General features: G+C 32.5%; 6 protein-coding genes and 1 long non-coding RNA gene across 9 annotated transcripts; 5 read left to right on the top strand and 2 right to left on the bottom strand.

Annotated features, from left to right (window-relative positions):
* Positions 1-30,930: 30,930 nt before the first annotated feature.
* On the top strand, positions 30,931-32,725 carry LOC127709959 (GTPase IMAP family member 4-like). The gene is made up of 2 exons (XM_052215668.1): positions 30,931-31,010; positions 31,479-32,725. The coding sequence occupies exon 2, from the start codon at positions 31,486-31,488 to the stop codon at positions 32,368-32,370; it is 885 nt and encodes a 294-aa protein (XP_052071628.1). The 5' UTR covers positions 30,931-31,010; positions 31,479-31,485; the 3' UTR covers positions 32,371-32,725.
* A 17,428-nt stretch (positions 32,726-50,153) lies between these two features.
* LOC127709580 (uncharacterized) lies at positions 50,154-53,148 on the top strand. The gene has a single exon (XM_052215186.1). The coding sequence runs from the start codon at positions 50,254-50,256 to the stop codon at positions 53,032-53,034; it is 2,781 nt and encodes a 926-aa protein (XP_052071146.1). The 5' UTR covers positions 50,154-50,253; the 3' UTR covers positions 53,035-53,148.
* Positions 53,149-60,854: 7,706 nt separating this feature from the next.
* Positions 60,855-149,925, top strand: LOC127709357 (trichohyalin-like). 3 transcript variants are annotated; one of them, XM_052214848.1, is made up of 49 exons: positions 60,855-60,977; positions 66,036-66,605; positions 69,712-69,779; positions 70,903-71,081; positions 71,385-71,660; positions 72,942-73,173; positions 74,807-74,996; positions 75,551-75,722; positions 76,050-76,204; positions 76,728-76,939; positions 77,840-77,954; positions 78,092-78,182; positions 78,513-78,768; positions 80,068-80,189; positions 81,078-81,281; positions 81,932-82,101; positions 83,163-83,288; positions 83,460-83,616; positions 84,336-84,440; positions 84,828-84,935; positions 85,475-85,631; positions 86,370-86,502; positions 87,077-87,251; positions 87,834-88,024; positions 90,372-90,572; positions 91,591-91,714; positions 92,572-92,685; positions 93,590-93,705; positions 94,060-94,232; positions 95,911-96,115; positions 97,762-97,917; positions 112,422-112,658; positions 112,984-113,181; positions 114,324-114,489; positions 117,497-117,675; positions 118,232-118,452; positions 119,652-119,809; positions 120,037-120,176; positions 121,461-121,653; positions 122,527-122,672; positions 123,798-124,005; positions 126,372-126,457; positions 127,406-127,591; positions 129,230-129,343; positions 129,658-129,804; positions 131,890-131,994; positions 141,881-141,988; positions 142,336-142,362; positions 148,364-149,925. In XM_052214848.1, exons 2-48 carry the CDS (start codon positions 66,063-66,065, stop codon positions 142,354-142,356), a joined length of 7,839 nt encoding a protein of 2,612 aa, XP_052070808.1. In that variant the 5' UTR covers positions 60,855-60,977; positions 66,036-66,062; the 3' UTR covers positions 142,357-142,362; positions 148,364-149,925. The 3 variants fall into 3 exon arrangements, with proteins under 3 accessions (XP_052070808.1, XP_052070817.1, XP_052070825.1); XM_052214857.1 differs by having other exon boundaries at positions 78,516-78,768; XM_052214865.1 differs by lacking the exon at positions 142,336-142,362.
* LOC127710169 (uncharacterized) lies at positions 128,736-206,933 on the bottom strand. Its single transcript, XR_007986021.1, has 2 exons — positions 206,359-206,933; positions 128,736-128,996 (listed from the first exon to the last, which is right to left on the bottom strand). It is a non-coding gene; the product is annotated as an uncharacterized LOC127710169 (long non-coding RNA).
* Positions 157,846-158,959, bottom strand: LOC127710039 (protein ATP6V1FNB-like). Its single transcript, XM_052215766.1, has one exon. The coding sequence runs from the start codon at positions 158,899-158,901 to the stop codon at positions 158,320-158,322; it is 582 nt and encodes a 193-aa protein (XP_052071726.1). The 5' UTR covers positions 158,902-158,959; the 3' UTR covers positions 157,846-158,319.
* LOC127709735 (F-box/LRR-repeat protein 5-like) lies at positions 159,053-229,420 on the top strand. Its single transcript, XM_052215411.1, has 10 exons — positions 159,053-159,152; positions 173,030-173,365; positions 182,856-182,994; positions 186,184-186,417; positions 188,200-188,345; positions 189,340-189,453; positions 190,063-190,145; positions 191,432-192,115; positions 204,007-204,238; positions 222,073-229,420. Exons 1-9 carry the CDS (start codon positions 159,066-159,068, stop codon positions 204,236-204,238), a joined length of 2,055 nt encoding a protein of 684 aa, XP_052071371.1. The 5' UTR covers positions 159,053-159,065; the 3' UTR covers positions 222,073-229,420.
* On the top strand, positions 194,788-198,352 carry LOC127710077 (uncharacterized). Its single transcript, XM_052215820.1, has 2 exons — positions 194,788-195,576; positions 197,173-198,352. Exons 1-2 carry the CDS (start codon positions 195,492-195,494, stop codon positions 197,493-197,495), a joined length of 408 nt encoding a protein of 135 aa, XP_052071780.1. The 5' UTR covers positions 194,788-195,491; the 3' UTR covers positions 197,496-198,352.
* Positions 229,421-241,820: the final 12,400 nt, after the last annotated feature.

A 241,820-nucleotide genomic window follows, 5' to 3' on the forward strand; every position in this document is an offset into this window, starting at 1 on the left:
TGTTAAAACTCGAGGTGAATTTCTGACTTGAATTTTTGTAATTAAAATCTAGGCAAATTAATTATTTTATTCATGAAATAAACTTTAAAAAAAAGAAAGTCGGGACACACTGTTCACTTACGCCCCCTTTAATTTTAACAAATGCCCTTTAAGACAGACTTTACTCGAAGATCTTTTTTATGCACAATTTAAAAACAATATTTCTTTGTGTATTATCTAGGAAAATGAGTCTTTAATCTCTGAAAACTTTAAATCTGTCCTTTCACGAAATATTTAGATAGAATTTCAATTTTGTTTAGTGTTTTTTTTTTTGGACTTTTGAAAATTCTCCCTTACAACCAATCAGACAATAGTATTACGTTGACAAAGGGCCTAAAAGTACACGAAATGATGCTTTATATAGCTAGTAAATACGCTTTTCTTTAAAATACAAATGTAAAGTAAGGTTTGTAATGATTCTATATGGATAAATTAATAGGTCTGACAGCGCTCATGGCGTAATAGATAGATAATTTTGATGAAGTAGGAATCCTGACTGAATCGTGACCAGGATGTTTAAACAACTAATGTTTAAGCACTATTAATCGTCCGTTCGTACCAAATGACAATTGTCACAATATGCGTTCTTACAAAGCATCTTCGTAATATTGATACATCTTGTGATTGTCAATGGAGCCTTTACACTTCTTAACCATGCATATTTGATCAGGATTCTGATTATGTCAATGGGGCTTTGCCACGGCTTGTGACAAAGTTGACCAGGATTGTCTCCATTTTATGTGGTCATGTCGTTGGGGACTTGACACAGCTTGTTGCAAGGTTAACCACTTAGGGTTAAATCAATCCCTTAATTTGTATTTTGTAGATGCCTCGTCTCGGCTTGTGATGAGAAAAGGGAGCAGATTTAATATTGTCTCTGATGCGAATCCTGCAGTTTTGCATCAGGCTAGGATATATGGTAGCTGCTTTCCTAGCTTGACCTAGTGGGTCATCTCGCAGGGTCGTACCATTACCATTAGTCGTCTCTGTATGTGACCATGATTTGTTTCTTTTGTGGTTTATCTGATTTTGCATCGGATTTCGTGGCAGCACCATGTCGGCCAGTATCAGATACCGTCAACACTTGTCGTTGATCGTCGTTGGCCCTACGCCGGACCGTTCATGGACAGCTGTGTCTGTGCCTCACTTTCCATGTAATGTAGGTGCAAGACAGGGAAAAAATTTATCTCCTATACTTTTCTCTATTTATTTAAATGATTTGGAAAGCTTTGTTCAGAACAAAAATATAAATGGTTTGAAATCTTTATCAGATCAAATAGAGAACGAGCTAAATATGTATTTAAAACTGTTTGTTGTATTGTACGAAGACGACACTGTACTTATGTCAGAAACACAAGCAGATCTACAAAAACAATTAGACGCTTTAAAGGAATATTGTGATAAATGGAAATTGAAAGTCAATGTCCTAAAAAGCAAAATAGTATTTTTTCTAAAGGTAGACCACTGCAAAATATTGTTTTTAAATATGCTGATTTTGAGTAAGATATTGTTGAAGAATTTACATATCTTGGTGTATTATTTTCTAGAACCGGAAGTTTCACAAAAGCAAAAAAAGGCACACGCTGAGAAAGCAACAAGGTATATGTACGATATTCTAAAAAAAGGGGAGATTACATAATTTAAACATTAAATGTCAACTAGTAGAATTATTTGACAAAGTAGTTAAAGCAATTTTATTGTACGGGTGTGAAGTCTGGGGAATGGGTAACACCTCTGTTATAGAACGTGTTCATCTAAAATTTTGTAAACTACTGCTTAATCTTAAAAAATCCACTCCTGATTTCACGATATATCGGGAACTTGGTTGATTCCCACTTGATATTTTTATTAAATTACGTACTATTAATTATTGGGCAAAGGTTGTAACTGGGGAAGAAAAGAAACTTCCTGTTATTATATACAATCTTGTTGCTAGTAGTTATAATGGAAATATAGCTTGGTGTAAGAATGTAAAATCTGTGCTTGATAATTGTGGACTATAAAATATATGGAACACTAAATATTTTATAAGTAAAAATGGTTGTATGATACTGTTAAATTAATATTAACTGACCAATTCAGACAGACATGGTATGCTACTCTACAGAATTCTCCAAAAGCTCTTAATTATAAATTATTCAAAAAAAGTATAAATTTCGAAACCTACTTTGATATTTTAGATGACGAAAATATTGCTTCTTTTTGTAGATTTAAAACTTTGTGTAATTCCGGTGTTATTGGCGACGAGTTCCATTATATGTTAAAATGACCAGCAATAGACGAAAGTAGACTAATGCTACTAAAGAATCATTTTGTAAACAGACCAAATATCTTAAAATTTCAAGATCTAATGAATAGCAACAATCCGTCTGAACTAAACAAGCTGTGCAAGTTTATAAGAATAATTAATAAATGCCTAGAATCTCCTGGGTAACCACTTTATGTCTCTACTTTACATTTGTATTTAAAATTTATACTAATATCTATGTTAATTTATTTGTATATGTCTCTGTACGATTGTACTTTGGTTTACGAGAATAAAGATATATATATACTAGGATTAGGTTTGCTTGCATCATATGACCATGATTTTTGGCATCTTTTTTCATTTAAGGTGACCAGTGTTTCTTTCGTTAATTACCTCTTCCATGGACATCAGTCTTTCTTTTAGATAGACCTTTGAGATGTTTCCAATGCCAAAAAATCTTCATTTCTATTTCTGGGATGTGATTATTTGTTGTTGAATGTTTTTCGTTGATTTTCCGTTGATTCACCTCCGCATTCCCCCTTTTGACTGTCCTTAACCTTTCAGATATCTTTTTCAAATACCTATTGTACCTAATACACAAATCCAGTATCTAGGAATTTCAGGCATTTGTTTTCCATAGAGATTATTCTCATTTATGTCTGTTTATTTCTTTAAAATTTCGTAAATTCCTTGGTAATTGAATTTGATCAAAGTTCGGAATCAAAGGTTTTCCATATTGTCGTCATTCCAAAAGTATATTTTTGCAACAAAGTTGTTAAAAAATCTGTTAAATTATATTTACTTTCTTAATGAAAATGAGGAAGTAAAGTCATATGTGAATTTAAAGCATTAAATGTCAAGCTAAGTCTTACAAGATACAAGGGGGCTTTTGCCATATTTGTCTTCGATAATGACCCAGTCGATTCACAGGACACGATGAAAGACGTTTATCCGTCAGATATGTGATTGAGATAGGATGGATTTTAATCGTACAAGATTTTGGCGAAACTGTGTTACGCCTTTCGTTTAAAGATCAGATTTCCCCCTCAAAATCCGATAATAAAGAATACGATAAAATATTTTTTACAATGGAATTACGACTCGCAAATTAAGCTGTTTGGTGAGAAACTTGATGTTCAACGATCCCACCTAAAAAAAACCAGTATCACAGTTAAGAAAGTTTTCATGTTCATTCAATATCGCAGTACATTATTTCCATCGGTAAACACTTTTTAAAAAAGTGCACATGGAAATATCCAAATAGCAAAACATCCGGATAAATGAAGGTGAATAATAGAAAATAACTCCCCATTCCTGAAAAATAATGTTTGAGCAAAAGATTTACGTCACAGGTGTATTTTAAGAGATATTTACATCCTCCTAGTATATGTAAGAGAACGATAATCCCTTTCTTCATGATTAAGTACAAGCGTTAGCGAGTACTTATCATGAAGTAAGGGATTATCATTCTCTTACAAGATTCAAGATTTTATTCATAACCTCAGACACATACAGGTGTACAAGAGGACAATATGATTACAAACATAAGATAATACATAGCGAGACAGGACAGACGAAACACAAATACATATAGTATATTATAAAAGACAATTGATATAATAAGTTTAAGTATTTCATAATTTTCTTTACGAAAAATGATAATTTCTTTTGAACTTGTACGTTACATATAGACAGCAAACCAGTAAATTTGTTCTTGCTTGGATTCATTACATAATAAATTGGTATAAACTTTGATCTAAGAGCAGAAACATCAGCATTTTTACAGATAAACAATATATGAAACTCATCCCCTATTCCTTCATTACATAATGTACATATTCTATTTTCCCTCGCAATCCCCGCCCATCTCACCGTCTCAATAGGTAACTTCAAATTCGATCATCGAAGTTTAGAAATATAATATTTGTCCTTAGGTAATAATCGTAATAAATATGGTTCCAAACAAAACTCAATTTAAATAAATAAAATTGAGAATGGAAATGGGGAATATGTCAAAGAGACAACAACCCGACCAAAGAGCAGACAACAGCCGAAGGCCACCAATGGGTCTTCAACGCAGCGAGAAAATCCCGCACCCGGAGGTGGTCCTCAGCTGGCCCCTAAATAAAATTGTGTACTAGTTCAGTGAAAATGGACGTCACACTAAACTCCAAAACATATAAATGAACTAAAATTAAAAAAACATACAAGGACTAACAAAGGCCAGAGGCTCCTGACTTGGGACAGGCGCAAAAATGCGGCGGGGTTAAACATGTTTTGTGAGATATCAACCCTCCTCCTATACCTCTAGCCAATGTAGAATAAAGAAACACATAGCAATACGCACAGTAAAACTCAGTTTAAAAGAAGTCCGAGTCCGATGACAGAATAGGTAACAAAAGAAACTAAGCAAAATGACAATGATACATAAATTGATAAAGGACTACTAGCAGCTACTGACATGCCAGCTCCAGACCTCAATTAAACTGACTGAAAGATTATGTCTTCATCATATGAAAATCAAGTACAATCCCTCCCGTTAGGGGTTTAGTATCATACAAAGAATAGTATTCCACCTGGATGCATTATGTATCTGTGAGAACCAATGCTGATAGTACTGATCTGTTAAGCGCTGTTTAACCATACTCTTTAACCAATCAATATTTACAACTAATTGATCGTTCCATATAAAACTAAGACCTGTATCATCAAATATAGATTTTACATATTGAATCCATTTAAATTTGGTAGGATTAGTTTCATGTAATTTAATCATAAGTCTTAAAAGGATATTTGCCAGTTTGCTCTCTGCTTTAATAGTTCTGCACCAAAATGATGCCATCCTCAGATTTATAGAGATATCCAAAGGAACGCGACCTAATTCCCCGTGAACCATAAAATTCGGTGTACTATTCCGAACACCAAGAATATTTTTAAAGAATTGCAAATGCATTTTCTCAATATTCTGTTTATTTTCAAACCCCCAAACCTCTGATGAATATAATAATATAGGTGCGATTACAGCATCGACAAGTTGTAACTGAATATCAATAGGTAATGATATATGTTTTATCTTCCTGTAGAGAGCAAACATTGCTTTTTGTGCTTGATCTTGTAAGTTATTAATATATTCATCATAAAAATAAAGGTACAAATATTACCGCACTAGTAAACTTCAACTTATTTGGATTATTTCTGTTTATTCACAATTCAACTTTTTGTCAGCTTCAATCACTTTGGTAAATCCTTTCAATCCGATAAATGTGCTTCGGGGCAGTTGTAACTCATTTATAGAAACTCTTTGTTTTGAACTGTAAATAGACCCAAATAATAGGATAAGCCTTTACTAAGAACATGATTTACATTCATTCTTCACAATTAAGAGACATCAAATCCTACAATTTCATTGGCCGAGAGCACTTTGCTATATTCTAAGTAACTTTCAGAACTATACAGTTTTATCGTCACTCTGTTCATTTAATTATAATAGCTTATTCATCTACTTGGACACCGGAAGTCTCAGAGAAAAATGTTGATTATCAACCAATCTAAATAATTTTGCTCTAAAGAAATTGTTCAGTAATAATATTCTTAATTTTTGGCATGATTTGAAGTCAATCTATAGGTAATTCCCCGCAAATAAAACATTACAAAATTGGGTATACTACAGAATTCATGTGATCATCTATACACAATAAAACTATAGGGAATAATTTGAAAAAAAAGTTTTGTGTATTGTATTGTTCTATCTCCAGAAATGAGTATTTCGTTTGATTAAGATGCTTTTTCTTGAGGTAAAATTGATACCGTTAATGTTATTGCACAAAGATTTGCTCTCAAAGTGCATTAGGATCTACGGTAACTAACTAAATATAATAAGTGTTTGGTATGACGATAAATTTTCACTGCTGTTCTCGTACTATGAACAACAAAATTATTTATTTTGTAATATATATTTCCGTACTCCATTGTATACCTTACTACAAAATTATTTTTATTTGCCTGTGTACGTTATTTTCTTTGGCGGTATTTTGTCCAAGGTAATGGTTGTCTTCTGAATTTGTTTTACATCTAACCCCTTTGTTTTATTAATTTTGTATATACATTGTGTCATAGATCAAATTTATTCGTTCAGTGTATCACGGTAGGTATAGTGTACGGCTAGGATCGTGGTTTTTCGAGTGATTTGATCGGGTTTATTCGAGTGTTACCACTTTTTTTCGAGTGAATATGATCAAAAATGTAAACAAACAGACTTTCTTTCTGAAAAGACGTGATATAGAAGCTTTAGTTTAATATACAATGTTATACAAGGTATGTTAGTATTTGGGATAAAAAGATATTATCAATCCGACATTATTTTTGGTTAAAAAAGTTAAATTTAGCCTTACAATGCTTTTATTCCAAAATACAGAAAAAAAATTTTTTTTATACACATACCAATGCAAATGTCAGAGGAAATGCATACATGGAATCTATATATCCTTAGATGTACAGACACTTTTCAAGAATCTTGTTATTGCATTGGAAACGACATTTTGAGACTAAATTCATTTCTATATGTTCGGGTTTTTTCGAGAGCAGTCTGGGCTTTTTCGAGTGCGTCCGTGTTTTATCTAGTGATTATACAAATTTCCTATAGCTTAACATGCTATGTGTCAGTGTATTTACGTTACAAACAATAAAAAAGGTTCTTAAGTACTTTTCAAGGCATGAAACCAATGCATTCATAAGTTTGATAATGGTGTACTAACACTTACATGTTATAAATAAGTATCGTTCATTTGTACATAATATTAATTGTCACATCTTATAAATTACAGTATATATTCGTGATGTCAACAAAATAATGTAAGCATAAACAATTTGGATTGACACTTACATACATATAGTGTGTTAAGCTGATGAAGTATTCATTTCATTGTTAATTATGTATGAAATTTAATTCAAACTTCATTGTCAATGGGAATAAAAATGGGGCGGATTACGTGTGTGTGTGTGTGTTTTTTTTTTATTAATGGATAAAAGAAAGATCTACAAATAAGTCATCAAGACCAAAACGGCCAATTGACCCCTTAAGGAGTTTTTGCCCTTTATAGTCAATTTTTAACAATTTTTCGTAAATTTTTGTAATCTTTTACAAAAATCTTCTCTTCTGAAACTACTGACACAATTTAACCAAACTTGGCCACAATCATCACTAGGGTATTTAGTTTAACAATGTCGGATGATCCCGCCTACCAACCGACATGACTGACATGGCTAAAAATACAACATAGGGATAAAATGCAAGTTTTGTCTATTATATTTTGAACCGTTATAAAAGATTAAACCTGAAAGGAGCAAACATGTTCAAAATGAGGAGCTCTACTTATTGTCCATATACGTCAAAACTGTTAGCCAAATTCTTATAGGAGTTATTGCCCATAAAGGACAAATTTTACCATTTTTTCATTTTTGCCTAATATCATGAAAACTATGATATTTAGAGAGAAACTTTTTTTCCGTTATGCCTTATATGATTTAAATTGTGATAGATTAATAAACACTTTAAACCACAAAAATGATCAGCAAGGCAAGATCTATTAAAAAGTCAAATTTTGCCGATATAGTTAGTAGATTGTCACTCTTCATAGGAGTGATTGACCAAAAATGAGTAAAACAGTAAAGAAGATAGAGAGAAACTAAACAGACTAAAAAATTAGTAATACAAGATCAACAAAATAGAGATTTTTGTCATGAGGTCTATTTTCGTCTACAATGTCGGAGAGAGTCCTTTGTTTGATATGCACATAGACCAAGGTGAGCGACACAGGCTCTTTAGAGCCTCTAGTTTTAAAATCTCCGGGGTTCACCACAAAAAATATTTTTAAATGTAAAACCAAAAGTAGCATGAATCAAAGTTGAAAAGATTATAAGTCCACTGCGTTATGTTCTAAAGACCGTTTTTAAAGGATCCAATAATTTTTAATTTAACACTGGAAAGTTGTGGTAGAACGTTTTCCGAACGGAAAATTTGCATTAAATTGAAAATGGTTAATTTTGATCTACACAGTAATAAGTTGTGGTGATTTATTGGGAATATATGATAGTGTCCTTCACTTAATTACAGTTAAAAACTAGAAAAGGTCATTTTTTTAAAGTCCAAAATACCGTTTTTCTTATTCAAATTTTCTTTAAAAAACCCGGACCATTTGTTTAAAAACCCGGACGGTTTCACTGTTGATCTCGAAAAACTCCGGATAATATTAAACACTGAATTTTTTGGTTAAATACAAGGAAATCGTTCTTCTTTGTTGCTCAAAGCATATATAGTATTCAAAATAAGATGGGTAGTCATGTAAAAAACTATCAAACTTACGAAATAGCAGTTAATTGACCTCATCTCATGTTTTATCACTCGAAAAAGCCCGATCTACACTCGAAAAAAATGGACCGATTCACTCGATAAACCACGATCCTAGCCGGACACTATACCTACCGGGTGTATGTTCACTTGTTTTTGTTAATATATCTTTTAATTGAGTGAAGCCATTTCAATTGATATTTTATGGTGTGTTTTTCTATATTGTGATGTTACGCTATTGTTTCAGGTTGGGTGAAGGTTGGCGCCTATTTAAACGTTTAAACCCAATCTAGTTAAAATATAGAACTCTGATTTCGTTATACTACATATGAGTATAACGAAATCAGAGTTCTATATTTTAATTAGATTGGCCCGTTTCAAATCGAATATTGGCTGCCTCTCTGACAAGTACGCAATATTTAGGAGGTAGAGCACCGATTTGTCGATCCGGGGTCAAAATCATGTGTCCGGGTAGGATGGTATGTCTTCCTGAGGTATAATACAAAGTCTGGTTCATATTCATCTTCTCGTCCTAAATATGCATATGTAAATACATATGAAACGAACACTTACATATACGGCCCTACATACTATTAATACTTCTATTTTTTGTTCCTCTTCTAACGTTGCCTATGTCCCCCCTTTTCAAAGTCCTGGATCCGCATCTTGCAACGAAATCGTATTATATTATGTTATTCGATGTAACTTACTTTACACATTTCCGTTAATGATTAATTTTTATTCAGTAACATAAAATTCGGTGACCCCCTTTTAATTGTTTATCAATAAAATGGATAAAATACTATAAGTTAATTTACTTCAAGGGATATAAAGAAAATATCCTGGACATGTCTTTTGTATTTGTACTCCGATAGCATTCCCGTTCAACAAATTAATACAGGACAATCCCTTATGTTCAGTAGTTGTCGTCTGTTGATGTGGTTCATAAGTGTTTCTCGTTTCTCGTTTTTTATTTAGATTAGACCGTTGGTTTTCCCGTTTGAATGGTTTTACACTAGTAATTTTGGGGCTCTTTATAGCTTGCTGTTCGGTGTGAGCCAATGCTCCGTGTTGAAGACCGTACTTTGACCTATAATGGTTTACTTTTATAAATTTTGACTTGGATGGAGAGTTGTCTCATTGGCACTCATACCACATCTTCTTATATCTATACACCTTAATTAAAAATAAAAACAACATATACGATTTTTTTTATCAATACATTTTATATTAAATGAAACACACTTTTGTTTAGAAATTAAATGGAAGCGATAGTTTTATCTCAATTTGCAACTTTTATAAAGAGACAGATTTTGACAAACTCTGGTTTCGATATTTCTGAAATTGTCAGAAAAAATCCTTCTAAATATTTTCCCCGCAATAATCAAAAACATGAAAGATAACTCAAATCGTACGTATGATAGGTTTGGGATACGTGTGTTTATACGTGATCTTATGTCAGTGAACATAAAGGCGGGAATCTGGAAAACCACGTGATAAATAAAAATGCAAGATTTCTATCATTTTTCGTCATGATAATGTGACCAAGTTTAAGGTCGCTTCTCATATTATTTTGGACTTATACTAAAAATTTACAATTCTGACATTTTTGGACTTAAATTCATTGTGTTTAATTATTCATTTTATATTTTGGTTTCTATTTACATTTCTTATTCATATCTTTTAATTGGCATGTTTTGTTATGTTAATTTGAAATTCTCAGTTTGGACATTGAGTGACTTGTTTTAATCCGTTACCTAATAAGTGACCATTTACCTTATTCATAATGTATGTTCTTAATTGTCATAATCAGATTAGTAAATTAACTTTATTCTTCAAGTTCTAAAAATAGTTTAATCCTTGACAGTGAACAATATTACTCAAATCAATTGTTATTTGTTATGTTTATTCTTGTCATTTCAATTGTGTATAAATACTTGTTTATAATTTTGATAAGCAAGATTTGGACTCAGGACTTTACACTGAACACAGTCCATCTGTAATAAAAAGTATCCATGCTGAATTATTGATTTATTCATCGCTAGTTCCAGAGTCTCAAGAGTTAGTTTTCACCAGAGTTTCAGTCTCAGAAGTTTCATTGCTATTCAGAGCAATCGTTCGTTGTGTGATCAGGTGCATCACACAGTTTCAGTAACAAGAGGCCATTCAGTCAGGCTCTTGTTACACAACCTCACAAGTCACCCAGTTTCCCCGGTGACAATACTAGTAAAATTACTTTATATGGACGAAAATTCCAGTGTGTGGTTTTAAAAGTCTTGGTTTACATTGTTTAAACTTGAGCGACGTATTGAATCAAATTCAATGATTGGCAATAACCAGTTTTTTTAGTTTTAGATCCGTACGTCGAGTAGCAAGCAAGCAAGGTGAAATAAAGGGGTTAAGACTAGAATGAGATTGTTGTTGAACATTCTGAATGCAATGATATAGTAAATGGAGGAATTTTCGATTTTACTTATTTTGATGGTGGTTATTGCTCATACTAAAGACATCAGAACCTTTTTTGACAAGAAAGCCTCAGAAAGGAGCGTTTCTACATGTATTAATTTTTATGCCAACAAATGTAAAAAAGTCTGCAACATCCATGATGACAGGAGAATGTTTGCTTTTATTTCAAAACATAATTTTAATATTCTTGTGACAATATATTAAATGCGTGTACATATAAGTTGTACCAGACTAAGGGAAATATAACTGTCTAAATTTTTACGCTCTCATCAGTATCAATTTGTTTTCATATCTTAACATCATTTATTATATTTTGAAGGGTAAAATGTTAGATGTGGCTTAACCGTCTGGTCGACAGACAATTTTGAGTTTTGACGTTTGGTAGTTACTGATCGTCGATTACTGGATAGAACATGGATCCCGTTGGTGTATACATACATATTGCTGACGATTAATGTTTTCGATTTGATTCCTAAGTTTCTGTAGCCGGCTTTCATAACCGGAGATCGGTTTTTATGGTTATGTAACATAAAAAATATTCTAAATGAATGTATTTGGAATACACAAACTTTTATTAATTTGAATTGGCTGCGTTTGACAGTTAGTAGAAACCTTAAAGATCAATTTGAACAGAATTGGCACTTATTGTTAGAAGAATCATAAATTACAGAATATTTAAAGATAATTTTAGTTCGGAAGTTTATTTAGATATTTTAGATAACAAAAATCGTGAAGAATTTTGCAGATTTAGAACTACAAATCATAAATTAACTATTGAAGCTGGTAGATGGTATAACACCAACAGACAAAAAAGAAACTGTACTCTGTGTAAAAAAACTTTATTTTGGAATGTCAATTTTTTTAACAGGAGAGGAAAAAATACATACAAAAATATAGTTACACCAAACCAAATATCTTAAAGTATAAATTATTGATGTCATCAAAAAAGAAAACAAAGCTTATTAAACTTTGCAAATTGATCAAAATCATAAATAAATTTGTGTGTACTCCAAGCTTAATCTAGTGTGGAGTCACCCCTATTATTGTTGATGAAATGTCTTGTACTAATTGTATTTATTACAAATTGTAGTTACTGATCGTCCATTATTGGATAGAACATGATGGACCCCGTTCGTATATACGTATATAATTCTGACGATTAATGTTTTCAATTTGATTCCTAAGTTCCTGTAAACGGCTTTCATAACCACTCCGTACTTCAGCATCTACGTCTTGTCGTATTTTGTGTTGTTCTGCAAGTATTTCTCGATTCTTTTTATCCTTCTCTTCGGCAATTTTTTCCTGGAGAATTTTCTCTGCTTTCGCGTAGTCATCATTTGTATAATAGGATCCTCCATTATCCTCCACCATTTTCTCTATAAGATTTATTAATCTTTTTACTTGCTCATCTGCTTGATTGCCCTCTAAAGTATTGTCGAATGCAATGTACCGATTATTGCATTTTTGAAGAAAGTTTCTGGGACATTCTACCAATGTTTTTATAAACAAATCAATATTAGTGCCTTCAACTCCTTCATCACGTTTCCAGTCATCAAGTCTGGTAAACAAGACTATAACATACTGCATCAAGGCTTCACCGAAATGGCTAACAAAATGATTGACAGTCTCTACATCTTCTTCAGTAAACCGCCCAATTTGTACACATAAGATGACGGCATGTGGACCCGGCGTTGTAAGGTTAATGCATCTTTTTATTTCTTCTTGAGTGCTTTCATTTTTTTTCTTTGTGTCAAACACCCCTGGAGTGTCCAACACTTTAATTTCCCGTTCAAATCTATTTGTTATCCTTAATTGGCACTTTTTTGTTATTGAACCACTTCTGCATCCGAATTGGAATTCCTTCTTTCCTAAAATAACATTTCCCGTTATACTTTTTCCACTTCCCGTCTTTCCAAGTAACACTATACGCATTTCATCTTCAGGGGCGTGTTCCATATTTCAAATATCTCCGTCTGACAGAATTAAAAATAAGAAATAATGTAAAAACTAGATATATAGCACAAATAATTCCCTTCCAGTCTTCTGAAATTCTTATTTTAAATTTATTCATTTTTTTTCTATCACTCGATTTATGACTTGTGAACAGCGGTATCCTACTGTTGCCTTTATTTTTAAACTCGATTTAGAGCTTGAAATATTGTTTTAACATGTACCTATTGTTGAAGACTATCTTGACTTCACGATTTTTTTAGATTATATGTACTGTTGAGTTCCTGTCTCACTGACGCATGTTGAGTTCCTGTCTCACTGACGCATTCATAGTTTTTCATTTGATGTAGATACAAACAGTCATTAGCCAGTGCGAAAAAATACTCACAGCCTAGAATATTTGGTTCAATAAAATCCACCAATAACATATTTGAATATTTTTATCAACCGCAAACTTTATAGTCGGATAATATGATTACGAGAAAACCAGTGTCTTAGCTTGATATTAACTCCCTAAACACGGAATGGAAATGATACCACAAGTCTTTAATTGATGCTTTCAAAGTAATAAGGAAATATGTAAAAAAAATCATATAAATTTACAGAAAGACTTACCCGTTGTATAGTTCTTTAAAACAGTTTTTATAGATTCACTGTTAAACTTTATACTTTAAAGATCTGAATTTAAATTGCATAGTGTTGTATTTAAATAACAAATGAGTTTGGAATTTAATTTTTTATTTTTAGCATTATTGGACTTTTAAACTTAATTCTGGAAATTCATATGTTATATTTAGACTGTACGTATGTTCGGAGGTTCGATGTTCTTTTCAGCCACTATTAATTTTCTAAAATCATCGTTTCTAAGTTAATAGTATTACATAATTACAAGAGTGCACACGCTGAAATGTCTCGCCTTCTTTACTAATCATTGATATTATGTTGATAGTCCTAAATATAAAGCTTTATTACAACTGTCACATAAACTTAACATTAACCAAGTAAACTTAAACATTGACTAATGAACCATGAAAATGAGGTCAAGGTCAGATGAACCATGCTAGGCAGGCATGTACAGCTAACAATCCTTCCATACAACAAATATAGATGACCTATTGCTTATAGTTTAAGAAAAACAGACCAAAACACAAAAACTTAACACTGAGCAATGAACCTTGAAAATGAGGTCAAGGTCAAATAAAACCTGCGTGACTGACATATAGATTATAAAATATTTCCATACACCAAATATAGTTGAACTATTGCATATAGTATTAGAAAAAAAGACCAAAACTCAAAAACTTAACTTTGACCACTGAACCATGAAAATGAGGTCAAGGTCAGATGACACCTGCCAGCTAGACATGTACACCTTACAATTATTCCATACACCAAATATAGTAGACCTATTGCATGCAGTATAAGAAAAAGACCAAAACACAAAAACTTAACTATAACCACTGAACCATGAAAATGAGGTCAAGGTAAGATGACACCTGCCAGTTGGACATGTACACCTTACAGTCCTTCCATATACCGAATATACTAGACCTATTGCTTATAGTATCTGAGATATGCACTTGACCACCAAAACTTAACCTTGTTCACTGATCCATAAAATGAGGTCGAGGTCAAGTGAAAACTGTCTGACGGGCATGAGGACCTTGCAAGGTACGCACATACCAAATATAGTTATCCTATTACTTATGATAAGAGAGAATTTAACATTAAAAAAAATCTTAACTTTTTTTCAAGTAGTCACTGAACCATGAAAATGAGCTCAAGGACATTGGACATATGACTGACGGAAACTTCGTAACATGAGACATCCATATACAAAGTATGAAGCATCCAGATCTTGCACCTTCTAAAATATAAAGCTTTTAAGAATTTAGCTAACGTCGCCGCCGCCGCCGCCACTATCAGGGGCGGATCCAGCCATTTATAAAAGGGGGGTTCCTAACCCAGGATAAAGGGGGGGTTCCAACTGTATGTCCCAATTTAAATGCATTGATCGTCAAAAAAGGGGAGGTTCCAACCCCCTGAACCCCCCCCCCCCCCCCTGGATCCGCCACTGACTATCCCTATGTCGAGCTTTCTGCGACAAAAGTCGCAGGCTCGACAAAAATAGTCACTAAATTCTTGCAGACTCAGGACACCTTTACTGACACAGCCTCTTGATATTTTTCTGAACAAAATACTAATGTCACATTAAATTTTTTTTATCGTGGTAACGGTCATGGAATGCAAAAGTTTCTTTCATTTTACAAAACTGAAAAGTAGCTTGATTTACTATTATCATCGTATATGGACGTTAAATTAAATGCAGTCTAAGGTATTTTTTTATAAGATTTTACAATCACTGTTTGATGCCAGCGTTGATGAAAGTTTTGTTCCCGGGTCTGTCCCAATGATGCAATAAGCCAGATTTTGCACAACCGTTCTGAACTTTTGCTCTTCAACTACGTAACTAATTTAGCATTCTAACTGTTTTGATTTGAGTCCACGGAAGAGTCTTATTTGGATGAAAAAAACCTATAAATTAAGTATCTTTAATTTTAGACACACTGGGTTGAGGTTATTGTTTGTGAGTGGTTTAGTACCCTAGGATATCACCCGCTAAGTATTCAAAGCTCTTATGCCGACATGAAATATCATGGATGTGGTAAAAAGTAAAATCACAAAAATACTGAACTCCGAGGAAAATTCAATCGGAAAGTCCCTAATCACATGGCAAAATCAAATGACAAAACACATCAAACGAATGGACAACAACTGTCATATTCCTGACTTGGTACAGGCATTTTCAAATGTAGAAAATGGTGGATTGAACCTGGTTTTATAGCGCTAAACCTCTCACTTGTACGACAGTCTTATCAAATTTCGTTATATTTACAACGATGCGTGAACAAAACAGACATTATAAATAAAATAGTCAAAATATGGGTACAGCAGTCATCACTGTGTTACAATATCAAAACAAACAATTATTTACAAAAAAAGCACAAAAGCATCTATCAAATTAAGACCCACATTCATTGCTTCGCGTAATTTACTCTAAAAATATTTACTTTTCATAAAATGTTAAAACCATTAAAAACACTAACTACGATTTAGTAGCATATAGAGATAACTTTCGTCAGAAATGGGTCAACTTTTTGAAATTGTTGGTCTTCAGTGCTTTTCAACTTTGTAATTGATATGGCTTTCCACCCGTTTTATTGTAAAACTTGTGAATGTTATGTAGATAACATGCACGTTTGACTCACTTTATTACAATCTTTATATCTTTTCTAAATGGCTTATCAAAAATGGAACTTATCTGAGGTTATATAAACCATATATGCATCGTGCGTAAAGAAATATTAAATACCGTTTTGTCATATGTTTTGTTAACTTTCCAAAGAAAATTCTATCTGGTTTACCAAAAAAATGCTGATTGTCATAATATATTCAGTGGTGTTACTAAACTGGTCAGTGGTGTTATTTTATTAAAGTGGTCTCACCATTGAGTAACACCAATGGTTTACAGGTGTATTTTTAGATTTAGTTACAAAATAAGTGCTCCATTCCCCTATTTTATATGTTGTTCCTGGTGCATGTTTCTACAATCAATATCTTTCATAAATCAAAGTTCAGGAAATCTTTCGGAAAATCATTTTTATAAGGGTAAACCATGGACATTATTTTCATTTACGATATAGCTTTTACTTACTTTAAGATTTTTTCACTAAATTTTCAACATTGATTTATTTTTTCTTTTGCATAAAATGCTTACAGTTTACATTGCTAGGGGAGAAACTATTGTAAATACTGAAATCTTGAGAAAGATAACTCTTACCCAACCAATTTGTCTTTTGGTTACACCAGTGACTTAAAAAAATGAGACTCTTCTTTTTGTTCAAAATTTTTATTATAAAACAAACATACACCTCCCAAATCATTAAAAAATGTTTGTATGTATCAAAATGCAATAAATAGTGATAAATCCTAATAACAAATGATATGAATAATAGTCCTATTTCAGGTCTGAAAGGTATTTTAGTAAAAAATAACAGTAAATTCTGGCTATATCCAAGGGTTTAAGAAAACATTAAGGATGTTTTCATAACATTTCATACTGTAAACTATATAGAGTGTATCACAAAACATTCATATCTAACATATACAAGTGTTATTTTGATATATTTTCATGTCTGTGACTTAAAAAGACCAAAATAACATAGTTTTGCATGTTTTTTTGATAATGACCCAGATACACAAGTTTGAACTCCATTTTATCCTTTTGCCTTTAGACGTTAAGCAATTAACAACCAATCAATCCAATTTAATCCATTTATTAAGGTAAATAGTAAAAAGTGTTTAATTATCCAATGAAAACATTTATTTGTCAAGCTAATGCATATGAATTCAATCAGTAATTTTGCAGGAAATAAAAGAGATAAATGCATTGTTTTTTTTTCGACTTTAAGTTATTTTTGTGTTCTTGTCATGTATATTTCGATTATGAGCAACAATTTTACCCAACAGATATTTGCTACAAAAAGTATTTTACAAAGATGTTAATATGTGTATGAAATATCTTTTTGGGTAAAGATGCTGTTCATATATTTTTCGAGCAAACACCATGCGGATGAAATGGTTATTTTAGGTTAACTACGTAAATTTCGACATGTTTATAACGTGACATCATTAGTGAACTTTCTGCACTAAAGTGTCAAGATTATATTATTTTGTTCGCTTTTCAATGAAATTGATATAATTTTGAAAGTCTTGAATACATTTTTACTATTTTTGAGTCAAAATAATGGCACTAATCACACCTTCTCCTTTATCCTTCCCAATTATGACGTTTTGTCATTGAATACATAACATCTTGGACTTCGAAGCACATCCACGCCAACGATTTGCTTAAGTTTTCGGTTTCGGTCTATATCTAGGTATTGTACATCACCTACTAACGAAAAGTCATTCATGGATGTATCTTGGATAAGAATGAGCGTTTACATGTAATGACCTACACTTCCCACTTGGGTGATTGGTTACGTTTTCAGTTTAGGTTCATCTTGAATTATGTTTCATCAGGCTTTCAATAATCTATATTCTAAATTATGTTGCTTTAATAACACATATTTGGACTTTAATCCTGTAAAGTTTGATTAAAAAGTAATATTCCAAAAAAATTGTGTTAAAAATATCTTTAAAAAAAGTATTTTGAATTTTTTAAACATAAACAAACGCAGTTTCCCCTTCATCCTTAATCCCACAATGGTAATACTCGGGTATTATAGTTGAAATTAACTATCCGGATCCGCACTTTGTTTACACTGAATATGTTCAAGTGTTGTATGTAAATATATATATCATATTGGGTGGGTAAATAGAATTGGCTAATAGCGATAAATTTTAAGTAGGGACGAATGCAAGTTAGAAGGGAAATGCAAAATTTAATGTAGTGGGGATTAATTTGTTAATCTATTAGCATTGCATCCATTTCTTTTACAAAGAATTACAGTTTTGGGATCCTGACACAAAAACTGCTGCATCAGAAATACGAGAGAAAAACGACTTCAATACATATACGTTTCGTTTACGTCTCAACCAACCAAGTGTGGTTTCGCATTGCAATTGATGACTGCATAGCAGGTGATGAATGCATAACAGGAAACGCTTACCCTGTCGACACACCTGGTTTCGCTTCTTTTGGAGTTCATTTTGGCTATCTATAGATAACATTTTTGGTTTATACTTTCATGTTATTACATTACATATATGTTATTACATTACATATATGTGTCACAGGTTATTCACCAGAATGAGCAAAATTCAAAATTTTATAAATAGACTTTAAAATTCCATTTATTAGAAATTCCAAGGAGGATCATCAAAGTTTATTAAATCAAGAACTGAACTATAGTATTTTGTTATATGAACATGTTCATTATGGTGTTAAAAAAAATGAGGCATATTAAATTAATTTGTACCCAAAATTATAATCGACATTTTCAAATCAGCAGTTATCCATAAGCCAAACTGTTTCTTTAAATATACGCGAAGTTTATTATTGTTCAAAAACTTAACAAGAGAAGTGCATGTTATTATGTGTGTTCTTTTCAAAATTTCCTTTTTATCAATTTTATTTAAAAACTTTTAGGTAGAAATTACTACAACCTACAAAGAAACTTTTATTCAGGTGGAAAATTGCAAACAACTGTTTTTTTTGTAACTTTTGTACACTAGAAGAAGATTACGATCACTTCTTTATTCTGTGTCCGTATTTATAATTTTTTTGGAATAAAACAAATGAAGTTTTAAAGAGTAAATTGACTGTGTAAAGATAAAATTAAAACATTTAATATTTGAAAACAAAATGTCTGACGAAGAATACTATGGCTTTTACTTTTTTTTAACAATGGTTATTTTTTCAATTTACAAAGCGTAATATCTGAGATCACCCCCAGTTGCTGGTGGGGTTCGTGTTGCTTAGTCTTTAGTTTTTTTATGTTGTGTCTTGTGTACTATTATTTGTTTGTTTGTCTCTTTCTTTTGTAGCCATGGCGTTGTCAGTTTATTTTTGATCTATGAGTTTGAATGTCCCTCTGGTATCTTTCGCCCTGTTTTACATATCTGACCAAAAGACAAAAAGAACCGAGCTACGTTCTTTTTTCATTTTTATTAAGGAACTCAATAGAAAAGTAAGTGTGATAATTCAAAATATTAGATCTGTAACCATTAGAAAACATTTGATCAATGCGTGGTACTGTTGAATATATATTTGATGTAATATGAATTTTACAACTAATTACTGCCCTAAGTAATAAGAGGAATGTGACAGGGGCCATCAGGAGGAGCTTAGACTCCTGAAGGATACTGTAACAAGCCAGTAATTACAATAGATATTTAAATATGTTGTTTAAAACATCATGTTACAGGATCAACAAGTACAGGATCTGATTGATATAATCGAACACACAGTTAGCGAAAACAGAGGGACGCATATACTAACTCCGATTATACAGAAGCTGAAAAGAAAGTGTAAGAAGAGGAAGAAATCAGGCGAAAACAAGAAAAAAGAGACAGGAAAATGAGAGAAGAAAATGTAAGACGGAAAAGGGAAAAAAATTGCAAGCTCAGAAACTCCAAACTGAAGGTCTAGCAGCTGATATGGCTCGTCGAAGACATCGTCACAATAAAGATTGTACAATTCAGTAGATCAATCAATATCGCTATCACTATAAGAATGGATAAAACTTTATATTTGTAAACAACAACTTTAGGGCATACGATACAGTTACAGGGGAGGTAATGACGTTGCTAACGTAAAATGTTATTTTTCGCGGCGTCAAACTGTGACATATCGGGAAAAGATGCATTTTTTGACTGGTTTTTATCATTTAGACTGATATAAGTTGAAAGTGAGTTCATGGACCCCTCTTTTTAAGAATGACATTTGGCTTGATTATGTGTGAAGATTATTTGTGCCAATTTTTATGAACAAATCACCGATGAATGTTTTTAGATTAAATAAATATACAGCGAACAATGCCGTATTTTGACTGAAATCATAAAAATGTGACGGAAATGAATCATTTCCAAAGAATTGTCTCGCAAATTTAAATCACACAAAAACGTAAGTTATGTTTTTTTTAAAGGAAAGTTATGTACAAGAAACCGAAATTTCCAGTAAATGTCAAAAATTCGACCCCATTTATCTCTGAAAGTAACACATGAAGGTATGTTTTTTTTTACGTATTTGAATTGACTAAGTGAAAAATAATTTGTATGCAAACTTTCGTTAAAAATTCACCGTGGGATCAAAACTGTATCGTATGCCCATTATACGCTTCTTTATATACTACTCCAAGAGTGTTCTGCAACACATCCACGGTGATTAATGATGGTCAAACTTTGAGGGCTTATATCTTTGTAGAAAATACTCAAAATGATCTGAAATTAACAGCATCCTTGTTTTAAAGGATGTTGAAATGATTAAAAGAAGTTGCTTCCTTTTCAATGTTTTTTTAAGACTTTCCAGATTTCCTTGTGAATAAGTGGAAATAAAAAACTATGATAAAAAACTGATACTTTAAAAAATGTTTATATGAAATTAGACTTAACAATCACCTGTTACGTTGTTTGCGTCTGTGACAGATTATTTTGTATGTTTGTTTGAATTTTCAAATCATCTGTGATGTATGTTTTCACAGTTTTGGATACTGGATCCCAATTAATGTCATGTTTACCAATTATTTGGATTGCTCGCCCAATTCTGCCGCAATGTCATACAAGTTAGGTTTTTGCTAGCGATAAAATCATTTGTTAACCAACATTCTCTACAGAAAATTTCTGTACCAAGTCAGGAACGTGTCAGTTCCTTATTTAAAAAATAATACTTTGCTGAAATGTAGATTTAACCATGCCTTTTGGGATAGGGTCACCGTGTTACTTTTCAATGTACAAATCGTGCAAAATTGACCAATCATGCATAAATTATAAATAAAAAATAACCCTTGTTTTCGTTGTTTTGTGAATAGAAAAAATCTATGCGATTGAATTTTGAAATAAAACATGAGATAATGGGTTTCATATGAATTAAGATTTTTTAAAAGTGTCACCAACGTGTTTTCTTGCTATAAGTTAAAAATGAAACATTCCTTTATAAAAAAAAAAAGCTAAGCGGAAAAATTGATTCGAAAAAAACCCACAAATATTTGCAGTATTTGGTATATCTGTTGGAAATTTGCCTCATTGGCAATCATACCTCATCTTATTTTTATATATAGTGCAATAAATCAATTATTTTTCTTTATTCAAACAGTCTTACACATTAATTTCTCTATCAAAGATTTTCCAAATTGTCGTCTTTCCAAAAGAATATTTTTTGTAAGAAAGTGGTTCTTTAGAAGTAACAAGCCAATGTCTTTCCGCACAAGATTTCGACAATACTGTCTAATGTATTTCTTTTAAAGATCTGATTATATACATAAGTGAAGACATAACTGGGTATACAGGGCTACGGAAATTGCAATATGCTGTTAAATGATAATTGCATTCTTCAGCCTCAGTTTGAGAAAACAAGGCAGACGGACAACGGACTGTGTCTTTTGTTTACAGATATATCGTTTGATTCCAGCTCATAGGTATCTTTTATTTCGGTATGGTTAGTACCATTTCTGAATACTATCAATTAAGGGTATTGAAATGGTAATTATCACTAGAAGCTTGTCATCATGAAATGTATTGGTACAAGTCGATGTCTTATAATAGAACCAATTGTATTGACTTCGGTGAACTTTGGTGAAAGTTTAATCTTAATTCCTAACAATATATCTTTGAGTTGCAAAGTATTCATATCTTCAGGAAAGACGTGTTTGGTTTTCTTTGGATCGCCTTGTGTATCAACTTGGCATTTGTCAAAGTTCCTTGGGTAAATCTTATTCGAGTTGATAACTGTGATTTCAAGGACTCAATCGTCTATGTCTGGTTCCTTTAGGTCAGATGGTCAGATTCTATTGTATGGATAGCCATTCTCTGTTCAAGATATTTTTAATAGAAGATCGGCAGAATGATTTTCCGTGTCTTTGTTTTGACACCATCTTTGCCGATAAGACAACCTAAGTATCCAGTCATTGCGCGTCTTCAATTTCAATTATCAATTATGTTAAAGATGCTTGAGATGTTCTTTATGGGTCTTTGAGAAAACAGGAATATAACCCAAGTACGTAATTGCAAAGTATGTGTGACTACAATCCTTGTTTATGTATTTGTAACATTTAATTAAACTTCATTTCATTTTTGTTTTTTCAGGTCTTTAATCTTTTTGGATTTTCAAATATTTTGGCCTCGAACATCACTGTATAAAAATTTATTGTCGGAACCCACATCTGGTGCAGTAAATTTGGCATCGTTAATGGTAATACTACCATTGCGTCGATTCCTCTGCTGGTTGGCTGTTAGTCACCGAGGGTATCAGCCCAGACCACACAGTAGCCAGTATTTCAGTATTGGCAGCAAAAATCAACATTTGATGTTACAAAATTTTTGAAGTGACTTTAGAATTAAGGTATATATCTTCCTCATGCAAAACCCTAATTCCTTGTCTGACTTTGGCTATACTGTTTGTCCTTTTTTGTTTTATCAATTCTTCAAGTTTTGAATTTCCAAATATTTTGGCCTCGAGCATCCGTTGCAGTTAAATTGGTACCGATATTGTTTTTACTCTTTATTTCCAATTGACGATTATTTAAAGAAGTAGGGCTAATTTCCCCTGTTTTCGTTTCACTTACAGGGTCAACTTACAAAGGTATTCGAATTAATTCAGTGAAAATAATTTTCAACATGAAGGCATTTTGATACAAAATTGCAAATTTTACCTTTTTTGTCAAATTTTGCATTGAAGGGCATCGCTAACTAACATGAATTAATTTGCATCCCAAGGACAATGCAAAGCTGTATTTCAAAAAGAATTTTGGTTTTGGTTAAGAAGGTTCTTTTTATATTATGGGGAATAAATACTCAAAACCGGTTAAAATTTATCAAAATGTATGTTTTGTGCTATTTTTTGGCATACATAGTTAGGTGATCTGTTTAGAAATGAGCCATGATTTTGTCAACACCTTAAAGTACACACTTTTTGCTGTGATACTGTGAATTAAAGTAAAGATTTAAAACAACTTTGAAAGTGGCACTGACATGAAACAAATTCTGGGAAAATTGCCCTTATTCCTTTTTGAGAGGTCTGTCAGTTAGCAGTTGGTGTGTGAGAAACAAGCTCCTTGGATTGAAATTCGTGTACCAAAACAGGAACTTGACAGTAGTTTTCCATTCGTTTGATGTGTTTGAGCTTTTGATTTAGCCATTTGATAAGTGACTTTCCGTTTTGAATTTTCCTTGGATTCCGTAATTTTGTTATTTTTCTTTTTAGCACTCCAAATGCACATTTTTGTCAACATAACACTCATCAGTGGCGCTCAAATCGAAATAGTTGTAAGACCATATCAAGAATAATGTTAGAGTGCATTGATAACCAAATATTTTCAAAAGTTATATAAAAATCGTAAACAGGGTCTTTCAAAACATTTGATCCACTTCAAGCTCATTGTATAAATTTGTATTTAAGTAAGTTTTATTTATAATTCACCGTGCATTAACCCCATTCGAGTACTTACGTATTGGGGTTTTTAACAACCTTCACTGGCTAAAAAGCCCGCGCACGGACGGAGTACTTCCCAGATGCTATTAATAAGTCTTTTGGAAAATTGATCTACTTTTCTTCTTATTTAGAGAATATACTTTTGTCTAACCATGATATATTGACTTTCAGGGTTTTCTGAATTCTTTTTTAAAATGAAGTACATGTAAATCCTGAGTAATTAAATATTTTCGTTTGGATCAATTCATAATAACTTAATTTCCAACAGTGTTTTGATTTTGGTTAACGGTGTCCTTATATATTTTTGGGATAAATACCCCCAAAAATCAAAAAAATGTCAAAAAATTGTTTTGTCTATCTTCTGGCGTATATATGTTACAGTGAATTTGTATAATCAGTGATTATGTAGAATCCGTAAAATTTTCAGGGATTATGTAGAATCACTGTTTAGTTTAGGGATTATATATAATCACTAAAATGTTCAGGGATTATGTATAATCACTAGAAAAAACGTCAGGGATTATTCATAATAACTGAAATGAAGTATTAGTTTTATTTATAAAGAAAATGAATAAAAGTTAAATAATTTATTCTATCAAATCATATTAAAACATCATTATAAACATAAATTGTAAAATGTTAAGCATATTAAAATGTTATGAACAATATATTAAAGTGTTAAGCACAATATATTAAAATGTTATGCACAATATATTAAAATGTTAAGCACAACATATTAAAATGCTAAGCACAATATTTAAAATATTCGGCAAAATACATTAAATTGTTACACAATATTTTAAAATGTAAAGCACAATATTTCAAAAACAATCATTTATTTTTTACAAACTAAATTTTGATGGTATCGACTATTGCACATTTGCCCTGCTTTTCTACAGGCTCATCTATTTGCTATTTGATTCACATCGGTTTTAAACACAACAATTTACATTTTGAAAAACCTTGTCCTTCACATATCGAATCAGATTTAACGGCACGTCTAAGAGAAATAAAGTTTTCGGTACAAATATATGAAGGTACCAAAAAAAGGTATCGAATTGATTTCTTGTATAAGATCTAATCAGGATCCTTTTCAGTCTTTTCGTGAACAATTGCCATTATGTTTTTGGGTCGTCTCCCTTTCGGCTATCAACATGTGGTACTGGTATGAGAACATTACACCCAATGTCGGCCTCCTCTAAAATTTTGTTCGATCTGTCAATTATTCGTTCTGCCTGTTTTTCTATACATTTAGTTGCGTTTGTTCTCTTAAGGTTTACCTAGTAGTTACTGTAGTAGATCAGTAATGAAAACTGTTCGCTTAAACTTTCAAGGAATAAAAAAAAAAAAAAAATGATAATTTGTCTATCCTTGATTTTTTTATCAAACAAATGATCTTTGAATTATAACCCCTGAAATCATATCAGGAAATTTGTAAAATAATTATCAAAATGTTCAGTGATTATGTAAAATCACTGGTCATTTTCAAGGATTATGTTAATGAGTTTAGTGATTCTACATAATTCCTGAAAAATCAGGGATTCTACATAATCCCTGATTATACAAATTCACTGTAACTTTAAATATATATATAACTACAAGTCTATGTTTTGTATGGTACGCCCATAAGTTATGGTAAATCAACTGACACTAAGCGTTATTACGAACTTCAAAAGCTTTCCTCAGATAATTATAAAATTGGTTGGCATTCATGATTGGCAAAATTGTTTGGATAAAGTAAATATATTACTGATTTGATATCGTTTATAAAAATTTTTGAAAAAACTAAATTTCTCTCGATATTTTTTTATGTAAGGGACAATATAAAAGGATGTGCACTCCATATTTTTTGTCTCCGTAAGATTTGCAGAATATTTCAGTTGTTAACGTTTTTTGTTTACCGTATCTCCCTGTTTCAATAGCAAGTGAATGTGTAATTCTAATTTCTGTGAATACGCAGTATATGGTACTTGAAGTGAATCCAAATGAATTAACTTTTTGTAGTTCACATAATTATTGAAGATAGCAAAGAGCTCTTCTGCGAATACAAATTTTTATCTTCTATGAACGTAGATCTTAGTAGATCAAATTTTTGTCGTTACCAACTTTAATTTTAGTTAATCTAGCATAATAAAAAAAAATGAGTTTATATGATATAAAATATTATGGACAAAGCTCCAGTTTATAATAAGGTGATCTACGTAGAAATTAGCAATGATTTTGTTTGAACTTTAAATACACACATTGAGCTACGATACTGTAAATTCAATTTTAAGATTAATTTTTTTTTAAATCGGCCATAATGTTAAACAAATTCAAGGGGGTGGCCTTACTCTTTATGTGACGGAGATATTAACAGTTCCGTCAGTTAGCGATTGCTGTGTGAGAAAAAAAGCTCCTTGGCTTGAAATATCTGTACCAAATCAGGAACTGACAGTAGTTTTCAATTCATTTGATGTGTTTGAGCTTTTGATTTAGCCATTTGATAAGGGACTTTCCGTTTTGAATTTTCCTTGGAGTTCAGTATTTTGTAATTTTACTTAAAAGCACTCCAAATGCACATTTTTGTCAACATAAGATTCATCAGTGGTGCTCAAATCGAAATAGTTGAAAGGCCATATCAAGAATAAGGTAAGAGTGCATTGATAACCAAATATTTTCAAACGTTATATAACAGTCGTAAACAGGGTCTTTCAAAACATTTGATTCACTTCAAGCTCATTGTGTACATTTGTATTTAAGTTAGTTGTATTTATAATTCACCATGTGTTAACCCCATTCGAGTACTTCCCAGATGCTATTAATAAGTCTTATGGAAAATTGAGAGCTACTTTTCTTCTTGTTAAGAGAATATAATTTTGTCTAACCATGATATATTGACTTTCGGGATTTTCTGAATTCTTTTAATTAAGTACATGTAATTCCTTAGGAATTAAATATCTTCGTTAAGTTGGATCAATCCATATTAACTTAGTTTCCAAAAGACTTTTGGTTTTGGTTAATAGTGTCCTTATTTATTTTTGGGATAAATACCCCAAAAAAATATATAATTTGTCAAAAAAATTGTTTTGTGCTACCTTCTGGCGTTTATATAAATCTAAATCTATAACTACAAGTCTATTTTTTGTATAGTACTTCCATAGCTTATGGTAGATCAACTGACACTACGCGTTATTACGAACTTCAAAAGCATTTCTCAAATAATTATATAATTGTTTAGCATTGGCCAAATTGTTTGGATTGAGTTAATATATTACTGATTTGATATCATTATCTATTATCAAATTTTTAAAAATACTAAATTTCTCTCGATGATTTTTATATAGGGGACAATATAAAAGTAAGTGCACTTCATCTTCTATTTTGCCTCCGCAAGATTTGCAGAATATTTCAGTTGCTAAAGTATTTGGTTTATCGTATCTCCTTGTTTCAATAGCAAGTGAATGTGCAATTATTCTAATTTTTGTGAAAAAAGGATCTCTCATATTTTGGTAAATCACAGCTTAGGTAAGCTTTTAAGTCAAATGATGAGCAAATTTTACTATAAAATCTGAGTTTACCTGCGTTATTAGACTTAATATTCTCAAGTTGATTTGATATTTTGCATTTATAAAGGTTTTTTAATTACTCCTCAAACGCAGTATATGGTACTTGAATTGAATCAAATTTATTACACATAATGATTGAAGCCAGCAAGAGGTCTTCTGCGAATACATTTTTTTATCTCCATGAATGCAGATCTTAATAAATCAAATTTTTGTCGTTACCAACTTTAATGTTAGTTAATCTAGCATACTATTTAAGAATTAGTTTGTATGACAAAAAAAAGGGATAAAGCTCCAGTTTATAATAAGGTGATCTACATAGAAATAAGCCATGCTATAGTCTGTACCTTAAATACACACATTCAGCTACGGTATTGTAAATTAAAGTAAAGATTGAAAATCTTTTTGAAAATGGCCATGATGTTAAACAAATTCAGGGGATGGCCTTTTTATGTGATGGAGATATTAACGGGCACATTAGTTAACGGATGCTACATGACTCATTATTTAGTACGCCAGATGCGTTTCGTCTACATAAGACCTCATCATAAGACTTATCAGTGGCGCTTGAATCGAAATAGTTGAATGGCCAAATCAAGAACAAAGTTAAAGAGCATTGAAACCTAAACATTTATAAATTAATCATACAGAAGTCATAAACGGGCTCCTTCAAACTACTAAGCTCATCGTGTATTCAAATATTTTTAACACTTGTCAACGGGTAAAACACAATAAAGGGAACAGTATGGTTGCACTTGAGGTCAAAAATAAAGATCAACACAATAGAAAACAAAAATTGTGATCTTGAATAAGTATTGCTTGAAATTTGTGAAACTCATTTGGTTAGTGGAAAAAACAATGGGAAGTGTTTTATTTTCTATTATGTATGGGGTAAGGTAAGTGCTGGTTACGGACCTTACTTGTAAAATTAACTTCCAGAAATGTATGTCTTTAATGAACTATCCCAAGTCTTTTTGCATAATTATAATTTCAATGCAATTTATTAACAAAATACCAACCAAAAAATCAATGAAAGACTATATACATGTAGCCCATCAAAATCATTAAGAGTTGACCTTCTATTCATGGGAATATAAATCACAGCAGAAAATGTATTCCTTACATAAATGGTATCTAAAATAAACTCAGTAAGTTATTTGAGTTACAGACACTACATTGATCTTATGTTTATATTTTACTCAATATGAATAACTTTTCATGGGTAACATATTAAGTTTGTGTATTTTCTTTTTATTGTTTACATTTTAACAACAGAATGACCCATGATTGTAAGAAAATATATGTAATTAAAGTTATTTACATGTAAACATACATGACATGTTGACATCGATGGAACCAAGTTTATTATTTCAAATCTGAAGTAAAATCTCAGACATATCTAAACAAAGTAGGTGCTATGCACTTAAAGGAATGATAAAAAAAATATATTTTTGAAAAGAAATTACTTAGAATTACATTTGTTAATCAGAAAAAAAAGAAATATTGATGGTTACGGACACTACACACTGGCTACTTTTTCCAACAATTTTCTAAAAGTAATATACTTTTTGTGGATTAAAGGGTAGTCATTTCTACATAATTTCATGCAATAAATGTTTTTCTATCATAAGAAAGTACCAGAATTGTAGATAAAACAAAAATAAAGCATACTTTTACCTTCAAATAGACTTGAGTTCATTAAATCAACTTTTTAGTATATTTTATAAAATGTCATGTACTAATTTCAAGTACAGATCTTTAACAAATCTACATGTTAGTATACATGGTATAAATCAATTCGAGGAAGAAAAAAAAGGGATTTTGGAAAAATGAAAAAGATATTTAATTTTTTGGACTCAGAAATAAAAAAAATCCCTGGGTTACGGACACTACAAAAATTATCTGAAGATATAAAAATCATAAAAATAATCATGAAGATGAATTTTCTTTATCTATCATTACAAAAGAACTAATCTTTTGAGTTTATGACAAACTGATACCAAAATTGAGGTTTTACAACAAGATGTTCTGGTTTCAAATTAATACGTCAAGGATTACTATCAGCTCAATTTTTTTTAACCGTTATCCGTTTTCTTATTTTTTTTAATTTTTTAATCAAAAGACAATGATGATGCAGCAAAGTAGACAACATAGAACCAAGAAATTAAGCCTATTTTGATGAAATAAAAATATTTATAATATCATGGTTACGGACACTGCATCATTTGTGTAGTGTCCGTAACCATATTTTCATTTATTCTGACTAAATTCAAATAAGAAGGTGCTAACTTTCGTTTTTATGTTAGTGGTAAGTGTCAAATCTATAAATAAAGTAGCTTAATGGTTGCTGTAGTTATTCTTTCTAGGGGAATAATAAGCTGGTTATGGACACTACACTTTATGAAAAATATTTTTTTCAACTTTGAAAATTTCAAAAATATTCTGTATGAATCATAACATTTAAATAACTGTATTTTATTTCAGTATTAACATATGCGAGTATGTTGACATACATATTTAATGAATAATCTTGCAATTAGTTTTATTTTCAGGGCCATAAATGATCAACACTTAATAAATTGAAAAATGTATAACGAAGCACCACTTTTACAATTCTGCATGTTGAATTTTTAAATTAGCTCAGATTTTTGTAATGTTGGAATCATTTTAATCGCCATTTAATAATCTGTAAATAATAACATGTGAAATGATCATTACACTTACTGTTAAAAAGATTTTAAAGATAAAAATAATGTAAAGTTTGAAGCGCACCCGCATAAAGTCTGAAAATGACAATTATTGGACCACAAATCTCACTGGTGTTCAAAAACTATTCAAGATAAAATCTTAAAATTTTGAATGAGGTTAAAACATTCAATGTCTATTCTAAAAACAGAAGACTGGCATCCAAATGTATTTAAGTTAGCTGTAGAGCTTACATAACAAAGACCAATTGTAAATGTCCCCGTTATTGTGGTTTACCCCCAAACGTAATTTACCCCATTAGAATACTTAAAAATTTTCGGACACTATAAATAAGTCATACGGAAAATTCTGATCTACTTTTCTTCTTATAACGTGGTGCAAGATTTAAATATAGCCATTATATATTAACTCGGTGGATTTTCTGGATTCTATTTAATAAAATAAATCAAAATAATCGATGGGATTCTACTTTCTTTTTGAAGAAAATCCTTTAAAGGCTGTATAAATAACGTATATGTTAAACACTTAGCGGTTACTGAAGGCGAGGCTTTTTCGAAGGTATAGTGTATCTTTATCACTGAAACTTTCAATTCTATATATTTAATTCATCTATATAACATCTTTTGAAGTATCATATACATACACACACACATGTATATATATATATATTTTTTTTTACTTTCGTGAGGAGTGAAACTGATAGGAATAATGTAAACGATTTTTATATATCACATCACAGCAACTTGCAAAAGAACCGCCCTTGTAGTAATGTAATACATAAAAAGATTAAAAGGAACCGCCAAAAATACAGAACAGTACAGCAAATCACACCGACTACTACGAAATAACTGACATACTAACAAACACAAACAACTAACATAATCATGATGAGGATAACCTGACTTTATTGATAAAAGCTCATAATGTGGTAGGGATAAATCATCTTTACGTGCGACTGTAAACCGATTTTACATCTTCAGATTTTAACAATTTTTAGTTCTATTAATCTTCCTTTTTTAATTTCAGAGAAACAATGGCAGAAGCTCCAGAAAACGAATTACGAATGGTCCTGATTGGGAAAACTGGAAATGGCAAAAGTAAGACTGGGAACACAATTTTAGGGCAGAAGATATTCCATTTTGGTTGCGATTCGGTGTCCCTGACAACTACTTGTCAACTGAGAAATGCACATAGATTTGGCAAAAAGATTAGCTTGGTAGATACCCCAGGAGTGTTTGACAACAGAACTGATAATGAAAATGTTCAAAAGGAAATAAAGAAGTGCATCTGGCTTACATGTGAAGGTCCACATGCAATAATTCTATGCGTTCCAATTGGCCGTTTTACAAACGAAGATGTGGAGACTGTGAATCATTTCTGTTCCCATTTTGGTGAAAACTTAACAAAGTATGTTATTGTTTTATTCACGGGATTCGACAATTGGAAACGTGATAGGATAGATAACTCTCTTGATCCAGGTATGGAAGGATTCATTGATTCTCTTACACCCCCCTTGAGAGAATTTTTAAGTAAGTGCGGGAATCGTTTCATTGAGTTTGACAATACTTTGAATGAAACCAGCGCCGACAGCCAAGTGCAAAGACTCCTAGGGATTGTTGAAAAAATGGTGAGAGAAAATGGAGGGTCACATTACACAAATGAAGATTATCAAAAGGCAGAACTAGAACTGCAAAAACAGATAGAGGAGAACAAGAAGGAAAAAGAAAGAGAAATCCTGAAAATGCAACAAGGAATGAGAAAAGAAATAGATGATGACCTAAGAAAACATTATAAAGAAAGAGAGCAAAAATTAATACGAGAGCTGCAAGATATCCGAGATGAGACAAAAAAGCAAAACTGGTTACAAGGCGTGTTAAATGCAGGGATAAGTCTTGTCAGGTCATTTTTCGGAAATTAATCTAGATCTACATAAAATACTGCCAGACATGCTTCGGCGGAATAAGATAGCACTTAACGTTCTTACATAACCTTGTACACAAAACCATCGACTGTTTTAAAACAACTATGATTAAATTATTTGTCTAATATTGCTTCGATAGTAAAACTTAAAAGAGCGAGTGTTTAATAACCTGTATTGCTTTTTTATTATATTTCTTGTATACAAATATAGTTCAATATCTGACTATTTTATACATAACTTGATGTTGTTTTGTTGGTTTCTTTTCCTTTTTAGCCTGTGTTTTAATCCTATGAAATATTTTAAGGACACGACATTGTAAATCAAGAAAGCTCTAAATAAATTGTAATCTTCATTGTTGTTAATATGCTATTAATTATATAGGAGTAAAAAGAGATGGTATTTTGTTAACGTACTCTCTTCAAAGTTACCAAATATGTTAGAAATTCGGTACCAATCCGAGATCAAGTGTCATTTCGTTGAAAAAAAAACATTCCGAAGTTTAATACATATCAAGTATTACAAAATAACATGTATAAGTATCGAATCAAATGCATCAGAAGTGAAAGAGGGATCACTGATTAATAAATAATTTACGTCAACCGTTATACATTTTGCTTTCTTTCGCCATAATTGTTTTCCCATCTATCCTATTTCATACAATAAAGAATTTTGTAAATTCGTTGACTATAAGCTTTTAAACAGTACATTTAGGCAAAGTATGACAAGATTCTATCATGGATTTTAGGTTGTAGCCCACTTATAGTTGCTAGTGTTTGAGTATAAACCGTCTATGCAAGGAGTTCTTCATATATGCTTATAGTTTTATTTTTTTCTTCGTAAATTTAGACCAATAAACAAATCACCTTTCCATAAATAATCCTCGTTGTAAATGTTACACGTAAATCTTCTGTTGACTAATTACAAACATCTATCAAATATCGCTACAAGTAAAAAGGAGTTAATCGTTAACCTTTTTTATAAAGAATACGTGAACTTTTGTAGTATGTCCTACACATTGAATTTATCTTTCGCCTTATACATTAATCATCAAACGGTGAACTTCATGTCAAACTTCTATGTCATTTGGTCTCCGGTTGAAAGTTGTCTCATTGGCAATTAAACCACATCTACTTATTTTTATATCTATGTGTTTTTGTTTTATCAGACAACCTTTGAATGAGGACTTTTAAACACCACATTGTTCGCTATTCGAAATGTATCCGAGGAAGCTAAGCACATACAGTAATTTTCTTTTAGATTGTATTTATGAAGTACTGTCAAACAAGTTTTTGAATAAACTACTGTTCAAGTCAAATTTTATTTTTAATAAAACTATATTCGTCGTTGTAAGCAATAAGCACTAATTTATAGTGTGGTATGAATGTAAGAGGTGTAGGATATACGCCAATTATACAACACTGGCGAAAGAGCCAAGGTGACAATTGTACCTCTTCCTACCCACTTTTTAGGCATAGAAAATTACTGAAACTAATAAATGCTGAAAGAGGACACTGAAATAAAAACATGAAAAGAGACTAACTTCTACACTTCTACACTAGTACCACCCACCCCCACTTTTTAGCATACTCCTATGCCACTGCAACAACCCACAAGATAAACGACAATTATATATACAGTAACTCTTAAGGCACACGTCTATTATACACAAACCCGTAGGGTAAACGTCTGCTAAACAGAAGCCAGTATGGTATACGTCAACCATACAGCAACCAGTATGGTAAACGTCTATTATACAGCAACCAGTATGGTATACGTCTTCTATTCAGCAACCAGAATAGTAAACGTCTATTACACAGCAACCAGTATGGAAAACGTCTATTATACAGCAACCAGTATGGAAAACGTCTATTATACAGCAATCAGTATGGTAAACGTCTATTATACAGCAACCAGTATGGTAAACTTCTATCATACAGCAACCAGAATGGGAAATGTCTATTATACGCAAACCGGCATGGTAGACGTCAATTATACAGCAACCCGTAGAATAAATGTCTATTCTACACTAACCAGTATGATAAACATCTATTATACAGAAACCAGTATGTATACATCAATTATTCAGCAACAAGTATGGAAAACGTCTATTATACAGCAATATGGTAAACGTCTATTATACAGCAACCAGTATGGTAAACGTCTATTATACAGCAATCAGTATGGTAAACGTCTATTATACAGCAACCAGTATGGTAAACGTCTATTATACAGCAATCAGTATGGTAAACGCCTATTAAACAGCAGCCAGTATGGTATACGTCAATTATACGGCAACCAGTACGTGAAAAGTTTATTGTGTAGCAAGCAGTATGGTATACGTCAATTATACAGCAACCAGTATGGTAAACGTCTATTATACAGCAACCAGTATGGTAAACGTCTATTATACAGCAACCAGTATGGTAAACGTCTATTATACAGCAACCAGTATGGTAAACGTCTATTATACAGCAACCAGTATGGAAAACGTCTATTATACATCAATCAGTATGGTAAACGTCTATTATACAGCAACCAGTATGGTAAACGTCTATTGTGCAGCAACCAGTATGGAAACCGGCATGGTATACGTCAATTATACAGCAACCCGTAGAATAAATGTCTATTCTACACTTACCAGTATGATAAACATCTATTATACAGAAACCAGTATGCTAAACGTCTATTATACAACAACCAGTATGGAAAACGTCTATTATACAGCAATCAGTATGGTAAACGTCTATTATACAGCAAGCAGTATGGTAAACGTCTATTATACAGCAATCAGTATGGTAAACGTTTATTATACAGCAACAAGTATGGTATACGTCAATTATACAGCAACCAGTATGGTAAACGTTTATTGTGCAGCAAGCAGTATGGTATACGTCAATTATACAGAAACCAGTATGTATACGTCAATAATACAGCAACCAGTATGGTAAACGTTTATTGTGCAGCAAGCAGTATGGTATACGTCAATTATACAGAAACCAGTATGGTATACGTCAATTATACAGCAACCAGTATGGTATACGTCAATTATACAGCAACCAGTATGGTAAACGTTTATTGTGCAGCAAGCAGTATGGTATACGTCAATTATACAGAAACTAGTATGTATACGTCAATTATACAGCAACCAGTATGGTATACGTCTATTGTAAAGCAAACAGTATGGTATACGCAATGATAATGCAACCAGTATGGTATACGTCAATTATACAGCAACCAGTATGGTAAACGTCTATTGTGCAGCAAGCAGTATGGTATACGTCAATTATACATAAACCAGTATGTATACGTCAATAATACAGCAACCAGTATGATAAACGTCTATTGTGTAGCAAGCAGTATGGTATACATCAATTATTTATCAACCAGTTAGTTAAACGTCTGCTATACTGCAACCAGCAAGGTATACGTCAATTATACACCAACCCGTAGCGTCTATTATATAGTAACCAGTATGGTATACGTCAATTATACAGCAATCAGTATGGTAAACGTTTATTATACAGCTACCAGTATGGTATACATCAATTTTACACCAACCCTTCAGGTAAACGTCTGCTATACAGCAATTAACCCGTACGGTAAATATAAGTCAATTGGACAGCAACCCTATGGTCTTAATCAATTAGACAGCAACCCTATGGTTTTAGTCAATTAGACAGCAACTCTATGGTCTTAATCAATTAGACAGCAACCCATAGGGTTTCCGTTCCAATCGTTGACCATGTTGGTTGGCAGGTGGGGTTGTCGGACTCAATTTTTAAAATAGGTACCCCAATGATGATGTTCGGTTCCATTTGGCTTAGTAGTTTCAGAATAGAAGGTTTTGGTAAAAGTTAACGGAAGACGGACGCCAAGTGATGAGAATAGCTCAGTTGGCCCTTTGGGCCAGGCGAGCTAAAAATACGTTTGCTGAAGCCAGAAAAATAAACATCATTTTTTTTATCAAATACAAAGCAATAGATTCAAAGAACAAAAAATTCGTCTATGGAAGACTGGAAGTTAAGTTAATTTAAGAGCGGGTTTATTCGCCTCGGTAAAACAGTTAATTGGTTAGATAGTAAGCGACCTTCATTCATATAACTTGGTGTATCTATGTATTTATCAGATAACAACACTCTCCTGCGAAAGAAAGTCACATTGACTTTTGTTTTATTCTTGACAAAAAATTCATACGCAGATGTAATCCCACGTCGGTCATTTTCTCACTGAACTAAAGTTCACTCTTGTATAAATTAATCAATTAGTATTTAACGTTTACTGATATCAAGTGACTTAAGGGACACATAACTTTGCAATCGTAGATTTTCTATACTACATAAAAGGGATAACGAGAATTATAACAAAAAAAAATATTGGACAGTACAACATACCTTATGCCCCCTTCACAGATGTTTCTTACGAGTCCTTACAGATCGCACAAATTCACGGATCCTTACGATTTGGCCACTTTTACGACCGATATAAGATTTGTTAAGAGTTATTACAAGCTATTTAAGGTTTAATACGGATTATTACTAATTATTAAGACCAGAAGGCCATTACTAGAGCCCTAATAATGGACTTCTGTTAAGATGTATTTACGGCAAAATTCAGCGATTTGTAACAAGTTGTCACGAATAACTACGAGCAAATTACGGGCATTTTAGAACTTTTCACGGATTGTTACGAGTATATTACAGAATGTTACTATTCATCGAACCTTTTACGTTTTAGTTACAAACTGTTTACGTGTTGTTACGAATAATTACGAGTTAGTTACTAAGTATTTCTGAGTCCTACGATTTGCAGCTTTATGCCTTACAGCAAAACGTAAACAATACGTGAGAATACGTAAAGTATGTGTATCTATTCGCAAAGTACTCGTAACTACACGTAAAGCGCTAAAAAACCTCATAACTACACGTAAAGTGCTAAAAAAAACTCGTACCAATCCGTAAAGCCACCGTAACACGACAGCATGAAATCGTATACAACACGTAAGCTCTCGTAATTATCCATAAATAATCGGTTAACAAATCGTAAACTAATCGTAACAAATCGGGAAAAAACCTGTTACGAGTCATTTACGGATTCTTGCGAGCATTTGACGGATGATTATATATTGTTGCGAGCGGTTTACAATACTTACGGATTGTTACTAGTTATTTACGGAAAAATTAATCCGTGGACATTTTTAACATTTCACAACAATTACCTCTCCTTTTTAAAGAGTGTCTGCAGTGCGAGTTGTTTCGAGTTGTGACGAGTTATGTACGGATACCAGCGAGTTATTTACGGATGCTTGCGATTGATTACGAGATGGCGATCCGTAAGGACTCGTAAAAAAACCGTGTATGTGAAGGGTGCATTCTCATCCACTAACACTTGGCTCCAACGAGAAATAAACGAACAACGTATGGTCCAGAAAACCTCACTTGATACAGACACAAAATGTGGCACAATTCAACCAGAGCTGGATTAAATTACCCAAATGCTAAAGCTGTTGGTTGAATGACATCGCTCGAGAAAACAAATTTAATAACAGAAATCAGAAGCAACAACCCTACTAGTTTCATAAAGTCTCTTTATAACATTTTATTGAAATTGTCAGTTTTTTTATTCGAGGCTAGTAATTATTTAAAATCGTCAGACCATCGTAAGAAAAAATAATTTTAACTTAATTAGTTATTGCATCACGTCCCTAGTCCTTGCTGTTGAAAGATGTAAGACGTTTTCCGAGTTCAAAAATGTAATTTTTGAGTGTTTTTGTTATATTCACAATTTTGATATAGAAGGAATGGTGATAAATATCGTCCAGTATCATTTTTTTTCAAAAAACCTTATAATTCACCCATAGGTACTAACGGCTGATTTCTTCGAAAATGTAAAAATACATGGTTTCTTTAAAACTACAGATTAAGTAGGTTTTGATTTAATGCAATGTTATGTTTACTTATTTCGTATGTTGAAGATGAATTTAATGGACAAACACAAAAAGTATAATTGCTCAAATTACAACATAATTTCAAAAGGTTTATACTATAAATAATAGGAGCGACCAATCGCAAAACAATTACGAAATACATCTTTTATTGCACATTCTAGTTTTAATGGATTTTGTTTGACGTTAATTTCAATTTGAACAAAACAATTGTGTGAAAACGGAACTGTACGGTTTTTTTTTTATTTTTTGGTCATTCGGGAGACTGTCAAGGGGAGCTCCAACATTCGAAAAAAATAACAAGTTGCTGAAAGGGAAGTTTGATGAACTCAAATGTTACTATATATCGTTTCTGCTTCCAAATTTGCTAACGAAAATATTCAACATGTAAATATGAACCAATCAAATAATAAAAACGATATATGCATCCAAACGTTTTCCTTAAAATGAAGGAGCTCCGAGTAAATCGATCAAAATTGGCACATCACAGGGACAAAAAATACCCAAAAAACATTGAAAAACCAATCGTTTCTACCAGAATTTTCACATGCTCCTATTTTCTGAAATATAGGCTTACCTGTCTGAAAGTTTAAAAGCCATGTCTTGTCTTGTCTTTTAGTAGATCCGTCCTATATAGGACCACCTCGAATAAACGGAGTACGATATAAGCTACAATTGTTCTATTTGATAAAGTTTTTGTTTAGGGACAATATTTTACAGAGGGGTGGCTGCCCTTTATCCCTTTCTCTTGCTACTATAGGCAAAGCGTAAAGAATGGTATTTCTGCCCACGTGCAAAGAAAAACAAAATCTACGGCTAAGATGTTCTAGCAGGTTTATCTTGTGAGTACAGTTACAGTTACAACCACAACCACAGAATACAGCACTCGGTTTCAATATACATAGTGTATCTACTGTTGTATTATTATGGAACGCCACAGCTGTCTTATGTGGAACTCTGATATTACTTTATGTTGTTTTATTATTACTTGATGATATTTTGTCTTTACTTAATATGGTTTTGACATTACGTAATGATTTTTTGATATAACTCAATATGGAATAGTCATTACTTTATGATATTTCGATATTACACGATATGGTTTCGTATTGACTTGATATAGTTTTGTCATTACTCAATATGGTTTTGTCATTACTCGATGTGGTTTCACCATTATTTAATGTGGTTGTGTCATTAGTCAATGTGGTTTTAACATTACTTGATGTGCATGTGACTTAACGTTATGTAGTTGTTTCATTACATGATGTGGTTTTGTTATTCCGTCCTGTCATTCTTTGCTGTGGTTATCCCATTACTTGATGAGGTAAAACCACGTGACCAATTCGGAAAAAAATATGTTCTATTTTTAAACAGATTTCAATATATCGTTTGTTTAATGTGCTTTGGATGGGTATCGCTATCCATTGAGTTAAAGTTCAAATTAAAGTTCCAGTGGTTGTTCAGAGTTATTTGGTATGAAAAAGGGGAACGGCAGACAATAATAAGAAAAAAAGTATCAAAAAGTTTACAGTATTTCGGACATAATTGGGATATCCCCAAACCACTTGGTCCTGTTGTTTTTATCCTAAGTTCTCAAACGGAAGCAGTATTTTTGTAATAAATTTGTAAAATATTCCACGGAACCATGTGTCTCGCCTGATATTGCTGCTGTAAGTGTAAAAGCGTTATGTTGATCGGCTGTACATTTATCTATACATTTATCGGTAAAAAACAAAATTAAAAAAAAAAATGTTTTTCTGTAGATGATTTTCTTGAAATTGCGGAATAACTCCTATACAAGTTTTAAAACACTTCATTGAGGTTTACAAATTTATCATGTCAAAACAGTTTAATTCGGTTTTATTGAACTAAAACAAAACTGTATGGTTTTCAACAATGAGCAAAACCCATACCCTATAGTAAGCTATAAAAGGTCCCGAAATGAAAAATGTAAAAAACTAGAAACCTAACGATCTATAGATACATAGATACTTTATTCTCTAAAAACTAAATACAAGTTTACAGAGAAACATACAATATAAATACAGATACAATAGTCGAGGTAAACAAATACAGTATGATATTCTAAAAGTACAAAATTATGATGGCATACATGTTTAGTAACATGTATAATGAAAGGTTAAACGCAATAGAAATAAAAAAAATGGAGATGGAGACGCCGACGCCACTATCAACGACGAAATATAGGTTTGTTGGGTCTCACTGCCGCTACATTGACGTCGCAGGCTCGACACAAATCAAAAGACTTGAACATTATTGTTAACAAATGAAACACTTCAAATCAACTCACACTAAAGTTACAGGGAAACGGGGGGAGAAGGGGCTCGGACTAAGCGACAAAGCATCAATACTATAAAATAAGAATTCTCCGAATTTTTTTTAGCGTAAATAATCATTTGAACTTATACGAATATCAATCTTTTATTTGTAATCAATTGAATTCCCCGATCTACCTCGCACTAATTGAAAAATAAACTTTTTGGAATATCTGTTTCACATGTGACGACGGACATGTTCCAGTGGTCGTAACCATAATACCGTCATCTTTTCCTTGAATGTAAACTTCCAAATAAAACCAAATCACTGGGTTTGTACTTTCTCGAATAACACGACGGGTGCCTTTCTGGAGCATCCGAGATCACCCCGATGGATTTATATTACCCAGTCATACCGATCTATTGAATCAGCCAAATGAAACAGTTTTGTGTGCCACCGCAACTGAAAGCTGGGGGGCATATTGTTTTACCCCTGTCCGTCCGTCCGTCCGTCTGTCCGTCCCATTATGGGTATATAGTTATTCCGCATAACTCCTCCTACAGTTTGAATCCTAGGAAGTTTTCTCTTTACTGTCTGTTTGTACATATATTGAAGGTGTGCATGTGGTCAGGGTTTAATGTTTATTAATATTTGCTTTTTTGGGAGATAGTTGAACTTTGTCATTTTTAGGGAAATTTACTTGCATAAGAAGAGCGTTTCCAGATAACTCCTACAGTTTGAATGCTAGGAAGTTTTCACTCTGCTGGCTGTTTGTACATATATTGTAGGTGTGCATGTGGTCAGGGTTTTTATTTTTATTATCTTTTTCTCTTTTTGGGAGACAATAGAACTTGTTTTTGTCATTTTTGGGGTATAAGCGGTTAAATGAGTTGAGTGCGGGGGCATCACTTTGTCGAGTTTACATTTTTTCTCGTGTTGTGCTGTTACACAACTGCAACAGTCCGATGTAAGGTTAGGATTTAGCGCTCACATACATGTTAAACTCCGCCACGTGCACATTTCTTTATGTACCTGCCCCAAGTCAGGAGCATGAAGTTCAAATGTGTGTCATTTTTTTTCGTAGATTGTTTATTTATAAATGAGACCGTTTGTTTTTTCGTTTGAATTTTTTCACATGGTGCATGGTGGCCTTTTGTAGCTGACTAAACGGTGTGTTGAAGGCTGTTCGGTCGCCTATATATGATTTCTTACATCCACTGCATTTAAACTCTGGTGGATAGTTGTCTTATTGTCAATCACACCACATCTAGCTTTATTTCAACTTCTATGTTGCGTTTTGTATACTGTAACATTGTTTATCTTTTGTACGCATAACCCGGAGCCCTCTTTTCGGAAGCCCGAGCAAAAGTCCTTGTTCCGCGATAAAAAATTTAATTACGAACCCATATAAGATAGCTCGAATTTCAACTCATAATCATTATTAATCTAAATGAGACTTAAATTCGAATCTTACTCAAACTCTACCTCAAAAAGTGACTCAAATTTAATGTTGTAACTAGAACTCTACCTTTAAATGTGACTCAAACTCGAAGTCCAACTCGAAACTCAATGCTAACTAAAACTTTAATTCTAATAATGACTTGAATTCGAAATCGAAGACTAACTCAAAGTTTAACTCAAACAGTAACCCGAACTCAAATTCGATGGATGGCCACACTCATCCAAGGCACATACAACTGGGAATCTATCTAAAAATAGAACAGGTTTTTCCGAATTGGTCACGTGATTTTACCTCAGAATGACAGGACCATATCAAATAATGAAACAAACAAATCATGTAGTGTAGAATCGTCAAATTTTGAAACATCATTACGTAATGTTAAAACCATATAAAGAATAGGCAAATCATCATTACAAAATAACAAAACCACATCATGCAATGAAACAACTACATAACGTTAAGTCACATTCACATCAAGTAATGTTAAAACCACATTGACTAATGACACAACCACATTAAATAATGGTGAAACCACATCGAGTAATGACAAAACCATATTGAGTAATGACAAAACTATATCAAGTCAATACGAAACCATATCGTGTAATATCGAAATATCATTAAGTAATGACTATTCCATATTGAGTTATATCAAAACATCATTACGTAATGTCAAAACCATATTAAGTAAAGACATAATGTCATCAAGTAATAATAAAACAACATAAAGTAATATCAGAGTTCCACATAAGACAGCTGTGGCGTTCCATATATTGTCCTTGGTGGAACATTTAGTACACACAGAAATTTTAAGAAGATTTTGGTATTCAAGCAAGAATGACATGCGTATAGGTGACAAAGCATTGCAACTTATGAGAAAGTGCTCAAGTGTTTCTGTCTCTTCATTGCAACGCTGGTATGTTGGGTCTACTTGATTCTGGTTGAAAGCTGCTCTCGTACTCTGTAGATGGTAGGTTCCAGTCATAATTTTAAGTTTCCCGGTAGTCTTGCAACATCTCTAGTTGATGTCGTTACACTAGTGGTCCCAGTAGAAATTCAGATACATTCATTATCTCAATGTCAGATATTTCATTGACTGTACAATCACTTGCACTTTTACTGTACAATCACTTGGCCCTTTCCTGTACAATCACTTGTGCCTTTCCTATACTATTGCTTGGGTAAATTCAAAACTTTGGTATAAAACAAAAATTGAAAGGATATAGAAATAGTCGGATTGATTTGTTTGACTCGTAATCCAATGAATCAAATGTTCTTAATAAAAACTGGTTTATGACAAAAATTTCATTAAGATTATTTTTAATCATCTTACTTTCGCGATATAGCTTTTGGTTTAAACATATTTTACTTGAAAGACATGACATACAAAATATGATTTTAGAAAATAATATTGTTCTTATACTTATCCATCTCCCTGTCAAAAGAAAAAAAAGGAAATAACTGCTTCTTTTCGTTTCTACCAGCGGCGGATGTGTGTTTCAAGACTGTACCTAACAAAATGTCATCAGATCTTTTCGTTTCTGCCGGCGGCGGATGTGTGTTTCAAGGCTGAACCTCTCAAATCCGAGATAAAGAGGAAGTCAATATAGGCCAAAAAAGTGATTTGATATTGTAATGGAACGGAAGAGTTTCTAGTGGCGATGAGAAAACCCCATATCATATAGTCGTCTATAAAAGGCCGGACATGAAAAAATAAAACAATTCAATAGAGAAAACTAACGGCCTAATTTATGAAGTATTTTTCTAAACCAATCAACATTATCATAGAACATCAGGGTGCTGTTCTAAAATGTTTATTTCTATATATAGACCATCTTGATTACTTATTGTTCGATTTTTGATTTTGTCTCTGATATAGATACTCTACGCGTGCCAGGGGCGGATCCAGGATTTTAGAAAGGGGGGGCGTAGTATGTAAAATCGCCGAGCGGAGCGAGGCGAAAATTTTTTTCGATCTTTTTTGGGCTACAAAACATAAAATAAGTGTAAAATGCACATTTTTAGTGGCGGTTCCTAACGTGGGGTATGTATATTTTATAGTTAAAGTGTAAGCTTGGGTTGGACATTTTTGATGCCGCATTCTCCCCATTAGTTGTCTATTATAAAATGATTGAATGGATCTAAAGCTATGTACTAATATATTTGATGTGGGATTTGTCAGTAAAAAAGATTGACCAGGACAATTCTCGTTTGTTGTATGGTTAGTTAGCATAACCTCACAGATTACTTGTTGTAAACATGATATACGGCTATTCAATGAAGTTTATAATACGACCGACACGAACAAAGACAAACAAGCAATTTTCATCCAAATGTTTGGTTGAAATGTTTCACTCAACAAGGGAAGTGAGGGGTTCCAAATCAACCAACGGCTACGAATGAGTCTGAAAATCAAATGACAACGAAGTTGTGAATGACGGTCGACAAATGGAGACATAAAGGCCACACCCAGCAGGCAGGTTGCAGTTGGGCCTTGAAAAAAGTATTCAGTATATCAGTTCGGCGAAACAGACATTTCGGTCAGATATGGGATTTACATGCAAACCCCCCCCCCCCCCCCCCCCCACCCTCAAAAAAAAAATTACGCCCGTTTTTTATTCACCATGTTCATTTAATGCTGAATAATTCTGATGGGTTTTTTTTCTTATAGCAAAAAAGGGGACACGATAATTGTTTTCATTACAGATACGGCCAGAATTTTTGTTTAAGGCAAAAATCAGGTTCAGAATTTTTTCTCTAAAATATCTCAGACTGCCCTATCAAATCAAATGGTCCGTACCTTAGACTTTAAATATATCTAGAGCTTACTGACTGAGGATCATTATTCAGCAATGTTATTAATTGGCTGGGGCGTGTGGGGTTAAACATATTTTCGTAGGTAAATAATATTGCCGTGGAACTTTTTTTTTCATGAGAGTGTAATAGAGTATTACTTTCTGTTGAGTGGAAATATGAAATAGAAGTCAATACGTTCTTGATCAATCCTTTGTCTCTTTGAAGGCGTCATGCTTGTCATCCTCCGCCTAAGCAATGTGTTACTGTAATTTGAATTTCAAAATGACTGAGTGACGTTTCAAACGTACTGATCAACTTCACCGTAGCGAAACACATGACTGACATAATCAATAATATATAACAGTAAATACGAGCGAAAAATAGTAAAGAATTGTCGCATAAAAATTAAATACACGACCGGGAAATGGCAAAGTTCACGAAGTCTAGTCTGATTCATCATTTTACAAAAAAAAAAAAAAAAAGTTCAAGCAAAGGGGGGGGGGGGGGGGGCGTACGCCCTCTACGCCCCCCTCTGGATCCGCCACTGCGTGCTTTCAATAATAATAATTTGTTATTGTTATCAAATTTTAAATAGAGCTTCAATTACTATTTGAAAGTGTAACTGATGCTTTTAAGATTTTATTTTGATGGATGTAGTCTGGTATCATCCGGGATGGTGTTCCATGATGAACTATGATGAACTATTATGAACTATGAACTGAAGATAGAAACGAGTTTTGATTAAATAATGTTCTACAATTAATATACTGAGTGTCGTTCGTTCGTCTAATTTATAGTTATGAATATTGAATGTTGCTGGAGGATGATACCACATAAGTGTTCAAGAGTTTTATTATGACAAGTGTTCTCCGTCTTTCAGATAACATCTCACACTTCGTTCCGTAAAAAAATTTATTTTAATGAGAGTTTTGTACCGCCAGTAGCTAAAGCTTTAAAGAAACATATTTATTAGTCTTATTTAGCTTCCAATATTTGACTCTGCATTCGTTTTGTTGATATTTTGATACCTGACCTAGCTAGATGTTTGTTGACATATACGTGTCTTTTCTAGGTTCCTTGAATAGTTGAAAGGTTTGGAGCTCCGTGAATAGTTGAAAGGATTGAAGCTCCGTGAATAGTTGAAAGGTTTGGAGCTCCGTGAATAGTTGAAAGGATCGAAGCTCCGTGAATAGTTGAAAGATTTGGAGCTCCGTGAATAGTTTAAAGGTTTGGAGCTCCGTGAATATACCATTCCACATTCGTTAAAAAGTTAGAATATCCCAGTCTTCTTATGAAACTTTATTTGTTGTATTTTTTTTTTTATATATTTATTCTAGTCTTTTAAAATGTTGGTAAATCATAAATAAAGTCTTAGATGCATGATTTTTTTATTAGTTGTCATTGGCTTTGAACTAGCTGTCAGTAAATGCGAGTACTCTCAGATCTGTACTTAGTGTCTTTTTTGTTGTGGGGATGTATAAGTACCTTGCCACGTCCACTCTGTGTTTTTGTTATATGTATTTCTGTTTGTATCCATCTGAAAAGTTAAGCCTTTTTCAACTGATTTTTATAGTTTGTTCTTAGGTTGTACTGTTACACAGCTGTCCCAGGTTACGGGGAGGATTGGGCGCCTGCTGACATGTTTAACCCCGCCACATTCTGAGTGTGCCTGTCCCAAGTCAGGAACCTATAAGTCAGTGGTTGTCGTTTGTTTCTGTGTATCATATTTGTTTTTCGTTCATTATTTTGTACATAAATTATGCTGTTAGTTTTCTCGTTTGAATTGTTTTACATTTGTCATTTCCGGGCCTTTTATAGTTGACTATGCGGTATGGGTTTTGCTCATTGTTGTAGGCCGTACGGTGACCTATAATTGTTAATTTCTGTGTCATTTGGTCTCTTGTGGAGAGTTGTCTCATTGGCAATTATACCACATCTTCTTATTTTTATAAACTTCATAATATGCTTATCCTTTTGGAGCACCTAGTTACTTTTCCGGTTGTGAGTGGGAGTTTGTTTTGTACGAGCTTTATTTTGTTCATAAGTGATTTATTTACATTATTATTGTCCTTTTTTTGTTGTTTACTTATTGATCGATTTTTACATCGGATGACCGTGAGGGCATTCCGGTGTATTGTTGCCACAGACATTTCTACCCACGTGACTTTCGTTTTTGACTGATAACCGAAAGCAAAATAACATTCCTTATCGCTTGTTATGTATATCAATTTCATCAATAAATATTCATGAAAATAATTTTTAAGAACATAGATAAATGATATGAAAATGTTTTGTCGTGAGAAATATATATATCAATATTGAATAACAAATCAAGAATACCGAAAATTTGTGTTAACGCATGCGGAAGAATATCTCAAGTACGTTTTGCGGGAAAATATGAATGCCTACTCAAATCCAATTTATTAGAAAAAATCGAATTATTACAGAAGAATGTCCACCATGCACTTGCACTGCACTATTATTAGAATAGTAGAATAGAATGATATAGAAATGGATGAAAATTATATATACATGTTACTGTTATGTACAAATATTAATATAATATATAACAACAAACCAGAGTATACTGATTTGTATCACTACAATATAATAGTTATTACGGTGAGGTTGAATTCCGTCATGTATTCATCATCCACGCACGAACTTGTCTTAGAAAAAAATATATCTATGTACCTTAACCTCACTTTCAGGTATAGAGATGTGATTATTTTTTCTGAGACAAGTGCTTGTGACCATCCACAAGAACTTGCGGTCATCCGATGTTCAGTACTTCAGTACTTTGATTGATTGTGTCTCTCATAGATAATCTACGCGTGCGTTAAAAAGGTGCCCTTGATAGAATCTTAATCGGCAAAATGACTGAATTTATGTTCAATTTTATTTCAAATATCATATATCAATATATTAGGACAGACAAAGAACAAACAAAGAAATTCAAATAAATAAATAAATAAATATAATGTGTTATTTCCAATAGAGGACCCATTATGGGCATAATCAGTACAGTGATTTTTTTTATATTAAACAATTGCAATATAGACAATACACAAGAAAAACAACTCAAACATGAAATATTGATTGAGTTAATAATATATATGGCATATAAACCATAATGTTTAGTGTTTATTGACCATGCACCAGAAGCAGCATCACATCCATTATAAAAATAGTTTTTATGAGTTAAATTCTTCCTCGTGGCTGATGCATATGAACAAATAGTATTGTTGTCCGTATTGCAGGAGTCACCAAGGGCACATGTCTAAAGGACACTCAAGCAAATACACACAAATATGAATATCTAAACACTTTACAACACAGCATAAACTAATACTCAAAAAGGATTATTATATAGTCCTCCTCGTGGCTAATGCACACGGACAAGATTAATATGTAGTTATCCAAATGCAGGAGTCACCAAGGGCAGGTGATTAAAGGACATAGTAACATGTTATGTAAAATATTTGTGCAAAAATTATTTGGATTTGGATGCAGCCTCTAGCTCTGAGAAAAATACACATAATTACACAGAAAACACATACAATGGTATAAATTATGAGTATTTATCATTTTGTTTTATGAAAGCACACATTTCGTAAAAGATATCCTTGTGTAATGTATGTAATGTATTTTATACATATGTAATGTATTTTATACATTTGTCCAAGCGATTGTACAAAGAAGGGTCCAAGTGATTGTACAGTGGCTGCGCAAGCGATTGTACAGTCAATAAAATATCCGACTTTGAGATAATGAATTTATTTCAATTTTTACTGTGACAATGGCATTTAAACTTTCAGAGAGATAAGACTATATATCAGATAAGGAACATGTAAAAATTTGGGTAGCAACGATTGGTTTTTTCAATGGTTTTTGATATATTTTGTCGCTGTTGTGTATCAATTTTTATCAATTCCTCGGAGCTCCTTCATTTAAGGAAAACGTTTGGATGCATATATCGTTTTTATTATTTGATTGGTTCATATTTACATGTTGCATGTTTTCTTTAGCAAATTTTGAAACAGAAACTGTATATAGTAACATTTGAGCTCGTCAAACCTCCCATCCAGCAACTTGTTATTTTTTCGAATGTCGGAGCCCCGCTTGACAGTCTACCAAATGACAAAAAAAATTAAAAAAACATACAGTTCGAAGGACGCCATTGCAAAAACTAAATAGTACTATTCGTAAAGAAGTCACGTTTCAAACATGGTAGCAAATTTTAGATGTTTACTATTTTCTTCATGTTTAGAAGCATTCAGATAAACAAATATCAATTATATTCACTTTGAATGCAAAACACACGTCAACTGAAAGAGAGAAAAAGCACAAGTGGACAATAAATTAACGTGTTTCTTAAGGCCAATTAACAACATTTTACCTTACTAACTACTGATTCATATTTTTTTACGTTTTCTCATAATTTTGAAAATTAGTATGGCAAAGAATATTTTCAAAAGACACAATTAACATTTTAACGAGAAACTGAGATTAACAGGTTTCATTCACTCCTCTCGTCTGATCTGTACATATATAGGTGAATAGTCAAGACCTTGAGATTGTATCCAAATACTAATTTGAAGAAGAAAAAAAAAACGTTTGGACTCGAATTTAGGTTACACGATTAGAAAATTTGTCAAATTATATTTATTTGGTTGGACATTTATTATAATATGAAATCAAGATATATATATATCTATTATATGTTCTTTTAAGTCCACGCGATTTCCTCGCTGGCTGGTTTTTTTCGTTAACATTATGCATTTCCAGAAAACAGAAAATAGCTTACTCTAACCAAGGGCGGATCCAAGATTTTTGAAAGGGGGTGTAATTCCAAGTATTTCAAAATATATAAAAAAAATTAAACCACTTTAATTTCCACGTCTCACTTTGATATCGCTAGAAAATAACGACTGCAACGGTGAAAATATTTATCTCGTATCGTTCATTGATTTTATTATTCTAGTTGATAAAGGCGGAAATATTTGTTAATTTTCTTCAAATTGTATGACATTTTGCGATTTATAATTAAATACATTAACTTATGGGAAAGGAATAAACTTTTGTTCAAATTATAGACTTGTTTCAGAGCTCTAGACTTGTTTGTATACAAATATGGTTAGATGTTGTGGCTTACATATTTCTTCGTGATTTTTATGGTGTCATATGGGTTTATTTTTACAACTTTATAATTCAAACTAAAGTTTCCAATTTTCACGGGCTTTTTTACGGTTGAGTAATTGTTTATACAAAGCAAATGGTTTTAAATTCTCCGTTAATCGTTCACGTAATATTTAAAACACAGCAAAGTTCAACGTTTATAGGTCACTCGGTATAAAACAAACAAATTAACAGGATATTTTGTTATTTGGTTTTGATAAAGTGAATGACCAACATGAATAAACAAGTGGATGCGTCCTATCATTGTGGAATTTTGTTGATATTTTGTGTGTTTATTGCACAAACATCTTCAAAATTATTGAAACAAAATACAACAATGGATTTGTATGAGGATTATTCATTTACCGGTATACAGGAAAGCTGTTTTCTCGAACCTGTCGAATCAGGCATTGCTAACAAAGTGGATAAAATGGCTTTGGACGGTGCAAAAGTTATATATATTTACTTCAAATTTCAGAACTTCACTGGACCTTTATATGAAGAACAACGAAGCTCTTTTTACAGACCATTATCCTGGGTTTGGACCGTGGGCAGACACGGAAGAAGTCTTCTTTTACTTCGCCCGCAATACGAGGTATTTTCTTTGACGTCCCTTAGTCTTGGAACGGAAAGAATTGAAGTTTTTGTGAAACAAACACCGATGAACTGTCTGACAAAGTATAATGCCACTGTCGTATCTGATGCACTTGGAGAATTCTTATTACACAAATTTAAGACACCGAGTACTAACGCTTCGGCAACAATGGAGACTTTAAAGGAAACGGAACATGTTTGTAATCTAAATATTGCACCACACAATGGTAAGGCGATATTTTATTATGTTTGCTGCCATAAAACCTTAAGTGGCCAGACTGAATGTCAACAATTAAAATCAGACAAATATCTTACTATTTTATTTGTGTGCATATTTCTGATGAACTTTTTTGCCGTCATGTTCAGTCCATTGGTAATACCTTCTAAATTCTACAAAAAGAAATTTGAAACAACGTCATATGAACACAAACTTAATGAGCCAGTAACATTGACAGTGCGGAAGTCGTCTACAAAGTCGAAAGAACAGTACAATTTTCCTAGTTCTTATTTCGAACAAATGACCGAGTTCAAGAAGACTATTGAAAGTATAAATACTGATGTTACATACATGGTAACTGTCAGAAAAATTGACATTGTTACTGAAATGGCCCGACTTCTTCCTTCAAATCGTGTACCCGTAGGGTTATTCGAATCTTTACATGCAGCTTTGGTTAATTGTGAAATTCGAAAGAAGCCTTCGATGAAGGATTGTTGTGAAAGTAATGTGTTTGGACCATGCAGACCATGCAATCGTGTTTTTCCTTGGTATAAGATACTAAGAACACTGATGCAGCTTCTAATGTATATACTGATTGGAAAGGTTTGGATTCTTCGTTTACATTTCTTTTTTGAATACGAAGAATCCGAACGTTTGCAGAGAGAAGATGCAGCATCTCAGCGCAATTTAGATCTGACTTATACTGGTAATCTTACGTGGTACCTCACTCCAGTTCATATGACTTTCATTGTCTGCTACTGTATTTTTGTTGTGGATGTACTTCTTTTTGGAATAATTAGTGGACAGGTCAAACGGACCCTGCAGAGAGTCATGCGCAAATGCCTCCGAGATATGCGTGAAATATCTAAAAGAAGTGCTATTGGATGGTCAGTACAAATTTTACTTCAGCCATTTAAGCATTGTGGTATTTTTGGAATCTTATTTGCCTGGATTTACTATATTCCAGCTATCCCGATAGTTATGGTAACGGTTGCATTTTATTGTTTTCCAACAATAAACGTCCTTGTGAGACTGATCATTTACTTTGTGGCATATTTTCTGCCTTATGGACGTAATTGCCTTACGGAAAGATGTTGTCTTAAATTAAAACAACTTTGGCGTTATATACACAAAGTTTTTCGAATGGATATTTTAACTAGTCAGGAATCAATCGAACGTCCTGAGAAACTATCCGTTAAAAACAAAATTTTACAGTTGATTGTAATTTTTGCATGTTTGTTGACAATTTCATCTTTTGTACTTCTGGCTATGGAATGCATCGTGTTCTTAGTTGAAATTGTAATGTACACACTTATTGGAGTAATAATAAACTCTGCACACACCTTGAAGTATCTATCTTTAGTATTCCTTCTTGGATTTTATGCGCGTGACTGTTTTACTACCGTCACAGTAGAGTATTTAGCATTTAACAAATTCTTAAACGGATATCTTGTGGATAAAATGAGAGAAAAGGTAGAGAATATAAGTATGCGAGGTCACGAAGATCAAAGGAATACGGCCTTCCAAGCCAGTCTGAATGATGCAGAAGGTAGAGACGATCAGCCAGTACACCTGACAGTTACAAATGACAAACTTAAATGGCAAATTAATCGGTTGGTTTTATTTCTGGATAAAAACGACACACCTTACATAACATCCAAGTTTTTCTTTGATACATGCTATTTGGATCAAGCAGGAGTTCCGGGGCCTTTGGTAGCTAGCCTTCTTCGCGCAATGCAACGCTTTATTATCATATGTGTTTTCCTTTTCTTCGTTGTCATCGTTATTTTAGCATTTGGAGATGAATATGGAATATCAGCAACCAATCAAATGTTTGCTACCTTAGCCGGTGGATTCTTACCTTATATCCTGAGATGGGTTTTGTTCAAGCAACCAGAACCCGTCACTGTAGATCCCAATAATCTTAGTTTTAAAAGTAAATTTCAACGAAAAATTGAAGAATATCAACAGAACTGGGAAGTTTCTGATATAAGAATTGATAGTAACCCAACGAAGTTAGTTCCAACGAAAGTTGTGGATGACAATGGTGTTAAAACTGTTGAAGATTCAACGGAGGATGAAATTAAGTCAAAAGACAAAGATATCATGCTGGAGGAAATTAAGCCAGTCATAAAGAGTGATTGTACTGACAAAGTAGATATTCTGATTTATGACGAACTTGTAGTACATGTATAAACATTTTAAATACTAGTAATGTGCACAAATGTAGCATGTTATGTGCTGTATCCAAAAAATAATAACGTTAATTTTTTTTAATTTTACGATCTTATATAAATTTCTCGTATGGAACACCATCGTTTTGTTTGTCTTCTGTAGTCTTGGAAATACAGGACAGGTAAATACACTTAAACCCAAAGTAATTCAACGAAGGAAAAAAAAAGATTCTTTTGAGAAATTACATGAATTGAATTGGCGAATCAATATTACAGTTCTGAGTTAGTCCAAACACCTTAGATACGAACGCGACGAATTGAACCAGACATTTCGGTACACATAACCACCCACATGCGTGACAGTCAATTTTAGGATCTAATTTTATGTATGTATACTAGGCGAAATACAAAAAAAAAAACACAAACATAAAATTACTAGATGAATAATCTTCAAAAGCTGTAAACCAAAGCCAACATGAGGTCGACATACCTTCTCCAACAATAGACAGGTGGCTATAAATAATATATGCCAAGCTCTAAATCACCCAAATCAAGAAAATAATAGATAAAGTAAAAAAACTGCCATTAACATCAACTTCCCTAAAAGGCAAACATTTACGACAGTCGTAACGAGGTCTGGGCATGGGACATTTACAAGGCCATGTGGCAGGGTTAACGTAGTTTTTGAGCACTCATCCCTCGATACCGCTTATAATCTCGATCAGTGAAATATCAAAAGCTGCACTGAACAAACTTACAATAAAAAGATAATCAAAAGATAAAAACACTTTACTCTCTAATATCGATAAAATAGACAACAAAACACAAGTACACAAAAACAAATAACTGCATTCATGATAATAAAATACCTATCTCAAATTCTCTGAGCCTGTGTTGATGACCCATTGGTGGCCTTGGTCTGTTTTCTGCTCTTTGGTCGGGTTGTTGTCTCTTTGACACATTCCCCGTTTCCATTCTCAATTATATGATATAAAAACAATCAGATACGCCATCATAAAAATGCCATGATAGAGTTGATTCCTACCTTACCAATTAACAGATTAATTAATATCTTGCCGACATAGGGAAAAATGTGATAAGGAAAACAAAAGGAACGAATATTATGTGAAAAAAAGGAATCCTTTAAGAAAGAAAGCTTATATATTTTTTAAGCCCCCTAAATATTTAGCTTTAAAGAATTAAAAGTTTTGACTGTAGTAGAAAACAAAACTACTATATTTAAATAATATGCGTGTATGTATATGTATTCTTAACATAAACATGAAATTTCAGCAAATGAATTACATTTTCAAATTTAAAGTAAAATCCATGTTTAAATCTATTGTTGACAATCGTTTAAAATAGCTATAACAACAGTATTATTCAAATGTTAACGATTATTTCAACGACCCCGGAACACTTAAACCTTCTTCCGCGTCTCGCCTAGGGCGAGGGATATAATTACTACAGTGTTAAAAGGAAGATATCAATGACAACTGATCATATAATTCTGAAAAGACTTCTTTAACTTATTGTTTACACACTTTTATGCGTGTTGAAAATGAGATACACATTCGTATAGGAAGGTTTCTGTACTCTTTTTTCTGATAAAATAACTCATTGTAATCGCACTTGCATCTTGTATCATGTTCATTCGTTACTTCCTTATGCAATTATTTTTGCGTCATTTAAAAATATATAATTGTTAGCACACAAACAAACATATAAGCCATAAGGTTTATGTGCTCGTATAGTTTTATAGTTATGTTATCATAAATTAATGTTAAATAGCATTCATCAATATACGAGTGCAAACGGAAATTTATAACGCCATGTTATCCGTTATCAAGTATAACAACTACATTTTTTTTTTTTTTATTGCGTAGAACTTGAAAATACCATAAAGAAGATACTTTCGTTGTGTGCCCAAAATGAGCAAGCAAGCGGCGTCTTTGTACTTTCATGGAATTTCATTCATATTTTGTATACTGATTGAACAGTCACAAACTGTCAATCCAGGCAGAACAGAAAAGCTGGAAAATCTAATGACTGGTGTGCTACAAAATTGTGTTCTGGAAACAGTTGATAGGAATATTGCACCTAAAGTAGACAAAATGGCTTTAGATGGAGCTAAAGTAATTTATATTGATTTCGACTTGTATAATTTCAGCGAAAGGTTAATTAAACAGGACCAAGGCTCTGTTTTCAATCCTGTATCCTGGGTATTGACCACGGGAAGACATGGTCAAAGTCTTCTTCTTCTTCGTCCACAGTATGAGATATTCTCATTGCGTTCTTTAAGCCTTGGCACAGAAAGGATTGAAGTTTCTGTGAAACAAACACCGATGAACTGTCTGACAAACTATAATGCTACCGTCGTATCTGATGCACTCGGGGAGTTCTTACTGCATAAATTTAAGGCATCAAGTCGCAATACTACTGTTTCTGTGGAAACTTTGGAAGAAACGAAGCGTATTTGTAATTTACATATAGTCCCTACCAAAGGTAAGGCGATATTTCAATACTTTTGTTGCCATAAAACCTTAAGTGGCCAGACTGAATGTCAACAATTGAAATCAGATAAATATCTTACTATTTTATTTGTCTGTATATTCATTGTAAACTTCTTTGCCGTTATGTTCAGTCCACTTTTAATTCCATCAAAATTTTACAAAAAGAAATTCGAGACAACATCATATGAACACAGGCTAAGAAAACCGATGACTTTAACAGTTAGGAAAATATCTGCAAAATCAATAGAACAGTATTCCATTCCAGTCTCATATTTTGAAGAAATGACCGAGTTTAAGAAATCCGTTGAAAGTATGGGAACAGGTATTACATATATCGTTACTATTAGTAGAATTAACATTGTGACTGAAATGACTCGCCTTATGCCTTCAAACCATGTACCCGTAGGATTATTCGAATCTCTATATAAAGCTTTAGTTAATTGTGGAGTACGGAAAAAACCTTCTATGAAGGGCTGTTGTGAAAGTAACGTATTTGGATCGTGTAGACCGTTTGATCATGTGTATCCCTGGTATAAAATTCTGAGGCTAATCATGCACTTTTTATTGTATGTACTAGTAGGGATGATTTGGGTCGTACGTCTGTATTTCTATTTCAAATTTGAACAGTCAGAACGTTTGCAGAGACAAAATGCAGCATCGCAACGTAATTTACAGCTGAGCTATACTGGGAATCTTACGTGGTACCTCACTCCAGTTCATGTAGTTTTCATCACCTGTTACTGTATTTTTGTTGTTGATGTTATTCTTTTCGGAATAATCAGCAAGCAGGTCAAACGAACTCTGAGAAAAGTCCTGCGCAAATGTTTCCGTGATATGCGAGAAATTTCAAAAAATAGTGCGTTCGGATGGTCTATACAGATTTTGCTTCATCCATTCAAACATTGTGGCGTATTTGGATTTTTGTTTGCCTGGTTGTATTATATCCCTGCAATTCCGGTATTCATAGTAACACTTTCGTTTTATTGTTTCCCCACAATTAACGTGTTTGTGAGGTTAATTATTTACTTTGTAGCATATCTTTTGCCGTATGGACGTAACTGCCTCACGGAAAGGATTGCGGAAAGATTAAAACAACTATGGCGTTATATTCGTAGAGTTTTCCAAATAGATATCTTAAGCAGTCAGGAATCTATAGAACGACCGGAAAAATTATCAGTGAAAAATAAAATATTGCAGTTAATAGTTATTTTTTCATGTTTGTTAACTATCTTATCCGCTGTTCTGTTAGCTATGGAATGCATTGTGTTTTTAGCCGAAGTTTTTATGTACACGCTTATCGGGATAGTAATAAATTCGTCGTTCACCTTGAAATATCTATCGTTGGCATTCCTTCTTGCATTTTATGCGCGTGACAGTTTTAATACCGTTACAGAAGTATATCTAACATTCAACAAGTTTTTGAATGGATATTTAGTAGAAAAAATGAGAGATGAGGTCGAGAAAATAAGTATGCAAAGTCACGAAGATCAAAGAAACACGGCCTTCCAAGTCAGTCTGGATGATACGGAAGGTCAAGACGATAAACCAGTATCTTTGACGAATGGAAATGACAAACTTAAATGGCTGATTAATGGCTTGATATTATTTTTAGATAAAAACGACACACCTTACATAACATCAAAGTTTTTCTTCGATACGTGTTATATGGAACAGGCAGGAATTCCAGGACCACTAGTTGCTAGCCTTCTTCGGGCAACACAACGATTTATGCTTATCTGCGTTTTCTTATTCTTCGTTGTCATCGTTGTTTTAGCATTTGGAGATGAATATGGAATATCAGCAACCAATCAAATGTTTGCTACCTTAGCCGGTGGATTTTTACCTTATATCCTGAGATGGGTTTTGTTCAAGCAACCAGAACCCGTCACTGTAGATCCCAATAATCTTAGTTTCAAAAGTAAATTCCGACGAAAAGTTAAAGAATACAAAGAACATTGGGAAGTTTCTGATATAATAATTGATACATTTAAAACAATAGAAACAGTAGATGACAATGACGTCAAATGCACTGCAGCTGCGGCAGACGACGAAAACAAATCACAGGACGAAGTAATCGTTCTCGAGGAAAACTATTCAAAAGACGACACAATCATGCTGGAGGAAATACAAGCAACTGTGAAAGACAATACAATGCGGAGAGTAGACCTTCTTATTTATGACAATCTTATTGTCTGAGGATTTTAATCAGTATTTTTTAATATTCTTTGTAATTACAAAATATTTGATTAATGAATAATTTCTTCATTTATATTTACATAAAATCTTCCATCGCTCGTCAATATTTTCAAGGGATTCAAAAAGCTTCACTCGAGTATAAACAGTCGGTATGCAATTTGTCGATTTCCCGTTTAATATTAGTCAGTTTTCTTGTTATAATAAGAGGAATGTTAATATTCTTAAAACGGTGTAAACATTTGTATACTAACATCAGGTCATATATGATATACGTGTGTACAAGTACAATAAATGTAATTGGTTAAAAGAGAGGCGAAAGATACCAAAGGGATATTCAAATTGATAAGTCGAAAATAAACTGACAATGTCATTGCAAAATAAAACGAAAAACGACGAAAAGACAAACAGTAGTACACAAAACACAACACAGAAAACCAAAGACTGAGCAACACGAACCCCACCAAAAACCGGGGGTGATCCCAGGTGCTCCGGAAGGATGAGCAGATTCTGCTCCACATGTGACACCCGTCGTGTTGCTCATGTAAGTAGAAACCCGGTGACAAGTCTAATTCGGTAGGTCACATTCGAGGAAAAGTTTCTCATTATTGATAAGTAAGGATAGAATGTGTTGATTTAATTCACTCGCTTACTGTAAGGGAAAGGCTCTGTATTTCCAAAATTATAGATTCGATGTGGAAATTCAGAAAATGGGACTGGATTTTAAAATAAAGAAAACATTTACGAATGCTGCCATGTGTCAATTGTGCTAATTTTACACACACAAAAAAAAGACAAGAAGGGAGAATCCCACCTTCTTTTATATTTTTCTTCATCTTCATTGAAATTTCGTCCAAAATGTATATTCTATACCGTTGATAACGTTGGTGTATATAGATTTTTTCTAAAGATATAAAAAATATCACTTTTGAAATACGTCACATGCTTGTGAAGGCCCAACCCTTCCCTAACATGAAACAGTGGTGTAACAACAAAACTTAACAACAAACTGTAAAAATCAGTTGCAAAGGGCATTATCCATTAGATCGGTATTAAGTTTAAAAGATAAATAACAAACAGACAAAAGACTTTATAAAGTACCGATCTAAACGTACTCGCTGTTATTGAAGCCCAATTTCAACTAATCAGTAAACCATGTTATATTAATCATTACATCACCAAATAGTGTAAACTGGGACTATTATACTAACAGTCAATAAAGTATGTCCCAGGTGTAAATTTAGACCTCAAAATTCCGAGAAAAGCATGACCTTATGCAAAACTTATACGTCATTCAGTATACATTTAACAATGATTTAGTTACGTCATACTCGTTTTTTAAAGTGGATAAAAATATTAATTTGTGTTTATCAGACAATTTTTTTTATTAAAGATGCGTCTTTCATTCGCGCCGGTAAGAGTTGCAATTTCCTGTATAAAGTTTCCGAGGATTTTTATTGTTGGTACAATCACTGGTACTTTTACATACAGGATAGAACATTTTTTGGCGGTATAGAATAGATTTAAAAAAAAATCAAATGAGTGGAGATTCTGAAATTTGATCCTTTGTACGCTTTGCTGGTTAACTTACCCCCCCCCCCCCTCACTCCCCCGCCCTTTTTCCATTTTTACAGTGTTGATCGATATGCTAGAAAAATAGCATTCAAAAAGGTCTGCCCAAAAAATCTTCGCCCAACAAAATAAAGGGAAATGAAATAGCAGACTACAAAATAAAAAAATTAGGTTTAGGATATGCCTTAAAAAAGGTCAGCGCATAATTTTTTTCAAAGTTCCAAGTTCCAAGGGTAGGAAGACTGTCACGGAATAGAAGGTAATGAATTCCTTCATAATATAAGTTCCAAAAGCAAAAAATATTCTGGATTATTATTTCCACAGGAATAAATATTACAGTATATGTTCCTAACGGAATAAATGGTATAGAATATTTATTCCAACAGGAATAGATATTATGACATAATCATTGTTTATAACAAAGTTTCCAGTGGAACTTCTGTTAGGCGGAACAAATATACGTTGACAAGACAACTCGCCCCACTGCCAAATCGCCCCACTTTTCCACCAACTCGCCCCACTATCTACCAACTAGCCCCACTCTTGTTTACTAACTCGCCCCACTTATGAAAAAGGGTAAAAAACCCAGTGGTGGATCCAGGAAGGGGGTCCGGGGGTTGGAACCCCCCCCTTTTTTGACGATAAATGGTTTTGAATGGGGACATATGGTTGGACCCCACCCCCTTTATCGTGGGTTGGAACCCCCCTTTTAAAAATGGCTGGTTCCGCCCCTGATTAACCTGATGAATAAAGGTCTGTCAACTCGCCCTTCTTATGAAAAAGGGTAAAATTCCGATGAATTAAGTCCTGCCAACTCGCCCCACTTATGAAAGATAGTTTAATCTACACAATCTCCCCAACTGTACTGCTATAATAACAATAGGAAGAAAAAACACTTGTTATACAAATTAAAAAAAATATATATATGATTCTGCATAAGTGGGGCGAGTTGGTAGGCCTTAATTCAGTCCGGTTTAATTCTTTTTCATTAGTGGGGCGAGTTATTCAATGGGATTGAACTCCTTTTCAATAGTGGGCGAGTTGGTAAGACTGAATTAATCGGGATTTTACTATTTTTCGTAAGTGGGACGAGTTAGCAGACCTTTATTCATCGGGATTAAACTCTTTTTTCATAAATGGGGCGAGTTGGCAGGAATAAATTCATCGGGATTTTACAATTTTTCATAAGTGGGGCGAGTCTGCAGGACTAAATTCAACGTGATTTTACCCTTTTGCATAAATAGGGAGAGTTGGTAAACCAGAGTGGGGCAAATTGGTAGAAAGTGGGGCGAGCTGGTGAAAAAGAGGGGCGATTTGGTCTGGGGCGATTTGACAGTGGGCGAGTTGTCATGGATTTTTTAACTTTCAAAAACCATCTTTCTTAATTCCCAGTGTTTTAACAGGCTACTAACAATTAAAGGTACACGGTGGCCTGCAAAAGTGCACTGTAATTTAACGGGTTTTTTGGGGGAATTCGTTCGTTTAACATAGTAATCTGAAATTTGTATGTGATCAGCTAATCGGGGCACTTGCAAGAAGAAATTTGATTGGTAGCAATCTGGTGTCGAAGGTATACAAATATGGCGGACGTAATAAGTTTGAGGAGATAAAATGTCTTATTACAAGTATGCTGTCATTGTTGTAGTGAATGGCATCATAACGGGACGCAATATTTGAAGCAATAGAAGTAAGAAAGCAAAAAATATAGTTTCCTTCATACATCTTCCCAGATCGCCGATGAAACTATTTGATGACAGTAGACAAATAATTATGATGTCTTGGAAGTGTAATAATGTTTACTTCGACGCCTTCCCAGGTCAATAAGGCATCAATTAAAACCGAAAAATATTCGCAGCAGACGTCATGATAATCTGGACTTAGATGACAGGAACAAAACAGCTGTTCAAATGCTATGTAATAAACATAGAAATAGACACAAACAGATAAAGTCATGATCTGACAGAGCAAATTAATACATGTAACATGATCTCTGCAGAAATTTTAAGAGAGACATACAATGCCAAAACATATAAAACATGCATGGGTATTATACCCGAAAACGTGTATGAATTTTCAGTGATAATCCTCAATCCTCAATCTTATGGCCTTATGGCACAACTGTTCCCAATGGCAATGGTGCATATTACGCCCTATGTGAATCTTCCTCCATGTACTTTAATTTTGTTTTTGCTGTTACGATTGAGGTTGCGGATGTTCTGGTAAGTCAAAACGTCCTGTTTTTGCAATAAAGACCGAAATGATTTCTAACTTCTGTTTATAATCTTCTGTGTTTTCTTGTTCTAATATTCCTAGCAGGGTGCCTGTATTTATTTTACGGATTCCTATTTCCTTTGTAATTTGGTGGTAAATTTCTTCTCTGTAACATTCATAGTTGGAGCACTCTGTGAGGTAGTGTTGCAGTGTTTCCCTAGTTCCACAGCTGCATAATTCGGTGGTGTTTTGCCCTGTGTGTTGTTTATAGTAATTAAGTGTGGTATAGCCAGTTCTTAGTTGTATGAAGATGCTGAAGAATTTTTTTGTTGGATAGTCAAAGATTGGGATGTTTTTAACATATGGTCTTATATCAAAAAGGTCTCTTCCAGTGTTGCTTAATTCCCATCGTCTTTGCCACTTCAGCATGACACTCTTGTGTGCACCTTGTTTAATGTCTTGAAGGGTAATTATGTTGTTTTTTGGCAGGAGGTATGTTGCTTCTTCTGCTGTTGCTTTGCCAATAAGTCCGCTTCATCGTTTCCTTGTATATTTGCGTGTCCGGGTGTCCATAGGATGCAAATTTCCATCCCTTTAGTTCTTAGGTCCTCGATGTGTTCTCTGATGTCTCGAATCACATCAATATATGATTTTGGTGTCCAATTTAGTGTTAGGAGTCCTACTGCACTTTGACTGTCAGAAAAGATCTTAAGTGTGGTAATAGTGTTATATAGTCTTTCCAGTATACAAAATTCCAGTACAATTACAATTGCTACCAGCTCTGCCAGCAAGATGGATCCTCTTTGAGCGACAGGTCTATGTAGTCGTAAGGCTGGTCTTGAGTCCTCTGTGTAAATGATTGCACCAGCTCCACATGGTTCGGGTTTTCCCCTGCATGATCCATCAGTGAATGCAGTTGCTTGGTCGTTTGCTGTATTACTTATTAGTTCTGTCATGACTGCTATGCATAGTTGCTTTTGTTCTGATGTTCTTGATTTCGAGCTGCCGAGGCTGTTCCAGTATGATGGTGTTGTCTTTGTCCTTGATGTTTCTCCCAATCTGTAAGTAAATTCAGGTTCTATTAAATTGATGTTAATGCCAGTTTCTTTTTCCATTTCAACTGATTGGCATAGCGCTTTGCCCATTGGTGTTTTATGGATGTCATGACCTATTTCTTCTTGATAATTTATCAGTTGTTGTGTAATAGGTTCTTTTACGGACTTTGATTGGATTTTTGCAATTTCCCTAGCTTATAGCAATCTCTTCGATTCTCAGGTCTATTGGTAGAACTCCAGCCTCAATTTCTAAAGCTTCTCTGCCTGATGTTGACGGCATATCAAGGCACAGAGTGAGCGCTTTCCTCTGTAACCTGTCAAGTCTTTGGAGGTCTTTTTGTTCAGCAACCTGCCATGCTGGGCAGCTATATTCCACAACAGATCTTATTAGACAAAAGTACAATTGTAACAGTTTCTGGGTCTTCATCTTACTGATTTGTCTTACTTCTTGTAGTGTGGTCAGATTTCTACTTGCTCTTTTTTCTAGTGTTTCTAGGTGTTTTCCAAACGTCATTTTCTCGTCCAGTATAACTCCAAGTAACTTTGGGTTTGGGTTATAATTCAGGTCTTTTCCATTTAATTTGATGGTTTTATCATCTTCACTGATTTTCTTTTTTGTGAACAGGCACACTTCTGTCTTTTCAATGCTGATGTTAACTCTCCATTTTCTGGTCCATTCTATTGCTTTTTCGATGTCTTGTGCCATTTCCTCTTTCAGTTCATCGATTTTCTCTGGCTTTCTGGACTGCCACATTGTACCATCATCTGCAAATTTTGTGTTTTCACCTTTGATGTCATTCAGAAACTCATTTATATAGATATTGAAGAGAGTAGGAGCTAGCACAGAGCCCTGTGGTAGTCCTATATTTGTTTCAAATTCAGTTCCTATGAATCCATCAAATATACATCTTGCCATTCTGTTGTTCAGAAAGTTTTTAATCCATTTCCATGTTTTTCCTCGGATTCCTAGTTTATGTAACTTTACCATTAGTCCTTCTCTCCAGATTGACTCATATGCTGTTTCCAGGTCAATTAAACATGCCAAAGTTATTTCACCCTTGTTGTAAATAAAAAATAAACTTTGGATTTACAGATATTTTCTGTCATGGCACAAACATACTGGCAAAGAACAACATTTTGTCTAAAGACACCATGAATGAAATATCATTAGGATAAAAGTTAACAGCCTTCAAAAAGTAGGATTTTTGGAGGCCATTATCTTTGTATTCAGTTCTCATTTGAACTATGGTCTTAAAGGGGGAAAATGTTGCCATTTATATGAATATTTGAGCCATGAAAGCTATCATCATGAAATAAAAAAATTGATTTTTTATCACTGTAAATTGATACCCGATTTTGGGTATAATACCCATAAATGCAGATAGTACCCATTTATGAGGATCTTCCACTTAAACTTTTATGAGCTTTGATTGCTTGTTAATGTTTAACACCACTTTCAGTAATGCTGACTTTATCGTGGCTGTCAGTTTTATCGGTGGACGAAGCCAGTATGCCCAGAGAGAACAATCGACCTTAAGGCAAGAAAACTGACAATCCTAGTCAATTAAGATTGGGGTTTGAACTCACAACCTTTGTGTTGACAGTCGAGTGATACAGTAGATGAACTACTAAGACCACTCAGCCACCAAGGCCCCTTTATAAGCAGCATCTATACTACTAAAATAACGAGATCTGGTTTGTTAGCTGGCATGATGTAAAAACGACGGATTAAAGAATTCAACTTTATATATAACTAATATAGGACAATGGTTTTGATTAAAAGTTACACCATTTCAGGACCTTTTGTTTTCCACATAATTAATATTACCAACAATTAACAAGTTCCTTGTCGAATCCGATACAGATACCAATGTATGTTGTATGTATGTTCTGTATCCTCCGCCTTTATTAGGAGCACCACCATGGGTAATGCTGTAAAGGAGGGCATTTAACACATTGTATCGGTACAGATTTAATGTGAGCATTTGCCATGTTTGCCTACCAAATCCCCCAGCCTGGCCGTGACGGATCTTACAACCAAAAAGTTAACCTTCCCAAAAACAAAAAGTACAATGTAATAAAACATACAACCACTTACTCAACTGATTCGCTCATCCTCAAAATATAAGAAATGCAATACATAAAAACAATTATATACAAAAAAGGAATAAGGTTACCCGGATGCCGCACAAATGCCATGGAAACGAAAGGGAAACTGGTAAGGACATACTTGGATTCCAAAAGTGTATATGTCACATGTAGTTTCCGGTTGTAGTCAGAAAACCATGATGGGTTCAAACAGAAATATTTTGAAAGCAGAGAAAATTGTGCACCTTATAATCAGCATGACTTTTTCAGATGACAATTCGAATACCAAAAATCAAGGCTAAAAATAAGGCATAGGCACTTTAATTCAGTCACAGACTAGTATATTGTTAAAATATAGGAAATGTCACCTGACTCATCAGTAGTCCTAAAAATAATGGCGTCTTGAAGGCTATTTTAAAAAAAATTTGCTTGTCTTTTTAACGTTGACCCAATTTATTCTTACAAACCTGAATTTCCTGAATGTTTGATTTATTTTATCCAGAAATTTATTGCCTTCAATTTTTATGAAGTTCAGTGTGTAGATTTATTTTATACTTTGTGAAAGTGAGCGATCTTGCAAAATATTTGAAAAAAGATGTTGTCGTCATCTCAGCTGGAATTGTTACTTATTGTCTCGCCTGCTATGAAAGTCACAGAATGCAAAACATGGGGATTACTATCCTGCGGTGGTGGCATACACTATTTGTATAAAATTTTATATTTCAGAGGGTAGACGACCTGGAGGCTTCATACCTTGTTTATAGATGCCTTATGTGACAAAGTTTCCATCTGTTATACATGTATGTCAGTTGTCTTTGACCTTATTTTCATGGTTCAGGGACTCTAAACCCTTTAAAAATATTTAAGTTTAGTTTTTTTTGTCATGTGGATTTCACACTTATTATAATTATAGGATAACTATATTTGGTGTATGGGTTCTTGACGTAAACCTGAATTCATGGATCAGTGATCAAGGTTTAAGTTACATATTTAGGTCTGTTTTACAGGTACTGTGATACTGTAAGCAGTAGGTCTCTGGCATGTTTCATCTGACCTTGACCTCATTTTCACGGTCCATTGGTCAGTGTTAAGGTTTTGTGTTTTGATCTTTTTTTTTTCTAATACTATAAGCAATAAGTCAACTATATTTGCTGTATGAAAGGTTTGTAAGGTGTGCATGGATTATCTGACCTTGGCCATTTTCATGGATCTTTTATAATGATTTAACTCTAGTATGCCTATGAGCTTATAACTTCAAACCTTACAAAATAAAAAAGAATGGTGGTTTATAGTCTGTATACTTTTGAACAATTTTCATGGTAATGTGACATTAAAAGCAGTTCCTTAAAATGGTTATTCATATTTAATATTTTATATTTTCTGTCTTAAAGATTAAAGAGCACTAAGTTCAAGAAAGAATGGGTCTCCAGGATTTCATGACAGTGTTCAGTAATTTAGATCCTTCATGTAAAGGATTTGTCACCTTACATCAGGTGTTGGAATTTTGTCAATCAATTTACCACAGCAGTATATCAGTTGAGCAAATTGAACATGCAATAACACAGATATGTGGTTCTACATCATCAGGACGAGTCAGTAGACAACAGTTTATAGCTGTTCTTGAAGAAATCGAACGCAGGCGTTCAGTAGAAGAACAAGCATATTGGGACTTCCAAGCTTTAGACTATAAAGGAACAAACAGAATTTCATTAAAAGATGCTCTTATGATGTTTAGAGAGTTTCATGGAGACAGATTCTCATTGTATACATGGAAAGAGTTTTTGCAATCTCGAGATGATCCTGATGAACAAGTTTATTTTGATGAGATAAGACTGTGGTTGTGCAATTACCCTTCAGGTGAACCAGCTTCCAAAGATCAAATTACACAGGAAGAAGAGCAGCTAATCAAAAGACAATCTAGGCACCAGAGTGATAGAGTGAATAAATTAAAACAGATTCAGGTAAATGTTTTAAAAGATAAGTATGTCGTAGTTTACTTAAGATTCTCATAGTTAGTTAAGCTTCCCAAGAACTATACCTTAAATACTATGACCTATGTGTTAAATCATGAAAGACACTGATAACATGTTTAAAATATGTTATCAGTATATTTCATGATTTAAACACATAGTATTAATTAAAGATGTTAATAAAATAAATCTTTGAAAAATTAAATACTTCTGTAACCAAATATATGCCATTTTTGGTGATTTTTATACAGAAATATCCATCATTTTAATTCGAGGTACAGTTGTAATTTAATGTTATATCACTTAAAATTTTACATGATTGATAAATTTGGCTCTCGAGTGTACATTCTACTTGTTGAATGTTATTTCAGAAACTTGTCATTTCCACAAAATTTGGTAAAATACTTTTTGAGCTCACCTGTCCCAAAGGGCCAAGTGAGCTTTTCTCATCAATTGGCGGTTGTCGTCGTTAACTTTTACAATAATCTTCTCCTCTGAAACTGCTGGGCCAAATTTAACCAAACTTGGCCACAATCATCATTGCGGTATCTAGTTTTTAAAATGTGTTCAATGACCCCGTCTGCCAACCAAGATGGCCAACATGGCTAAAAATAGAACATAGGGGTAAAATGCAAGTTTTGTCTATTATTTTGAAAACCGTTATAAATGAGAGAAAATCTGACTGGAGCAAAAATGTTCAGAATGTTGAGATCTACCATTTGTTCATATTCGTCGAAACTGTCAGACGGCTTCTTATAGGAGTTATTGCCCTGAAATGACAAATTTTACCATTTTTTTTCATTTTTACCTTTTATCTTGAAAACTATAATAGATAGAAACTTAAAGGGGCATTAGCTGTCAAATTTATGTTCACCGATTTGACTCAAATTCTCATATTTGATTTATAACATACTGAAACATATATCCAAATTATAAAAAGTCGAAAATAAACAATTTTCAATGCATGGGCTTGATAATATGTATCAGCATTTTGTGTGTATTTTAGTCTAGAAACCATCTAATTAACTATCAAGGTAACCTCCAAAGACTGCCGATGGTCATATAACCCTATATGAACATAAATATAGATGGATAGTAAAATTGTGCAATCGGATTTTTCTAGGTCTGTTTGATTTCATATTTTAGGTTAAAAATATATGTTAGTCATCGTTTTTACCTGTATAAGAATGAGTTTTTGTGGATCCAATCAGTCAATCAAATAGTTTACCCTTGTTTCACTTTCAATGTTGACATTCTTTTCCTTTTAATAACTGAACACGCCTAATTCATGGGTAATCCATCTCTAGCTAATGGGTTAAATTGAAGGTCACATGAATACGAATTCAATGAGGTCGAATTATTCACTTGCAAGTGAATAATTCATCATCAATGTTTCTTGGCTTATTTGACAAAATTGAACCAAACTGGCTGCTAAAAGCGAATTATTATTTCACTATTTCACTTTCATTAATGATTGAACAACAATAATGACATTTCAATTTTTTTTAATATCTCTTAGCTAATGCCCCTTTAAAAATGCAAAAATGATCAGCAAAACAAGTCCTACAAATAAGTCTCATGGTCGAAATCGTCAGTCGACTCCTTATAAGACTTATTGCCCTATGATGACGATTTTTACCAATTTTTTGCATTTTTGCATTGTATCTTAAAAATTATAATTATTAATAGATAGATAGAAATTTAAATAAGCAAAAATGATCAGCAAGACAAGATCCACAATTAAGACAATATGGAGGAAATTGTCCGACATCTCCTTATTGGAGTTATTGCCCTTTAATGACATTTTTTGTATTGCCTGCGACGAAAGTCACAGAAAGCAAGACATAGGGATTACTTTTCAGGCGATGGCGTCAACATTTGTTAAGTTTTCTGCTTAAGTTAGTTTGATAGGATCTACTTGTGATAGATCAATGATATTTTGTATGAAGTTGCATTACTATCAGTTCATATCAGTTTGATGACTATTTTGAGGCCTTGCAGCCCTAGGTCATGGTCCAGTGACTTTGAATTAATTAGCAATTTTCAATGTTAAGTTTTTCTGCTTAAGTCAGTTTGATAAGAACTACTTGTGATAGATCAATGATATTTTGTATGAAGTTACATTGCTGTCAGTACATATAAGTGTGATGACTATGTTGAGGTCCTGCCCCCTAGGACATGGTTCAGTGAATTTGAATTAGTTAGCAATTTTCAATGTTAAGTTTTTCTGCTGAAGTTATATTGATAGGAACTACTTACAATAAACAACAACATTTTCTATAAAGTTACATTACTGTCTGTATATAGTGTGTTGACCATTTTCAGAGCCTGCTCACTAGACAGTCCATTGTGACTGAATTAATAAGCAATGTTGCTGTCCATCAGATTGTCTTTTTCTGAATTTTATGCCGATAGGCGAGACATACATGACATATCTCTGTGTCAACAGTTTATTACCATTTTTTTTTGCATTTTGCCTTATATGTTAAAAATTATAATGGATAAATAGACACTTTAAATCACAAAATTGATCAGCTAGGCAAGATCTACTAACAAGTAAAATTTTGCCGATATAGTTTGTAGACTGTCACTCTTTATAGGAGTGATTGCCCTTAAATGAGGAATTTTTGCCCTCTTTTGTGTTTTGAGCAAAAACTGAAGAAGATAGAGGGACACAGAGCAGACTTAATGATCAGCAATACAAGATCAACAAAACAGATTTTTGTCATGAATTCTATTCTCGTCTAAAATGTTGGAGAGTGTCCTTTGTTGAATATGCACATAGACCAAGGTGAGCGACACAGGCTCTTTAGAGCCTCTAGTTTTGCTACCACTGGGTTGTTACTTCTGATGTTGTGCTATCAGTCTGTGAAAATACCACCAGCCCAGTTGCTAGTTTTTCAATACAGACATGAATTACATGTAAATAATACATTTTAAGGATGCTACACTAAAAACATGAAAAGAGAAAATTTATTATTTTAAGGAATTAACTTTTTTAATGAATAATGATGCATTTAGTATGTTTAGAACATGTACATCATCATGTATTTAATCTTCCTGTTTTGAGTATATAATTGTGATTGTGTGTTTGAAGGACGACAAAGAAGAAATACAAGAATATTTAGATAATGCTCAATACAATGCACAGAGGAGAAGAAATAAGTAAGTATAACTTCCTATTGTCATTGATATTTAAAGAAAATCATTCATTATTGTGGCTTGATTGTATAGGTTAGAACTGTCTGTAACCAGTGAAAATTCCATAGTAAAACTCGGTTCCCTTCTCAAAATTAGCAAAAATTTAAATAAAGATGATACTTTCTGCCAAAAAATATGTAAAAATTAAGATTACCATAAGTTTGAGTTTTTATGAGCGGTAAGCTACAATTTTATTGGAAAGATTAAGTATGGTTAAGGTTTCAAAAACTAATAATAGCTATATATTTGCTGCTACATTGTACATATAGCAGCCAGTTTTGTTCAATTTTGATAAACTCAAAAACACTGCTTATATATTACTGCCTTGAAAGACAATTTGATTAAAAGATTTTTGTTTAGTTAATGTGTTTTATCTATTAAATGAGATAAAGCAGAACTTAGAAAATTGACCTGCACATGTTTTTTTTCAGTGTCTGTTTAAACTTGACCTGCACATGCTTTATTCAGTGTCTGTTTATATTTGTAATCATAACGATGTCACATGTCCATCAATTTGCCAATGGTTAATTTAATTGGGTCCAGTCAGGAATACACAACAAATGTTGACACTTTATAACTATCCCATACATTGTGTATTGTTTTCAATGGAAGTTTTGTCGTTTTTGAATTATGTTTAAGTATATATTAAATCAAATTTGAGAGATTGAATCAATTCCTTGGGCATGAATTCAACAGCTAATGCCCCTTTAAAGAAATTATACATTATCAAAAAATTTTTTTTTTAAAGTTTTGACAGCAAGGAGAAAAAATGTGAAAGCATTACTGCAATTAGAAAACACAGACAAATTCAATGTAACATTAAAACTTTTTTTGAACAACCTTAAAAGATATCTGATGTATATAAGTGATTCTGGATAGATTTTATGGTGAACAAGGGTACTTCTGTCACATCACTGAATACATATTGTTACACTTTAATAGACTCCTGTACAATATTTAATCTAACTTGCCTTTACAAAAAGTAGCAAAGTAGATATACATGTACATGTACTATATATTCAAATCTCCTTTTGCTGTTGAATTTTACTTGTATAATAAAACTTGACAGTAGATTTTTGTTTTTTAGATGGGACAAGCAAGGACTTGAAGCAATGTTATTTGATGATGGTTTGGAAGCAGACGACGACACAACATCTACTAAGCCTAAAGATACCATAACCATGAGTGATGTAAATGATGCAATGACACAGAAATATGATAAACTCAAGTCTAAACTTCTGTGGGAGATGGCTAAAATGTCTTCAGGTATAAATGTATTGTCGGTAGATTAATGTAAGAAATAACATGATTGGCGTTTGATCTGACAAACAGAATTTAGATTTTGTAATAAAAATGTTTAACTCTGTGGAATGAGAAACTCTTAAAATTCTAAGAAATTTTCCATAAGTTTATGAGCAAGCTTTTCTTTGCCTGAATTCTCATTTTGATTAGATATTTCAATAGTTAGAGGTAAAATTTATAAACAAAATTTAAAACTTTATACTCCTGACAATTTTTGCTTCATATTTTATTTTATCTTTAAGACCAGACTTTTGTATACACTTTTAGCAATGGAAAGTGACAGACAAGAGATTTTCCAGCAGCTTTGTCGTGAAGAGAAACAGTACAGTAGAGAAGGTAGTTTACAGGACAGAATTGGTGGTTTATCTGGTTCTCGTCTAGACCTTATAGCCACACTGACAGGTTTGATGGGTGAAGTCAGGTCTCATGATTTAAAGAGAAGAGAACAGGCAGAGAAAAAACGAGAAACACTTGGACAACAAGGCATGAAAGAACATGACATTAATAAAGCCATACAGACAGAATACCAGGGAGTTATAAGTGGTAAGATTTTAATAAGGCTCTTCAAACAAAATACCCAAGAATCATCAGTTTTGGTGGATTGTTGTCTTATTGGCATTTACACTATATCTCCTGAATTTTATATAATTGGTAAGATGGAAATAAAGTCATTTGAGAAGATTATCAGAGAGTCATTAATAAAATGAAAATAAGCCCTGAGAACAAAATACCAGAGAGACATAATAAGTATTAAAAATGTAAATAAAGACATGCCAACAAAACTTCAGGGATATGAAGTGGAAAGAGCAAAATAGGGTAACAGGCTAACAGCAGACAAGATTTCAAATAACATATTGTTTAGGAGACTTAAAAACAAACTTATCTTTGTCTCAAATTCATAACATGTAGGGAGTTGATTTTATTAGTTTTATAAAACAACCATGACTACATTCACATCTGATGTGGTCAGTGCAAAAAAAAAAAATAAACTACAATATAATCACTTATATAAATATCCATATGAAGACCATCAAATAGTAGAAAATTTAACATATCTGATGCAGAAAAAGGTCAGGATAAGGCTTAAGGAGAAGACAATTGTAGAATAGTAAACCTTTATGTTGCAGATAAATGTATTTATTCAGACATCTCTAAATACTAAAAGATTACTAAGGAATTTAGTAAACTATAAGACATATGTTAAATAAGAAAAGGAAGAGATGTATTCCCTAAGTGTTGGACAAATAAATTTTTATGTCCCACCTAGGGGCATTATGTTTTTACTGTCTGTGTATCCGTTCGTTCGTCCGTCTGTCCTGCTTCAGGTTAAAGTTTTTGGTCAAGGTAGTTTTTGATGAAGTTGAAGTCCAATCAACTTGAAACTTAGTGCACATGTTCCCTATGATATGATCTTTCTAATTTTAATGCCAAATTAGATTTTTGACCCCAATTTCACAGTCCACTAAACATAGAAAATGATAGTGTGAGTGGGGCATCCGTGTACTATGGACACATTCTTGTTTTTACTTTATCTGTTATGTGAATTTTTCACATCTTATCTAATGAAATAGATTTACAGCGTTTGAAAAATACTGACCTTTTCGAGTTTGATCCTGATATTAATACATCATATAAAAGTCCTTTGATAGTTTATTTTATTGTCGAAATAATACATGTCAAAAGGATTGGACACAAGTTATACAACTTAGAATTATCTTCTCCATTACACAAATATAACTATATTTTAATCTCAATAAAAGAGTCCTTTGATAAACACAGTAATACTAAGTTTACAATTGATATCTGATTTTTCTTTATAATCAGGAGATACAACATGTGGAGCTACCTTAATTCACTTGATAGAAAGATTTAAGCTTGAAAAGGAAGAAACAATGATGGTAGTTAAATCAAGAGCCAGTATGTCTTCTGTCGCTTTGGAGAATGAATACTATAGGTTACTTCGGCAACACTTGTTACTGACAGATGAATGGGGTTTCCCAGCCTTGGCCATGGCAGTAGGATTAGCAGAGAGACCACAACAATATAGATCCACCAAGTAAGAAAAAATGTTATATAAAAATAAGAAGATGTGGTATGATTGCCAATGAGACAAATCTCCACAAGTGACCAAATGACACAGAAATTAACAACTATAGGTCACTGTACGGCCTTCAACAATGAGTAAAACCCATACCGCATAGTCAGCTATAAACAGCCCTGAAATGACAAATGTAAAACAATTCAAACGAGAAAACTAACGGCCTGATTTATGTACAAAATAATGAACGAAAAACAAATATGATATACAGCAACAAACAACAACCACTAATTTACAGGCTCATGACTTGGGACAGGCACATGCAGAATATGTTGTACTGTTACACCGCTGTCCCAGGTTAGGGGGAGGATTGGGCGCCTGCTAACATGTTTAAAGCCGCCACGGCTTTAAACATGATAGCAGGCGCCCAATCCTCCCCCTAACCTGGGACAGCGGTGTAACAGTACAACATATCAACAAACTATAATAATCAGTTGAAAAGGGCTTAACTCATCAGATCGATACAAAGCAAAAAAAAAACAAGTAACAAAAACACAGAGTGGACATGGCAGGGTACTTATACATCCCCACAACAAAAAGACACTAAGTACAGACAGAGAGTACTCAGTTACTGACAGTTAGTTCAAAGCAAATAACAACTAATACAAAAAAATCATGCATCTAAGACTAAAATTTCAATCAGTACACATCCAACATCCAATGGATATAGTGTAAAGAGGTCATTAACGGTCAGAGAAAAACATGACTTTGTGCAATGCCAAGATACAGGTATCGACAGATTGTAGAGCCATGAAAGTGCATATGTATATAAAAATAATATTTAGTTTGATTTTAATTTACTGAAAACAAAATCAATATTAATACCAATAAAAACAATATTCAAAGATCTAATTATAGATATTGAATTGGTAACCTTTTAGAATAAATTTATTTAACGGATCGAAAAGTTTACCCGGATCGTATCTAAATTTCCGGGCTCGATAAACAACATCTCCCTAAAATTATGATGTGCTATACCGTTAAAATAAGTTTTCTACAGGTACAACCAAACTTCCAAACCAAATCTTTATATCTTTGGAAGAATTTAGTAAAGGTTTTAAGTAATTTGTGGTAACGAAATATGCATGATATAAGAAAGTTAAATAATAATTGTACAAATATTTATTTGTCAGGATTTTCACGTAAATTCATTACATACTAGGTGATCATGTTACTAATCACTCATGGGTAATTTTAAGTGATGTTCTTTCAAATTTTCACTTGTTATGTTCAGTAAAAGTATGAAAGAAAAGGATATAGGGTTGATGTATAGAATATAAGTCAAAATTAACGAGATATACCGGTATTTGGAAATAAACCAAATATCAAACAACCATAGGGTTTTCTCCATGTTTTTTAACTTGACAGTTACTAAAGTCACATGACATCAATGACAAATTAATATCTATCACACCTCTTACCTGTATTTGTTTAAAAAAAACAACTTTATGACTGTTTGGGTAAAATTGATTCCCCAGCTGGCTGGAGAAAAACCTGCATTGCTGCCATTCTTAAGGTTAGAAGAAAATATTTTTTAGTAGACAAAATTGGTGTAGTGCACTATGGTGTAAATTTGCATTTATTGTTTTAGAGGGAACGATTGGGACAGGAATAGAAGTGAGCAACTTTCACAGATTCAGTTGGAGGACAGGAAGGGGAGAAAACTCCAACACACACCTGCAGATTTAGTCGACACCAACAAGTTAGATGACTTGGGTTTGACAGATTTAAAGCAGCATCTTATCAAGGAAATTGTACAGAAACATTTCTATGAAAGAGAGGTATAAATAATTCCTTAAGGATTTGAACATTTGAGCACTTCTTTTGTTTGTTTCATCTTTGCCAAAAATGACTAATAATTGAATTGTCTATAATAGATGATTGACCCTTTGCAGATCCCTTGATTCTATCATCAATGTAGTACACTTAATAATCTAATAATTTGCAGGTAAATTTTACAAAAAAAAATCATTGATAGTTTAATTTGGTTTTGTAAATTCATAGATAAGTGCTTTTTTTCATTAGTGTAAAACAGAAAACAGAATAAATATTGCAAAAATGCAAACTTTTCTAGTTAAATTCTACGACAACATGAACAGGAATTACACACACAATTCAAGCACATGCAGTATTTAAAATAAATGCCACTAATGTTAATGATATTGCTTTGTGAAAATTATTTATTGATGTGAATTTAAGGCAGCAATCTTGAGTTAAGACAAATTAATCAAATTCCATAAATCATTATTCTTATGATGAAAAAGTAAGAGAAAAATAATCAGCTTTCGTTTTTATTGTTATTTAAACTTTATGTATATGTAATTTATTTTTGTAGGCAATGATAAACATGTTACAAGGTAGAGAGAGTGAACAACAAAAGAAGAAAGCTCATCAGATGAGTAGTCAGGAGAGAAAGAAGAGACTGAAAGTTCTGAGGAATCAGCAGATTAGTTGGTCTCAATCTAACTCTGATGACACTAAAAATTTACACCAAATCCTTACTGAGGGTAGGTTAACAGAGGATATGTAAAAGCAGGAATTTGTAAAGCTTCAAAACTCAAATGAAAATATAAGATCAACTTTTGGTAGAACTCACTCAGGTACCATTTCTTTGACATTTGGAATTTGACAAATTTAATTTAGATTTATTTTATATACGAGTCATGTTATAAAAAAGTGTTTTTTTTATACTTTATATGTCTAGGTAAGTCAGTTAGTATACTGAAAATAGCATGTTAACATTTCAGAATTGTAAACATGCTGTATTCACATTTAAGAATTGTAAACATGCTGTATTCACATTTCAGTTATTTTCCCTTAAATATATTTTATAGCTGTAGCATTATATTGTGAAGTTAGAAGAGAAGAACTACTGCCCACTGCTAATATTGTAACAGATAATGTGGTATCAGAATGTGTTCTTGCTGACCTTATTCAAAGACAGGAAGTAGAATATGAAGCAAGTTTGGAACAGTTTGTTTCAAAGCAGGTAAGCATTATGCCTTTTTGTTTAAATTATATGATTATATTCCAAAATACGACTCAACAGTTTGCAAGTTATCAATTGCTGTCAATTATAATTATGCATTTACTATAGTTGATCTGTCCATAATGATTGAAATTAATGTCTTTATATATGAGGGTCTGGATTTTGAGGATATGGGGGTCTTTAATTCTGTATTATTTAATTTTTTATTCCATTTTTTTCGAGTCTTTATTTATTTTTGCCTATTTTTCTTTATGTTTTAGCATCCCATTATTCTCTATTCTTTATTTTTTGGCTTATTTGCCTCTATTCAACAGGTCCTCATATATAAAAGGTGTACGTCACTCTTAGTATTCTTACTTAGGTGTGTTATTTCAACAGGTTTTACATACAACAGAGTACTTTTCTTTTCATTTTAACAAAAAAATATGTTTTTCTTAATTCCTGACCTACTGAATCAATAATAAAGTCAAAATAATGAAAAAGCAAAAATAAAATGTTATATATCAACTTTTATCTTTCATAGGTTAAATCAGATGTGGTATTTTTGATAAAGAAAGAAAACAAGATGCGTATTAAAGAACATTTTGATAATATCTCTTTTGTTGCCCTTGGAACCATTGAGATTTCAGCAGAGGACAAAGATTATATAGATGCTTTAGATGTTAAGTATGATACCCTCCGTAAAAACATTCTCAGGATGGGATTAGAATATAAAATGGGTACAGAATGGAAACAGTAAGTTTATTTTACTATATATTCTTTCTATTCTTATCAGTACACTGAACTTCTTAGACCATTCAAAATATATTTTATTCTTATTACCCTACCAACTAAAAGGATAAAGAGGAGGTTTAAATCTGCTTAAAAATCAATTATTCAAATCAATAAAAAAATGATATCTTCTCATCTTTTGTTAATATATATATAATTTGTAATTGGTAATTATAAATGTACAAGTGGGCTAAATGATTTTTTATCAAAAAATATAAAGTGTTTGACGTCACCTGAATTTGTGGAAAATAAACACTTATTTGGAATTTTTGTTTGGCTATTATTAGCTGTTCTTTGAAAAAGAAAATTACTGTATCCTATTAAAAAAATGCTATTATCAAAAGTATATTTAATATATTTGGTTCTTGTATGTTAAAGATTTAGTAGTTAAAATGTGTTTTGAATTTAAATTTCAACTGCCTTTCAAGAATACGATTGATTTTTTTTGTTGTGAATTAAAGCCCAATGGTCAGTAATAAAAACGTATTAAGGATGATTTACTCAATTTTATTGTTTGAGAGAAGAATGAGATTTAGTTATTGACCTTCATTATGATGATTGATCACTGCTTAACATCCAGCAGCAAATTATTATGCATATTCAGGGCGAGAACATGTTAACGGAATATGAATATTAACCATGCTTTGTACAAGATCGACACAGTGAGCTGGTTTTTTAATTTGCTAGTTCACAAGGTAATAGTTCGCAGGAAGACATGTCATAATGAGTATCATACATGGTTTCATATATTTTTTTGATTACTCTACACATTATCATATTTCTCATGAATAGTTGAATTCAAAAGTTATATGGAAAATAGATATGTAATCCAGACATCATATTTAACTACATTCCTACTTTTAGACTTAATGAAAAGGAAAGAAAGAAATATATAAAAGAAAAGGAAAAGGAAGAAAGAAAACTGAGAGGACTAGGACAGTTGCAGGATATGGAAAGCCTCATTGGACCAAAATCAAAGGTATTTTTCCTCATACTGTATAAATTGAAGGTTTATTCACAAAGTGTTTTAGTTAAAACTTTTATGATGGCCATCACTTATATGTATTTGAAAATAAAATCTTTCCAATCAGCAAACCAATTGATTTGCACTTTTAGGCATTACCTTCACTTAGGCAGCTTATTGGTGAAGAAAAGACAGAATATGAGAAAAGATTACAGGAACAAAGAAAAACTGGACAAAATCAAGGTAGTCTATGGTAGAAATAAATCAGCTTCTCCTGAATCTGGTGACTCAGAGCCTGCCATGTGTACTGGTCCCATAGTTATATGATAACCTCCAAATACAATTTTTTAATTGGTTAATATGTATTTTGGATTGCTATCATGTGACATTTTTATCCATTTTTTCTTTAAATCATATATAATAAGTGTATTCACAAAAAAGTTTTTAAAAAAATGTAAAAAAATAATTTAAAATTTATTTGTAACTTTATAATTCCAAACCTTGTTCCAATTTTCTATGCTTAGCTTTATTTTCAATATACAATGTAGTTAAGTATCTATTTTTCTCTTATAGCAGATGAACCTCCTGCAGATAAATTCCCTCATATGAATGTTTTGGCTGATCTGGTACCAAGATATGACAATGAGCAGGAATCCTTGTTAATATGGCTAAATTCCACCAGTACCAAACAATTACCAGTAAAAACACAGAGACTCAAAATTGTACTGTTAAAACTAGAAACATTTTGTGCACAGTTGGAGAACGATTTTGAAGTTTCAGCTCTTGGTGTGGGATTAATTGAAAGATTAATAGCAGCTCTTCAGAACAGGTGAGAAAAACCATTGATTTTAGATTATTCTGCAGATCTCTTCTGACAATTGTTTTCAAATTATCGTAATTTGCCTGGGTAGTCAATACTAGAAAAAGGTATCAGAACGGTTATGATACATAAAAATATTAGTAACTCAATAAATTTTTCACCTCAACTTTTTTGCCTAAGTATTTCTAATTTGGTAAATCATATCTTTGCAATTATCATCTCTACTAACATCCACACAACCTGCCGAATGCAAAATGTTACCTGAACAGCTCTCCAAACCAGTAAATATCCCTCAAAAGAGGATTATTTTCCCAGAGTTAAAAAATGGAAAATTTTCCACATAATCTTTTCACAATATAAAAGATATCCCTCATTAAAACAACTAATCCCCATTTGGCCCTGATAAATGGTCAAAACCTGTATTTTTTTATAATGGCAAATTTAAGTTATCTCCCTTGTTATTTCACGAGAATCAATTAGACAGGTAAATTATTAAATGATTTATATTTTTGCCTATATTATAAAATAAATTAAAGCTTGTGTTATAAGAAAAAAATGTTTAATAGCCAAATAAAATACATGGAAAGGAATTCTTGAATTTGTAAACAAGATTTTGTTTATATACTTATTCTTGAAATTTTTATTTGTTCTTTAATGTTATATGGACTACTTTAGATCTGTTGGCTTCTCTTCCTATGAAATTCCCTCTACCTTTCATCATCTGCTGCAGTTCAACTTCTTCCTCCTTTATCAACATTTCCCTGTATAGGGAAATAGTATGTGGAATATTGACACTATACATTTCCCTGCATAGGGAAATAGTATGTGGAATATTGTCACTATTGTTCATGTCTGTATTAGACCTTGAGTAGGATTCTTGTCGCCTGTAGTACATGTTTTAATTAAAGAACAATCCATACACATATTCCTAAGTGACTGTTGTTTTCTCAACATTTGGTAGCATAATTTATGAATATTTAAATGGTTTACATAAAAATAATTGCATCATAGGCTAATGTGTTGTGTATTGTGATGGCTCAAGTTGATATGTATGATTTGCAAAGGTAGAAGTTAGAGGGCTGAAGGAACTTTTTGGGGGTGTTGGGATTGGGCCTTTATTTTTGCAGGAATTCAGCATTTGTACTTACTGGGACTTGGGAATTGATGATTAAGTTTTTCAGGATCAGGGAAAGAATGCTTCATGTTTTCGTGCACAAAAAGATCTCACCTACACCCTGGATACATAAGATGAACCTTAAAATAAATCATTTAAATTTCAAATTTTTTTATGGCTTTTTTTATCAACAGGCATCCAAGAGATCAAAGTCGACAGTATGATTTAGCTATGAGAAGAACTCGACTTAGATTGGCTAATTTACAACAGAAAGAACCAACCAAAAAGAAGGAACAGTCATTTACACCAGAAAAAGGTAATACACACATGATATGTAGAAAAATTAACAGATTAATCCTTAAATTAAAAAAAACAGAGTAAAAAGGTTTCATACAGGATTAATGCATGAGATTTTTATCTTACTGTAACTAGAAATTAATAGTACAATGTATTGGTTTATTTCATAGATTATGAAGCTTTTGAAATATAGTATACTGTGAATTTGTTATTTGTTAGATACCAGTTTTTGTGGATTTTGTGGTTACAAGTGAACCATGAATTCATATGTTAAAAGAAGTACACATTTTCTATCGGCGTGTATGCAGACTGTTGTACTACCACGAAATCAAATATCAACGAAAGTACAATTTTTCTTTTAAAAAATCCACAAACATTGGTACACATGAAAATAAATGGTGAGTTCACAGTATATTTGCATTGCTATTTTTAAATCACAATGATTTTGTGGTTTTAAGTCTATCCCAATAGTTATATATAGTAGAGATAAAAATGTTCGCCCATTTTAATCCAAAGCTTTAAGTTCTGAAAAGTGTCATCATTTTAAAACTTTATTTTCATTTTCATTATGGCAGTTTCTAATGTTCTAAGTAAAAAACACATTTAGATTAGCAAGGCAATTATATTTATAATATTCACATGATATTGTTATTTTTATTCTATTTGCATACATAACTTTTTGACATGATCACTGAGAAAGCAGTGTTTGTTGTGACCATGACAACTCTTACAATTTTGACTGAAATATAGATAACGGAAAGTAAAAAATTAAATTTATTTAAAATCTGAAGTACAAGCAGTAATGTATGCTTTCATTAGCCTTTAAGATTTTTAAATGTTCAGGTTAATCTGTGATTGATGTTATCAAGAATTTAGAGTTGAAACTGAGCTTGAATTTTATTTCTAGGAGATTTAACAGGATGGCAAACAGCTTATCTGTATGAAGTGATGAAAAGACATAACGATGAGAGAGAACAGTTACTCAAGTACTTACAAGATGAGTCAATCACAGAATTGATGGAAGCTGCTTCAGAGATGTCTGCTGATGAGAGGAAGTCTAGACTAGCAGAACTTCAGACAAAAAGGAGGAAACTAGATTTAGCCAACTCAGGTGAGACAGATTAAAAAAAAGTTACAAAATGTATTAAAGAATTTAAACAAATCAGAACATGAAATTCAATAAAACAAACAAAAAATATGTAAAAGACAGGATTACTGTCACCTTTTATCTTTGTAATTTTAATCCAATTTTGAAGCATTTTAGTCTGAAACAATCCAGTGCTATCTTATGACTGAATTATTAGAAAAAGGACTTGACGGAATGTCTCAAAGTGTGCATGTATTTCTAACAGGTCACTTAACCGTGACCTCATTTTCTTGTTAAGATCAATGTAAAATGTTCTTGATTTGGTCATTTTCCAGTTAATATTAGGTCAAGGAACAGTAAATCGGCTATGTCACAGATTTTGATAAAAATTTGGTTACAACTTTGGCTCGTTGAACTATAACTGAAAATCGAAATAATAATTCAATTATCTTTTATTTCCTAAATTTTTTGGACTGATTTACATTTGTATAGAAAGCACAAAAAATCAGGGAAAAGGTTCTTGAATTTGTTTTTTAAATCACCAATTCTGCAGTTTCAAATCCATAGACTTTTCTTAAAAAATTATATTGTTGCATAGAAATTCTGATAAAAAATAAATGTATGGTAAAAATTTAAAAAAAAAGATTGATGTTAGAATGAATCTTTTTTGATAGGTGACAAAGAGGATTATATAAGTATCCTAGAAGAAGCAGTAGCCATCAGTGCTATTAGCAGAAAATCAGGTAGAACATCAATGGAGGAAGTTACTGTGACAACTCTCAGAGATTTACAGGACAGACAAGATAGAGAACTTGCTAAATTGTTACAGAATATAGAAAATGTTGTAAGTAGCAGGAACAGATGAAGGAATAAATAAGAGATTTAATAAGAGTAAATGTTTGCATAGAACAGGGAGACAAAAATAATGTTGCAATTATTAGCTATACCTCCTTCATATCTATTTATAAGCTCTGTACCTGTACTGGAAGAAATTAAATAAGAAGCATTTTGAAAATCAAGTCCGACATAATTCTTACTAAAAATTGTACAAATATAAATTCTTTTAGAAAGTTTATTTTTTATGTAAAACAACCAGTAAAAGTGTAACAAGTTATATTTATAGGAAGAAATTATTGTTGTTGTAATCTTGCTGGCTCTCTTTTTGTTGGTAGTGCTCAGATTCAGAAAGCTATAGACTTTTATCCCCTTCACAATGAAGTTGTTGAAGACATACAAGATCATATATTCAAAAATAATCAGTGTGTGTGTATTTTTGTCTGTTACACACAGTCAGGAATGTATTGTAGAACCTTGAAATTTACTAATAAGAAGCTTGAACTCTGTTGTATTTCACTGTTATATTTCAAGGCTTCAGGTCAGAAGCACAACATCACTTGAGATTAATGTCTGTATGCATCAAAGATCTTCTTTCTTGCGGCCATTCTTTATCAGAAAATGTCCAATGCTTGGCAGTTAGTTAAGCATTTAGATTTGGCCCTCATTTACTTGAGGGGATCATGTATTTTAGGATTAGTGTTCAGTTTATGATTAGGTTTTGGGGCTAGGACTAGTATAAGAGTTAGTTAAGGGTAACAATTAGTTTTAGAATTCGGGGATAAATAAAGTACAGCCCTATATAGGTTTGGTCCCTTAAAGTTAATGAAGGCCAATCTTTTTAATTTTATAAGCATGTGCCAAGGGTCAAAATGATTGAACTAAAGAAAAGCAGTCCTTCAGTTTTGTAGGATTGCAAGGTACTATGCCTCATTCCAGTGTCTTTGTTATTAATATAGTATAATTTACAAAATGATAAATAAATTCCTACCAACAAGTATGAATGAAATATCTTGTGTCACTGTAGAAGAAATTTTAAAAAGTAAAATAAATATTATTTATGCATTTCAGACTGAAGAACAGCTAGAAAATAGACTGGAGGAAGAAAAAGATGCCAGACAACAGGGAATAGTTCACAATGTGTTTGATATACTTACACAGACAGATGATACTGTTAAGGAAGATGAACTTACCATGGTAAAGTCAATGAAATAGTTTTCATATATTATTTCTGTTTTATATATTATATAGATGATTTCTTGTGTTAGAATAGAACATATCATTACAGTTCCATCTTTCTGTTCCATTTATTTTACAGATTATAGGTAAGTGACAAATACATGTGAGTTTCCAACTTTAATATTTCAGGCATTACAAGAGAAATACTCCAGATTACAGGATAGTTTGTTATCAGAATGTCTATGTCAGTCATGTGGCAAGGAATCATGGGATAAAATCGCAGAGAAAGATAAACTACTTAAACTAGCTAATCTTAAAGAGCAAGTCAAAGACCTGATACAGAAAGGTAATTTATTGTGTAATATCATTTTTCATGTTCTTCAACATAAAGATATTGAAACTATTTTTATAATTCTAATAGAATGGTAGTCTTAATTACTGTTAATGCATTTCTTAGTTCCTATTAATCCCCAGATAAACTTAAATAGTCATAGAAAAATTTGAAATCTATACATTAAAATCAGTTACTATAAATTCAGAAATTATTGCAAGGTTTTTAGTAATGCGAATAATGCGACTGGGTGAGTATTGCAATAATAAGAACTCGCACTCTGATATCTGATGCATATATCTGTATGTAACTTTTCTTGAAATCGCAATAACTAATCTGGCATTTAGATCCATTCTTCAAATATTGCAATAATAAATGCACGCAATAATTTCTGAATTTACAGTAGCTAAGTTTATATCGACCATTATGTCAATTGATTCAAATTCTGCTTTTTAGTACATTGCTTTGTTAGCTTTATTTTTTTATCCCGCATAATATGATAGTAAGAAGGTATCATGTTTTCTGGCCTGTGCATTGTGTTTGTCTGTTTAGGTTAAGGTAAGTTAAAGATTTGGTTAAAGAAAGTTAACTCGAAACTCAATACATCAGTTTGTTACGATGTGAACTTTTTACAGTATATGCAAAAGCAGGGGCTTTACCCTGACTTTGCAGTTATCTGAACATAATAATGTGATAGTCCTGTTGACACATATTCTTGTTCTGTTTAATTTTAGGAGACCATGTTGGATTGAAAGGTTTAGTTGATGTCATTGCATTAGAGAAGTCAGTAAGAGCATTAATGGGAATCCACCGGCACCAGTTTCTACAAAAAGTACTGGGTATGTTTTTGTTAAAAGTGATTTATAATCTCTATCCTTATAATTAATGTTATTAAGTCTTAGCATGTAGTGTGCCATCAGAATTATGTAGAATAATGTAGTTATTTCCAAAAAAAATAAAAAATAAATGTATTCCTTATTTCTCATCATCGAAGCAATTTGGACTGTTTTGAAAGAAATTGTTGAGATTTGTTTGTTTCTGTCAACAAAGAATTAAACTGAAGACTGAACTAAATTAAATATGATTGAATTTCATATCAAAGTTGAATAATGTGCTTGATAACAACATTTATGAAATAAAAGATAATATCAGTAAGGATTTACAAGATTTTATTTCTGGAAACTATAAAAAAAAAAAACAACCTTTAGGTTATATTCATATTGTAGGTGATGACCTAATTAATGAAGAAGAAATAACAGACAAGATGAATCCTATTTTAGAAATTCACCACAGAAATCAGGAGGAAGTTGATCTTCTTTTACAAATGATTAAAGGTATGCACACTGTCAAATACACTAAAAAAATAGTATTTTTCAGCAATATACCAATTTTTTCCCGTTCAGACTTTAAAGGCCCAGACATAAAAAATGAAAAACTATTCAAATGAGAAAACCAAAGGCCTGATTTATGTTTTTGAAAATAAATTTAATAAAATATGATAGACAGCAACAAACAACAAGTAATAACCTACAGGCTCCAGACTTGGTACAGGCACTTACAGAATGTGGTGGGGTTAAACATATTTTCGAGCACTCATGCCTCCCCTAATGATGGACAGTGGTTTAGCAGTACAATATTAGAACAAACTATAAAAATCAGTTGAAAAAGGCTTGACTCATGAGATTGACACAAAGTTAAAAAAAAAAACAACCAACAAAAAAACAAAAGACATAAGTGTATTCAGTTATTGAAAGCTAGTTGTCTACCTTACATTTCCATATAATGATCCATTCTTTTGAACTTAGTAACAGAAGTAACAACATTAATATACTTGCCAAACATTTGATTTTAAAATTATTTTTATTACTTGTAGGGTCAGGCAGTATGTTTATAGATGAAGCAGAACAACAAATTCATCTTATTAGGTTAAAGAGAGAAGTTTTTATAGGCAGCCATTTTGACTTTAGGTTTGCCACTGTTGCTATGGTGATGGGTCTAGCAGAAAGACAGCAGGTTATAGGAAAACCAAGGTAAATGAACAAAAGTAAATGTTTCTTGTCTGATATGTGGAGAAAATAATGTTTTTCCTATATAATATATGAATTTAAACTGACTTAATGTAGAGAAGTATTGCAAACTAAATTGAAATTTTAATGAAACATTTATTATTTGGTTTACAAACACTAGTGTATTAGTGAACAATCTACTGCTGTTTTGAGTGATGAGACTTTAATTGTTAACAACTTGAGATCTCTGAGGATGTCTTGTGATATTTCAAGTTGGTAACATTTATCTGTAGGATGTTTTTTCATAATGATTGGTTCCAAAGACAAATTACCTTCTGATTGGAAATTTTAAGATTTTTTTGTTCCAGTAATTAGGAACTATCAAAATATGGAGAGGAAATGATGGGAATTGTGTGTGTTCCTGGTGCCCTAAACAGATTTTTATTATATAGCGTTACAGAAAATGACACATGTGTTTTCCTATACATTTGTAAAGAAATTTTACTCACAGCATCACCACCTTCCCTCGTACCGTTTAAAAAAATATAAAACTAGTTTTACCACCCAATCAAATCAAGTGATAGGTTACAAAAGTATGACTGAAAACCTATTTGACCAATGTGATTTACATTATTTACAACAGCTAATAAAGAATTCACGGTTCACCTAGCAATCAACCTCTCTTAACTTTTATTAAAAAAATACACACAAATAGAGAAGCTTTAAGACTTAGATTACTAAGTCATGTGTTTATTTTCCTAGGCTTGTTGATGATAGACAGAGAATTGAAATGGTTGCCATTGCTACAATGCAAAGTTTTATGCAGGGTCGTTTATTGAAAAAGAAGGATGTCAGAGATGAAGTGATGAGGGGTCCAGGAAAACATGTCATGATGGTAAATGAAAATTTATTGACTATTAGTTTGCTCTGCAGTACTCTAAAAACAATATAAGCTTATATTTTACAAAGAGATTCATCCTTAATTACACTTCTTCTAATTCATTATGGTAGAGTTTTTCCTTATTATACCCCCTCTTTAAAAAAGTGGAGGTATACTGTTTTACCTCTGTTTGTCCGTCAATCCGTCCGTGTGATGGGTTTTCAGATTCATCACTCAACAACTTCCTGTTTACCGAACACTTACATATTTTTACACTATTAAAATTATCCATATTTGGGTGGGGGTATCATCAGTGATCAGTAGCTCGCAGTTTCACTTGTTTAAATATATTTTGGCATTTTGCTTAACATACAAAATTGTTCAATGATAATGAATGACCAACTTTTATTCATTCTCTTTTTTTGAAATGTATATGAAACATAGTCAATATCTTAGATTTTATATTAAACTATTAAATAATTGATTAGAATGAGGTTATTGAACAGCTGTTTATTTCAACTGAAATTGATTAAAAGTATTTTATCATAACATGATTTTTAATAACCAATGTTTTTTATCTACTTTGTAGGAATCTGCAATAATTCTATTAGATAGAAGCCATCAAGATGAACAACAATATTTATTGTTGCTATTGACAGCACCACAGAAATCTGATGTTGTCATGGAGATACAGTCTTGGTCACAACAACAAAGGAAGGATCAGTTATGGAAGCTACATTCACAGAGACAAGAAATATTGGCAGGTAAAAGTTATAGCTTGAATTGGTTTTATTGTTTTGGGTGACTTATGTAAGGATGGGTTGGTAAATTTAAGAGTGAGATTCATCTGCCTACAACCAAATTAGAAAGATGAGAACTTATCTGTTGCCTCTATTATTAAGGATCAAGGAAAGAAAAAGTAACTTATTTAATTAAATCTATTCTAAATGAGATAAAAAGACATATTTTATTCAAAATTAAAGCTCAATTCATTTGCATAGATGGTATTTTGCATAAGTTATTATAATGCTTTATTTTCGCAGAGATTGATGTCGCAAGGTTAATATTTGCTTTTATCTTGCTTCTGAATCTTATCTTCCATAAAGATAAAATTTACTTGAGGAAATATTTTCACAATTTTAAATTATTCACTAAAAAGAAAAAAGAAACACCTAATGAAAATACTATAATATAATGTTAACTTAGTACACGTTTCCTGATGGCATCATTTTGACTTTCTTTATAGTTGTAACTCTAAAAAAACTATATTTATTTCTACACTCAAATATATTAATAGTATATATAAGTTAACACTTGGAATTATAAAGTACGGTTTGTATTTACAGTGCCAAACAGTAGAGAGTTTAATACAATATATAGTGAAGGCTTGATAATAAAGAAGGAGATCTACCGCCATCGTCTGAATAATGAACAGAAAGAAGAAGTAGATGATGAAGTTTTACATAAAATGTTATTGGCTGATCTTTTATCTCAACAAAACTGTGATGCTGAAAAAGTTCTTCAGTCACTTATGGAGGTAGGTTTTACATATTTAGGAACATAAAGTGTGATTGATCATAAACTCAATTGTTGAATTGCCTTCAATGATTTTCATAGAAGTCTAGCTGCTACGTTTTAGTGTAATTGGCGTTTACATATCACAACATTATTTTGATTAAGTAGTCCTTGCTATGCCTCTTTGTACATAGGGCAAGGAAAATATGCTACCACTTAGGTTGAGACTGTTTCAATATAAATATTATGTTAGATCATTGATGCATGTACATGATGTACAGATGCTTAAGCATCCATCCTTCTCACTCCCAAAATTAGAAGAGGCACAATCCCCTCAAGTACTTACTTTTTTTGTGATTTGGTACAGTCCATCATATGAATATTTTCAGTTATGGTGTAAAGTAGATGAGATATAACTCTATGTAATCAAGTTCATACTTTTTACCTTAGAAATATGTTGACATTACATTGATTTGTTAGGGCCCCGTCGAATGGGGGACGCCCTATAGTGATCAGTCTGTCCGTCCGTCCATCTGTCTGTCTGTCTGTCTGTCCGTCCGTCCTTAACAAATTGTGTCCGCTCTATATCTAGAGAACTGTTATGATTTCAAATAGAATTTAGAAGATGTGGTATGAATGCCAATGAGACAACTCTCCATCCAAGTCAAAATTTATAAAAGTAAACCATTATAGGTCACAGTACGGTCTTCAACACGGAGCCTTGGCTCACACGGAACAGTAAGCTATAAAGGGCCCCAAAAATTACTAGTGTAAAACCATTCAAACGGGAAAACCAACGGTCTAATCTATATAAAAAACCAGAAACACTTATGAACCACATCAACAAACGACAACTACTGAACATCAGATTCCTGACTTAGGACAGGTGCAAACAAATGCAGTGGGTTTAAACGTTTTAGTGGTACCAAACCTTCACCCTTATTCTGAAACAATAGTGTAACATCACAACATAGAAAGACACACTATAAAATATCAACTGAAATAGCTTAACTGAATCAAAGGACATATTAACACCATTGAACATACACTGAACAAATAAATTTGACCTATGATATAATGTAAATACAAAATAAATAAACTAAGGGAAGAATAATAAAAGTAACATGTTATATCGGCATGAAATGTTAAACAATTAAAGAAAAACAATATGCTCGAACAAAAATATCAGCCATTTGCAATAACTTTAAACACAGGTAAATGAAAATAATTTTGTTGTTAGGTATACGTTTACAATTCCAATAGAGAAAGGAAATATTTTTACAAAATAAATAATTTTGATGTTCATAGTACAAATTGAAAATTTATAGTAATACCAAACACTTATCAAAGCTGGTATATAGACCAGATATAACCCTGAATAACATTAAAAAACAAATACAATTAGTATCGACAGGTCAAATAAACAAGAAAGTACGATTTGAGAGTACTCACAGTTACTGACGGCTAGTTAAAAGCCAAAACAATTAATAATAAAAAATCATGCATCAGAGACTAAAATCAACTAAAACACATCCAAGGGATTTAGTATTTTTAGTTTATACTTGACATGAATATTAACCAACACCAGAGGGTGTGTCATAATGTATGTACAACTTCCTAGGTCAAAGGTCAAGGTCAAAAACTTTGGTTTTAGTTGACAACCCCATGTCCTATGGTAAAAATCGTGTCCGCTCTATATTTTGAGAACCGTTATGATTTCAAAGTTTATACTTGATATGTATATAAACCAACACCAGAGGGTGTGTCATAATGTATGTACAACTTCCTAGGTCAAAGGTCAAGGTCAAAAACTTTGGTTTTAGTTGACAACCCCATGTCCTATGGTAAAGATCGTGTCCGCTCTATATCTTGAGAACCTTTATGATTTCAAAGTTTATACTTAATATGTATATAAACCAACACCAGAGGGTGTGTCATAATGTATGTACAACTTCTTAGGTCAAAGGTCAAGGTCAAAAACTTTGGTTTTAATTGACAACCCCATGTCCTATGGTAAAGATCGTGTCCGCTCTATATCTTGAGAACCATTATGATTTCAAAGTTTATACTTGATATGTATATAAACCAACACCAGAGGGTGTGTCATAATTTACGTACAACTTCTTAGGTCAAAGGTCAAGGTCAAAAACTTTGGTTTCAGTTGACAACCCCATGTCCATTGATAAAGATACAAATTTTTTACCACACATTATTCACAGCGGGGCCCACAGAGATGGCTCCCATCTCAATGATATCATTTATGAGATGTAAATTAAGAAAGTAATTATCAATTTACTATCGGTGCTTGGGATGCACAACATTTATTAAAGATATTTTCCTTTACATGATAATGTATAATTTACCAATAGGAAGGACAAGACTTTATCAAGCTACAGATGAAAATAATAGAAGAGAAGAGAAATGAAGTGAGAGAAAACATTTCTATAGTCCTCCTGACATCAGAGACATGTGATTCTTCTAGTAATGAAGAAACAGAATTGTTGGAAGCTTTAGATGGGAAATATGATGCACTCAGGGACAAGCTACTGGCTGAGGTTCTAATGAGACAGGTAAATTATCTTATAGAGATAAAATACTCAAAGAATTATCTGTATGTAAATATTGTGTCTTAGTTATAACAAGTAAGGTCATAAACGGCTTGAGACGTTCTTTTTGTTGAGCCTGCAACATTTATGTCGCAAAAGCGAGACATAGGGATCCTAGATATTTTGGTCAACACTTTGTTAAATCTTCATGGAATTTTATGAAATTTGTACAGAAGTTTGTTTATAACCAAAAGACAGTATTTAGAGCAAAATTTTTATTTTTATATTTAAATATTTATTTTCATTTTTTCCGTATTTTACTGATTTTTTTTTTTTTTTTTACAGTTAACTAGTAGATACAGTCAGGGGTTAAAGTTTGTTACACATCAATTACATGATAAAACCTTCATAGAATTTTATGAAACTTTGGCAGAAGCTTTTCATGATTAAGAGATAATGTATGAAGCAAACTTTTGAAAATATTCTTTTTCTTCACTTTCAGTATTTTTCTGAAAGATTGACATAATTTTTTACAGTTTACATTTACAGACAGTCTGGGATTAATTTTGTTTGACAAGACAAATTTGTAAACCTTCATGAATTGTTATGAAACTGAGACAGAAGCTGATCTTCAAGATCAAGAAATAGCATTTAAAGAAATATTTTGCATTTATTTTTAAATTCTGTATTCTATTGATAAATAAACTCACTTTTTACAGTCAACATTACACTTTTACATCGAAAGCAGCGTTTGCAGGTGAGACACAGGATTCCACAGGATTCCGCTAAACCCTGTACAGATTTATTATACTGATTAATGACTTGAATGATACTTAAGCTCCCCTGAAACAGGTTAATCACTACTTCAGAAATAAACTGTCCTTTGAAGCTGTCTTTAGATGGAATAACTGTCCAACTCAGAGGATTAAGTTCCTTTGTAGGAAGTTAAACACCCACCTTCATCATAAAGTGGAAAAATTGTAAAGATAAACTAATTATTGAAGATCCCAATTTTTCATGATTAAACTCTTATTTTTTTAAGCTTGGAGAGACAGAATGGAATAGGTTAAGTGAACTTGAAAGGCAGAAAAAACTAGCAGAATTAAAGCTTAAGGAAAGACAACTTAGAAGGGATGGAAAATATGATGAAGTTGCAAATATCATTGGTGAGATATTGATATAAATCTACAAGACTTGTTAAAAGAGAATTGCAACTTGAAATAGTATTTGAAAAATTCAATACAACAGAAGAGATACATTTTGGAATAATTTGTTTTTACATGTACAGAACAAGATGGAATTTGGGTGGTGTCACTTTCTCCGTTCTCGAGTTATGTCCCTTTATAAATGGAAAAATTGCTGAATTTGTCATATCGGTACTCTAACTTTAATTTGCCTCAATCAAATGTTTTAAAACATATGCACAATGCTAATTACCACCAACCAAAAATTAAGTTCGAATTTGGGTGGTGTCACTGTCACCTTTCCTCGAGTAGAAAAATTTAATTTACGGTTTTTGCTCTCTTACTTTACTTTTCTGGAACCAAATGTTTTAAAAGTTATACACAATGCTTATTACCACAAAACACAGACAAAATTCAAATTTGGGTGGTGAAATTTTCACCGTTCTCAATTATGTCCCTTTTTAAATGGAAAAATTGGTGAACTGACTGTCAATAGGTTTGAATTAGAAGATTGACTCTTGCATATTTGGACATATTCTTCTTTTATTTTACTTTATGAAGCAGGAAATGGTAATTTCTACATATCATAAATTCAGTTAAAAATTTTACTTTTGGGATTAAAAATAAATTTTATGAAGATTTATATTTATTTACCAGGATTTTAATTTCTTGTGTTTATAAAATTAAAACATAAAAGTAGATCATCAAATCCTCAGATTTATGCTAAAGTTTTGTGCACTACACAATTTGGAAAATTTAGTTTTCTTTTGAAATATTTAGTTGAATATTAAGCTTAAGTTGTGAAGTGCCTATTGAAAATGTAACATTGTTTATTTAAGGTGCTGCATTGGAAGATCAGGAAACTTTAGACAGATTGTTTGGAGATAGTAAGGAAGAACAGGAAAGAAAGATGAAAGAAAGACTACATAGGAGAAAGCAAAGATTAGCTTCAGGTTAGAACAAACATGCATTTGTCTTCTACAGAAAAGGATGAATTTATGGGTGCACCTCCATCTTGGATTGCAAATGACAGCTAATTATCAGTCCATATTTTTACTGGAATAAGGGGGATTTGATACAGGAATGCAACTTATGTGTGAGATTTTTTGTAAACAGAAGAATATAATATGATTTTATCTTATGGTAATAATTTTTCTGTACAGATATTGAAATTTGTTTTTGGTTGACAAAAAAATTGCTTTATATGGGGAAATATTTCAGATTATTCTGTTTAAAAAATAGAAAGAAAGTTTAATTTGTAAATAGCATCATAGAATATACACTATGGCAAATTACACATTTATATATGGGTGGGGTTAGTGTTGCTCAATCTTTATACATTTATATATGGGTGGGGTTAGTGTTGCTCAATCTTTATACATTTATATATGGGTGGGGTTAGTGTTGCTCAATCTTTACACATTTATATATGGGTGGGGTTAGTGTTGCTCAATCTTTACACATTTATATATGGGTGGGGTTAGTGTTGCTCAATCTTAACACATTTATATATGGGTGGGGTTAGTGTTGCTCAATCTTCATACATTCATATATGGGTGGGGTTAGTGTTGCTCAATCTTTACACATTTATATATGGGTGGGGTTAGTGTTGCTCAATCTTTACACATTTATATATGGGGGGGTTAGTGTTGCTCAATCTTAACACATTCATATATGGGTGGGGTTAGTGTTGCTCAATCTTTATATTTCTATGTAGTGTTTTTGTGGATTTGTTTGTCTTTTTTTCATTCTTTGCCTTGGCTTTGTCTGTTTTTCTTTGACTTATGAGTTGTGAATGCCTCCTTGTTATCTTTCTCCTCTATTTTATGTAAGTAAGTTTTATCTCTTGTGTTTTAGGTATGTCTGAACAGGAATGTGATGAACTTGAAGCTGAAGAAATTAAACAAGAAGAGGAGGAAGAAAAGAAAAAAAGAAGAAATATATTGTTAGATTTGGATAAAAGATGTGAACAGGTACAGTGAGAGTAGCATTTTTGATGTCCAATGCTGACAAGTTTTGTGATGTAGTATAGTAATTTGCTGATTGTCAGTATCAATATGCATTAAGATCTTCTAAAGGATCTGCCTATAATGTATTGAGTTTTCCATCTTTGATTGGAAGAGACGGACTGGGAATGGAACATTTTATGTTCAAATTAGTGAAGGACTAAACCTTGCACTTTATTTACAAAACATTAAATTGATTTGTTTAATGTGTTATAATTTGTAACTACTTTTATTTGAAAAGGCATTGTATGGTTTTCTGAAATAGCTATTACTGTATTTGTATTTATACTTAAATAATTGCTTTATATTTGTAATGTTCAGGAGAAAGAGGAACTTATGAGAAGACTTAGAGAACAAAAAGATAGAGTATCTCTAGAAAGACAGAGACAGTTAGAACTGATGAAATTAAAACATGATGAGAAGAAAGCCAGACGAGAGGAGAAATTTAATTCTGCTGCACTGGTCATTGGAAGGGCAAAAGACGAACAGAAAAGGTAAGACGTTTCAAATATTTTAATGTGTTTTACAACTGGAAAAGAGCTACAAATTTAATCATTTTTGTCTCAGAAAATACAATTTAGAATATTTTGAGTCTGTTAAGTTTTAGCATTAAAAATTTTGAAAATTTATAAAACCACAAAGGAGTAGGTCCGGTAAGAGCCGATTTTGGCCTCAAATTTCAGGTTCATCTGATGAAAGATTTTGGACACTTTTTAAACACTTTGGTGTCTACTTCAGTCGATTCAATTAGTTTATGTGAAAGATTTGAACTGATTTTATCATTAAAGGCGCTCAAATTCAAGCTTAAATATGAAAAATCTATCAAATATGCCATAATATGTCACTTTTCAGATAGTTTTTGTCAAAAATGAAAGTGGCCGCATCCGTGTTCACTCTCAACCTTTATATATGTTATGTATTATCATCAAATACAACTTACATTTAAATATTAAGAATGAACACAAATGCTGCCACTTCCATTAAGACGAAAACCGTCTAAAATTTAACTAAAATGCTAAAATTGTGAAGATTTCAGTAATTTAGCATGACTTAATGATGCTAGTACCCGATATATGTGCATTGTATTGTCAAAAACAGCCCATATTTATATAGCAGAAGTATTCTACTTTCCAATTAATAGCTAAAAGTTTAAATTTTAACAATTTTGTAAAACTGCTATATTTTGGGGCCAAAAAGGTGTCTTACTGAACCTACTCCTTTCTGTTAAGTTTTTTTCTATTCTCTGAAAGGTAATAACACTTTATTTATTTCATGCATCATTTTCTTCATTACTGATATACAGTTTTTAAAGCAAGTAAATAATAAGAAAATTAAAAACAAGTTTTCTATTTTAAATTTTATTCATTAGGATTAAGTAATACCAGCTTTATGATAATTTGTTTTCTAACAACCAGTTTTGACCCCGATTTCATGCTTAACTGAACATGGAAATGTCACAGTGTGAAATCAGTACATTATCAGGTTAAAGGTTTTGGTAAAGGTAGTTTACCATGAAGTTGTTGTCATATCTAGCTTACCATGAAGTTGTTGTCATATCAAGCTTACCATGAAGTTGTGGTCATATCAAGCTTACCATGAAGTTGTGGTCATATCAAGCTTACCATGAAGTTGTTGTCATATCTAGCTTACCATGAAGTTGTTGTCATATCAAGCTTACCATGAAGTTGTGGTCATATCAAGCTTACCATGAAGTTGTGGTCATATCAAGCTTACCATGAAGTTGTTGTCATATCAAGCTTACCATGAAGTTGTTGTCATATCTAGCTTACCATGAAGTTGTGGTCATATCAAGCTGATATGACCACATCTTCATGGTTAACTACCTTTACCAAAATTTTTATTCAGAGAATGTACTAATTTTATAATGTGGTCATATCAGCTTGAAACTTTATACACATGTTTATTTTGATGTGAACCTTTTTCTTTTTTTTTGGGGATATATGGATATATGCCTAATTACAGTTTTGACCCCTATTTCATGTTTGACTGAGCATGAAAATGTGATTGAAGCAGGACGTGGTGTTCCATGGACACATATTCTTGTTTTTTATTCTTTTAGAAATTAATATTGGACAGAAAAGTATTTGAGAAGCAAGAGTGATAGTCTTAAAACTTAGTTGAAATGACCTTAAGAATCCTCTTTTATTCAAGGTTGGAACAAAATCAGGAAGATGAAAGGCAAAGACAAGAAAGGTTAGCAAAAGAAAGGTTAGAGGCTGCTAGGAAACGTAGAGGGAAAAAATTGACCCCTGAACTAGAAACAGTCACTGATATGGAAGATAAGTCATCATTACAGGAATCAGTTGGAGAATTGATTGACAAACGGCATAGGGAAGAAAGAGATCTTTTAATACAGGTATAATGAGGTTTCGTTATAAGATTTATAGATACTTTTGGGGATTTAATTATACAACTGATAATAATTTGAAATCAAGCTATAAATGCAATAGCCACTGTACAGGGCTCACGCTAGCAGGCGACTGTGGCAATAAAGTCGCTTTCACGTCCGTCACTTCGCTTTGCCCGACCGTCACAAGAGATATTTAGTTGCCCTGTTGTTCACCATACTCGCTTTCAGTCGCCTTCGTCATCGGCAATTTTCAATTTTTACCAAGTTAATGAAACGTCAATTTTTCATTTATAAATAAATAATTCAAAGACATAAACGATTTATTTTCTTCAGAAAAAGGTAAGAGCATTGAATTTACATGTTATTTCATAATGACAATTTTTTAATCACTTCCGGTACTTGTTACTCGAGAGCGTACATCAAATCATTCCAACTTTCGGCAGATTAAGTTTGTTACTTCATTAAAACGTGATGAAAGTTGCCTTCAGTATATGTTTAATCCATTTATTGCATTAAAAACGTCATATTCCTTTCCAGATAGCTTGTCAAACATCGTTTATTTTTGTAAATTTTCTTTGTACGCCTTTGAAATATTTGTTCGAACTACGGATCGGAGGTGGGATTAATCGGAAACGGACCAGCTACAAACGAAATCCGTATTCTTACAATAATAACTACGGATGCATGAATGGCACAGCTGACAGAAGACTATTGACTATAAGACTAAGAAAATTACGCATTCCACACACATTAACAGACTTTTGGTTAGATCTACTTGATTAATGCATATATTTCCATGTTTATGCATTGTTTCAATTTATTGATTAAAGTTGCTTCACTCTTTCAATATATTATGTCCCTTCTTAACTTTGTTAAATTTATATATCTTTTTAATGAGAAACACTGAATTTCATATACATGATAAACAGAACAGTTCTTTAATTGAACTATAATTCATATATTATACTTTTTTTTCCTTTTTGATATAAACAAAAATCTTTTTAGTGCTAGATATTTAGTTGATAGTTTCTGACAAGAGGACTAATATAATTGTGCAACTAGATGTGATAAACTTAAACAACTTTGAATTTGAACTGTTACTTTAATTGTATACTCAGATATGAATGGAACAATATAAAAAGAAAATAAGATACATATGGCCCTTTATTATATAGTAAAAACCAAACATTGTAGCGCCTCGAGCAAACAAGCACTTCTCTTTCAAATCTCACCACTTCTCCCTATCAGTTTCAAAAAGAGAAGTCACTTCTCCCTATGATTCTGAAGTAGTGTGAGCCCTGCTGTATATAAACATACTTATAGATGGGAAATAGATATTGCTGCAGTCTCAAATTGAAGGTCACTTTAATACAATGTCTGCACTGGGTAAATTTAAGAATATTGATTAGTCCCAAGTAGAATGTTTTAAATATGTTTAAATGTTCAACTGCAGAAATAAGTAACATAGTCAGCATAAACATCCAGTCACTCATTTCTTCTTTAACATATGTTGTGAATTTTGTTTAAACCTATATTTTTCTCATCATTGCCAATTATGATGTGATGACGAATTTGATAGCTTCCAATGACAATTATGTTGCTGAAATAAAAGTACATTTTGAAGTAAGTACTAATTGATTTATGTTCTACAGTTACTTGATGATGCTACAATAGATCCTAATAGACAATCAGTAGCTGCCATGACTGAGGAGGAGAGACAAGAAAATCTGGAGAGAATAAGGCAAATGAGATCAAACTGGAGGTCTAAGGATGAAAGAAATAAACAAGATCAAACAGACTTACTCAAAGTAAGGTTTCTTTTTTTTGCAATTAATTTGGTACAAAATTTACTGTTTTTATATTGATAAAAAGCAGATTTATTATACAGTTTTTTTATGTTAAATTTATTACCAGTTATGACCCAAACATCTCATAATTATTGTATCTTAGTCAGCCCCTATAAATGCTGTCCTTATAAGACAAGGTTAGGCCAACTAAAATTAATTACCGTTAAATTCGTTAAATAAGCCGCAGGTTTTTTTCTCTGTCATTGTCCCTGCGTGTTATACTCAGGTGCGCTTTATGTATGTATTTTTTTCAGTTTCAGGGCAAGCGTGAAAAAAAATATATATCTGTATTTTTTTTATGGAGACCGTCAGATTGTCAAGTGCTTGCAGTGACTTGATAAATTTTTCATGTGGCATATTTTGTTATGAATAAAAATATATATACTTTATCATTTGTTCTTTATTTCATTGTTGGCTTACGGAGTTGATAACCATGTGTTTATTACATAAACAAAGAAAGATAACCGTGTTTGAAAGAGGTACCATACAGGATATTAATTGTGTATTTACAATAAATATGTAATTGTTTGTTGTTGTAATGTGTTTTTAAATAAAATCTTCTTTAGAAATAATAAAGAAAGTGATTGTGTTTCTTTCCAATATTTCAAGTCTCTTTTAATGACGATGGTGATAACCATGTGCTGAAATGAACCCTTTAAAGTGTTTCATAAACAAAGAAAGATAAGCGTGTTTGAAAAGAGGTACCATACAGGATATACTATTGAGGAGTAACTGCTTGTTGTTTTATTGTTTCAAAATGAAATATCTTTATGAAATATTGTAGCCACATATTGGTGTAAGAAATAAAAAAAATGAATATTAATTTTCATAATTCAATATGCTAAGACATTTATATATCGCCGTCTTATTTGAATTCCCCTTTCCGTGGCCCATCTCACTTTCAGTTAAAAATAGACAATGACTTGCAGAAACTGAATGGTTTTGTTGCAGTTTTCAACCAAGTTTAAATTGAAAAATGTTTGTTACTTATAAAACTTGAACTTTTATTTTATAAACAACAATAAAATTCTTTAGATTTAATTTAATAATTTTTTTTCCTGACTTATGGGTGAACATTTTTCACACGTGGGTACAGGTAATTAAGTAGGTCATAATCAAGGTAAACAATGGCAGTTTTATGGCTTGGGTAACTTTTAATGAATACCTTTTCAAGATTAATTAAAATCCTTGATTCCAATTCAAACAATAAATAAGCAATCAACACCGAACTAATTTTAATCAAAACAACAAGGTTCAATGGACACCCAAGCTGTCAACACATGGCCATTGTTGACAAAAAACAACTAATGAATCTGGCATGATTAAAACAATAAGAAAATTATAATAATTTTATTAACATTTATTTATTTTAATATGAAACAAATAAATATATACAAAATGTCTTTCAACTTTCTCAACAATCTGAAAATAAAAATGAAACATGTTACGGAGTGAGTTACAAGAAGGAGTGAACATTCATTATGCTAAGGTCAGTAGAATGCATGTACGTTTTCATCAGGGTGCGCTTTATATGCAGGTGCGTTTTATGTAAGGAAAAAAACAATCCTCACCCCCAAAAACGGCCGTGCGCCTTATTTAGGGGTGCGCTTTTTAATCCGCAAAATACGGTAGTAGATTTTCATCCAACTTCTTGAAAAAAAATGTGGCGGGTGGGAAGATTTATTTTTTGATTTTTATTTACTTTGAAACCTATTCGTAATCTGTTCTTCATATGTTATAGCAATAAAAATAGCTTATATATAAAGAATTCTGCATACATTTGTACTTTCTGAACACTTCCAAATTCAAAAGTAATATTTCTGATTGGCAACCAAATTCTAACTGCTTTTAGAAACCAATTTCAGTAAGTAGCAAAAATTGGGAAGAATGTTCTCTTTTAGACTACTTGCATCAATTTCCTTTCACTTTCTGAGCTGTTTTTAGTGCACATGGAGAACTGTTTCAGTAACACAATATAAGCCAGTCAGCTATTTTGCAGTGATTACCAACCACATCAGATTTGATTACTCCCGCCCCCTTTTTTTCAATGAATGAGATCATAAGAGTAAGAATCATGGTACACACTGGTATGTAGAAGAAGTATATGGAGTACAGAGTGAACATAAATGAAAATCTTATCTGTGTAGAGGATACTAAGGTTGATGCTTTGAATGTTCTTATGCATGATGCATCAACGTAAAAACATTGAACATAAAGAACAAGTTGTTTAACTCCACTATTGAGTGGCTGGGGGCTGAGGGTGTTGTGTTTTTGTCAACAAATATGGACAGTTCTAGTTACTATATGTTGGCCAATGATTTGTACTTAATAAACGATCCTAAACAGTGTAAATTATATTGCACAACTTCGAGCTTGGGTCAATTTCCTCACTCCAATCATGTTTGTTCATACCAATGTGTGCCATGATTCTTGTGCTTTGGATATCATTTACAGTGTTTATCAATATGGCCCAAATTAGATTAACTGACACAAAGCCATTGTATAAATTTTTAAAATCTACGGTTGTCTAATCACTGAAATTTGTGACGCCATTTGAGTTTTTTGACAGCGCTAACTAATCATAAACTGAATATTTTGGGCCCTTCCTGTAATCAATCTATCCTACTTGCATAGTAAATTGACTTAACAATTCTGGTTAAACTACTCGAAGAAATATGAAAACCGTGTTAATATTATAGATGATAGTTAGGCAATGTGTATAAAGACAACTGTTCAGCCATTACATTTTATATACAACTAACGTATTTCCGCCCAAGGCGACGTCACTGACAATACGACGTCGACAATGGACAAGTACAATAGTACGGACGTTATGTTCCCACGACAATCTCAACATACTGGGGCCGCGAAAAGTAAAAAATATCACAATTTTCTAAATAATCTCAATTATCCATTGATCAATCGTTTCACTGATAAATTACTGTCCATCAATAAATAATAATACTTTGAAATTGTCTCTCGCGTTGTGTTTATCTTTGAAATACTGAGTACATGAAATCATTTAAAACGGAAATTACATTTAGCAATTAAATTCAATTAATGTCACTCATGAAATAAGAATAAAATTCAACTTTGCACTAAAACACGTAATTGTCTATCAATTACATCACTAATGGTCGTCTTTCACATCATTGGTGTATCCACTTCCGTATGGTCTCACGGGCTTTAAGACTTGCTTTTCGTCTCGGTCTGTTCTCCATATTTTCCTGCTGATCATCTATTGGAACGTTAGAATTGTTTGTCATCGTTTGTGTAACTTCTAATGGATATAGTTTTGCGATCGGTCTAGTTGTTTCCCCATTGTTGGTCCTTATTCATGCAGATCTTACAAGTCCGTCGTTACCTCTCGCCAGTTCGGTTACGATCCCAATTTTCCAGTTTATACGCGGAGATTCGTTGTGAATTTGCACGATGTCTCCTGTATTTATTAATTGTTCATTTTTTCCGGTAGTCCTATGAAATTCACGTAACGACGTAAGGTATTCGGATTTCCATCTTTTCCAGAAATGTTGAATCAATTGCGTTTGTCTTTGTACACTTTTATTAAGATCGTAATGTCCCATGTAAGTCGGGTCGGTGATGTTATCGATTTCTGGTTGTGGGTACGGTAATGTTGAAATGCGCCTTCCATATAGTAGATGAGACGGTGTTAAAGCTTCACAGTCTTTGATATCGGACGATGGATAAGTAAGCGGTCTGTCGTTTAAGATAGTTTCTATTTCCGCAACAATTGTTTGTAATGTTTCCATGTTAACTTGCGATCGTCCAAGCACTTTTTTCAAACTTGTCTTCGTAAGAGCAATCAAGCGCTCCCAGAATCCACCATACCATGGTGCACGTTTCGGTATGAATCTCCACTCTACACCGTGTGTTGATAAAGTATCTTTTACTATATCCGATTCACATAATCTTTTTATTTCCTCAGATCCTGCAATGAATGTAGATGCATTGTCAGATACTAGAATTTTTATAAACCAATATTATGCAAGAGTTCCCATGAGAAGCGCATGCGCAGATAGAGGTCACTGCGTTAGCAGATTTTAAGAGGTTAACACGTGGAAATTTTAGAAACTTATTATTGAAAGTTTTTAATATATTCTTCTTTAATTGGATTTATTATTATGTTCAATGGATGAACAGTGATCAGCAACGTTTGCTGTTATAGGTCCTTGAACATTATTAAGACTGACGACTGCGGTCGAGGTCGTTCTTGTGACCACAGTGTGACTGTCTAAATATCCGACCGTAATGGCGGATGAAAAGGAAGAACATTCCAAAATGGAAAGACATTCTTCAAATGACAGTAGATTGCTTCATTTTTATGAAGTAAATCAAGAACACTGCAACAATGATAAAGCTTCCAATGATGAAATAGTTTATGAAGCTAGACTTGAAAATGTAGACAATTTGTCCGTAGGGGGCGGAGCTCCATTGTCACATGTGTCAATCAACCAAATACCGGATGTTGACAAACAATGTCCGGATATGTATCAACTGCTGATACAGACACAATTACTTACGCAAGCTTTGTTGAACAACCAAAGAACTGACACACCAGTGCAGAAAAAGACACATGGCAAACGTACATGTACTGTCACTGCCGGTGATGACGTACATGTAAGACCGTCAAGTTCCAAAAAACAAAGATGTGAAAGTGGTCACGGACAGGGATCACGAGTACAATCTGAGTCTTTAGCAAAAAATTATGTAAAAGAACTAGAAGAACTGTGTCAGTCTCAAGACCACAAACAGAACCAAAGGGAAACAAGCCCTTATTCTGATGTATCGAGTGAAGATGAGTCAGAAAGCTCAAATTCAGACATTGAACTTGACGAACAAGAACAACCAGAAGTTCACAGTCACACTCCAAGTATTCATACTTCTAATACAAAGAATGACACTATGTCTGTTATTGAAGATATGAAAGGCTTCATGGTAACTGAAGAGAAAGCTGGTCCAAAGATAAATGATGAACTGGCATCTGTTGTCAATGATGGCTTGAGAAAGAAGGCCAAGCAAAACAAAGTTGATGAGCTAACCAAAAAGTATGCAAAGCCAGAAAATGTACACAGTTTGACAGTCCCAAAAATTAATTTGGGTGAGTGTATGTATAATGCAAATATGAAATTATACACATGATACATGTACATGTACATGTTTAAACAAAATTAAAATTCAATTTATTTTAAAAAATATATTTATACACGTAAATTGTATTTTAAAAATTTATTCAAACCAATATAAATTAGTTGATTGCGGCAGGCACAATTTATCAAATTGTAGAATTATATAAAAATTACAGGAATTCATTTCCTTTTCAGGTATATGGTCACAGATGTCAGTACCTAACAGAATGAATGACGTTAAACTTCAAAAAATTCAAAACTTATTGGGTAAAGCAGCGTGTCCTATGCTTTACTTAATGGACTTGTTTCTGTCTAAATCACAAACTAATGATGGACTGTCTAGAGAAGAAGTACAGTCTGCAACGCAACTTTGTAAAGACGCATATCAGATGACACAAGTGACTTATGCAGACATAACTTTCAGAAGAAGAGCTTTGATACAAGCTGAAATTCAACCCAAATATAAAGCTTTGTGCAAGGATGATGTTCCAGTAACTAATTTTCTCTTTGGAAATGACATCAAAGATAAAGTCAAAGAAATGGATGCTGAATATACAGTTGGAAAGAAACTGGGCAAAACCAATTTTAAAATTGGAAAGAAATCACACGATGACAAGAAAACTTTTAAGAAACCATATGTTCATGTACCAAAACGTCATTTTGACAAAACATCAAACAAGAAAGATTTTTTAGGGAAACCAACTTACAAAAAGAAAAAGTTCAAAAAGAAGCTCCAAGAGCAGGACAAGAAGTTCCTATAAAATTGCCAAAGCAAAATAGTTTGCCTGTGAGTACTTCAGTTCAGCAATTGAATACACAATTTACATTTATAAACACACCAGACAATTTCATTGGTGGGAAAGTGATAAAATTCCAAGAGAATTGGATGAGTTTAACTTCAGATAACTGGGTTTTAAATGTCGTAAAAGGGTATCAAATTGAGTTTGAACAAATTCCATCACAAAACAAGGAACCAAATATGTTACAATTTAATACAGATGAAACAAATATGGTGCAGTTAGAAATAGATAAATTTTTACACAAACAAATTATAAAACCAGTGACATATATTAAAAATCAATATGTTTCAAATATTTTTATAAGACCAAAAAAGGATGGTACATGTAGAGTGATTTTAAATTTAAAAGTTCTCAACAATGATATTGAAAAACACCATTTTAAAATGGAGACATTAAAGTCAGCAATACAATGTGTGTCAAAAAACTGCTGGTTTGCTTCTATTGATTTGAAAGACGCATATTATTCTATTTCTATTGATCACAAATACCGAAAATATTTGCGGTTCTATTGGAATGATCAGTTGTATGAGTATACATGTTTGCCTAATGGGCTGACAACTGCGCCAAGGATATTTACAAAAGTTTTAAAAGTGCCATTTTCACATCTAAGAAAAATTGGACACAAAAATGTAGCTTACATTGACGATACTCTTTTGATCAGTGATAGTTATTCACAATGTACAATTAATATTTCTGATACAGTCACCTTATTGGATAAATTAGGCTTTACTATTCACCCAGTCAAATCTGTATTTGAACCGACACAAACAATTACATTTTTAGGATTTGTGTTGAATTCCATAACAATGACAATTAAACTTACAACTGAAAAAGCGCAAGCAATAAAACTTTTATGCTGTAAATATGTAAAAAACAGACAAATGTCAATCAGGCAGTTTGCACAAATTATAGGCAAATTGATTGCTGCCGAACCAGGAGTTGAACATGCGCTTATATATATAAAATCTTTAGAAATAGAAAAAGACAAATTTTTAAAACAAAACAATGGAGATTTTGACAATAAAATTATCATTTCAAATGAATCAGTAGATGTGTTAAATTGGTGGATTTCTCATGTTGAGTCTAGTTTCAAGCCGTTAGTACGGACAGATCCTGAGATAATTTTAAAAACAGACAGTTCAAAAACTGGTTGGGGTGGTGTTGTTGACAATACACAACTTCAAACCAAGGGTTTTTGGTCATATGAAGAGCAGAAATTACACATAAATTATTTAGAACTAAAAGCAGCATTTTTAACATTAAAATGTTTTTGTTCAACAAAATCCGATAAACATGTTAGATTATACATGGATAATATGGTAGCTGTGACCTATATAGACAAAATGGGAGGTAGAATTCAGTCTCTCAATAACTTAACAAGGGAAATATGGCAGTGGTGTATACAAAGAAACATTTGGTTAAGTGCTTGTCACTTACCGGGAAAAACCAATGTTGAAGCAGACAAATTGTCACGTTCCAACAATACAGATCTAGAATGGAAACTTAACAATAATGTTTTTATGTGCATTAATTCAATATATGGTCCGCATGATATTGATTTATTTGCTTCAAGGATAAATCATCAGTTATCAAGGTATATTTCATACTTACCTGATCCAAATGCTGAAGCAGTAGATGCTTTTACTATTAGATGGACTAACTTTAACTCATTTGTTTTTCCTCCTTTCAGCATGGTAGGGAAAGTAATCCAAAAACTGATTTTGGAAGAAGCAGAATTAACCTTAATAGCACCCTTGTGGAGCACTCAACATTGGTTCCCTCAAATACTGCATCATATTGTTCAGGACTCTTACATAATACCCAGGAAAAAAGGACAACAGTTGTTGATACTGCCAACAGACCCTCAAAAGAAACATCCGTTGAAAAAACTGATTTTGGGTGTCTTCAGATTGTCGGGCAAATTGTGCAAAATACAGGACTATCAAAAAAGGCTGCAGAAATTGTCATCTCATCCTGGAGACAAAGTACACAAAAACAGTATTGGACATATCTCAGAAAATGGTGTACATTTTGTTGTGAACGAAAGATTGATATTTTTACGCCAACTGAGGTGGATGTAGTGGAATTTTTGACAGTTTTATATGAGTCAGGCGTAGGATATAGTGCTATTAACACAGCACGATCTGCGTTATCATCATATTTGACATTGGGGAAAACCCTGCCAATTGGTCAGTGGCCTTTAGTTAAAAGGTTTCTCAGAGGAGTTTATAATAAGCGACCAATGTTTCCTAGATATCAGCAAACATGGGATGTTAATTTGGTATTAGAATTTTTGATTTCTTTATTGCCTGTAAAGGTTTTGTCATTGAGATGTTTAACTTTGAAATTAGTTATGTTATTAGCACTAGTTACTGGACAGAGAATACAGACTTTACATTGTGTAGATTTAGATTTTATGAAAATCACAAAAGACAATGTTATAATTGAAATTAATGAGATTTTGAAAACTTCAAAACCAGGAAAACATTTATCACCAATATGTTTGCCAGCATTTGTTGAAGACTCAAGACTGTGTATTGTAACTGTTTTAAATTCCTATATCGAAAGAACATCTGCAATACGTACATCTCAAAAACTTTTTGTTACATTTGTAAAACCATACCATCATCCTACAAAATCAACAATTAGTAATTGGATTAAATTGGTTTTAAAACTTGCAGGTGTAAATACTTCTATTTTTAAAACACACAGTACTAGGGGAGCTAGTACATCAGCAGCATTTAGAGCTGGAGTGTCAGTAAATTCTATTCTTAAATCAGCAGGATGGACGAATGAGTCTACTTTTAGGCAATTTTACAATAGACCAGTTACTGTTCAAGAGTACAATGATAACTATAGTGTACGAGTACTTCGTGGAAAATAGTTTTGTTTTTGCTTATAATGTAACTATGTTCATGATGTATATAAGTTAATACAATATTATTTGAAAATGTGTTTATCATTACCAAAAGTCCATATTATGATATGGCTTTGTTGCCTACAGTTATTATGGTATCTGTATGTCGATGAAACAATAACTAATTGTTACTGAGAGTATGATTCAATATAATACTCTTGTGCCAAACTTTAAATAATTTTATAGTAATTTGGGAATCCAATACATTATTGTAATCTTACAAAACATGTATACATTACATTATTCAAGTAAATTGGCTCTCAAATCTCATGGGAACTCTTGCATAATATTGGTTTATAAAAATTGTAAAATTAAATGAGGCTTAGTTATAAGACGATATTTGATTAAAATTTTTATAAACCAATAGTTATGCTAAGAGTTAACATGCCCACCCTTTTTCATTATTACCCACCCAGAAATTTATTCAATTATACTTGAATATCTCTGAATAGTGACCTCTATCTGCGCATGCGCTTCTCATGTTAACTCTTAGCATAACTATTGGTTTATAAAAATTTTAATCAAATATCGTCTTATAACTAAGCCTCATTTAATTTTACAATTTTAGGCAGAGATTTACGGCTAACAAAGCGTCGAAATGCCTGAATAAATGAATGTTCGCTCATATTTGGAACTACTTCGAGATGAACTGCTCTAGTCGATGCGCACGTAAATAAACATATATACGCTTTCTTTAAAGTTCCTTCTTGATCCCTTACGTATAAAGCGCCTGTATAATCGACCCCTGTGACGGTAAATGGCGAGGCTTCCTGTACTCTTATTTTCGGAAGCGGTGGCGGGTCCGGTTTGCTGTAAGATTTTCCCATAACTTTGCGGCAAGTTACACACTTATTCAATAACTTCTTAATAAATTGTCGAAGTGTCGGTACCCAATACGATTGTCGTACAAAAGTTAGCGTAGCATTAAGTCCAGAACGGAGTGAACGTTCATGTGCGTCTATCACAATCAGTTTGGTAAGTGGATGATTCGCAGGTATAAGGTACGGAAATTTGGTATTCTCTGAAATCGGTGCATTGTGAATTCTTCCATTGCATCTCACAAGACCATCGTCATCTATGAAGAGTCCTAATTGTCTTATTCTTGGAAATTTCATTGTGTTTTTATTTCGTGTGTCCTTTAAACTTTTTATTTCGGCTGAATATGAAGATTCTTGGCAATCTAATATCCATGAACGCACCGCGGTATTTATATCATATGTCGTCAAAATTCCACCTTTTCTCCAATGTTTGGTATATAGGCAGCTAGATATGAACCGCTGAACGTAAGCGGTTACTCGAATCAATTTCCTGAAAGTCCCATATTTCGAAATGTCTATAACGTTACTAATACCATAGTGATCAGTATGAACTTCATTGTTTAGAAATTCCTCTTCGTCGTTTTCTCCTGTAATTGTCATTACCATTTTACTTGTGGGAGTTATTTCTGGCCATTTTGTGCGATCCGTTAACCAATTTGGTCCTTTTTTCCAAATGACACTATCGATGTATTGATCGGCGTTAATTCCTCGTGTTAAGAGATCGGCTGGATTGCATTCTGTTGGACAATATCTCCATTCATGTTGATTTGTAGATTCCGTTATTTCTCTCACTCGATTCGCAATAAATCGTTTTAACGGTTTCGATGATTTTAACCAGTGCAATACTATGCAGCTATCCGACCAGAAAACCACGTTTTTACATTCGAAAGTCGATTGGACATGTGACGCTAGTCTAGTTCCAATAACCGCGGCCATAAGTTCTAGTTGCGGTAATGTTAGGTTTTTCACTGGCGCTACTCTGCTTTTTGCCATCAGTAACACAGTTTCGGTTCCGTTGTTCAGATATGCGGTCGCTCCATACGCCTTTGGACTGGCATCGCAAAATACGTGTAGTTCAAGTTGTTCCGAAAGTAGAATTACCGGGGAAATAATATCTCGGAAAGACGATTTGTGTCGCTTTCTCTAAGTCGCTTGCTACATTAATCCAAGTAGCCTTAAAGTTTTCCGGAACTTGTTCATCCCAATCCAGTCCACTTTTCCATAGATCCTGTATTAGTGTCTTTGCTCTTATTGTTACCGGGCTGAGTATTCCAAGTGGATCGTATATTTTCGACGAATGTTTCAAAATCTCCCTTTTTGTTTCAATATCTCGTATTGGAATATCACATTTCTGGTACATCAGATCATCGGATTTGCTATTCCATAACATACCAAGTACTTTTGTGTTTATGTCCATATCTAGTACATTTTCCGTCTTGGCTAGCTTGCGTATATTCTCACTGTTTGACGTCCACGATCGTAGGTTGAATCCGGCGTCTTTCATCATTGTTCTCGCTTCCTTATAATACGTATCAGCCTCATCCTCGTTCTGTAAACTTGTCAGAATGTTGTCCACGTACAAGTCTCTTTCCATCAATGTAGCTGTTTTACTGTTGTAACGTTGTAAATGTTTCAGTATTGTGGCGTTTAGTATAAACGGTGAACAAGTCGCTCCAAAAAGGACGGATTTGAACCTGTAAGTCTGTAAATAACTTGTTGGGTCGGATGGGTTACTTAGCCACAAGAAACGTGTAGCGTCTCGGTCATCCTCGTTTAATCCTACATGTAAAAAGGCTTTCTCAATATCCGTTGTTATGGCGACAGGGTTGGCTCTAAATCTCATCAGAATTTTTGTCAGGTCGTTTAGCTTCGGCGGTGTATCCACGAGGCAGTCATTCAAGCTTTGCGAATTAGGCGACTGGCGACAACTGCAGTCGTAAACAATTCTGATAGGCGTAGTGCTTGATTCCTTCTGTACTGGATGATGAGGAATGTAGTGCAGTTTTTCTGAAGTTTCTGCTGTTTCATCCACCTTCTCTATGAATCCCCTACGTTCCTGTTCTTGTATGATGTTCCCGTACTTCTTTAACATATCTGGGTTTTGAGTAAGTCTTTTAATGACGTTTTCTGTCCTTCTCTTCGTGACTGCTAAATTTGTAGGCAATTCATCATGATCCTGTTTCCATGGTAACCTAGCGAAATATTTATTTTCTCGGAACTCAATTGATCTGTCCTGATAGGCTTTAATATATGCATCACCGTCTTCGTCTACCTCCTTACTATTTATTCCTATTGATTCTAAATTCCAAAATCTCTCTAGATTGTATTCTTCAACTTTGTGTGATATTAGAACATTAAACATGCTAGTTTTCGACGTGTTAGTTTTCTTACCGTATATAGGTCCCGAAAGCAAATATCCGATCTTGGATTTCACGGCGGTCGGACCGTTTCCCCGTACTATATGGTCTTCTACAATGTCCCAATAGTGATCTGCGCCTACTAACAACAATATTTCGAATGAATCTTGCTGTGTCATCGTGTGCGCTAACTTTAAACCACGCAAATAACCATTTTGTGTATCAATATTACGTATGTGATTCTGTAGAGGCATGGCTATCATCGGTACTATCAGTACTTTGATTGGCAATACGTGTCCTGCATCGGTTTTCAGATAGATTGTTGTCTTTTCTAGGTGTCTCGCGTTTTTCTCTTCACCTCCAAATGCCGATAAATGTATTATCTCTGTTCCCTCTATCTGTAATTTGAGTTTATTCGCTAAGTTCTGCGTTAAAAACGATCTTTGCGCTCCTTCGTCAAAAAGAATGTTTGTCTCGGTGTAGAGCTGATTCGACCCTACTTGTGCTACGGCGGTTTTCAAAAGTACATTTGATCGCGATTCTGTCGATTGTGAATACAAAATGGTAGTATCTTGTTCCGTTGTATGACTATCATTTACGAGGTGAACTTTTGTCGAATTTGAAGATAGTGGGTTTTGCGGGTTGCTGCTCTGATTATCTTTCGCGCGGATATTCGTATGTGCTGAGTTACTACCCCCGTTTCTATGGCTTACCTCATGGACTGGTTTTATGCTATTTGTTAGACGTACATTACACAAGCTTGTATGGTGTTTCTTATTACAATGTCTACATGTGTGTTTAGATTTACATTCGTTTAGTCTGTGTTTACCAAGGCAATTAAAGCATAACTTATCACGTTTTACTATGTTCATACGGGATTCTGTGTCGGTTATTTTACTGCAATGGGTAGGTGCGTGTATTTCGTGACAGAAAACGCAAGGTCTAGTCTCAATATTCTTGTAAGATTTGGACTTCGGCGATTTCGCTCCGGCAAAGAAAGACGATGTTGTGGGCAAATTGTGTGTTGACTCTATCTCTTGTCCTGCGTCCATTATATCTATCTCGTCTAATATGCTTTTACGGAGGTCCCGTAATACCCAAGTTTTTGTTCTGTGTTCTCGCGCGAGATGTTTTCTGACTTCCCCGGGTAATTTGTTCATAATAATGGGAACAAGTAACGTGCCGTATGTTTCCTGTGTTTGACCCAAAGCTTCTAATCCTCTGACGTAACCTTTCATTTTATCGTAAAAACTTCGTAAGCTTGTTAACTGATTTCTAGGCGAAGGAATTTCTAATAATGCCTGCATGTATGCATTTATGATTTTATCTTGTTGACCGAACCTCTCTTTTAACAAATTTACGGCTTCATCGTAGTTTACATTTGTTAGTGCGAAACCTGCTATTGATCCTAGTGCTTCATGTTCTAGCTGTGCTTTCAAGTAATTAAATTTTTGTACATTTGTAAGTGACAGATTAAGATGTACGGCCGACTCATATGAGTCCCAGAAAGTTTGCCATTCTAAAATGTTGCCTGAGAAGGTTGGAAGCGAAAGTTTTGGTAGGCGGTGACTCTGATTACTAGTTGACGAAAATGTACTTTGTTGCGTGTTAAATGTGTGACTGGCTTGTACAGACGGGTTTTCAAACGACTGTGCGTTGTGTGGGTTGGTTATGTTGTGCGTTGGAACAAACGGTATAGTTTCTGGATTTAACGTGTGAGTTGTAGTATGTGATTCAATATGACGGGACTGCGGGGTTTGGACATTTTGTATGAACTTACGTATGTGTCGAATCTTCGTTTCCATAGTCACTGAATATTCATCTGAATCAATAATCTCATTTTCCACATCTTCCGGTTCTGTTAACTTGAGAATTTGTTCATTTAAGTCCTCAAACAATGTTTGTTTTTGCACAAGTTTTCCGAGCGTTGCAATGACTTCTTCTTCATCGAAATTCGTATTCTCCTTTGCTTCATCTAATCTGCGGAATAGTCTGGTAACAGCGCTTCTGTTCCCAGATCGAACTGATTTCAATTTTTCGAGATCCATTGGTCACGGTACCATAAATATAGATGATAGTTAGGCAATGTGTATAAAGACAACTGTTCAGCCATTACATTTTATATACAACTAACGTATTTCCGCCCAAGGCGACGTCACTGACAATACGACGTCGACAATGGACAAGTACAATAGTACGGACGTTATGTTCCCGCGACAATCTCAACAAATATTCGCATCAGGAAACTGTGTATGGAACTATAAGTTATCGGTGCTGTAGCGGTAATGGAAATGAACAAAATCAGGAAATCATATATTTTTTTTAATAAAATTAATCGGGACAGGCAGGGATGAAAATATACCAATTGATTTTACTTGGCCATAGATGAAATTTTATTTTGAATTGTTATTTTGCTAAAATTGTAGGAAGCAGCTGTATATCTACTGGAGAGCAAACTTCATCAGTTGAGGACAGAAGGCCTTGATGTCTCAGATGACAAGGTCAAAGTTCAAATTGTTACTGACTTGGAGGAAAAACAAAATGAGCAGAAGCTAGTCAGTAAGGAGGCTACTGATGAAAATGTTAAAGTGCAAGTTCTTTCAGATTTGCAAGAGATACAAGACGGGGAGTCCAAATATTTGCTGACAGATCTATATGATAAGGTATGATTACCATCATTGATTAATGATAATTAATGCTGCAACTCACACACTCTAAATACCCTCCTTCATAAGTACAAATCTCAAAACGTTCTAACGTAAATATTAGTTCATCAAATCTTGTTCTCAGACGGTGTGAATTTCAGCAGCTCTGTCTTAAATTGATTTTAAAATTGATTTTTTTTAATGATAGGTATGAGCCTGTGTCCTGACCAAATTTTAATGTTTTTATGAAGTGACTGATTTTTTCTAGTATGAGCCTGATATTTTCTAGTATGAGCATGAATTACTTCTTGTAGCCATGACTATTATATATGTTGTAAATCAGGATCTAAGAACACTCCAGCAGATGGTTAAACTGCACAGAAAGACATTAGATAATGGTAACCATGATAATGTTTCTTCTGTTGTCCTTGGTGATGATGATGTCACTACTACATCTGACGACAGTGATGTTACAGAAGATCAGATCAAGAAAGCAGTAGAACAGAAATATGACATTTTGAGAGGAAAACTTTTAGAAGCTGTAAGATAATAGACTACCTTGTTTATTTTTATTTTTAAAAACACAGGGTGCAATAAAGACCTTATTTGGCCTAATTCTTTATTTAAATTTGAACTTTAAATTTAAGATTTCCATTTAAAGATCAGGTAATGCAAAAATAAACATGAGTAGATTTTGATTGATTACATCACAATGAATGCAGTTACGGAAAAGGCTGATCTGCATGGTTTCACAAAATATATAGATTTTGGTCATTTTTCAGAGTTTTTGAACCTGCAATTATAGAGCAAGTGCAAGTAACATTTATTGCAAACCAAATGAGACTTTTCCACAGATTCATCTATTTAAACTTTTGTCAGTTCTATTGTCCCATTGAATAAATACAATAGCTATTGTTCCCACTGGGACCTTTAAATTTTTTCTAAGAGAAATCTATCACTCATTGATTAATTTAATTGATTAAAAAAATTATCTTCTAAAAGATGAAAATAAATGTTTTTACATCAAAAAAACTGCATGTGATTTTGTATTTATTCAATCAATCAATAATATATTTTCAATCTGTTCAATGTACACAGTGATTCAAACATTAATAAAAAATGATTTCTGACAAAATTTTCAACATTTTGTCTATTTAAATTTTTTTTTGTGTGTTTGACAAATAAAAACTAGAAAGTTATGATTTAAGGCCTTCTTTAATGTATTCTATAACTAAAACAAAACCAAAAAACTGCAAATTTCAATCGGAACAATGCTAAATAAATTGCCAGAAATCAACTTTTTATGATTAAATCAGTATTTATATTGAACAGATTGAAAATATATTATTGATATTGAATGAATACAAAATCGCATGCAGTTTTTATAATGTAAACTGATGTATTTTCATCTTTTAGAAGATAATTTGTTTATTCAGGCAAATTAATCAATGAGTGATAGATTTCTCTTAGAAGAAATTTAAAGGTCCCAGTGAAAAAACTACATAGAGAACAATAGTTATTGTATTTATTCAATGGGACAATAGAATTGACAAAAGTTTAAATAGATTGAACAATAGATGAATCTGTGGAAAAGTTTCATTTGGTTCACAATGAATAATATACACAATGTGTGTCTAAATAAACTCTATATCTTTCATGAAATGCTAATTTCTTTTTGTGCAGACATTAATCATGCAAGTTGGTGAAAATGAATGGTCCAAATTATCTGAGAAAGAAAGACAGAAGAGATTAATAGAATTGAAAATGAAAGAGAAGAAATTAAGACAGGAAGGAAAGAATGATGAAGCAACAGCTCTATTTGAAAATCTTGTAGAAAGTGATGAATTTGGTAAAGTTATAAAATTTATCTGATAATTAAGGTAGAATTACAAGAAGTATTCAAAAGTTAAAACAAAATGGTTTCATAAAACATTAAATTTCAGTTGTGGTAATTGTCTATATAAAAAAATGACACATGCCTGGATTTGATAAGAAAAAAGTGTAAAGTGGCATGTTATCTGAAACTATCAGTAAGAGATTAAATGTGAGAAAATAGTATTTTATTTTATAGTTTTCAGAATAAATATTGTTTTTATGGGAAATATTTACATGATATGAATGAATCTTTTTAGAAGAAAATTAATTAGTATTATTTAAATGATATAAAAATTGGATTAGGTATTTTTAATTGAATGATTACATATTTTATTGTTTAATCTGATAGAACCAGAACCAGGTATGTATAGAGATTGTGAATGATAACACACCCAAGCTATTCCCATGTCTTGCTTTTTTCCTGGATACCTGTTTGGTCAGTAAAAAGACAGCTTTCTTACATCGTTTGCTGTATTTCAGGATAATTTTCAGCCACCAACATTAAGCAACACATTTATTGTATAATTCCATTAATATTTAGTAATCAAAATATAACACTGACAGGAAAATGCAAATAAAAGAAAACTCCTCCACTTTATATCAGAAATTTCCAGATGAGAAATTCTAATATCAAGGATTAATAAAAAAAACATTGGTCATATCAAAAAAACAAAAGGGGAGGTAATTCATTGTAGGAAATGATTATGTACAAGTCTCATATCTTTGCTAAAATCTCTTTAGCCGTGCCATTAACACACAACTGGTATCTTTGTTTGAATTAAAAATATGTCAAATAAAAATTTTTAAAAACCAATGAAATGCATGTACAATGAAATTTAATGTAAGTTTTTTTTAACTTGTGTCAAATATTCTTGGAAAATATTATCAGTTTAATATTTTGAATATTTTAAGAAAATGAAATTTATAAGATTGAGCAATAATAACTTACATAATAAGTTGATTCATAGAAAATTTGTTCAATATATATTTTATCAAAAATCCTTGTATTCTTTTTTTGTGTAAATCAATTGCAATTCATCACAAACTTCACTAGACAATTTAGAAAGGGGGGGGGGGGGGGGGGCTTTAACCAAACAACCTCGCCATACTGTTGTGATATGAACCTGGTAAAGCTGTGTTGATTGATGTATGAAAACTAAATGAAACGCATGTAAAATATCAAAGTGCATGTATATATATGTATATATATTATAAAATAATTTATGCATGAAAGCATCAATCAATCAAAAATTCAAATATATATGAAAAATATTTTATAAATGTATAATTAAAAACGTTACTTTTTTAGTTTATAGATAAATATAAGAAGATGTGGTATGAGTGCCAATGAGACAACTCTCCATCCAAGTCACAATTTGTAAAAGTAAACCATTATAGCTCAAAGTACGGCCTTCAACACGGAGCCTTGGCTCACACTGCATATGCATGTATGTTCAAGAAGTTTATGAACAATTTTTGGATACAGGTTGTCAATTTTTTATGATTTTGTTTTTCCCGGTAAGTGACATCAATATCAAAAGACCTCTGAATAGTTGAAATCATTTTGCCTTGTTTGAAAAAATGGATCTTAGTGTTATTCAAGATGTATATGTATATTGCAAATTAATGTTAACTGGCTGAGCCGGAGTGACATAATATTAATGATGCATGCACTAAACAAATTATTTTGTTCCACATCTAAACATGCATCACTAAACCATTTGTTAAGAATACTGAATTAACAATAAATTACAGTGTTTGTGTGAATTATTTACTAGTTTCTAAATGTTTGAAGAAATAAATAATACATCTAGTCAGCAAGGCAATAGATGAAAGTCTATGTTGATTTTTTAAAAGTGAACTAGCAATAGTTTAATTGACATGGTACTATTTAGGAAAATTTCCTAATCAACCATAGTTGACAGAAGATGCCATACAAACCATGTTAAAAAAGGGGGGAGAGAGAAATTTAATCCAGAGAACAATTCACTAAATAAGGAATACAAATAATGTTGAAACATGTATTACTGTAACTTGACACAATATAAAGCAAGATGTGGTTTCACTGCCAGTGAGATTATTAACCACAGAATGCCAAAGGTCATGAACATTAAAATCTACATTATTACACCTCACTAACACTGTGTAACCATCAACAATAGGCGAAGAACTTTACCATAAGATAAGTTATAAAAGGTCATTGTTAAACCAGATTTGGAGATTAAGATATGGAAATATAAAAAAAATGGAGATGACAATCTCTGGACAACAGACTCAAATCTAAGATTAAGCACAAAAAGTATGTGGTTATGCTTGTAATATTTTAATTCTCAATCTATCCAGTTATTTACAAAATATTTGATAAACTTCCTAGAAATCTCTTCCAAATCTGAAGTAGATATAATGTAAAAGGACTTATTTCTTCCTTATGTGTTTTTTTGTTTTTGTTTTTTTGTTATTTTTGGAGAGGGGGTCTCAAAAAATGCTCATCCCTTTAATTGTGCTAGATGCTGCAGTTGCTTTATACTGATATGTTTTTTTACCTCAAGCTCAGTTTCTATCAGAGATAGTTTGTTTAATAATATGGGGTATATCAGCAGAATTTAATGAAATATATCATGTTTCCTTATGGCTTGATCATATTGCTGAGTATGTTAAGTTCAACATCAATTATATGAAATATTTATAAAATATTATAAATAATTAATGAATTGAAATATACATAAACTCATGTGTATTTCTCCTTGACAATAGCTTTAATTTGTTATAATAATCTCTAAGTAAATTTATTTTTTTAGAAGTTTTCTGTGGATAAATGGGTTTTCATTTATTTATAAGTATACAACTGCTTGTTATGTGATATTACAACATTATTTTGTATCTCTTGTTTTCACTGACTCAACTTAAAAAATGAGGCAAACTATTGGGTAATAAAAATAACCAAAATAACTTATAATGTAATTTCTTTGTTTGTTCTACAGCTTTGGAAAATTTATTCGGTGAGGAGGAAATAGATGAAGAACAGAAAGCCAGAGAAAGAGAACAGAGAAAGAAAGAATTACAAAAAGAGAGAGAAGCACAAGGGCTTCCTATAGATGATGCTGAAATTGACAAACTATTGGATGAGGAAGAAACTGAAGCAAAGCGACAGAAGAGAAGGGTATGCAGAATATAAATCTTTTACAAGTATTTATGCCCCATCATTAATTAGTCACTGTATATCAACTTCTTTCCCTTGTTCCATCAGTCTGTTATTCTCTCTAATTGTAAAAGATATTGAAAATGAATAATGGATATTAATGAAACTTTACACAGTTGTTTAACCCAATCTGAGGATGTGCATTAAGGAATATGTTATTTTGCATTTATATAATCATTAGCTTTTCTCATTTTCATAGAGATTATATTGCCTTGCTTTCTCAGTCATGGTTCATTGACTTTAAATTATTTGCATAGTTTATAATGGAAAGTTTGTGATTAAGTCAGTTTTAGAGGAACTACTTATAATAAGTCAATGATATTTGGTATGCCTTTATATTATTTTTGTCATTTACCATTTCCTGGAGATTCATTGACCTTATGACATTAGACTTGGTTTATTGACTTTGCATTAAAAATTTGAAAATTACAAACTGGTGTAAAATATCTCTGTGTCAACAGTTGATTCTTTTCGTCATATGAAAGAAAATGCTTAATTAGTGTTTCTTGTCATTTAGAATGTCCTTGACGGTTTACAAATGATGTTAGAAGATGAGAAAGCAGCCTTACTGAGACAACTGAAAGAACAGGTTAGTGGAATTGATCAAGAGCGACAACGACAACTAGCCTTGGTTAAACTGAAGATGGACAAGAAAAAGATGGAAAGAGAAGAGAAATATGATTCAGCAGCTCTAGTACTGAAACTTGCAAAGGAAGCTGATGAAAAAAGAACTCAAAAGTAAGTTGTGTTAGATTCTTTTTTTTCTTCAGTACTTTGAATTAAAAAATCACCTGAAATTCTTTCAGTTTGACAAGCTTTTTTTCATAGTTATATTTAACATAAGAAAAGGATTTAAAAAATACCAGCTGGAAGAAAGTTTTATTAGTTGTGCTGGCAATTTGAAAAAAAAAAAAATCATTCTGCCGCAGTGTCCACCAGATAAAGAAATCTTTTTTGGTGCCTGTGACCAAGAGTTAATTTGTGCTAAAAGAAGAATTTGTGTCAGTTCATATAAAAAATCTTTGTGGTTAAAATTTTAATGGCTGATAGAGTGGAAGGAAAATGAAATAATACATTTTATACTCTTCAAATTTTTGCATCTCAAACAAAATGGCACCGAAATAAGCATGATTTATCTTTTTTAAAAGCAGTAAAAACAATCTTCTGCACTAGATCATATATTTGTAGGTCATCTGCTAATCAAATTGCAGAATAGGACAAGTATCATCCAAAATATTAACTACAAAAAAGTAATTCAGTGTTGTAAAATAAAATAAGCTGATGAAATATGATATGATTGCCAATGTGATAACTGTCCATTAAAGAGCATAGGAAAATGATAAAACAAATATTTCATTTCTGTATCAAAAGAGATACATGACTCTCTTGACCTCTCTTAACCAAGCCTCAAGTACGGGAGGTCATGGGTTTGAACCCAGACCGGGTTAAACCAAAGACTTTAAAATTGGTATTTCCTGCTTCTACGCTAAGCAAGCGGCATTAAGGAGTTAGAGCAAAGACTGGTCAGCTCGGAGTCAGAAAAATGTGTCTGGGTAAGGTGACATGTCTTCATGTGGACTGTTATCTTGTGAACTAGCACGTTAAAAATCCGGCTAAGTGTGTTGGTCTAGTACAAAGCAGGGTTAATTTTCATATTACATTAACATGAAAATAATGTTCTCGTCCTGAATATGCATATTTATTTGCTGCTGGACGTTAAGCAGCCATCATCATCATCATCGTCATCATCATCTCTTGACCTCTTAGTGGTTGACAGATTTGTATAAAACAATATAGAATTTAAACCGTTTGTACAATAGCCACTAAAGAAAATCTTGAAGAAGACATTGCTTTGTTTACTAAATCATAATGAAGTAATAGTTACATTGACTTCAATAGATTCATAATGTCATCCATAAATCTTGTATCCTTTATAGTATAACAGCAGACAGAGAAAGACAGAAAGCTTTGGCCAAAGAAAGATTGGAAGCATTACGTCGTAAAAAACAACAGAAAAATAAACAAGATAATTTAGAACAAAGACTCAAAGAAGAAAATGAAAATAACAAATTGTTAGATGCTGAAATGTCATCTGGTAAGAGTATGATAAAAATTATTTTTGGGCACTTTATTCAGATGCAATCAGAATTTTGTTTTCAAGAATAGTATACAGGATTAAAAAATGAAAGTAACAAAGAAAATATTTACAATTAGATGCATAGCCTATCATTGTAAAATTGTCATTTATAGACAATATATGTGTTATGTGATTTGCCGTTTTAAAAAATATCAATGGCAAGGTGTTTGTTTTTATTGTCTCAGATGTGACCCGAATTCAAGCTGCCATATTGGATACCATAGACAAAACACATACAGAGGAAAGAGAGCTATTGATGGAATTAGTCAATATGGCGCTGCAAAATAAGTCTCTGGGTAAAACTGCTAAGGACATGCAACAAGAGGTAAGAGTGCTATTGATGGAATTAGTCAATATGGCACTGCAAAATAAGTCTCTGGTTAAAACTGCCAAGGACATGCAACACAAGGTAAGATAAATGACTTCAGTGGCACACACATTCACAGCAAAGTAGAGTTAGTTGTGTGAAGAAAGAAAGGGGAACTTTATCATTAAGAAAGGTAAGGAAGATAACTGTTGTCACCATTAAGTGAATGTTCCTTTAAATCATATAGGGGAGATTCATGAGGTTTTGGGGAAGGAAACACAATAAATTTCTTAGTAAAAATATCTGAAAATGACATGGGAAGTCAGGATCTCTCATAAAACAAAATGCTCTTCCATAATATCCCGAAATTATTGGAGAAATTATATCATCCAATACATACACCTGGTAATTGTATAAATTTCATATATAGGGTATGTGTGATAGCTATACATACTGAAAAAAAATTTCTGTTTATATTACAAAAGTCATCTAAAGTCATTCACTTTGAGTGGTCTAAAGAATCCTTGTGCACAAGTGTTTCTTGAATAACTTTCATCATGTACAATCGAGACCAAAAGTCTAGAAAGCCATGCATGAAAAAAATTGTAAAGCACAAAAACCAAAAGCACCTAAACAGATCAGCAAAAAAATCATAACCTTAGCATTAAGAAAATACATGATTTCAGCAGCCTGAAATGTACACCAAAATATTCTTTCAATCATGCCAATGCCTAGTCACTGGCTACTGGTCAGAGAATACCCTCCGAGACTGATAGTCGAAAACATTATATATGATTTCCATGTGCACAACATGTGTTTCTTGAATAAACAGTCAGAAGGTACACATGTAACAGTTACCAAGAAAGGACCTAATCACAAAAATTCAAAGAACCACGAAAATAAGGTCAAATTCAAATGACTATGTACACCTTTAGTGTGGCCAATGATCATGTGAATCTGTTTTTCTTGTGTGCACAATGATACAGTGCTTCATTTACAACATTTATTCTAAGTCATATGTACATATCTGTTAGGCTATACAACAGCTTATAACATGGATTACTGGGCAATGTCAGTGGTCTAATCTTTTAAAAGTTAGCTTCATTTGGATTTAACCTTTGATCTATGTTACTTGCATTGTTCATCATTCAATTAGCTGTTTCAGAATCTGAAGGACTATGATTAATACAACTGCCTTCAATTTCTGTAGTACACATTGATAATAATGGATTATTTAATTCAGCAATTCATGTTTTCTTATTCAGCATGTACAGTTAACTTCTTGTGTTATAACTATTTTAGGAATTAAAAACAGAATTATCCAAATTAGAACAAGACCATTCTAAATGGAAGAAGAAATCCCAACAGATAGCCATGTCTATAGATGACAGTTTTATTACACAGAAGGAAGAAGATAAACACCTTGAAGATGTAGCTAATAACCGAAAAAATCAGACCAAACTTCTGTCTGAGGCGCTAGTGTACAGGATGGAATGTAAGTTTGAGAAATTATATAGAATTTTGAGCCATGAATATGAATTGTCTTTTGTTGAGCTAGGTTCAGGAGCAAAAGTTGTTTTGTTTTATTATTGCAGTATAAATCATGATTCAAAATGTAACTTTCTGAACCTAGGATGAGTTTGATAATTACAAAAATCTGGAATGGGGACTTTTTTTTCTGGAGGCTTGTAAAAATAACCCTTTTTATTTGTTGTCCCAGTGGTAACACCTTTATTTTTCATCCAATCTTTATATTTTCATGAACGATTTCACTCTTTAAACCTTGGATAAGTTTGATAATCAGAAAAGTCTGAAATGATGGAGCATTGTTAAGAAAGGGAGTCTGATAAGAATATCCCATAAACATTCTTGTTGCTGTATCATCTGTTCCTCTTCAGATTTGGATGAAGGTGTCCACAAATTAAAACTTCATAGGAGTTTGATTATAAAAAAAGTCTTATATAGTGGACTATTTTTTGGAGGGGAGTTGTAAAAATATCCCTTATTAATTATGTAGGGGTGTGGGGTGTGTGAGCTTGATCACTAAAGATTCTTTCATTGGACGAGTTGTCTATTCATTTAGTTGATATTAAAGATGTCTGCTCTCCAGATATCAGTTGGAGCCTCCCTATATCAAATACAAGTTGGTAGAGGGATACTTTAACAAATATAAAGATACCATATTGGCAATAATATTTGATTAAGTTTATATTTATCTGTTCTGTTTTTCTATTTTATTGCATTTTCAGAATTGTGTTAATTTGATAAATGTTCAGTATGTTTATACAAATGCGCAAAATATAAAAAAACACGAATCAAGAACATTTCATGTGTAAATTAAACACTTATAAATGTTACATTATTGCAGTGGAAGAAAGATCATTAAAGACTTTGAAACCAGAGTTATCTTCAGAACAAATAAAAGAAGAATTAAGTGTTATCTTGCTGGCAGACTTACAGGATCAGCAAGAAAGAGACAGTACAGCAGTACAAAACATTATACAAAAACAGCAGGTAAATTGGAATAGATATGTTTAATAGATAGAACAGCACAGATTACAAACTTAAACATAATAAAAGGATTTTATTGTCATCAGAAATTGAACATTTTATACAGTAAAATTGACAGGAGACGATCATATTATAAGTAATATAAACTGTGTTACCCTCTAATAATAAGTCTTTACTTATAGACTTACTATATGAAAACAGCTTTTCAATTCTGTTCAACTACTTTTCAACAGGATTTCATAGAAATTACAAATCCTAACTCGTACATATGTTTAAGTTCGGTTTTTGTTTTGTCTCTCCCCCAAACGGGGACTGGGGAATAGTAATATGATCACTTTGGTCTTCTTCTGACTGGCAGTAAAACCCTTGCCAAAGTGGGGATTCTGTTTGACTCTGCAGGATTTATAAGTATGCAGGCAAGTCCAGTCAGAAATGGGACGTTAAATCCTGCAGAGTTTAATGAGAGTGCCACGCTCTCTGCAGGTTAAGAACCCTTGCAACAACTCTGAGGTGTCTGTAGGTGGCCTGTTGCAAGGGAATATTTCTGTCTTTATTCAATATAACCTCATTGTCTGGTGGCAGTTCAAATTTCCTTGACCTTTATCCCAGTCGGCCTCTATTACAGGACCTACTATTATATGTATTGTTTAATTGTTCTTGTCATGAACATGCTTGAAATATTTTCCACTGGACATTAAGCAATCAATTTAATTATTCAGGCATGAGCATTGCTGGTGTAACACCTAATGGAAAGTTTTCTAATCGGTCAATTTTAGTAAAAAGTACCTATTATTCACCGTTGATATTAAGAATACAGTTGCATTGACATTTATACATCTCAATTTCAAGCAAAATAAAGTGACTGTCATGGAAAGAAAAAAAAAAAAATGTATTTGGCTGCATAGGAGACAAGACGTACCTATACCTTTATGTTGACATATTTTCTGTTGATAGATACTGATATATTATATTTAGTTGAATGAAAGTATATTTGAAGTTAGAATTATTGTTTTTTCAAATTTACAATTTTCTATCTGAGAATTATCCTTGTAATTTAGATCTGATTTAATTGAAATCTCCTAAAAAGAGTATTACAAATCTAGATATATGTTATTGATATTTCTTCAGAGTGCTGAAGATCTTAAGAATTTAAAGAAAATGCAGAGATTATCTGAACGTGAGGGATGGTTTAACAACCTCAGTAAGACATTGTTCCAGTTATCAAGCCAAGACGACGATGATGACTCAGATGAGAGTACACAGGAGGCTATAGAGAAAAGGAAACAAGTTCTGGAGAAAGAATACAAAGAAGAAAGAGAAGCTAAAATACAGGAAGGTTAGAGAAAATAATTAAATAATTTCTTTATTTTATTTAGTACATAAAATATAGATCTGTTTTAATCTTTTTATTTACCTCAATTATTGTCTCATCTATTATGCAGTTCATTGGAACTAATGCACAGGTTTACTTTATATGGCTATCTCTTATTTCTAGGAAAAATAGAGCTAAAGAAGTATTATAGGGTTTAATTGATAGACCTGTAATCCTTAATGCATTTCTTTATTTAATATTTTCAGTCTCGTGTTTTTTTTATTTGCTTTACATGGAAAATTGATTCTTATTAGTTCAAAGAGTCCAATCAAATTGCTTTTCTTATTCAAATATCCAACCTGCCTTTAGATTTACTGAGCTCTTACCAAAACTATTTTACTTTGGTGTTGCAAATTATAAATTGAATGAAGTCAAGTTTTGAAAAGTTTAATTGCTTTATAGGCTAGATATATCTCTGTTTCAACAGCTTAATGTCAATTTATGAAGACAAATTAAATGAATAGCATACTATTTTTTACCGTTAAATCTTTGAAACGTTTTAATATCTAAAAGACCATATAATTTTAACTTCCTTCATACCTATCAATTAGTTTCGTAAGGCAAAAATCACATGATGAAATACAAGTACTTAAAATTTCATGGTCTTAACCTATCTCCTGTACAAATATTGGACATGATAGATGTCAATGAGTCTATATTTGACTTAATACCTTATCATGTTGTCAATTTTTTTTTAAATCTGATTTTAAATGATTCCAGTAATTCAAAAAGGTAAGTATTTAGCTGAAGGGTGTTTGAGGTAAAAATTATTCAAAGTTTTGTGTTTGTGTGTACATGTGTTTTAATTGTAAATTTTTGAAAATGGCAATGTTACACTTAATTCTGTAATTGTATTTATTCAAGAATGTTGGTGTAAGCGTCTTTAACAATCTTGTCCATTATTTCTGAAAGCTTTACTATGTTGTTTGTATTTAGCCTTTTAAATAATATCTGAAATTTTTATGCCTCCACTCTAAGAGTGTTGGCTATATTACAATCACCTGATCCGTCCTCCAGTTTCCTCATCAAATATTTTTGTCATACTTTTCTCAGATACCACTTAACAGAATGACTTCATATTAGGTCAGCAGCTAAACAGTGGTGATCTGTCAAATACCTACTTCCTGTTTGCTGATACTTTGAATTTTCAATATGTTGAATGAACTTAATATTTTTTCATCACTCATATCTCCAATGCTATTGAACAGATTGGCTTCATATTTAGTCAGCAGCTCAAGTGATGAGTTGGAACCTGTGTGCACTTTCCAGATCTGTAAGGCACCGACATCCTGTTTTCCAATACTTTGATTTACGAATGAGGCTATGCTAAGCACAAAAACATTTTTATTCTTGTTTGAAATTTATACAGGGACAAGAAAGAAGTATACTTTTAAGTCTAGTTAATTTTGGTTGCATCTGAAAAATACATTATACTTCATATTAAGCATTGCATGTGTCTTCCTTAACAAATATTGATATAAAATAGTTGAGTGTCTTGTTTTTTCATTGGGATACAAAATGACAGTGTTGTTTTTGCTTTATAATGTGTTTTGAAGTGTTGTAATTATGTTTGCACAGTTTTTTTTGTACATTGTACTTCCATCATCAGGAGAAATGTTTTGTTGAGATCATCTGGCACAATGGGCGAAGGACGTACTTTGCAATAATGTGTCATCTGTTGACCATTTACTAGATATATTTTCGTTTTACTCTAATCTTCCTAGACTATAAGGAAAATTTGCTTTTAAGGTCCTTTAAGAGTGTGATAACTGAGATACCTTCTTTTATTAGTGTATTTCATGAGGGGCTCAGGGAAGATTAGTGTTATAGCTAACTGTGTAACCCTCTTTAAATAAAGAATTATTATTATTATGATGATCAATTGGGTCTCATACCTGGCAGCAATTATGCAACGTACTAGGTACCCATTGAGACTTATGGGAAACCTCAGAAACTTCACTTTTCACATCTAAAGTCAAAGGTACAGTGTACATTTAAATTTTAGGATTGGCAGATTACAATTGAACTTTATAATTTTCTCATCCTGAACATGCATGAAATATTTGCGACTGGACATTAAGACCAACAATCAATCATTATAATCCCATAACGAAAATTTATGTTCTTGTCATCTCATGCTAATTTCGTGGATATGTTTTTTTATAACAGTATTAAAAATTAATGTCAAGAAGATGTCATAAAATGAAAAAAATTAGAATGTTCAAAATCACAAATTCAAGTAAAGATTGTTTGTTGGCATGATGGCTTTTACATATGTTTGACATTATGTATTTTGTTGAGTGTGACAAAAATAAATTATATATTTCCAGCTATGAGAGCCAAGATGGCAGGTGAAGAAATTGATATCCAGGCAGAACTTAAACAATTAGAAAAAGAACAACAAGCCAAAAGAAAAGTATGTACATATAACTGTTCATAAGTTCAAACCATGTATTATTAGTTACACAGTGTGCTAGTGACTTAATACGATATATATGGGGTCAGTAAATTCCATATGGGGTCACTAGCACACTGTGTAACAAATTCATCTTACCACCTATCTTTTAACGTGTGGCATTTAGACTAGTGGCCTATCAAAGTGATCAAGTCTTCAATATGAAGAACCTACTTCCATTCGTCTATACAAAAACAAATGCCAACAATAATAACTTTTTAGCTTTTAATGTGTTTTCTGTTGTCCAGGTGAAACATTTCAGATTTTTCCACAACACCATGTTGTTTTTATTAAGGGATGTAACACCACTACTAACTGTGTATTAAAATAAACCACGCCTACTTACCCCATATTAAATATACAGAGTCTCCACATGGTCGCTTTTAACCAATGATATTCCTAGAAATGTATAGGAGGTAAGATAATGCATGGTTCAGAAAACTAAAGTAAACTTTTATTTACAAATAATGGTAAAATTATGATTGAAAATCAAAATTGTGATATAGTGTGGCAAACAATAGTTGTCAGCTTAATGAGATTGATGTCCAGGCTTCTTATTTTATGTGTCTAGTTTGTTTGTATCACATATTTGTTCATTTTTGTTGAATTTCTTCTATAGATATTTTGCTCACTAAACTAGTTTGGCTGAAATTAATAAAAAAAACAACTTTATATTGACAATTCCATTCAGACTTTCTCTTGTTTATCATGCTCATCCTTGAAACTAAACGTTTGTGCACAAATTTATGTCCATTAGAAACATAAGCATTGCTAAAATTTACTTGTAAGTTCCATAGAGGTCTTAATTTTTGACCAATTTTAGCGAATTTTATTCAGAGGTTTTATGTTCACTAAATGTTACATAATGAAATAATTTCACTTATTATATTAAGTTCCTTGTTTTAATAGGCACTTGATGAAGAGCTAGCTAAACAAAGACAAGCATTGAAAGACAAGATAAATGCAAAGAAAAGAAAAGGACAAGAAAAGGAAGAAGAGGAAATTGAAGCTTACCATCTGTTGATGCTGCAGCAGAGTCAAGCTGAGAAATCAAAGGAAGCTGTTGATGGAGAGAAAAGTAGACAAAGCAGCAAAGTGTGTACAAATACTTTTATGTTATGATTTTGTTTTGATGTTTAATATTTCAGATTTTCTGCAGGTCCTACTTCATTTTTTTATCCAAATTATTTTTTAGTCTTCTTTGGCATGACATATTGGCACATTTAAACAGTATTTATTCTTATCCCCTTCTCCTCCTAAACCTCTAATCAGAAATTGAGATTGGAAGTTTCTTAAAATCATCACCTTATAATGCCAGTAAACTTCTCCTATTTTATTTTTTGATGTAAATTATTTTTGGAGTTTCCGTAAGCAAATCATGAACTTTGCTTTTGCTTTATTTGTGGGGGTACAAAACTTTTCCTAAACCCCTTACTTGAATTTACTTAAATGTTCTCCGACTCATAAACCATATCATGCCATTGTAAACCTCTTGTTTTGTTTTTTTATTCAAATTATATTCTGGCTTTCCCTATGCAAATAATAGACTTTTCCATTGCTGTACATATCATTCTATGAGCTTTGCTGGCAGTAATTATAGTTATGATTAAGATTACACTACAATAATTGTATAGGGAATTTGGATGATAAATGCATAAGCTGCATTGGTATTTGAGGTACCTTTTATTTTGATTCCCGGAAATAGTTTGTCAGTTCTAGATTAAGTGGCTGATAAAAATCTGCCATTTGACATCTAAATTGTAACTGATGTTATTATTATGATTAACATCAACAAAATCCTCAGCAGAATCAAAAAGGATTTTTATACGACCGCAAAAACAATTTGGGGTCGTATAATGCTATCACGTCGGCGTCGTTGTCGTTGTCCGAAGACATTTGGTTTCCGGACAATAACTTTAGTTTATGTGTATGGATCGCTATGAAATTTAACCAAAAGGTTCAATACCACAAAACGAAGGTTGGGATTGTTTTTGGGGTGATGGTCCCACCCGTTTAGGAATTAGGGGCCCAAAACAAGCATTTTTCTAGTTTCAGGACAATAACTTGTGTATTGTGATTGCTCTGAAATTGTACCACAAGGTTCAATACCACAAGTAGAAGGTTGGGATTCATTTTGGGGGTAGTTGCCCAAACCGTTCAGGAATTAGGGGCCAAAAATTTTTTAGGGGGTCAATTTTTTTTCTTCAAGATTTAAGAAATTGTCAATTTTCCAAAGAAAAATTGGGGGGTCACAATTTATTTTGCTAATTCTCTGTATATAGTCTGAAAACAGATTTACTAAGTATTGTGCAACAGCACAGTGTATTGCACAAAAGCAAGAAATCTTCAATTGAATATAATCCAAATCATATAACCAATTTCAAGTTCTTTGACTACATTATTCTGTGTCAGAAACCTATAATGTGTCAAATATTTAATTACAATCCAATTCAAGCTTGAATATTGTGTCCATTTTTGCCCCAACTGTTCAGGGTTGGACCTCTGCGGTCGTATCCAGCTGCGCTAGGCGAAGCAGTTTATTTTTATAATCTGCAAACAGTTCTTTTGGTAAACTTTTTTTAAATTTGAGTTGTTTCTATCTGCCATTGTTTACAAAAGTTGTAATATAACTTGACTTCTCCACTATATAGAGTTTTATAAGGATTCTGTATATGTTATGGGTAACTTCAGAAGATTTAAATATATATTACATGACAATTATAATAATTTCAGCTTCAGGATAAGATCAGGCTCCGTAAGGAAGAGAGAATGCGTCTCAAAAAAGAAGCTGGTATGATTGTATCTGAAGAGGAGAGCAATTCTCGTCCAAGTACAGTTGATTCAAAGGTAAATAATACAAACTGATTATTTGAAAAAAGAAACTGTTAGATTTTCCGGTCATGTTCATTTTTGGACTAATCAAATAGGCTCAGATTTGTTTTCTCAAAAGTACTTTGGATGACCTGCTTGATGTCTTGAGTAATTTCTGTAATTAGATTAGAGATATATTATAATAAATGTTCTTTTAGCATTTTGTTATATCAAATTTATATGCTTGGATTTCAAATGTTTACCTGATGCAAGTTCAAAAGGTGAAAGTTATAAAAAAAAAATACAGAGTATTTCTCATCTAGGCTAATCAAACAAATCATTTATTGTAGGGTCCTCCACTGTTTAACAGAGAGAAAACGGTTGTTAATGTGGATATTACAGAAGATCAGAAGCAAGCTGTATTTAATAAACTTGTACGAGAACAAACAAGTCTTCATGATAAGATAAAACAACAACAGGAGCAACAACAAGAAATGGTGAGTTATTTATAGAGCAAAAAGAAAATTAGTCTTAAAATATAAATCATAATTAGGTGTTGTTTTCTGTGGGTAACTTTGCTACCCAAGGTGTTGTGTCCAGTAGCCATGTTTTGTGTCTAAGATTCTGACACTTTAGACTATATACAGTTAGGAGTTTCGTTTTGCATTTTGGCCCCGGTGAATTTTTCAAATATGAAAGTTATTTTGCAATGAAATTAACTTTTAGATAGCTGAAGAATAATATAGCCTTTAAAGTGGGTTTATATGAACTTCTATATTTTTTTGCATGTTTTATAGGACATTCTCTGTTTGACGGTCTGTATTTTCACATCTGGTACGTCCATAGGTCTAGAAATTATTGCAATGTTTTCCAACAAATTTTTTCAAATCAATTTTAAGGGAAAATGAGGTGAAATGCATATGCTTTTTATTGGATCTCCTGATAGATAAATGTCAAAGGTTTCAGAAAAGGTATCACTCAAATGGATTGAAATTCTACTTTGGACCAAATTTTGGGGACATTTATAACATTTTGACCCCCTTTTTTGCAATATTTTGTATCAAATAAATGCAGATTGTTGCCGTGGTAACATCAAAAAGAGATTATATTTCACCATTTTTACCATTGGAAAAAAAAAAGGTAATTATGAGAATCAATTTGAAGTTTTTTCCTAACTGTGTATTGCTACCTTATCATTTGCACATATTCTCTGTTCACAATTTCAAGGGAAAATCTTGTAACTGAATCTAACAAACAGCTTTGATACTACACATTGTTACGGTACATTACATTTTTCTGTGAAAATAGGCATATTTTCTATAATGATTTATATCTGTTAAAGCCAAACAGAAGAAGGATTTTTTAAAAGTTAGCACAATAGTCTATCATAGAGGCATAGTAATAATATCTGTTTTATTTTTTTGCATCTTCATATCAAATAAAACTAAATCTGAACTTCCGTATTAGGGTTACAATAAAACCAATTCACAGGGTTCACACACTTACAGAAGTGTTATAGAAGAAATGAACTACTGTGTAGGGCCTCAAACTAATTCATCGCCCTCATCTTCTGAGAATACTTACAGCAGATGTATTTCTCCCATGTTTGGGTCTTTTCTTGACTTCTCTCATCCTTGCCTTAAGTGTCAATACAAAAAAATCATCCATCCCACAAAAAATGTCCCATATTTTGAGGTCCAATGGTTCATTTATTCCATCTTTAAATTCAAATGAATGCCATAAATGAAAAAAATGTTGCTGAATTGTATTATGTGAAATGATGATTGATTAACCCCCTTTGAAACTAAATCTGAACTTCCGTATTAGGGTTACAATAAAACCAATTCACAGGGTTCACACACTTACAGAAGTGTTATAGAAGAAATGAACTACTGTGTAGGGCCTCAAACTAATTCATCGCCCTCATCTTCTGAGAATACTTACAGCAGATGTATTTCTCCCATGTTTGGGTCTTTTCTTGACTTCTCTCATCCTTGCCTTAAGTGTGTCAATACAAAAAAATCATCCATCCCACAAAAAATGTCCCATATTTTGAGGTCCAATGGTTCATTTATTCCATCTTTAAATTCAAATGAATGCCATAAATGAAAAAAATGTTGCTGAATTGTATTATGTGAAATGATGATTGATTAACCCCCTTTGAAACTGTGAAAAAAAGTAGGACGTTACAAACCTAAAATGTCACTAACCAGTCATAAGATGGGCCTGCATGGGAATGGTTGATAGGAATATTTATTTTTCAGCAGGTTGCAAATAATGGAAATGTAACAGTAAATTTTTTTGTAAAGTATCCTGGCATGTACCTGTTGATATTACTGCTATAATTATTGTTCAAGTGTTGCTGTAGTCCTTTGCAGAAACAATACAGTCTACTAGTAACTGGTTTTGTTTATCTGTTGCTATAATATTCATGCATTTGATTAATTTTCATTTTCCTCCACTAAAAAACAGGCAATGATGAAAGTTTTTCAATGTGTAAATTATAAACAAAAAAAACAACCAACAAAAGAGTACTGTTAGTATTATTGACAGTGCATTCATTTATATGGTTATATTTTTAGTTGAAAAGAAGATTAGACAAATCCAGAGGAAGAAAGGAAATGCAGGCAAAAGAAATTATGGATATGTCTGAAAGACAGAAGAAAGAATATCACAAAACAAAAACTGTGAGTAAAAAGGCTGTCACTATTAACAGATATTTGATATTGTAATGTTTGGAATAACTTGATCACACAGAAGACAGAACTTGAGAATTGGTTCTAATTTGAATTGTAAATCGAAAGACTTGGTATAACATATTGATTGTGTTCATAAGTCTGTCAAAAGGCACCAAGGGCATTAAGTTTTACTCTTCTTGTCCCTCGCTTGACTCGTTGTGAGGTACATAGAAATACCATGTCTGTCTGTCCATCTGGTCTCGTTAGCGCTCTCACATGTACAATTCTTGCCAGATTTTTACATAACTTATATCATAGATTTAGATTTATATCAGCAATGTCTTAAACAAGTTTGAAAATCAGTGCTGATCAATTAATTTCAAAAGAGTTATGCCCTTTGGAAATATTGATTATATGGAAATTTACATTGTTAGCGCTCTCTCATGTACAATATTTGCCATATTTTAAAAAATTTATATCAAAGGTTTATATCAGCAATGTCTTGGACAATTTCAAAATAAGTGCCAATCAACTATTTTTATACGACCGCAAAATTCGTATATTGGTATGACATTGTTAGCGCTCTCTCATGTACAATATTTGCCATATTTTAAAAAATTTATATCAAAGGTTTATATCAGCAATGTCTTGGACAATTTCAAAATAAGTGCCAATCAACTATTTTTATACGACCGCAAAATTCGTATATTGGTATGACATTGGCGTCGGCGTCATCGTCGTCCGAAGACACATTGGTTTTCGCACTCTAACTTTAGTTTAAGTGAATGGATCTCTATGAAATTTTACCACAAGTATCCATACCACAAAAGGAAGGTGGGGATTGATTTTGGGGGTTATGGTACCAACAGTTAAGGAAAATGGGGCCAAAAATAAGCATTTTTGTAACTTCCAGACATAACTTGTGTGTTAGTGTATGGATCTCTCTGATATTGTACCACAAGGTTCCATATCACAAAGGTAATGCTGGGATTGATTTTGGGGGTAATTGCCTCCAAATTTTAGGAATTAGGGGCAAAAAAGGGGCAAAAAACAAGCATTTTTCTAGTTTCATGACAATAACTTGTGTGTAAGTGTATGGATCTCTCTGACATTAAACCACAAGGTTCCATATCACAAAGGGAATGCTGGGATTGATTTTGGGGGTAATTGCCTCCAAATTTTAGGAATTAGGGACCAAAAAGGGGCAAAAAACAAGCAGTTTTCTAGTTTCCAGACAATGACTTGTGTGTAAGTGTATGGATCTTTATGAAATTGTACTGCAAGGTTCCATATCACAAAGGGAAAGCTGGAATTGAGTTTGGGGGTAATTGCCTAAAACGTTTAGGAATAAGGGGCCAAAAAGGGGCCAAAAATAAGCATTTTTCTAGTTTCCAGACAATTACTTGTGTTTAAGTGTATGGATCTCTCTGAAATTGTACTGCAAGGTACCATACCACAAAGGGAAGGCTGGGATTGATTTATGGGGTAATTGCCTCAAAATTTTAGGAATTAGGGGCCATAAAGGGGCAAAAAAACAAGCATTTTTCTAGTTTCAGGACAATAACTTGTGTGTAAGTGTATGGATCTTTATGAAATTGTACTACAAGGTTCCATATCACAAAGGGAAAGCTGGGTTTGAGTTTGGGGGTAATTGCCTTAAACGTTTAGGAATTTGGGGCCAAAAAACAAGCATTTTTCTAGTTTCCAGACAATAACTTGTGTTCAAGTGTATGGATCTCTCTGAAATTGTACTGCAAGGTACCATACCACAAAGGGAATGCTGGGATTGAGTTTGGGGGTGATGAATCATAAGGGGGTTCAAAAAATTTGGGGGGCGATTTTTTTTTCCTTTTTTTTCTTTTAAATTCTCTATTTTAAATTGGTTATTTCGGATTTATATATAAAAGCAAATAATAATGATATGGTTTTTAATAGGTAAATTAAAATTTTTTAAGTTCTTAGACCACATTCATTCTGTGTCAGAAACCTATGCTGTGTCAAATATTTAAAGGGAAACTCCGCAAAAAAATGAAAAATTGATATTTTGTTCTTTAAGCATAAAAAACAACATGTTCATAAATAAAAAACTTTTATTCTCTATGTAAAGAGATCAAAATCGATTTTTGAAATTCACTATCAGTTCTCGACATATCGCCATCTTGTCGGCATGTTCGATCTAAAAAGTCACGTGATATCTATAAACCACAAAGAACAAAAAGAATCGGGGATTTACCGACCGTGCGTTAAAAACTCCCATCATCAATTGGGGATTACCGTAGACGGTTATTCAGTGTCAAAATGTCTTGTCAAGCGTAAGGTTGTTCTGTCAGACAAAGTTATGACAAAAGTCTACATAGTTTTCCCAATCCCACAAAAAAAGAAAGAATTGTATCAGACATGGTTGTACAACCTTAAACTAACAGCAAATAGTTGCATCTATAGCAAGCACAAGTTGGTGTGTGAAGACCATTTTGAACAATATTGTTTCGAGGGAGATTCGATGGTAATTATCCTTTTTTAATAACAAAATAACCTAGCAGTTCTGATAGCTATAGTTATCAAATCCTTATATGATAAGATTTCGTTAAATAAAAAAAAATATAGATTTGATGAGGAATAACAGTTTTAATTATAAGAAAGACAAATGCAGTGTTCTTGTAACAATCACTGATTTACAGAAGATTCATTAGTATGCCTCTTTTATATAAAGTGCATTGATTTGTATAAAGAATAGTTCCGTATTAAGACGAGATAATTTTTCAATTAATAAAGTTATACGATATAGAATAACATTTTTTTAATTATGATATTTAACGGCTATTGACAAGGAGCAATGTTAGGAAGAGGTTTAAGCTGGGACATAATATGTTGATATAGTATAATGTTCCCAGGATATAGATATGTAAATATCGAAATATCGGACATCTCAATTTTTTTATTAAAAAGTGGTTTTTTTGTCGAGCCTGCGACTTTTGTCGCAGAAAGCTCGACATAGGGATAGTGATCCGGCGGCGGCGGCGGCGGCGGCGTTAGCTAACTTCTTAAAAGCTTTATATTTTAGAAGGTGGGAGGTCTGGATGCTTCATACTTTGTATATGGATGCCTCATGTTACGAAGTTTCCGTCAGTCACATGTCCAATGTCCTTGACCTCATTTTCATGGTTCAATGACTACTTGAAAAAAAAGATTTTTTGTAATGTTAGATTCTCTCTTATTATAAGTAATAGGATAACTATATTTGGTATGTGCGTACCTTGCAAGGTCCTCATGCCCGTCAGACAGTTTTCACTTGACCTCGACCTCATTTCATGGATCAATGAACAAGGTTAAGTTTTGGTGGTCAAGTCCATATCTCAGATACTATAAGCAATAGGTCTAGTATATTCGGTGTATGGAAGGACTGTAAGGTGTACATGTCCAACTGGCAGGTGTCATCTGACCTTGACCTCATTTTCATGGTTCAGTGGTTATAGTTAAGTTTTTGTGTTTTGGTCTGTTTTTCTTATGCTGTATGCCATAGGTCTACTATATTTGGTGTATGGAATGATTGTAAGGTGTACATGTCTAGCTGGCATGTGTCTTCTGACCTTGACCTCATTTTCATGGTTCAGTGGTCAAAGTTAAGTTTTTGAGTTTTGGTCTTTTTTTCTAATACTTTATGCAATAGGTCATCTATATTTGGTGTATGGAAATATTTTATGATATACCTGTCAGTCTTGCAGGTTTTATTTGACCTTGACCTCATTTTCACGGTTCATTGCTCAGTGTTAAGTTTTTGTGTTTTGGTCTGTTTTTCTAATACTATAAGCAATAGGGTCAACTATATTTGTTGTATGGAAGGATTGCAAGCTGTATTACATGTCTGCCTGGCATTGTTCATCTGACCTTGACCTCATTTTATTGGTTCATTGGTCAATGTTTAGTTTTCTTGGTTAAGTCTGTATCTTAGAAACTATAAACAATAGGTCAACTATATTTAGTGTATTGAATGATTGTAAGGTATACATGTATTTCTTGTTTGGTTTATATGACCTTGACCTCATTTTCTTGGATCATGTTAAGTGTATGTGATAGTTGTAGTACAGCTTTATATTTAGGACTATCAACATACTATCAATGGTTAGTAAAGAAGGCGAGACATTTCAGCGTGTGCACTCTTGTTTAACTAATCTTTAAATTATATCAAATTGATACGGGATCAATTCGGAACGGTCACTTATAAAGACACTTAGCTTTACAGTTAAATGTGTGACTCTATCTGGTATGTTCGGTGAAAATTTTATAGGTTTTTTTTCTTTTTAAATTTTATTTACGTTATCTTATTATATATATATTTTGGCTTCCTCCCGAATTGATAATAGGTATGTCAGAATTATTGATAGATGTCGTGTCAGAGCGACACATTCAGTTAGGTATTCCAGGGACGTATATTAGATACACGTCCCTGGGTATTCCAGTGACATCCTGTCAACTAAAAATTCGTATTACACAATTATATAATACAGGTTCATGCATGGCCTCTTTATTGAGGTACCCGCTGTGCACAGGTAACATTTATTGAACCATATATTTGTGTCTAACGTTGTTTATCTTGTGTGTGTTTGAAATTATAATTCCACCTTTTAATGAATGATGTTCTGATAATAATATTATCCACTATTTTTGCTGATAATAAGTTTAAAGAAAATTATAAACATGACCTTTGAACATTTTTGTGAAATGAATATTGTTTTGTCATGATTCTGGACCATATTTTTGAAAGAAAAAATTCTTCACGCAAATACAAGCTTTTGTTGATTGGCAAACATGCAGATATTTAAAGTAATGCAGCACTTATAGTCACTATCAATATTAATTCATTGAAGATAAGAGAGCCCCTTCTATGTCTAATGTCCCTATCTTTATAAGGATTAGGACGACAGGGGAAAAAGGAGCGGAGATAGAGTGGCATAGTGAAAAAAAATTACTGAATAGAGAACAATATAGAGAATGATCGACAAAAAGCGAAATAGTTATTATAAATTAGCGGAGATAAAGAGAGGCATAGTGAAAAAAAATGTTTGCTTGACAAATTAAGTTATTGCTCGCTTTGATATTTTTAGTTATACAAAATCACACATCGTGTTCCTAATTGGTATTCACGTGCACTATCTTGATGCTGGGAACAGTATATTGATATATTTGTTCCTGCTTGATGTGTTAGGTTTCTGCATAGCATGGTTTAAAATAATTAGTATCCCATTTGTTATATCGTAGTGTCACGGTGTTATTTTGTTAAATTTATTTAGTTTGTTAATGATTGTGTAAATAAGAATAAATCTGTATAAAAACTTCATACCATTTTAGTGATTGCCTATAGGCGTTTGATTAGGTAAACGGACAGAAAGTCACAGGACAAAAAGTCACAGGACATAAAGTCACAAAATTGATAGGACAAAAAGTCACAGGACAAAAAGTCACAAATAATTTATTGACAATTGTTTGAATATATAAGAGAAAGATCTTGAAATATTTTCTTTTTATTACATATATTCATTTTTAAGTTTAGGAAATTGTTCATAAGCCTTGATAAATGAAAATTTATTAAATTTTAATCATGCAAAGGGTATATTTCTTGGCACAATGAAGCCATTTAAGTACCAAGCCACTTTGACATTTTGTTTTCATAACAATTATTTGATCATTATTGAATACATTTTAATTACAAAGTTGCTTCACATATAATAGTTCATGAAAAAACAAAAATTTATTTTTTTAAATTAGTGTTTTCTTGTTTAAAGAAAAGTAATCTCAAAACTGAATTGTGACTTTTTGTCCTGTGACTTTTTGTCCGTGACTTTTTGTCTGTGACTTTTTGTCCTGTGACTTTCTGTCCTACATTCTTTGATTATTGTTACATTTAAGATATATATATATATATATATATTTAGAACCGTTCATACATCTTAAAGTAAAAGATGTGTGTCTGAGTTAAACAACACAAGAACCCTGTAATACTAGTACGAGAGTAACGCATGTAAAAATTCCTACTCAATATGGTTGTATTGGAAATCTTTTCATACAGATTGACAACTCATGGTCCGACATGCATGTAATATTTGCAACATGACGCTCATAGTTCTTTCTACCATCATCATCTTATTCATTAAATATTGCGGTAAACATCGATGGTTCACACCCAAACAAAATGGGAGTAATATACCTTCAGATCTTCTCCGTGGTATACACTTGTGAAATATATAGACGAAATTCGGTATTGAAGTAAATCTACATCTCACAAACACAATTTTTGAATTACGATTTTGAGTGAACACCCACCAAACCAATACAAACGTATGGCAAGATATAAATAACCATGCAGGCATTTAGTTTTCGTCAGGCATAAGATAAATAATCACTCTCATAAACGTATATATGCATGCAGTTTCAAATATCAAGAACAAGCGGTCGATGTCTACAGATCATTGTTAAATCCGTTTACTAACTGTTCAGAGTCAGACATGTCAATAGTTCATTCTTGGAACCTTCATATACCCCATCCGACGATGGGAACTCTTTCTGATAGTGTTGACAACATAAGCTTGTTTATCTGTACAAGTGGTTGCATGGCCTCTCCTTCCCCAACAAACAAAAACGCTACTAGTCTGCTATCTCTGGAGCTCATCCTTAATGGCGCTTATACGTCAGGAAACTTACAAGTATACTAGTAAAGATTGTTTCAAGAACAACGAGGTTAGGACGAACTGTTCTAAAATTGTCAATATCAGTAATACATTACTAAGATATGTCTTTAATTACAACAACTGTATTACTAATTTGGATTAATGACGGCTATCCTAAAAATAATCCTCAAACAAATTAATGTATTAGCTTAGATTTATAATGTATGTATATTGCTTAATGAAATAAACGATAATTGGTATTCTTTTCACAAATAATTTGTGCAAGTGATTGTCAAATGAATTTAATTATGTAAGAATGAAATGTTAATAAGAAAATTAAAAAAATCATGCATGTTGTGCTGTTGTATTTTTTCAATTAACTTGAAACTTTAAAATTGCGATAGTTTTACGTTTGTTAGCATTTAAACATCGCCAGATTTAAATACAAGTTAAAGAATTCTGGTAAAGTAAATTAAACAGATGTGCAATGATTATTAATTGGGAAATATAACATTTAATTTTTAAGATTAAAAGTACTATTCTTTTAACTTCATATCTTAACTTTATGCTAATTGCATAGAACGTAACCGAAAATTGTTCCATTTAAATATTGTAACACTTCCGGAATTAAAAAGTTGAATGTTAATTTTCAATTAATTTATACAATTTAATTATTGTTTCTCTATTGTCATCGGGTATTTCATCTGGGTATATTAAACACGCTATACTCTTTCTGTTAATCCATTCAAAATGACAATATACACTCCTGTGTACGCTTAAATTCACACCTATGTACGCCTGAGGCTAAATTGCTGCAAGGTAAAGTTCAAACGAATTCTCCTCAAATCGAGAAATAAACAATGACTTTACAAAATAATATACACACTCTGTTCACAAATATTTTGCATTGAAATGGTTATCAAAGTTATAACGGTAAATAAAACTTAAAATATTTTCAGTTCAATATCAGTAAAAATGTTCTATAGATATTTTATGAAAAAATCTCAATAATTTATGAAATTAATTCGAAAATATTTATATTTAGATAACTTCATATAGGAAGTTTTATTCAATCAATACAAAACGGTACACACATATTAATTTTCTTTCATTCTTGTATTGTGGTTATTAACTACGACCAACGGTCATCTATGCGCTTTTAATTACGTAAAATTCTGATAAAGCAATTAAGACTTTAACAGATTTTATTTTTTCCCATGATTCAACAAATCGGGTTAAAACGTTACAACCCAGTGACGTAGGTCAACCAAAAAAGTTACAAATACTTGATTTTCTCCGTTATTAGAAAGAATATAAATTTAAAACTTTGTGAATGTGTTTTTTATGTTAAGATGAACATATTTAGATGATAAGTAAAAAATCGCGGACTTTCCCTTTAATTACAATCCAAATTCAGTGCTGTATCAAGCTTGAATGTTGTGTCCATACTTGCCCCAACTGTTCAGGGTTCGACCTCTGCGGTCGTATCAAGCTGCGCCCCAGCGCAGCATTTTATTAACAAGTTATGCCCCTTGGAAATATTAATTATATCCAAAATTGCATTGCATTTGCTGTCAAGCATTCATTTCTCTAAGATATTTGTAAAAAGTTTAAAAAAAAAAAAAATTTGGTTATTGCCCATGGACAGATAAAATTTGTGCAACTAGGGGGACATTTGAACTCTGTTCTTTTATTGAAATGAGATTTCATTCAATAACTTGACTTTTGAAGTTTGGAAATGCATTTAAGGAATAGTGAACACAAGTTTCAAATATCTCACCTTTGTTTTTCCTGATTTGTGCCCCTGATAATGTAGAAAATAACCAAATTTGAGGTGGGATTTCTGGCAAAAGGTTTTGATCTGATGCTCCTGCCTCATGTTTGTGATTCCCTTTCAAATTTATATACTGAATTGTCCTGTAGTGACATATATTATACTTTGGTTTTATTGGCAGACAGTGTCCCATAAAGTTGATATAATAGTGTTTCTCGTTTCTCGCTTTTTTATACATCTTAGACCGTTGGTTTTTCTGTTTGAATGGTTTTACACTAGTCATTTTTTTGGGGCCGTTTATAGCTTGCTGTTTGGTGTGAGCCAAGGCTCCGTGTTGAAGGCCGTACTTTGACCTATAATGGTTTACTTTTACATATTGTGACTTGGATGGAGAGTTGTCTCATTGGCACTCACACCACATCTTCTTATATCTATATAAGTAAAATGTTGAATTATGAACAGAATTGATCACCTAATAGTAGAATACAACATTTAGTATACTCCTAGCTATGACATGCATGTGTAGTATGCCTTATAAATATGATATTGCTGATCTTAATTGTATGAGGAGTTTTGAGAAGGAAGTATATATTAAAGTACTAAGAGTTCTTCATTGAAAGTATCTGCATGATCATATCATTATTAAAAATGGCAGTCAAAGTATACCGGTATAATCGCCTAAAAAGGAAAAAAATCAATTAAGATATTAACTTTACTAACTTAAGATAATTATAATGAGATTTACTTTGTGAATTGTGTTTATGAAGGGCTTTCGTGTTTGCTTAAGTCATGAGGTTTTATTTTGCATAGAACATCAGAAAACCTACTACATTTTGTATGTTTCTCCAAAGCCAGGAACCTATTTTTCAATGATTGTTATTAACTGCTATCTACCAAAACAGTTTTTTTTTGTTTATTGTTGTAGTATAAATCAGGCTTTTGCTTTTCTCTTTTGAATTGTCTCACATTTTGTCATCCAGAGGTGTTTATAGCTTACTACTCAGTGTAGGTTTTGCTCATTATTGAAGGCCGGAAGGTGACCTGATATTATTTATGATATTCATCTCTTTGTCCTTTGGTCTTAATTGATAGTTGTCTCATTTGCAATGAAACCATATCTCATTATTTTGTTTATTCTCTTCTCTTAAAAGTAAATCAAAATTATATTTCTATCAATTAAAAGCATTTATATATTACTTTTATGAGCTATGGTCTAGATTGGCAAAGTGGGGATTTTTGGTTTGCATTTTGGGTCAGTATCAAGTCAGGCTATCTGGATGATGTGTTATTTGTAGATGTTTGTCTATTTGAGCTTGGTGTTGATGGTTATCTATTATTATGGAGGAGTGTGGTGTTGATGGTTGTCTATTATTATGGAGGAGTGTGGTGTTTTACTGTCTGATATGAATTCCTGTTACCCTTTTTATGTATTATATAACATGTAAGATTTAATTTTTAGGAAGAACGTGACAGACAGTTGCAGCAAATGCAACAGAGGATATCTAAACATAGAGCAAGATCCAGGAGTCCAAATAACATGGGAGCTAGTCCTATCCCAGAAGATCAGGTAAAATAGATTTAACTACTTTCTGTGCAGGGTAACGTACCATTGTTTGTCAGTTTTACCCCATATATACCTATACTTTTTAAGTAACAGCTTTTAGATGAAAAAACATGTTGTTAACTTTAGTTTATTTGTTGTCATGGTAATACTTTTTTCATCAAAATTTATTTTGCTATGAGGTGTTGTACTTGTTTCAAAGTTAAAAGATTATATTAAAGATTAAATTTGTGTTTGAGGTTTGCTTATTATTTGTATTTTTTACCTTTAATATTATCCATATTTAATAATTGTCCTATCCTACTATATGTATTGTCTTTAAGTTATTATAGATGATATTGTTATAAATACAGTTGTCAGATAGTGATTACTAGTGCATGGTAAATATGATGTTATACCTTGTTTCATTCCCTTCCAATCTTCATCTTTTTTTAATCATTTATAAATATCTTTATATCTTTTCGATTATTTCACTTTATTATGCCCCCGCCGTAGCTAAGGAAGCATTAAGTGTTACCCTTGTCCATCTGTCTGTCCCGTAAATTGGTTTCCGTTCTCTAACTTTAGTTTGCCTCAACCAAATGTTATAAAACTTATACACAATGCTTATTACCACAAAACACAGATCAAGTTTGAAATTGGGTGGCGTCACATTTACTGTTCTTGAGTTATGCCCCTTTATAAAATGGAAAAATTGCTAAATCTGTCGTTTCCATTCTCTGACTTTAGTTTGCCTCAACCAAATGTTATGAAACTTATACACAATGCTTATAATCACAAAACGGTCTTAACTACGTGAATCCTGCATCTGTATGGGGAAATTGACTCATGCATATTTACAAGCGGGGGCATTTGTGGCCCATAGACACATTCTCCATTTATTTTTTATTGGGTTTAATATGTTTATGGTGTTTATCATTTATTTTTAAGGTTAACAGTTTTTAGTTTAAGTTTTTATTTAGCTTACCTTTTCTGTCCTGTCATGCTTTGTTTACTAACTTGAAACAAAGAGTGTGTATTCTTTTCTTGTCATTTTTGGTATTTGATTGCATGTAAATGTTTTGTTTCTCAGTCTTTTTTCAAAGGTCACACAGAGCCAGATGAACATAACATGACTTAAGTGTTTTATGTTTGTCTTTTTGTTCCTTTCTGAAATTCGCCATGGACACAGATGTCAATTATAGGTTATAAATGACTGTTGAAACCTCAAAAATCTTGTAAGAAATTGTTAATGGGTTTGAATTGTGGTCCAAAACCCAGCGCTCTGATCTGAAATTTAACATGGCCACTATTGAAACATTAGTTTTACATATAATCCTATGAGAAAGACTTGCAATTAGTGTTTTTATAAATTTGATCAACAATATTATGCCCAATCTTGATGCCCATTGAAATCAAAAATGGTCACCATCATAGCACATAGTTTAATATTGTATTTCCCTGGAGTCCTTGTGTCTTTTTGTTTTTTGTCAAACTACTGAATATGTTTTAAAACAAGCTGAACCCACAATTTGGAACACAGTTTTTTTCACAATACTTAATTAGATCATGGTGAACATTTATAAAAAGGATTTATATTTATAATTTCATTTTTTTAGTAATAAGTTATTAAAGCAGATCTTTCACCAGCAGTTGAACAATTGATATTTGTGACTATTGGGATTTCCAAATAAGGCAAATGATAGTGATGACTGATGGATGAAATGCTATTGTTATACTTTCTTCTCAGGTTCTCAAATATTTAACTTATAACCCCTGTTTCTGTTTCTTGTACAGTTAGTCAGATTATTACTAATGCATATTATTTGTATGCATATCTTGTCTTTACTCTATTTTACCTTCTCTCTTATAATTTTTTTTTTTAAATTGGATTATCTCCCCTTGCAAATATGACAGAATAATATCAGTCTTGTGCATATTGATTTTACAACAGTTCAATCAATTTAAAAAAATTTAAATATTGATTTTTTTTCATGCTTTGAGATAAGATAATAATTGTTTTCCTTTAACAGACACATGATAAAAGGTTAAACTCTTTCAATTATTTTACTTCAAAATTTGCCACATATATATTGCAAATACAGAAATTTGACCCATAAAAGAGATACAAGAAGACATATTTGTCTTAATTAAAACATAAGAAATAAAAAAAAGAACAATTGATTGACTATACTTTATAAATCTTTGGTATCTTTAATTAGTAACATAATATAAAGGAATTTTGTGACTTACCTGGTACTTACACGAAAATATTTACATTCAGCATCAATTGTCAGAATATTTTTTCATAATCATGATCTCATTTTAAAAATTGTAATTTCAGTCATTAACATGAATATTTTGCATAGTTCTTCAAACTGTTTTGCATTACAAGCCATTGTTTGTGTATGTTTTGTTCTCCCATATTTTTGTTTAGTAATGTTTTAGGTTCCAACCTTCTTGACCTTAAGAACCAAAGTAAGCTTGCAAATATTTTTTGGCATTTTGTAATATTTTAGGTGTTGTTTTAAACATGGGTAGTCAAAAACATTTGAAAAAGAATTTACTTTGATAAAAAACAAAAGTGTAGAAAGTCTTATAACAGCAACACTTTAGGGACTGCTGCAGAAAGTTTATTGATCTGCATGTTTCGGTGCCTAGGGCACCGTCATCCCTTTCTGCAGCAGTCCCTAAAGTGTTGTTGTTATAAGACTCTCTACATTTTACGTGTTTTATCATAACGACCCTGCATACCCGAGGTATCCACTTCAGGGACTCTACCGTACTACAGATTTACCAGGCGTTGGTTCACTTTCGTTTGTAAATTGTAAGAAACAAAAATGTATAAGAAATAATGTCAAGTATAAATAAAAATGCCTATGTTGCATGTTAATCTTTGGAATTTAGTAAATCTCAATTTAGAGTGATCAATTATACCGTTATTTGATCTTGAGACCAATAAGAGGTTTGTGATATGGTGCATGTTATCATGCAATTAATATGCATAATGGGAAAGTTTTTAGTCCTAATGAGGAACTAGCCATTAAGTAATTACCTGTTTACATGTATAGGTTTTACATGTATAGTCAAAACTTTGGTTAAATTAACTTTATGTAAATTTTAGGTTGTAATGACTTCCATTAATGGTATCAAATGATCCTATCTTCAATATAACATTATAACAACAGATTATAATAAAGAATATTTAACTTTAAGTCTTTATATTTGTTTAGACCAAAATATTAAGTTAGTCGTTCTTAAATAATTGACCATGAACATGACTTTGTAAACTACACACCTTTTATTGCCCATCTCAATTTAGTCAATTAATAATAAGCAGACTCTTTGAAGTTGTTAACAACATGACAAATTTGTTTTTTCAAAAGATGACAAAATATTCCCTTCAGATTACCAAAAGATTTATCCAGGCGACAAAAATTTAGGTTTGACCATAGGCGCAAGTCTTGTGTCTTTTTAATTGTTGAAAATGAAAATGAAAACAGCCCTGATATATCTGTAGGAAAACTTTAGTTGAAAAATTTGGACCATGTTTATAAACTTTCACAAAATATATAGATATTGGGTGGTATTTAAAACAGTATTTTTCTACATTATTCACAGATGACTCCAACTTTTGCAGTTAAGTTAAAAAATATGTTAAATCATTATTGAAGATATACAATTAACAGGTTTTTGACCTTAAGAACTGCTATGAAATGAAGATATTAGATAAACAGTTGATTTCATCATGTTTGTGAATTAATACAAGCCTATCCTATTAATTTTAATAATACAAACTTATTAATATTAGTTACTGGTACTCTCTTAAAACTACTCAACTATTCAAGAAAATAATATTTCAAAATGAAATGAATTCAATAAATGATATTTTTCAGACAATCCTTTACAGGAAAGAAGGGGCACAATTATTCCTTGGTTACACTGTAAAATGGCAATCCATACTTGTTATTTATGGTGTTAATCTAGTTAATGATAAGTCTATAGTCATTAATTACTTATAATCAGGAGATTAAATGGCATGACAATATAAAACTATAACAAAAGATGAATTACTGACATAAAATCAATAGCCCTTCTTAATAAATATATAATGCATGTTCATGTGTCTTGTTTCATGTCCAGTATTTATTTGGAGAAAACATTACAAGGGGGCAAACATTGAACTAGATTTATTTATGAAAATGAAAATATTTAATTAGTACTGGTTTTCCTTTGTAATACTATGTCCCTAAACCATGAAATTCGTAATCTTTACCCCAATTTTATTTTTCTAGAGCATTAAGGTTGTGGAATTTTTAGCAAACCAGGCACCCAGTAGCCCAGAATTGGATGCCTTCAAGTCTGGTGTATAATCCAATATGTGTTGCTAGAATTCTCTATACATGCCTTCATCTATATACAAAAAAGGAAGAAAAAAAAAGTTTGAAATTTATTATAAATATGTTCAAATTTTAGTTTCCCTATCTTGTTCCTTCTTATACTCTTCAACATATTGAAGTTAAGAATTGGGTATTCTGTAGAAATTGACAAAATAATTTTTAAGGTAATTACAGTTGGAATGGACCACTGGCAGAAGTTGACTTTTGATAGTTTCAGCATTTATTACCTTCTTTTGCTGATAAACGACTGTTCATGCATAGTACACCTCCTTCAGTAAATACAACTTAGGGCTTAAATCATTGAAATTAGTTATTATATTGTTTGTCAGAGTAACTTTTAATATAAAACAAAGTCATTATAGTATATCATGGTACAATGTACAATTTTTGCTGCAATGGATGCTTATTTGAAGATTGACTTCTTTCAAGAATGCTCAGAGCCAACAGTTGTGACATCCATAGATGTATAAACAAATTTCCTTTCAAATTACATCCAAAAATAGCCGAAACACATAAATTTGGGTTGGAAATTGTAACTTCAGTTTGTAGTAAAAAACAATTTCAGCTTGGAAAACATGATACATCATGGCTGGTTCCAAAACTTATTAATCTATTGAATGTGAACGATTTTAATGTTTATTTGTGTGGTGCTCTTTGGTAAGGTTCAAAGAATACACTTCCATTATTGTATAAGCTCTTCAAGTATTTATTATACATCCTTGGTTTTAACATTTTTGATTTGAGTTTTCCTGATGATATTAAATCCAAAAACCTGCTTCGGACACACGAAATTCATAAGTTTATTATTTTTTGTATCCATTGTTTAACTGTTACTCTGCTGTTACATAGTTACTCTGATATAATCATGACCATACAGAGATTTAAACCGGATTTTTTCATATTGATTAAGATAATAGAACTTAAAACTCACCATGCATAAACTTTGAGATTAAACCTATTTACAAAAGAATCAATTTTCAGATAGATTGTAAACAACTATTTGATAAAGGACTTTTGAAATTCAAATAAGTTCCTGTAAAAACGTTCAATATTTCATTATTTTTTACCCACCACTTAAAATTGAAAATCTATTTATTTATAACCAGTGTGTAATTGATAAGGCTATAGTTTTTCTGGGACAGTTCAATATAGAAATATCAGCTTTTCATGTGGAAGCAAATGTTCTTGAAATGACATAGTTATACAAAAGCATATGATAATAGACGAATTTGGTAGGAAAAATTGACAAAAGTTAGTTTGTTTTTAAATGAAAGACTCAATTAATGTGATTCTGTTGTGAGTTATAGTCCAATTAGTTTGTAATAACAACCAATCAATATTTGTTTGAAATTAACAAAGTCACTTAGGAGGCTGGCTATGATGGACCATTTTACTTATGAATAATAACTTTCTTTTTAAAATTTTTTAATGTATTTACTTCTTTAGAAACTATTTTATAGCTATGTGCAAAAAATTGCAGTTAGTTTTTATGCCATATCATTTGAAATACTTCAGTCAAAATTGAGATGTGCTTTTGGCGATGAAATGAACAAATGAAAAACTTACGCTTATAACCCTCAACTTGTTTTCAGTGTAGTATGTTGATTTATTTGATGTTAATTGCGTCACCTTTCAGCATCAGGAAATTGACAATGGTTATAACGATGGTTAGATGGTTATAACGGCAGGTAGTCAGACAATTAAATAATTATTCCAGCCTTCCTTACCTTATATTAAAACATCAGGCTTTAGTGGCATTATGCTAAAAGTGATAGCACATTTTCTATTGAGAATGATAATGGGGGCAATTAGTAGATTCCTTTAAGGATTGTCATTTTTCTAGAACAATTTGATCAAATTTGAATGTACCCTTTGTGAAGTTGTATACTGAACCATGTCCAGTTTTCAACTAAATCAGCCTTCGTTGTTATAGATTTCAGTACTCGAGTTGAAGAAGGTATATTAGTTTTTTTATTTTAACATTTTATTATACTCTTTTCAGGAATGATGAGTCTACAGATCAAAAACAACATTAGAACTTTTCAGCTGTGATACAAGTTCTCCTTGTTATTGTTTACTATAATATTTATGGCTGAGTTTTATTAGTTTTATTCTTTTTTGCTATTACATTTATACTACATGTAATGGTTGGAAATTAATTTGTTTTGCTAATACACTTATACTTATGTTGATTTTTTTTCAATGTAAGTTCTTGTTATATAAGCTGTTTACAATTCAACTAGAATTTTTCTTTTTTTTTTTAAATTTGCTTGTAAAATACTTTTGAATGACTTTAAATATGATTATAATTATATATAAATGGTTAGTTTCACCTTTATCCAATGTCATTTAGCTATATATAATATATTTCAAACATATAAAGGGATCTAAAATAGGCTTTTTATAATGTGTCCAACATTCCAGTTATTCAATATTTTTTCTGAATCTTCATTGAGGTATGGTACTTCAGAAATCATCCACCAATTTGTTCTTATTTTTTTTTATTGGTTATTTTTACAGAGTTTTCTCAAGGTTTTTTTCTGTCCCTTTCATTTGAGTTGAGGGAGATGAAAATAATATTTGTTAGTTCTTAGCTTTAAATTTAAATGAATTCCAAAATGATGATGTCAATTAACATGTAAATGACTATTCATAATTGCAATTTATTATGTTATAAATTTTTTTTATATCTGTGATAAAATTTATTTGTTACAAATCAAACATATGTGCAACTATGAATTAACTTGCAATATATATATTGTTAATTTTTTATATATTTATTCCTGCAGGTCAGGATTTCTGTTATTAACATAGTTATGTAATTTTGTATATCGCAAAACCGTCCATTTTATTATAAAATTAGTCAGGTGTTTCTTAAAGACATATCTTTATTTCAAAATTAACCAACTGAAAATCCAAACCACAGCATATCCTGTGTAGCAACAAAATTGTCATTTAAATAATAGCAGCTATTGACCATATCAGGATGTTTTAATCTTGTTTATACAGTTATTTTCTTTACTCTTAACAATTTAAAGTATTGTTTCAGCAACTTTGATCTTTACATATATGAATTAAACCATTTGGAAAAATTTGAACATTGTTGGTTAACAAAATTTTTGTTCTTGATTTGGGTAATAATATTTATTTTACTACCCATGGCAGTTTCTGAGCATCCCTTTCTGTATAATTACAGAGAAAAAAGTTCAGTAACTGACATTGTAGTTTTGCTACCTGTTTCAGTTTCATAGCATGTCTTCCTCTATTTTTACAGGGAAAATAGTTCAGTATTCACAAAATCAAAACCATCAATTGTAAGCATTCTGGAGTAATGAAATTTAAAAGTAAAAAAATATAACATATCAGATTGTAAAGACATATTCTTGTCAGAATTAGCAATTTTTTTTTCAGTTTTATAAGATTGTTGAGAAAGAACATGGTTTGAATAGGTAAAAAAAGAAATGTCTTCGGCTAGCCAGTATTGACACATGATTTATACAACGAATCTAATTAATGTCTTATTTATTCTTTTCTTTTCTATAATAAAAATGAATCATCATACAAGTTTTGTTGGTATTATAATAGTGTATGTACTCAAAATACAAGTATATGTATGTTAGTGAATATTACTCTAAGCTGAAAACACGGTTTATTATATGCCTATGAACATGATGATTTACCTATATTTATTAGTCTGTCTGTTTGTTTGGATTTTGTTACAAAAGAAGTTGATATGAAAATTTTACCAAGTGGTACATTACCCATGTTACCTAGCAAAAGACGAGAGTTATATTGAAATTACTGGTTCTATCACACAGGCACGACTCTTCTATGTATGCGACTAATTTTACAAAAAAAGTAATGAACATTTCAGATTAACTTACAATCAGTTTTTATCATAAGATTTTTTTGGGAAAAGAGCCCTTGACTCTTGTTTGTGATTTAAATTTCAATATGTAAATTTATTCAAAGAGGGACATGTAGGATCAGTAAGACAGCAACCCAAATATACAAAACAAAAAGACATCTATATGTCATCCAATGTTCCTCAAAGCTCTAAATTGACTCAATCTAGACATGTAGAGAATATCAAAAGTCTGCCACCAACTCCAAATATTCTTAAAGACTAAAAAAAATTAGGATCTACCATAAACTCGAAATATTCTTAAAGAATAAAAAACATTTAGATCTACCATCAACTCAAAATATTCTTAAAGACTAAAAAACATTGAGGTATTCTCATGACAACCAGTGACAAGATTCCTTAATAGAGACAGGCATATGAGCTTGTTGCTAGATTAAACTAATTTTACATAAAGCTAAATAGAAGAATATACAATGAATATAAGTTAAAAAAAAAAAAGCACTTGTTTCTACAATTATGGTAATATAGTCAACAAAATACAGGGACAAGTACAAATTCTAAAACTCAGATTGCTGAAAGCAGTCTTAAGTAAATTGAAATTCTGAAATTCCTTTTTTTTTACTTTGAACTACATCAATGTACAGGTTGCTGATTTAAATGTTCTGCAAGCTTTTGTCACCCAAATGTATGCATTAAATCTTTGTGTTTAAGGTAAGTAAATGGTCAATGAGGGGTCTTCTAGCATTTACCTTTTCTGAAACTTTTAAAGAAATCAGCTTTTCTTTCACACTATCCTTTAAACAAATTACAAGTGTTTGCATTTCTACACTGTGATCATTTAATTCTAAGGTTAAGTGGAGGTCAAGTGGAAAACAATAGAAAAATAGATCTTGTGATTAAGATAAAGAAGCAAAAGACTGTTTACATTGGCAACCATACTGATAAAAAGTTATTTTGAAATCACAAATACATATTTTTATGTTATCTGTTTTACTGTGTTATTTAAAATGTGCATGTATTTATGTATAATAATTGTTTATTTCCCAAACTGCATCAGTGATTTTGTGTTAGCTTGCTTTGCCTTTAATGCATCCTAGCTATGTCAAACTAAAGAAAAAATGGCACAGGCAGTACGGTGACCTCTATTTGCAAACTTCTATTTCATGTGGTCTTGGGTGGAGAGTAGTCTCATTGGAAATCATACCACATCTTATTTTTATATTTATCTGTGACATGCATTCAGGCTTTATGAGTTAGAGCAATGACTCAGAACATTGAATATGTCTTGAGTAGCAACATGATCATGTGTTTTCTTGCAGACTGATATCTTGTAAGCTAGTGACTCAGCATGTTATTTAAGTGCAAAGCAGGACTTATTCATTTATCATTTACATGTTATCCTACTAAAAATGCATGTAATATTTGCTACTGGACTTTAAACAGAATCGATCCACCAATTTTACTTCCAATCTTTACCAAACAAAAAATTGTAATACTGGATCTTTAAACAAGAGTGGGCAGCTTGGACTGTTTCTCTCGCTGAACAGATTTGAGTTTAACAACAGATTGAAGAAAGTCTTTGAGATCAATGTATCATGTACAAGTATCATACAAACTTAGTACTGATCAATGACCCATTGAAATTATGTCATGGTCAGTTAAACCCTGACAGACAGACACGTCAACATCACATGTGCAATGTTTTACATACCAAAACTTATGGTAAACCTAAAACTTAAACAATATAAGAAACTTACAAGATCACAAAAGTTTAACCTTGATCAATAAACTATGTAAATTAGGTTTGATGATCCCTGCCACATGAACATTTTTACCTAACAATAAGGCTAACAAGGCTAACAATCGCTACCTAACAATAAGGCTAACAATCGCTACCTTACAATGATTCTATAGGCGAATTTAGTAATCATTATAATTATAGCAGCTGGGGAATGACATCACTGAAACTTAATGCTGATCAGTGAACCATAAAAAAGAGGTCAAGTTCTGGGGAAGGTTGTCTTGCAGACATGTTCACCATACAATAATTTTATAAAACAAATATTCTCCACGTATTGCTTGTAGAACTGAGAAAAAGGACCTAATCACTGTAAATAAGGGTCAAATTAGGCAAAGTGTACCTTAAATATTTCTATAGACCCAAGATAGGTGACCTATTACGCAGTCCCCCCTCCCACACTTTTGAAAATGGGTTGGAAATCCCCCCTTTTCCGGCTCCTACGCCAGTGTTACAGATAGTGTTTGAGAAACTGATGTAATTACAAACTAATAATAACTTAAAGTTGTTCGATGAACGATGAAAATAAGATAAGGTTAAGTAAATCTTACCAGATTGACATATACCACTTAAAATAATCCCATGGCGCAAATTTAGCGCCTTAACCTCGTAGTAAGTGAAAATACCCTTCCCAGGTAAAAAATGATAAGTCCCTAAACGACAATCAACATAGGCCATACCGAAACATTAAAGCAAGAGGCACCAAAATTCCGACTATATATGCTTGTACTCATGTTTGCAGTGGCGCAAGCGTTTATTGGCGCAAAAGGTCGATTTTTGCAGCAAACGTATATCTCCCTGTCTCTTCAGTGTAGAAACACTTCAAGTTAAAACACCATAACTGACTTGATAAAAAAATCTTCACACAGAGCAGTTTTGATTAACCGGTCATAGTGGCATATATGAACGCTTGAAATGTTAGAAATGCAGATAAACCTCGAAAAAGTGTTTAGAAATACTTAAGAATGATTGGGTCACAGACAGGAACCATTCTTAATAAATACAAAATAACTTGAAGGAAGAAAGTCTTGTAGCTTATATAATGGATTCTAAACTGTGACTTTTAGAGAAGAAGAAAAACCCAGACTTTGCAAAGTAAAGATCATGTTATCATGGAATCATCGGGGATATAACTTCTGTGGAACGCATCTATCCAATACAACCTAACACTAAGAAAGACTCGTTTTCACTATCTAACTTAAAAACCCTTTGGAGTTTGGGTAATGAATTAATGGTGCATCTGCCCTCTGTTTTTATAAGTTTTGTTAAAATGAAATAATCCTGATAACTATTAAAATTGCATCCCAATTTATACTTGGTTACTCGTGCTGGGTTCATCGTGATTTCTCTAATGATTATGCTCTATAGTTCTGGACTGGTTTGCATGAGCATTTCAATGTATCTTGGTTCCTAAATGATTGTTCGAGGGTCGAGTTCATACAAATTTAAAAAGGTATGCCTGTACAAAGACAATAAACTTCGTCAGTTTTGTCCTTACTACGGCCAATTTCTGAATTTGGTGTTGGATGGCGTATTTTTGGACATCTCTAATGAATTCATGATCAACGTATATGTCTGGGTTTGCCGTATGTGCATCAAAACACAAAGAGGATAAAGTAATAAGAATTTGTAAAGACTGTTGCGAGTTACGACTATCAATTGACGTTTGCCAGCCGTGAAATTTTTATGATGATCTTTTCATGTTTGTTTCTGTGTATGTGTGTTGTTGGGTTACTGTCTCATATACGTTTATCCCACGGATCATTTCATCGTATGTACAATAACATGCTTCTTTTGATATGTTTGAAAAGAATCGTATTTCTCCTCCATTTAACACATTTGCCAAAAATAAATATCCATTCATATGAAACTTCATCACGAATTGCATTGAATTGCTTTTTAAATGTTTGTGTATTGATCAATATTGGGTGCAAACATTATTTACTGATTTTATATTCAGATAGGTCAGCTGAGCTTGAAATTTAAATGGGAAATATTTTACCTATTATACACCGAGACCATTTAAAATTTAAACATTTTCTCAAACGTGTCTCGACGGCCACTTCTATAGATCGATTGAAATCCCGTTAGATCCATTATACTTAGGTTGGTTTTCATACTAATATGTACCGAATAGGTATATTTAAAAATTTATTGACTTAATTCCATGTTTAAATATTTGTAACCAATAAGCACACACAGAGATATATACAATATACGTGTGCTCGTAAGACCATTTTATGTCCTGAACATAAATTTAGATTTATCCTGAATTGTTAAAATGTCAAAAACGAGGGAGGTGGTATTTATAAATCAATCTGGTATTCAGTAAAGATGAGAGGATTTGCATTCATTAGAAGGTGATTGATATGCAGCATTATTTGAAATTCGCTGAATTGTTTTAATATTCTTCTTATCATATATTTTTCTTATTAATTTATTGACTAAACAGTCGAGTCACAGTCTTGAATGTTTCAACTCTTTGTATATATATATCGATTCCTAACATCACTGAAGAGACATTAATTGTCGAAATTCGGATATGGTGTACAAATTTTTGCATCTCATGTTTGCGGTATATATACCATCTTTTCCGCAAGTTTATTGTTTTCTGTTTGGTATTAAATTAATTATAAAGATCCATTTTGTTACATCTTGTGATCCGTTTATTTGGCAATCGCCAATGGCAGTCAGCAGGGTTTAAGAACATCCGTTGTTCGACCTGTTAGTCAAATGCGTTTTGTTTAAATATACTTTTTCACTTTTTTAGTCTTTTGGAAAATGTTGTTTGTGCTGTATTTAGAGTCCTCTACCAAGAAATTTGTTTTGCATGCACACGTATAAAAATTACGGTTTTTATCCAACGCAATCATAGGTTTGAATGTTGTTTTCAATTTAGACATATATATATATATATATATAAATGAAGCAATTAACGAACTGATTTTGGGCATATTATATTGATGTTCGTCTGAAAATTGAAAGTAGAGAGTATACTCCGAGAGCTGGTACAACAGGACATATGATTCTTTGAACGTTTGAAAAGACCATATCGACACCTTAAAACTTTGCATTTCTTCAGTTAAAAGTACAAATAAACTGCAACACTGCGTCACAATTGGGAAAATATATACATATTCAAACAGCTTCTTCAAAATTGTAAATGGTTTGAATACCAAGTGGTGTCAATATTTGTATTTTTGAATCAATCGAATACAGGATACGTTGCTAATTTTGTAAGCCGTCAGTAGTACTTGCATAACATATGCAATAACGGCATAGGAAAAGATGCACGATACACGTGTATGTTTCAGAGGGCAGTATAAGTATAAGAGCATATTTCCTAGTTCTGTCGATACACCATTATTCATCTCCAGAATTAGCTAGTGTTATTGTAAAGTTAGATATTCTTTAAAAAAAAACTGAAAATAAACAAGTCGATGTTTGTCTTTCGTTGTGTTACTTGAATCGGTTTGGAATTTTGTAAGTTGAATACATACTTTGTTAATCTGAATGTCATCTAATATGACATGATGTCGCTTTATCTAACATACTTGATGGTAAAAGAGGGATATTCCCTCCAGGTTAAAGACAACAATGGAAACACTTTGTTTTGCTTGAAGTGGGTAAACCAAAAGAATTTTGTACGGGTTGTAAGAGTCGAACAATCGTCCATTGAATATTTGTTGTATTAAGTATCAGAACAACTTGTTACCCGTATCCGGGACATTAGATTTTTTGATGACTCTTCATAGATTAGATATTCGTTGGGGTGAAGTTTATATAGACTTTATAGTGTCTTATCAAATAAACAAACAGAAATCTCTAAATTTAATCGATGTTTGAGATTTAATATTATTTTTAAAATTAAAACAAATTTGTGATAAAAATGTCGAGGATTAGTACGTACGTCTTTATATGGGATCGGTTGTTCCCCCCATTCATTCAAGGATTTATAAATTTCTGACAAAAATATGTACTATATACATTTTTTGAATAACATAGCAGAAATGTATTTGAAAAAAAGGACAGTTCCCTAAAATACATGTAAATTAATAAGTGGGAAGTAAAACTCTAAACATAGACTCTACGGTAGTGTTATGTTGATGATGAAGCAATCGATTGTTTGAATGTTTCTTGGGATATCTTTTCGAAGATAAGACACCAAAAAATATATTCACAGAAAATACTAACATGGCTCATTTTAAAACAGAAATAACTTCACTCTCGACCAAAAGAAATATAATTTTCGTTCAAACATTCTAAGTTCTAAGTTCTTTAATGGAGTGCTACTGTGTGTATTTATTTCAAAGAAGTCTGTACACCACTTTAGATTTCTGTTCATTTAGTTTCTCTCCCATCATTCAATGGTCGTGGCGTTTTGGGTAACGCCTAATGTTTCAATTGGTCTTATTCACTTCAATGAACGTGAGAGCTTAGATTTTGATTTGTTTTCATATGTGCTGTAAACAAAGTTTAAATGTCGTGTTGATTGATTTTGAAATAAATATTTGTCATAACTGCCGACGATCCAACGATCTGACACACGACGAGGGGGGTACAGTAGCATCTGCATATGAGAATTACAATCATCACGAAAAGGAGAACAAATAATACTTAACAAGCCTCAAATCCTAAACAAATACAAAACATTTGCGATGGGAAGAAGACAAATGAATTAGTAAAACAGCTAAAATAAAATCCTATCCGAGATTGACAACAAAAGTACAAATTCTTGACCTCACTCAATACATTTTTCTGATTCATCTGATTATTCATCACCGTTTCCATAAAAAGTGTAAAGCAGCCAACAATCAATTAAAAATGTTTTGTCTAAACTGCAACAAGAAACAAAGATAACAATCAGATATCCAAACAGAAACGAAGCTGTTTCGAACGTTATAAGCCTTTTTTTTTCTTTCTTTCTGGTAGGTTGCTTTACACCTTTTTGGAAACGGTGATACAAGGAAAATACGTGGATTAAATAAGCTAGTTTGTATACAGTTAAAAAACGTTTTTTTCCAACAATTAAAAAGTTAATCTAATAGATGGATGAGCGGACTGTCTTCATAAACCACATTTAGGGCATGTAGCTCAAATAAACTAACTGGTGGTAATACTAAAGTGGAATGAAACACTATTAAATAAATCGTGTACATTGGTGTTATAATCATGGCTCAGTATACATGTATATGTATGTTTAAAAATATGCAGGTTCATATTCATTTTACATCAACATGTGTATGTCCTAAATGTGGTTCATAAAGACCGTCCGCTCATCCATCTACCAAATTAACTTTTTAATTTTTTTTATTTAATCCACGTATTTGCCTTGTATACCTATGATTTAAATTAACGGAATAAAAGTTGGTTAGATATTTTGCAACTAATCGGGTAAGTATTGAACGAATAATACGCTGTGTCAGATGAAAAATTCATGAACTATCGCTTTTTTGCAGGTAACATAGGTACATGAAACAAGTTCAGATCCTTTAATCAATACCGTTCCGAAGAGAGATTTCCATCTTATTAAAGGAATCGATTTGTTTGACAATGTAATCCTTTGATTTGCACCTAAGCGACTGATAAGAAAGTTATTTTAATTTATAGTATAATAAAATAAACATCACATACACAATAGGATAGTAACGTGTATGCAATACGCAGGAATTTATATTTTTACTATTCATTGAATGTGGACATATTGCCAAAGATATAAATTTCGATTTGAAAGGGTCCTTCCTATATTTTGAATAACGATTCGATTTTTATATTCTCCAAACTTGATAAACGCAAATGTCAAAAAGAGAATAATACAGAGTGTCACAATAACAAAAATTTAATATATGCATATGAAACATAGGAAAATATATTCGAAATGATAAAAATATTGTATAAAATCAAAATATATACAAAATGTTTATGTACAAATTTTGCCAACTGGACGGACTGGCACTGGTAAGGGCTAGAGTATACAATACTCCCCACAAAACGATTCATTACAAATATTCTTAAACAGTTAAGTGAAACATGCAAAGCATAAACAAATAAACATGACACATGAGCACACAAGCTGTGAAGTGTTTGAGCAAATGAAATAATACTACATGTAAATCTCCTCGCAACACAACTGATTTAAATCCGTAACCATTTAATTATTTCTACATGACAATTGAGTGTTATTACTCTGAATGTAATTATTGTGAAATATGCACTAGGCAATAAGAGTTTGACTTAACAAAAGAATCACAGTTATTGAAATGCGGAATGGTTTCTTTTCGCCTTCAAGTCAGGTTTATACACTTACACGTGGATTGGCAGGTATTCCTGTTCGGGTATAAAAAGTGTCTGCAACAATTTTTGTACGCCCGTGCTGAGGTTTTTTAATGTCTTCTTTTGGAATGACATCCCCAAGCCGCCAACCGTATTCCCAAGAACTAAGAAGTGGGAAAGAAAACTTATCTTCGGGACTATCTTTGTACCTTGAATGTAGATATTGATATCGTCCTTTTCCTTCCTTTGTAAATCCGTCATATAACTTTTCCTTTACTCTCAAATCCACAGGCCGCATTTCTGCAACGAGTTGCGCAAGTCCTTTTTCTGATTTTTCTGTTTGTAAATCATCAAAGTTCGACTTCTTTTTGTTGAATTGTTGTGGAGCATAATCACCTGAAATTTTGTTGAACATGTCCTCGGCTGGTTTTGGAGCATTTTGTATTTTTCTTCTAGCAACTTCAGACTGTTTTGAGGCACCAATGTTGGCATTAGAATTCTCCCTTAATTTGTAATACCACTGAAGTCTGGTGTCTCTTTCTTTGTTGTAAGACTCTTCCAAAAATTTCTGGACTTGTGTATTGGCAGGATAGTTCCGTGCCATTGCTGTATTTGGTTATTCACTTTCCCAAACTTCCAAAACTAATTTTTACACTTCGCAACACTGTTTGACAACTTACCGGGACACTGCACGAGCGTTTAAGATTCCTATAGCAACCCGGCGTCACAATCTCGCGATAATCTGTGAGAGTTGAAATAAAAACAAATATGGCGCCGAATTGTCCTGAAGAAGTCGATGTTTTCACAATTCCTCATTCTCGAATGAAGGAATTGGTCAAGAAATATCTTAACATGGTAAAAACAAAATCCAAAATACTATCATTGTTTTTGTTGAAAGCATTACTGCTGTCGTTTCTATGAATAAATAACAGAGCGAAAATAATGGTGTACAACTGTTAAAAACAACCACATTTCATCATACTTCTTCTTCTTCTTCTTCCGGTTAGTGGCCACCGTCAACTGGTTGACTATTCTGCCACATTTTGGAGTGAGCGCATGAAATATTTTTGAAATTTAATAAACAAAAAGAGAATGGGTGCAATTTAATGTATATACAGGTGCAACTAAAAACATGGCATTTAAATATAATGTAGGTACGGAAAGTGATTTTTTTAAATTCAACTGATCCAAGAAAACTTTACCTCATTTTAAAGGCATTGTGAAGACATTTTCAAAACAGTTTCACTTTTATCAATACACATAATAACAACGAAGAAATAGCAAATTTTCAAAATGGTAATTTTTCACTAATCTAGAAAAACTGTTTCCTCTCTTTAAAAAATAATAAAATGTGTATTTCTAATCATTTGGGTTATAGACATAGTTTTGTTTATGTTGCTTCTTTTACATCTTGTTAGTCAATTTCAATCCTCCATGTTCAGTTGTTTGGTCAAAATAGAAGCATAAAGCATGAAAATGTCAACCACTCCCATGAAATTCTATCGCCCAAAGTCACATAACATTAATTATGACGATACCTTTATATATTGCACCAAATTCCTGTCGTCAGAACATCAATTGGTATACTGAAAATGAAAAACAAAGCTATATAAACATTTAAATGTAAAGAAACAAAATATAAATATGAAAATTACTCTTTATATACAAATGTATATGTGTGTGTGTACCATGAGACACCAGACAAGTTTCGAAATATGTCATCTGTCTTTATATAGTCATTCACTCATGATAGTTTAGAATGTTCCTTTTCATTAACTTTCTATTTAATGAAATATTCTTATTCTTATATAGTGAATGCTTATAAATAAAAATAAACAACAACCTTCCAACAATTATACTATAGGTCTAAAATACCTGTTGCACTGAAAAACAATGAATAAAATATATAATTATTTTTATTTGAGAAATTTCAAAGAAAATAATTTTGTCAGATCACTGTAAAGACTTGTATGTATAAAAGTAAAGTAAATTAATATCTGTATATTAGTTACAATATTTATACAGTGAAATCTGTCTAAACCAAACTCATTCATGACTGAAGTTCAAAATGCATTGAATCTGAGATGAAGGGACTTCAGAACATGGTTTCTGGTTTATTCAGGGTTTGGTTTATACAGGTTTCACTGTATCAAGCATTAGTTGTTAGTATGACTTGCAGCTTCCCAGATATAATTTTATTTCAGGATATATATTAAATTGCATGGTGTTCACTAGTGTTTTTTTTCTGGCCATGAAATTACTTCAATACTGATCAATACTGAATGTGGGAAGCTCCAAGGTAAAACTTGATGGGTGCACATGTACTCAAAGTAAAGTTTTGGTGTAAACAAGTGTCATGGATTAGTTCATGTATTCCTATACATGATCATGCTGAAATCATATTAGAAAATTGCACTTCCTGTGCAACTCCATGCAGAACGAATCTTGAACAGAACTTCGAACATGGTTTTAGACCTACCACCTCCGGTATTATCTCAAGTTTTTTGGCTCGATAATCCTCCAATAGTCTGTATGTGTAGATAGCTGTAGTGTCCGTTACCTTCCCTTCACTGTCTAATTCATTATCGTATATTAAGTTATAGTAGTCTGGAAATCCGGGTACTGTTGAAATTACTTTGGCAGTGAATGTTCCTTCGTTGAAAGTATGTCTTACTTTTTTCCCAACAAGAATTGGCATCCTAGATGACCTTTGTTGAATATTTTCACTAACATCTTTACTAGCAGCCTCTTCAATGAGCTTTTTAACATTTTCTGTTAGAGCTTCTATACTTAGCGCCTTTCCTTTTACAGATGCATTAAATATTTTCTTATCTTTAACATATTGCTTCAACACATTTTGTCGGAACCTTAACTGCGCGATCAATGCCTTCCGTTTCTCACTTGTTTTGGTTATTGACCTTAGTATGTCATCTGCTACACTTGAACTTTGCCATAATCCATAGAAAATAACTTCTGACGTTTGTTTTTCCTTCTTCTTGAAGCTGTTTTCTTTCTTTTTCCTCACTGCTTCTTGTTTCTTCTTTTTTTCCTCATGAAGTCTCGAATGTTACATAATATATTATATCCATGTGATATCTCATTGTTTTCTAAACTACAATTACACAATTCAGATATATCTGTTAAAATCTCCTTAAAAGTATCTAAAGTTGTGGAGGATGCTTTATTGTGCATTTCCCTCAAACCTAACATGTATACATTTTTATGATCATCACTTACAAAGTAGCTGTTATATGTCTTTCCAAACTTCCGTGTTTCATCAGAATATAATGTTTTTTTTTGTTTGTCTTGCAAACACTGTCCAACCTGAATATTACTTACCACAACCTTTTCTGTTACAATATTATCAATGGTTCTTCGTGCCGGAATTTGCATCAAAGTTTTACCAGCTAATTTCAAACTTTCATTGATAACGGATACTATGTGTTCCGTTGCTACATTCTTACCAGATATATTCATGACGGCTTGTCTAAATTCTGGTGTATATGCACGTAACTTGTCATCCAAAATATCTATTTCTTTATCGTCTTGAATTAAAGAATGAAGGTAATCCCTTGTTTGCATAGAGTCATTTAGGTTTGTTTTAAGGTTACTTACAAGATCTGCATGTTCATTCGACTGTTTTAATGCATCCTTGTACAAACTCTGAATTTTATTCAGTTCACTTTTTAATTTTTTAATTTCATCTGTTTTGCTCTTATTGATATTTTCTATGTCTGTTAAATTCTTCTTTAATTCTTTAGCACATGATTTGTGTTTTACTACACAGGATGATAGTCTTCTGTTTTGAGTTTTTAAATTCTTACAACTATATCTTAACTTTTTAATTTTACTATTTTGCTGTTGTACTTTAGATTTAAGATTTTCACTTGAAGTTTTGTTTTTCATTTTAACTTTCTTTATTTTCCTTTCTTGAAGATCAACAGTTTTTTCTAATTTTCTTTTCAACTGATTTACTTCACTTGACTTCTTTTCCTGATTTATTTGTAATTCATTAGCTAAATCTTCTGCTATTCTTTTATAAGTAGCATCTTCTGTAGACTTGAGATTTTGTAATTTGGAGTCACTTGCACACATATTACATGTATTAAAAATATTTGTTAATAAAGTAGCCTTCTCTAGGCCTCTTTTTCGACTTACTTCTTTTTTCAGTCTGTGCAACCGTGTAACCAAAGTTTTTCTCTATATTGTTTTTTGTTATTTCTGTAAACCACTTACACATTTTGTCTTGATTGATACTTTTTGATTTGACATAATCAAATATATCTAATGTCATTTGTCTGTTTAAAACAATATCAAAGTCTGACAAGCTATGTTTATCCAAGAGTGGAATCAAATTTTTGAAGTCTGTTATCTGAGGCATTTTGTAATTGAGTCTATAAATATTTGTTTTAGTTTAAGGCTTAGAATATACCATCAAACCATTTCTTCAAGTTTTTTAATAAATCACTAGCAATTTGTTCTGCTACTATGCACTTCATTTTTTTCAGTTTTCCATATTTGACAAATTCTGATCTCATGCAGAAATATATAAAGACTATATCTATTTTGTCTGGGTGACATGGCTCGATTACATCACAAATAAGTTCTTCTAAGAAATTTATGATAAAAATGGCTCTTGCATTTGTGCAGTCAATTATTTTGTTTAAGTGGTAAATTAGTTGCTTCTGAAAGAAGTCATTATAGTCATACAAAGCAAGTTCAGTACACATGTTCAAAGCAAGTTTTAGATCATATCTTCTATTCTTACTTACATTTCCAACTTCTCGATTGGATAAATACTGTAAAATGCTCTTATGTTTCATTTTCTTGAGAGTTCTTTTTGGAAATTCCATGAAGATATCTGAAATACAAATACACTAGATGCCAACGCTTGAAATTTCTTAGAATGCCATGATTTAGTATCAGCAAATTAAATGTGTGTAGTATTTAATTAAACTATTGTATTAAGAACATATATGTGGGGAAAATTTTAACAATTCAGTTAATGTGATCACACACTATTTGAATTAATATGACCCTATTTTTCAGACTGTATTGAACAGTAAACGATATTATTTTGAAATGAAAGTTATATTGATATAAGTTATACTATAACTTTCAACTTGGAAAGTGGCAGTCATATAAGAGGGGGGGGGGGGGGTAGGTAGGGGTAGAGGAATCTTCTTGTATCAATATGGGATGGAAAACAGGGGAGAATTGACGACAAGGGAATAAATTGCCATGTCGTTTTTATTATTAAAACGTTAGCTGTGAGTGTGAATAGCAGACGAAGTAAACTGCCGCTACTGCAAGGAGTATTCCTATGTAATGTATGTTTTAGTTGAAAATACATATATTGATTGTTGTTAAACCACATTATTCAGTATCCTTACTATCTCGTGTGCAATGGCAAGTGGTTAAACTATTTTTAAAACGCAATAAACTAACTTTATAATGCAAAAATCTTCAACTATCACGCTGATTTTCAATCAAAAGTAAACAGGAAGTTGTCCATGCAAGGGAAATAACTCCGTATACACAAAAAGGAGGGTTATTTATAAAAATTAATTTTGATATGAATACAGCTATCTGGATTTATTTATTGGACCTAATTATATAATAAATATATCAAACTTAATAAAAAAGTACATTTTATGGCTGTATAACGTTCCCTTGTATTTGTTTTGGAACGAAAGTAACTTTCAACCCTTGTTTGTACCTCAAATATTTCATCGTATTCCGGAAAATGATAATATACAGAATCGTGAATATTTATATAATATCTATCAAAAGCAATCGGAACCTTCAGAGACTTAACAAGTAAATAAGAGGCCGTAATCGGAGGTCACCTGAAGATTTTATTTTTACGCACATCCGGGAACAATTATTTAGGGTAATTTGGAGTTATCTCCCATTGGTTTGCCGTACCTATATAATGACGGAGCTGAGCCTTGAAGGATTCAGGACTCAGAGCGGAGACAGTAGAGTTGGGCAAGGTGTTCCACTCTCTGATTGTTCTGGGATAGAACGACTCCTTCCGTACAGTTGTTTTACATGATGGTATTCTAAGTGCCTTTTCGTTGTTATTTCTGGAAGGGCGTTCATTCGGTATAAACGTATCTACACTTTTGGTGTATTAGCTTACTGGATGTATCGATTTTGACAAAGTTGTTTTGTAGCTTATACATCATTATTAAGTGGCTATGTTTCCTTCATTCTTGTAGGGTAGACCATTCAAGATGTTCAAGCATGCTACTAACAGATGAGGTATTGTGATACATCTGTTGGTAACATACCTTGCTGCCTGTCTTTGCACCATGTCCAATCTGTGGATGTCGTTTTGTTGGTATGGGTCCCATACTGCACTAGCATATTCTAAAGTAGGCCTGACGAGGGACATGTATGCTTTTTCTTTAATTGACTTGTTTGAGATGTTAACATTCCTTTTTAAGAAGCTAATGGTGTTGTTGGCTTTGCAGCAGATGGAGCTTATGTGTTTCCCCCATTTAAGATCTGATGAAATAGTGCATCCCAGGTATTTAGCTGATGTAAACTTACATGTTCGAGGTTATGGCCATGTAGTGTGTAATTGTACTTTGATGGAGTTTGCTTCTTGGAGATGGTGAGTACATTACATTTGTCTGGATGGAACTTCATAAGCCATGTTGTTTCCCATACAGCCAGTTGGTCAAGGTCCATTTGTAAGTTTGCGGCATCTGCATTGGATGAGATTGTGAGATAAGCAATAGTGTCATCAGCAAACAGTCGTACGGTTGATTGAATCCCCTGGAGCATATATCGTTTATATAAAACAAAAATAGGCTAGGTCCCAGGACGGATCCTTGTGGTATGCCGGACTCTTACAGGTATGGATGTCGATGTTTCACCCTCTACTACTACTGACTGTATTCTATCACTGAGGAAGTTGTTTATCCACTCATTTGTTTTACCGGTTATCCCATAATGCTTCAGTTTGTGGATGAGAAGGCTATGACTAACTTTATCAAATGCCTTGGAGAAGTCGAGTTGATCGAGTTAGTCCAAATATTAATGACTCTGCATTTCTGAAAGCTGTTTCGATTTTTGCTTTGAAACCATCTTGCCAAAGATGAAATATCTATAAAAAAAAATTTATAAAACATTATAATTATCTTGACTACATAGGTGTTGGAAATATAACCTTTTACCTGTAGACTAATATTGAGTAGAGAGGTCCCAACCCACATGACCAACATGGAGCTATGTCAGAGAAATACCACTTACATTTGCCTTAGCCCTAACACTTGTTTAGTTAAAGGATTATCATAACAAATGGACTTCATTGGCTATTTTTACACCTTGATATATTCTCTGAGTACATACAAGGCTGTGCAATTGGAAAGTTTTTAAGATTTAATGGATATGTAAAAGTTATTGTACCCTGAAAACCTTAAACAAAGCCCCTTGATTTTCCCTGAGAGCTCTATTTTATATGGTCAAATACCGGTAATATTATTAATAATCATGATAAAGACTATAAGTGTTCAGCCTGCAATGAAAGTCGCAGAATACTAGTAAGTAGTATCCTAGGTCAGCTATATGTGGTGTATGGAATGATTGTAAGGTGCACATTCCTGTTAGGCTGGTTTCATCTGACCTTGACCCCTATTTTCATGGTTCATTGGTCAACATTAATTTATGTGTGTTTTGGTCTGTTTTGATACGACAGCAAAAAAATTTTTGTGGTCGTCTATTGGTATGACGTTGGCGTCGTCGTCGGCGGCGGCGTCGTCCGAAGACACATTGGTTTTCGCACTCTAACTTTAGTTTAAGTGAATGGATCTCTATGAAATTTTACCACAAGGTTCAATACCACAAAAGGAAGGTTGGGATTGATTTTGGGGGTTATGGTACCAACAGTAAAGGAATTAGGGGCCAAAAATAAGCATTTTTGTAATTTCCAGACATAACTTGTGTGTTAGTGTATGGATCTCTGTGACATTGTACCACAAGGTTCCATATCACAAAAGGAATGCTGGGATTGATTTTGGGGGTAATTGCCTCAAAATTTTAGGAATTAGGGGCCAAAAAAGGGGCAAAAAACAAGCATTTTTCTAGTTTCATGACAATAACTTGTGTGTAAGTGTATGGATCTTTCTGAAATTGTACTACAAGGTTCCATATCACAAAGGGAAAGCTGGAATTGAGTTTGGGGGTAATTGCCGAAACCTTTAGGAATTGGGGGCCAAAAAGGGGCCAAAAATAAGCATTTTTCTAGTTTCCAGACAATAACTTGTGTTCAAGTGTATGGATCTCTCTGAAATTGTACTGCAAGGTACCATACCACAAAGGAAGGCTGGTATTGATGATGGGGGTAATTGCCTCAATATTTTAGGAATTAGGGGCCAAAAAGGGGCAAAAAACAAGCATTTTTCTAGTTTCAGGACAATAACTTGTGTTTAAGTGTATGGATCTTTCTGAATATGTACTACAAGGTTCCATATCACAAAGGGAAAGCTGGGTTTGAGTTTGGGGGGTAATTGCCCTAAACGTTTAGGAATTTGGGGCCAAAAAGGGGCCAAAAATAAGCATTTTTCTAGTTTCCAGACCATAACTTGTGTTCAAGTGTATGGATCTCTCTGAAATTGTACTGCAAGGTACCATACCAAGAAGGGAAGGCTGGGATTGAGTTTGGGGGTGATGAATCATAAGGGGGTTCAAAAAATTTGGGGGGGGGGGATTTTTTTTTTTTCATTTTTTTTCTTTTTTTCCTTTTTTTTTTCTTTTAAAATTTTCCATTTTAAGTTGGTTATTTCTGATTTATATTTAAAAGCAAATAATAATGATATGGTAGGAGATACACACCAAACAGGATGTGTAAATTATTATATAATAAGTATTGTGCAATCACAAGAAATTTTCAATTGCACAGTATTGCACAATAGCAAGAAATCTTCAATTGCACAGTATTGCGCAATAGCCAGAAATCTTCAATTGCACAGTATTGCGCAATAGCAAGAAATATCCAATAGCACAATATTGTGCAATAGCAAGAAATTGTCAATTGTACAGTATTGCGCAATAGCAAGAAATATTTAATTGCACAGTATTGTGCAAAAGAAGATACTTCGTATAAATTGCTTATTTCTTGACCAATTTCAATGGGGTTTTATTCTTGAATTCTTGGGGTTCTTTAATATGCTGAATCTAACCGTGTATTTAGTTTTTGGATTTTGGGCCCCTTTTTTAAATTGGTCCACATTGAGGTCCAAAGGGTCCAAAATTAAACTTTGTTTGATTTCATCAAAAATTGAATAATGGGGTTCTTTGATATGCCGAATCTAACCGTGTATTTAGATTCTTAATTTTTGGTTCCGTTTTCAAATTGGTCTACTTAAGGTCCAAAGGGTCCAAAATTAAACTTAGTTTGATTTTAACAAAAATTGAATTCTTAGGGTTCTTTGATATGCTGAATCTAAACATGTATTTAGATTTTTGATTATGGGCCCAGTTTTCAAGTTGGTCCAAATCGGGGTCCAAAATTAAACTTTGTTTGATTTCAACAAAAATTGAATATATGGGGTTCTTTGATATGCTGAATCTAACCATGTATTTAGATTTTTGATTTTTGGGCCCCGTTATCAACTTTGTCCACATTGAGGTCAAAAGGGTCCAAAATTAAACTTTGTTTGATTTCATCAAAAATTGAATTCTAGGGGTTCTTTGATATGCTGAATCTAACCATGTATTTAGATTTTGGATATTGGACCATGGTAGGTGAATGTCCAATTTAAAATTTTTAAGTTCTTAGACCACATTCATTCTGTGTCAGAAACCTATGCTGTGTCAAATATTTAATCACAATCCAAATGCAAAGCTGTATCAAGCTTGAATGTTGTGTCCATACTTGCCCCAACTGTTCAAGGTTCGATCTCTGCGGTCGTATCAAGCTGCGCCCTGCGGAGCATTTTATTCTAAAACTATTAAGCAGTAGGTCATCTAAATTTGGTGTATGGAATGATCGAAAGGTGTACAATGTACCTGTACATGTCTGGCAGATACTGTATCATCTGTCCTTGACCTTAATTTCATGGTTCATTGGTCAATGTTAAGTTTTCATTGTTTAGTCTGTTTCTAAGATAATATAAGCAATAGGTCAACTATATTCGTTGCACGGAATGATTATAAGGTGTACATGTCTGTCCAGCAGGCTTTAACTGACCTTGAGCTCATTGTCATGGATTATTGATAATGTTAAGTTAATGTGATACTTGAGGAAAAACCTTTTTATTTTATACTTTCTACATAAAATAGATTATGATCAGTAAATTTAAAGCAGTCAAGACATTTCAGTGTGTACACTCTTGGTTGATTACTGGAGTAAAAATTCAGAAAATTGCCAGAGGTCCTATACTACATGTATATAGATAATGATACACAACAATACAAATGACATTAAAAAATTTTTTTTAAAAATTTATTTTTGAAGATATATAGAACTCAAACATTGTATTTGGGCCAATATGTAAAATTCATTTCTTGAAGCGTTTTCTTCCTTTCCTCTGTCCATATATAAAGTAATGAGCATGATTTCTTCAAAACTTTACATTTTAGTTTGGATTGATAAAATGAAGCTCTCTTTTTATTTTTTTTATTTTCTGGTTTGTTGTTCCAGATCTAGAGTTACGAGTACAGATAAAAGTGAATTTTTCACTTGTTGTACCATAATTTGAGTTCGCTTAGATTCATTTAATGGAAACTTTACATGGAATTAGTGAATACTGTTTGATTTTTAAAAAAATTCAATATATCATTCCAGAGTTTTGAGACTTTGAGCATCAGTTAATAAGAAGGCAGTTTATAAATGGCACAGTGATCTCCACAGGCCGTTTTAGCATCACGGCACCGCGATGCTGTACTTTTTTTTGCTGTGATGCTAAAATAATTTCCGCGACACCTTAATTTTTAGCTCACCTGGCCCAAAGGGCCAAGTGAGCTTTTCTCATCACTTGTCGTCCGTCGTCGTTAACTTTTACAAAAATCTTCTCCTCTGAAACTACTTGGCCAAATTTAACCAAACTTGGCCACAATCATCATTGGGGTATCTAGTTTAAAAAAATGTGTCTGGTGACCCAGCCAACCAACCAAGATGGCCGCCATAGCTAAAAGTAGAACATAGGGGTAAAATGTAGATTTTGGCTTATATCTCTGAAACCAAAGCATTGAGAGCAAATCTGACGCGGATAAAATTGTTTATCAGGTCAAGATCTATCTGCCCTGAAATTTTCAGATGAATCGGACAACCCGTTGTTGGGTTGCTGCCCCTGAATTGGTAATTTTAAGGAAATTTTGCCGTTTTTGGTTATTATCTTGAATATTATTATAGATAGAGATAAACTGTAAACAGCAATAATGTTCAGCAAAGTAAGATCTACAAATAAGTCAACTTGACCAAAATGGTCAGTCGACCCCTTAAGGAGTTATTGCCCTTTATAGTCAATTTTTAACCATTTTTCGTAAATTTTTGTAATCTTTTACAAAAATCTTCTCCTCTGAAACTACTAAGACAAATTTAACCACAAACTTGTCCACAATCATCATTAGGATATCTAGTTTAAAAAAATTGTCCGATGACCCCGCCCGCGAACCAAGATGGCGGACATGGCTAAAAAATAGTACAGAGGGTAAAATGCAGTTTTTGGCTCATATCTCTGAAACCAAAGCATTTAGAGCAAATCTGACATGATAAAATTGTTCATTAGGTCAAGATCTATCTGCCCTGAAATTTTCAGACCAATCAGGCAACACGTTGTTGGGTTGCTGCCCCATAATTGGTAATTATAAGAAAATTTTGCAGCTTTTGGTTATTATCTTGAATATTATTATAGATAGAGATAAACTGTAAACAGCAATAATGTACAGCAAAGTAAGATCTACAAATAAGTCAACATGACCAAAATTGTCAATTGACCCCTGAAGGAGTTATTGCCCTTTATAGTCAATTTTTTACAATTTTCATAAATTTTGTAAATTTTTGTGAATTTTTACAAAATATTTTCCACTGTAACTACTGGGCCAAGTTCATTATAGATAGAGATAATTGTAAGCAGCAAGAATGTTCAGTAAAGTAAGGTCTTCAAACCCATCACCATCACCAAAACACAATTTTGTAATGAATCCATCTGTGTCCTTTGTTTAATATGCACATAGACCAAGGTGAGCGACACAGGCTCTTTAGAGCCTCTAGTTTGAAGATGCTATTTTTTCTTGTCTCTTAAGACATTCGTTCCGCAAAATCGATCAGTGTCCTAATTTTTGAACTGTTATCTAATTACCGCTTTTGATCCTAAAAATTATATCACCTTTCATTGTAATCCCTTCAAGTCGGACAATAGAGGCAATTTAGAGTGATTATCTAGGTGTTGATTGGCCTTTGGGTAATAACTGTTCCGATATAAATACCCCAAGCTGACACTTATGACATGACTAATAACACATGATCCAAGCCTATGTGTAAAAAAAAATGTGAACATAATCATTGGGAAAATTGAAATCATACATGTAAACAATTTGAAATCTATGTTTGCATCATGGCAGAACAGAAAAACTACACGGTACCTCAAAGTTGACAAAATGACTGACAAAACCAAAGTTTTACAATGTGCAATTTTAATACGACTGCAAAAAATTTTTGCGGTCGTATAATGGTATCACGTCGTCGTCAGCGTCGTCCGAAGACATTTGGTTTCCTGACAATAACTTTAGTTTAAGTATATGGATCGTTATGAAATTTAACAAAAGGTTCAATACCACAAAAGGAAGGTTGGGATTGTTTTTGGGGGTGATGGTCCCAACCGGTTAAGAATTAGGGGCCAAAAAGGGCCCAAAACAAGCATTTTTCTAGTTTCAGGACAATAACTTGTGTATAGGTATTTTGATGGCTCTGAAATTGTACGACAAGGTTCAATACCACAAGTAGAAGGTTGGGATTCATTTTGGGGGTAATTGCCCAAACCGTTCAGGAATTAGGGGCCAAAAAGGGTCTAAAACAAGCATTTTTCTAGTTTTCAGACAATAGCTTGTGTTTAAGTGTATGGATGTCTCTTAATTTGTACGACATTTTACAAAAAGAAAATTTCTTCAAAATTGATTTTTTTGGAAAGGGGGGCTGGGCAATTTTTTTTCCTTAAAAGAAAATTCTCTTCAAATATTTTTTTTGGAGGGGGGGTTAAAAAAAATTGTTTAGGGGATAAACAAATTTTTTTTGGGAGGGGGGTCAATTTTTTTCCTCAAGATTTAAGAAATTGTCAATTTTCCAAAGAAAAAAATTGGGGGTCACAATTGATTTTGCTAATTCTTTGTATATAGTCTGAGTTATGTCCCTTTATAAACATAAAAATTGCTGAATTTTAGTTTGTCTCAACCAAATGTTATAAAACTTATACACAACCTTTCTAGAGTTATGCGTGTTTACAAATAGAAAAGTTGCTGAATTTTTAGTTTCTGTTCTCTACTTTAGTTAGCCTCAACCAAATGTAATGAGACTTACACACAATGCTTATTACCACAAAACTCAGATCAAGTTCAAATTTGGGTAGCGTCACTTTTACCGTTCTTCAGTTATGTCCCTTTATAATTATGTGATATGCAAGCGGTGGCATCATATGTGTCCACATGTGGACACTATCCACATTTATTCTCTTTGCCATGAAAGTCCTGACAATTTCTCACAAATAATCAAGTACATCCTAGCCAGCCGCAGCCAGTATTGAAGTTAACTGGAATTATTAAATGAAAATGGAAGTCACAATATCAATTTTCTATGAGCTATTACAGTCATTTTATTTAAAAAAAGATATTTTCTTTTGTTTCCTATTCTGACATCGGACTCGGACTTCTCTTAAACTGAGTTTTACTGTGCGTACTGTTGTACTTTTGTTTTTTCTACATTGCCTAGAGGTATAGGGGAGGGTTGAGATCTTAAAAAACATGTTTAACCCCGCCACATTTTTGCACCTGTCCCAAGTCAGGAGCCTCTGGCCTTTGTTAGTCTTGTATCAGTTTTAATTTTAGTTTCTTGTGTATAATTTGGAGTTTAGTATGATGTCCATTATCACTGAACTAGTATACATATTTGTTTAGGGGCCAGCTGAAGGACGCCTCCGGGTGCGGGAGTTTCTCGCTGCATTGAAGACCCATTGGTGGCCATCGGCTGTTGTCTGCTCTATGGTCGGGTTGTTGTCTCTTTGACACATTCCCCATTTCCATTCTCAATTTTATTTTATGAAAACAGTAACGTAATCGTTATTTTTAAAATATTAAGTATAAATCAATAATGGTATATTTTGTTTAAATTCATCACAGTTTCTATTTATTTCTATTAAGTAAGGGTGCCCTAAAAGTGTAGTCCTCGATGCTAAGGATGCCCTTTGAGTAAAAAATTACCTTACCCTTTTGAAAGTTGAAGGAAACACTAGTTTATAGGTAAGTTTCTCAGTTACTATAAGTAATCAACTATATTAAATCAAAAGAATCATTGAAAGAAGTACATGTCCTACTGACAATGGTCACCTGACCTTGACTTGGTTTCTTTGATCAATTTTAAATTTTCAGGCTTTAGTTAATTTCACAGTTACCTTGTGTAAAAGGTCAAATATATTTGGTTACTAGAATGAATGACAAGTAAACATGTCAATCTTGCATCTTTGACTTAATTCTATTCACCCTTAATGGAAGAAATCAATATTTTTCAGGTATCAGAGATCAATTTTGCAGACATTTCACATCTGACAAATCTGTTGGAAAACCTGGTAAATACATTTAAGGAATTTAAAGCACATGAACAAATTGAGAACAAATACATCATGAAGAAACTTAAAGATAAGCTGAGAACATTGTCAGTTAGGAACACTGCTGTTTGCAATTGTCATTCAGACAACCAATTGACAGACATTTTAGAACTGGTGCAAGATGGGTACAAATGTACACAAAAGACAGAAGTTGATCGAAAAAATTTTGGTACAAAGTTGAGGAAGGCATTGGAAGACTTTACAGAGACATTTATTCCTCATATGGAAGAAGAAGAAGAGGTATAACTTTTTACAAAGTATTTCAATATTAATTTTAAGCTTTTATTTCCACTACAGCAGGAATAATGGAAGGTGTACAGGTCTATTGCCAAGGTTCATTTGACCTTCACCTTATTTTCATGGATCATGATCAATTTTTCAGTTATTCTTGATCATATCAGACAGTTCCTCAGTGTATAGGTCAACTATATATTGTTATAGAATGATTGTATTGTATACATGTCAATCTGTCATGGTTCATCTAACATTAACCTTATTTTCATGGTTGTTTTGTCAAGTTTCCGGTATGATGTCAGTTTTTCAGTCACTGTAAGTAATAGGTGAATTATATTTGGTGTATATAGAATCATTGTAAAGTGTTTGGTATATTTTGCCTGACATTGATCATCTAATCTTTGCCTTGTGTTCATGGTTCATTGATCAATGAAAAGTTACATACATGATAGGTCATTTTCTCTGTATTTGTTTAGCAGTAGATCATCTGAGTTTTGTCTATAACAGGATTGTAGGGCGATTCATGTCTATGATAAGGTTTCCTGACGTTGACCTCATTTTCTCAGTATTTGTTTAGTAGTAGATCATCTGAGTTTTGTCTTTAACAGGATTGTAGGATGTTTCTTGTCTATGATAAGGTTTCCTGACCTTGACATCATTTTTATGGTTCATTGATTGAAGTACATGTATATCAGTTTCTATATTAATGTATTAAAGTAATAAGTCAACTATATATAGTCAGTAGACTGGTTGTTAAGAGTACTTAATCTAATTTTCCTGATTTATTGATAAAAAAAATAGTCCATGATGATGTAAAAATCAGATTACCATCTTAAATTTGAATTATTGGTCATCAAGTTCAACTATTTTTGTCTTATCAGGGACTAAACTTAATTCTTTTTCTCCAGGGGTCAGCTTTGCCCCAAAAACATTTTTGTTCAGGGGCCCAACGGAGTCAAAAAGCGAGACATAGGTATGCCGTTTCCGGCGGCGGCATCAACAATGTATTAGTTTGTGATTAGGTCTAGTTTATGGTGAACCACAAGTGGAAGGTCATTGATATTTTGTATGCAGTTGTATAAGCATTGGCACATCTCATTTCCATGGAGATTATTTGGCCCTGCCCCCTCAGTCATGGTCTATTGTATTTGTAGTATTTGTATTTTTATCCATCTGATGAGTTAAGCCTCTTTCAACCGTATATTGGTATGACGTTGGCGTTGGCGTCGTCGTCGTCGTCAGAAGACACATTGGTTTTCGCACTATAACTTTAGTTTAAGTTAATGGATCTCTATGAAATTTTACCATAAGGTTAAATACCACAAAAGGAAGGTTGGGATTAATTTTTGGGGTTATGGTACCAACAGTTAAGGAATTAGGGGGCCCAAAGGGGCCAAAAATAAGCATTTTCTAGTTTCCAGACAATAGCTTGTGGAACGGTGTATGGATCTCTCTGAAATTATACCATAATTTTCCATACCACAAAGGGATGGTTAGGATTTGCTTTGGGGGGGTTATGGCTCAAACCGTTTAGGAATTAGAGGCAAAAAAGGGGGAAAAACAAGGTTGTCCTGGTTAATGGACAAATACTTTACTACAAAACATAATTTAAAGCAGTGTAAGGGAGATAAATCAAATACATCATTTGAATTACCTCCCTTACACTGCTTTTAAATTATGTATAAAGTAATGGTTAATGAACAATTAAGACAATTTAAAACAGTGTAAGGGAGGTAATTCAAATACAACGTTTTGATTACTTCCCATACACTGCTTTTAAATTATGTTTAAAGAAATGCATATTTATAAAAAAGACCAGTAAAAATATCTGCAAATGTTGCATCTTTTTTTTTTTACAAAAAAATCCATATGAAAGATTTGACACCATATTTTAAATTCTATTATAAAATAGATTAAGTTAGCACTATGGTAAATTTAAATGAGTAATTATGGTTGCAAACTCCATTGGAAATTTGTATTGAGATTATGACCATATCTTGAAGGAAAGAATTTTTTTGGGGGAAAAGGGGGGGGGGGGGGGGATAAAAAGAAATTGTGGGGGGTCAATTTTTTCTCATTTCAGATTTCAGAAATTAAAAAGAATTATTCTTCAAATATTTTTTTTTTTTCAAATTTCAAATATTGAAAAATTTCAAGAAGTAATCTTTAAGTGCACAGTATGGCGCATTAGATTTGTAAAATCTTTGACCACATTTATTTATTTGTTATGCCAAATCTAACCGTGTGTTTAGATTTTTATACGACCGCAAAAAAATTTTTGTGGTCGTATATTGGTATGACGTTGGCGTCGTTGTCGTCGTCGTCGTCGTCGTCCAAATACACATTAGTTTTCGCACTCTAACTTTAGTTTAAGTGAATGGATCTCATTGAAATTTTACCATAAGGTTCAATACCACAAAAGGAAGGTGGGGATTGATTTTGGGGGTTATGGTACTAACAGTTAAGGAATTAGGGGCCAAAAGGGGCCAAAAATAAGCATTTTTGTAACTTCCAGACATAACTTGTGTGTAAGTGTATGGATCTCTCTGACATTGTACCAAAAGGTTCCATATCACAAAGGGAATGCTGGGATTGATTTTGGGGGTAATTGTCTCCAAATTTTAGGAATTAGGGGCCAAAAAGGGGCAAAAAACAAGCATTTTTCTAGTTTCATGACAATAACTTGTTTGTAAGTGTATGGATCTTTATGAAATTGTACTACAAGGTTCCATATCACAAAGGGAATACTGGGATTGATTTTTGGGGTAATTTCCTCCAAATATTAGGAATTAGGGGCCAAAAAGGGGCAAAAAACAAGCATTTTTCTAGTTTCATGACAATAACTTGTTTGTAAGTGTATGGATCTTTATGAAATTGTACTGCAAGGTTCCATATCACAAAGGGAAAGCTGGAATTGAGTTTGGGGGTAATTGCCCTAAATGTTTAGGAATTTGGGGCCAAAAAGGGGCCAAAAAACAAGCATTTTTCTAGTTTCCAGACAATAACTTGTGTTCAAGTGTATGAATCTCTCTGAAATTGTACTGCAAGGTACCATACCACAAAGGGAAAGCTGGGATTGAGTTTGGGGGCGATGAATCATAAGGGGGTTCAAAAAATTGGGGGGGGGGGATTTTTTTTTTCCTTTTTTTTCTTTAACATTTTCCATTTTAAATTGGTTATTTCTGATTTATATATAAAAGCAAATAATAATGATATGGTTTGAATAGGGATACATGTGAACCTCCCGACGGGAGTACAATAATCCTGTTTTCAGGGGTCTCCTCCCCCCCTCCCGTTGAAAAAATCCCGTGTATGAAATTTTTCATGAATGAAAAATTTCTGCCCAACATAACATCTCAGGCATCTGGTGTAACTGACATTACCTGAAGTTATATTTTACCTGTAAATCAATTAACATGCATAATTATATGGCTTCACTTGTCAGCTTGGGTGTCAAACATACTGGTAAGCAACGATTTTTACCTCAGGCTAACTGCCGTTGTGTAACAAAAACTGTGTATTTATTGGGTTACTTCCCTTGATTTATCCTGTTTTAAGTTACTTTCCTTTTAATAATGAAAATTTTTAAAAGAATATAAATAAAATATAAATTGAACAAATAATCATAAAAGGATGGTTATTAAATGATTTTAAATGTCTTAGGACAAATAAAAAAATAATAATTTGAAAATTATTTGAGGATTCTATACTTCCTTTTAAGGCTTAAATTGAAATTTATATATTAACTATGACCCTAACTTTACAGATAGTATGAATTTCTGAGTTTGCAAATAAAAACTATTTGCAAGAGAAAAAAAAAAAAAATCAAAACTATTTGCAGACAGCTAAACAAATGTTCTGGTTGCAATGATTGTTTTATAGAATATGAAGTAAAAAATTTAAAGAACATACTGGAAAAAAACAATGTTAGATTGAACATGTAGAATATAAAGATGGAGAAACTTTATAAGTACAAGGGTACTATAAACATAATAAATTGGTTGGAAAGTTGAAGAAAACACACTTTAAAAGACCATTTTTACAGCACACGGTTACATTTACAACAAAATTAATGTCGATTAAAAACCTCCTGATCTGAGTCCTAATCTCCTGACCAAAATTTCCCAATCTCCTGATCTGAGTTTCACAGTCCATCACATGTATGAATAGGTAAATTGAAAATTTTTAAGTTCTTAGACCACTTTCATTCTGTGTCAGAAACCTATGCTGTGTCAAATATTTAATTACAATCCAAATTCAGTGCTGTATCAAGCTTGAATGTTGTGTCCATACTTGCCCCAACTGTTCAGGGTTCAACCTCTGCGGTCGTATCAAGCTGCGCCCCAGCGGAGCATTTTATTAATTTTGGTTCCAGTTTTCAAATTGGTCTACATTAAGGTCCAAAGGGTCCAAAATTAAACTTAGTTTGAATTTAACAAAAACTGAATATATGGGGTTTTTGATATGCTGAATCTAAAATGTATTTAGATTTTTGATTTTGGGCCCAGTTTTCAAGTTGGTCCAAATTGGGGTCCAAAATTAAACTTTGTTTGATTTAAACAAAAATTGAATATATGGGGTTCTTTGATATGCTAAATCTAACCATGTATTTAGATTTTTTATTTGTGGGCCCCGCTATCAAATTGGTTCATATTGAGGACAAAAGGCTCCAAAATTAAACTTTGTTTGATGTCATCAAAAATTGAATTATTGCAATTGGGGTTCTTTGATATGCCAAATCTAACCGTGTGTTTAGATTATTAATTTTGGGTCCCATTTTTTAAATTGATCTACATTAAGGTCCAAAGGGTCCAAAATTAAACTTAGTTTGATTTTAACAAAAATTGAATTCTTGGGGTTCTTTGATATGCTGAATCTAAACATATGTTTAGATTTTTATACGACCGCAAAAATTAAAAATTTTTTGGTCGTATATTGGTATGACGTTGGCGTCGTCGTCGTCGTCGTCGTCGTCGTCGTCCGGCGTCGTCCGAAGACACATTGGTTTTCGCACTCTAACTTTAGTTTAAGTGAATGGATCTCCATGAAATTTCACCATAAGGTTCAATACCACAAAAGGAAGGTTGGGATTGATTTTGGGGGTTATGGTACCAACAGTTAAGGAATTAGGGGCCAAAAAGGGGCCAAAAATAAGCATTTTTGTAACTTTCAGACAATAACTTGTGTGTAAGTGTATGGATCTCTCTGACATTGTACCACAAGGTTCCATATCACAAAGGGAAGGCTGTAATTGATTTTGGGGGTAATTGTCTCAAAATTTTAGGAATTAGGGGCCAAAAAAGGGGCAAAAAACAAGCATTTTTCTAGTTTCATGACAATAACTTGTGTGTAAGTGTTTGGATATTTCTGAAATTGTACTACAAGGTTCCATATCACAAAGGGAAAGCTGGAATTGAGTTTGGGGGTAATTGCCCGAAACGTTTAGGAATTGGGGGCCAAAAAGGGGCCAAAAATAAGCATTTTTCTAGTTTCCAGACAATAACTTGTGTTCAAGTGTATGGATCTCTCTGAAATTGTACTGCAAGGTACCATACCACAAAGGGAAGGCTGGGATTGAGTTTGGGGGTGATGAATCATAAGGGGGTTCAAAAAATTGGGGGGGGGGGATTTTTTTTTTTTTCTTTTTTTCCTTTTTTTTTTCTTTTAAAATTTTCCATTTTAAGTTGGTTATTTCTGATTTATATTTAAAAGCAAATAATAATGATATGGTAGGAGATACACACCAAACAGGATGTGTAAATTATTATATAATAAGTATTGTGCAATAGCAAGAAATTTTCAATTGCACAGTATTGCACAATAGCAAGAAATCTTCAATTGCACAGTATTGCGCAATAGCAAGAAATCTTCAATTTAACAGTATTGCGCAATAGCAAGAAATATCCAGTAGCACAATATTGCGCAATAGCAAGAAATTGTCAATTGTACAGTATTGCACAATAGCAAGAAATATTCAATTGCACAGTATTGTGCAAAAGAAGATACTTCGTATAAATTGCTTATTTCTTGATCAATTTCAATGGGGTTTTATTCTTGAATTCTTGGGGTTCTTTGATATGCTGAATCTAAACATGTGTTTAGATTTTTGATTATGGGCCCAGTTTTCAAGTTGGTCCAAGTTGGGGTCCAAAATTAAACTTTGTTTGATTTCAACAAAAATTGAATATATGGGGTTCTTTGATATGCTGAATCTAAACATGTATTTAGATTTTAGATTTTTGGCCCAGTTTTCAAGTTGGTCCAAATCGGGGTCCAAAATTAAACTTTGTTTTATTTCAACAAAAATTGAATATATGGGGTTCTTTGATATGCTGAATCTTACCATGTATTTAGATTTTTTATTTGTGGGCCCGCTATCAAATTGGTTCATATTGAGGTCAAAAGGGTCCAAAATTAAACTTTGTTTGATTTCATCAAAAATTGAATTATTGGGGTTCTTTGATATGCCAAATCTAACCGTGTATTTAGATTTTTAATTTTGGGTCCTGTTTTTTAAATTGGTCTACATTAAGGTCCAAAGGGTCCAAAATTAAACTTAGTTTGATTTTAACAAAAATTGATTTTTTGGGGTTCTTTGATATGCTGAATCTAAACATGTGTTTAGATTTTTGATTATGGGACCAGTTTTCAAGTTTGTCCAAGTTGGGGTCCAAAATTAAACTTTGTTTGATTTCAACAAAAATTGAATATATGGGGTTCTTTGATATGCTGAATCTAAACATGTATTTAGATTTTAGATTTTTGGCCCAGTTTTCAAGATGGTCCAAATTGGGGTCCAAAATTAAACTTTGTTTGATTTCTACAAAAATTGAATATATGGGGTTCTTTGATATGCTGAATCTTACCATGTATTTAGATTTTTTATTTGTGGGCCCGCTATCAAATTGGTTCATATTGAGGTCAAAAGGGTCCAAAATTAAACTTTGTTTGATTTCATCAAAAATTGAATTATTGGGGTTCTTTGATATGCCAAATCTAACTGTGTTTTTAGATTTTTAATTTAGGGTCCCGTTTTTTAAATTTGTCTACATTAAGGTCCAAAGGGTCCAAAATTAAACTTAGTTTGATTTTAACAAAAATTGAATTCTTCGGGTACTTTGATATGCTGAATCTAAACATGTGTTTAGATTTTTGATTATGGGACCAGTTTTCAAGTTTGTCCAAGTTGGGGTCCAAAATTAAACTTTGTTTGATTTCAACAAAAATTGAATATATGGGGTTCTTTGATATGCTGAATCTAACCATGTATTTTGATTTTGGACATTGGACCATAATAGGTAAATTAAAAAAAATTGAAGTTCTTAGACCACATTCTTTCTGTGTCAGAAACCTATGCTGTGTCAAATATTTAATCACAATCCAAATTCAGAGCTGTATCAAGCTTGAATGTTGTGTCCATACTTGCCCCAACTGTTCAGGGTTCGACCTCTGCGGTCGTATCAAGCTGCGCCCAGCGAAGCATTTTATTTATTATGGGCCCAGATTTCAAGTTGGTCCAAGTTGGGGTCCAAAATTAAACTTTGTTTGATTTCAACAAAAGTTGAATATATAGGGTGCTTTGATATGCTGAATCTAACCATGTATTTTAATTTTTGGGCCCCGTTATCAAATTGGTCCACATTGAGGTCAAAAGGGTCCAAAATTAAACTTTGTTTGATTTCATCAAAAATTGAATTGTTTGGATTCTTTGATATGCTGAATCTAACCATGTATTCAGATTTTGGATATTGGACCATAATAGGTAAATTAAAATTTTTTAAGTTCTTAGACCACATTCATTCTGTGTCAGAAACCTATGCTGTGTCAAATATTTAATAACAATCCAAATTCAGATCTGTATCAAGCTTGAATGTTGTGTCCATACTTGCCCCAACTGTTCAGGGTTCGACCTCTGCGGTTGTATCAAGCTGGCTCAGCTGAGCATTTTATTATAGTTCGTTCTTATGTTGTACTGTTACACCACTGTCCCGGGTTATGGAGAGGGTTGGGATCCCGCTAACATGTTTAACCCCGCCACATTCTGTATGTATGTGCCTGTCCCAAGTCAGGAGCCTGTAATTCAGTGGATGTCGTTTGTTTATGTGTTACATATTTGTTTTTCGTTCATTTTTTGTAATTAATTTTTATATAATATATAATTTTTAATTCATAAATTAGTTTTCTCGTTTGAAAATGATTTACATTGTCATTTCGGGGCCTTTTATAGCTGACTGTGCGGTATGGACTTTGCTCATTGTTGAAGGCCGTACGGTGACCTATAGTTGTTAATTTCTGTGTCATTTGGTCTCTTGTGGAGAGTTGTCTCATTGGCAATCATACCACATCTTCTTTTTTATATGGTCTATTGACTTTGAAAATTTTGCTTAGTTTACATGTATTAGTTTGTGATTAGGTCAGTTCAAGGGGAACCATAAGTGGTAGGCCAATGTTAATTGGTATTCAATTGTATAAGCATCAGCACATCTCATTTCCATGGAGAATATTTGGCCCCACTCACTCAGTCATGGTCTATTGACTTTGAAACATTTGCTTAGTTTATATGTATTAGTTTGTGATTAGATCAGTTTAAGATGAACTGCTAATGTTATGTCAATGTAATTTGGTATGCAAATTTATTGGCATTTGCAAGTCTTATTTCCATGGAGATTATAAAGCCCAACTCCCTCATCATGGTTCATTGACTTTGAAACTTTTACATGGTTTACAAATTAATGTTTGTGTTTAGGTTTGTTGAAAGGGAATGACTTATGATTAGTCAATGGTATTTGGTATGCAGTTGTATTAACATTGGCACATATATAATTATTGCCACCAGAAATACATGTATATATCATAAGATTTGACAATACTGATGTTAGTACATTTCCCACCAAAATTGCTGCCTTCAATTTGAACCTCCTGGTGACATTTTGACAATATGGCTGTTTCTATAAATCGTAGAAGATTTCATAAATAGTGATGCATAGACAAGATATCGTCAAATACGGGCTTGTAATTACTCCCTGGTCATCTGGAATGAATCTCTGAAGCAATGTAGATTCAACAGTTTAGACAAAAACACTTAACAAAAATAAAATAATCGTAGACGCTTTAAGAAGATAGATAAGAACACATGTTTAGAGAAGGGTATATGTCAAATTGTGACTTCGCAACCAAAACTTAGTTGTCTAACCAGGTTTTGGTTATTTAAATGAACTAACTGGTTTCTGGAAATACTCTTTTCAAACCCCGCTTTGATTAAACAATCAGGTTTCTGTTTGGTAACAGTTTTTGTTTAAATCATGGGGGAAAGGGTAGAAATGGGATTCACTGCAAAATATTTTACAGTTGCCAGCTGGGCGATCCGGAAGATGAGATATATTCACCCAGCCAACAATCTGGTCACCTTGGGCAACTGTGCAATCGTTAAGTTTAGTCCTTGTTTAAAGAACACTTTGTGACAATACTGATGATATTGTGTACTTTTATATTGTAGGTGTTTCAGCCAATGTTAATCAAGTATTTTACTACTGATGAACTACGCAGAATTAAATTCAAAGTTTTGGAAAAACACTTCTGTCAGAATAACAATTGTGCAAAAGATAAATTTCCAGAGAAAACAGATTCTGTATTGAGTAAGTAAATTCAATGAACACGGTTATGTTTTCTATATAAGAAATTGTTTCACATTCCCTGAAAACTTTTCTTCTTCAATGAACTTTAGAAAACAGTTTTTATCTTTATATAAAAAAAAGAAGATGTGCTATAAATGCCATGAATATAAAATTAAGGAGATGAGGTATGATTGCCAATGAGACAACTATCCACCAAAGTTCAAATAAAGTTGATGTAATGAGACTATCCACTAAAAGTTCAAACGGAGTTGATGTTAGCAATTATAGGCAACCACACAGCCTACTGTATAGTCTGCTATAAAGGCCCTGACATGAAAAATATAAAATGATTCATTGAGAAGATTAATAGCTTAATTTATAACAAAACAATTTACGAAAAACAAATATGACAGACATGAACCAACAACAATCACTGAACTACAGGCTCCTGACTTGAGACAGGCACATAAAGAATGTGGCCGGATTAAACATATTTGTGATCACTGCTTGCTTATGAGACAAATTTCCACCAAAGACCAAATGATCTAAAAGTTAGCAACTGTAGGTCACTGTACGCCTTACAACAATGAACAAAGCACTTACTGCATATCATGCTAGAAATGGCCACGAAATGAAATATGTAAAACAATTTAAACGAGAAAACTTATGGTCTTTAAATAAAAAACAAGAAACAAAAACAAATATGATATGCAACAACAAAAGACAGCCACTGCATTACAGACTCCTGACTTCGGAAAGACACATAAAGAATTATGTCTGGTTTACATAATTATCCACTTTGTTGACATTGATTTTATGTTCTTTAACATTATTATTACATGTAGTTCTTGTGTATATTGATATAATTATACTCTAGGAGTTGGGGCTATAATGCATTCACCTTGTTTGTTTGTCTGGATGTTCATCCATCAAATATTTTTCATCCCATTTTTATACGCCCGCAAAAAAATTTTGAGGTCGTATATTGGTATGACGTCGTCGTCGTCCGAAGACACATTGGTTTTCGCACTCTTAACTTTAGTTTAAGTGAATGGATCTCTATGAAATTTTACCACAAGGTTCAATACCACAAAAGGAAGGTGGAGATTGATTTTAGGGGTTATGGTACCAACAGTTAAGGAATTAGGGGCCAAAAAGGGCCAAAAATAAGCATTTTTGTAACTTCCAGACATAATTTGTGTGTTAGTGTATGGATCTCTCTGATATTGTACCACAAGGTTCCATATCACAAAGGGAATGCTGGGATTGATTTTGGGGGTAATTGCCTACAAATTTTAGGAATTAGGGGCCAAAAAGGGGCAAAAAACAAGCAGTTTTCTAGTTTCCAGACAATAACTTGTGTGTTAGTGTATGGATTTCTCTGATATTGTACCACAAGGTTCCATATCACAAAGGGAATGCTGGGATTGATTTTGGGGGTAAATGCCTCTAAATTTTAGGAATTAGGGGCCAAAAAGGGGCAAAAAACAAGCATTTTTCTAGTTTCATGACAATAACTTGTGTTCAAGTGTATGGATCTTTATGAAATTGTACTACAAGGTTCCATATCACAAAGGGAAAGCTGGAATTGAGTTTGGGGGTAATTGCCCAAAACGTTTAGGAATAAGAGGCCAAAAAGGGGCCAAAAATAAGCATTTTTCTAGTTTCCAGACAATAACTTGTGTTCAAGTGTATGGATCTCTCTGAAATTGTACTGCAAGGTACCATACCACAAAGGGAAGACTGGAATTGATTTTAGGGGTAATTCCCTAAAAATTTTAGGAATTAGGGGCCATAAAAGGGCAAAAAAACAAGCATTTTTCTAGTTTCAGGACAATTACTTGTGTGTAAGTGTATGGATCTTTATGAAATTGTACTGCAAGGTTCCATATCACAAAGGGACAGCTAGGTTTGAGTTTTGGGGAATTGCCCTAAATGTTTAGGAATTTGGGGCCAAAAAGGGGCCAAAAATAAGCATTTTTCTAGTTTCCAGACAATAACTTGTGTTCCAGTGTATGGATCTCTCTGAAATTGTACTGCAAGGTACCATACCACTTAGGGAAGGCTGGGATTGATTTTGGGGTAATTGCTTCAAAATTTTAGGAATTAGGGGCCAAAAAGGGGCAAAAAACAAGCATTTTCCAGTTTCAGGACAATAACTTGTGTTCAAGTATATGGATCTTAATGAAATTGTACTACAAGGTTCCATATCACAAAGGGAAAGCTGGGTTTGAGTTTGGGGGTAATTGCCCTAAATGTTTTGGAATTTGGAGCCTAAAAGGGGCCAAAAAAACAAGCATTTTTCTAGTTTCCAGACAATAACTTGTGTTCAAGTGTATGGATCTCTCTGAAATTGTACTACAAGGTACCATACCACAAAGGGAAGGTTGTTATTGAGTTTTGGGGTGATGAATCATAAGGGGGTTAAAAAAATTGGGGGAGGGGATTTTTTTTTCCTTTTTTTTTCTTTAAAATTTTCCATTTTAAATTGGTTATTTCTGATTTATATATAAAAGCAAATAATAATGATATGGTTTGAATAGGTAAATTAAAATTTTTTTAAGTTCTTAGACCACATTCATTCTGTGTCAGAAACCTATGCTGTGTCAAATATTTAATTACAATCCAAATTCAGTGTTGTATCAAGCTTGAATGTTGTGTCCATACTTGCCCCAACTGTTCTGGGTTCGACCTCTGCGGTGGTATCAAGCTGCGCCCTAGTGGAGCATTTTATTCTCGGTATTATTGAACTAAAGGACTTGATATCTGGGCAGTCGCTTGTAACATTTACACATTTTTCGGATTTATCAGGCACCTACTTCCTTTTTTCTGATACTTTGAGTTACAAATGGGGTATGCTTAGCAGGGCAACCAGTGCACTGCATGTCTCAAATTTTCTAGTCATATGCCTTTTATATAAAATTTATAACAAGAAATATTTACAACATAAAATTTATATTATTCTACATACATGAAGGGAGCTTTTGTCCTGCCCCCTCAGTTCTTTGCTAGAGTGAATAGGATTATACCATTTATAGTTACTTAGGCAGTTAAATGTATAATCTTGCTCAATACTCTCCTATACCAACCATGATATTTATATATACTTCTTAAAAAGCTGAGGAAAACCAATTTAGCATGATGCCCAGTATTTTATATGGTATGCTAATAAATGAGGTTTTCTTATGACATCTCCCAAACTACTTTCAGGTGATTCATCAGATGAAGAATGCACAGAAAAGCTTGAACCAACTAAGGAGAACGTTTTGCCTGGTGTGAAAAGTTGTGTAATAGATAAAGTACCCGATGAGGTGGCAATACAAATATTTTCTTACCTTAATCCACAGGACTTGGGCAGGTGTGCTCAAGTTTCACATCGCTGGAATAGACTGGCATTAGACACAAGTTTATGGAGAAACTTTTTACCTATTCAATGGTCCAAAGGTATAAAGGGTTATACGCTGGAGTTATATTTCAGCTTTAAGTTACTTAAATGAAGCTTTAAGAAGAGTGGTAAAGAAACTATTTTAGTACCTTTTGCATCTTTGTGCTTATTCCTTAAGTTTACATGAAAAGTCCAGTTCTTCAATACTACATGACCTATTATAATGTATCTTGGTATTATGTTACATCTGATCATGTATCAAAAACTGGTTCAGTAGACATAAATTTCACTGCCAAAATTACAGACTTTGGACTTTGAAAATTTAGTGAAAATAAGTTATACAGACTTTTTTTTTCGAAACGTCTTCACATATTAAGCTTAATTTTAGTATATGAGTCTACTATGATGAGTTACAGATCAAGTTTACGTTTGGTTCTGCTCTGATGATTTTTGCCGAAATTACGGGCTTTGGACTTTGAAAATTTCATGAAAATAAAACTTATTCACATCAGGGCTTCTAAAAATATTTGAGTCAGTCGGACAATTTATGTCTTATCCTGATTTTAATCCCTAAAGACTTAGTATCAAAAGGCAGTCATGGTAATCAGTTGGGCATCAAATAAACAATGATTGACATAAAAACGATATTAAACTTGACCTTTTGATATAAATTCAATATTCTGACGTTTACTGCTAAATTCACAGTGCATCATTCGAAGTGTTCAATATCAGCATACTAATATCTGCCTTTGACTCTTTATTTGTGCAAACTTACGCTGTCAAAAACTTTTACTTTCGTTTCAAAAAATACATTTTCCTTATACTGCATGTTGACTTGACTATGGAAGAATACGAACCAGAGATGGATACATAAAATCCATTTACATTTACAAGGAACGACTAAGTTTAAGAAGCTCTTTCCATGTTATTTCTTCAAGAAAATACTCGAAATATATCGAAAAAGGTATCAGTGATAATTTTAGCATTTATGAAGAATTCAGAGGCATAATTAAATCTCACACATGCTCACACATGTACTAGTTCAAACCACATGGTTCTGGCGATTTTTCGCTTAAAACCTTTATTACTTTCTTTTTAAATTTTTCATCAAATCATATTTCTATAAATATTTCTGATAATCTTAATCATTTGACTAAATTAATTAGATGCAAACTGCTGAGATTTAAGAAAATAACTAAAAAGACCGATCAACGTCCGGTTCATTTTGAATAGTTTACCTGTCGCCTGAACAGGTAAATTTTAGCTGTCGGACAGCTAATTTACCTTGATTGTAATTATAGGGTATTAAAGTAGGGTATGTTTTGATAGTACATGTACTTATTCATCATGTCACTTTTATAACTGGAAATGTGTGGCTGTTTTAGGCAAAAGGTCAGGTAAAAAAATTTGCATAAACTTCAATTTTTTCCTGAATTATGTTATTATGGCAAACCCACGTTATATGTTCGTTTCAGGCACATCGAGTCAAAAATTTAATTTAACGGTCAAATCCAGACAGTACGACCGTTTTGGAAGCCCTGATACACTCTTTCATTCTCAAATTTCCACTCCTAAAAATGGCTTCATGCTTTTTTGGCGAGCTGGACCATTCATGTCGTTCCAACACATCTAGTTTCTCTCATATATTATATATATATTATATCCAAGTTTAGACTAACATATTTCTATTACTTTTGTATCTAAGTGATGATCTATTATCATCATCATCTGAAATATAGTATATAAAAGTTTTATATTGTAGATGCTGTTTTACAGGGAAATATTGAATAAATGTAGTAAATGTTCCCAGTAGGTTTTAATGAGATACTATGATTTTTTAGGAGTTTGGAGTTTTACTCCCATGGTAGATATAGAAGTAGAAGAACAAAACTTGTTAGAGAACAATGATGATGTAGCCATATTTTATGATGAAGATGCAGACATTGATGAATCTGAAGAAGATGATGATACTAAACAGATTAAAAGGGTACTATGTACATTATGTTAGCAATGTACATTTTTACTTAAATGTAGGGAAATTCTCATGCATGTATAGTTAATGTTATAGTCACAATAAAGAATTTTCAAATTCAAAAAAGGTCTTATAGCGACCCTACTTTCTAATAAAAGAATATTAGTAATCTCAAATCAAACATACACTACTGAACAGAGACAGTTACTAAAACAAGCTTGTTTGTAATGGGGTTCTTGTGTAGGTGTGTTCATTTCTAAATGGATGCATAATTTTCTGACTCAACACCAGGGCTTCCAAAAAATATTTGAGACAGCTGAACATTATTTGTCTTATCCCGATTTCAGTCCCTTAAAACTTGGTAACAAAAGGCAAGCATTTTAATCAGTTGGGCTTCATATAAACAATGATTGACACAAAAACGATTTTAAACTTGACATTTGATATAAATTCGTAAACTGTTCAATTGACAGTGCATCATTTGAAGTGTGCAATATCAGCGTACTAATATCTACCTTAGAGACTATTTGTGGAAAATTACTCGGTCTTGCATTGATCAAGTGAGTGGCATTTGTAACCCCAAAGAATCAAAAAAAATTTATGTGAACTCATTGGAATCTGGTCACTGGTATTACAGTAGTCACAACAAGCCAAGCTACTATAAAACAAGTGCAAACACATGGATCTAAATAGCTAAAATAATTATTAAATGCAATACATTAAACAAATAATGATAATTTAGGGGGTAACTTTAAAAGGGGATTAATAGTTTTAACTTCTTTTTAATAATGCAGTATGAAATACGAAAATGAGAAAATGTGGAACAAGGTATTTCTTGAAAACTTTATAAAAAGTGAAAAATATACATGTATTTCATACAAAACAATTTCATTTGTATATTTACATTTTAATTTATAATTAAATGGTGATAAAACTCTATTCAATATAACACCATGATTTATTTCAGACAAATATTGTTGCATAAACTTTTGTGTTCTTTCTATTTAAGATAAAAAGGGAAACGAGTATGTTGACATGTATGATGAAGTATCTATTACCTAAAGTAGGGTATGGTGTAAAGACAATAAATCTTGCTTTCAGTCAAGGTCTTGTTAATGGTTTGGTAAGTGTTGTAAACGTAAGATTCCCAGCCTTCATATCTATAAATAAACATCATCTTTGTAGAAAATAACACGATTTATTCACACTGCATGTATCATACAGACGTTACAAAGTTCACATAAAATACAAAACACACTGCATTCACTCCGACAGTGCACACCATTCCAGCTATTCTGTTCATTCGTCAACAGTCCCATTCAAAACATCTCTCTCCTCTCACATCACTAGGGAAACAACGTTAACACTGTATTGCATAATCACAGACACGTAGACAAAGTCACAGTCACAACAGTAAGTATTATGGTTCTCAGTCATTCATATAAATGTATAGTATAAGGGAGATAATTAAAAGATAATTTACAGTTACATGTATAAAATTTATATATTTATACTGTAGATTGAAATAATCTGGAAATGTTGTCAAGACTTCTGAGACAAGCAGTTAACTTGATGGTTGAATGATCAGTGTATCACATAAAGTGTAGCTACTTAAAAAGAAAAAAAATATGCATCTTTTGATAAAAAATAACTAAATTGAACTCTTTTCTCTCATATTCTACATTTTATTTGGAGTCCATCTTGTGATTTTAGCATTGGTTTCTTTTTTTAGTTGTATAAGATGCTGTCATTATGTCCACTTGTTGAAAACCTAGATTTGACTCATACAAGGGTATCAGATCTTGGCTTTAAAAGGTTAGTAGAAAATAAAATGCTAGCAATATTGTGATGAAATATATTAAGTTGTATGGAATTGACAAATATGAAAAATCTTATAAGCTCTTTGTACATCTTTTTTTTTCTGGAGGAATTAATAGAGTGAAATATCAACACTAGTTTAAGTAATCATTTGTACAATTAAGCTATAAGAAGTAAGATTCTTCAGAAGATTAAACCAGTGGAGCAAAAACATCTCAATACTGATTTAGGTCTTACCTATTAACTTGATTCTTTAAAAATGACATACCCACTTGGTTGTCTTGTGGTAGCATATATGCCTCTATTGTGGGAGTTTAGGAGTTCAGTTACCTATTGGATCAAACCAAAGACTTAAAATTGGCATTTGCAGCTACACAATGAAGCATGTGCCTTTAGCAGTAAATAAAGACTGTTTGGCTCAGAACCAGAATAATGTTGTTAGGAGGGCTTAAAAGTCTTCTTGCAGACTGTTTCCTTGTTAGCTATTAAGCTAGAAAATAAAAACTTAGCAATTTGATTGACAACAAAGCACTGTATATTGGTATCTCATTTACATGTAATTGTCCTGTCACATATGAGTTGTTTATACTGTTTTTGACCTTCTTTCATTGATAGAAATAGTGCATACATCACTATGTAATATCAGTCTGCTATCAAGAAAAGGTACCTATTTAAGGTACTCCTATTTTTTTTGTTGCATTTTAGTGAATAAAATATTTTTTTCTACATGTTATTATTTTCGATGTAAAATTAGATACTGATTGAAATTTCACTTCAATTAAATAGTTCGTTACTTATTTTTCAAACTAAAATTGATTTATTTATCAATTAATATCTACAGGAACTGTACAGAAAAGATTTATTGATGATTTTTGTCTAGCCTTTACGGAGTCAAAAAGCGAGACAAAGGTATGCTGTTTCCGGCAGCGGCGGCAGCAGCATCAACAATGTATTAATTTTTTATTAGGTCAGTTTATGAGGAACCACTAATGGTAGATCAATGGTATTTGGTATGCAGTTGTATTAGCATAGGCACATCTCATTTCCATGGAGATTATTTGGCCCTGTCCCCTCAGTCATGGTATATTGGCTGAATATTTTGCATACATACAAGTATTGCTATTTTAATTTCAACATTTGCATTTTACTATCAAATAACAAAAAGGCAAGACATTTCTTTGTGTTAACAGTTTATTATCTAATCGATAAGTTGTTGCAGATTGCAGTCTAAAATTGAACTATTGTTTTAATCAAATAAATAAATTGAAACTTTTGTTTTTCAGCCTTGGTAGAAATGGGTGTGGAAGTAATCTAAAAAGAGTAGATTTAGCTGGCTGTAAGAATATTACTGATGTGACTTTAGAAAGATTGTCACAAGCATTACGTTCAAAACCTGAAATCAGACATGAAGACATCGATGATACCAATCACGAAGAAAAGAATGAAATTGAATTGAATGAAAAGGGAGATAAATCTCTGACTTCAAAAGATTCAGATTGTCATTTGACTTGTAGACAGAATATTAGAGAACAAATAGTCAGTGAAGACTGTAATATTTCTTTCATGAATGACATAGAAGATCATTCTCCAAGAACTTCAGAAATTTTGGCAAACCAGAAAGGCAGATCTGTTGACATAACAATGGCAGCAACTCCAACATTAAAGGTTGGCTATATAACTGAGGAATCTCCTAGATTGACGTTTAACACTGGGAATATTTCTTTGTTTGGACAAAGGACTAGTTTATGTTGTCCCAAGAATTGTTGTTTGGAATCTCCATCAGTTAAACTTTTTGATCAGAATTCCAAAAGCATGAACTTTAAATATCTGACTGAAACAGATGAATGGACTAAAATCTGTGCTAAAAAACATGGACATGAATCTGAAATCATCTGTGATAATTTAGCATGTGGACTTCAGTATCTCAATTTATCTGGCTGTTCTCATATTACAGATAAAGGGATAAGGTAGGTTTAGTTGACTGGTATGCAATTTATCTGGACTAGCAGTAATTCAAATTTTGTTTAAGAAGTGTGGGGCTGAACAGAAGGAATATGGTGTAATAGTTCATGATACCCCTACACACATATGACAAATCTCTAATCCACATTGAGGCCTTCAACACTGAGTTTGTATATCATCAAAGAGTGTATGTGATCTCTAGATTTGAATGGACCTATGAAGTGGGCTTTTGAAAGTTGGAAAGGAAATTAATGTTTTACACTGCCAAGCAAAGTTTTGCTAGCTTACAAAATTCCAGTAGATAACAAAAAATCAAGAGGCAAAGTTAAAGTCTTACAGAAACGAAAAGTAATAATTTGTGTGTAGTTATTGAAGCTCACTTTTATATGCCCTGCCTATGATAGATGGAGGAAATATGTTTTCCAGTCCTCAGTCTATATACATGTATGTCCTTGTGTCTATCCTATATCAGGTTCAATGGGCACGAACTTGCTAGGAGGGCCTAGGGGCATGCCCCCGCCCCCCGAAATTTTTTGAAAAATCCTGCATTGTGAGAGCTTTGAGAGTCATGTTTTGAAGATACCAAATATATAAATTCACTAGGATTAGTAATATTGAACACAATATCATGAATATACATTTTCTTCATAAATTTTATTAATTCATTCTCTTGTAAATTCAATTATACAACCACAATCTGTCCTTGGTTCAAACATCGAGAAATTTACGTTCCCTGACCTCTTAATCGTATTTGCGTTTTGACATATGTCTGTTTTCAATTGATGCCAGTCTTTTATTTGGCTTTCCCAGTTGAGCACCTTTCACATACTTCAAAAATGACGCCATCATGCCATGATTGTCCTAATTTAGATATCGACCAATCAAAGAAGCCGATACAAAATGTATTTATCTTCAATACCGTAAGCTATAAGTTTAAGCGGCCTCATTATAAAGAGTAAATGGGGAGTTCACCAGGATACCAGGTGAAGGCCTGTCTGTTGAAAACGACTAGATTTTAGGGAAGCGAACAGTGACAAAATACAAATACACTTTGGACCGGTGATTTGACAATATAAACTAGTCCCTCAGGAAATTTTCCACAAACCAGTCGGATTAGTAACAACAGAATAATTACAATTAAATTTACAAGCCATTGGTGTCGGATTTGTGGCTAAATTCAAAGACTGCTCCTCTGAAACCACACAACAGAATTTAATGAAACTTTGTAGATAGTAAGGACATACTATGTAGATGTGCAAATTGACAGGAAATCATGATTCAATTTTTTTTCTAGGAGTTATGCCCCTTTGAACTTAATTTTGGCCTAAATATACTACTGCAACAGTTTGTCATCACAACTCCTCTGAAACCACACTTGAGAATTTCATGATACTTTGTAGTTAATAAGGATATACTATGTAGATGTGCATATCGACGGAAATTATGATTCAATTTTTGTCTCGCCTGCTTCGTCGCGGAAAGCGAAACATAGGGACATCTCAGTTTGTCAACCGTTTTCAGGCCCTGCCCACTAGATCATGGTCCAGTGACTGAATTAATAAGCTATGTTGCTGTCCATCAGATTGTCTTTTTCTGAATTTTATGCACATATGCGAGACATATCTCTGTGTCAACAGTTTATTTTTTTAGGAGTTAATATAAGCCCCTTTGAACTTAGAATTTTGGCCTATACAGCTGCAACAGTTCGTCATCGCAACTCCTGAAACCGCACAACAGAATTTCATGAGACTTTGTAGTTAATGAGGACATAGTATATAGATGTGCATATCCACAAAAAAATGTTATCAGTTGACTTTATTAGGAGTTCTAAGTCTTTAAAGTTAGGAATCTGATGAGATTTTGTTTGCCCAGTGACAATGCGGGGGCATGGGGTATGTGAGCGTGCTCACAAAGGTTCATTAATTGGTAAACTGTAGTTATCTGTTGAGTTTAAATTGTTATAATCAGGAAATTAAAATGGGTCATTGGAATTAAGGTGAGGGCTTTTATGCCCCCGCTGTAGCGGAGGGGGCATTAAGTTTTACCCTTGTCCGTCTGTACGTACATCTGTACGTCCCAAAATTGGTTTCCGTTCTCTAACTTGAGTTTGCCTCAACCAAATGTTATGAAACTTATACACAATGCTAATTACCACAAAACACAGATCAAGTTTGAATTTTGGTGGCGTCACTTTAACTGTTCTAGAGTTATGTCCCTTTATACATGGAAAAAAATGCAAAATTTTTAGTTTCCGTTCTCTAACTTAATTTGCCTCAACCAAATGTTATGAAACTTATACACAATGCTTTTTTCCACAAAACACAGATCAAGTTGAATTTTGGTAGTGTCACTTTAATCATTATCGAGTTATGCCCCTTTATAAATAGAAAAATTGCAAAATTTTTAGTTTCCGTTCTGTAACTTAAGTTTGCCCCAACCAAACATTTTAAAACCTATACACAATACTTATTACCTTAAGACTCAGATCAAGTACAAATTTGGGTAGCGTCACTTTTATCGTTCTTGATTTATGTCCCTTTATAATGTTGTATGCAAGCGGGGGCATCATCTGTGTCCATGGGGACACATTCTCCATTTATTTAATTTGTTGGTTTATGGATCTGCCATCCTTATTTTTCTGATATTCAAAAAAAAAAAATTAGAATTGACATTTCTTGCTTTTTAAAGGCAGTGCTTTAATGCCTTTCTAGTTGCCGTGTTAATATTTCTTTCCGCGATATCCAACTTATCTACGTGGGGGGTCATTTAGCTCCAAGTAGATCCGGAAAATGTTGATTCTCTCCTCTTCTTATTGTGGTATAAAATGTTTTTTGTCTCATTTCATTTACATTGGGAAATAGAGAAACGATCATTGTGTTTTGTTAGTTTTAAAAACTTTTGATTTATAAGTATTTTGCATTATAAGCAGTCAACCGATTGACAAACTAGAATTATTTGAATTCCGTGGGAAAGAGCTCGGGTTAATTTCGAGTGCTATCTGCAATCTAGATGTTTATAAATCATTTCAGTCGTTGATATAATAATTAAAGGTCGACTGAACATGAATTATATTATACAATTTAAAGCGCATTTCTGTTTATGCACGTGAACCCGTCTAACGTTATTGTTATTTCGCAGTTATATAAAGTAGCAAATTATCGTTCCTGAATAGGTGGCGCCGTGGTAGCGGATCCTGTTCCTCAACTTCCGGTTTCTGCACAGTGCAACTATTTCAGTTATATTTTTAATTAACGATGCCAAGTACTTGTTGTTGTGTACCTGGATGTCATTTAAGAGGAGGACATGCATTTCCAAATGACTTAAAAAGAAGGAAAAGTTGGATCAACGCCATTGCCCATACGCAGATTGGACGAGAACACGATGATATCGTGGAGTCCATCTCAATCAGCTGTTGTTTGCAAGGCACGTTTTACTGAAAAAGACTACGTGCAGGAAACTATTCATGGTAAAACTCTATTTTCTTTGTGAAATATATAGTTATATATGTAATCGCCATGCAAATAAACCAAAGTCAGTTTACAACCGCAATTATCGTTTTAGAATAAAAGGGGGTGGTTAATTCAAGACGTCATAATTTTTTGGATTACGATTCAATGTGATCTGTTTGAGATTTTTTGGTGCTTGCTACAATTATAATGATTTCTTACAAGAGGTATATCATACTGAGAATTATTTTAGCAGTAATTATGCTTATGTAGTAATGACAGGAATGCATAAGCTATGCCTCATAGACTTTCTTGAAAAATATCAATGACAATGTTAACAGGAACAAAACAATGACATGCTCTCATCTATATTATAGTTATTTAGGTACAAACAATGTATGTTTGTTGCATACGTCTCTCATTGTTTGTCCTTTGGATTTACATAACATACATTTTGATGTACATTGAATCAGGCTAACATAGTTTTATCCAGATTGTAATGAATAAATCTAGTTAATATTTTGCCAGGTTACGAGTACAAAGGAATTATAGTTATCTCGTACCATTGTAACTCGTACCAATGTCAACTCGTACCACTAAACAAAAACTCGTTCCAATGCAAACTCGTACCACTGCTAACTCGTACCACGGTAAATTCATACCATTGTAAACTCGTACCAACTTATTTAAATGCATTCAAACGGTGTTTAATGATGAATATATACTTTAATTTTACTCAATACCTCTTAAGTCTGTAAAATGTATATAATTTGAAATTACAATAACCAATTTGTAGCTAATTTTCCTTGTCTAATTGGATAGAGAAAACCGTGGCAGATTAGCTTTGTTGTCTCCCTTGAATAGACTCTTTTTTAAACTTTTACTGACAACTATTTGATTTAGTTTTTAATCATTCCAAATCAGTAACATTGAATAGATTTGGGTATTTTTCTATTGTTTCTAAAAGGAATTTTATTTAATGAAAGAATTTATTGATTGTGTTTTAAAGGTTTAAAATTGTTTATGACCAACAGTTAGAAAGTATGAAATTTATTTTTATACAATATTCAGCACATTTCAGCAGAATATGACCATGCTTATATGATTATACAAGTTGATTAGTAAAAGATAAAAAAAAACAAGTTGATTAGTTAATAATCAACCAATAATCACACAATCAAAGGAATTTAATATATTTATTAGCATGGTAATTAAGAAATTACATTTGTATTTTTGTCTAAGTTTTCATTAAAATCTGGTATAAATTTCAAAGATATTTTAATTTTTTGTATAAAGCTTTAAAAAAAAAAAATCATAAAACATTCGTATTTTTGTCTAAGTTTTCATTAAAATCTAGTATAAAATTCAAGTAATTCAACTTTTTTTATTTAGTTTACCAAAAAAAAAATCATAAAACTTTCGTATTTTTGAATATATTTTTAATGGTACGAGTTTGCAGTGGTAAGAGTTCTGATTGGTACGACTTCCCAGTGGTACGAGTTTACGTTGGTACGAGTTTACAATGGTACGAGTTAACTTGCTTCTGTACAAAGTATGCATTGCTAATGGAAGTTCATTTAATTATCAAAAAACTAATGTTTTATAACCTTTTTCAGGGCACAAACCCACCATACAGAGACTTAAGTCTACTGCCAATCCCAGCCTATTTTCCTGGACCAAGCAAGAGACTGAATCGTCCGCAAAAAGAAAAATCAGGGCAGTTTCCTGTGAAAACAAAAGAACTAAACTTGATGAATATTGTAGTAGAAATCTAGAGGAAAGTTTTGATTGTAAAGTTGGTTTTCCTGAAGAGGTAATTCATACTGCAGACAGGATTTATGACTGTCCACCACCAACTGCCGAGCTAATGTTGAGCTTCACAGATGGAATTACGCAAACACCATCAATGCCTTATTTTCAGCAGAGAATTTTGAAATGAAGACATGTGACACAGCCATGCATTTTATACCGGTTTAGAGTTGTATACTAAATTTTTATTTGTTTTGACCACACTTGGTCCAACAGCACATTGTTTGAGATACATATATTTTCAAATTGATAGGGTGTCATTTGAAAATCAGTTTTTTTATGACTTTGATGAAATTGATGCATTATACAACCAACCTTGAACTGTCTAGATTCTAGATTGAAACTAGTGTTAAGAATATTGTGTAAACATGGATTGTTTTTATGTCTAAACAGTGGCGTGAGGCTAACACTTGGCCATTTAGTGGTTTAGTCAGGTATTTTTCGCCATCCAACTTAGAATTAAAGTTTCCTACAACTTGGATTATTATTGACAGCACAGAATATCCCGTGATAAAACCTAAAGCTCCTAGAGCTCAGGCAACCTTTTCATCATATAAAAACAGAAACACTGAAAATACTTGTATGTTGGACACCTGGTGGTTTAGTCAACTATGTCTCTAATGCATATGTTGGTTGTACCAGTGACTGTGAAATAGTTGAAAGATGTAGAATAGTTCAATTATGTGATCCAGGTGACAGTGTGATGGCAGACAAAGGTTTAAATGTGCAAGATTTGTTTGCTCACTTTTTTCAAAAAAAGAAACAGAATTAGTTCCAAAACTCTTATACGGGATAGAAAAGTCTCCAATTAACACGTGCACATAGAGCTAATTATTGGACTTGTCAAAACATACAAAATTCTAATAAATCCTATGAATGGAACTGAAACAAAACTTTCATCTGAAATAACATTTAGTTGTTTTATGTTGTGTAATTTTAGAACTTGTATTGTGCCAAAGGATGCATAAATAAAAGTGACGCAATGAAGTTTGTTCTGATATATATATATAAATATTATTTACAATTACATGCACATGTAAATTGTAATGCATATAAAAATAAGGAGATGTGGTATGATATTCAGTGAGTTTATCGAACCAAAGTGCATAAGAAATGGGTTAAGCAGTTATAGGTGTTACTGTCACCATACAATCTCCAACAATTAGAAAAACTTGTACCGTGTAAAAAATTTCAGAGATCTTACAACTAAGTTTTGTTGTCTCACCTTGACTTTGGTGAATTGTTTATATCTGTTGATGTAAATATAAAAAAGAAGATGTGGTATGATTGCCAATGAGACAACTCTCCACAAGAGACCAAATGACACAGAAATTAACAGCTATAGGTCACAGTACGGCCTTCAACAATGAGCAAAGCACATACCGCACAGTGAGCTATAAAAGGCCCCGAAATGACAATGTAAAACAATTCAAACAAGAAAACTAACGGCCTAATTTATGTACAAAAAATGAACGAATAACAAATATGCAACACATAAACAAACGACAACCACTGAATTACAGGCTCCTGACTTGGGACAGGCACATACATGTACATACAGAATGTGGCGGGGTTAAACATGTTCGCGGGATCCCAACCCACCCCCTTACCTCGGACAGTGGTGTAACAGTACAATATAAGAGCGAACTATAAAAATCAGTTGAAAGAGGCTTAACTCATCAGATGGATAAATACAAATACAAGTGGACGTGGCCGGGTAGTTGTACATCCAAACAACAAAAAGACACTAAGTACAGATCTGAGAGTACTCGCATTTACTGACAGCTAGTTCAAAGCCACAAACAACTGATAAAAAAATCTTGCATCTAAGACTAAATTATCAATCCGTAAGCTCCCTTTAGAATTTTATAAATTTTAGATTTTACATTTCTGAGTTATGGGGTTTTATTCATTAAAAAGGGGGGGATTTTCCAGTTTTTGGACAACAACTCAAAAATGCTTTAAGCAGTTCGCATGAAACTTTGGTGAATTATTTATAGCTATTGATGTAATCTCCCTATTGATTTTCATAAATTTCAAATATGACATTAAGAAGAAATTGAACTTTATTTGTTTATAGTCTGGCAACAGATTTATTAAGTATTGCGCAACAGCACAGTGTATTGCACAACAGCAAGAAATCTTTAATTGAATGTAAATTCAATTCATTTAACTGATTTCAAGTTCTTTGACTACATTTATTCAGAAACTATAATATGTCAAATATTTAATTACAATCCAAATTCAGACCTGTATCAAGTTGAATATTGTGTCCATTTTTGCCCCAACTGTTCAGGGTTGGACCTCTGTGGGTGTATCCAGCTGCGCTCAGCGAATCAGTTTATTACTTAATTAAGAACTCCTTTTTGTCGAGCCTGCGACTTTTGTCGCAGAAAGCTCGAAATAGGGATAGTGATCCGGCTGCGGCGTTAGCTAACTTCTTAAAAGCTTTATATTTTAGAAGGTGGAAGGTCTGGATGCTTCATATTTTGTATATGGATGCCTCATGTTACGAAGTTTCCGTCAGTCACATGTCCAATGTCCTTGACCTCATTTTCATGGTTCAGTGACTACTTGAAAAAAAGTTAAGATTTTTTGTAATGTTGAATTCTCTCTTATTATAAGTAATAGGATAACTATATTTGGTATGTGCATACCTTGCAAGGTCCTCATGCCCGTCAGACAGTTTTCACTTGACCTCGACCTCATTTCATGGATCAGTGAACAAGGTTAAGTTTTGGTGGTCAAGTCCATATCTCAGATACTATAAGCAATAGGTCTAGTATATTCGGTGTATGGAAGGACTGTAAGGTGTACATGTCCATCTGGCAGGTGTCATCTGATCTTGACCTCATTTTCATGGTTCAGTGGTTATAGTTAAGTTTTTGTGTTTTGGTCTCTTTTTCTTATACTGTATGCAATAGGTCTACTATATTTGGTGTATGGAATGATTGTAAGGTGTACATGTCTAGCTGGCAGGTGTCATCTGACCTTGACCTCATTTTCATGGTTCAGTGGTCAAAGTTAAGTTTTTGAGTTTTGTCTTTTTTTCTAATACTATATGCAATAGTTCAACTTTGGTGTATGGAAATATTTTATGATCTATATGTCAGTCACGCAGGTTTTTTTTTACCTTGACCTCATTTTTTCAAGGTTCATTGCTCAGTTTTAAGTTTTTGTGTTTTGGTCTGTTTTTCTTAAACTATAAGCAATAGGTCAACTATATTTGTTGTATGGAAGAATTGTTAGCTGTACATGCCTGTCTAGCATGGTTCATCTGACCTTGACCTTGACCTCATTTTCTTGGTTCATTGGTCAATGTTTAGTTTACTTGGTTAATGTTAAGTTTATGTGACAGTTGTAATAAAGCTTTATATTTAGGACTATCAACATAATATCAATGATTAGTAAAGAAGGCGAGACATTTCAGCGTGTGCACTCTTGTTTCATTCATAAATTACTTTATACTTGGAAATATAATTTTGCTTGGAGTTATAGTTTCTAAAAAAAGTATTGTCATTGAAAGAGTTGACATGTTGCAATGAACATTTATTCTACATAGTTCTATGGTACCAAATCAAAAGTTTATATTAAAGAAAGAAGTCAAAGGTTTCCCATCATAGTTTAGTTACATACATTTTTTTTGTACCTGAGGTCGTTGAATATAGATCATTATATAAATAAGGAGATGTGTTATGATTGCCAATGAAACAACTATCATCCATACATTGTACTTACCAGTAACAAACCACATTTGCAAAGTTGAATAAAATACAGTTGATAACATTTACTTATTACTTAAAAGAAAATGCCAAACTATTTTAAACAGTATTTGACTATAAACATAGATAAAAAAGGTACAAACTGGACATAATGCACTAGTTCATAAACAAGTGAGAACAATCGCCTTCATATAGTGCTCAGAATATGACATTCATAAAACTTGTTCAATATCATTAGAGAACTCTAAATCTTAAATACTGAAAGCCACCTCTGATAAGTACAATGTACTATGCAAGATAATGATATAACTGGACTAAAAATACACACAACCTGTAATTAACTGCCTTTACAGCGCTTTCGCGCTTTGATTTATTCTTGCTGACCCTAACAAATACATTATCCCTGAAATAGAAAGAAAAATACCTGGGTAGCATCAACTTCCTGAAATTAAATGCATTATTTTAGCATTTTAAAACATTAACACAATGTGAACTTAAAAATAAAGATGTACAAATAATTCGTAGTGTATGTGTTCCTAAATATAGACAATCAAATCTGACCTTGAAAGTTTTGTTTGCACAAATAACTTTGCAGAACGAAACCAATATTAAAAGCCCATTACAATAAGTATGTTTTCCTTTTTTGTCATAGTCCCGTAAGATTTTTCATCCCATAGATGAAATGGACCCATCCAAACGTGAACAGCGTCAAGTTAATGACACAGAAGGTAAAGCATTATTTTCATGCGACATATTTTTCTAGCTTTCAGCTCGTTATTCACCATGTTTCCTGGAAGTTGACAAAAAACAACATGTACATATGTAGCTGTTTTTGTCTCGCCTGCTACTTTCAAGCGAGACATAGGTATTGCTTTTCTGGCAGCAACAGCAGCGGTGGAGGATGCTTCAACAATTGTTAAGATTTCTGCTTAAGTCAGTTTGAACTACTTGTGATAGATCAATGATGTTTTCTATAAAGTTGCATTACTATCAGTACATATCAGCCCTGCCCCTAGGTCACAGTCAAGGGACTTTCAATTAATAGGCAATTTTCAATGTTAAGTTCTCTGCTTAATTTGAAAATAGGGAGATGTGGTATGATTGCCAATGAGACCAAATGAAGTGGATGTAAGCAATTATAGGCAACTGTACGGCCTTCAACAATAAGAAAAACCCATCCTGTATAGTCCGCTATAAAAGGCCCCAACCTGAAAAATATGAAACAATTCAATTGAGAAAACTAACGACCTAATTCATAACAAAACAATTTACGAAAAACAAATATGACAGATATGAACCAACAACAACCACTGACCTACAGGCTCCTGACTTGAGAGAGGCACATTAAGTTAGTTTGATAGGAACTACTTGTGATTGATCAGTAATGTTTTCTATAGAGTTGCAATACTATCAGTACATATCAGTACATGCCATGTTCTAAATTTCCCACAGTTGTGAATAGATTTAACAGAGACTATTTAAAAAATTTGCCATCACCACCAACTTCCCATAATTACAAAATATATTGAGAGATCATTACATAAGACAACCACTGATGAGGTTCCTCACATGGAGCAGACACATTCACTTTTCTCAGACACTACCAAACAAAATGACTTAATATTTGGTCAGCCACTTGAAAGTGATAAGTTGTAAGGTGTTAGCACTGTTCAGATCTGTTAGACACCTACATGTTCTTTGAGGATAATTTTTCAGTATGTTGAATGAATGTAAAAGAATTTCGGCACTCATTTCTTCAGTACTACTGAACACAACAACTTCATACTTGGTCACCTGCCTAGCAGCGAGGAGTTATAATGTGTAAGCAATTTTTAGATCAATCAGACATGTCCTTCCTGTTTTTAGATACTTTGATATAGTGGGGGTCTTGTTTTGTAATGCAATTAACTTGTAGCCATGACTACTAACAGCTTTTAGAGATTTCATTTCTTATTTCACTAATATAACAAGTGACAATTTATGATAGGAAATGAAATAATAAAGTAGTTGAGAGAAACATTACCAGTTTATAACCAAGGAAAAATCTGGATATTAATATGGTGAAGTGATGGGCGAGCATGCCTTTTAACTTATGAACTGTGAAACATATATATCTAATTTAAACTTTTCCTGAAATCGCAAAAGTTAATCTCAAATTTTTGTTTGTCATGACAAATTTGCAATAATAAATGCTTGCAATAAGTTCAGTATTTTGACTTTACTATTCAAAAGTCATGAAAGTTATGGTTCCTTGATAGATTGGAAAATGACACTTTATGTCGGTTTTGTGCAATAACTTATGAACTGTACAACCAATGCTCTCTGAATTTAAACATGTTGTTTCTGATGACAAAATGGATGTCAATTACGATATTGACGATTTTCACTTTTGCTGTTCAGGAGTTATGGTCATTAATAGATTGGAAAATAAGCACAGAAGGATAGAGGTCAAACAAGCATGAAAGCACCATACATTAATATAGATCAATTTCATATGTACTAGCTACCCACATAAGGGAATACAATACAGTTTTAATCAATTTTGGGAATTTCTGTCCTTTTGACTTTTTGTCTTGTGACTTTCTGTATGTCACTGAAAAATCCAAGACAAAATGATGTGCCTATCTTTATTTTTCAATGATTTCAATGCATAATACATTATATATTGGGGAAAAAACATCTTACCTTTATAAAAATGTTGTTACAATGATTATTTACAGCATTTTACAAGTTTATTTATGGTGATACTGTATGGTTTAACCAGGTATTAGACAATTTGATAGAATTGTTCATGGAAAACTACTGTAAAAAGTTTCATAAGGGGCAGGCAACCAAGAATGAAAAAGAATATTTTTTTATCAACCATAATGTTTTATTCATTTTTCAAACATTGACAATTGTATAAATTTCTTACTTTAGGGCATTAGTGATAGACAAGCAGACTTTTCCATCATTGCAATTCCTTGACCTATCTGGTTGTGATAAAGTGACTTCTCTAGCTCTGACTGACCTGGTCTCTGTGTGCACTTCACTTGACCATCAGTTCCTTTACTATTGTGACAATTTAACAGCAGATCCATATTCTGATTCTGCAAGTGGATGTCAGAACTTGGAATGTCCAACTAGAGCTTGTTGTCGTTCTGGATGCTAGGTAGGTATTAATATGTAGACGTTTATTTTTTAAATTTTGATTGTATACTGTCAGAGTCAAGTCTGAGCTTCTGGTAATTTCAGGACTGTAGCTCTTGATGTAAAGCAGGTATAAGTATGTAGATGTTAGAATATTATATTCCACAGCTTGTTTGCATGGAAGTCAGGAAAGTATAAATAGATGTTTGTTGTTGGATTGCTATCTCATTTACATATACCAAGACCTTTTATTGATACATGTATAAAATTGTTAAATGTAGTATGAATAACATGAGCTACTAGATCTTATTTTGAATGTAAATTACAAGTGTTTAGAAAGAGACCTGAGAACAATGGAGAATAGGCAATTTTTCTATTTAGTTGTGAAAATGGTATATATGAAATAACATGTACCTCTCGACATATACAGCTGCAAAATAAAATGTAAATAACAGCAAGCCTATACATATATGTACATTTTGATATAGTCTTATTTTTGCATCATGCTTGTATTCACTTTTTAATTATTCGACATTCATTTCAAATATGTGATATTTACATTTAAATATAGAATTACTTCCCTTATATCATGTATGTCTTCATATAAAATGTTTTTAGTGATCAAATCAGGCATTTTTTTCTTTCTTTCACTTATAGCATTTCACTTAGAACAAGTATAAATATGGATAATTATCTGTTATTGAGAGCTGATAGATGGGGTTCTTTGACGGCTAATTATTGCATATTTGTGTGTACCATATCGTATGTCACACAATATACCAATTAACTTGTAATGAAGAAGTCTTAAAAGGAATTTTAGATCATTATTTGGGATAGATAGTAAATTGGGATATTTGATAGTGATACATCGATTTTGTTTATGCAGAGGTTGTTCATATGGAATAATAAAAAAAATTTATTTGTACAAGGTTTAGAAACAGTTAGAAATGTAAGGCTTTCAGAGCATATCAATCCTTTTTATGCATAGTATACTTTATATCATAGAAATGTAGTCATATTCCCTTTATACTGCATTGATTAATACTCCACCATCCTGTATTCCTATATAGTCAAGCCTTCCTCTACACAGCAGACAAATGCTGAATGTCCTATCGATATGATCTTCTTACATGAGCATGTTTTTCACTGATGCATTGAATATTTATGGTAATAATGTATATTCTATAAGCTGTATGTATCGCTTTTGAATAAAGAATTTTTTTTTCATATAAATGACCTAAAAAATTCTATGCAATAAGAAAAATCTGTATCTAATGTTCTTCAAGTTGATATTTACATTTAAAACTGTTTTAAGAATTGATTCTCATTCCCTGTATATGTAGTAGTGCTTAAGTTGATACTAGGGTCTGGTCCATTTTGAACTTGCTATACAGTATAATCTCTTTAGCTCATTACTGTTGCCATTCTAGTAACTGTCAACATGAAAAGAACAGAACCATTGTTCCTTTCAAATAAGATTATTTTTATACGACCACAAAAAATTTGCGTTCGTATATTGCTATCACGTCGTCGTCATCCGAAGATATTTGGTTTCCGGACAATAACTTTAGTTTAAGTGTATGGATCTCTATGAAATTTAACCAAAAGATTCAATACCACAATAGAAAGGTTGGGATTGTTTTTGGGGGTGATGGTCCTAACCGTTTAGGAATTAGGGGCCAAAAAGGGTCCCAAAACAAGCATTTTTCTAGTTTCAGGACAATAACTTGTGTTTAAGTGTATGAATGTCTCTTAAATTGTACCACATTTTACAAAAAGAAAATTTCTTCAAATGTTTTTTTTTTTTTGAGGGAGGGGTCAGTTTTTTTCCTCAAGATTTAAGAAATTACCAATTTTCCACACACAAAAATTGGGGGTCACAATTTATTTTGCTAATTCTTTGTATATAGTCTGAAAACAGATTTACTAAGTATTGCGCAACAGCACAGTGTATTGCACAACAGCAAGAAATCTTCAATTGAATATAAATTCAAATCATATAACCAATTTCAAGTTCTTTGACTACGTTTATTCTGTGTCAGAAACCTATAATGTGTCAAATATTTAATTACAATCCAAATTCAGACCTGTATCAAGCTTGAATATTGTGTCCATTTTTGCCCCAACTGTTTAGGGTTGGACCTCTGCAGTCGTATCCAGCTGCGCTTGGCAAAGCACATTTTTAAGCTTATCTGGTGATTTTTTTTCTTATCCATTCTATAGCATACAACATGATGCCATAAACCTTTAAACTGCTAAAATACTGAAATGTGAAATGCACTTTTGTATAAACTCTCCTTAAATTAAAGAATTATACTTTTAGTATTTCGTTAGACTAGAACTTGTCTGCATTATAGAAGAGTGCTCGAATAAAGAGTCAGATGGCACACAAAACCAAGCATGACAACAGTTTATACTTGAGCATATTTTTTTATTTTATTCTTCAGAAGCCAGATATTTAAGATAAGAATAGAGTCCATAGATATTTTAGAACAAAAAACAAGCATTCAATGGCCTAAGATTCAGTAGCAAGGGCAAATATAATGCATCCAAATTCGATGCATTATTTTTACAACATTGCTAACGATAAGCATCCAAGTTTGAAGAAAGTTCACAAATATGCAAAATCTACTGGGTTGGCATAAATATTAGTCTAGCATGAAAGTCAGATAACTTCTTCCATTCATCCTCTACACCAGCTGATGTTATAATATTGGTTAGACAGCATATTTTCTGTTTTTGACATTAAGTAGCATTGCCTTGAAAATATCAACAAAAACATGGTTTGTATTCATAGAGTTATGACAAAGGGGATTTAACATTCAGAACAATCTTCTTTAGACATGTCAATCAAAAAACAATTGGTCTGTTTTGAGAAAGTTAACAAGAAGTGTACAGATTTTAACTGCTATTGGAAATCAAGAGTATGTTTGTAAGGAAGGAGACATTTACAGACTCTACCTTTAATTTTTTAGGGTTTCTACTTGTCTTGTTTCTATATATATATATCATTGATGCCTTGTTCTTTATTGACATGAAGGTCTTGGAATCTAAACAGTTAGAGGATATATCTCAAAACTATTAAAAGTATGAAAAGAAGTTAGGGAATTAAGTGGCACTTTATCCTCCTCTTCTTATTCTTAGTGATTCTGTGGCAGAGTTGTATGCTGTCCCTATCTTCAGGTTGAATGAATGTGTAATAATATCCACTGTTAAATTGTCTGGCTTTTAAAATCATTTGATTTATATGTAAACCTGTATCAAGTCTAGATGTTTATGTTACCATGCACAAAGCCTCTGCCAGTAAAACTTTCTCAATTAGAACCAAAGCTTTTTGTGCTATCATAAAAAGAATTGGGTTTTTAGTTGAGTACGGGTATTAAATACATCAGCATTAGTTGGAAAAGAATTTGATATGTGATGATGTAACCTTCTAATAAAGTACTACAAAATAACCATGAAGATGTGCGGTATACATTAGTAACCAATCAACACAAATAATTTTGTATGAAAGGAGATGTGGGGTATACTCCAATATACAGCAATCCATTAACCATATTGACATAACCATGTATGAAAGAAGATGTGGGGTGTATAATCAATAATACAGCAACCCAACAACATAAATAACCAAAGACATCTGGAAGATTACTGTAAGCAACCAATTTATTTGTGGAACTACACTTTTATTTATGTTCTTCATATGCACATTTGCTGGAAGGTCTTCGGCTAAAGATTTCTCACTTTACAGCAAGATTAAGTTGGCCTCTAGCTTTGACTTTCAATGGTACTGTTTGATATTTACTGTCATTTGCTACATTTTTCCTTAAAGTTATATATTAAGGAATCATCAATTAATTATATTTAAAACAGGTGAAGTCATTCTACAAATATTGCAATTCTTGACTTAATGGAAAACCCCATAAAAACAAATAAAAAAACATTACACCACAAGGCATCAAGAATTGTGTAGAAAGATTTGGCAAAGAATAAGTAAGGTTATAATAGGTAATGGCAAAGAATGGATTGCACTATTTCAAATTGTAAAAATAAAAAATAAAAAAAAGTTATTCCTTCTATACAGTTTATATCTATTTATTATACTTCATGTCAAAATACCAGATTTTGATTGGTTAATAAGAGGGAGACAATTTACTCTATCCCATGGCAAATACTCTATTATCCTTCACGGAGACCCTTGCTCAAGTGTGCGCTTTAATAAATACGGATAATTATTATGTATAAGACGACATAGTTTATTACTTTGAATTTGAAATTTAATAGACAGAACATTCAGTATGATAAATTATGTAACACATATGGGAGAGGGTGATAGAGCAGATTGTTATCCCTCGAAAAGACATTGTCAACCTTGGCTTCACCTCAGTTGACAATGTTTTCTTGGGGTAACAATCTGCTCTTATCACCCTCTCAACTATGTGTTATCTATAAAATGTCATTCTTTTACCAATCTTGAAGATTTATGCCACGTTTTCAAATGCTGGCACTTTTGGGACCATTGCCGCATGGTAGCATTTCTAACTTCAATTTTTGCTCATCATTTTGTCTTGTAGGTAAAGTTTTTAGATTTACAGAAACTTACAGTTTGCTCTTTGTCTTTTGTTAATTGACAAAGAAATGCTTACCAGAGCTCGTTTCAATCAATATATTTACTGACATTGATTTTTTACTTAGTTAATTTGATTCTTTTAACATTAGAGAATGAATACATTTCCCAGAAGAGTTTATCAATTCCTCTTATTAATTTTACACATCTTGCAATATTGAAATTTCTATTCAAATTAATGCTGAGAACAACCAAAGTTGTTGATAAGTTGTTGTTGCTTGGAGATAAAAACAAAAACTAAATATTCAATATAGACTTAGTAGTAAGCCTATATTATAAAAATGGATTGAAGATTGAATACTTTTAATAGTACCATGATATGAATAAAAATAGGTCAGAAAATAATCAGAAGATGCGGAGTTGGATTCCGGTCCTTGATGCCATCGTACAGCTATGGACAATGATTTAATCAGCAATATGTTGTTAATTTCACCTTTCATGGTATTACGTTACATGTGTAATTAATTTAGTGAATAAATGTGCAATTATTGCAAGAATAAAACACTTGAAGGCTTTCTACTTGACAAAGTCCCATGGCAATGTGATACAATTAGTAAACTGAATTATAGTTGCCATCCACTTCAATTTTCTATTATTTGACACAAATAATTCTGAGAGGATATGTTCTTGTCAATAATGGATGACGTAAATACATGTTATTATGAAAGCAATTTAATTTTATAAAGGATTTTCTGAATTAATAATTGTAAGTGACAATTTACTAATGGGATTCAAAAGTGAAAGGAAGAGAATGTATACAGTGTTGGGAGGGGTGTAATGATTAAAATTTTAACATTCATTAATGATTTTTCTGATTAGGTATATTTAGTAGAAGAACTTATGTTGAGGTATAGTTAGTAGAAGAACTTATGTTGAGGTATAGTTAGAAGAAGTACTTATGTTGAGGTATAGTTAGAAGAAGTACTTATGTTGAGGTATAGTTAGAAGAAGTACTTATGTTGAGGTATAGTTAGAAGAAGTACTTATGTTGAGGTATAGTTAGAAGAAGTACTTATGTTGAGGTATAGTTAGAAGAAGTACTTATGTTGAGGTATAGTTAGAAGAAGTACTTATGTTGAGGTATAGTTAGTAGAAGAACTTATGTTGAGGTATAGTTAGAAGAAGTACTTATGTTTCAAATAGTAGGATTTTTTGGTGTGATTTTAAAAGAAGTAATTATGGTAGACCATTAATATCTAGAATGCTGTTTGATATAGTGTCTTGATTATATATTTTTAGCCAAGTTGCGACATAGTTGAACTTCGCTTTTAATATGATAATCAACATTTCAGTTTCTAGACAAAAACTTTTGAGCCATGAACATCTTTACCAAAATAATGTGATGATAAATGTCCTATTTGGTGAAGAATACCCTATTGATTTTAATATCACTCACTAGGTCAAAGGTCATTAGGTCATTAGTTACAGCAGCAATCAATAGACTGAAATTTTGGAAAAATTTTGGTGTCATGATGAAAGTTGAACCGACCTTCACCAAACTAAAAATGACTCTTGGAAAAAATAAAGACACATGTTGATTTTTACTGTGGATCAGTGGATCGAAGGTCAAAATCACTGCCTATGAATACACCAAAATCTGGGGAAAAGTTTTGTTTCCAGGCAATATATTTGGAGTCCTCACTCAAATTTTACCAATCTGTAGTGGATAATAAACCTTGTGGTGAAAAACACCTTAGTGGTTTTTATGTCAATTTGGTCAGAGATCAAAGTCACATGTACAGCAGAAAAAGTAGACCGACATTTTAGTATTAAAATGGTCCTCAGTGTCAGTTTCATGCTGTAGGTAGTAAACAGGTTAATGGTTTTAGATTTAAGTTTTATTTATTTGTAACTATGCTTGTCTCATTGGCAATCATACCACATCTCCTTATTTTTATATTGATTGATCAATAGTTTTTGTCTTACATTGGAATTACATAATCCGGTATGCTTAAACTATTGGTATAAAGCTTTATATATTAGAGGCTTGAAGACCTTGTATAGATGCGTAATGTTACAAATTTTTGTCTGTCACATGTCCATTGCCCTTGACCTCATTTTCTTGGTTTAGTGACATCTTAAAAAAATAGTCCAGTATTTTTGTTGTGTAAATTTCTCACTTATTATAAGTAATTGAATAGTTATATTTGGTATATGGGATCCTTGCAAGGTTTACATGTTCTCAGACAGTCTTCACTGACATCGACCTCATTTCATAGATAGTGATCAAGGTAAAAGTTACATGATAAGTTCTGTTTCTCAGATACTACAAGCAATAAGTCAACTATTTTTGGTGTATCAAATTATTATATGGTGTACATGTCTGTCTGGCAGGGTTCATATCACCTTGACCTCATTTTCATGGTTTATTGGTCAATGTTGAGTTTTTCTGGTTAATTCTGTTTCTCAGATACTATAAGCAATAGATAAACTATATTGGTGTATGATATGATTGTGAATTATACATTTCTGTCTCAGCTGACCTTGACCTCATTTTCGTGGATCATTTGTCAGTTTTAATTTTTCATGGTTCGGTCTATTTCTATTTAAGCAATAGGTATTTTGCCATTTGATAAAGGACTTTCCTTGGAGTTCGGTATTTTTGTTATTTTACCTTTTAACTATTTTGGTGTAAGGAATGATTGTAAGGTGTACATGTCTGTCTGTCAGGGTTCATCTGAGCTTGACCTCATTTACATGGATCATTGATAATGTTAAGTTTATGTTTTACTTGTAGTAAAACCTTTATCTCAATGACTTTCAACATATAATCAATCATGATCAGTTAAACCTTTATCTCAATGACTTTCAACATATAATCAATCATGATCAGTTAGGCAGGCAAGACATTTCAGTGTGTGCACTCATGTTTTTAATGGACATATGGACAACCATATTAAAATATTCCTTCCACATCACTGTAAGAATTTAGATTAACTGCAACTTAGTAGCCCAAAAAAGAATTAGAACTTAAGTTTACAATTCCAATTTTAGAATAATGAAATATAAGATTACTATTACTATTATGATCTTTGTTATTAATTAAATGTTATGGATTATCAGCTAATATGGGCATAATTTTAATATTTTAGATTTTGTATTAAGGGTTCAGCAAACATTAAGAAATATTTGGCTTATAAATTGTAACTATGTTGTTGTTTTATTCAATATGTTATTTTTTAACACTTTGTGGGTCTTATTGATGAATACTATCAAGTTTTATATTATTGATGTTCATCTGTAAATTAAAATTCTCGTAAAGATTTTAGCAGTTAGAATATTTAATTTGATGGTATCGATGACTTTATCATTTTAACTATAAAATTATTTCTTTGTTTGCTGTTAAATGCCATTAAAATACATGAATTTTGGTCGTCAAATAACAGGGTAACGTTGAGACTTTAGATGAGTTGGCAAGACGTAGCAATGAATAGACTCTTTTGAAAATATAAGATTTAAATATTTTCTGTAATTTGACACTGGGCAGTGAATCAGTTTATTCCAAAATTATAAACACAAATGTGATTTAAAAGTAGAACTTGTCAGTAATATGTAAATATTGTCCTTGTTCAAGTTTTAATTTGAAATGATTTTATAATTGACCTGCAAATACATGTACCATGTAAGAGTTGTTTTCCTTTTAATAATTAGAAAATAAATTCATTTTTGAAAACTGAAACAGTTTTTTTTTTAAACAAGGTGTGATAAGGGCAAGCCAAATTTGTGGAAATTTTTATCTTTTATTGACCATCTCTACTTATAAATAAAGTGGAGATTTAAAATGATAAAATAGGAACACATTACAGAAGGTGTAGTAATGATGCCATTGAAGGCCTTTTTTTTTTAGCACATCTGCATTTTCATGAAAAACATCAACCAGTTTTTTGTCTGTCTTGGATTTTTTTGTATGTCAAGAACAAGTATACCAATTGCTCATTGTTGAAGGCCATATGGTGACCTGTAATTGTTAACTTCTGTGTCATTTGGTCTAATGTGGAGAGTTGTCTCATTGGCAATCATACCACATCTTCTTATTTTTATACGACCACAAAAAATATTTTGTGGTCGTATATTGGTATGACGTTGGTTTGTCAAAGTTTTCTTGGCTTCTATGAAGGGGAATGGTTTGATAGTTTGTCTCCACCTTGATAATGTTGAGTTGTAGGGAGTAAGCAATTTTGTCTCGCCTGCATCTCATGTTGTGTATGCATCAACTGACAGGAAAAATGACACAATCCATAATTTTGCAATATCAGTCCACCAAACAATTTTTATAAAGACTATTAAATGTACATTGTGATTGTTGTGATGATGACTATTAAATCCTTCTTTGAAATTTTAGCTAGAAATATGCCATATTGGGGCTTTATCTTTAACCTACTCCTTTCACCCATGTTTCAGCTTTTAAATTTCAATGAGATTGCATGGGTATTCTAGAGACAATATTTATCAAACATTTTAAGGGTTATTTTGTATGGATTATTAAACTTGTTCATACTCCACTCCTTCGTGCAGAGTTCTAGTACTGGCTAAATAGCATCATATTTATAGAAAATTTAACCAAGATTTGAAAATAAAACTTGATATATAAGGTGAGTGTACAAGTGATATACTAGTACATTTTTGTACAATGATCAGGACCATGATTTGCTGTTCATATAACATGTTCTTCCTTTCTACTACTACTACAAACTACTGTATCACTAGCCTGTCAACACTGAGGTTGTGAGTTCGAATCTGGCATGTGACAGGTGCGTTTGACTCCAATCTTAATTGACTAGGATTGTCAAGTTTTCCTACCAAATGTCGGTAGGTTCTCGGCACTCTGGCTTCCTCTGCCATAAAAAATGACTGCCACGAAATAGCACAATAGTGCTGAAAGTGGCGTTGAGCATCAATCAATCTTTTCATTGAATACACCCATGTCTGTTTTTATATCCCTATATTTTTATGGCATCATATATTTACACCCAGACATTTTTATGACATAATCTTTTTATTCCCCTTTCCTTTGAATAGCATTATCTATTTCCACCCCTAACATATTCATGACATTATTTACAGTATTTCTACCTCCTAACATTTTTATGACATAATCAGATTGGTTTTAAGATTTATACCTATCTTGTTATGTTTCAATCTTCCTGTAAAGATATTAAGACTTGTAAATCGATTTCATCATAAGGAGCTTTAATGACATTTTAAATTATTCTGTAGAAATATTTTATATTATGTTATGGTAATTATAAGATAAGATTAAAGGTAGAGATTGGTTGATGTAATATAGAGATCAAGACTTGAGAACAGTCTGTACAAGGTCAATAAACTATCCGCTTCTTCTGATAAACATGTGTATCTGTTAGGAAAATAGTCCCGACTCAGCAATGAATTTACACAGGTGTAGTATCAAAATGATTGTTAAAGATTCACTCAGACATTTTCAACAATTGTAATTATTAACATTGTATAAAATAAATGAATTTTACATTTTATGATGGGATCATGCTAAGATTAAAAAAAGGGATGAGGAGGTTTTGTTTTTTAAAGATGAGAATTAATCAAACAATCATATAAAGAGGTTGTATGCTTTAGAATTCTAAGTGTAAGGGACAATCACCTCATACTGTAAACACAATCAAAGGTTACATTGACTCACATGAGTATAGAATATTATGGGCACTTGTCACTTCTCCAATCTGGTAAGAAGACCTATTTGGGGGAGGGTGTCTGTTTTACGGTTTGATACACAATCTATCAAATGCAAACATTTATCTAATCCATTAACTAGCATAATGACAGTGCTGGGCACCTCTCTCTTTTTTCCAGTTGTCTTTTCTACTCTCTTTGCCCACAAAACCTTTCAGATTGATTAACTGTTAAATATCTTATCCTTCTATAAATGTAGTTAAGATATTTGACACTGATGTAAGAAAACAACTGCAAGTTACTTCTGGCAATCCACAGGGAGATGGAATTCTGAATGATTGATCCACCAGCCATCAGATCTTATGGTTATCCGAGTTAACAGTACTTTAGTACTTTGATTGTATAGTTATATACGTTCGTAATCTGCTTTCTGCATATGAGGATTTCCTTGTATGATGAAGTATTTTGGTCAAAATGCACAATTTATTTCAGGTAGACAATAATTATGGTAGCCTCACCTCAATTCCTCTGCCCATATTGTAAACTTAATGGCTGGTTTTAAAGCTGAAACATTTTCACATATGTGGTTTAATTTTCGGGGTACAAGTCCTTTTAGCATACCCTGAAAATCACTTTGTGATGCAGCTTCTCTGGTAAAAAAGCCTTTTTTTCACACAATAAGTTCCATCAAAAATTTAGTTGTATGCATACATTTAGTAATTCCATAGTTTATACCCCTTATTCTATGGTCCTCTGTTCTTCAAATCAGCACAAATGGTTAAGCTCAGTCATTTGATAAAAAAAATTAAAACATATCCAATATCACTGCACAGAGATTTTTTGTTAATGCACTAATTTTGAGTTCCTCAATTTGAGGCGCATTAGGAATATTGACCCATTCGTGACCACTTCTCCCAGAGGATATCTAGTGGAACAAGGACTCTCATTTATTCTTAAACCTTTGAATGGGTTTCAGTCAAATGTATCACTTTTTCATTGTAGAGTTTAGTTGTGGAAAGTTGTCCCATCAGCAACCATGCCACATCTTCTTATTTTTATATAGGGACAAACTGTAAACAACAAAAATGATCAGCAATACAAGATAGAAAAAAAAAAAAAGAGAATTATAGTTATAAATTTTATTCTAGTGTATTATGTTGATAATTACCAATGCTGATGAAGCACATAGATCCAGGTGAGAAACACAGGTTCTTTAGAGCTCAGCCTCTAATTTATAAAGTATAGTTGAAATTTCATTTTGATTTTTAAAGTAAAAAAATACTCAGTTATACATATGCAATCTGCATCTCATGAAACCACCAAATGAATTTCAGTTCATTCATACAAAAGCAGGATCATACTGTATTAAACTTTTCATTTGTCATAACATTGGTAAAATATTAGATCAGATGCCACAAGACATGTAATCAGTTGACAAAATACTATACTAGTTCTCCAGAAGGATATACACTATTTGCATGTAGATGCAAATTCAGTAGGTTAGCATACATAAAGATCATTTAGATAAAGGTAAAGCCCTATGTAGTTCTCTTGATTTTACTTGCTTTAGTTTCCAATTAGGGAAGAAAATATTTGATAGTATTTTTAGAGTAGGAATGGTACAGGGGATTCATGTACAGAGGATCATTTTTTTGGTTACAAATATTGCACTGTAAGATGTATTTCTTAAATTTTTGATTACATTTGAAGGAGAATTGTTAGTTTTCATAATGAAGATTGTCAGACTTTTTACTTCAGGAGGTATTCATGGTAAAATATGTCCAAGATATTGCAACCACCTACATGTACTTGTTTGATGTCTAAATATGTTTATGCAGAACTTTATGTTATCATTATCCCAAACTTCAAACCTTATATTGCCTTAAAAGATTACCTTTGAACTTAATTGATTTTTCCTCAGGGAATTTGAAATAATTTACATTTTACTACTTTTAAATTGACTTTTATAAATACACTTTTAGGTGTAGGATATCATTTAATTAATTATACACAGGAAACTTTTTCTTTTTGATTTAAAGATAACAGTGTTTTGATCTTGACGTTTTCAATAATTATTTTAGAGAAATAAATAAAGTAAATTTATGTGAATATGAAAATAGTATGGCAAGTGCTTTTGAAAAATAATGGGGTCTGTCATCCCAATATTTCACACATAAATACTTCAAAGCATTACATTTTTTATATTTATTGCACATTTTTACATACCTACCAAAAACAATTAAGTTTTAAGTACTGCTTAATTTTAACCAAATCATTTTTAAGTGAATAACAATGAATTTAAATATGTACAAGTTTTCATGGATTTGACATTTACTATTCAATAGTTACCTCCCTTGCTTACCTGAACATTTGTGATTTAATCTTTGATCTCAAGATAACTTCATTCTAATTTTAGTTATTTAACAGAGAAAAGAGTGTTATTACTAAATAGTTGCAGATTACAGACTATGAGAAAAATCTGAATAAGGATTGACCATTAACATTGAAACTGATATTTGGAAATATCCTTTGATAAAACTATTCAGAAGTGTACCAAACTTGACCTGAATAGAATTTCAATATAAAAATAAGAAGATGTGGTATGATTGCCAATGAAACAACTCTTCAGAAGAGACCAGAAAGAGAACATTGATAAATAGGAATATGTAGACAGCTCTCTCACAAGCAAAAAACCCTAACTTTAAAATTTTGGCCAAACTACCGGTATGTAGAAATATTATTGGATTATAGGACGCAATGTGGCTGTGTACTTCTGAGTTACAAAATTAAGTTTAACAAGATGATAACCAAAAAGTTTTGGTCACTGCAACTAGCAGTAAAAATATTTCTTATATGAATCTATGTAGACCATGTAGACATCTTTATCGATCATTAATTCTTCTTTATAATCCATCAAGACCATCTTTACAGATTGATTGATTGATTGTTGGTGTTGATCACCATTTTGTGCACTATGAAATATATTCTAATGCGATATTGAAGAACGTCTTCAAATAAAGAAATCTTTATCTAAACAACATAAGATCACAATATCATCAGACGTTGAATATACTGTTATGTAATTATCGTACTTAATGACGTTAAGACGTTTACCAATAATATATAAGAAAATATGATAAAAGAAAATAATTTACAACAAGCGCTATTGGCCTTATTGTGACAGCCAATTTGTATTGGTGGAGGAAGTCGGAGAGAACTTCAACCTTATGGCAGGAAACTGACAATCATTGTCAATTAATGTTGAATTTATACACACCTCCCATGAGCTTTGGTTTCGAACTCACACTTTCAGTGTTGACTGGTTAGGGATTGCTGTAGATGAACTACTTAGATCACTCATCAACCAAGGCCCTACCATCTTAACAGACCATTTACACCATATATATATGGACCATTTAGACTTTCTATATAGAATATCTTTATAAACCATTTAGACCTACCCCAGTAGTATAAACACCATTTACACCATCTTTATAGACCAAACAAATCTATATAGACCATTTATACCATCTATACAGACTATTTAGACCATTTTTATCACCCCCAGTTTTTGGTGGGGTTTGTGTTGCTCAGTCTTTAGTTTTCTATGTTGTGTTTTGTGTACTTTTGTTTGTCTGATTTTCTGTTTCTTTTGTAGCAATGGCGTTGTCAGTTTATTTTAAACTTATGAGTTTGAATGTCCCTTTGGTATCTTTTGCCTCTCTTATAAACCATTTAGACATCTTTATACCCATTAAGACCATTTATATGATGGGGTAGATCATCTGAAAGACCATTTAGACCATCTTTATAGACCATTTAGACCATCTATATAGACCATTTAGACCATCGATACAAACCATTTAGTCCATCTATATAGACCATCTATATGGACCATTTAGAACATCTATATGGACCATTTAGACCATCCATATAGACTGTTTAGACCATCTATATAGACCATTTAGATCATCTTTATAGACCATTTAGACCATCTATTTAGACCATTTATATGGACCGTTTAGACCATCTATATGGACCATTTAGACCATCTATATAGACCATTTAGACCATCTACATAGACCATTTAGACCATCTTTATAAACCACTAGGATCATCTATTTAGACCATCTTTATAAACCACTAAGATCATCTATTTAGACCATTTAGACCATCTATATAGACTGTTTAGACCATTTAGACCATCTTTATAAACCACTAAGATCATCTATTTAGACCATCTATAATGACCATTTAGACCATCTTTATAGACCATTTAGACAATCTTTATAAACCACTAAGATCATCTATTTAGACCATCTATAATGACCATTTAGACCATCTTTATAGACCATTTAGACAATCTTTATAAACCACTAAGATCATCTATTTAGACCATTTAGACCATCTATATAGACTGTTTAGACCATTTAGATCATCTATATAGACCATTTAGACCATCTTTATAAACCACTAAGATCATCTATTTAGACCATCTATATAGACCATTTAGACCATCTATATAGACTGTTTAGACCATTTAGATCATCTATATAGACCATTTAGACCATCTTTATAAACCACTAAGATCATCTATTTAGACCATCTATATAGACCATTTAGACCATCTTTATAGACCATTTAGACCATCTTTATAAACCACTTAGATCATCTATTTAGACCATCTATATAGACCATTTAGACCATCTATATAGACTGTTTAGACCATTTAGAGCATCTATTTTGACCATCTATATAGACCATCTATGTAGACCATTTAGACCATTTTTATAAACCACTAAGATCATCTATATAGAGCATTTAGACCATCTTTATAGACCATTTAGTCCATATATAAATACTATTTACACAAAATGATTGCAATGCTTGAATATTTGTCATGTGATTATTCCCTCTCAATAGTTAACAGATTTTGGTCCTGCTTCTGTGTATGACCATTTTCAGAATAAATGTGAACCAAAGAAGTAATGTATATAGCCATGTTATTTTTATTGAATAAAAAATGTGAATTTGTCCTCAAGCTTGGATTGGCTAACATTCCAGACATTTGATAATTAAATTTCTTTGGAGTAATAATGTGATAATATACATAATGTATTATTAAGTTGTGTAACAGATTCCTTCTAATTATGTCTGACAATTTTCATTTAACTGCCACTTCAAATTTTTATCAATATCATTTTTGTCTTAAAGGGCAAATAGTACTGAAGTTAAAACTAATGGATTAGAGAATTTTTTTAACATCACATAGGTGCAATCTGATTGTTAATAACCAAGCATTATTTTTGGAGCAGACAGTGATGATTTGACTGGAAATGAGAAAGATGCTGTCATCATCCTAATACATTAGATAATGGTGGATCATTTACACCAACAATGTAATTAAGAAACATGCATCTAATAGGATACACAGCAGATTAAAAGTGTACACATCTTAGTTAACTATAATAACTGTGGAAATTATTTATAAATTTGTATATCCCTTTTTTTGTTTGTTTGCTGTCAAATGTAAATGATGTACCCTTATCTTGATCTCTTTCACAATGTTCTATACATATGATTTCTATCAATGCTGGCTCTTCCTTATGTATCACATATAAGGAGATAGAGGTATCAGTGTGATATGACTGGACATTAAGAAATGATACATGAAATCTACAATTTTATAGCATTTCCTCATTAAGAAATCATTCTTGATAAAATCAATTCCTACTTGTAGATGATATTTTTCACATTTCTATCCATTGTTACAGACTGTCAACCTTAATAATTGACATTTAATGACAATCAGATGTCTTTGTGTTTCTTGTCCTTCTTGGATAACAACAAATTGAACAATGAAGAAAAATGGTCCTATGAGATTCTGTGACTACTTTGTACATCAGTTCAAGGTTATGGAAATCAGTATGGACACTTAGAGCTGATGTACATATTTAGTTTATTTTTAAAGTTTGTTTCACTCCATACCTTGTTGTAAATACCAGATGTCTCAAGATGTTCAGATGTAGTCTTTTCTTCCTCATATCAATATAGCAACCTTACAAACTTTGAAACATTGCACTTAGTTTAAAAGTTTGATTTTATATATTTTATTTTTGTTTTGAAAGTGATTTGGTGTACATATTAACGCATATGAGATTTCTATTTGATGATGCATGAAACCTCTTAATGAATTTAAATTTTGAATTAAGAAATACATTTGCATTGTCACCTCATTTTATAAGTTCACAAAGCCATTGTCAAGGTACATGTAAATAAAGCTGAATTAAACATGTATAGTTGTATTAAAAATATATATTTCTAATCTATACCAATATTTAATCCTCTTAATGGTTTAGTTTCTCTTAAGCTAACATTATATCCAATACCATTGATTGCTATTTCAAAGCAAAGACGTCATACATGTATGTATCGATACCATCAGTAAACCATTAATGTTTATATTTGTTTATAGAAATTAAAAATAAGCTTGTCTGATTATAACCCTTGCTTTTAAAACGTATTACATTATTTATGTGTTATGATCCATGAATTATTGTTACAGGATTTATCTAAGTATTCAATTTTCCATTTTGAATTATGGTCTATTGTTTATAAGGTTCGGTGGTTGTGTTGAATTGAAAACCTATTAATAGCTCGCTACACAGGGGGACATAAGTTTTACACGATAAACATTAATTCTGCCAACCATGTAATTGTTTCAACAATTTAATCGCTCATCTGTGTGCATTTATCTTACGAAAATTTACGGAAAGGTCTCAACAGCCATGTCAGAGACAATAGACACAATTTAACTCCTGCATTGGAAGGGCTGCTTGGTTATCGATTTGTCATGTTCGTGTTTAGAAATATTTTGTCCTTTAATTATCAGCTTAATTAGTACAAATGATTATTTGTTAGTTACAAGTCTTTATACTGCCAAGTTCTAATTGATTTTAGGCTTATAATTCCCTATGAACCTTCTCTATTATGATTTATTCCCATAAATTGTGATGTACATAAATCAGGATATGTTCACCAGTCGTTAAATGTGGTGTTATATCACGTTCCACATATCTGAAGATCAGTTATGGAACAGCTTCATGATTGGCTGTCAATCCAAACTTAATAAGAATTAAATTGCTTTTTTTTTATTTTTATTTCAAACAATGCTGACTTTTAAGTTCTTATAAGAATAAGCAGAAAATATAAGCATTTGGCTGACTTTTGGAAAAGTTTTAGAGGGGGGGGGGTCTGCCCCTTTTTTTTCTTCAAAATCCTGGATTTGCAGCTGGAAGTCTGTCTTAGGCCTGGACTAATGCTAGAGTTGAATGTGAATAAATGTCCTGTTTGAAAAATCTTGAGATAAATTGTGAAAAAATTATTTTATTTGAAAATTATATTGTGCCTTGTCAATTTATAAAGTAACACAATTCCAAACAAAACCCCATGATTCATCCTTTGCAATCATAAAATGATGAAGGTCTGGTTTTCTATTTGAAAGCTAAAATCAAATGCTGAACACAGTTTTAGACACTGTAAAAACATATGTGCACTAAGATATTAACTTCTTTTATTTACAGATTTTCCTGTCAGAGGAGTATACACTTACCAGTAAGCAGACCAAAGATGGATTTTAATTACTTGTATATCACTGTGTCGTGATTTTATTCCTTTTTTGAGCTTTAATAGATAATTAGCCAGAGTTAGTGGTATTGGGATTTGTTTATATTAGATACTATATAAAATACCATCAAGAAGCAGATCTTTTAAATAAACTGTTGAATGAAGTGAAGTAGGGAGCACTATGATGGCATACCCAGTGTATAAGAATGTGTGGAACATAACAGATTTTGAAACAATTAACTGTAAAACTTTGCCATGAAAGACACACTTTCCACCTGACAACCTACACTTGGGCTGCATGCATAAAATTTTAAAAACATGCTAAAAAGTCTTTGGATTTTAAAGTTTCATTATATCTCTTTCTAGACAAGAAAAAAAGTCAGAATTTTGAGATGTCAAAACAGAAAATTTTATATAGTTCAAACAGTAAGAAACAGAGAAAAATGTTTAGCCAAATTATTTCTACATAAATGAAATCTGAGATTGAATATGATGCTGTAAAAAAGCTCCAGTCATATAAAAACATTTCATGGCAGATTTTTTTAATGTAGGACAGAAAGTCACAGGACATAAAGTCACAGACATAAAGTCACAATTCAGTTTTGAGATTATTTTATCTTAATAAAAAACCACTTATTTTTAAAAACATTTCTGTATTTTTCTTGAACTATTATATATAAAGCAACTTTGTAAACAAAATGTATTCTAAAAAAAAGCAATGATGATCAATTAATTGTTAAGAAAAGAATTTGTCAAAGTGGCTTGGTACTTAATGGATTCATGGTGCCAAGATATATATCCTTTGCATCAATTGCATGATTAAAATTTGATAAATCTTCATTTCTGGAGGCTTATGAACAATTTCCTAAACTGTAAATTTGATATATGTAATAAAAAGAAATTGTTTCAAGAACTTTCTCTAATATTTTCAAACAATTTTATTATATGTAACTTTTTGTCCTGTGACTTCCTGTCTGCTTACCAATTTTTTATGACATTTTCACTGAGTCAAATGAAGTAAATATTTCCATAACACTTGCAGATCATCTTATTGTTTAAAGGACTTCTCACCTTTTATGGGTGTGTATTAATTGTAAAGGAAAATCTATATCTATTAGAGGCTGCAAGGTCGGCTTAATTAAAGTGTAAAACTATATATTTCATTCAATTAAGATTTAATATGTTATAATCAGTTTGGAATTATAATAGCAAAACTGTGTACTCCAGTGCAAAGATTTCATATACAAGATACAAGATATTTTATTGAGCCAATTATGGCGCCCATTGCTGAGCATAGTAATCATTCACAATAAAACAAAAGAAATACATTAAACAAAAATTAAAATCTTTGATTAACAATGATCAGTTAGAATGAAATGACAAAATAAAGCATATAAAGCATAATATAGAAGTAAGAGTTTATATTTTCATTTTCTCATATAAAAATCTAGACTGTGTAGGCTGTTAATGACAAGAAGATAGTATCCTTCCTTGAATACAGCAATTTGTCCATAGAGAATATCAGTTTGTTCTTTTTTTTTCATTCATGGTTTTCATTGAAAAAATGTTCTATTGACTCTGACAATTTATAGATATAAGAAGATGTAGTATGAGTGCCAATGAGACAACTCTCCATCCAAATCACAATTTGTAAAAGTAAACCATTATAGGTCAAAGTACGACCTTCAACACAGAGCCTTGGCTCACACAGAACAGCAAGCTATAAAGGGCCCCAAAAATGACTAGTGTAAAACCATTCAAACAGGAAAACCAACGGTCTAATCTATATAAAAAACGAGAAACACTTATGAACCACATCAACAAACGACAACCACTGAACATCAGTTTCCTGACTTAGGACAGGTGCAAACAAATGCAGCGGGTTTAAACGTTTTAATAGGTGCCAACCTTCACCCTACCTGAAACAATAGTGTAACATTACAAGATAGAAAGACACACCGCTTTTTATTATTTTCATAGGCAAGTTAAACAAAGATTCAATGATGATGAAATTAACTGCAAGTAAAACAAAGATTCGATGATAATAAAATTAACTAAGACAATATTTAAGCATTATGTTAATAATTGTTTCCTAGATATAAAATTAAGTATTGTGTTTGTTTTGGTTTCTCAGCAATCGTTTCCTGTGGGTTTCCAGAGTCAATAAAAGTACCCAACCTGGTTTTGATGTAGTGGTCTCCTAATTGAAAAATGAATACCATTTCCTCTATTTATTACAATTGTTTTCGTGTAAAGACCAAGTGGCGTGATTGATTTTTTTTCCTACAGAATTTGTTTGACCTTTAGATGTAGTTAATGAAAGGAAGACATAAATTATGGATATAAGTAATTAGTTTAACCTGTTTTATGCAACCCTATTTAAATGGTGTGCCATGCCAGATTTGAACAGTCATGGTCATTTGGGTTATAACTAAACAAGACTTAGAATTAGTACAATTAGGAAAAAATATTTGTAGCAAGCATAATTATTTATTGATTTTTTCTACATAAAGCTTTCTATAAAGTTAAGTATGAATGAACTCTCATGTGTTAGTTTTGTCTGGCATACAAACCACAGGAATATGACACCAAGGTTTACACAGCATGCTTTGTATGCTAGTTGAAGCTGTCCTATGGGATCAATGAAAATATGAACCCAAATAGACTTTCTTGTGTTAATCATTGGTATTCTTGATTGAATTATTTCACATTTTGTTATGTCATTGGGGTTTTGTCAGCTAACTATACAGTATGGGTTTTGCTCATTATTGAAGGAAGTACATGACCTATAGTTTATTACATCCACATCATTTAGACTCAGTGGACAGTTGTCTCATTGGCAATCATACCACATCTCATTATTATCAATACATGTCAGCTGGTCCAATTTATCAGGCATTTTGCTTGTAATAATAAGAAATCAGTGCCCTAAGACTTATCACAAATCTGTGTACATTTTTATATCTTTTTTTTTATGCCCCCACCGTCACCAGAAGGGGCATTAAGTGTTACCCTTGTCTGTGCGTAAGTACGTCCCAAAATTTGTTTCCATTCTCTAATGTTAGTTTGCCTCAACCAAATGTTATGAAACTTATACACAATGCTTATTACTGCAAAACTCGGATCAAGTTCGAAATTTGGGTGGTGTCACTTTTACCGTTCTCGAGTTGTGCCTCTTTATAACATTATATGCAAGAGGGGGCATCATCTGTGTCCCATAGACACATTCTCCATTTATTTTTTTGTTTTTAGTGAAAAGGTTTTCAAACTATAGAAGGTTGCATTGTAAATAATTCAGAACACTAGGTTAAGGAATCATATATGCAAATTACACACACATACTCTATGTTGCCTCTAGATATACTGTTACTAATGTACACAGCAACTGTGACTGGATGTATAGATATATGTATACTATATTGATCAGAGACTATAGACAGATTGATTTTTGTTTAATTACCTTTTTATAATCATGTTTAAACAACTAAAAGTATATGTTAAATATTATTTGATGGATTTAAATGATTAAGCTTTGTTCATTTTAGTAAAATGTGCTGTATTTTATTGAACAGAATCTCTATGAAGCCATGAACTGAGAGAAAAATGTTTTGATTACCGGGGTAGACATTAGCAATGTTTTTCTTTTCTCTCCTTTTTCCCAGTAAGTATGAAAGATTACCATGTTTCCGAGAGCATCATTTTAGTCACAGCACAAAACTAGTTCTTCTGTCTTTCATTTTATTTCGGCTGATTTATGTATTGTGGATTTATATCAAGGGGCACACATTTTTGTGGATTGACGAATACTTGCATTTTTGTGGATATTTGATTTCGTTGTTTTAACAATGTTTGCGTACATTTCTCTGGAAAATTTGTTATTAGTTGAACACATAAATTTGTGGTTCCCCTGTACCCATGAAATCCACAAAAATGGGTATCCCACAAATAATTATGAATCCACAGTATGTCATTTTTGTCCCCACCCCCCTTATTCCCCAAAGAAAAAAAAGGATATAGCATGTAGAGTTATCTGTCAAGTTTGGTTTAGTTTTGCATTCTACCTGTAATTAGGCTTAGGTTCAATTATTTGAACTTTAATATTTAGTTTATGCCAGTCCTAGTCATAGCTTTTTCACTTATATCTATTGAATATAAAGCATCTACCATAAGTCTTTTAATGTTGTTGAAAATAATCATATGATGTTGTAAGCTTTTATAATGCAAAACCATTTGGTTAACCAACAATTGTGCCAATACTTGTTCAGTATTAACTTACTATTTAAAAGGATCCAGCATTTTAAACATTAATACAATTCAGTTCTAGATTTTATTTTGTTTTTGGATTATTCAGAATTCATTTTTAAGATATTTTGATTCAGATAGATAACAATAGTTTTGTAAGTGACAATGAGAATTATAGTCGTTAGTTTTTTGCTTCCATCATCGCCAGTGTCTTTAACTTATATATTTTTAAAACCACATAAATTATTTGGTCGACTCCCATTGTGGGAGTTCTACCCTTTGTAAAGTAGGATCAAGTATACCCAAATTTTTGTTCCTTGGAAATGTTTTTTTTTGCCTATTAACATTGCTGCAATCTCATTATATGGGCAAAGATTAAGATGTTTAATATGCCCATATACCTTTGAAGTATGGCATCATGTACATCTATCCAATATGTATTTATCCAAGCCACTGAATTCGAAATAATTTCATTATCCGTATTTGATGTTAATTTGTTTTTTGTGATCAAATTAACTTTGGAAGAACTTGGTAAGTGATGTCCACTTCCATAAAGATCAAGTTATCTCTCAAATGCTTTTTATACGACCGCAAAAATTAAAAATTTTTTGGTCGTATATTGGTATGACGTTGGCGTCGTCGTCGTCGTCGTCCGAAGACACATTGGTTTTCGCACTCTAACTTTAGTTTAAGTGAATGGATCTCCATGAAATTTTACCATAAGGTTCAATACCACGAAAGGAAGGTTGGGATTGATTTTGGGGATTATGGTACCAACAGTTAAGGAAAAAGGGGCCAAAAATAAGCATTTTTGTAACTTCCAGACAATAACTTGTGTGTAAGTGTATGGATCTCTCTGACATTGTACCACAAGGTTCCATATCACAAAGGAAAGGCTGTAATTGATTTTGGGGGTAATTGCCTCAAAATTTTAGGAATTAGGGGCCAAAAAAGGGGCAAAAAACAAGCATTTTTCTAGTTTCATGACAATAACTTGTGTGTAAGTGTTTGGATATTTCTGAAATTGTACTACAAGGTTCCATATCACAAAGGGAAAGCTGGAATTGAGTTTGGGGGTAATTGCCCGAAACGTTTAGGAATTGGGGGCCAAAAATAAGCATTTTTCTAGTTTCCAGACAATAACTTGTGTTCAAGTGTATGGATCTCTCTGAAATTGTACTGCAAGGTACCATACCACAAAGGGAAGGCTGGGATTGAGTTTGGGGGTGATGAATCATAAGGGGGTTCAAAAAATTTGGGGGGGGGGGATTTTTTTTTTACTTTTTTTTTCTTTTTTTCCTTTTTTTTTTCTTTTAAATTTTTCCATTTTAAGTTGGTTATTTCTGATTAATATTTAAAAGCAAATAATAATGATATGGTAGGAGATACACACCAAACAGGATGTGTAAATTATTATATAATAAGTATTGTGCAATAGCAAGAAATTTTCTATTGCACAATAGCAAGAAATCTTCAATTGCACAGTATTGCGCAATAGCAAGAAATCTTCAATTGCACAGTATTGCGCAATAGCAAGAAATATCCAATAGCACAATATTGCGCAATAGCAAGAAATTGTCAATTGTACAGTATTGCGCAATAGCAAGAAATATTCAATTGCACAGTATTGTGCAAAAGAAGATACTTCGTATAAATTGCTTATTTCTTGATCAATTTCAATGGGGTTTTATTCTTGAATTCTTGGGGTTCTTTAATATGCTGAATCTAACCGTGTATTAAGTTTTTGGATTTTGGGCCCCATTTTTAATTTGGTCCACATTGAGGTCCAAAGGGTCCAAAATTTAACTTTGTTTGATTTCATCAAAAATTGAATTATTGGGGTTCTTTGATATGCCGAATCCAACCGTGTATTTAGATTCTTAATTTTTGGTTCCGTTTTCAAATTGGTCTACATTAAGGTCCAAAGGGTCCAAAATTAAACTTAGTTTGATTTTAACAAAAATTGAATTTTTAGGGTTCTTTGATATGCTGAATCTAAACATGTATTTAGATTTTTTATTATGGGCCCAGTTTTCAAGTTGGTCCAAATCGGGGTCCAAAATTAAACTTTGTTTGATTTCAACAAAAATTGAATATATGGGGTTCTTTGATATGCTGAATTTAACCATGTATTTAGATTTTTGATTTTTGGGCCCCGTTATCAACTTTGTCCACATTGAGGTCAAAAGGGTCCAAAATTAAACTTTGTTTGATTTCATCAAAAATTGAATTCTTGGGGTTCTTTGATATGCTGAATCTAACCATGTATTTAGATTTTGGATATTGGACCATAATAGGTGAATGTCCAATTTAAAATTTTTAAGTTCTTAGACCACATTCATTCTGTGTCAGAAACCTATGCTGTGTCAAATATTTAATCACAATCCAAATTCAGAGCTGTATCAAGCTTGAATGTTGTGTCCATACTTGCCCCAACTGTTCAGGGTTCGACCTCTGCGGTCGTATCAAGCTGCGCCCTGCGGAGCATTTTATTTAAATTTATCGCAAAGGGGGCAAGATATTTATTGCTATAAAAAAAAAATTTTGGAAAGTTATTTTTTCCCATGATTTTAGTAGATTACTTGGTTTACACACTTCCCTCCCCCTTTCGCTTATTGTTTCAACTTTTTTCTTTAGTGTGTGATGAAAACACAACCAGTTAATCGAAGGACACTGTAGGATAACTTTTTTAACATAGTTCATAAATATATTTTGGATGATTTTAATCTGCCATATAAAATGTTTAAGCATAGTGATAATTCCACAGATCAGTAATTAGATAATACATGTACTACATTCGTACATGAATTTCAGAATAATTCTACAATGTTGTACATATTTAGCTGTACTGGTGCACTGGTTTTATGTTTGCTTTATTTATTGTCTTCTGTAAGATAAAATGTATTATAAGAAACAAATGTTTATATGCATCTACAACTAAGCCTTTGTTGTTCATCATGACTCTTAGTGCTAAAGTCAATTGTTTTCTATTATTTATACTGGTTTGTTTTAAAATAGAACTGTTATTAGATAAATAAACCATTTGTTCATTGCAGCACAGTGTATATTGACTTGTTTTTATTAGCCAGAACTGAAGATCAATTTTCTTCAATGTAAGGGTCTGATATTAATAGTTAGGTTAGTATCCATAAATAATTGGAAAGGAGACTGGTAAATATGGCCATTCTGATATACCCATTTGGTATTAGCAACAACAGATATGCTGTAGATGATGGTATATCACATATTATCATATATTTAGTACAAAATACAGCAATTTTGTATATCTAATAAAGGTTCTTTTTTCCAGTCTGTATCACCTACCCTGTATCGCATACCCCATATCGCATACCCCGTATCGCATACCTGGCGTGACGTCATAATTCAAATAACGTCAATGTTGACCTATGACGTCCAGCAGTTGCTGTATTTCCTGGCATAGGAAAAAATGAGTTCCACTAAAAAAACATGTCCTATTATTTCAACTAAAATTAATATTTTTCCAAAAATTATTACCCAGTAACTTTACGAGCGATTTATATATTAAAAAAAGACACAATAAGATGTAGAAATATCTGAAGTTTTATTGTTTATTTGGTCATAATTTTTGTGAAGTTTGTTTTCATTACCTGATGGATTAAACACAAATGCAAATTTCTACGATTTTAATTTGGTTAGAATAGATAGCAAACTTTTCAAGAAATATTTTTTTTGCTGTTCACCTCATCAGAAAATTAAAATGATCATGAATAATATCATCGCCAAATAAACAATAAAACTTTAAACACTTCTACAACTTATGATATTTATTTTTGATAAATATTAATTTTAGTTGAAATAATAGCCTAAGGACAGCATCGTTAGTGGATGCATTTTAATACATAGTCTTTAACGTATATTAAGAATGTAATAAGGTTATAGGGGACATTACGATGTGGATATTAAGTGAATAAGGAAGTCTATAAAAAAAAAAACAAGTCAGCTGGAAAATACAGGAAAATCATAATGTTCTTTTCTAGCTTATAATTTCGGATGATTTAAAAAAAAAGGGATATCTCATGAATCTGATTCTATTAAAATATATGATAAACAGAATAATACATGGCAAAATCCGTATCGCATGCTGAATCACCGCTCGACCAATATCAGCCCTCGGGACCTTCGGCCCTCGGGACTGATATTGGTTTCTCGTGGTGATACAGCATGCGATACGGATTTTGGATTTTCACCACTCGACCAATATCAGCCCTCGGGACCTTCGGCCCTCGGGACTGATATTGGTTTCTCGTGGTGATACAGCATGCGATACGGATTTTGCCATGTATTATTCTATATTTATAGTCATATGTAAAGAGATTCCTTCTATTTGTGTTTGGATAATTTTACATGATTATTTTTTTTGAGATCAAATTAACTTTTCTTCCTATTTGTGTTTGGAAATTCTTACATGATAATTTTTTTTTTTAGATTAAATTAACTTTCCTTCTATATTTGTTGGGAAAATTTTACATGATAATTTTAATCTCTAATTTCTTATCTCTTCAATTAAATTGTTTGTAAAGTGCTTCCAAGTTTCAGATCTAGGATTCTCGAGATTAATATGTGGGATTTACATCAATGAATACAAGACACTTACTCAACATATGATAAGCCAAAAAAGACATTTCCTATGCCCTTAAATGATTTGAAGGTAAACAAGATCATAATTTAATATTGACTGCCAAAGATCTGTCATCAACACTAAATGGGAGAGGGGGGTATTAGGAATGGGTGTAATCCAGAAAAATAAAGGCTAAATCCCGAATTTCCCACCTATAGAGGTGACAGCTTTGCCTGTGGTAACTTACAAATGCTAAATAGTATGAGGGCAGTCTTTACGTTAAGTAACCTATTACATTAGTTTGAATCTGTTAGTATCCATCATTTTTCATTAAGCATGCTAAGAATTTTTTTTAAATCTTCTGAAAATATAGAGCAGACTGGTAGTAAAAGACTACAATTATGCCATGGTTGTATAGTTTCAAAATCATGTAATTATGCCATGGTTGTATAGTAAAGTCATGTATTTGATTATTAATGACCTTCAATTATAGAACTTGTCGTATGGATGCATCGAGGGAGTTTAGTAGGATGTTATGAAAAAATAATCATTCTGACATATATTTTTTGTCTCGCTTATTTTATATCAAGTTTCACATCCAAGGTCAGATCCCTGATACTAAATGACCTACAATCATGTTAATTGGTGTATGGATGCATTTATGGGATAACAGCAGCATCTTAAAAAGAATGTTTCTCTGTCTGATATTTTAGGCTTCACCCACATTTTTAGTTCACCTGGCCCAAAGGGCCAAGTGAGCTTTACTTATCACTTGGCACCCGTCGTCGTCAACCATAAACTTTACAAAAATCTTCTCTGAAACTACTGGACTAGATTTAACCAAACTTGGCCACAATTATCATTTAGTCCGATGACCCCGCCTGCCAACCAAGATGGCGGACATGGCTAAAAATAGAACATAGGGGTCAAATGCAAGTATTATTTTGAAAACTAATATAAATAGAGAAAAACTGACTGGAGCAAAAATGTTCAGAATGTTGAGCTCTACCAATTGTTCATGGACGTCAAAACTGTCAGACGACTTCTTATGGAGGTTATTGCCCTTAAATGACAAATTTTACCCACTTTTTTTCTTCATTTTGCCTATTATCTTGAAAACTATAATAGAGAGAGAAACTTTAAATTGCAAAAAATAATCAACAAGACAAGATCTGCAAATAAGTCCAACATGGTCAAAAGCGTCAGTTGACTCTTTATAAGAGGTATTGCCCTCTGATGAAGATTTTTACCAATTTTTTGTGTTTTTGCCTTATATCTTAAAAATTATAATAGATAGATAGAAACTTAAATAAGCAAAAATGATCAGCAAGACAAGATCTACAATTTAGACAATATGGAGGAAATAGTCAGACATCTCCTTATTATACGACCGCAAAAAAATTTGCGGTCGTATATTGGTATCACGGTGTCGTCGTCCGAAGACATTTGGTTTCCGGACAATAACTTTAGTAAATGTAAATAGAAATCTATGAAATTTATACACAAGGTTTATAACCACAAAAGGAAGGTTGGGATTGATTTTGGGGGTTATAGTCCTAACAGTTTAGGAATTAGGGGCCCAAATAAGCATTTTTCTAGTTTCCAGACAATAACTTGTGGAACGGTGTATGGATCTCTCTGAAATTATACCACAAAGGGATGGTTAGGATTGGCTTTGGGGGTTATGGCTCAAACCGTTTAGGAATTAGGGGCAAAAAAGGGGGAAAAACAAGGGTTTCTTGGTTAATGGACAACTAAAAAAAAAGTACAATATTATGTTTGGATTACCTCCCTTACACTGCTTTTAAATTATGTATAAAGAAATGTTGTATTGTCTTGAGGTGATTAGCTGTCAATTTATTTTTAGAAGTTAAAATTTAAAATGCTGATAAAGGAATATTAATTTTAGCCATGATTATGTATGTCATTTTCTATTTTAAGACTTTTATGATGTATTTAAATGGGTAAATATGGTTGCAAACTCCATTGGAAATTTGAATTGAGATATCACCATATCTTGAGGGAAAGAATTTTTTTTTTTTTGGAAAAAAGGGTGGGGGGGAGGGGGTGAAAAAAATTGGGGGGGGGAGGGGTTAAAAAGAAATTGTGAGGGGGGGCAATTTTTTCTCATTTCAGATTTCAGAAATTAAAAAGAAAATTTCTTCAAATATTTTTTTTTGCAAAAAAAAGAGGGGAGGCGGACACAATTTTTTTTTTTTTTTGGGGGGGGGGATCAATTCGCAACAGCATCGTATATTGCACAAAAGCAAAAAAAAAGGGGGGTACCTTTTTTTTGGGTGGAGGGGGTCAATTTGCAACAGCATAGTGTGTTGCACAAAAGCAAAAAATTGAATGTAAATTCAAATCATATAACCAATTCTAAGTTCTTGGACTACAGTTATTCTGTGTCAGAAACCTATTGTGTGTCAAATATTTAATTACAATCCAAATTCAGACCTGTATCAAGCGCGAATATTGTGTCCATTTTTTCCCCAACTGTTCAGGGTCGTATCCAGCTGCGCTCGGCAAAGCAATTTATTGAAGTTATTGCCCTTTAATGGCAATTTTAACCATTTTTGTTTTTGCTTTTTGTCTTACATGATAAAAATTATGATAGATAAAAATGATCAGCAAGGCAAGATCTACTAACAAGTAAAATTTTGTCGATATAGTTTCTCAAACTATTTTGATTAATGTTGTCATCTAAATAACTTTTAAGTTTGAAGTCGAAATGAAATAAGGAGGAGTGGTATTAATGCGGTCAATGAGAGAACAATCCACCGAAGTCTATCATTCAAGAAGTGAAAAAAAAACGTTTAGCACTTTCGTAACTGTCGAGAGTCAAGATACTGGCCAGGACAAGGCTTTCGGTACTCAGTTAAGTTGCATTACTCTTATTGATCTACATATTTATTTAAAAAATGCTGTAATCTAAAATGATTTTAAGTGTGAAGTACACATGTTTAGAAATAAAAAAAAACAAATTCGTCCGGACAACTGCAACCCAACATATGAATTTGTCAAAAAAACTAATTGGAATCCATCAAATCGTTGCATCAAGCTTTATCTAAAGTCGGTAAGATTTATATCAGTACAACATACGATCACATTGGGCTTTCGGTCCGTCATTTATGCAAACAACCAAATATATACAAAGGATGCAATACGTACATATAAATCATACAAAGCACGCAAAATAAAATAAGGAGATCTGTTATAATTGACATTGAGACTGACAACTTTCCAACAGAGTGCAAATAAAGCGGATTTATACAACTAAAGGTTACCGTACAACCTTCAGATTAGCGATGAGCAAAACCCATACTGTATAGTCAGTCATAATATCTCGACACGTCAAATTGAATATGTAACAATTCAAACAAAAACAAAAAACAACGTCGGTTTTATGACAAAACGGTTAACGAAAATACTAATATGACACGGCAATCAACGATAACCACTGAATTACAGGCCCCTGACATGGGACAGCCACATATAGAATGTGGTGGGGTTGAACATGTTTGTGAGCGCTCAACCCTCCCCTAACCTGGGACAGTGATGTAATAGTACAACATTAAAACACACTGTATAAGTCAGTTGGAAATGGTTTGACTTAATAGATAGGCACGATGCACAAAAAAAAACTAGCATTAAGACAAATGACACCAATTAACGATCTAAGAGTACTCGCAATTACTTGAAGCTATTCCAAAGCCAATAACAACTAATAAATAAATTATATTCTCCCAATGCCAGATAAAGTTTCAATCAGTACATAAACAACAGATTTCGTGTAAAGACGTCATAAACAGTAAAAGTGAAGTATGATCTTATGTAATGCCAAATTGAAAGTACATAATATCGGCAGGATGAAGAGCCGCCAGTTTTCATCAATTTATAGCAATATTATAGTGTATTCATGTTTTAATTTATCAAAAAGAAACAATATCCAAAGATCTTACTACAGTGTTGAATTGATATCCTTTAAGAATAAGTTTATTCAAAGGATCAATGAGTTTACATGTATCATATCTAAATTCAGGGGTTTTACAAATAAAATTTCCGTAAAGATGTGATATCCCGTTTTAGATAAAAATTCTACAGTTACAGCCACATTTTAAAACCAAATCTTTTGTATCTATGACATAATTCAGTTAAATTTTGAAGTAATTTATGTTGACGAAATCCCTGACTAATAATTCAAAAGTTATACATCGATTACACTCATTGAAATCTAAATCGACAGACATGAGCATAGCGAACGAGTTGGAATTATACAAGACTGGTATCCGGTCGTTCTTTGACAAGTTAATATTTGTTTTTTCCAGGGCATACTGAATATTTAACAGAAGGGACAAACCTACAAAATATACAAACCATATGATGGGACCAAAGGAACATCACCGTCCAAAAAGAAAAATTGACAATAGGGAACGAAAAATCGTCTTTTGTCGTAAATTTTTGTTTTGATTTTCCTGTGTGAAACTGAAATATCAAAATTTCAGCTGGAAAAGGACAATATTAGATTTATTTAAGTAAATTCCCATGGGTAAATTTTGAGCAATATGATTAGAAAATTCTTGATTATTTAGAGCAGAAATATCATCAAGGTAACAATAAGTGTCATAGCACAATTTAAACAGCTGCGAAGGCTCATGTAAAACGATGCAAAGTAGCACATATAAAGCACACAGAATCATTAAGCATATAAGCATCAGCAGTCAAAGCAAACTAAATAAACATGATCATGCAATAAAAAAAAATCACACATTAAGCAAAAATATGAATTTCGATTATTCGTTAGACGTTATTCTGATAACGTGTATTATGCACACACACACACACACTTGAAAAAGGTTATGCTGTGATGGTTTATTCTACATTGGCTAGAGGTATAGGGTTGAGATCTCAAAATAGATGTTTAACCCTGCCGAATTTTTGCGCCTGTCCCAAGTCAGGAGTCCCTGGCCGTTGTTAGTCTTGTATGTTTTTTTAATTTTAGTTCATTTATATGTTTTGGAGTTTAGTGTGACGTCCATTTTCATTGAACTAGTACACATTTTTGTTTAGGGGCTAGCTGAAGCCCGCCTCCGGGTGCGGGATTTTCTCGCTGTGTTGAAGACCCATTGGTGGCCTTTGGCTGTTTTCTGCTCTTTGGTCGGGATGTTGTCTCTTTGACACATTCCCCATTTCCATTCTCAATTTTATAAACAATTTTGACAGGCAATACAAGTGCACTTTTTACCATTCCAAAAAGAAGGTTTTTGTCTCGCCTGCGACGAAAGTCGCAGAAAGTGAGACATAGTTATTACCATTCGGCGGCGGCGGCGGCGGCGGCGGCGGCGACGGCGGCGTAAAGGTAGAAGACCTGGATGCTTCATACTTTGTATGCAGATACCTTATGTTACGAACTTTCCGTCTGTCATATGTCCAATGTCCTTGACCTTATTTTCATGGTTCAGCGACTGCTTGAAAAAAAAGTTTAGTTTTTTTGTTATGTAAATTTCTCACTTATTATGAGTAATAGGATAACTATATTTGGTATATGGGTTCCTTGCAACGTCTACATGTCCATCAGACAGGGTTCACCTGACCTCAGCCTCATTTCATGGATCAGTGATCAAGGTTAAAGTTACGTGATTAGGTCCGTTTCTCAGATACTACAAGCAGTAGGTCAGCTATATGTGGTGTATGGAATGATTGTAAGGGATACATGTCAGTCTGGCAGGTTTCATCTGACCTTGAACTCATTTTCACGGTTCATTGGTCAATGTTAAGTTTTTGTGTTTTGGTCTGTTTTTCTAATACTATAAGCAATAGGTCAACTATATTTGGTGTATGGAATGATTGTAAGGTGTACATGTCTGACTGGCAGGTGTCATTTGTCCTTGACCTCATTTTCATGGTTCATTGGTCAATGTTAAGTTTTTGTGTTTTGGTCTGTTTTTCTAATACTATAAGCAATAGGTCAACTATATTTGGTGTATGTAATGATTGTAAGGTGTACATGTCTGTCTGGCAGGTGTCATTTGTCCTTAACCTCATTTTCATGGTTCATTGGTCAATGTTAAGTTTTTGTGTTTTGGTCTGTTTTTCTAATACTATAAGCAATAGGTCAACTATATTTGGTGTATGGAATGATTGTAAGGTGTACATGTCTGACTGGCAGGTGTCATTTGTCCTTGACCTCATTTTCATGGTTCATTGGTCAATGTTAAGTTTTTGTGTTTTGGTCTGTTTTTCTAATACTATAAGCAATAGGTCAACTATATTTGGTGTATGGAATGATTGTAAGGTGTACATGTCTGTCTGGCAGGTGTCATTTGTCCTTGACCTCATTTTCATGGTTCATTGGTCAATGTTAAGTTGCTCTTGTTTGGTCCTCTTCTCAGATACTATAAGTTATAGGTCAACTATATGTGGTGTATGGAATGATTGTAAGGTGTGCACGTCTGTCAGACAGGTTTCATCTGACCTTGAGCTTATATTCATGGTTCATTGGTCAATGTTAAGTTTCTGTTGTTTGTTTCACATTTCCAACTGGCAGATAAGTGATAAGTTCATAAAATTTTCTGTATGGAATGAATGTTATGTGTATATGTCTGTCTGACAGGAATCATCTTACCTTGACCTCATTTTATGGTTCATTGGTCAAAGTTCAGTTTCCTCAATGAGGTTTGTTTCTAAGATACTTTAGGCAATATATGTTAAATAAATTTGGTGTATGGAATGATTGTACGGCCTACATGTTTGTCTGATAGGGTTTATCTCACCTTGACTTCATGTTCATTCATCATTAAAATGTTAATTTAATGTAAAGCTTATATAAACTTATTTTTTTTACTTTCAACATAAATTCAATTATGAACACTAAAACAGGCGAGACATTTCAGTGTGTCCACTCTTGTTAAACTGATTCAAGTTAGAAGTTTTGATTTCCTCAGAATGAGAATTCCAGAGATCTGCAGCAGTGTAGCCAAGAGATTGTTTTCCTTTTCTTGTCACGGGCCTTGTGGAATTTGTAGTGAATAAGTATATCTACAACCAAAGCTAAAAATCTGATAAAACAGCTGGTGCTAAGTCATTCGTCAGTTAAGGTGTCCACATTCATTGATCTGATTCTTCTCCGATATGTAAGCTTGGTAATTATGCCTTTTAACAACAGATTATTATATGGTGTTACATGACAATTATACTATACAAATCTCAATGATCTTTCCTGGTTTTTTTCTATTTTCTTTGTATTTGATTCTGAACAAAAATACCAAGATAATGGCAATCATTTAAGTTAGACACTATAAACGAAAAGAAATAGGGAGTCTACTCTGTTTACTCACCTTATTATCAATCCACTTTAAATGTTCAACTGTTGTACAGCTTTTATACATATATTCTTGATATGGCTATTAAAACATCACATGTGATGAATATCTACAACTAAAAGTTTAACAGTGTCATCAAAAGAGATGTTTGCACTACCAATAGTAAAACAGGTGCAGACCTTTTTGCACAGCAATTGCAGAACTTTTCAAGTTCTGCCTTATCAATTAACATATTACTCTCTGTTTGTATTAACATGTTCATCAAAATTTGGTGAATGATACGAAAGAGTGTTGTCATCTGCATAATGTTGTAGATCCTTTTTAATGAAGTAAAACAATATCATTATGAAATACTTTTAACAAGCAGCGGTCCTAAAATAGAGCCTTTCGTGACATTTTTTAAATGACTGCCCAGCTACTTAGCTACATTGCCAACTTTTTTTATCTTCTATTTTCTGTCCAATAAATGGGATGACAAGAAGTTGAATGGTATTATCAGATAGACCACAGGAAGACAGTGTACGTATTAATATACTATGGGAGGGGTGAACAATCGAAAGCTTTGGACAGGTCCATGAAAAAGGCAGCCAAATATTCATTACGGTCTAAAAAGTAAAGTAACAAACTTGAATACCGAACTCCAAGGAAAATTCAAATCGGAAAGTCCCTAATCAAATGGCAAAAATTAAAAGCTCAAACACATCAAACGAATGGAAAACAACTGTCATATTCCTGACTTGGTACAGGCATTTCCTTATGTAGAAAATGGTGGATTTAAACCAAGCTCCAAATCTTCTAAACGTTAAAATAAGATAGTAGGGCATCCATATCCTTTTCTGAAGGAACAAAAAAATTGTCAAATATATTTTCGAAAAACTCTGATAGCTGTCCTGCCAGCTTGTCTTTAAATATTTTTGGTGGAATAGGGATTATGCTGAATGGATGACAATTACTTTTTTTGGAAAGCGGTGTAATATGTGATTTCCTTAACCTATCTGGAAAAACACATGATTCAAAGAAATCTATCTGGAAAACACATGATTCAATAGACTCTTTTAATTACAGTCAAGTGATGTTTTATTATATATCTTCTTCATTTTTGCAGATAGCTTGTCTACACCAGTAGCTTTTTGACATCAAATCTATCAATAATTTTTAAACTCTTTTTTCAAATTTAATTTGAAGTGATTGATAATAATTTATATACCCTTTCTTTATAAGTAAGTAAACTAAAATAAAAGTTCTTATATTTTTCTCAGGATGATTATTCTCAGCAAGTATATATAATCTTTACTAATACCTTTGTCAACGTTTAAAAAAGTTGTTGACTTTTTTTTATAGTAAGGCTTTATAGGTCCCCCCCCCCCCCCAAAAAAAAAAATTGTTTGCTACCACCAGTGCCTCTTTCCTGAACGTACATATTATCTGGTTTACGTTTCAATTCATTAACCAAATTTTCTCCAGGTTCTATATTTCTCCCGTGATTTATTCTTTTTATTTTTCGGATATTTGAAGAAGTACATTTTCTTTTCATGGCCCATGATAGAATTACGCAATTCTCTAATGGCCCATGATAGAATTACGCAATTCTCTATTCATGTATGGTTCCTTGTTTGGTTTTTGTCGAGCCTGCGACTTTTGTCGCAAAAGCGAGACATAGCGATCCTACATTCCGTCGTCGTCGTCGTCGGCGGCGTCCACAAATATTCACTCTGTGGTTAAAGTTTTTGAAATTTTAATAACTTTCTTAAACTATCCTGTATTTCTACCAAACTTGGACAGAAGTTTGTTTATGATCATCAGATAGTATCCAGAAGTAAATTTTGTTAAAAAATATTTCCTGTTTTTCCGTATATTATTTATAAATGGACTTAGTTTTTCTTCCAGTTAACATTACATACAGTCTGCAGTTAAAGTTTTTAAAACATTTATTAGATTCAAAAACCATTCTGGATTTTTACCAAACTTGGACAGAAGCTTCTTTCAATCAAAAGATAGTATCTAGAGGTTTGGTTACCTTTTGAGTCAATTACAATTTTGAAGATGAATTATTTGCGCCAAATAATGTTTTTCAAATATTACAATTCCGCAAAAAATACGGATTTTTTGCGCCAAATTCCACATGTTTATCACACATAGTAATTCTTAGTAAATTATGGTACCTTAAAAGGAATAATTTATAGAATAAAGGGGAATATTCCTGCTTAAAATGAAAAAAGGTGGCAATATAGTCGCATAAAACGAATAAATCTCAGAATGAATTTTAGTTCTATTATTGTTGATTTTGAAGACAGAATGTATGTTCTAATGAAAGAACTTATATAAAATAAGGAGATGAGGTATGATTGCCAATGAGACAACTATCCACCACAGTTATACCGTGTTCACACTATGAAATCTAAACCGGGTCGAACCCGGGTTAGTTAATCCGAATTAATTACACCGGTTCACACTTGAAAAAGAATTACCCCACTTTGGGTTTTTCCCTTCAACAAAAATAGACACGCATGCGCAACATCTTTGATTGGTGTACTTATCCTGTATTGAAGTTTGACTCGGTTGTACAATACTAAATACTAAAAGATGTTAAAAAACTAAAATCGGTTGTAGAAAATGGTAGAGGAAATGTAACATGTAAAAGTAGGAATGAAATCGGTGATGAAAGGAACAAATTCGACTTAGATGCGGATAGTGTATTCCATTATACTGATCTATTATACTGAGCATTATAAACAATTTTGTGACTATTAAGCTAAACTTATTTATTCGCTATATTTGTTCTGAACAAACGCACGAATACTGTACGCTTCCTTAATGAATTTTCGCTGTGTTACATGCAGATTAATGGGAATAAAATATCAGTGGAATATACTACATGTACAACCGTATTGTTTTATACTTACGTCTGCAATCAGATTAACGGTTGCTGGTACCATGGTCACAGAACATGCAGAAGAACTGCTCAGTAGTGGATGGCTGTTGAAAAATACTGTCCATATCACCATCTTCATCTTCCGGCTCACTGCATTCAACAGAAGAATTTTTTCTCGAGCTATGGTTTTCAGAGGAGTCTCTAACTTTTGGTGGAGTTACTGCCGGGCGCCCTCCTAAAATGTCCTCAAGTTCATCATAATATTTACAAGTTGTTCTGCCATTTCCCCTCAATTTGTTGCTGTTCTTTGCATTAAAGTAGTTTCTTTTAAGAGTTTTAATTCTCTGTCTACATTCCGGTGCCGTCCGAAGATACCCCAAGCCACCCATTGTTCTTATAATTGAAGAAAATACATGGGTGTTTCTTGTTGAATTGTCCAATTCTGACTGAATTTTTCCTTCTCCCCACGTTGAAAGTAAAGCCTTCGTCTCCTGGTCACTCCAGGTTAGACCTCTCTTTTTTGAAGAATTATCTTGTTCGGCATCCATGGCTATCCTGATATTGGCAATGACAGACGGCAGAAAACGTCACGTAACGCTATGGCAACAACCCCACATTAACTCCACTTTGCGTTCACACTAGAATGTGGGGTAACTAATCCGGGTTCGC

The sequence above is a fragment of the Mytilus californianus genome, unplaced genomic scaffold (assembly GCF_021869535.1).
Source record: "Mytilus californianus isolate M0D057914Y unplaced genomic scaffold, xbMytCali1.0.p SCAF_1, whole genome shotgun sequence".
Lineage (NCBI taxonomy): Eukaryota > Metazoa > Mollusca > Bivalvia > Mytilida > Mytilidae > Mytilus > Mytilus californianus.

Excerpts from the sequence above, each read along its gene's own strand:
- LOC127709959 (XM_052215668.1), top strand. The coding sequence starts at position 31,486 with ATGGCAGAAGCTCCAGAAAACGAATTACGAATGGTCCTGATTGGGAAA.
- LOC127710077 (XM_052215820.1), top strand. The coding sequence starts at position 195,492 with ATGATATCGTGGAGTCCATCTCAATCAGCTGTTGTTTGCAAGGCACGT. Across the intron at positions 195,577-197,172 it reads CGTGCAGGAAACTATTCATG|GGCACAAACCCACCATACAG; the intron begins GTAAAACTCTAT and ends AACCTTTTTCAG.
- LOC127710039 (XM_052215766.1), bottom strand. The coding sequence starts at position 158,901 with ATGGCACGGAACTATCCTGCCAATACACAAGTCCAGAAATTTTTGGAA.
- LOC127709580 (XM_052215186.1), top strand. The coding sequence starts at position 50,254 with ATGACCAACATGAATAAACAAGTGGATGCGTCCTATCATTGTGGAATT.
- LOC127709357 (XM_052214848.1), top strand. The coding sequence starts at position 66,063 with ATGGGTCTCCAGGATTTCATGACAGTGTTCAGTAATTTAGATCCTTCA. Across the intron at positions 81,282-81,931 it reads ACTAGATTTAGCCAACTCAG|GTGACAAAGAGGATTATATA; the intron begins GTGAGACAGATT and ends CTTTTTTGATAG. Across the intron at positions 122,673-123,797 it reads ACATTATACAAAAACAGCAG|AGTGCTGAAGATCTTAAGAA; the intron begins GTAAATTGGAAT and ends ATATTTCTTCAG.
- LOC127709735 (XM_052215411.1), top strand. The coding sequence starts at position 159,066 with ATGGCGCCGAATTGTCCTGAAGAAGTCGATGTTTTCACAATTCCTCAT. Across the intron at positions 173,366-182,855 it reads ATATGGAAGAAGAAGAAGAG|GTGTTTCAGCCAATGTTAAT; the intron begins GTATAACTTTTT and ends TTTATATTGTAG. Across the intron at positions 189,454-190,062 it reads AAGGTCTTGTTAATGGTTTG|TTGTATAAGATGCTGTCATT; the intron begins GTAAGTGTTGTA and ends TTCTTTTTTTAG.